General features: G+C 45.8%; 51 protein-coding genes across 67 annotated transcripts in view; 24 read left to right on the top strand and 27 right to left on the bottom strand.

The window, feature by feature from the left end:
- LOC122613215 (cytosol aminopeptidase) overlaps window positions 1-688 on the bottom strand; it is a 2053-nt gene extending 1365 nt beyond the window's left edge. Inside the window, exon 1 of the mRNA XM_043787278.1 lies at window positions 1-688. This exon is cut by the window's left edge and continues 1365 nt beyond it. Coding sequence (XP_043643213.1) covers window positions 1-481 — 481 coding nt within the window. The 5' untranslated portion in view covers window positions 482-688.
- Window positions 689-2476: 1788 nt separating this feature from the next.
- On the bottom strand, window positions 2477-3899 carry LOC122614021 (serine protease grass). Its single transcript, XM_043788475.1, has 4 exons — window positions 3681-3899; window positions 3553-3601; window positions 3310-3488; window positions 2477-3247 (listed from the first exon to the last, which is right to left on the bottom strand). Exons 1-4 carry the CDS (start codon window positions 3892-3894, stop codon window positions 2823-2825), a joined length of 867 nt encoding a protein of 288 aa, XP_043644410.1. The 5' UTR covers window positions 3895-3899; the 3' UTR covers window positions 2477-2822.
- A 368-nt stretch (window positions 3900-4267) lies between these two features.
- Window positions 4268-5316, bottom strand: LOC122614470 (serine protease grass). The gene is made up of 4 exons (XM_043789035.1): window positions 5100-5316; window positions 4967-5015; window positions 4732-4907; window positions 4268-4674 (listed from the first exon to the last, which is right to left on the bottom strand). Exons 1-4 carry the CDS (start codon window positions 5314-5316, stop codon window positions 4268-4270), a joined length of 849 nt encoding a protein of 282 aa, XP_043644970.1.
- A 1050-nt stretch (window positions 5317-6366) lies between these two features.
- On the top strand, window positions 6367-7066 carry LOC122614333. Its single transcript, XM_043788894.1, has 2 exons — window positions 6367-6897; window positions 6953-7066. The coding sequence occupies exons 1-2, from the start codon at window positions 6367-6369 to the stop codon at window positions 7064-7066; spliced, it is 645 nt and encodes a 214-aa protein (XP_043644829.1).
- A 116-nt stretch (window positions 7067-7182) lies between these two features.
- On the bottom strand, window positions 7183-8160 carry LOC122614469 (chymotrypsin-like protease CTRL-1). Its single transcript, XM_043789034.1, has 4 exons — window positions 7968-8160; window positions 7865-7910; window positions 7651-7808; window positions 7183-7574 (listed from the first exon to the last, which is right to left on the bottom strand). Exons 1-4 carry the CDS (start codon window positions 8158-8160, stop codon window positions 7183-7185), a joined length of 789 nt encoding a protein of 262 aa, XP_043644969.1.
- Window positions 8161-26458: 18298 nt separating this feature from the next.
- LOC122614468 lies at window positions 26459-27210 on the bottom strand. Its single transcript, XM_043789033.1, has 3 exons — window positions 26945-27210; window positions 26700-26876; window positions 26459-26644 (listed from the first exon to the last, which is right to left on the bottom strand). The coding sequence occupies exons 1-3, from the start codon at window positions 27200-27202 to the stop codon at window positions 26459-26461; spliced, it is 621 nt and encodes a 206-aa protein (XP_043644968.1). The 5' UTR covers window positions 27203-27210.
- Window positions 27211-27910: 700 nt separating this feature from the next.
- Window positions 27911-28640, bottom strand: LOC122614467. The gene is made up of 3 exons (XM_043789032.1): window positions 28383-28640; window positions 28139-28315; window positions 27911-28081 (listed from the first exon to the last, which is right to left on the bottom strand). Exons 1-3 carry the CDS (start codon window positions 28638-28640, stop codon window positions 27911-27913), a joined length of 606 nt encoding a protein of 201 aa, XP_043644967.1.
- A 19626-nt stretch (window positions 28641-48266) lies between these two features.
- On the bottom strand, window positions 48267-49799 carry LOC122613999 (protein mono-ADP-ribosyltransferase Parp16). Its single transcript, XM_043788448.1, has one exon. The coding sequence runs from the start codon at window positions 49502-49504 to the stop codon at window positions 48428-48430; it is 1077 nt and encodes a 358-aa protein (XP_043644383.1). The 5' UTR covers window positions 49505-49799; the 3' UTR covers window positions 48267-48427.
- Window positions 49800-50792: 993 nt separating this feature from the next.
- Window positions 50793-52694, bottom strand: LOC122614168. Its single transcript, XM_043788665.1, has 3 exons — window positions 52168-52694; window positions 51740-51954; window positions 50793-51153 (listed from the first exon to the last, which is right to left on the bottom strand). The coding sequence occupies exons 1-3, from the start codon at window positions 52673-52675 to the stop codon at window positions 51046-51048; spliced, it is 831 nt and encodes a 276-aa protein (XP_043644600.1). The 5' UTR covers window positions 52676-52694; the 3' UTR covers window positions 50793-51045.
- A 7525-nt stretch (window positions 52695-60219) lies between these two features.
- LOC122613538 (NADP-dependent malic enzyme) lies at window positions 60220-62319 on the top strand. Its single transcript, XM_043787752.1, has one exon. The coding sequence runs from the start codon at window positions 60355-60357 to the stop codon at window positions 62269-62271; it is 1917 nt and encodes a 638-aa protein (XP_043643687.1). The 5' UTR covers window positions 60220-60354; the 3' UTR covers window positions 62272-62319.
- Window positions 62320-63011: 692 nt separating this feature from the next.
- LOC122614199 lies at window positions 63012-64106 on the bottom strand. The gene is given in 3 exon segments (XM_043788721.1): window positions 63012-63196; window positions 63412-63620; window positions 63623-64106. Coding segments are annotated over 3 exon segments (717 nt in total). The 5' UTR covers window positions 63996-64106; the 3' UTR covers window positions 63012-63061.
- A 2473-nt stretch (window positions 64107-66579) lies between these two features.
- LOC122612776 (semaphorin-2A) lies at window positions 66580-110551 on the bottom strand. Of its 3 annotated transcripts, XR_006325645.1 has the most exons (16): window positions 110373-110551; window positions 97430-98030; window positions 76124-76211; window positions 74832-74883; window positions 73726-73794; window positions 73327-73437; window positions 72847-72984; window positions 72295-72427; window positions 71764-72120; window positions 70415-70643; window positions 69385-69888; window positions 68554-68706; window positions 67798-67906; window positions 67528-67621; window positions 66867-66998; window positions 66580-66695 (listed from the first exon to the last, which is right to left on the bottom strand). XR_006325645.1 is itself a non-coding variant. In XM_043786597.1 (15 exons), the coding sequence occupies exons 2-14, from the start codon at window positions 97752-97754 to the stop codon at window positions 67535-67537; spliced, it is 2355 nt and encodes a 784-aa protein (XP_043642532.1). In that variant the 5' UTR covers window positions 97755-98030; window positions 110373-110551; the 3' UTR covers window positions 66580-66695; window positions 67528-67534. The 3 variants fall into 3 exon arrangements, 2 of the variants coding, with proteins under 2 accessions (XP_043642532.1, XP_043642533.1); XM_043786597.1 differs by lacking the exon at window positions 66867-66998; XM_043786598.1 differs by lacking the exon at window positions 66867-66998 and having other exon boundaries at window positions 73327-73434.
- LOC122612777 (NADP-dependent malic enzyme) lies at window positions 77233-79536 on the top strand. Of its 2 annotated transcripts, XM_043786599.1 has the most exons (5): window positions 77234-77467; window positions 77527-78726; window positions 78781-79075; window positions 79140-79354; window positions 79416-79536. In XM_043786599.1, the coding sequence occupies exons 1-4, from the start codon at window positions 77297-77299 to the stop codon at window positions 79304-79306; spliced, it is 1833 nt and encodes a 610-aa protein (XP_043642534.1). In that variant the 5' UTR covers window positions 77234-77296; the 3' UTR covers window positions 79307-79354; window positions 79416-79536. The 2 variants fall into 2 exon arrangements, with proteins under 2 accessions (XP_043642536.1, XP_043642534.1); XM_043786601.1 differs by lacking the exon at window positions 79416-79536 and having other exon boundaries at window positions 77233-77467; window positions 78781-79091; window positions 79161-79273.
- Window positions 79289-81704, top strand: LOC122612778 (NADP-dependent malic enzyme). Of its 2 annotated transcripts, XM_043786603.1 has the most exons (5): window positions 79336-79354; window positions 79416-79541; window positions 79607-80803; window positions 80871-81165; window positions 81229-81704. In XM_043786603.1, exons 2-5 carry the CDS (start codon window positions 79485-79487, stop codon window positions 81396-81398), a joined length of 1719 nt encoding a protein of 572 aa, XP_043642538.1. In that variant the 5' UTR covers window positions 79336-79354; window positions 79416-79484; the 3' UTR covers window positions 81399-81704. The 2 variants fall into 2 exon arrangements, with proteins under 2 accessions (XP_043642537.1, XP_043642538.1); XM_043786602.1 differs by having other exon boundaries at window positions 79289-79541.
- Window positions 110552-115239: 4688 nt separating the features above from the next.
- Window positions 115240-116546, bottom strand: LOC122614295. Of its 2 annotated transcripts, XM_043788845.1 has the most exons (3): window positions 116331-116546; window positions 116098-116236; window positions 115240-116041 (listed from the first exon to the last, which is right to left on the bottom strand). In XM_043788845.1, exons 1-3 carry the CDS (start codon window positions 116520-116522, stop codon window positions 115965-115967), a joined length of 408 nt encoding a protein of 135 aa, XP_043644780.1. In that variant the 5' UTR covers window positions 116523-116546; the 3' UTR covers window positions 115240-115964. The 2 variants fall into 2 exon arrangements, with proteins under 2 accessions (XP_043644780.1, XP_043644782.1); XM_043788847.1 differs by lacking the exon at window positions 115240-116041 and having other exon boundaries at window positions 116102-116236; window positions 116303-116546.
- A 16677-nt stretch (window positions 116547-133223) lies between these two features.
- Window positions 133224-134019, top strand: LOC122614291. The gene has a single exon (XM_043788841.1). The coding sequence runs from the start codon at window positions 133324-133326 to the stop codon at window positions 133882-133884; it is 561 nt and encodes a 186-aa protein (XP_043644776.1). The 5' UTR covers window positions 133224-133323; the 3' UTR covers window positions 133885-134019.
- A 38-nt stretch (window positions 134020-134057) lies between these two features.
- Window positions 134058-137808, bottom strand: LOC122612530 (trehalase). The gene is made up of 4 exons (XM_043786214.1): window positions 137649-137808; window positions 137397-137580; window positions 136018-137298; window positions 134058-135806 (listed from the first exon to the last, which is right to left on the bottom strand). The coding sequence occupies exons 1-4, from the start codon at window positions 137696-137698 to the stop codon at window positions 134202-134204; spliced, it is 3120 nt and encodes a 1039-aa protein (XP_043642149.1). The 5' UTR covers window positions 137699-137808; the 3' UTR covers window positions 134058-134201.
- Window positions 137809-148333: 10525 nt separating this feature from the next.
- On the top strand, window positions 148334-149238 carry LOC122614309 (PR domain zinc finger protein 4). Its single transcript, XM_043788863.1, has one exon. It carries the CDS (start codon window positions 148437-148439, stop codon window positions 149214-149216), a length of 780 nt encoding a protein of 259 aa, XP_043644798.1. The 5' UTR covers window positions 148334-148436; the 3' UTR covers window positions 149217-149238.
- Window positions 149239-149464: 226 nt separating this feature from the next.
- Window positions 149465-151120, top strand: LOC122613642 (U3 small nucleolar RNA-associated protein 18 homolog). The gene is made up of 2 exons (XM_043787926.1): window positions 149465-149483; window positions 149545-151120. The coding sequence occupies exon 2, from the start codon at window positions 149553-149555 to the stop codon at window positions 151071-151073; it is 1521 nt and encodes a 506-aa protein (XP_043643861.1). The 5' UTR covers window positions 149465-149483; window positions 149545-149552; the 3' UTR covers window positions 151074-151120.
- Window positions 151121-151153: 33 nt separating this feature from the next.
- LOC122613639 (nuclear pore glycoprotein p62) lies at window positions 151154-152491 on the bottom strand. The gene has a single exon (XM_043787923.1). It carries the CDS (start codon window positions 152386-152388, stop codon window positions 151207-151209), a length of 1182 nt encoding a protein of 393 aa, XP_043643858.1. The 5' UTR covers window positions 152389-152491; the 3' UTR covers window positions 151154-151206.
- A 372-nt stretch (window positions 152492-152863) lies between these two features.
- Window positions 152864-156075, top strand: LOC122613638 (alpha-N-acetylgalactosaminidase). Of its 2 annotated transcripts, XM_043787922.1 has the most exons (8): window positions 152864-153009; window positions 154012-154241; window positions 154301-154330; window positions 154560-154607; window positions 154674-154851; window positions 154913-155484; window positions 155542-155843; window positions 155903-156075. In XM_043787922.1, the coding sequence occupies exons 2-8, from the start codon at window positions 154150-154152 to the stop codon at window positions 155932-155934; spliced, it is 1254 nt and encodes a 417-aa protein (XP_043643857.1). In that variant the 5' UTR covers window positions 152864-153009; window positions 154012-154149; the 3' UTR covers window positions 155935-156075. The 2 variants fall into 2 exon arrangements, with proteins under 2 accessions (XP_043643857.1, XP_043643856.1); XM_043787921.1 differs by lacking the exon at window positions 152864-153009 and having other exon boundaries at window positions 153778-154241.
- A 3-nt stretch (window positions 156076-156078) lies between these two features.
- LOC122613637 (hydroxymethylglutaryl-CoA synthase 1) lies at window positions 156079-160631 on the bottom strand. 4 transcript variants are annotated; one of them, XM_043787916.1, is made up of 2 exons: window positions 160485-160631; window positions 156079-157875 (listed from the first exon to the last, which is right to left on the bottom strand). In XM_043787916.1, the coding sequence occupies exon 2, from the start codon at window positions 157840-157842 to the stop codon at window positions 156445-156447; it is 1398 nt and encodes a 465-aa protein (XP_043643851.1). In that variant the 5' UTR covers window positions 157843-157875; window positions 160485-160631; the 3' UTR covers window positions 156079-156444. The 4 variants fall into 4 exon arrangements, with proteins under 4 accessions (XP_043643851.1, XP_043643855.1, XP_043643852.1 ...); XM_043787920.1 differs by lacking the exon at window positions 160485-160631 and adding an exon at window positions 160078-160098; XM_043787917.1 differs by lacking the exon at window positions 160485-160631 and adding an exon at window positions 158857-159010.
- Window positions 160632-160710: 79 nt separating this feature from the next.
- Window positions 160711-171692, top strand: LOC122613640 (V-type proton ATPase subunit C). Its single transcript, XM_043787924.1, has 9 exons — window positions 160711-160864; window positions 164014-164156; window positions 164229-164382; window positions 170358-170544; window positions 170609-170707; window positions 170770-171025; window positions 171088-171185; window positions 171247-171385; window positions 171453-171692. The coding sequence occupies exons 2-9, from the start codon at window positions 164022-164024 to the stop codon at window positions 171549-171551; spliced, it is 1167 nt and encodes a 388-aa protein (XP_043643859.1). The 5' UTR covers window positions 160711-160864; window positions 164014-164021; the 3' UTR covers window positions 171552-171692.
- LOC122613641 (V-type proton ATPase subunit C-like) lies at window positions 164393-170332 on the top strand. Its single transcript, XM_043787925.1, has 2 exons — window positions 164393-168006; window positions 168860-170332. Exons 1-2 carry the CDS (start codon window positions 167033-167035, stop codon window positions 168960-168962), a joined length of 1077 nt encoding a protein of 358 aa, XP_043643860.1. The 5' UTR covers window positions 164393-167032; the 3' UTR covers window positions 168963-170332.
- A 1065-nt stretch (window positions 171693-172757) lies between the features above and the next one.
- On the bottom strand, window positions 172758-175320 carry LOC122613636 (zinc finger protein 454). Its single transcript, XM_043787915.1, has 4 exons — window positions 175181-175320; window positions 173727-175080; window positions 173274-173664; window positions 172758-173210 (listed from the first exon to the last, which is right to left on the bottom strand). Exons 1-4 carry the CDS (start codon window positions 175182-175184, stop codon window positions 173004-173006), a joined length of 1956 nt encoding a protein of 651 aa, XP_043643850.1. The 5' UTR covers window positions 175185-175320; the 3' UTR covers window positions 172758-173003.
- Window positions 175321-175606: 286 nt separating this feature from the next.
- LOC122614394 lies at window positions 175607-176506 on the top strand. The gene is made up of 3 exons (XM_043788962.1): window positions 175607-175643; window positions 175698-175934; window positions 175999-176506. Exons 1-3 carry the CDS (start codon window positions 175620-175622, stop codon window positions 176407-176409), a joined length of 672 nt encoding a protein of 223 aa, XP_043644897.1. The 5' UTR covers window positions 175607-175619; the 3' UTR covers window positions 176410-176506.
- A 333-nt stretch (window positions 176507-176839) lies between these two features.
- LOC122613362 (inhibitor of Bruton tyrosine kinase) lies at window positions 176840-180870 on the top strand. The gene is made up of 8 exons (XM_043787503.1): window positions 176840-177068; window positions 177135-177400; window positions 177461-178034; window positions 178082-178209; window positions 178263-178406; window positions 178462-179060; window positions 179123-179931; window positions 179989-180870. The coding sequence occupies exons 1-8, from the start codon at window positions 176901-176903 to the stop codon at window positions 180868-180870; spliced, it is 3570 nt and encodes a 1189-aa protein (XP_043643438.1). The 5' UTR covers window positions 176840-176900.
- Window positions 180871-181323: 453 nt separating this feature from the next.
- Window positions 181324-188590, bottom strand: LOC122613360 (NADPH oxidase 5). Of its 2 annotated transcripts, XM_043787501.1 has the most exons (14): window positions 187450-188590; window positions 186480-186574; window positions 185249-185363; window positions 184970-185188; window positions 184687-184837; window positions 184417-184627; window positions 184127-184356; window positions 182835-184062; window positions 182443-182779; window positions 182206-182379; window positions 182005-182115; window positions 181744-181949; window positions 181591-181687; window positions 181324-181525 (listed from the first exon to the last, which is right to left on the bottom strand). In XM_043787501.1, exons 1-14 carry the CDS (start codon window positions 188095-188097, stop codon window positions 181328-181330), a joined length of 4020 nt encoding a protein of 1339 aa, XP_043643436.1. In that variant the 5' UTR covers window positions 188098-188590; the 3' UTR covers window positions 181324-181327. The 2 variants fall into 2 exon arrangements, with proteins under 2 accessions (XP_043643436.1, XP_043643437.1); XM_043787502.1 differs by lacking the exon at window positions 182206-182379.
- A 12031-nt stretch (window positions 188591-200621) lies between these two features.
- On the bottom strand, window positions 200622-203449 carry LOC122612569 (autophagy-related protein 9A). The gene has a single exon (XM_043786277.1). The coding sequence runs from the start codon at window positions 203335-203337 to the stop codon at window positions 200803-200805; it is 2535 nt and encodes an 844-aa protein (XP_043642212.1). The 5' UTR covers window positions 203338-203449; the 3' UTR covers window positions 200622-200802.
- Window positions 203450-203763: 314 nt separating this feature from the next.
- LOC122612262 (RING-type E3 ubiquitin-protein ligase PPIL2) lies at window positions 203764-205605 on the top strand. Its single transcript, XM_043785749.1, has 4 exons — window positions 203764-203880; window positions 203937-204891; window positions 204947-205098; window positions 205158-205605. Exons 1-4 carry the CDS (start codon window positions 203849-203851, stop codon window positions 205570-205572), a joined length of 1554 nt encoding a protein of 517 aa, XP_043641684.1. The 5' UTR covers window positions 203764-203848; the 3' UTR covers window positions 205573-205605.
- On the bottom strand, window positions 205606-206073 carry LOC122612264 (mitochondrial translation release factor in rescue). Its single transcript, XM_043785751.1, has one exon. It carries the CDS (start codon window positions 206071-206073, stop codon window positions 205633-205635), a length of 441 nt encoding a protein of 146 aa, XP_043641686.1. The 3' UTR covers window positions 205606-205632.
- LOC122612265 (MIEF1 upstream open reading frame protein) lies at window positions 205977-206379 on the bottom strand. Its single transcript, XM_043785752.1, has 2 exons — window positions 206170-206379; window positions 205977-206114 (listed from the first exon to the last, which is right to left on the bottom strand). The coding sequence occupies exons 1-2, from the start codon at window positions 206335-206337 to the stop codon at window positions 206076-206078; spliced, it is 207 nt and encodes a 68-aa protein (XP_043641687.1). The 5' UTR covers window positions 206338-206379; the 3' UTR covers window positions 205977-206075.
- Window positions 206380-206593: 214 nt separating this feature from the next.
- On the bottom strand, window positions 206594-208616 carry LOC122612263. The gene is made up of 3 exons (XM_043785750.1): window positions 208327-208616; window positions 207175-207974; window positions 206594-206930 (listed from the first exon to the last, which is right to left on the bottom strand). The coding sequence occupies exons 1-3, from the start codon at window positions 208561-208563 to the stop codon at window positions 206648-206650; spliced, it is 1320 nt and encodes a 439-aa protein (XP_043641685.1). The 5' UTR covers window positions 208564-208616; the 3' UTR covers window positions 206594-206647.
- Window positions 208617-208934: 318 nt separating this feature from the next.
- On the top strand, window positions 208935-209685 carry LOC122613925. Its single transcript, XM_043788346.1, has one exon. It carries the CDS (start codon window positions 209048-209050, stop codon window positions 209681-209683), a length of 636 nt encoding a protein of 211 aa, XP_043644281.1. The 5' UTR covers window positions 208935-209047; the 3' UTR covers window positions 209684-209685.
- A 75-nt stretch (window positions 209686-209760) lies between these two features.
- On the top strand, window positions 209761-210381 carry LOC122613926. Its single transcript, XM_043788347.1, has one exon. The coding sequence runs from the start codon at window positions 209824-209826 to the stop codon at window positions 210316-210318; it is 495 nt and encodes a 164-aa protein (XP_043644282.1). The 5' UTR covers window positions 209761-209823; the 3' UTR covers window positions 210319-210381.
- Window positions 210382-210462: 81 nt separating this feature from the next.
- On the top strand, window positions 210463-211776 carry LOC122613716 (isocitrate dehydrogenase [NAD] subunit gamma, mitochondrial). The gene has a single exon (XM_043788033.1). The coding sequence runs from the start codon at window positions 210527-210529 to the stop codon at window positions 211661-211663; it is 1137 nt and encodes a 378-aa protein (XP_043643968.1). The 5' UTR covers window positions 210463-210526; the 3' UTR covers window positions 211664-211776.
- LOC122613717 lies at window positions 211768-212526 on the bottom strand. The gene is made up of 2 exons (XM_043788034.1): window positions 212140-212526; window positions 211768-211885 (listed from the first exon to the last, which is right to left on the bottom strand). Exons 1-2 carry the CDS (start codon window positions 212431-212433, stop codon window positions 211853-211855), a joined length of 327 nt encoding a protein of 108 aa, XP_043643969.1. The 5' UTR covers window positions 212434-212526; the 3' UTR covers window positions 211768-211852.
- A 528-nt stretch (window positions 212527-213054) lies between these two features.
- LOC122614656 lies at window positions 213055-213650 on the bottom strand. Its single transcript, XM_043789273.1, has one exon. The coding sequence runs from the start codon at window positions 213272-213274 to the stop codon at window positions 213119-213121; it is 156 nt and encodes a 51-aa protein (XP_043645208.1). The 5' UTR covers window positions 213275-213650; the 3' UTR covers window positions 213055-213118.
- A 1482-nt stretch (window positions 213651-215132) lies between these two features.
- On the top strand, window positions 215133-215702 carry LOC122614644 (basic helix-loop-helix transcription factor amos). Its single transcript, XM_043789264.1, has one exon. The coding sequence runs from the start codon at window positions 215133-215135 to the stop codon at window positions 215700-215702; it is 570 nt and encodes a 189-aa protein (XP_043645199.1).
- Window positions 215703-216178: 476 nt separating this feature from the next.
- Window positions 216179-221379, bottom strand: LOC122614359 (putative uncharacterized protein DDB_G0282133). 2 transcript variants are annotated; one of them, XM_043788930.1, is made up of 3 exons: window positions 220893-221379; window positions 216974-220838; window positions 216787-216920 (listed from the first exon to the last, which is right to left on the bottom strand). In XM_043788930.1, exons 1-3 carry the CDS (start codon window positions 221220-221222, stop codon window positions 216916-216918), a joined length of 4200 nt encoding a protein of 1399 aa, XP_043644865.1. In that variant the 5' UTR covers window positions 221223-221379; the 3' UTR covers window positions 216787-216915. The 2 variants fall into 2 exon arrangements, with proteins under 2 accessions (XP_043644864.1, XP_043644865.1); XM_043788929.1 differs by having other exon boundaries at window positions 216179-220838.
- Window positions 221380-221517: 138 nt separating this feature from the next.
- On the top strand, window positions 221518-226434 carry LOC122612442 (kinesin heavy chain). Its single transcript, XM_043786065.1, has 4 exons — window positions 221518-222155; window positions 223242-223701; window positions 223863-225742; window positions 225810-226434. Exons 1-4 carry the CDS (start codon window positions 222009-222011, stop codon window positions 226248-226250), a joined length of 2928 nt encoding a protein of 975 aa, XP_043642000.1. The 5' UTR covers window positions 221518-222008; the 3' UTR covers window positions 226251-226434.
- Window positions 226435-226552: 118 nt separating this feature from the next.
- Window positions 226553-228839, bottom strand: LOC122612443 (protein arginine N-methyltransferase 5). 2 transcript variants are annotated; one of them, XM_043786066.1, is made up of 6 exons: window positions 228376-228839; window positions 227872-228331; window positions 227653-227818; window positions 227428-227590; window positions 226857-227368; window positions 226553-226793 (listed from the first exon to the last, which is right to left on the bottom strand). In XM_043786066.1, the coding sequence occupies exons 1-6, from the start codon at window positions 228749-228751 to the stop codon at window positions 226638-226640; spliced, it is 1833 nt and encodes a 610-aa protein (XP_043642001.1). In that variant the 5' UTR covers window positions 228752-228839; the 3' UTR covers window positions 226553-226637. The 2 variants fall into 2 exon arrangements, with proteins under 2 accessions (XP_043642001.1, XP_043642003.1); XM_043786068.1 differs by having other exon boundaries at window positions 227872-228316; window positions 228376-228837.
- A 41-nt stretch (window positions 228840-228880) lies between these two features.
- LOC122612444 (coiled-coil domain-containing protein 93) lies at window positions 228881-231162 on the top strand. The gene is made up of 6 exons (XM_043786069.1): window positions 228881-229082; window positions 229143-229351; window positions 229404-229833; window positions 229893-230251; window positions 230311-230424; window positions 230488-231162. The coding sequence occupies exons 1-6, from the start codon at window positions 228999-229001 to the stop codon at window positions 231074-231076; spliced, it is 1785 nt and encodes a 594-aa protein (XP_043642004.1). The 5' UTR covers window positions 228881-228998; the 3' UTR covers window positions 231077-231162.
- Window positions 231163-238079: 6917 nt separating this feature from the next.
- Window positions 238080-250791, top strand: LOC122613466 (cyclic nucleotide-gated cation channel subunit A). 2 transcript variants are annotated; one of them, XR_006325689.1, is made up of 9 exons: window positions 238080-238289; window positions 238578-239091; window positions 245530-245781; window positions 246155-246317; window positions 247123-247662; window positions 248954-249619; window positions 249737-249887; window positions 249960-250299; window positions 250577-250791. XR_006325689.1 is itself a non-coding variant. In XM_043787662.1 (8 exons), the coding sequence occupies exons 1-8, from the start codon at window positions 238189-238191 to the stop codon at window positions 250108-250110; spliced, it is 2538 nt and encodes an 845-aa protein (XP_043643597.1). In that variant the 5' UTR covers window positions 238080-238188; the 3' UTR covers window positions 250111-250791. The 2 variants fall into 2 exon arrangements, 1 of the variants encoding a protein (XP_043643597.1); XM_043787662.1 differs by having other exon boundaries at window positions 249960-250791.
- A 1283-nt stretch (window positions 250792-252074) lies between these two features.
- LOC122614227 lies at window positions 252075-253127 on the top strand. Its single transcript, XM_043788758.1, has 2 exons — window positions 252075-252481; window positions 252539-253127. Exons 1-2 carry the CDS (start codon window positions 252214-252216, stop codon window positions 253030-253032), a joined length of 762 nt encoding a protein of 253 aa, XP_043644693.1. The 5' UTR covers window positions 252075-252213; the 3' UTR covers window positions 253033-253127.
- Window positions 253128-253344: 217 nt separating this feature from the next.
- On the top strand, window positions 253345-256141 carry LOC122613381. The gene is made up of 2 exons (XM_043787531.1): window positions 253345-255014; window positions 255115-256141. The coding sequence occupies exons 1-2, from the start codon at window positions 253424-253426 to the stop codon at window positions 255810-255812; spliced, it is 2289 nt and encodes a 762-aa protein (XP_043643466.1). The 5' UTR covers window positions 253345-253423; the 3' UTR covers window positions 255813-256141.
- Window positions 256142-256760: 619 nt separating this feature from the next.
- Window positions 256761-257498, bottom strand: LOC122614370. Its single transcript, XM_043788939.1, has 2 exons — window positions 257205-257498; window positions 256761-257147 (listed from the first exon to the last, which is right to left on the bottom strand). The coding sequence occupies exons 1-2, from the start codon at window positions 257378-257380 to the stop codon at window positions 256892-256894; spliced, it is 432 nt and encodes a 143-aa protein (XP_043644874.1). The 5' UTR covers window positions 257381-257498; the 3' UTR covers window positions 256761-256891.
- Window positions 257499-259292: 1794 nt separating this feature from the next.
- On the top strand, window positions 259293-259871 carry LOC122614840 (thyrotroph embryonic factor). The gene has a single exon (XM_043789509.1). It carries the CDS (start codon window positions 259293-259295, stop codon window positions 259869-259871), a length of 579 nt encoding a protein of 192 aa, XP_043645444.1.
- Window positions 259872-260204: 333 nt separating this feature from the next.
- On the bottom strand, window positions 260205-263982 carry LOC122613156. 2 transcript variants are annotated; one of them, XM_043787193.1, is made up of 3 exons: window positions 263857-263982; window positions 261335-263431; window positions 260205-261272 (listed from the first exon to the last, which is right to left on the bottom strand). In XM_043787193.1, the coding sequence occupies exons 1-3, from the start codon at window positions 263890-263892 to the stop codon at window positions 260253-260255; spliced, it is 3153 nt and encodes a 1050-aa protein (XP_043643128.1). In that variant the 5' UTR covers window positions 263893-263982; the 3' UTR covers window positions 260205-260252. The 2 variants fall into 2 exon arrangements, with proteins under 2 accessions (XP_043643128.1, XP_043643129.1); XM_043787194.1 differs by lacking the exon at window positions 263857-263982 and adding an exon at window positions 263491-263611.
- Window positions 263572-270025, top strand: part of LOC122613159 (major facilitator superfamily domain-containing protein 6) — a 7545-nt gene continuing 1091 nt past the window's right edge. Inside the window, exons 1-5 of one of the 3 annotated variants that reach the window (XM_043787196.1) lie at window positions 263572-264122; window positions 267465-267583; window positions 268938-269158; window positions 269408-269553; window positions 269618-270025. The exon at window positions 269618-270025 is cut by the window's right edge and continues 1091 nt beyond it. In XM_043787196.1, the coding sequence (XP_043643131.1) occupies window positions 269098-269158; window positions 269408-269553; window positions 269618-270025 (615 nt within the window). In that variant the 5' untranslated portion in view covers window positions 263572-264122; window positions 267465-267583; window positions 268938-269097. Of the gene's footprint in view, window positions 264123-267461; window positions 267584-268137; window positions 268153-268937; window positions 269159-269407; window positions 269554-269617 lie in introns of those variants that run through there. The other 2 variants (XM_043787197.1, XM_043787198.1) reach the window with 2 other exon arrangements.
- Window positions 264343-267897, bottom strand: LOC122613157 (transferrin). The gene is made up of 4 exons (XM_043787195.1): window positions 267504-267897; window positions 266224-266591; window positions 265854-266156; window positions 264343-265795 (listed from the first exon to the last, which is right to left on the bottom strand). The coding sequence occupies exons 1-4, from the start codon at window positions 267595-267597 to the stop codon at window positions 264416-264418; spliced, it is 2145 nt and encodes a 714-aa protein (XP_043643130.1). The 5' UTR covers window positions 267598-267897; the 3' UTR covers window positions 264343-264415.

Below are 270025 nucleotides of genomic sequence, written 5' to 3'. Positions count from 1 at the left end.
CCATGCCATCCACATGGCAGGTGGTGCAGCCCTGTAACTGCAGAGCCCGGGCACCCACCGCAGCGCACACCCTCACGTTCTCCATGCCCTCGTCGATGACTTCCTCGGCATTGTAGCCAGCTCCCTCCTTGCCCAGGCCCACGACCGCCACGGCCCAGTACTCCTTGTCGATGTTCTGATACAGTCGCCCCACTCCAAGCTCCCCATTGAGTCCAGATTCCTTGATTAGTTCCGTGATCTTGCCGCCGACACGGTCGTCGAACTTCTCGCCTCCCGGGGACAACTTGAGGCCCTTATCGCCATCCTTGGCATACAGGCCAACCACCACGCCCTGCAAGTTGCAGGTGTTGCAGCTGCCGTCCTCACTCTTGCACCTCACCTGCTGAAAAGCTGGACCTCTGGCGAAAATGAGCGCCTTGTGGCACCTGAACAAGCCCAGTGTGGAACGGCGCAGGCTGGAGATCATCTGCGATCGAGTCATATTGCGTAGCAATTTGGGTAAACTTCGCTAAAGATTTTCACTGATTACAGACTAGTTGTCGAGTACTATACAACAATTTAGTAACGCGTCCGAGTGGGGAAACACTAAAATGACTGCTAAACACGGAAGTGAAATATAAAAAAAATTGTGTTTAATATTAAAAAAAAAAAACAGTGTTAGCTTCGTTGAGCTGGAATCGAGAAACTGAACATATTCGATATGCTAAACCACTGACATTTTGTCAATTCGAGTAGAAGTGTACTAGGATCACAAATATTTGCTAGATAGAAAAACGGGAACTCTTAACCGAATGGTAAAATACTTTTCAGCTGTCAGCGATGGGTATTTATTTATTTACCCGCGAATAACCTGGCCGCACTTGAAACTTTATGTGATGATTAAATTTGCAATTATCGGCAACAACAAGTGCATTTCTGCAGGCGACATAATGAAAAAGCGAAGTGCAGTGGGGGTAAATATATAAAAATTGCAACCAAGCCGCAGACGAAACACGTAAAAGCAATAAAGCAATAAATTGCCCAATTTGAAGCACTATTGTAGCCAATAATTTGCACAGTCACTTGGCCGCTTTTCTGCTGCAGAAACCCCTTTCCCCAACACCCCTCTACCACCAACCACCCGCCGCCCATCACCCACCGCATATAATTTTCAACAAAAATATTCACATTTGTCAATGTCGCGTGATTGATGTGGTCGACGCATTTCCGGCGAGTCGAGCGGGCCAACCAACGTGCTGATGGGCCAAATAAAAAACAGTCAACACACAGTCACAGACGCAGAAATACACTGAAACAAAATATGAGATAGCATAATGCTTTCCGGCAATCAATTCGGGGCTGATGAACTTTGGATGGATTTAAAATTTCAAACTATTTCAGATTTTGAATATCCATTTAGGAGCCTTCAAATCATTTCAAAATTAGAGCTTCATTTGAGCTAGTTTCTAAATAAAGCAAAGACATAGAAAGTGGATTCATCACCATTATCTTATTTAGTTAAAAGGCATTAACTATAAGTTAAATCATTTTCGCTCAGTGCTGGCACAGTCACACACATGAGTACACTGCCAAGTAGGCGGCGCATAAAAACAAGCAAAAACATTCATTTTTTGTATACAAATGAGCGCGCAAGAAGGACATGGCCATTGCCATGGTTATGTGTGCGACTACTCGCATACATGTACATATGTAGCCATGGCGGTGAATCTGGATCCGGATTGTGGATGTGGATGTGGCCAAGGGAATGGGCGTGTTGGCGACATTACGCGATTTCACGCATGATTTCAAATTAATGACAGCGGAGAGCGAGCTGTACGGTGTACACTGTACACCTTTAAGCCAGCGGCGAGGGTAGCTGGAATTTAAAATGTCCACCCGCACAGGATGTTTAATTTCCGAAATGCATAAATCTCACTAATACGCACAACAAGCGCCAAATCTAAATCTAATGCGGTTAACGCTTTTTGCCGTGTGCGTGCAGCATCCGAAAATCATAAACAAACTTCAAAAGAGGACAATGGCCAAAAAGAGACGGGGCCCAAAAGCGTTTTGCAGCTTATTACGCACGGTAGCCAGTTAACTGGTTAAACTGGCCTCCCAACTGGCTTCCCAACAGCCCAGCAATCCAGCAACCCGGCAACCGCAGCAATTCAACTCTGCAGGACCTGATGGCCCCATGGGTGGTGCGATTCGTTACGAACGGAGGCCTCTGTTCGACTTTTGGGCCCTCCCCACAAAAAACACACGTAACGCGTTCGTTGCCAGTGCCAGTGCCATTTCCATTTCCGTTTTTTGTGCTCAACAGCAGCAAATGCCCCGCAAAACACACGTAACTTGGTTGGCCTCGTCCTGGGCGGAAGATCCTTTCACAATCTAACACTCACCTTCGGCTCGGTTTCGGTTATTTGTTTGCCTTTGCCACAGAATATTGCCAATTGTTGCAGCACTGATATTGATGCAAATTTATTGCCTGCCGTCTGCCTTTTATGCGGCTTTTGCGATTAAAAGAGATTCCTAAACTGATTTGGGACTTTAACATAAACTCTTGCGTTTGTTTGAGAATTGTTTACAAGAAGCTGCTTTAAAGTTATAGCATTGAAAAACTAATTGAAATATACAAATTTCGTCAATCTTAACTACGAAATACATTTGATTATAGTTTCTACCAGGCGCACACTTTCCAAAGCCATCAGTGTTATGGCAAAGACAGTAGAATATTATATTACAGAGTATTATTTGAATATCTTTGGTGATAGGCAACTAGTTTTTTATACAAAAATCTTCACAGCTTTTCAATCTTTCGACCTGCTACTAGCTTTTGGTTAGGACATGTACTTCGCGTCGTAGGAAATGGTCCTAGCAATCCACTCGGTGAAGCTCAGAACATTGGTGAAGACGGTAACTCCATCGCAAGACTTGTCTCCACGGCTGACAAGTCCCACTTGGGCGTAGACGTATCTTCCATTGAGCCGCACCTCCATCCCAAGGGGGCTGCCTGAGTCTCCGATGCAGGGAGCGGACTTGCTACTCCCGGCACAGATGTGGGTGTGATCGACGGAAAATCCGTGCTGGTCGTGGCAGACTCCTCGATCGATTTGGGTGAGTCGGGCGGTTTGGAGTATGTGGCTTACAGGTGCAGTTTTCGTCGCACCCCAGCCAGTCACATTGAATTCTTTTGCGGAATTCACAAACGAATACCATTGGTCCTTATAATTAGGCATTACCAAGCATATTGGACGTATGGCACCTGCAAAAATAGGTTTTATTTTGCCATTTATAAGGAGAGCTTTAAGCTAACGAGTTGATTACCTGTATACGAAACTGGCTGTTGCAGTTTTAACAACGCTATGTCATAGGCACCAACCGATCTGTAACTGGGATGCGTATATATCCTACTGACCCTGTGTTCCTCGTATCTTGGGGCACATGTATGCTCATTAATGCAGTCAATTTCACGGGTCCAATCATACTCTCCCAGGCGAGCCGTTCTAAAGTCGTAAAACGACAACTATTAAGTCTAAATACATTGATAAAGCTACACGGAATACTAACAAGTTCTTGGGAATGGGCATCACACAATGAGCAGCGGTGAGCACAAATTCTGTAAGATAATTTAGATTTTCACAAATACGTCATTTTGTACGAGTATATATAATATATAATAATAATATATATCACACCTCTCGTGATAAGTGAACCGCCGCACAAGAACTGTAATGGATTGTGTAGGAAAGCCATCCATGGTGTCGAGTTCAATTCAGCATCATGTCCGTTTACTATGCGCCATTCAAATTGTCTTTTGCCACAATTAGGGTCCAGTAGAAGGGCCAGTCCACAGAAAAGTTGGTTCCCAATAATTGAAAAAAGCAGCAAACACGGAATGTACTTCATCATGAGGCTCGAAATTGCAACTGCGAGAAATCTTAGCTTCTAAGAAACAGAACGTTCTTATCAGCAGCTTATTGGTATTTTTTAATGATCTGTTATCAGCGTCGGCCAGTATAAAAAAAATATTATACCCTTATACCATTGCAAAGGGTATAAGGCTATCTGCATGAAACTTGATAAAAGCCTTATTTCCCACTGAAGGTAGTGTATATGTAAGTCGGAAACGTTCGATTCGCACCGCTTTTGGTTTTTCCAGAATTCACATACGCTTCATACGGACGGACACACCATATTCGAGTATATAAATTTGCCTCCATCTTCTTTTATTGTTAATTATATTTTTCTGTTCAGTATAAGTATAAGTTTATTTCAGTTTATTTCAGTTGCTATTTGCAGTTATGGTGCGATGGATCCAATTTGAGTAGCTTAAAATATTCGTAAATACGGAGACCCCTTGGAAGGGATTGCGGAGATGGCTAACTATTCCGAATTGAAAGAAACGCTTGGCCTGATTGTAGTCCACCAGGCTACCCAGCGGACCTCCAGAGTCGCCGATGCCCACATAATGTCTACTTTCGCCGGCACAAATGTGGGTACGATCCACATTGTATCCATACCAGTAGCGACAGGAGAAGCGATCGATTTGTGGTATTCTCGTGTGCTGCAGCTTGTCGCTTACTTTGGTTGCATTGGTGGCACCCCAGCCGAATATGGTGAAGTACTTAATGGTGTCCAGATATCCCTGCCACTGTGGATTCAGCATCAAGCAAATCGGCCGTATGCTATCTGACATAATCATACTGTTAGGTATTATTTATACCTTAAGCTTTCAAATTTATTTACCAGTGTATGCAACATGTCGGTTTAGTTTTCCCAGAGCTATGTCGTAGTAGTGGGCTGTTCTGTATAGTGGGTAGATAAACCTTTGCATCACCATAAATTCAGAGTATGGGGCCGCACACTCAAACTCATTGCAATCAACTTTCTGACTCGCATCGTTCTCTCCCAATCGAACTAATCTTTAATAACACCAATAATGTATTATTAATATAATTTTCCGTACTTAAATACTACTTACATCGTAGCACTCACATTATGGAAGCAATGGGCAGCTGTCAGCACAAACCCTAAAAAAGGCGTGAATAGCTTACACAATCGATGGATTCAAAGACTTACCTCCAGCTAAAGAATTTCTATATTCTGGTACTTACAATGGTTGAGAAGCGAGCCACCACAAATGAATGCGGAGTTTATATGCAAATAGGCTAGCCATGGAGTGAGCATCGCTGCAGTATTCTTGCCGCCAGTTATCCGGTAGGTATATTTCGAAGCGCCGCAATCCGCATCCAGAAGATACGAATATCCTATAGATATTCGGTGTCCCAGGATGAGGCAAGCCAGCAGAACACCGGTAAGAGTTTGCTTCATCTCGAAGCGATCAAGTGCAACTGACCAATGATTAGAGTGCTGTAAGTAATATTCTGCAGTAAAACGATTCACTTATCAGGAACATAGTTATGAGTAAGCTCTGGTTGTGAGTCAAAGGTTTCAATGGAAGCTCACTTGCATTTATAGCTGGAAATACCTATTACATCTATAAATAGAGTGCTGAGTTTATGTTTAATATCTAAAATGATTCTTATTCCAAGGAGTGCAAACATAAAGTTGAGCCATTAATTATTATCTACATTAGCTTTCGCTTTAACAAATTGTGTGACCACGCAAATGTTTTGTGGTTTGCCTCAATGAAGTCTGGTTTTCTTGGTTCGAGGTGGTGGGTGGAAAATAGGCATAGAATTCTCAGAAGGCTCGTAAATTTGGCGAATGCATAAATCACGCAATTGAATTCTAATTTTTCGACTTCTGCAGTCAACAGAACAATGTATTCAGCTTGTGTTGTCTGGGACTGAGACTGGGACTGGGACTGGGACTGGGATAGGAAATGCATTCCGAGTCTGAATCAATCATTATTTTTAATGCACAAATGGGAGCAATTACAGTCAGTTTGGGCCAGACAAAAGAATGTCTCACTTGATTTATCGAGGTTTGGCCAATGTTTGTGGACCATGCATCTTGTTTATCATGTGCGAAGTCGCTGCTTTGAATACTGGGGACTGATGTTGTTATTTGTGTTATTCCCAGTGACGGTGAAAGCAAAAGTGTACAGTGGGAAAAATAATTATTTAATAGCTTCTATTATACTCATTCATTAATATATTTTTACCGCAATACATTTTGCGGAAGAGATGATGAAGCAATGACAAGTTTTATGAGATGTTATATGACAAAATAATACAGAATATAGCATGAACAACAATTTCTTGTTGTGTATAAGTTTGTGCGGTCCAAATAGTTGATGAGGCCGGTGACAGTGGCAATTAGCACCTGGCACACCCCCGCCGCCAAAGACAGTGGTAAATACTGTAGCCCCGAAAGTATAAAAGGCTTGGCCTCTACCAAAACTCTAAGAGTCTCACAATGGCTTTCTCCACCTCCGTATCGGTGATTCTTTTGATCTCGGCCATTGGCTGTTGGAGCACAGCCTTTGGCGGCCTGCGAGAAGATCTCAAGGATTTCGTGGCCTTGGTTCCCCGTCGCAGAATTGGTTTTATTGCCGCCAGATACTACATCTTCGATCCCAAGTTTCGCCAGGCGGTGGAGTTTGTGCGCAGCGATGGGTTTATAAGCACATGGCAGCAGGTGCGTGCCGCTCCGGATTTTGTGAATATCATTAACTACGTGACTGAGTACGGCTCGGGCTACGATATCACCACACTGGTGGACAGTTTGCCAACTCGTTTGCGTGCCTATCAGCTGTCGCGCACTGTACCCGTGGAACTGATGTTGCGCCGCGACTTGACCACCTTCCTCTGGGACATTCTGCAATCCTTGCCCAGGACCAGAATCTATTCCCTGATGGCACAGAAATCCAGACAGAGCCCTGAATTCGCCAAACTCTACAAAGCGTTGAGGGATAAGGAGTTTAAGGAGCTGGTGCAGCGTGCCAGAGTAAGGTTAAAAAAGGTATCCAGTTGAGTTTTAATAACGCTCCTCTTTGTTTTAGCATTCCAGACAACTGCAGGGCCCCATAAAGAAACTGAGCCAGAAGAGCATCAACGTGGATGAAATACTGCAAATCGTGTTCGAGGTAATCAGTTGGGGTCCGCAGCCATCCTAGATTCTAGGGATTCATGTTATAAAATTCTATGTTAATAAAAAGATCATTATTTATTTTATATATTAGTTGTCACTTGTTAACAGTTATAAGTTTTCCTTACAATATCTAAACTAATCCTAGTACCAATTGTGCTGCATTGTTTCGACCATCCAGTATGTATGGTATAGGAGATCGGTGTAAATGCCATAAGCCCTGCAGTTGCCAGTGAATGTGCTGGCCACTCCGAATTGGGCGAAGATGGTGGTGCCATTGTATCGCACCTGAGCGCCCAAAGGACTCCCCGAGTCTCCTTTGCACGCGAACTGTGCAGGATTGCTGGCACACAGTTTTTCCGGCTGGTTGTAGCAATGCGAGTAGCTGTATCGACGAACAGTCATTTGTTGCAGCTTCGCTGGCATTCTAGGGTATCTCGATGCCTGCCCCCAGCCCGTCACGGTGAAGAACTGGATTTTGCGTATGACAAATCTAAGGCCGGGGTTCAGCAGAATGCAAATAGGTCTGATTGTGGCTGCAAATTAAAAAGGAAAGGTTAACTTTAATTTAAGCAAGTTTGCTAGCTATATATTGTATTAAATAGTAAATACCTGTGTATATCACGGGACGTTCCAGTTTTAGCAGAGCAATATCATTGACTTGCGTGACGGCATTGTAATACGGATGCCGATAGATATCTACTGCTCGATAATCTTCTGTTTTGCCATCCCGTGTCGTGGATAAGTCGTATTCACCCAATCTGACGATTCTGTGGAAAATGTTGGATTAATTTCAATAGGAAAAAGCTCAGACATTATAACGTACAAGGGTTCGTTCAGTTTCGAGCAATGAGCAGCGGTGAGAACAAAGCCTGAAATGGTTGCATGGTAATTAAAAACGGGCAATTGTATATGGAATAGTAACGAACGGTATGCAATTAGTGAGCCTCCGCCTACAAAAGCTCTGTTTCGCATCAAGTATGCCATCCAAGGTGCCCTTCCAGCATTTTGACCTCCAATGATTCTCGGCGCATATTTCGGTGGTATACACTTATTGTCCAGAAGCTGCGTTGACCCGAGAAATGGGAGTACCGATAGAGTAATCAGAACTTTAACGTACATCATCACTCTTGCAGCTACAGAATCAAACAATTTGCGCTTTCATGAAGTGGCTCCGTTTATATACTAAACTCTGTTTGTTTATTGATTCTGAATAAGTTTAAGCACATATCTAGGTTTCTTGTTTTCATAAACGTTTTTCATTAAGTCATATCGAGTGTACAATAGCTCTAAAACATAAGTATACCGCATTGAACAGCCGCAATGTAAATGTAATTATTATTAAAATTGGACTATGAATAATCGCTTGCTTTCTGCTATTCCTAGAAGCTTAGTACCAATGACGTCGCACTGTTTGCTGGATCCAGGCTGTATGGTTATAGACGTCAGTATAGAAACCGAATCCGTTGCAATACCGATTAGACACTTGGCTGGCTAATCCGAATTGGGCATAGATAGTGATGCCATTAAGCCTCACTTGTGCACCCAATGGACTGCCGGAATCTCCGAAGCATATGAACTGAGTGGGGTTGTTGCCACAAAATTTGTCGCGTTTGTTGCGGCATGTGGCGTGTTTATCAAACCGATAGACATCCATCTGTTGCAGTTTATTCTTCGGCCTTCCAAAAAGCGTGCTTTGGTCGCCCCAGCCAGTGAAAGTGAACTGACGAATGGATTCTATCACTGGCCTAAGATTTGGTTTTAATACGATGCAAATTGGTCGGATGCCCACTGCACAAAATAAACAATAGTATGTTAACTATATGTTTAATGTTTGTATAACTTCTGAATTTTACTTACAGTTGTAATATGTGGTTCCATCCAGTTTTAGCAGAGCAATGTCATAGGAATGAGTTTTGTTTTCGTAATAAGGATGTTTAAAGACCCTTTTAATTCCAAAGTTTGCTGTTGGACCATCCAAAGTCGTCTTTGCATCGTATTCTCCCAGTTTCACTATTCTGTATTCATATTATTTATTAAATTATTAACTTTGCTAAGTCAACTATGCAGTATCATACGTACAATTGTAAGTAATTTTGTATTACACAATGAGCAGCGGTGAGAACAAAGGCTAAAATGGTTAATACATTTTTGAAAATTTTTTCAATTATCTTCGGAAAGTACTCACAGTTTGTAATGAGTGAGCCGCCACAAAAGTATTTCCCTTTTTTGGTAATGAATGCCATCCACGGTGCTCGTCCTGCATTTTGTCCACCGATCACTCTGTTTCCATATGCCCGTGGTATGCATCCGTTGTCCAGCAGTTGTGTGGATCCCACTTTTCCGAGGGACAGGATTAACGATAGAGTTGCACATGCTCTTAGGAGACTCATCTCGCTGGCAGCTCAAGAATTGAACTGATTGAAGAATCGAACAGACGACGAAAAGGAAATCTTTTTATCAAACATGAATTTTCTTCTGCGCTGTAACTTAAAAGAAATTTTCATATGTTGCGGCCTACGTTTTTACTACATTTTTCATTTCCGCTTAAAAACAGTATGAATATAACTTTAGACTTGTAGTATTCTCCGTTTATACCCCTAATTCTAATAATATGAAGATTGATTTATATTTATACTACCTTTATTCATAATACTTATGTATTTTTATAAATTTCCTCGCAATTTATTGTTGTTCTCAAAACATCGTACCATTTTCATTGCGTAAACAAACAATCGCAAAAGCGTCATATAGACATGACCTTTGGGACTAAGCAGCAATCTTTTCCACTGATGTGCAGTCAGTACAATGTGGAAAATCAGCAAAAGCAAATCCTTGCCGTCATACGGTGGCACACACGCACAATATGCCATCATTAGTGCAACAGGAATCCAGGTCGCTTCACGATGACAAAAATCTGGGGGAGCGGGCAATGCATCTTGCTGACGCAATTTGCAGAGAATGCCTCATTGATTCGGCTTTTGGGCGCAGTTATGGGATGCGATATCGGATGCCTAAAAGTCCCACTGACAAGTTGGTGATAAATTTCAACAGTACGAGGACTTTATGCTGTCGTGCATGGTGCATAATTTGTCGACATCGACATAGTTTTTATGGCTGGCAGTTGCAAGTTTATTTGCCACAAAATGCGGCCATATAAGCGTTGCCAAGTTTATTTCGAATGAACCAAATTGCGCCCGCCATCGCTGTTGCTGTTGCCGTACTTGTTGTTGTTGCAGTTGATGTTGCAGTCATTGCTGCTGAATATGCAACAAAAGTTGTTGCACTCGCAACGCCCACAACACACACACTCACAAACATACGCACACATGGCCAGCTGGAAAGCCAAGCGAAGCCAGGCGAAGCCAAGCCAAGCCGATCCAGCCCGGCCCACATCATTTCGCAGCAGTTTTTGGCTGACAGAGATGCAGAGGCGGCGAATGGGAACGAATGCGATGCCTCAGCTGGCATTTGGCCCCCTGCGGCTCCTTCTGCTCCTCCAGCTCCTTTAGCTCCTGCTTCCGCTGCTCCTCCTACTGCTGCTCCTCCTACTGGTACTCCTGCTGCTTTTGCTGTTTCCCCATTTTGCTTGACATTAATTTTATGCCATGTTGCTGGCGTGCCAGCGGTCCAAAACGCGCTTAAATTGTCGCATTTGTCTTGCCGTTTTAAGTTGGCTGCTGCTGCTGCTGCTGCTCCTGCTGCATTGCATAAACTTTTGTGTAATCCTTTCAATTTGTTGCATACTTTTAGGCGGAAATTAAAATAACAAGCGCTACGTGGCGGCAGCTACACGGTCAGAAAAATGGAGTGCCTTTCTCATTTCCATTTTAAAGTGTTATTTCCTAATATGCAATTCTTCTACGAAAATGGTTTATAATTTGTTTATTTATATTATATTTATATATTTATTTGTGATTAGGCATTGTGACATTCTGTTCTGATTTCACAGGATATTGAAAACTAGATGAAATATAAATGGTCTTCAGAATTAAGAGAACCCTCTGTTAAGTAATGCTTTCCCGAAAGTGATTTCCCTTTACATTTAAATCTCAATTTAAATATTTTCTACCTACAACTTGGCACAGTGTATTGACTTGGTTAGTTACTGGCTTGGCATTTGTTGGGAAACTAGTTTTACACGTGTTATACAGTGCACTCTAGTATATCAATTAGTAACCTAGACAATGTTGCCCCACTTCTGCTGCTGGGCTGCTGGGTTTCCCCGGCTCTTGGAGTCCCTCCGACATGCAGACCTTAGACATGCTCCTCAAAATGCATTCATACATCTGGAATTTATGCTGCGAATTTTGGAAATGAATTTTGCAAAATAGTTAAATTGAATTTTATGGTACGAGGCCCTTGTTATGCCAACTCCATGTTGCTGCTGCTGCTGCTGCTGTTGTTGTCATTCGGCATCAAGTAAAAGTAAATAATTGCTGCTTAAAATGCTCGTCAGGAGTACTGCTCGCTGCTGCCTCATTCGTATTTTGTTTTCATGCTTGGCCAACAGCCCTTTGGCCTTTTTTTCGGGTGGCCAGAATTTTGAGTGGCAGCAGCAGCAGGAACAGCAAGAGCAGTAGCAGCAGGAGTGCTCGATTTGTTTTTTTGCTCCTTGGGCGGCAGACTCGTTACCGCCTTAACTGCAATATCAGTTACAGGAGTCAGTGCTGCCGTTCTCTATTTCAAAGCATCCTTATGGCTCCACACCCATCCCCATCCCCATCCCATCTCCATCCGTCCATAACCCGATTCCATCCTGTTCACTGGCTGCCGGTTATATTTCGACCAGATTGTCTGTATTTGCGGTTTGTGCGTACGTGACATGGATGTTCGTTCGACTGGGATGCCTGCTTGCTTAACAATTAGTTTTAAAATGCTGCAGGACATATCCAGTTCTTGTGCTCCAACTCGACCTGCTACTCATTAGAGCTGGGGGTTACGAGTACATCCACTCTCCCTGCAGAACCCGCGGCGTAATCCTTCGGCCAAATAAAGCTGCCCTTTCCCCCTGCCAAACAAAAGTGCACGAAAAAAGCGCCAGTGAAATTGGCAAAAAACAAAAAGGCAGCATAAAAATCAACAACAACAATCAATGTTGTCCCGTAATCAATTAACGATTTAACGTTCGTCTAGGGCTGGTCAACTGGTCACTCTGCGCCGTCAGCATTTGGCGCCCTCTTATCCGCTGTACCCCCCCTCCCTTGATAGGTTTTGTTTGCGTATGCGTTTGGGGTCGGGGGTCGAAGGTCGGGGGTCATGTTGACAGGGGCTGCATGGACACGTCATCGTGGCTGCGTTTTGGGGGAAACTCGCGTTTGTCTTTGTGTATGCAACTGCACTGGGAAAAACTAGCTCTTCGATTTTAATTCCCTTTTAAAAAACTTAGGAATCTTACTTAGAAGTCATACTTAGAAATATTGTATATCATTTTATATACATAATTTTTTAATTAATAAATAAATATGTATTATTATCTCTTTTTATCATACCTGCAGTTGTATTTTTCTCAGTGTGCCAGCTGAGCGTAGTGACAGGGCTGTCATCTCGCTGGAAGATCCTCTTAGCTCGTCCACCCACGGAGTTGCGCGCAGTGGAGCCAACCCCAAGCGAAATTCGATAATCTGCAAATGGCAATCTCATTCTTGATTGCCAGCGCACCACTTCCATTTGAAACAATTATTGCGGGGCGTTGGCAACCCTGCGCCGCCTGCAAAAGTATTTGTTTGGGGGGCTAATGTGATTACTCCTGTCATTATTTCGTCGCTACATCCGTCGTCTCTTCAATGGATCCGCACCCCGTTATACCCCCAGCCCGCTGCCCATTAAATTGACCACCGACCGACTGGTTGGCTGTCTCCCCAGCCCCCATATCATTCTGTACTATATATCAACGTTCACAGTGGATGGTTTGTGCGTGTCTGTGTGCATTTAACTGCACGTTTGCGAACTTTGAACCGCGCTCCATTCCGAAAGTCCGTCCGTCGACGTCGTACTTCCATCCTGGCGTACACTGGTGACTGCGGGGTTTGGGGTTTGATTGGTTATTGACTTTTAACAGAAAAATTGATGTAATGCAATTAGTTTTACAGCTAAACCGTTTGATGATTGCACAACAAAAACAAAAACAGAACACAAAAACCCGAGCGTTGTGCTAAACGAGCACTTTACAGCCAACAAGAGCTGTTTAATGGTACTGGCTGATGATGGGGAGTTCAGTTCGTTGGGGCTGTGTGTGGACACCGCACATACTCCTATACTCGTATCTTTGTATCTTGTGTATCTTTGCATGCTGTGTTTGTCCGTGGTGAATCATAGAAGTCCAGGGGTGGCAGGGATTTCATTTCATTGGATGAGCTTAAAGGTTGCATACTAAGATACGAAACATACTTGCCGCAGGACCTTACCCAGTATTTAGTTGGCAGAGTTATATTTATGAAATATATACGCTCAGGAATGCATCACAATTTCGTCTGGTTTTGATGATTTATTCTCCCCGTTTGCCATTTGAGTTCCTCTTTTCATTTGGCAACCCAGCAGCTGGCAGGCAATCAAACCTTCGCAGCTGAAATCAGCTAAATGCTTTACTACTCCCTAAAAACTACAACTTCCATGCATGTTCGAATTTCACGATATTATTAATTAAGCCGAGGGCGGCTATCAATTACACGCGTGTTCCAAAAATTAAACCATAACGCGAAAATTGTGCAGCAACAATAAGAACAAGATGGAAAGCTGGAAAATAACAGCGGCTACAATGGCAACAAACCCGAATCGAAATGCCAGTACATATGCGGCCAAATGAAGTGAAACATGAGCAAAAAGGGAGGCAATAAGGGTAGTTGAAATTTATTACACTTGTACGAAACAAAGCGTAAAATTTTTGCTGCTTAATTGAAAAATATAAATTGTTTCCACACACACACACACACAGTCACATGCGTGGGAAAATGAGCGTGTGTGTGAGTGTGTGTGCGGACCGGAAGTAAAGTCAAAAGCAGAACAACAACATTAATAACGCTGCCAACGGAAATAATAAAAGCCATTTTAACGATGACGCCGAAAATGAAATAAAGTCGAATCGCACAAAAATATACATAAAATGGCTCAATATTGTGGCAGTGCCAGTCATAACTGTAACTGTTAAATGGCCTTAGTGGCTGCCGAACTTCCAGCTCCAGCCAATTACTTTTCTTTCAGCCGGAAAAGGGAAAGTCCTGCCCGAAGTAACAGCCAAGTTAATCCTTCAGAGCTATTGTATATTGTTGGTATGGGTCTTAAGCAGAAAATCATCAATTAATTATCAAGAGTGAACAAAAATAATTATTTCTATCGGCGAAGGCTTAAATAGTGAAAGTCTCTTATGAGGCAAGAGTCCCACCTTGATCTTTAACTCAAAATCATCATTCATTCCCCTCAGTTCAGTAATTTACAAGCGGAAAAACGACAATCAATGCGGGTCAATATTTGCCAGTTGTAAACAGAAACACCAATACAAAAAAAAGGTAAAAATCACACATGGCCACGACCAAAAGGCAAAAGAAACCGGCAAAAAGTCAAGTGCAAACAACAGGATAAAAAAATTGTCCGGAAAATCGAGCGACGGGGGGCCGAAGAAAATGCGACATGCAGGTAGCATAAATGGGTAAAAAAAAGAAACAAGAAAGAAAAAAATGGATAAAAAACACAAACACAAGCACAATTATCACGACGTCCGCTGGGGGATCCTTTGATGATGAGCTTCCTGCACATCAAAAGCCAAAAATAGAGCAACCAAAGCGTTCGGAAAAGGCCAGCGGGTCGAACAGGTGAGTTTCAGCTTCGGCCGGGGCCAAAAAGGATTCAAAATGGGTAAAAACGTAACGAACAAACAACGTGCCCCGATGTCAGCCACACAAATTCCGTTTCTCTATGCGAGTGGGTGCCTCGTGCTTCGTGGGCTTCTGGGGGCCGCCTGATTGAAGCTGCGCCTCTGATGGAAGCCACCAGACATTTGGGCACCCACAGAATCCAAACCCGAAGCCCAGAAAAAAGCAAAATGAACATACACACCCAGCACACACACACACAGTACACACACATCCCAATGGACATAGGTAGAAAGGCAAATACGCCTTGTGACTCTCGGTCAGATATTCTGATTTGTTTGAGTTTCTACTTTTCGAGCTTAACAAATTAAGCGCTCAATCTGTAGGCCACCAAATCCAGACGGGGGAAAGTACCGGTAAAAAGAAAATCAAAGGGAAAACTAAAGCCCCACCGGGAGGCGAAGTTATCAGCCAATGAAAAGGGACACACACCAAAGTAGCTGTGTGAAGGACTAACAAGAGAAACAATGCGAACTACGAGCAGCAGGAACTAATCACCCCATCTACAGTGCACACTACGGCATAACAGACTGTTTGCAAATCCATAACGAAACAGAGTGGCACGCGGAGAAAAAATGCTATCTTTGCGGCACTAATAAAATGACTTTACTACTTTCTTTAGAAATATTGGTATGATTTTATGATTATTATATATTTGTAACAAATGGTTAAACATAACTATATATCCCTATGTAACATATTTTATATATTTTTAACAGACTTGTTTTCTGAATATTAAGAGTGCTGATTCCACGTTGATTTGAGCACATTTTAATTTGATTTCTAATAATTACTTTCGTTTTTTGTTGCTGTGCAATTAGTGTTTATTCGGAATGCTCAAATCGCTGCATTTTATGTGACAGCAGCGGCGGCAGCGATTGAAGCCAACTCTTCGTTAGTTCTGTTTGTTGTGGAGCCGCCACCCAGCGACACCCAAGGACACCCAACTCCATTCACCACCCACCACCCAGTGGGACTTGCGTGCGGCACCTGCGTGTGCCGTCGACGTTTTCCATTTGTTTGCATTCCGCTGGGGTGTGTGAGGGTGTGTGTTGTTGGCTGCTCGTTAGTCCTGTCGGTTGATTTGCCCCGACTGCTGGCTCCTGGCGCTCCTCTCGGGCGCTAGTTTTGATGAATTTATTCGCTAAACATGTTTATTATTTGCCAGCAAATCACACAGCAATTTGACAGTTTTAAAAGTTTACTTCTGTCCGTTGATGTGTGAAAACGGAGCATTGTTATCCGCCGAGCAGTAGATACCCATCCCGAACTCGCATTTTCCCCGGGATTTTCGCTTTTCTTTTGCTCCGCTGATTAATGGTTACCCACAAAGCGCTGGCTGGGGAAATTTCGTTTGGTATTCAAGTCCGCAGTCGTTGGGCTGCCAAATCAATCTGCCACAGTTTTACTTACACCGTGAACGCTCCGTGAAATAAGCTGGGGGTTGCCCTGGCAGCGGTGTTAATATTTTAAGCTGCGTAATTAATTTAAAACCTTGTAATTAATAAGTAACACCAGCGTGTAGTGGGCGGCGGGGCGTGCCATTTGCCACCCGAAATCGTTTTCGAGAAACAGATAAGCGGTAATCATTAACACTGCGGCCAGTTTGGAGGCTGTTAATGGATTTTCCTGGCTTTGCCTGCGGGTTGCTGCTGCTGCGAGTGTTGCTGCTGCTGATGTTGCTGCTGATGTTGTTGCTGATGTGGCTGCTGCTGCTGCTGCGACTGAATGCTGCTTGTTGCCGCGGGGTGGCAGCAATTTGTGCGTGCGTGCCACGGGGGCTTTTAGCTGTAACTAATTCAATTCGATCGGTATTTACGGGCTTAGTTGCATGCTTAAAAGATTTTTAAATGTTTCGCTCCGTTTCACAACTGGGTGAGTGGCGAAAAGAGTGATTCATTTCTGCGGCTACGTATTTCGGTGCTCCAAAAGCGGTTTTAATTCGCATTTAATTAAAACGAATCCCTCGTTACTGGGCTTTCCCTAATGAACCCCTTGAACTAACTATTTCAAGCAAATTTGCGATAAATTACAACTACATATGGTTAAAATACTGTGCAATTTTACAACTTCTTTCAATCACGATATTATTTAAACTCTATCTTTATGATCTTTACCTTTATGATGAAGTGTGAAATGATTTTAACTATTCTTTTAAATACAATTGATCCTAAATAGCGTATACAAGTTATTTAAAAATGGTTTTAATACGTATTTTTGCATAATCTAACTTAGCATAAAGCGTTCAAAAGTATGGATTATTCAGTGATTCAAAACGCACTGAAATTGTAATTAATTTTAATGCATAACTTAAACCGTATTAAAACGGTTTGTTTGCAATGACAAATTCCATTTTCATATTATTGGCCTCTCTGCTGCGTTGATAACTTAAAGGCCTTCCAGTTTCATGTTTCCTATTTTCGAACAAATTGGTTCTCTGTCCAATCCAATTATCTGCGAATTTAATTGAGGCCCATTTCATTGTTAAATAATTCACAACTATATTTCGTTAAGCTAGCTCCCCCCGAAATTGGTTTTGCATGGCAACATCATTGATATGGCAATTGCCACTTGTTCTATTAGTTGGCACACACACACACGCACTGCTCTAGGATACCAAACACTATGTCCTATATATACACACATCCTGATGATCATCAATCACTGTGGCACGCGAACCAGAAAGCCCCAGCCGGCTGACAGTGCACTTTTTTCATCGAATCCCCCGGGGGGCGAAAATCGGACAGGTGGGCGGGGAAACTTTTTGGGGGTGGAGATGGGGTGCAACTATAATTGGCAATTCATGCAGGAAACAGGCCATTATGCCGCTGTTAACTTATTAGCCGGCCATGAAAACGGCTCACCCGCTTCGATCAGCTGGTGCTGCGTCACTGCATCCGGAGCTGTCACCTCCTCGAGTGGCGAACCCGGAAGTGTCCGTTGCTCTTTTATCGAATACAATTAGCATACCACCACCTGGAGTGGAATAGGATACCCCCCATCCACCCACAAGGCTGCCCCAAACACAACCAATGTCCTTTAGTGAGCCTGCGGCTGACATTGTCCATGTTTCACTGTACAATACACTCGCACGATGTGGCATCTAATTAAAGTCATGATTTCCCAATTTCCCAGTTATACTTCCTGAAGAAATTATAGTGTATACCCTTTGCATATTTACATGGATATTTCTTTTAGTGCATTTTTATTAATAGTTATTAATTGAGGTGATATGTGCATATCTGTGAAATGAATTAAATGCAATCGGATGCAGTAATTTAAATGCATAATCCTTAAAAGTACTTTGCCGTTGAGTTCCCCTTAAGGGCGTGACAGCGGAGGAGTATCTTATGGGCTTAACATTTTTTCTCTCTGTAACAATAAGCGGCTTAATGCGAATGCAGCAGCAACGGCAGCGACACACACACACACACACACAGGCAGGATCAGGTGAATGCCTCAGGCGCTGGCATAAATACATGCACTCGGATTCGCATTAGAACACGTCGTGTCGGAAGCCTGTTAATTACACTCGCAGAATGCTCAGGGCAACTGCTTTCACACACACCTCATACACACCACACACACAATGCTCCAGCACCGCCACCCATTATCACCCATCCATTATGATATAGTATAATCAAAGACTGCCTTCAGGCAGCTCTGTTTATGGCGCCATTAAGGAGCGGCGGCAGCTCACTGAGCAAATGCAGAATTTGCAATGTTTACTGGGGCACATAAAATTACAAAATCTTGGGCCCCGAATTAGCAGGGCCAAAAATGCCGGGACATGTGCCAATTTCTGATGTGTTCGGCGCTGGCAGTTCAAACACAATAAAAATTATGCGTGTCATAAATCCAACTGATGAGATTTGCATTTGGCCTCCCTCACCTCCCTCCTCCGACCAAACGCCCTTTTTGGCCAAAGTCGTTATGCCATCAAACTTGAGGAGTGACGATGGCTTGGAATGGCACGGAATGGAAGGGGATGTAGATGCGAATGTGAATGTAGATGGCGTTTGATATCCAGCGGGTGCCATAATAATTTTCGCCTAATAATGATGCGCGTTATGGCTTGACGACAACAGAGGAACCTTCCTCACCGCCATAACTTTGCATGTCTCCTCGTTCCGCGACATTGCAGGGAAACAAATGACGCTATTCAGCGCGGATGTCCTTTGTACACTCGGCTAAAAACAGCATAACTAGCTTTCTGAATCCATAACAAATATATTCACCATTTGCGAGCCAGGACAACTAAGACGGAGATATAATAGAATATCTGTGATTTATGTATCTTCTCAAATCTGAGTTGAGAATACCACTAGCAAGTGATACAATGGCATTTCTAAAACTTTGTTCTTAGATCTAGCTTGTACCTCTTTTGGCCCAGTGTATGTGTGTGCAACAAACTCAATCATAATCTGTGGGCAATGGCACTCCCCTACTTGCGAGTACGACGTTGTCATGACAACTTTCCGCTGAGGCAACGAACGCATTGCAATAACTTTTCGTTTTCTTCGCTGCTAGCTACTGGCTGCTGGCTGCTCTCCTTATAGAGCTCTTCCCGGTCTGAATCTTCATCTGGCTTGTGCAGTTGATAATCAGTGGCATTGGCATCATAAACATATCAGCAGGAAGTAGATAAGACACTTGCCACAAGCCCACACTCCAGCCAGCCACTCTCCAATACAGTCAAAGGCACTGGCTTAGCCTGCCTCCTAATGGGCTGTTGGCAGTGGGCGGGTGTGTGTGATTAGGTTTCATGAGCATAAAAAGAGGGAATTTCCTACAATGTTTACTCACACACACTGCCAATCTGAGGCATATAAATACATGCATGTTGCGTAGCGCACTGAGAAAATAAATCGCTCTAAAATCAAGATCAACTTTACCGAATCAATGGAAGAGCGATACACAGGAATGAAGTCATAGGGAATCTTACTAAAATCCCGAGAGAAGTTATAGGTACCTTATATACCGCAATATTTATATCATTGAAGGCATTCCAGTTGCATTTTTAAACCCTGCATAGGACTTAAAAAGTATCTATTAATTTAAGCCACAAATTATTCTTAGCCTTGCAATTCAAAGTGTTCTAAACAGTGTTTTGAATTGTGTGTTCCATTACCACAATCTTAGATCAACAATCTTAGTTTTCCTGCAGTGTGCTGAACTGAGTGTAGGATTCATTGGAGCATTTCGTTTTGGGCTAAGCATGGCAATGGATTAGGCTTCTGATTGGGGACCCGAAAATGCAGCCATGAATAATTTATGTCCTTGCTTATGCCTCTCGTGTCCATTCGACAACACCGCAAAAAGTTGTGAGTTAGGGAGACAGCACTCACTCTGCATAATTGCCTTTAAATGTCTGGCAATTTCAAGAAGCTAAAACATTCAAGTCTTTGTTTCGGCCACACACAACCAAACACACACACACTACCAAACACACTCACACTGATGCACACACTTTCGGCCCCGTTGTGCATTTCCCGTTCAGAGCATGTTGACAAGAAATTGCATAATTATGGCTTGCCGGACAAGCGGTCAGATCAACTCAACCGCAAGTGCTGTCTTTACACGACAAGGGCAAAATGGGGAGGTGGGGCTGGGCTAAAAGCCGGAGGGAAAGACACCAGGAAAATCCTGGGGAAAGCTGAACGAAAGTCTGGGGAAGGCCGGCGGAGCTGCAGGAGGATGCAACTATCTGAAACTGTGGCTCAGCTCTCAGTCAGGACCCAGCAGCAAGCGGGGCATTCGCCACAGGCAGCAGCTGGAGGCGACCACAGGTACGTTTAGCTGGCCGTAACAGGTGAACAGGTGAGCAGGTGAGCAGGTTGGCAGGTGGAAAAAAAAGATAACGCCGGCCAGGTCCTGTGTGCATATGCATAAGCGGGCAAGGAGAGCCTTTGCGCTGCCCTGCGACCGGGGAACTTGGGCAATTCAATTGCATAACATGAATAGAAATGAATTGGCAGGCTGCGAGAGCTGGCTTTTGCGGCTGCCCAGCGGAACTAGTTCCACGAATGGATTTGCATATCCGGAAGTGGAAGTGGAGTGGTGGGCACTGCCCGAAACAATCTGAAAGAATATTCACCACTGCCAGTGTCACTGCAACTGCCAGTTATATCACACTATGAAGAGTAGATTAAGCTAGAGTTGAATTAATTGGATTATACTCAAAATCACTCAATACATTTAATTACTTTTTGTTCATATTATTCTAGCCTCCGCCAGTAGTTGATACCATATTAAAGCGCAGATTCGTACTTTACAAAACTTTAAAAAGGAAATTCTTGGGGCAACCCAGAACGATTTTCACACTCGATTAGCTGCATTTGTGCACGTGCCAAACCGAACTCGAATAATACCCCACATCGACGGCAAGCCGGGTGAAATAAAACAAAACAAAATTGAGGGGAAAAAATGCCAGAGAAAAACAGAGGAAAAATTACAATAAACGTTAGATTTTCATTATAAGCAAAGGGAATCCGGGCTGCGTGTGTGTTTGTGTGTGTGTGTGTGTGTGCGTGGGAGTTGCGTTTCAAGAAAACGTTGCCTACTTTGCAGCGCACACAGCGAAATGGAAAGTTAAGCACTTGAGACGACGACAAAGGGGATTGCCAAGGGGTGGATGTGGGTGAGTACCCGGCACCCCTTTGCCAAATCGCACAATACACGACCCCCTCTCACTGAGCCCTTTGTTTGGGTTCGGTATATTCGTGCTTCTTTTTACCGTTACTCGTAGAGTAAAGGGTATACTAGATTCGTTGAAAGTATGTAACAGCAGGAAGCGTTCCGACCATATAAATATATATTCTTGATTAGATCAGTAGCCGAGTCGATCTGGCCATGTCCGTCTGTCCGTCCGTCTGTCCGTCCGTCTGTCCGTCCGTCTGTCCGTCTGTCCGTATGAACGTCGAGATCTCAGGACTACAAAAGAAAGTTAAGATTAAACATACGGACTCCAGAACATAGACGCAGCGCAAGTTTGTTGATTCATGTTGCCACGCCACTCTACGCCCACAAACCGCCAAACTGCACGCCACACTTTTGAAAATGTTTTGATATTTTTCATTTTTGATTAGACTTGTAAATTTCTATCGATTTGCCAAAAAACTTTTTGCCACGCCCACTCTAACGCCCTCAAACCGAAAAAAACTGTCAGTGTTGAAGACTCGCCTTCGCACTTCCCCTAGCTGAGTAACGGGTATCAGATAGTCGGGGAACTCGACTATAGCGTTCTCTCTTGTTTTTCTCTGCACTGAGCTGCACACAATAATGAAAATGTTGTTGTTTGTTAAATTCCAACAGCCGTTGCTAGAACACACTTCAGCGCTCACACACACACACCCTAACACACACACACGTAAAACGCAGCCACCCAGACACATACTCACACACACATATGCAAGCGGCTACATTGCATTACTTCCGCCTCAATGGTAATAATTTTAAAATCAATACAATTCAATAAAGTTTTATTACTAACGCTGACAAGGGTGGCGCGCTGCCTCTTTCATTTTTCCGCAGCATCCAGTGAGTGTGGCATGCTTGGGGATTTGGTTGGGTTAAGTCCGCTGAGCGATTAACCCTCGACTGCCGGCGCACCGAGGAGGAGCTCCACCTTCAACCTTCCACCTGCTCCTGTCGCCGCGTCGAAATTGCTGGCAATTAGAATACGTTTTATAAGCAAATTGCCAGCGAACTTATGCGTCAAAGTCCAACGCCCATTTGTATGCAAATGGCGCGCAGGCACTTGGCAAAAAAGTTGATCTTATTACTTTAATAATTGATGGAGAAAATGCTCAGTTTTGAGAAGTAGATTCTTTGAATTTTTGGTTTTTCATAAAATTAAACACAAATCTAATAATTTGAATTATTACAAATCTACACTGCTAAGCAGACAAAAATATTTTAGTTAATAGCTAGGTATATGTATTAAAACCTTCCCATGTTTCAAGAGTTTAGAGTCTAGTTATTAAGTTATTTATTAAGTTACTTATTTAAAGTGTGCTCGTAGTGTTCGTAGGCTAACATATGTTCCAGTATATGGTTAAATCTTGCCAGGATTTTCCCGGATTTCTTTGGCAGTGCAGGTCAGCGGCTGTCGCAGCTTCCCAGCCACTTTCCCTCCTGATGAATCAAAGTCATAACGTGGCTCAAACGGCCCCGCTCCTCACCTCCTCCTCCTCTTCCTCCTGCGTTCTCGACGGTTACGCATCGTTATGCACAGCGGCAGCGGATGACTGTTATTAAAATCAGTTGTTCGGGGGTACTGTCTTCTTTTGGCCAGACAGCCATGGCTGGAGATGGGCTGGATGGATGGTCGGAGGATGTTCGGAGGACGGGTGGGGTAGGATTTGGGTGGGGGATTTGGCACAGCTGTGCCAGCTCCAACTTCATTATAAGCCACGGGGCGGGGGACAGTGCGACGCATTCGTTTAATGTCTTAATTCTGCACTCAGCCAAGTGAAAAATTAAAATGGTGTGGCTCCTTTGTTGGCGCTGAATCCTCATCAGTAACAGCCAGCCGGGCCAGGTGAAACGAGGTCCTTTTTCTTCTTTTTTTTTTGAGGGGCATAGCACAGAACAGCACAGCGGTCATAAGTCTAAATGTGTGCCTTGTTTAAATATTAATAAAGTCCGTGGAGTGGCCTTGGCCACAAATTGTTAAATTGAAGCTAATAAAATTTGGCTATTACGCGTGGCCAGTGTCCATTTTATGGGCCACAAATTTCATGGCGATTAACTGTGATGGCGGTGCATGCATCAAAACCTCCCCTCGCCCCTCAAAAACCACCGGTTCGCCTTCATTGCGTAATTGTGGCCAAAAACACTTTGGGGCGCAGGAACAATGGAGCTTAAAAAGCATCTAAAAAAGATGCGGCAAAAAACTGAAATGAAATAAAGTAAAAATTAAAGCGCGCAAAATGCAAATGTGCGGTGGGGGAGGCGCTCGGAATGGGGGCGTGGCTGATGTGCGGTGGGCGGTTGGCTCAGCGAAGCGTTTGTGCAAATTATGGTTTAACACCTCATTGAACTCGCTGGCTGCCAGGATGCCAGGATACCAGGATGGGAGGATGCCGAGGGGAGAAGCTAGAGCTGCGAAAATTTGAATTTGAATATGAATTTCATATTCAAATGAGTTTTCAAAGACTTTATGCGGCACCAAGCTGGGAATACAGTTAATTATATAAAAATTATGGCTTATTGTTTCCATTTTTGCCTTGCCCAAAATATGCAAATTGGCCACACAAAATGCCATTTAATTTGAGACCAGATCAAAGTGAGTACAGCTAAGCCGGATGAAAAGCACTGGCTATGCTAGATTAAATCGAAGGGCTAAGACAGCCGAGCACCTAATTGGGAAATTAAAAGGGGATGTATCATACTCCAAGAAAATCAACACAATCCCAAAAAGCATAAAAAGCTTAAATATCCAAATTATAACAGCTTATGTTTGCTTTCAGCAAGGCTTTTCTTTAATAACATTTCGAATATCTCATCTATTTTGTAGCAATTTAATTTCCATGCAATTGCAATGCGATTTTCCCCGAAGATTAATCCATCGATTAATGAGAAAAGGGCCTAGGCCACGCCCACTCACTTTCTGAGCAATTGTTTTGCGGTTGGCGTGCATATGTAAAACCTAATTACAACTAATTAGTATTTGCACAAGTGACAACCTTTGACCCAATGTAAACAATGGCGGCCAACAACACTGTGCGGCGGCCAGTCAACAAGCCAAACAAAACCGATTTGACCAGCAGGAGTCGAAGGAGCAGCAGGAGCAGGAGCAGCAGCAGCAGCAGCAGCAGCGGCATGACCAAATGCAAATAAACAAAACGCTTTGATTAGAAAATTTCATTACACCAAATCGAACGTTTGCCAATGGCACACACACACACGCGCACACGCGCAAACACACACACAAACACACGCACGAATGCAAATACAATCAGTGCCAGAGCAAACAAATAAATGCACAAAGGGGCAAATTCGGGCCGAATGCAGCCGGCCAAATGCATCAGTTCATTAAAATGCCAATGCCCCCTGCCAAAGTCCTCCACTTGCTGCATCCGTTCGGTGCCATTTGAAAAACGCAATTTAATAACGACTGCAAATGAGCAACGCTTTGCCCAGCCCCCACTACCAATCGTCGTCCTGGTCGCAGGTCCTGTTCCTCGTCCTCGTCCTCGTCCTCTCGAAATCCGGCACTTTGCCCAGTGTGTGTCCTGCGTTTGTGTCAAATTTTATGGCCCACAGGCGCATATCAAATGAAATCGACAGGCCCGTGTTCCCAGCTATTGTGCATATGTGCGCATGGGTGCACTGCAAGAAATGCCTTGTGCTTTTCATGCCAAAATAAAGCTAACAGTAAGTAGAGGAGGTAATGACAATATATTGCTATTTCTGCAATGGAAAACATAGTAAGTATTATATTTTGCAACATTTTTCGCTGCGTGTGCTTAGACCAAACTGTTGCAGTTGCAAGCTGCACTATGCAGCCAACTCAATTTAATAATGCACCCGCACATGCAAACTGGGATTGCATTCACGGAGGATAACCGGCAAAGTGGCATCACCATGGGAGCAAAAGGCGGCTGATCGCCGTCCGAAGGGGGCGTGGTTCTAATTTGCAGCTCCTTGGAGGCTTCGGGCAGAAATCACGGCTTAGATTTGGCTGTGAGGATTTGGCCCAGAGGACGAAGGATATATGTGGCATATTTGATGGGTCGCGACACCAGGTGATGGGCAGCAGGTGGCCGCAAATATTTTAACACTCAATTAAAAGAGCAATGCAAATAATTGCAGCGCATTTAAAGGCTATCGCCGCGCCCTTCTTTCTGCACACACATCGCACATTTCTGGACACACATACACATTTAATGCATTTTTGTGGTAATGGCAGCAAATTAAGCGGAAATTACATGGCCAGCGAGAGATATCGATACTTGCCGCGTGGCAGGCAGTGCAGTGCAGTGGTACGTGCCACGACGCACGCTGCACGTTGCCCAAATGATGCTGATTTATATATAATTTCTGTGTAATTTCATTAAGAAATGCAAATTGCACATTAAATGCAATAAATATTGATAAATGAATGCGCACCATTTGCGGGAATGCCAGCGAAAAATAGCAACTAGTGTGCGGAAATGAACAGTTTCAGTGCTGCACTTAAAAAATAAGTTATTTTGAATCCAATTTGGGTTATTTATAATTCACATTCATTAAACTCACATTTTAATTCCTTAACACGACATATTTGTCCTGCATTCATTAATATCACATTTTAATTCTTTAACAAGACATGTTTGTGGTCATGGAACTTTATCATACTCATTGTTTGTATTTAAAAGTAAACTTTCTATTATTACATTTAATGTAATTAATTGTGATTAACACTACTTTTCGTTCTAGTTGTCAGATTCAGTGACCTAATTGCTTTCCCTTTAGATGTAATTGTTATTTGCCAACTATTAGATACACAGCAAAATAAATAGTAATACCAATGGATTTTTCCATTATCAAACGAGCGCTTTAATATTTCATTTCATCCAACTTGATTTTTTAAAAAAATTACCCTTAATTTCAAAACAAATTTCGTTTGGCCGAATCTTTCCATTTTGATCAAACGCTCTGAACTTTAAACGGATTGCATAACGGCCTTTCTGGAATGGCACTGCACTGCCGAATTCCAAATTGATCGTATAGGTTTCAAATTGAATGACACTCTGCAACAAAGGGTGTTAGTTGTATGTCTTGTATGGTCGAATCTTCATCACTTACTCCTTTGTCTCTATAGCAGGTGTTCTTAACGTCTGCGGAATTGGCTATATGCTTACTATATGCATCGTACCACACCTGGTTCTTGTCGAACATAACGCGGCAAAAGTCCTTGATTACCATGTTCAGCGTGGTCGGTTGCCAGGTGCCACGATCGAAGTAGTAAAGGCCTCCCAGTAGCTGAAAGTGAAATGTTTATTTCTGCACAAATGCAATATTTATTTTGACAATATGACTGATTTTATTACCTCAACTCGGTCTGATGGCTGAATATCCCACACGACGGTTTTCGATCCCGAAAGTGTCACTCCGTCTTCAGCCATTTCAAAGGTTGCATTTGACCAGTCGAACAATCCATCGATGTTGAGTGTTCCGGCTGCTTCGTCTTGGCAATCGCTGGTAATACGCTCATCCTCCATTGTAAACTCGTAGTTGATTTCCATAGAATTTTCGATAAATGCCATCAGGACAAAAAGCTGCCATGTTCCAAATAGTTGCTGGCTCATCTTGGCAATAGAAAACCGCCACCTGTAATTGAAATGGAACCACTTATAACGCTATTTATAAAATCCAGCAAAGATAATTTAATTATTATTTTTGAATCAGCGCCAATCGAAATTGTTTTCGGAAGTGGCGAACCTGTAATTAAACGCCCTTTCTGGTTACACATAAGCCGACATCGTACAATTATCCGATACCAATCTTCAAATTAATTGTACCTACAATATATAGAGAATAAAGTGATTATAACCGATAACCTTGAAAGAAAACACCAAATATACATTTGTAAATTTACATATGTATATTTAATATACATTTGCACTCTCCACGAGTGAGTCATGCCAAAAATGATTGATTTTAAGTTTTGTGCCGGGGGAATACAATAACGAATGTATTTGATAATCTAAATGTTACTTAATTGTAAATTTAAAATATCTAAACAGGGTATACACTCCAAAATTCTTTCGCATTTTTAAAAATTTTTAATTATAAATATTTTGATTTTTAGATAAACACTTTGTTTTATTAATACAAGAATTTGTCAAATTCTTTGTTTAATTGTAAAAAAACAAAATTTATTTGTATATATATATATGTATATTTGTATTATATATGTATGGAGAATATCATCGACTTCCCCAGGTTATTTGGTTCTCTGCAAGTAATTAAAGATAGCAAAATGGATGTGGGACTTAACTATTAAAATAATTCGTTCAAGTCTTATAAAAATTTCCTTTCACTTCGTAGCAGACATCACGAGGCCGCTTTTTGCCCTTCCGGTCAAATGCGAATATCTGAACGCGAATGCTGTATCGGCCAGTAATCAGTGGTACGCCACTGCCAAAACCTATCTTCAGATGGTAGGTTTCTATTAGTAATAATGTCTGAAAAACAGAACATATTATGCACTGAAACCAGGGGGCTTTTAATGTGTTACCTACACCGTGCACCTTGATGCAGTTCTTCTTAATCGCGTCGCTATTCGTGACATGCGCGGACCAATCTGAGTACCAAACCTGCTTTTTGTCGTACATTACGGCGCAGAAGTCCCTCATATTCATATTCAATGTGGTCGGCTGCCACACACCTCGGTCGAAGTAGAGTAGGCTTCCAGTCAGCTGAAGTAAAAAACCACCTAATTTAATTAATATTTACTATAATTTTGAGCTTGCGTGGTGCAACAACCTCGATGCGATCCGATGGCTGGGCATTGAACACGGTTGTCAGGCTTCCCGACACCAAAATCCCATCCTGCGTCATTGTGGTGCTGTAGTTGGTCAAGTCAAAGAGCCCATCTATATTGAGAGTTCCGGGTGGAACGCCGCTGCAGTTGGTGTAGATTGATTCGTCCTCAAGCTCGAATTCGTAGTTTATTTGCAGCGACAAGTGGACCACTTTCAGTATTAGTATTAACTCCAACTTCCAACATGTCCGCCGCTTCATCTTTCAACTGATCTTCAAATGAGCTTTAATTCCGCTTTTATGGCGCATTTCTATTGAGTTAAACAGCTTGCGATTCGAAAATAACATGTTGTATTCGGCAAACGTGTAATTTGCAGATTGATTAAATGGCCATTACAATCAGTTTTGTGGAAAATAGATTTATTAGTTAATTCTTATTTCTAAGCTGGCGGATGTTATGATGAGCAAATGGGATTTAATGTGATGTACTAAACTGTTTCTATAGCAGTTATTAAATATATTACTACATAACTATTAACGCTTTAAAGTGTTGTGTTTTGTAGAGCAATGCAGTGGATTTATTTTGAAATCTTTTCAACTTGGCCACAGTATTTTATATCGATTTTATGAGCTTAAATCAATTACTTCTCGCACATACGTGCTGAGCAAGCGAGCACTAAGTTATTGTATAATCCTTTTAATTGTAAGCAAAGCTGAGATGAAAGTTTCAAGTATTATATAACTGGCTTTCGACCCAAACCCGATATTAACATAATCAACTATTAATAAATGATTACCATGGCAGAACAAGGAGCCCTGCTAACTCATGTGCGGTAATCCCCGACTGACCTCAACTACCAACCACTGGGCTTTAAACGGGTGCCGAGCTTGTTAGCCTGGTTTACACACTTCTGCGTGGCAAGGCACATTTGGTGTTTTATGGCTATTCGGGATGCGAGGCGGCGAGTCGCACCGCCAGTAGATAACGCCCCTTGCTCAACACTTTCAAAAAGTTTAAATATAAATTAAAAAGTTTTTCCCATTTTTTTGTGTGTGTTGTTCTTGCAGCAGCATAGCAGCATGGCCGGTGTTGTTGTTCTATTTGGTATGTATTTTATGTTCATGCAAAGTGAAAAGTTGGCTGGACGACATCGAATCCAATGGCTTGCTGGTTTTCGCGAGGCACGGGCAAAGGGGAAAAGGAGAAAGGGGAAAGGGTAAAGGGTAAAGGGGTTCAAACCCAACCGATCAGCCTAATGCCGCGGCAACTGTTTAGGCCATTTAATCCCCTACCAATTTCCGCACTCATTTCGTTGCCTTCAGCAGGCAATTTATGCATTTCTTCGTCCATTGTGCGCTTCTGGTATTTGCAATACATTATTGCTGTCAGATGAAGTTGTCCTTTTGCGAAATTAATTGCATCCTTTTTGTGGGCGGAGGAATAGTGGCCTGGTGGACTGGTGGGGTGGTGGGTGAGGCTGTGGTCCTCTGGCCACAAGCAGACTTCAAGGCTGGCATTGTTGTAATATTTTTGTTAGCAAAATGTGGTCAAACTTTGGCTGCCATAAAGGCGCAAACAAGTTTGTTTGGGTGTGCTCGTAAGTTTGCGGACTGGGGCCAGCCGCAAACATCTGACCGTAATGCAAACGCATTTGCTGCGTGCCACGCTCAAAGCCAAAGCCCATGGAACCCGAAAATGCTGACCATCTCCATTGCTTCATCCTGCCAAAGGACCCCTCCTCCCCCGTTCGTCCTGCCGCCCCCCCTTACGTCTATTTGCCGATCGTTAGCCAGCTTTGAAAGGCATCGCATTTGGCTGCTTGCGGCTTGCTTGAGGCACTCAACCTTGGGCTGCAGCTCCGAGTGCACTAAAAATCACTGAGTGTGTGTGCACTCGGAAAAATAAACTTGTTTTTCATATAACACATATTTGTATATATGTACATGGTATGTTACCAAAGTACTGAGTACTTAAAAGTAACCATTTATACACACTCAAAAAATAAGTTACATACAAAACTATACTATACAATACTTTAAAAACCTGGACATTTATAAGTGAAACGAAGTTTTTCTTAGTGCCTGCACTAAATGTAATCTTTGACTGCGGTCATATATCTCCTTTGCAGCGGCTTTTACTTTGCTTTGCTAGCTCTCGCAAAAAAAGGGGAAATTAAGTTCAATAAAAGGAACATTCGTAATTTATTAGGGTGAACCAGTTGGTAACCAGCCTCCCCCATTTGGGGCATTCAATATTTAAGTTTCTGGCAGAAACCCACTTACTTTGCGAGTGCGAGTGCGAACTGCCTGCCATGTTGCTCGTTTCAGTTTTGATGGCACCGAGCAAAGTTATCATTTTGACAAGTTCTTAATATGCAATTCCATTAAGCTGCAACCAAAGTTGAACTGCCGGGCTGTCCCACTTTGCGATGCCATTCATTCGTTCATTTATTCGCACATTCAGTTTGCAGCGCATAAAAAAGCGGAAAAAGCGAAGGGGAAGCATAATTGCATTTCGTGGACAATTAATTCCTTTTCTATTGCCCATTTCGTCGTAATTTAATTGCAAATTACTTCCCCTTTTATGTGTATTTGTAGACGTAATTGTAGCTTCATTTGCCTTCAGCTTTTGCCTGGACACGCAAGGCGCTCCCAGTTGGCCAAGACAAGCTCCGCTTTTGGCCTGGCCAACTTTGTTGGCCGTCTGCCGTCTGCCATTCAGTATTCAACATTCGGTGCCGAATTGCCAAAGTTTCACGCAGCAGTAAATTCTGGAAAATTGCATGTGAGCTGCTGCAACTTTGCTTTGGTGGTCACACGAAAATTTATTATTAAAATTCACTCCGCTCCGTGGAAAACCGGAGACGAGAGCCACTTGAGCAGAACATTGAATCTCATTTGACAATTCCGTTCTTCTATTTGTTTTGTGTTTCTTTCCCGTTGCCCGCTTCTGTGTTTTGCATAATTCGAAGCAAAGTAACTCCAACAGAGTGGAACGATAGAGGGAACCTTGGGTTTGGGTGTTTGGAGTGGGTGGGAAATGGAGAATGGAAAATGGGAGATGGGAAATCGGGTGGCCAGATGGCTGGGTGGCTGGGTGGCAAGGGCGTTGGTCAGCTGGGTGACACGAATCAAACAAAAGCGTCAACTTTGCGCAGAGCAAATGAAAGCGGAAAGCCGGATTGTTGAAGGGGCGAGGTTGCTTTGCTTACATTGCCAACAAAGTAGAAAATCCGTAAGAATAACACAAAATTCTCGGCTCCTTCTCTCCGTTCCGCTGGCTCTGTGTTTTTGGACCCGCTCCCTGTACTTCGATTATCCTGCGACGTCTTTCCTGGTGATTGTGGCACCTGAAAACGAGGGGCGGAGCGGCATGAACGGGGCGTCATGTGGCACAGACAAAGTAAGCGCCCCAAGCTGCAGTTTTCAGCTGCAACTGCACTGAGAAAAAGGTACCTCCATAACACTGCCAAATATTTTATTTTTTAATTTGATATGAAACCATTTTAATTAAAATTTTAAAATATCTGTTTGTTTACTTGAAAGTCTTTTCAAAGTTGGCCATATTTTTACTGGTGTCATTTATTTCTGATAATTCAATTTAGGCAAGCCAATCAAGTAAAAGACATACTTTCTTGCCGATAGTTTTTCAACATGTTCATATATCTGCTCCACCTTTTGGCGCAGTGTAATTTTGGCTCTGCTGCTGCTTCATCAGTGGCAATTGTTTAGCTGCGCTTTCTTGGCCATTGGATTCATTTGAAATTTATGCAAATTAAGTGCGGCACACAGCAGCAAAAGCAGCAGCGCAGCGCAGCACAGCGCAGCAGACTGCAGTTGCATAATCCTTGGAGCGCAAAGGATTTACACTTTTGCTTTTGCCAGATAATTATCTTAATTGCAATTTTCGCTGCTCTCTCGACTCGACTTCCTGCTGGCTAAACGGGAAATTTACAATTTAATTAAAGCTACGCAAAATGTTGCCAGCTAAACCAATTAGTCTTTCGGTGTGTGAGTGTAGTTAGCATAACAAATTAAATGGCAATTAATTTGCGAAACGCTTTCCAAATACATTAATAAATGCAGGCCCCATTCATTATTTTGCAACCTGCACTTTGCCGACCGAAACTTTCATTATTTGCCATCGGTTTCCGTTTCCTCTTGGGCTCTTCGGTTGCAGGACTTCAGGGCTGCATCATTTTTCAAGCGAAGGCAAATGAAAGCACTTAATCTTGCTCCCTGAACTTTGCCACAAACTCGACTCAACTCAACTCATCTCAACTGAACTGAACAGAACAGAACTGAGCTCAGCTCGACTCGACTCAACTGAACTGAACCGAACTCGGAGCGAAGCCAAAGCAAACACTCTGCACTCTGGTAATTTTAATCAATTCATCTTAATTTCGTTTGAAGTGCACATTAACCTAATGGACAGACATCCTGGGAGGGGGCGTGGCAGCGGGGCGGGGCCCCAAGGACCTCACACTCACCTACCCACTCGCCAATAGGTGGCGCTGCCCTATTAAAATGTTATCTTCTACTTGGGTAGTTGGGCAACAGGATGAAATATAAATACTGAATATATCTTGGCCCTGTCTTGTGGTCCTTAGGGCGGAAGGGGGGTCGGGGGGTCGAGGGGTCGGAGCGGGAAGGTGATGTTTCATTTTCACATTTCCCATTTATCTTGTTTAACCGAGAAGATGCCTCAAGGTGGCGCAGCTCTCCGCCTGGCAAGGTGTTCAACTGAATAACATCTGAGCAGGCATTCTCCGACTTAATCTGACCTCAAATGCAAGGTTCCCAAAGGCTCTGGAGGCTAAAGTCATGTATCTATTGGTCTGGGGTATCCGAAACCAGTTTTAATCAGCCATATGTGTTCTCCAATCTATTGCCATATGTGTTTTCAAATCTCTAGGGTTTCTTTCCCCAAGAGGCAGAGTCTCAAACGTGCATAAATCATACCTATACTTGGTATTGGGTTAATTAATTCAGAGATGTTTCTGGTAGATAGCTATATATATATATAATTAGGGCAGCCAGATTAAAATATATATACTGAATAACAAGAACTTTAGAGCTGTACAAAACCAGGAAACTTTTCGCCATGAAAACTACTTGAAGTATACACTTAATGCAACTTTCTTAGGGTTTTGGAAAATATGGAAATTACGGATGCATTTGTAAGCAATAACAAATCATTTTTTGATTAACTCATGCGTGTCAATTTGACGTAAATCAAATATTTTCTCAACACACACTCAGCAAGACACACACAGACAGTTGCACAAATAGCTAAGAGAAAGGAGTTCGGGGAGGAAAATGCAAGGAGGGAAACGAAAAAGAAAGAAATGTGGAAATCATGCCAAGGAAATTGCAGTCAACAACTAAAAAAGCATTTCGCCTCCTTATTTGCCTTCCGTCTGAGATTCCCCGCCCGAGAATTGAACTCACAAAGATGTATGCAAATGCAGCATAAACAAAATTCAGCATATTTATTTCTGCGGAGCAAAGGAGCAAAGGAGCCAAGGAGCGAGGTAAGACGTATTTTTACGCTTCATCGGAATAAAGAATACGAGTATATAAATTCTGCTGAGTGGAGGAGCCAGCAAACGGATATCCGGGTGCATTGACAACGATTTCCGCTGAGCAGGGAAGTAAGAGGTATGCCTCTGATCCCCAAAAGGAAAGCGATTAAGGTGCATCCACATCCACAGCCACGTTAGCCAGGCCTCACTGCACTCACTGCTTCGCTTACCGAAACCTGGCCAAATCAAATCAGATCAGATCAAATTAAATATGCCCGCTGATTAGATTGCTGCTCTGATGTGAAAGTAGCACAATCTACTACCCGCAAGCCAACTTGGCCAAAAGGAAGCGAGTGCGAGAACGAGAGCGACGGCAACGTCAAATCTAAATGAGGTTATAATTAAAAAAGTTTTCTTATTTGCTGCTGCTGCCTCTGTTGCTGCTGCTGTTCCTGTTGCTGCTGCAAATGAAGAAACAAGTAATTCGCCTAATAACGAGCTTATGTAATTAGCTCATAAACAACACAGAAGCAGGTCCAGCAATTGCAGCCCAAAAAAATTCAAGAAACACAACAGCAGATAGAGAATGGGACAAGTCAAAATGTAATGAAAAAGTTCTGGCAGCGAAAAAAGTTTGAGGAAACTCGAAGGTAAGCTGAAAGCAGCGCAAAAACCTGTCGCCTGTCCTTCCGACAAAAGTTCTGCAACGCCCACACCTACAGCCGATTTATATATATATATATACATATATGGTTATATAGATATATCTGTTCATATATAGCGAGGTGGAAAATGGAGCCCGGTGTACATGTGCGATTTGATAATTCGTACATCGTTAGTCAAGTAAGCCAACTGCTTCGGAAATTATCAAATTGAAATTGGATGGCAAATGTTGTCAGTTCTAAATGGGGAAAGTGATTACTGATGAAAGTTGGAAAGTCGAGGGAGTGAACATAAAGTTTCCGAAAAGAAAACTGTGAACGTGTGAAATAAAATAGTTCAACTATTTTCAATGAATTAAAGCCATACAACTGAACGGCTAGCTTTGAATTAGGAACAGATAAGATTCTAATACAAATAATAAATTAAGTAAATTGTTACTAAATTAAGAACCCAAGAGCAAACACATTCTTTGCAAAATTAGTAGGAAACTTTCTAGTTTGGTAATGTAATGTAATGCCGTAACTATTCCCTTAGCAGAAACATGATCAAATTGGGGATCAAAATTCGTGGATTATAATCGATTCTGGGGACCGACTGGGGCGAGGGCGACTTGCAATTGCGCGACCACAAAAGGCCCCAATTCCGACATAATTAACCACTGCAGGGCTCGTTAATGCTCGTTACGGTCTCCTATATCCGGTGGCCCCATGGAAACGCTTTGGTCAGGCATGTGGAATCACTTTTTCAGAGACTGTCTCCTGGCGGCGACTGGGCCCATCTCATGTGGATCCCCTGGAACCGCAGGCTGTGTGTGCGGCCAGCAACACTTCCGCTGACATTTCAATTACCTCCACCACTTAATAACCCTGGAAAAGGAGTGCGGAGTGGTGGAGGAGGCACGGGTGGTGGACGAAGCCTGTCCAGCGGCAGTTGACCAATGCCATTTGGCATGTGTGACTGACTAGAGGCAGGGCCTTGTGGCGAGTAGCAGTTTTTTGATTAATGTGTCTGTTGCAAATTACAAAAAACGAGCACAAGGACAGACAATACGTGCTAGCAAATGCAAACCCATTCGCATTCGCATCCGCACTTGCAGCCACCGGATGCCCCCCGTTGGGCGCCACGAAATGAAATGAAATAAACTTGGCTACTAATGTGGCAACACCCCAAACTAAATCTGCAGACAGCCCAATGTGATTTGTGCTTGGGAAAATTTACTTTATAAATTTCTGGCAAAGTGGCAAAGACAGCGGCAGTCAAAATGATTTTCTAATTAAATTGCCAGAGCCCCAACGAGCAGAAACTTTGGCGGAAAAACAAAAATATTTCGTCTTTGGCTTGGCGAAAAACTTTAAAATTCAATTAAAAATAATGCGGGCTTTCCGGCAGATTGGGGGATTTGCCGATGTGGCAGGAGAACGTGGTGCTGCTGAGGCATATGGCATAAGCTGACTGGCCGCATGCAAAATGAAATACAAGCCAGAGTCGAGCATTAAAAAGACCAGCAAACTTGCAGCAGCTACTGTCTCGCCAGTAATTTTGTGCAAAATTGTACTAAAAATTACTGCCAAAGAAAATTTGCACATAATTTGATTAAAAAGTTACACGCATTTGCTGTGGCGTCAACGTCAGCGGCAACTTTATAGCACTTTATGCGAAAACGAGTAAAAAAATTGGCGAAAATTAAAAGTGCTGCGGCTGCTGTGGCGAAGGCTGCGGCGTGTGAGGTCTTGCCTGGCAAACAGTAAGGCCTCAATAAATAAGATAAGCTACTCTTTATATTTACTGAAAAACTTTCAAAAACAGCGAAGCCCAGATGCTTAAACTTTCAATTTGTGTGTTATTATCATAAGGGGATACGTAACTGCATAATGTTTATGTAACATAACTATGTACACAACTACTACTAGTAAACATCTTATTTCGTAATATTTTCTTCTACTTTCTTAATATAATATCTCATAAAAACTAAAGCTAAACTCGTTGCGTCGTAGAAGAGTCTTCTTTCTTAAATATATATGTATGCGAGGCGTCTGGAGACTTATTGCGGCTTTAACGCTTGGAAAGTTGGCTTAAGAAAACTTTCGAAATCATTTCGCAACTGAAACTGGAGATCTTTGCGAACCACGGCCTACTGCCTACTACACATTAGTTCGCCCAACTGCCAACTCTCAAACTCAGCTTAGGAGTCCAACTTTGTGAAAATAATTTGCCAGCAACTCGCACCGACCGAGTGTCTCAGATATCTGAGTAAACATTTTGGGATCCAATCCGCAGTCTCTTCATCAAATGTCTGCGAAAGAGTGGCAACTCTGACAGCTAGGATCTGTCATAAAACGCACAAACAAAAAAAACAAACAAAAAAAAAAAAAAAGAATAAAGGAGAGCTTTAAAGAGTGAGAAAAAGTTGGCAACTTTTGTCTAGCTAATCAAATATTTGCAGCCAGCGAGCGATGGAAAAAGGGAACATTTTCCGAGGGGGGCGCACCGATGACAGAAGGCATTCGTGCGAGGTACGCTGAAGGACTCAAATCCTTTTAGGCGCGTGTGTGTGTGCAGAGTACCGTTAATATGACAGGAACACCATGCTCAAGCGTGCGTATGTGTGTGACATGCAAATCTTGTTTGTCAAGTGCCACGTCGCAGTACCCGAAAAATGAGTAACAAAACTCGCTGTTGTTTCGTTGTTTCGTTGCACGGGGTTGAAGTGGGTTTTTTAATTGAAAATTATTACGGCAAAGTTGTAAATCCCTCTTATTAAGCGAGATGGCATATTTGGGGGGTTTGGGGAGTGTGCACTGTGAAAAAAGTATGCGAGGAACACAAATATAGCCAGAGGTCTTTGTACCACTTACATAAAGGAGTCCAAGTATTTACGTCCTATAAGTAACCTTTAACTGAAACTTCTGTTTCGATCCTTAGAGTTCACAGCTGTTCCTCAGCTTAAAATATTCCCATAGGTCGGAATATTTTTCCCAGTGTGGCGTTTACTCGGTCACATTATTAGAGGGGCCAAAGGTGGTCGTCCGTATACAGCGGATTGATGTTGTTTAATTAAATTAAACCGCCACGGCGCCACACGTCTGCCCCATCATCCCAGCTCGCATCATGCCAACTTTGACCCAGCTCCCAACTCCAACTCCAACTTCCAGCTCCAACTCGCAGCTGCCTTTGTTGCGGCATAAAGGCGTTATTAATATGCTTATGTGCTGCGGATCGTTGCAGTGTATGTATGTACGTGTGTGTAGGTTTTCCCGGTGTGGGTCGCGTCCAAAAGGGTTGCATTCGGAGCCAGGTGCTTAACATAATGCCACACACATTAAATTTTAAGTGTCAATGGCGCCGCTTCTTTGTTGCCTTTCATTATCATAATGCTGCTGGCCATAAAAAATGCTTAACTTCTCAGTCTTTTCGGACCTTCAAGTGTGGGTGGCTCTGTGTGGATGTCCTTAAACAGCTTTATGTCCTTGCAAAGGGACCAACCAAATCCTGTCTAATAAAAAATGTAATTGTCCAGACTAATTCCCCTTGTAATCTGAAACCCCAAATGATTATTACATGTTTATAGATCTGATATTAAAGCGTTTATCCTTAAATTGATTTAGACTGAAAATACGTCATGACGCAAACTAAACTCTGAATTAATTCCCTTGACCTATTTACACTTTATAACGACTCATTTCCAGTTTATATTTACAGAACCCTGAATTTTTTAAACCTAGAATTGATCAAGAAAAAAGAGATTTGGGAATGTGGCTATTTAATATGGAGTAGAGAACAATGTTTGCTTAATACACTCGTGCAAATTTGAACAGTTTTGGTTGCTTATTCTTCTTATAAAATTCAATTAGTTTCACATCGAAAAATTGCTCTTTAACTTCCATGGATTGAATATTGCATTCAAATAGCTAATCGATGTAGTGCCAGCCTGTCTTGCAGATACGTACATCTATTAACAGTGCACTCCAGTTAAGTGCAGACTGTTTGCTGTCTTCCAAGTGAGTGGTGCCGCCTGTCCAGTCTCCACTGTACTCCCCTTGTTCGCTTGGCTGGCTTTGTTTGTTTGTTTATTTATTTGCTTGTTTGTCTATTTTGATTTATTTCATTTGGAAATGATGCAGTGTCTCCGTGGTCGTCGTCAACCCCTGAACTCAACTGAGTTTAGCTAGTTGAGGGTTAGCAACTGCTTGCCAACTCAAGTAGTTTGCTGGCATATGGCTCAGAGCTATTTTTATTTAATTTTTGTTTCAGTCGAGATGCTCCAGTTTGCCGGCCCAGTTTAGGGCTTCTTATTTGTTCATGAAAATTGCGAATGCTGTGATATTTACTCGACGTCCATTCGACAATACTCTCGTTGGCAAAAGGTACTCTTACTCTACGCCATCATTTTCCATTTCTATTTCATTTTATTTGTTTATTCTGTTGTCACCCAGGGAATTTCATATCCTTGGTTTCGAGGGCCTTGGCAAGCTTCTTATAAGTTTTAAATACCTTGCTCTCAATCCCCTTTGGTTTGGTCAAAACTTTTTAATTAGCCTGATCTTGAATAAAAAGCGAAAATTTTTAATTACGCCCAACTTTACGCCAAAGAAAAACTTATTTGAAAGGAAAGTTCCCAGAGCGAGTAACGTTAAAAAACAGCAAAAACAAGAGAGAGTGCTATAGTTAGGTGTCGCGACTATTAGCTACCGGTTACTAAAATAGTGAAGCGCTATATATGTCTATAGTAAACACGCACTCGGCGAACGTCGACTCAGCTAATTCAAATTGTTCATACGGACAGACAAACGGACGGACAGACTGACGGACAAGCAACTGGACTCGGTTGGCGATCCTGATCAAAAGTATATATACCTTATTAGATTGGAGACACTTTCTTCTACCTGTTACATACTCTTAAACGAATCTAGCATACCCTTTACCTGTTCGAGTAAGGGGTATAAAAATGTCAAACAGATCACAGGGCATCATATAGGAATTGTTTGCATGCATAATGAGCGTAATAGAAAGGACGAAAGCTGAGGACTGCTAAAACAAAACATGACGCCATCCAAAATTAATTTTGAAGTCTTCGCACGTTCGCAAATTGCGCTCATTAAATTGCAAATTTAAATTTAATTAGTTATTTATGCAATTTGATATTTTCGCAGGCTGTTTTCTATTTGTTTGCATTTTGCGGCCATTTCAATGTAAATTTCATCACGATTTGTTATTCATATTGAGTTGAATATTTTTTTTTTTGTGAGCGCGCATTAGTTGTTTTTACTCCTTTAATTTTCGTTTCGCTATTATTGCATTTGTGCGTAATTTTTTCTATAAATATTCAGTGGCCATTAAATGCAGTTATACATATTAAAAATTTGTACTGCATTTGTGATTTTTTGCATTTTGTCTGTGGCAAATAAATATTTGATTGCCCATTTGTCACACATTGACCCGAATGGAATAATTTCTGCGCATAAATATTAATGAGTTTCCCTTGGTCTGTTTAAACTTAGTGCTCATTTAAATGTCATTAGCTGGATGTCATATCTGTTTTGGTGAATGCAGTAATGGCATAATGTCAACCATTATCATATTTCGTGGCACTGATTCGAAGCTTTGTAAATTGCAAGTACTTAAAAAGCAATAAACGTGGCTAAATGCCTAATGAAATCATGTGTTGGGCGCATTCAACTTGAAAGGGTTGGCATAAATAATATTAATCAAGCAGCTTACACTGAAACCATGTTCTTTACAGAATAAGTTATTCTTTATATAATTAAATACATGCCACTTACACATTGCCACCAATAGTAATTTACTTAAGCTTTACTTTTACTTTTACTGGTAATACAATTATGTATTATGTTATTAAAATTGAAAATCACTCACAGAAAAACTACCAATTTGATAATAGAATACAGAATATAGACCCATTCAAGTGTAAGTTAAATTCCACTTATCTGCTCCGCAAGGTCCCTTTTAATTTAATATTTCCATTTGGGGCAGTCAATCGAGTATTATCAGAATCAAGTCGCATTTAAAGCTGCTTTCCCCGACCATAATCCATCCCCACTTATCGCAATCGCTTGTCATGTGCAAATTTGTTTGCGAATTTGTAAATAATTCCAAATTCATTCACTCGACTTTTTTCTAGCCTCGCCTCGCTTCTTTTTCTATGGCCACGCATCAAGTTGATTTATTTGCATGGAAACTTTCTTCACTCTCGGTCCCGGTCCCGGTGCCGGTCCGTTGGTTTGTCTGTCCTGAAATGATTTACATAGGGATAATAGAAAAAAATAAATTGATTTTAAATCATTTCAACAGCGTGTAGGCAGCGCAAACGCGCAAACGCCATTGCCAGGGTTGCCAACTCAGACCGTCGCATTTGCATGCAAATACGCGTGAAAATCAAAAAAATAAATAAGCAAAGAATAACAAAAGGCAAGTTAACGAGTATTCAAAAACGAGATTAAAATAGGAGTGCTTCGTGAGTGCCGCCTGCTGTGATTTATACGCCTCGTTCCCATTTCGCATCCATCCTCCATCATCCATCCTGCATCCTTCGTCCTTCATCCTGCATCCTTCATCCTCCATGCTCATGATGTCACATCAGAGTTGCCCCGAGCCAAAAGAACTGGAGAGTATTCAATTTTTTGCCGGGGATTCCCCCACAACTGGACAGGGTAGCTCAAGATATTATTAACATGTTGCTGCACACTCTTTGGCCAAAATTGATTCGCAACTTTGGCAGTTGTGTGTGTGTGGAGTAGTGTGTGAGTGGGTGTGGCGGAAGTCAGCTGTGCTCAACCCCGTTTACATTCTTGTAATCTTTGGCAAGAGGCATTTTGCCATTTTGCCATTTTGCATAGTTCGATGGTGTAGTAGTCTGGATGCTGGCCCATGATTTACTCGCTCAGTCACAAAATATGGAAATTGCTCATGTCTCAGCCTAGGACATGTCACCATGTCCCACCTCGCTTCACACCTGCAGTTGCTGTTGCGGTTTTTGTGACATGCCGCATCAATCCATCGCCATTTTGCTGTCTCTCGTGTTTGGGCCTCGCTGTGTGCTGCTGCAGCCTGTCAGGATATATGGTAGTCCTGTTCGATCTTTTCCCAGTCCTGCGGACTGCGATGCTCCTGCTGCTGCTGCTGCTGCTTCAACTCCAACTCCCACTCCCACTCCTGCTGGCAAATTGAATAGATTGCTAGGTGGACCAGCCGCAGTCGCAGTCGCTTGCTGGCAGCATTTTGGCCCGAATTTTGCATACATAAATATTTATGAATTTATTAAAAGTGAACCACACACACTCGCCCGCTCTTTTGCTCGCCGGGGCATCCTGGCGGCTGACTGGATGGATGAATGCATAAGTCAGCCGCTCACGAGTGCCGTGGGAAAGGGGCACGTACACTGAGCGAATGTATTCAGAATGAATCCATCAGTCATCAAATACTTCTAGAAAGTGTGTTATATTTCTACCAAAGCTGCATAACTAAATTACATTACTTCTATAGAATGCATTTGAGTTTTGTTTAGTCTTAATTTTAAAGTTTTAACAAACTTTAGGCAGTAATAGAGTTTCCCTGTAAAAGGGAAAGCCTTCTGACGTGCATTTGGTCGATGGTTTGCACGGCTGAAATGGTGAAAGGGCGTGGAAATGGGGGCTGCTAGGCCATCCAGCCGTCAGCGGCAACGCCTGCACACATGCCACAGGATCGGTCAGGAAAGGGGGAAGAGGGGGGTTGGGGAGCACCGTGCTCGATGTACAGCGAAATGTTTGGTACATTTTTGTGAAAATTTGCACCACATAGCGCCATCAGCCGCCCGCCAGCCCCCCGTACCCCTCATCCAACCCAGGGGGATGCCCCCCAACGAAAAAATGAACGAACTGCACAAACTGGCGCGTTTCGTTGGCTCTGGGCCTGGGCATTCGGGGGTAGGGGATTTGGGGGAGTGGGGGACTGCGAACCCAAACCCGCACCCGGACCCGGAGATTCGGGGGCTCCATTCATTTGCAGCAGAACAAGGCAATCGCATATTTGTGGCAGGAGGACGGTGAACGAAATTGTCAAGTTTTTGAATGCTTCAGTGGCTCAGCGGCTGTCGCTGTCGTTCAAACTGTGGACGAGGTCCTTGGTCCTTGGTCCTTCGTTCTGGTTTCTGGATTCTGGGTTGTGGGTCCCGGGCCCATGGTGCACGGTCCATATGTCCGTATTCCCCGGGCCCCGGGGGCAGGCATAATGCATGAAGTTGTCATTATCAGGGCCAATTCAATTGAGAATTTTTGTGCCTAATTCGACACAGAGGCAGCCCAGCAGCAACAACAGCAGCAGTGGCAGCAACAGCGGGTGCAACAAAAGAAACCGAATTTCGCATAATTGAAAATTTTTGGTGGCCCAAAAAAGGGGAAAGGCCACGCTGATTGCGAAATTTTGTTTGACCATTGACGTGGCACTTGATTATACCCCTGCAACTTTCGAAAGTGCTTGTGTGTGTGTGGATGTTCCTGTGTGGATGAGTGTGTATGTGTTGCCAAAGTAATTTAAACTTGATGTCAAATTCAGCAGAGTCATTCAATTTCAATGTCGGTGCATAATTTTGTGGACTTTGGCGTGAGTGTGAAGGACACTTGAGGCTGCCAGTTACGTAATTACCTGAGGCCCTGTAATTGCCAAGGACGAGGGTTCTCCCGAATGACGCGACGTTTTTGCGGCACCTTACTCATCATCACTTTCCAGTCATCGCCTCTCGCTTCTACGCCCAAATGCTACCCCCAAAAATTCGACTTGAACGCAATTTATGCAAATTCGCTGGGAAAGACAACGCACATGGCAATCAGCAGAATGTGTGTGTTGACAGCCGGGTCGAAAACTGAAGCGAACTGAACTGAACTGAACTGATCTGAGCCCCTGCCATAGGAATTCCTACTCTGCGGACACGTCCAGCCTTGGCACATTTAATAAGGCAAGCCGCATCGAAATCCGCTCGATTAGCATAAACGCATTAAAAATATGCCACCCCCCCTGGCGAGGAAAGCACATGGGTACAGTGGGTGGAAAACACATAGGTGGGTGGGTGGTTCGGGGTGGAGTTTATGGATTATAATGTTTGTTTTGACATGCTCGATGACAGCGCCGGTGGTCGTTTGAGTTTTCAACTGCCGCAACATGTGAAAAACATCAACAACATTTCCACGACAGCAAAACGTTTTTATCCGCACCTTAAAGCTATATAATTTATGTAGCAAATACTTTGAATCAAATCAAAAATAAATATAAAGATCTTTAAATAAAAAACGTCAATATTAAATAGTCAAATATTTGTAAGTATTTAAAATGTGGTGGAATGTACTAAATACCATGCAATCTATATGCAAATTGTGTACAATAATTTATATTTAATCGGTTCAAGAGCACCATCCACAGCCGCTGCACATATATGTCATAAATATATATCTATAACCTCAGAGGTGGAGAAATAGAGGCATGGGCGGGGCAATAGGGCATAGGGCACAGGGCACTGAATGCAATCATAAATAAACAGCACGCATCTAGAATACTTGCATGCAAATTGGGGGCCAAGAAGCAAACCGCGACACAATGGGATTTTCCCCTCCCACTGCGTTGTCAACGTAATTTACCATTTTTCCTTCAACTTGCATCGTCTACGGTATGCATCACTCACTCACTTAGCACCCCGTGCTCCCTTTTTCAGGGCCTTTGTTTTCACTGGGGGAAATAATGTACATTCAAAAAATAAAGAGCAATTTGAAAGTTACTGATCTGTTCTATGTGTAAAGTCAAATATTCTTGAATACTTATTGCGTAAGAATTATGTTTAATATGAGCCCGGTACATGAAAGAATACTTTTCATTTTGTGATATATTAAGGAAACCATATAGACCTTATATAAGCTGTAACATATTTTTTTGAGTGTGCTGCAAATTGCGTTTGCGAGCGGGCTGCGCTGATGAGCTCTGTGCATTGCATACTTCGCGGCGCAGACTTTTCAACCTGCCACGGACGCCGCCCATCAGTTATTTGTCTCGCGTGGCATTGTTTGTCTTGTGAGTTTGCAGCGCTGCAAGCTCGACAGCTGCCTCGTTTGCCGCCGCCTCTTTAATGTGTGGGTAAATGCGACGAAATTAAGTTAACTGCCAGCATTAATGCACATGCAACAAACCGAGAGGGAGAGCGAAACTTTCGACGCAACTCTGCCAACTAACCGGGTTTTGCAGCGCAAATGAAATTTGCCCAAAATGTTAGTTCTCCTCCGTCCGACGGCGAATTATGCTGCCATCAGGCGTGTTTTAAATCAATTGGTTAGCCGAGCTGAGTGACAAATAAACCCAAACGAACGACCACAGTGCGTATGCGCAATGTGCAGCTGCGGCAGCTGGTCCATTTGCTGCTGGCGATGCGATTAGTTGGCCCAGACCGTCACAAGACCACGACCTTTTGTGCCGGGCATTATCTGCGTGGCCACTTGAGCGACTCAAAGGGCACTTTGATCTCAGCAGCCCACACAGCCCACCCACCTGAGATTCAACCAATCGCAGAACCAGCACGACACCGAGCCAAATACTAAACCATTTGAAGTGCTCTAAGATAAATGTTAAATGTAATACTTCAAATTGTCCATATTAGTTGGTCTTTTATCAATATCATTGTCTATATAATGATTGTTAATAAATATTATTTACCTTTAGATGGGCTGCATTATTTCTCAGTGCTTCATTCCAGAGGAATCTTGATTGCCTTCGGCCATCGGGCTCTTCATGTTGTGGTCACTAAGCAATGGATATGGACACCTGATTAAGGACCAAGTACTTGAAGTTTGCATTTGGCCATAATGGCGGATGCAGCCAGTGCACTGATTAGCAAGGTGCACACACTCGCACACTTGCACACCCACACACACGCGCCGGAGGTGGGGTATCCTTTGAGTTCGGTGCGAGTATTTCCAATAATTAAACAATCCCCCAATACGGAATTGGATACTCCCCCACTTGAATCCATTGAATCGCACCGAATCCCATTCAATTGAATCGAAATGGAGAACTTGGCAGTTCACTGGGGGGAAGGGGAACGTCCTGCACATTGCACTTTGGCCGGATTTTGCCGGCAGGGGTTTCTGGCCACCCCCTGCCCATCGGTGGCCACACTTCATTTCTTTTTTTTTCTTTTTGTTAGCCACGTCGGTACAAATCAATTTATGCCCGGCCAACGTTTGAACAATTTCTGTTTCTGTTTCTGTTTCGGTTTCCGTTTCTGGTTCTCTTTGTGCAATTGACGGGCCAATAATTAAGCCGGTGCCCAGGGAAAACGCTCGGAAAACGCATGGAAAACTCACGGAAAACGGCATGTACCGCTGTCCCCGTCGACCGGCTGTCTTTCCCGGTTATGTGGCCTGTTCTTATGACTCCGGCTGTCGTTGCAAAGTCAATTTCCTTGCTTATTTAAATTTCAAAGCAAATGACAGAAGGTGTTGTTGCGCTGCCACAAACTGGATTAAATTTCGTTTAAAATGTAAATGGAAAAAGCGTGATAGACAGGTTGGGCTTTTGCCGCCCGAATCGTATCCAAATTGCGTTTACAACGGCGTAACATCAAAAAAAAAGCAAAAAAAAAAGAAAGGAAAAGAATCACCGAACGCTGGAAAAACTAAACAAACACCTCATCAAAGAACATCAAAGGACGCCACCCCCCCGAAAAAATAAAAAACAGTAAAAACCCCAAAAATAACCAGGAGGGGAGAAAAATCAAAATCAAAAGGCGAAGAGAAAGGAAAAGGTGGTTCGACGAAAGAAAAACATTTTGCCGCACACGACGCAGAAAATAAAATCAAGAATTTCACACCTTATCAATTTTGCTAGATTAACAAAACGAACAATGGGGTGGGCCCTTCACCACCCATTCCAGGCCCAGGCCAGGGAAATTGCATCATCAACGTCCTTGCCGCATTGTGATCGACATCATCATCATCACCATCAGCTCCATCGTCTGGATGCAGGGAAGCCAACGTCACCACACTTTGTCATTAGGGAAGTCAAAAACTTCGACCCCAAGCGGCGAACTGGCGAAAATCGGGGGATGCTGCTCTCTTGCGCTGCGGAAAAGCTCGGGAAAATGGAGAAAGCGGTGGAGAAATCGGTTTGGCTTTGTGTGACAGCAGCGTTGACATTTATTTTGATTTCAGTTTCGAGTGCAGAACCTAAGTGGGTGAACTTTCTATTTTCCTTCATCTGTTATCCACTCCAACCTGCTTAACACCCCCTGCCCCTGGATGCACTGGGCGAAAACATGCAAGCGGAATAAAATGTTGTTGATGAAGAATCAATTTGTAATTGCCATTAATATTTGTAAATAGCCGAAGCATAAAAACAGCTGATGTTACTAAATCCAATATTAAGATTTCAATAATACGTGTAATTACTATAAATGATAGGTGTAATATTTTCTCTCTGTGCACTCATGCTAATGTGCATCTTGGCTTAGCTTTCCACTCAGGGGATGGCCTTTTTATTTTGGTGTCGCCGCCACTAAATTGAATTTTATGTGGCGAGTGCCAACTTTGATGTGTGCCTTTATTAATGGTTGCTGCGAACTGTCGGCCTTTCGGGTGAAGTGGGCTCCTGGGTGGGAGAATCATTGGGGTCTAAATCAGCACTGATAGAGCCTCGGCGGAGAGTTTACGGTAATTGCAGCACAAACAGGGGCGCAAACTGCCTGCGAGCTGGCAAGAGCATGTAAATTCAATGAAATATGGCTTGCAAAAATGCCTCGCACAAGCAACGCCTCAAAATGCCAGCAATGCGTCGTCCGTTCCGCCCGTTCCGCCGACCATCTAAACATCCGAACATCTGAACAGACGACCATGTGGCCATGTGGCCATGTGACCATCTGACCAGCGGCGGAAAAGTCCGGCCATCGAACGGCAGCTTGGCATTCCAGGCATAACTTCCAGCAGCAACGAGCAGACGAGCATATGTAAAAAGCGGAGCCAGCCAGCGCGACACATAAGTACACACGAACACACATTGCTGGCGGGTTTCCATGACACAAAAAACAAGAACAGGAAAAGCGTGCGAAAAAAAAACGGAATGGAAAATCTAGCCCAGCCAAGTCTCTAAATTGTGTGGCCCTAAAAGTGTCCGGCGGCACATAATGCTCACAGAACGTGCACATAAAGCAAAAGTGCTGGCTAAACTAAGAAAATAATCTATGGAAATGGGAAAATAATGCATTTAATGATAATGCATTTTAATAGTACAAATGTAAACGTTTCCATGAATTTGTAAGCACACCTGTAAATGAAAAACATGGCCATTCCCCCTTTTAATGCACTTCGGCTTTTAAAAGGCATTGTGTTATTTCTCCCAGTGCAAGCCCACTCACACGCAGACACACACACACACACACACACACACACACACACAAATCTGTCTGTGTCCTTGCCACATGCAACGTCTGCTGAAGCTGCTGCTGCTGCTTTTGCTACTGCTGCTGTTGCCCAATGGCCGCAAGGAATTTCACACAATTGCTAGAAAAATTGCAGAAAATTGAAAATGTGCGAGAGCGCATAAATTTTTACTGCGTCACTTGTGAATGCTAAATTGTTGTTATTTATGTGGGCACTGAAAACACCAAGCTTCGCCAGTTTGTCCCTCCCACTCCCTTGAAGCTACGCAAAGGAAGTTCGAATCTCTGAAGTTAAGACACAAATCGATTTCATTTCACACATTACAGATGCCTGTCACTGAGTTCTGTTGCCGCCTCCACTAAAATCTGAAATCACTGAAGTCGGCAACAGAGCTCGGTGGCAGTTCAAGGTCACAGGATGTTGGGCAATAAAAGTTGACGATTATCAATTTTCAAAGGAGACCTCGCTTGAGGACGTGGAAGCCAGTGCGAGCAAACAGGCGAAAGAAGGTGCTTCCGAAGTGAGCCATCGAGGAAACGATCAGCAGGCCAACGCCCAAGGATATGGCTTCATCCTGGTACTTGTCCACCCAGTTGAGCAGTTCTCGAGCGGGCTCCGCCATCAGCTTGATCTGCCTCTCGATTGCGTATTCGTGGCAACTTTGGCCATACAACAGGAGATACGATACCTGCATGGTGCTCGCATCCTTGATGATCACTTCCTTTTTATCGCCGCTCGTTTCATTGTCCTGGAACACGAACTCCACCACCGCGACGCATCGCAGTATCGATCCGCACCGGGAGCCACCCAAGCCAGCCTGTGGCTTACTCCTGGCCAGGGCATCGTTGATATCGCAGGTCAGCTCCAGGTACTTGCCGTTGGCCAGGGAGTTCTGGTTGAGCAGGGCATAGAGCTTCTCCAGCTTGCAGCCGTAGAAGCCCAGGCGCACGGATTCCTTGTTCTCCTGCCGCAAGCGGGCATAGGCCTCCCCCATCTCGTTGCCCTTGCCCGTTCGCACCTCAAAGATCTGGGTGGGCGGACGCTTGGGCGGGGGCATGCCCAGGTGGGCGTACAGCTGCTCGAACTCGCAGGGCCGCAGGGAGCTCAGGGACACGCGATCGGCCTGGTCCACCAAGATGTCCGTTAGCAAACGGACCACATTGGGGGAGCAGTCCTGGTAGTCGCAGTGCATGAGCTGCTGCTGCAGCACCTCCAGTCTGGGCGCATCACCCAGCGTATTGAAAATCATATCGATGGTGCTCCAGTGGCTGGGAAACGGTCTCAGCCGCGTTCTGTAGCGATAACTCCAGGCGGCGGCCATGAAAATCGTCCACAGCGCCTCACAGCCCAGAAAATCATCCTGAAGACGCCGCTGGACGAGATGCAGGTCCCTCAAATGAGGCGTTACCGCTTTCACTGGCAGTCCTATGGAATGGGGCAGCAGGGCCATCAGACGCCGCCAGCTGATCCTTTTCGCTGGCATTTGAGTGGGATATGCCACAGATGTGGCGCCCGAAAGCAGAGTCATTTCCACTGGATTTCCCTGATTTCCCTACCGAGACCAGAATTTGGAAATGGTAGTTCTGCAGAGGGTTTTCGGCAAGCCGTCGGGCATCAATCTAAGCCTCCGAAAATCTCGACAATCGAATGAAGTGTGTCGCTCAGGTCGCAGGTCGGATGATTGCCCCGGACTGGTTGCAGGAGATTGAATTTCGTCCTCGGATGCACTCGGAAAAATAACAAGGGGATTTTGTGCTACACTTTCTTTGGTCGTAAATAATGTTCGGAAAATAAAGTTGTACAGCAAATTTGACAAAAAAGTCTATTTTCTTAGTACTCACTTTGGAGCATGCAAGCGCTAGAACAAATCTTAGAGTTATAAGACCATAAGCAGTTAGTTAACTTCTTAGTTTTTTCTTCGAGTGCATGCATAGTAACAGTTGCCAAGTGTGATTTCTGGATGGGCTTCGGCTGGGTGGCTGGCTGGTTGGTCTGTAATTGATTAATGGAGCCTGATGTCGAATGCCTGATGCCTGCTGTCTGCCGCTTGATGGCTGACGCTCACCTTATGTCGGGGGTGACTTAACCTGGGTCGCCCCGAGACGAGATGGGAACAAACACCACCCACGACCACCATCAACCCCCACTGCCTCAGCAAGCGGAGCAGAGGTGGAATGGTCAAAGTTGCATCATAGCTACGCAGTTAATTGGATACTTTTTCAATACTTTTATCTCCGACAGCAACCCCATTGGCTGGGTGTTTGGGTGCTGGTTTGGTCCTCCACCTGCTGCTGCATGCGTAATTTATTGATATACTCGGGCTAAATTATGAGTCTCCTGGGGAGGCGCGAGAAGGAAATAATTTTTTGTTTTCACAGCTCGACCCGCTCGGCTTCTGCCCCCTCGCCTCGGAAAAGCGGAAAAGCGCGAGGCTGCAGGTGTGGGTCTGTGTGGAAATCAGTTAACCGAAAAAGTTTGCAACTTTTTGCCGTGCTCGCTGCCTGTGAAATCAAAGTTGGAGTTTATTCAAATAAACGCCGACATTAAGAGAGTTGCAACTGTTGCGTTGCGCCGTTGAAGGCGTCTCCTGGCATTCGGCGGCATAAATCAGGGCCAACAGCCGTGGCAACTTTTTTCGCAGATAAACTTTTGACGTCATTTAACCCTCTTGTTTTTTGCCAGCCTTTTTCGGGGATGCCTGCAATGTTATTAATACGCCCAAGTTTCTTTTGCCGTTGTCAATTCCCCCGAGGCGCTTGCCGCTAAATAATTCCACTTCCACTTCCCATCGATTTCCCGCCACCAGGACAAACGAATGTCTTTAAGGGATTCCCCTTCCGTTTATTACACACTAAATGGGGGCTCATTTTCATATGCTCCTGCTGGGCAAAAAGTGGCAAATAAACGGGACACTCAGTGATAAGATAGTTACCACATTGTTAATAAGCAAAATTAGGGTGAAATGATATTTTGAACTTAAAAGTATAAGGCTGATTTCAAATATTGCAGTTAATTCGCCACATTCAACCCACCAGCGAGCTGAAAACAAGCCCGTAAGACTTAAGCAAACTAGAAACTGGAGATGGATAGGTACGACTTCACGGACTCCACAATCCGCTCCACGTAGATTCTGTTGTTGTGCAGGACGAAGAGCAGATTTCGCAGTGGCAGTGAGTTCTGAAATGCAGAAGATGAGACGTGAATCAGTGCGGCGAAATCAATTATCAGAAACACTCTCCATCGGCATCGGAATGGCTGATAAATGTATATGGTTTCGGGGAAGAATGGTATGGGGAAGAATAAATATAAATTGCCTGCTGGCTGTCGATTTGATTTCATAAATATGTGCCTCACGTAGCCCAGCTCAATTGCCAATTAGAAGCGAGGCGAATGGAAAAAAGCACTGGGAAAAGCGGCCGAAAAAGCATTAAAAAAGGGAAAAAAGAAAAGGCGGTGGCACTTGAAAATTCTGTGGCATCAACGGAAGTTGATTTGTATACGGAATCGCATATAAAGGTTGCCCACTTTTAACCTGTACCTTTCCCGGCCAAAACTCAATAAAGCAATCGGGAATTTTTCTCACGTCCCTCTAGGAAATTATTATGGAGCTGGCAGTCGAATGGAATTCCTTTAAACAATTTTCCCCAAACACACGCGTAGCCAGGAGGTTCGAGGAGGTTGGGGGCATCTGGCAAACAAAGCGTGTCCCCTGGCTGAAATACAATTACCACATGGTGGACCCGGGAACCAATTGCCAACTCACCTGCAAGCCGCTCAAAATCTTGGCAAACTTTGGACTGCTAATGCTGTCGACAAATGCGGCGAACTGTTTGTTGCTCTCAAACTCGTCGAAGAATAGGGCGTACAGTTGGTCCTGCGGCAGGATTTCCAGGACCCTCTCCACCATCCCGTGGAGGCCAGTCTGTGCTTCTCCAGCGGCGGAGCTGCCATCTTCGGTGGTTGGGGCTTTGGTTGGTTCTGAAAGCAGCGAAATAGTTATCACTAGATTTCAGACATTATAGCTACTTAAAATGAACAAATGCCTTTGTGACAAATATTATTATATTTTATTGTGAACTTTATGGAATAAAAAGTACACATATTCATATTCTCTTTGGTGGATTTTACGGACATGAATACGCATAATTAAAGGCAACATTTACACAGACAGAAATCAATACTCATACGCACCGTTGGCCGCAGCGGAGGTCAGAATGGCGGGTTTGAACACCCCGGCCACCGAATGCATCACCTTGACCACATCTAGACCATGGACGCCCAGATAGTTGGTGAACTCCAGGACTTCCGGTAGCTGAAGTATTTTCCGCTTGATGTCCGCAAAATCGCTGCTGACGAGGAAGCCATAGGCCCATTGGAAATCCGCATCGTGGTGATAGTAATGGGCGGCTATGGACTGGACTTCTTGCAGTGGAATCAGCGCCACAAAGGCGTTCAAATCGACGGAATTGTTTACCGGATTTGGCTTTTGGCGACTCAAAAATATCAAATCATCGGACGCATTGCCCTGTCCACTTTCGTCACTCTCCTCGCTGGCGGTTCCATCGAGGGTCACGAAGCCAATGCCACTCACATCCGATTCGTCACTACTCGGCCTGATTAGTTCGTCCTGTGGAAAACCCATCGAAAGGGAAATTCCAGTGGCGAAAACGCATAGAACTAACAGCTGACCGCGATCCATACTGCCGATGTGATCTTCTGTGCCGATTCAGAACTTCTGACAGCCTCTTCTCACGGTACCTTTTTGTCCGCGGAATTGTGGAGACTTTGGAGAGCATTTCAGACTCTGACAATCGGATTGTCCGAGCGATTATTTAATTTAATCAGTAACGTTCAGCGAAAACACTCAGTTGTTTGGGGGAATTCACGACCGAGGTGCAGCTAAGTGAGGTCACAACACTCGGAAAATCATATACACAAATTGTGAGTGCGTAAAGATTAAAGTTAATATAACATATATTTGTTTAAAGGATTTAACAGAGATAAGATACAAACATAATTTACTTTTTAGGAAACTTTTTACTAGGTGTACTATTGCTTGCTATTTTTAGAGTGCATCTTAGGGCTTAAGTATATAAAATATTGATTTATATGGCTTATCGCTCGCCTCGAATAGGCCATAAAACACGACTTGGGGCCTAAGCAGTCCTTGAACTCGTAAATTATGGAAGTGGGCGGGTATCCTGTGGGCGGTTTGGACCACTGCACTTCCGCCGATGCAAATCAATGAAACACACACCCCTCCTGGCGGGTATTTGAGTGTGATACTCACACATTGACAGCTGGCGGGAATGTCACCCGGTTAGTCACTGTGTGTGTCACTCAGTCATTCAGTCATTCAGCCAACCAGCCAACCAGCCAGTCAGTCAATCGCTCAGGCGCCCATTCAGGTCTCGTTTCCAGCTCGCTCGCTTGTCAAACTGTGCATAAAATATGTGAATACATGCATATGTGCCCGCACACTCACATGCCGGCTGATGTATTCATTTGCTCATTCAGCAAGTTAAGTAGGAATAAAATTGTCAATTTTCATGTCATTATTTCATGTCGTCGTCGCCGTCGCCATCGCCGTTTGCCGTATGTGTCAACTGTGACACACTCTCCACACTCGTCGCCCTGCGTTTTCAGATATGATTTATTCACTTGGCTTGATTTATTACAACCATCCCAACTGCTGCGGCTGCCCGTAAATTGTTCTGCCTACAAACCAATAATAATTGTATCCATCGTCGTCGACGTCAGGCGGCCGAACTTTAGTTGCACCGCAATTTTTTACATAAATTATTTGACTAAGCCCCCAACTTGATTAAAACTTGGCCCAGACTACCCAGACCACCCAGACTACCCAGACTTCAGACCCGTTCCGTTCCGACTCCACCGTAACGTATGACACTTTATGAATTTGGAGCGCAAAGTTTCGAGGGCTCAAAGTTTGCCGGTGTCGGTTTGTCGCTTTGTCGGCTGGAGCCGTAAACAATTGGCCATGCCAGTTATCTCCTGCACTCCGAGAAATTGCACCTGATTCGATTTAAGTCGCCTGTAATTGCTTAATTAGTTTCGAGCATGTGATCTTGAGATCCACTGAGATAGGAGATATTTACCTTAGCTAGTGCAGAGTTGCAGTGCGTGAGCTCTTGGCTTGAATAAATCCTTAAATCAGTACAATTTATTAGACAAACAAATCATCATTACTAGTTTTAACATTAAGTTTGATTTACTTTTACCGATTTTTTAATGCTTCCTGAAATGCCCACATTCCCTAATGATAAACTGTTTAGCTGGTTTAAATGGTAATTGATTTAAAACGGCTTTGCTAAATGGTAAGTGATGTTTTAAATTTATTAGGCACAGAACGCTTTCCAATTTCCAAAATTAATGCTAATAATATTCGATTGCCATTTTAAAAGCTATAGTATAATGAAGTAAATTGCATATACTCCCGCTGTGGAGTTGGGAGTTTTTGCCAAGTGTGTCGAGCGGAGCGACCGAACTTATAAATTAATTTCGCCCCAACCGGAATACTTCAGCGAGCTCCTGGCATACCTCAGCTGCCATAAAGGTGGCTTCGGCCCAACTTGGCGGCGACTTAATTAACTGCAGTCCGGCAAAGTCAGCGGTACACACGCACCTGGGGCCGACGCAGTGGAAGAGGAAGAGGACGCGAACAAGGACGAGGCTGGGGGATGGGGAATGGGGATGAAGTGCATCCTGGCAGGACGAGGAGGCCAGTTAATTTCATGCTGCCTGGCTTTGGCCCCCACGACGCCATGTGTTTTAAAGTGATTTTCTTGGCCGGGCCGGCGCCTTTTGTTTATGTTGCGGCATAAGAGCGCCGCTTTACCGCAAGTGTCAACATTTATTTCCAACTTAACACTTTTGGCGTAACATGGCGCTTAATCCGCAGCGCCAAGTCGAGCCGCGCCAAGAACTTGACTAATTTTGTGCAAAGTTCAGCATTAACATTACCGCAAATTAGCAAAAGTTTTCGCACAAACAGCCGCAGCGCAGGAAAACAAAAAAAATAAAAATAAACCCGTAGAACAGGGGAGAGTGCTGGAGCAAAGTGGTAAATCCGATTGCAGGGATTGCATGGTGGGAAAAGCAAAGGAAAAGGGAGCCTGCCAAGGGGCTGCAGGGAGCACTTTGAGTTGTGGCATCAGCAGACGTTGCCTGTAGTATCTGGGATGGTTCACTGACTGCCATAAATTAACTTGTCTAGGCCCGATTCCTTGCCGGGCGGCCTGTCCCCAAAACTTCTTGCCAGATTCAGCAGCTGGAGCAGCTCCATTCCTCTTCCTTGTAATCCGCTTCACACTTAATGTTTTCTTTTGCCAGCTTGGTTTCCACTTTTGTTGCACGTCGCAAGAAGTGTTGTTTAATTGGGTGCATGTCTCCGAAATCGAAGCGTCAGCAGATTAGTGAGCTGCTTAAAGCAAGATAGATGCATTCGAAAACCAAAGTAAATAGTAAATGAATCTAACATCCTTCATGTGGCAAGTAAAGTATTTATCAATTATTTCTATTCTGCAAATTAGGTCACAGTGATTTATGCTTATGAAACTATATTGCGCACTTGTAGAACTCATGCATCCTAAATTCCACCACCCATCGCACTAATGGATTTATTTTTGGAGAGAAGGCAACCTTTAATGATTGCCCACATATCTGTGACGTTATTCCGCCACCGTGACGTTTTGATTACGATATTGGTTATTTATAGAGGGACAGATCAATCGATATGCACTTTATGCACGCCGACTTGTCCCCCCGTCAGTTGTCAATCAATATTTCGGTTTTGGCTTTGATTTCCATCTCCTGTCCCGCCGAAGGATGTCAGTAAACCGTAACAAAAACCGAAATTATGTCCTTACACACAGGTCATCGCCGACTGCCGACTGCCGACTGCTGATTGCCTGCGCAACCTTCAATCATTTGGGGTTTTCGCTATTTTTGGGGCTAGTGGTGTATGGATAACTGGGGATGCCCCCCACCCCGTCGTCCAGTTGAGTCCTTCGAACTGAAGAGAGCAGAGTGTTCCGGCGCTTTTGACACGTTTGGCAAATATTTGAGCACGTCTAAAAGCGCGTTTCGGTCTCCGGAGCAGGCAGGCGTTCAATATTTTCCATGACGAGCGCCGCAGCCTCAGATGACCGATTTCCACCGCCCGACCGCTTGACCCCGCCCACTTTTCCAGCGCCACCACGATTTGCCCCCTTGCCCCCATTCCATCGCGTGGCAGTGCGTGCTTTGCCCTTGGCCTGTGGCTTAATTAATTTTCGCTTCCGTTAACAATTTTTATGCGGACTTGGCTCCTTGGAAGCGCTTGGCATGCGCTGATTTCGTGTTTATGGGTCCTTTAATTCGCCACTAATGCGGCTCCGTTTGTGGCGGAATTATTTGCCGGATACATGCGATTAGTTTTGCCCAGATTGCGAATAGTTGGCGCTCTCCATTTTGCAAGCGTGCAACAAGTTAATTACATAATTCAGCCTGCCCACGCTTGCAATCGCTTCTATGTTTTTTTTTTTTGGTTGTGTGCTACCAATATTTATGTCCGGCGGGCGGGCAATGGGACTTCCGATATAAAGCAAATAAACACTAAATTCCGGTTAAATAGGCAACGACACCAGCACGCTGCTGCACCAGAAACTTGGCCAAAAGTGTAGTATATGAAATAAAATTAAATAAAAATGAAAATAGCAAAGGCAAGAGCAAGAGCAGCGGCAGCAGCATCGGAAAAAGAAAGAGGGGACTTAAAAAATAAGCTAAAAGTCTTTTGAAGTTGCCAAAGTAAAAGCAGGGGTAAAAATGGAACGGAGGTTGGCAGAAGCGGGCAAATAGCGCGATATAAAGTTGGGGCTTTTTGGCTTTGACGCACGTAGCTCCCGATTTGAAAGTTTGTCGTGTGTGCTCAGTATACACACATATATATGTTTATATATAAATATATATGTGAACAACAAGGAATCGACAGAAATTCGCAGCACTGCTCGCTGAGCATCGGAGTTTGCTGCATCGCTTTTATTAAGCTTATAAATTTTTTATTTAAGACTTTTCACTTTGAGCTGTTTTGTGCGAGGCCTGGGGTCCAAAGGCAAACAGCAGCAGCAGCAACAGCAACAGCAACAGCAACAGCAGCAACACCGACAGTCATGTGACATTTATTTGAGTGTTGCGCCAGGAGCATTTCAATTTCGCATTTTAGCTAAATGATTTAAGAACCAGACTGGGGCCCACTCCGTTGCGCCATCGCTAACCCGTCCCGTCGAGGCCCATAAATTATCCAAATTGTTAATGCCGAAATTGTGAAATAGTGAAATAGTGAGACACATTCATTAAATGCCCAGGGCGCTGGATAAATGGGAATTTCAATAAAAATGCCAAAATGCCGAAATGCACTGGCCACGACATGCGATGCGAAAACATTTGATAAACTGCAACAATTTCCCCAAGGGCTTACCACTTTTTTCTCCCACTTTTTTTCCCATTTTGTATTTTTTTTTTTGCCAGCTGACTGCCTGTATTAGGTTGGCGAATATTTTAGCTGGAAATGCGACTAAATCCATATGGAGTTTATTTAATTTGATTTGTGGCCTGCTGAAGTTTCCAAAGTAAAAATTTCACCAATTTCGACCATTTCGATAATAAGATGCCGGCCAGTTTATTCGTGTGCACGAACACAGGGAGAAAATGATAGCTAGTTCAATATTGAAGGCTTTAAAATTGATCAAATAATAAATGCTCACACTAACAAGTTAAGGAAATAAATATATCATAATATTATTATTAATATTATTTTATTATTATTATTATTATGATTATTATTATTGCCATCTTTTTAGACAATTTTTAAAGGCCTTAGCCAAAATGCATAACTTATAAACTAAACAACTTTGAAAAGGACTTTAATTTTCTGTTAATTTTAAATTTATTTTCATAGGTATGTTCTTTGTTAATTCATTTGGTAGATAATGTGAAGTAACTATTGTCGCTGTGCATTTCGAGAGCTTGTGGGGCTCTAAAAAAGCGCCACGTGGTGCATATAAATTGCCAGGTTTCGCAACTTTTTCGCAGAGGTGCAAATTACTTTTGTTCTTTTTTGTTTGCTGTCGGCGTATATATAGTATTTGCTCGGCTTCCTTTTTCTATTTGGCTGACAACTGTCAAGCATCGAATTGACCAGAGTTTTTGGCATTGCCTAAGCGTGCGTGTGAATGACCAAAAAGTGGACAGGGATGTGGATGTGGATGTGGACATGGACATGGAAATGGACGCACAAGTATTTATAGCAGGACTATCGCATGCACGAGTACGGGTATGTGTGGTCAAAGGAAATCAATTTCCATATGCAAAACTTTTTTAGTGCACGTACTGGGCGAGAGGGAGCCGAAATCGAATTTTGTCCATAAAATATTCAAATTGTTCTGTATAAACGACGCATAAACATTCTTTGTGCAGGACCAGCACCTGCAGCCCCATTCCTCCACAGTCTCAATACCCATTCCCATTTCGATCCCGCTCGAATCGCATAAATTTTTATGTTCAAATGCCAAAGGCCGTAGGCAGGCGATCGCTTAATGTGTCCCGCGGCAGAAATTCAATTTGTAGCACATCCGTGGCCGAAAACGGAGGGCTAAAAAAGCAAGCCACTGGAACTGCAAATGCGAAAAAAGTGCAAATGTCCGACTGGCCGAAGGAGCAAGGAACCAGGACGAAGGACGCAGGACGAAGCAACAAGGAGCAGAGAGCCAAACAGAACGAAACAAACCAGCAGCAAAAGTATCCCCCGGGAGAGCTGGGAAGAACACAACCTGGCTGCTGTTGCTGCTACTTTGCAATGCGAACGATTGATTGAAAATTGATTTCATTATGAACTTGTGATGCACATTCATCCAACCAACCCAAACCACCCCAAACTCCAGCCCAGCCACATATCCTTCAACACCAGGCGGCTTTCCTTTCCATTCCCACAGAGTTTTGTGCATCTCAGTAGATAATTGGATTTCGGAAGGACCCTAGTCCGTAGTGTGTATTGTGCTTTTCCACTTCCAATTAGTTATGGAATTTTGCTGTATTTAAATTTTTTGTATTCCCCCCAGTTAGTCTTATCGGAATGTGGAAGTGCTAGTGGTGAGGGGAGTGGCGAATGGATGGGTGGCTTCTGGGTGGCTGGACAACCCCAGCCAGATCCAGACATTTTCCCAGGAAATTAAGCCGCTTATGGCCGGGCCATTCGGTTCCTTTTGTTTTTTAATGCTCAGCCATGCTCCCCAGCTCGGTTTCTTTACACCCCCTCTCTACACACCAAAAAATATTACTCGGTTGCCATTCCACTTAAGATTCCGCTGGCCAAGTGCACTTCGGATGGCCACAAATGGCAATGGCTGTGTTGTCTGTCGCGCGTATTTAGCATAAAAGGTGCGGCCAAGACTTTGGCACGGTCTGCGGGCTTTTGATGTTGCCCCAACTCCAACTCCAGCTCCAACTCCACTCCTTGCCTCCCAAAAGCCCTCGACATTGTTGATATTTTGCATCAAAATTCTGACAAACTTGTCCGTCGCGGGGGGGCAGTGACAGGGGTTCCAGATCCGAAGCGGAAGTGGCGACATTTTAGGATGTCACTCCGAGTTTGAGGTCGCCGCAAAGTGCGCAACACAATTTGCATAATGCCCGGTGGGACGGATGGATGTGGCTGCGGATGTGGATGTGAATTTGGATGTGGATGCGGATGTGGATGTGGATGTGGATGTGGATGCGGCGAAGCGCGGGGAATGGAGATGCTGGCTGCGGTCTAGAATTTGGTCTTCGTTTCGGGTTGCTGCACTGGGGGAAAATATAAATTAATTACATTTAAAGTGGTGATTCCATTACGAGCGTGCATTATTCAACTTACCATTTGCTAAGTATGTTGATTGCACTTTATCTGGCTTCAAATAATGCAAATTGCTAGAAAGATAACTATTATCATTATTTACTCTAGAGCTTCATTAAACTCAGCCTTTATATATTTTATGATTATTTTATCTATTTCTATTCATTTCAACAAAATCTTTTAAAATTAAAGATCTATTAAACTGAACTATTTCTTTGGTAATTAAGTCCTGCGTAAAAAATTTCTGGTTTACCTATGATAAGAAGTGCGAAGTTCCAAAGGGATTGGCACAGACTTTGTACACTTCTTGGCTCAGTGTATGCAAATGAGTGGGAGATGAACAAGCAGGCGACCCTATCCTCGTCAGTATTGGTTCAGGTCTTGTTCGGACTGTAATATCCCACACGCAGACACCTCCCCGTTTTGGTTAGAGCCTACATATCCAATAACACATCCCAACCCAAAACATTGTCCTGCCCAAGGACACCATGCAGAAGTCGCCCAGGACGAGTCGCCTGTCGACCGAAAAAAAGAGAAACGAAGAGAAGGAGAAGGGAAAGGGAAAGGCAAAGGCGGAGGTGGAGAAGGAGAAGGACACGAACAAGGAGCTGAAGTGCGTGAGCAACTATGACAAGATCGAGATGCTGGACTACATGCGCCGCTACATGGACACCTTCTGGAAAATGGACACCCGCCTGAGCGGATCCGTGGTCCATGGTCGCTGGATGCTCAACCATTGCAACTACAACAAGGGACTGGCCTTCACGCTGAACGAAAGGCGAGTGCTCTCCATTCACGGACTTCTTCCGGTGGCAGTGCGAACCATCGACGAGCAGTTGGAGATATGCATCAAATTCATGCAGTCATTTACCACCAACTTGCAGCGGTATATGTACCTGACCTATCTGTCGCGTCGAAATAGGCGACTTTTCTACTACCTTCTGCTGTCCAATCCCGACCGCTATGTGCCCATGACGGATGTCTCGGGCTCGTTGGAGCTGCTCAGACTCCACAGAATGATGCACTCGATGGGGCAGGGTCTGTACATTTGCATCAAGGATCTGGGGCACGTTCCCCAAATCTTTGCCAATTGGCCGCACCGCTGTGTTCGCTGCATTCTGGTGAGCAATGGTGCCTCTGTTCTGAGTTTGGGTGACTTGGGTGTGGATGAGATGCCCGTACTGTTCTCGAATATGCACCAGAACGTGGTCTTCGGCGGCATTCATCCGGTTTATTGTTTGACCGTGATGCTGGATGTGGGCACCAACAACGAGGAACTGTTGCAAGATCCCATGTATACGGGCCTGAGGGAGCCACGTGCCTCAGAAGAGCTGTACGACCAGTTGTTCAAGGAGTTCACACTGTCCGTGATACAGCAGTATGGACCACGTGCCCTGATCCTGTGCAAGGACTTCGAGGCCCAGAAGGCCAAGAAGCAGTTGGAGCTGTACCGCGACCGCCAGTGCATCGTGGACGTGGACTTCCAGTGCCTGGCTGCAGTTGCTCTGGCCGGAGTGATTGTGTGCAACCGACTGAAGAGAGTCTTCTTCTCCTCCAACGTATTCCTGTTCTACGGAGCCGAGGCCATCAACATTGGCATGGCTCGACTGTGTATGGTCTTGCTGAAGCGCGAGGGCCTCATCGAAATGAAGGCCAGGGAGAAGATTTGGTTCTTCGATGCCCACGGATTGATAGTAATGGGCAGGAAGGACATACCCGAGGAGCTGCTGGAGTTTGCCAACCCCCGGGAGCCCATCGACGACCTGGTGGAGGCCATTCACCAGTTGAAGCCCAACGTCCTGGTGGGCGGCTCATTGGTGCCGAATACCTTTACCCCCGACGTGCTGCGGGCCATGGAGAAGAGCTCGGATCAGCCTGTGATATTTGCGCTATCGAGACCACTGGAACAAGCCGAGTGCTCGGCGGAGGATGCCTTCTCCTACACCAAGGGCCGTTGCATCTTCATCTCGGGCTCGAAGCTGCCACCGCTGAAGTATGCCAACAAGTGGTATCAGCCGGGGCATTGCACCAGCAGTTATTTGGTGGCTGGGATAAGTTGCGGCGTGATGCTGGCCGGATTCACCACCATTCCGGATGAGGCATTCTGCGTGGCCGCCGAGCGACTGGCCAGTTTGGTGTGGCCCTGTGACCTGGAGAAGCGGAACGTCTATCCGCCGATGAGGAAGATCCAGTGCATCAGCCTGCAGATGGCCGAGGCCATTTTCACGTACGCCTTTGCACGCGGACTGGCCACTTTGTGGCCGCAGCCGGAAAACCCCATGGAATACATCAAGGCCTCGCTGTACAATCCGGAGTACCGAATGAACATCGTTGACGTTTACTGCATGCAAAACCGTAGTGTCGCCACCACGGAATCCCACAAGTACTACACGCTTAATATCTAGGACCTGTACTTACGTGGCGACCATTATTAAATGAACTAAACCAGGGAATGAGCAGAAACCGGAGGGCCGAAAGCCGGGATTATGGGCCAGTAACTGGGGGGCAAATTGCATGGCATATCATGTCTAATAACAGTTGTTTGCCCAGTCTGCATATTGATTTCGATTCGAACCAAAGTCGGAGTACAAGTACGCCAGCGGGCAATTAATTGCATGCAATTTTCATGTGTCAACTCATGCTGTGTGGCTATACTCGTATGTATACGTACGTATACCTACATGGTCTACGGTTGCATGTGTGGGTGGGTGAGTGGGTGAGTGTGTGTTTTGGGGATAGGTTTCAGAATTCTCGGGGGACTGCATTCGAAACTATCGCAGTACGACAATAAAATAATTGAAACAACCACCATGAAATGGCAGGAAACATAGCCACAGCAAAAATGCAGACAAATTAAATTGCTCGTGTGTCTGACTGTGTGTGTGTCTGAGTGTGTGTGTGTCTGAGTGCATGTGTGTGTTTGTGTGTGCGCCTGGCTTTGACAGGTGTGCGTCTGAGCGAAAGCAGCGATATTCCATTCCATTTATCAATACGGAAAATGAAATGCAACCCGGCATTGTGTCGGTTTGCTCTTTGTCATATTGAATTATTTGCTTAGGTTTTTTACTGCACTTTCCGGCTAACGTTTATCAGTTGGCCCTTTGGCATGAACGAAGCGCCCAGCTGGAGTTTTCAAAGCCACATATTTTTGTAAAAGCCAATAGAACTGGACCCAAGTCCCAAGTCGTTTTAGCTTCACCACAAAGTTTTATTGGCCTTAACTACGTTTGGACCCCACGAGAGGACTTCAAAGCCAATGGTCTTCAGATCCTGGGCATCGATGGCGTGTCGCGATAGTTCCTGGACCACGCTCTGTACATTGGTGGTGTTCTGAAATCAGGCCAATTGAGAAAATGTTTAAGGAAAGGAAGCTTTTGCTTAGGATGACCAGGAACTTGCAGCAAGTAAAGATTCTTGAAGCTTATACAAGCAATATCTTAAAGTGTATGCACACACTTTGAAGTAGAAAGCACTTCTTGTGGTAAGAATATGTGTAACCTAACAGGAAAAGGATATTTATATCTTTTACTTTCTTAGTTTCTTACCCATGCTGCCTCGGATTTCGCCTTGAATTCTGCGCTCTTCAGAGCCTGATAGAACTTGGCGAATAAAGCGCTCTTCTGCCGCTTCTCATTGATCAGAGCCACAAATCGATCGCGGGGCAAGTGCGTGAGTATTTCCTGCACGAAACTGGTGAAGGAACTCAACTGCCTGACCTCTGAACCCGATTCAAATAGCACCAGGACAATCTGTCATGATGGGCCGACCTCCGCAGCCTGTTGTATGTGTTATTCCGATGCCAGTACTTTGCCACAGTTCTCTGGGTCGTGTCATTGAGGTGCACAAAGTTAATCAGATCCACAACTTCTGGCAGAGATTCAATGCGCTGCTGCAGCCTCTTGAAATCGGAGCTGCGCAAAAACTTAATGGCTTTGCGAAATCCGGAATCCGTAATCATATGCTCGGCGACCACTTCGTCGATGGTCACTGTCGGAATCAGCTTTTCAAAGTCTTTCAGCTCGGCTATCAGCTCCGGGGAGTATTTGTAGCTCCTTTGATGGCGAAAGTATCCCGAAACCAGCACCAAACTGAGGAGCAGAAATTGGAGCACCAGTCTCAAAGTCCTCATATTTGCAGCTTTTTACTGGTAAATATGTTTTTTTGATGAATGCTACTCGCTCAGCTGTTTGTTTAATACTACTCAATTAAATTGTACATGAGATTAAAATTTGTGTGCGGCATACACATGTTTTGGCACTGCTCTCACTCTTTTAAATTTGAGTTAGCCTACTATAGTGAAGCGCTTGTCGCAGGGATACTAAGTTTTGTTTACTCTCTAATAATAAATAACTATCTATTTTATACTTGCCCTATAAAAGTCTAAACTTTGTTATTTATCCAGAAGTGATTAAATCTCTGAACACCTTTAACAGCTACTTACCGATAAAATCTATATTCGTAGAAGGGTATCCGAAAGCCGACTAGTTGAACAGAATGCTCATTTCAAGACTCTCTTCTTATCGCTGACTTACGCTCTCCAAAACACTGCGTTCGAAACGAAAGTGAATAGAGGTTGTGTTTCATGAGCATTCGAAGTCGAATTCGACTAAGAACAGCTTCCTTTGTTGCCCCCTTTACAGTCGCCTCCCGAAATAAAAGTCCACACCAGTTTCAGTTTTGCTTATTAAAGAATCTTATCACATTTATTTACTGCATTTTACTTTTTATGTGTTTACACCTAATTTGTTTTCATAATTTCTTTCTTTTATTCTGATTTTGTTTGTTCTCCGGAATTAATTCGATAGCTCGTGAATCTGCGTTTGAAATGATTCAAATGGAACCTTGAACTTGGTATATTCGAATGATGGTTAAGCGCAAATCTTCTTTTATTGTATGAATACTTTGTAAAAGTCGTTATCTATTTATGTATATATATATTTACCGCGAATATTTATTTACTTTGTATTAATATTTTTACAGTGAATTTTTCGTTAAGTACTCAATTAATATTTATTTTAATTCTTAATTGCCGCAATGGCAATTGGATTCATATTTTTTCCGTTTTTTTTTTTCAGAGTTTCCATTCAATTTCCTCCTTTGCTTGGTTTTTGTTATATTTTTTACTCAACATCATGTGATTGTCATACAAAACATTTCACATAATCTTTAAATTATTTACAATAATCGTTCAAACAAAAAACACTACTAAACGCAACAAAAAACATTTCATTCATTAAAGTTAGAAGCTCAGAGCATTAGTAGCTTTTAAATATCTGTGGTTTAATAGTTATTTTTCTGTGGTTTCGGCTTAGTTCATTTACAATGGCAATGCCGTTTGCATTGCTAAAATGTTTATTATTTTCCTTTTGTTGTCCTAAGATGAAAACATTAAAAACTTTTGCAGAGAAAATCCTTAGAAAAATATTTAGAGTGTGTGTGTGGGTGAGAATAATGCTTAAGATTTTCGTTCCATTATCCCCCATGTTTTTCCATTTTTCCGTTTTTTTTTATGTTGAACAAACCTATTTTAGATTCGAGCTGAGTGAAGCGTTTGGGTTTTCCTTGATTTTTGCTTTACTATGGCAGTTTTCGCGGATATAAATATGTTTACTAAATGCAACGAGTTTGAGTTTTTCTTTTTTTTTCTGTGAGAATGAATTTCTGCAATATTACTAAAAAAGTACTTGCCACACCAACTTACCTACGCTAAGTACGGGTAAGTAACCATGAGCATGTTGGTCTCAATGCAGTAACTTCATGTGTCTATATTTATTTATAATTACGCATATGCATATATAACTATGTATTGCTTATCGTAAACATTAGGCCAACGCACAATCTATACAAGAGCGAGTTAATGCCGAATAGAGAATCTCAAATCAAAATCGGAGCCGAGTAAAAATCAAAACTAACGCTGGTTCATACTTATCGTCTAAAGCTCTCCTATGTACAAGTCGCCCTAAGCTATGTATGTATATACTTTCATATCCATATAGCCTATCCGTTCATGCTGTGCGTCATTTGTTTTACCGAAACTTTATTTCGGGTTCTATCGGTTTTGGCTATCGTATTAAGTTGGTTCGGTACTTGTCTATGACCTAAACAGGGACTGCTAATCGTGTATATACTCGTATCTTACGCTAGTTTAGTCGAACAAATATGGCTAAGTAATATACAAATTCGTTTAAGATCTTCCCAACCCCAAACCCGAAATGGCCAAGCGACGAGTTGCCGGAAACTGAACCAAATGGAAAACATAATCGAATCGTTGCGCCTCACGAGCTTGGTAAATACATTGCCTTAGGTCAGATTCTCACTTAGGTGGTTGCAGTTCCATCTGTATCCGTATCTGTATCTGTATCTTTTTCCATATCTGTATCTGTATCTGTATCTGTATCCGTATCGTTAGATTACCTTAACCTTAGCTCGAAATAGAAATAGTTTCTTCTGTAGGTGTGTCTTTGTGTGAGTGTAAAACCGTAATTTCCATTTGACTTATGGCAGGATCCTTTTGCTAGTAACTTTTCTCGTTTACTCCATCTTTGTATATCAGTTAGTTAATGTCGAAAATGATCAATCAATTATTCAGTTTGACGCTGACAACATCTCAAAACGAAACGAAAGCATGACCAAAAAACGCATCGAAATTATCAGAAATATTGTCGATTTTAAAAGCTTAAAAATTTCAGTCTTTGTAGTGGTTGTTTTTTTCCTTTTTCCTTTCTATAATCATTTTCTTTACTCATAGTTTTTCCTCAGCTCGACTCTTGTCCCATTTTCATGCTTGTTCTTCACTTGTTTTTCTCGGGTGCTTACTGCTTTTCTGCGCCTGCAATCAAAATAGACCCAAATAAAGCAAATATGTTTAGATATATGAAAAGTGAGATCGGGTGGGCAGTGGTGGCAGTAAAAAAGTAGGAAAAGTCGGGAAAGTAGGGAAAGTAGGGAAAGTAGGGAAAGGAGGTTCGTGTGGGTTGTCTTACATGGGCACTCAACTTACATTTACATTTTAACTAGAAACTTTAGAAGCGAGCAAATATGGTAAGCACGAACACGAAAATGTACAATTTGCGGTGGGCGCTGGCCACGCCCTCCGTCGCCGACGACAAGAACTCAAAGCTGTACAAGTACTCTGGGCAGCGGCAACAACAACAAGTTGTGAGGCGCATCATCAGCAGGAGCAGCGGCCAAAGAAGGGGGGGGCGGGGGATGGACAAAGGACATTTTTGGTTAGATTTCGTCAGGGTCTACTACTGCTAGTACTGCGATACAACTACTGGTTATGCGGGGACAGTTGATGATGGGTGGGTGTACTGCGAAAAGCACTCCTAAAATCATGAATTTTATACTGACATTTTAGTCCATTTCTACAATTGGCATATAAATATTATTTCTTAGCATATTTAATAAGGAATCGATTTGAAATGCTTCCATAAAGTGCATTAAAGTATGCAGTGTGCTTTTAAAGCCTTAATTTCATCTCGAAATAAATGAACAATTTCGTCATTGATTTTTTGCCTTTACTTTCTACTTTTAGCTTTCAGCTAATAATAACTTATTCATGATTTTGGAAGGTTGTTTGCAGTGCTCTGATTATGCAGGGACCAAAGATAGCATGTGTTGTCCTATTTTCTGATTTTCTGCCACTCAAGGATACTCACTTCTGGGTCAGACCAAAGCATCGTTGCTGAACACATCATTCACATGCTTGCCATTGCTGCTGATTGGTCCTGTTTTGTCCTTGAGGCCGCATTGCTAATAAGTGAAAAAGAGAGGGAGGTAAAACACTTAGATCTCTGCCAGCGAATTACAAAATAATTAAAACTCAAAAGGCACCCCCGCACCTGACGCCCAAAAATTAATTAAAACAATTAACGGCAGCTGGCGCCCAGGCCAAACCCAAATACTCGTATAATTCCCAGGATACACACCTCCTGCTTGGCCTGCCACTGCTTCATGGCCGATTTGTATTTCTCGAACTCGTTGCACCAGTGCGAGTAGATTTTCTGGTAGTCCTGCTTCTGCGACGGCGGCGAGCATCTGAATGGGAGAAGCGAACAATAAGTGTCTGACATTTCGCGGAAATTAGGCTTCGCGGGGTGGGTAATCACGTGTCGGCTGGGCTGCCAAGTCGGAGATTTTCCTTTTCTACAATAGCTTTATTCTAATATTAATGTAATGTAATGTAATGAAACAACTTCTTGGAAGATGGCGTCTATATTCTGACTCTATTAAGACAGTGCTTGAGCAACAAAACAGCTAGGTTTATTACATGAAAATAGGGCTAATTTATAATTGCCTGTATGCCATTTAAAACGCTCACATTTATACGAGTATAGATGGAAGTAAGATTGAACTATGATTCGAGCTTGGCCTTATTCAGCTAACTTCTTCTAATATCTTATTCATCTAGCTTCTATAAATACCTCCTAGAACTCTTCTCATTTGTAATTAGCTACAAAATCAAAGGTTTTTATTACGATGTCTATAATAAGTATAGAAACATAGTATCATTTTCTGTTATATATAATAGTTTTATTACATTTATAATAATCTTTGATATAAGCTAGCACTGTTCTATGGGAACTCATGAATTTATTAGCTATCTAAATGTATTTTTTGATTGGCTTTTCCAAGCCCAGTCGGCAGCACTGGCCACCTCACTCGTCATCCTCGAGCTGACTCACCTGTGGGCGTCCACGGTGACGCCGTAGCTGCAGAGCAGGGTGCCGTCCAAGTAGCTGTCGTACCGCCCGCCGTCGCCCTCGTTCACCGCCAGGAGCACCAGGCCGCCCTCGTTGGTGTCGATGTATTTGGTGGGTGTGTAGCGTACCTCGTAGCTGCCACAGAGAGAGATGGGAGATGGGAGAGATAGGGACAGATGTAGAGAGATGGCTTTTCAGATGGCTGCTGCTGCGATAGCGCTGGGGATTTTCCAATTTCTATTCGCATTGACGACGCACAATAAAAATCAATATAAAGTGTGTGCGCGAGACACACAGACTTCGACTTCGACTTCCACTTCGACTTCTACTTCTACTTCGACTGCGTCGACTATTCGGTTGGAAAGTTGAAAGTTTTTCCATTACTTGGGCACCGGCAGGAGCGTAAACGCCAAAAAGCAGACTTGGAGCGCATTTTAAAGTGTCAATTTACCGCAGCATTGGCACGGCTAAGTGAGATGAAGCGGCGTATCGCTTACACATTTTCCCCGCCGTTATTCGCTTTCAATTTTCCCAGAGATATGCGCTGCGGATAAGCGCCAATGGTGTACGGTTTCCCCCCCCAAAAAAAAAAAACATAAAACTCCAAATACAATGCTCCCCGCGCTTTAAAGTTATTTGTTTGAAACTTTCCCTATTGTTGAAACTGATGGGCTTGGTGTGGCAAGTTTGCGGGCAAGCATATCGTATCACTAAAATAGTGCATTGTTGATTTGGGTTCGGAATCAAAATAAAATAGCTAAAGAACCATATACATTTATGTGTACTATATGCTAGTTTTTTAGCAATACTCACCGTCCTTTTTCGGTGGAGTGGTGGTACCAGCGCGTCTGCTTCTTGCGCAGCACTTCCGGCATCTTGACAAAGCAGGAGAGGTGCAGGGTTTGGCCGTAGGAGGAGGTGACCTTCTTGCGCAGCACACTGGTGTCGCAGATGCCGGACGTCTCGTTGGCCACGTCCTGCAGCAGACCCAGCTGGTAGGGTCGGCAGGCATTGACGTCCTTGTCCCAGCCGCAGTACGGATCCGAGACGCAGCGGAAGCAGCTGTCGTAGCGGCGGGCACACATGGCAATGTCGATCTGCTTCACCTGGTGATCGGTGGCCACGTACAGCGATCCCGTCTTCTGGCTGAGGGTCATCTCGCGGATGGGCTCGTTGTGCGGCGAGGCCTCGAAGATGTCCACCAGGTTCGAGTGGCGCTGGCCGTAGTGCATGAACTGCACTATCTTGTAGATGTGGCCAGACGTCGTGGCCACAAAGTACACGAGGAACTCCTGGTTCAGCTTGTCGATCCGTATCCTGCGGGAAAAAAGAACGAGGCGAAAAAGAAAAAAAAGAGACAAGAATTGCAGCGTCAGTGGAAAGCGCTTAGCTGAAAACACATCCTGCGGCACTTTGTTCACAAGTTCCGGCCAAGACAAAACATTTTTCGCTGCCAGAACAACCGACAGCACACAGCCAGCCCAGGATGCTGTGCACTGAGAGAAAAACCAATGGAATTTTAACATCTGCGTTGGATGGTTAACAACAACGGTTAACAACAACGAGCTGATGCTCCGAAGTTCCTACGTCTCATGCTTCATTTTACCAAATTATTTGTAATTATTTGTGAAATTGGTTTATTTTTACTCTCAGTGCACCCATACATTGGTTGGACGAATGTCAACAAGGATACGGCACACCCGTGCTCCCAGGCTCCTGGTTCCTGGCTCCTGGCCAGACCGACAGTCAACTTTCAACTGGCAAGTGGCAACTGGCAACTTGCAACTGGCTGGTGGCTGGTGGCTGGTGACTGGCGGCGCTAATGAATACAGTTCTCACTTACTTGTCCACCACCAGCTTGGTGAGTATGACGTCCCGCTTGAAGAAGACCGGATTGCCAAATTCATGATCGACCGCCTTGTCCATTAGCGGATGTTTGCGAATGAAATTCAGCACGGAGTCCGGCAGCGTGGCGGTGTCGTTGTGGCAAGTGCCAGGACGTGGCTCCGGCACTTTGGAGTTCAGCACGGGCAGCCAGGCGCTGTTCGAGGTGGCCTGCTCCTTGAATTTGCCTGGATGGATATGGATGGAGGGTGGAGAATGGAGAATGGGGGCATCAGTACGCAGTTGAGTGCTGGAGAAGGCTGCTCTTAATTTATGTGTGTCAGTACTGCGCGCCAGCTGATTTGTGGCACTCGCACTCGTACTCGCACTCGGTAAATAAAAAATACAATTCAAGAGACGCGAACAGTGCTTTAATGTTCATGCAGCAACGCGGCAATCGGATTGTAATATTTAAAAACTTGTTCTGCCACACAAGCGAAAACAAGTTTTTTGTAAACTTTAATAGCCATAAAAACATGATGATATTATATATTAAAGATAACCCATTTACGTGTACAAAATCGAAAAGAAAACTTATTTTTCTACAGCACGTTGACATTTTCTCGTTTAATCTACCAGTGTTCCCTGTGAATATTTGCATATTATTATTTTCAGATTCCCGCAAGAGCGTTATTACGCGGCAAACATGGAATACAATTTAAGAATCACATTCTGGCCTTCGAGAGCGGCTCCATAATCGTTTGTGGCCATAATTAATTGCTGTGGCTTTCGACATTTTTTTTTATTAATTTTTTTTTATCACACTCGCCGCTGTCTGTGCAACATGGCCGCAAACTTTTCGTAATGAATTTTAAGTGTATGCCAGATTTTTTGCACCACTTTGCCCGGTGGCAGTGTCTGTGTGGCAGGATCTGTCTGCCCGATTGTCTGCCCGTCAGTCTTGGCACCGCTCCACACTTGCAGCCGGAGCCCGACTTTATGGTGTTAATGAACTTTCCGGGGCACGTTGGCTGGTGCAGAGTGTTGACTGTACTCATTACTTGGACCGGAGGTCCTGCAGTTAAAGAAATTCAACTTGAATGCGAGGCAGCTCCGGCTGTTGCCATGAAAGAAGTGGGCGGGGGTGGGCTAAGGTGGGCGAAAGTGGGCGTTGTGGCTGCCACCATCAATTCAATGCGCACCATTTAACGCTCAAATTCCAGGGAAAAGGCCTCCACCTGTGCGCGTAATTCCATCCGCATCCGTCGCCGGAGAAAAGGAATCCCCCCGAAGAATTATGGACAGTGCAATAAATCACACGAGCATCCTCCCCACCCACGCACATCTGTATGTACAGTGAATACTCACCGTCGAAGGCCGCATTGATGTCCCGGATGTCGTAGCTGCACACAGCCGATCCAATCAGACCATTCGTATTCGTTGTGAACGTGGCATAGAACTTGGTATCGTCCGTTGGCATCTTGTACACCGATTGTATCTCATTGAAGTAGAAGGGAAACTCGCTGGAGATGCTGCAGTTCATCCGCGCCTTCAGATACGTGGCCCAGTTCTGGCTGATCATGTACTTGCCACCGCGGTCGTTCTTGCACACCCGAGCCACGCGGGAGTAGACAGCCTTTCCGCAATTTATGTACTCCACGGCGTGTTCGCGGAAGAAGAAGTACACAAATTCGCCAATCTCGAAGGAGCCCACGAAGTTGGGTTCTGAAAGAGGAGCGAGGAATATGTGATTTGTTACATATTATTGGGATTGCAAGGATTGAAAGGTCATTTTGTTAGCATTCAACATGCACAGCAGAGATTTATCTCATTACAATTTGCATGTTCTTCCTGTTTTTTTGGCTGTAAGGCAATGCATGATTTATGGCCACTACTTACTGTCCAGCAGCTTGGAGTCGTACTTCACGGTTCTCTTGAAGTTGGCCTCCTTGCGTCCGTTCGTCAGGTTGTACAGGTCCGATCGGAATATGACGGAATCCGCTTTGGTGAACTCTGCATTCGTGCCCGCGTACTGCATTATGAGGGTGAGGGAAATGATATAGACATTGTTAGCAAAGGGGCAACTGTTGATAAGGCTCGAACATCACGCATACGCCCAGTAAGCCGGGGCACGCACGCACACAATTACGCCTAAAGTGTACGCACGTGCCTCCCTCTCTGAGTTCAGAGTGAACTCATGTGTGTGTGCGTTTCTGTGCCTTGTGCTCTAATTTAATTTCAGCTGCTTTATTGCCGCCTCCTTTCTCTGTTTTTGCCGTCTTTAAAATGTTCCTGCCTCGTCCCAAACACAACTTTGCCAACTTCCTTCGTTGCCGTCGTTGGGGACCCGCTTTACTTTTGTAATTTTATTACAATTGACATTTTTCTTTTTATTTGCGCCTTCCTTTATCCGTACTTTTATTCCACTTCCGCTTTTCGGGTCGAACTTACCAGGGCGGGCAGGCCGAAGGGATTTCCGTTCTCCACATAGACGGCGGTTGAGTTGTCAGCAGGATCGTAGGGACACTTGCCAATGCCCAGGCCAATGCCGGGCACGTACTGGGATCTGGGTAAATGTGTTAAGTTTGCCTGGGGGTCAAATGCGGCGGTTCACAAGCGGGGGGGTTAAAGAGAAAGAGAAAAAAGCAAACGAAAAGCGCATTAGTTGACTTTAATTTTGGTCGCCCGCTGGGCTGAAATGAACTTCAAAAACTTGACTGACATTCACAATTAGGCGCATTGATGAAGTCGCTGCGAAACCCTTTTTTCCTACATTGCGAAAAAGGGATTTTCAATGTATTCAAAGGAATTCAGTAGAGGTTTGAAATTCATTTCTTAACATTTAAAAGTTTGCTATGAAGTACGAGTTACTCGGACTTTAAAGCACTCTTTTAAAGTCGAACATTATTGCCAGCTTTTGTGTGTACTTACGTTTATTACGTAATCCTTGGGATTGTGGGCGTTGGTCCCGCAAACATATAGCTTCTGGCCATTGAAGTTCATCGGCTGGATAACCCTTATGTGATTGCGGCATTCCACCTTCTTGTCAAGCGCCAGCAAATGCAATTGCATTCGATTTGGGTTTTCGTTTCGTTTCGTTTTGTTTTGTGTAATTGTAATAAATGTTAGAAAATAATAGCCGTAAGGAAATCATATGGTGGTTTTTTGGTTTTTTTGTGGGTTTGTGGTTTTCGAAATGCAAATGGAAATAAAACGGACAGGACGGTGGCATGAGTTAAGTTCACAAATTCGTTGATATCGTTGATATAGAAAATTTTGCACATGCTTTGGAGGGATTTTAATGGCTATAGAAATCGACGGCCCACTCACCTCCCGTTTTCCCTTGGACACACAATTCAGGATATCCGATCCGGTGGGCTCCAGGATGAGGACATCGCGCTGGAAGCATGAGAAATGGCATTGGGCTTAAATTTATGTTGGCCAAGTTTATTGAAAGCGTGCTGGAATGCGTCCCCGCGAATCGAGCATGTTCAACCGAGAGCACGCGCCACAAATTTTTTGGTATACTCGCATGTCGCGTTTTCATCCCGCTTGTGTTCTGTATGTGGCTCACGTTGGACATTTGTTTATTTAATTCGATTCGTTCTTGTTTTTTTCTTTTGGCGGCAGTGGAATCGACAAGGAATCTGCTTTCGGTGTTTGTATTGCTGCAAATACTTTTGCCTAAGTGAAAGCCACAAATCAATGGCGTGGGTAGCAAAAGCCGTCGACTGACAATTTTTATGCTTGACATATAGACACAATATCCGGTGGCTCTGCGGAGGATGCACTTTCCACTTTCCACTTTTATTTCCACTTGCCCCAAGTGTCAGTCCCTTTTGGCCCCCGTATAAGGTCTAAGTGCTGCGAATCGACTTGAAATGCCACTCCCCCTTCTGCCCGCCCCTCGCCCAGCAGTCAGCACAAATAATTGCTGTTAAAAGCATTTGCTACGTCTCAGGAGGTGGCGATAGTGCACAGGGCTTGGACTCGGACTCCGACTTGGACTTGGACTGCAGCTTCCAAGGACGAAAAAAGCGGCGGAAAACGGTTGAACAAACGGTTGGACAGAGGCGGATATTGATAGTTGAAGATGGAATCATTAAAGAGCAATTGCGAGCTGTCAGTGACAAGTTGGTCACTCAGAAATGCAAAGAGTGGGTTCGAAGGCGTTTCTTTTATCTGCCATCAATGGCCCGTGAATTTATCGATTTCAATATCCAAATGTAACCAGGCTACGTATTTATAGATGTTCATTTATTGCAAAGGCCTTTATAACCAATAAACTGACTACCATTAAAGGGATATGCTTAAGTACATAACTTTGGTCTAGAGCTAAGCAACTGTGCAAGGATATAGCATATCCTATTTAAAAATACTTTATGTTTGTAGATATTTATAATGGAATACTACACTTTAGTTCGTATATTTCTTACCTCACAAATCGATTGGCTGATGTTGCGCAGATTGAGCCGAAATATGCGATCCCTGGAAGAGAAAGGGCAAATAAATGAATTAGCATGGTAAAGAGGAAAACTTTGTCATCCCCCGGCACTCGAGTTAATCCCCGAGTCGTGCCCCCTCATGCGATAAGTTAATGCCACACCAGTTGCCAGTTGGCAGTTGCCAGTTGCCAGCTGTCTGGCCCCGGGAAACTTCAGCTCATTGACATTTTTTCTGTGCCTCTGCGTCGCTCTGCGCTCTTCTGGTTTGAAAAATCGTTGTCAGCCGCACACACACCTGCTGTGCAGCGGGCTGTCGGGCCTGCCAGCGTACTTATTGCAGTCAGTGTGCCCTGATTGATTGATACGTCGAATGTGGCAATATTGCCAGCCAGACAGAACTGAACAGAACAGAACAGGGCTTTAAGCGCCGTTTTCCGGCCACTCGAAACTTTTGTGGCGCCGTGAAAAACAAAAGGAAAACGCAAAGGGGCAGCGGCGGTCTAAAGTGTGTTTTATGTAGTTACTGGCAGAGTTTTTGGTAGCTTTCCCCCGACAACTGCGAGACCATTAATCTTCATTTCCCTGCCGACTCTCTAGGAGCCCCGCACTCGCTGACGAGAGCCGCCAGCTGTGGTTGCGTGGGGTCGTCGGTGGATTGGTGGTTCGCTGGCCGGGATCGGTGCCTCTCAAGTCAAGTGGTAATTTTGGTTACTTTGTTTGCCCGCTTTTAGGCGCACCCCTGCCCCTCATTTTCCTTGGGCTTTTCCGCACTCCACCGCCCCGGCAGCCACAAAACTGTGAAAATGCGGCCGTGTTCAACTTGCCGCAGACAAATGAGCAGACGGGTGCGCTCCCTGTCAAATTGCAGAGCCCGGAACCAAGAACCCAGAACCTTCAGTCGGTGGCATTAATTCATAATTATGTATGCCGACAGTGTGGCCGAGAGCTTGCTGGAAAAATGAAATATGCAGCCCCAAATGCGTTCGGGTTGCCAAGTAGGCAGCCACATGCTGTCTCAAGCGGAACTTTCTAATTGTCTGCAACCGGAAAAGAAAGTTTTCCCCAAATGATGGCATATTTTTCCACATTAAAAGGCTCTCACTAAGCTCTAAATATTTATTACGGTCGGTTGAAAACTATTTGTATTAATAATGCATTGACTTGTTTCAAGGTAAATGACTAACAACTGAAAACCACGTGCAACTTTCCAATTCATTTTCATTGTATTCTTTCCGGCTGCTAAATATTTAATATTTTTTTTCAAAAACTGATGGTGTACTTACATGGCGCCCACATATAGCGCATTGTTGCGCTCATCCATGTAGAAAGTCTTGTAGTGCAGCGGGCCGCAGCTGAAGTCCTGCACATGTTCTGCAAAAAAGATGAGGGAGAAGAGGGTATTGAGTATACGCACCGTGTACATTGATTAACAAAAGTTGAGACAGTTAATTAAAGCCTAATGAAACTGTCAGCGGCAGTTGGGTGGGCCAAAAAAGCGAACTGAACTAATTAAACTATTATAATTTCGGCTCAACAAACACAAAGTTAATTTATGGGGGCCTGAGTAAATACAACAGAGCATAAGGACACGGCTCCCCATTCTCATCCTCCTCCTCATCTTCATTCTCGTCCATGTCCTTGCACATTTGACACTGACAGTGTCACGTACTCCAGCCAGCGATGTCACGTGCTCAAAGCCGAAGCTCGGACCCAAAAAAAAACCAAAAAAAAACAAGAAACACAAGTCGAAAAAGTTGCACCGCTGTCAATGTCATTAACAAAAGATTGAGGCATTTAGCTGAAATTTTTACGACATTAAGTTGTCAACTAATTTGGCACAATTAGTGAAACAACAAGAACACAGTGCACACAAACAAACCCAGTGAGGAACACAAACACAGAGGAACATACACAAACACAGAGAGACATACACAGACACACACACACAACAGGACAAAGGAAAGGACAGTGGGCAAGGACAACTTTTTATTTTTGGGCCAAAGCCCGAGCAAATCCTTTGATGGCCGCGCTAAGAGTCATTTGTGCTGACTTGGCCGGCTCCTTTGTCCTTTGGCCACTCGCTCTGCCCATTGACAACCCTAATGGCCGGCCAACAACAAAAGCAGTTACAAAAGTGATTTCCATAATAATGCATAATGAGTGATAGATACGGAACTGCTTGTGACCTCATGCAAATTAGCCCGGTTTCGCTTTTTTGGCACAATTTTCCCCGAAAAATCCAGGAGTTTTGTTTTGTTTTCTAAACACAAATTATTCCATTACATTTAATGGCTGTTTTATCAAGAGTATCTGTAGCGTTGAGAAGGTCATATTATCTAGATAGGTTAAACATTTTCTATTCCCATGGCTGAAAGTACCCAAAGCGGCTGTGAATCAAAAATCATTTAATTTTCTGACACTGCAGCTATTTTATTTAAATTTTTGTCGCTTTTAAGATGAGTTTCTTCAGAGTACTGAACTTTGGCATCACACGACGAACTTCGATTTCGAACACACATCAATCAAATTGCGAGTGTAGTCCCAATTTGATTAAGATTCGTCCATCTTCATCCCACGACATTATTCGGGTTCCCATTGAGGTCGTGCTCTCCGACAAGTTCAACAAGGTAACTTATGCTGAATCCCCATGAATCCCACCCAGAGTCATGACAGTAGATCTCGATAGTCCTTGGCCTTCACATTGGAGGAGCGCCAGCGTTTGTGCATCCATGGACTCATGCCGGCCTGCGTTCGCACCTACGATGAGCAGATGCTGGCCATCGAGACCAACTTCCACTCCTTCGAGTCGAATGTGGCCAGATATCGCTACTTGAGGGCACTGCGCCAGGGCTACGAGAGGATGTACTTCCAGTTCGTGTCGAAGAACGTGAACGTGGTGCTGCCCATTATCTACACGCCCACGGTGGGCTTGGCGTGCACCGTGTACGGAATGCTGTACCGCGGCATGACCGGCATCCATATCACCAAGCACGATCGAGGACACATGAAGCAGATCCTGGGCAACTGGCCGTTGGCGCGGGAGGTGAAGGCCATCTGTGTGACCGACGGCCAGCGTATCCTGGGACTGGGCGACCTGGGTGCCAATGGCATGGGCATAGCCGTGGGCAAAATGGAACTCTACACGGCCCTGGCCGGCATTCCACCGCGTATGTGCTTGCCAGTTTGCCTGGATGTGGGCACGAATAACAAGTCGCTTCACGAGGATCCCCTGTACATCGGTCTGCGGGATGAGCGTTTGCAGGGCGATGAGTACGTGGGCTTCGTGGATGAGTTCATGGAGGCTGTGGTGGCCACCTTTGGCAGTCAAACGCTCATCCACTTCGAGGACTTTGCGACACCCAATGCCTTCATGTTTCTGGACAGGTATCAGCAATGCTACTGCCATTTCAATGACGACATTCAGGGCACTGCCGCTGTGGGCTTGGCAGGATTGCTGGGCATCCAGAGGATCACCAAGAAGCCGCTGGAGGAGCACGTCATTATTTTTGCCGGAGCAGGAAGCGCTGCCACGGGAATCGCAAGTCTGCTCAAAATAGAGCTCATGTCCAGGGGTCTCTCCGAGGCTGATGCCACCAAGAACATTTATTTTTACGATCAAGACGGTGCATTGACCACATCAAGAAAGAGCATACCGGAACTGCTATGCGTGTTCGCCAAGAACATGAAGGAAACCAAGTCTCTGGAGGAGTTGGTGGAGCAGATAAAGCCCTCAATTATCATGGGTGCCACTTCAGCACCCGGACTTTTCTCAGAGAAAATAATACGCACCATGGCGGCGAATCACGAGCGTCCTGGCATCTTCGCCTTCTCCAATCCCACCAGCAAATCTGAGTGCACCGCCGAACAGGCCTACAAGTTCTCAGACGTAAGTGTTTTAATTATATGCGGAAATACCCATTTTATTTTTCACATTTCCCAGGGAAAGGCTATTTATTCGGCAGGATCTCCTTTCCCGCCCGTGGAGTTCAATGGCAAAAGACTAACTCCTGGTCAGGCCAACAACTGTTTTGCTTTCCCCGGCATGGTTTTGGGCACCATGACTGTGCTGGCCACTCGAATGCCAGACGAGATATTCCTGTTGTGCGCCCATGAGCTCGCCAAGTTCCCATCAAATGAGGTAATACAGGGTGGACGTATCTATCCCCTGGTGAAGGAGGCCAATAAGGTGGCCTATAAAATAGGCGTGGCAGCAGCCAAGTATCTGATAGAAAACGGTGAGTGACCTATAAGGTGAGTATGCCTATAATCCCTTTAAAAGAATCCTTCTAAACCCATTAGGTTATGCCAAACGCACTTTAGAGCCGGATGATGTGGAGGCGTATATCAAGAAGCATGGCTATAAGCTGAAGTATGGAAGATCGCTGCCTGAGACTTGGGCGTACCCGAAGATGAAGCCGAATCCCAGTACAGCGGGCCATGAGAAGAAACAACAAACGAAAAAGTAGGCGTGCAGGCGAACATTAAATATCATCCAAAAATTCCCAGATGAAAAGGTATCCATAAAATTTCGCAGTTACACAAATCATTTTAGCCATGGAATTCCGCCGATTGCAGCCATTGCTGCGCCTTCCATCGCGGCCTCTTCTGAGTTTTTGCAGGCAGATCAGCGTTTACGATGACGAAATGGATCAGATCATGAGGCCCAGCTGGCACGTCGTTATGAATGGAAAGTACAACAAGGTGGATAAGGATCCCTTTACCATCGAATTCCCATAACTAATGGTATTTGTATGTGTCTCCAATAGGGTCTTGCGTTCACCGTTAATGAGCGGCAACGTCTGGGCATCATGGGATTGATGCCCTGCTCCGTGCGCACCATGGATGATCAGATGAAGGCAGCCCATGCGAATTTCGACGCCAGACCCTCCGATATCGGGCGATTCACATACTTGAGTGCACTCCACAATCGACACCGGCGACTGTACTACCGGTTCATCAAGGAAAACATCGAGAGAGCGCTGCCCATTGTCTACACACCAACGGTGGGCGATGTGGTGAGCACCTATGGCCTGAACTTCCAGCAGGCCATCAGCCTGTTCATCAGCATTCACGACAAGGGCCACATTCGGGATCTAATGCACAACTGGGTGGACGAGGGCGTGAAGGCCATCTGTGTGACGGATGGCGGACGGGTCCTGGGCCTCGGGGACATGGGCGCCAATGCCATGGGCATTAGCTTGGGCAAAATGATCCTTTACACGGCCCTGGGCAGCATTCCGCCCAGCACACTGATGCCCGTCTGCCTGGACGTGGGCACCGATAATCAGGCCCTGCTGCAGGATCCCCTCTATGTGGGGGCACGCATTCCGCGGGTAACGGGACCGGAGTACGAGGAACTGGTGGATGAGTTCATGGAGTCGGCGGTCAAGTGCTTCGGACACAGCGTCTTCATCCACTTCGAGGACTTTGCCACGCCCAATGCCTTGAAGTTCTTGGACAAATACCAGCGCAAGTACTGCTGCTTCAACGATGACATCCAGGGAACGGGTGCCACTGGTCTGGCCGCGTTCATCAACGTGGAACGCATCACGGGCCGTAAACTGGAGGACACCACCTTCCTCTTCGTGGGCGCTGGCAGTGCGGCACTGGGAATCGCCAATATGCTGGCCATGGAACTGGAGGTACGCGGCCTTCCTCTGGAGGAGGCAACCAAAAACATCTACCTGATGGATCTCAATGGTGTGCTAACTCACGAGTCGCCAAATCCACCGGAGATGGGGAAAATATTTATGAAGCGCATGGAGCCCATGAAGGATCTCATGGCCGTGCTGGAGAAGTTTAAGCCATCCGTACTTGTCGGAGCCACTGGCGTGGCTGGCATTTTCAACGAAGAAGTCCTGAAAACGATGGCTAAAAATCACGAACGTCCTGCAGTTTTCCCCCTCTCGAATCCCACTTCCAACTCCGAATGCACCGCCGAACAGGCCTTCACACACACTGAGGTGAGATTGAGTATCTGGAGGGGATGTCCTTTAGTTATTTAAGACCTTTGTGTTGTATTTCCTACAGGGCCGCGTGCTCTTCGGTTCTGGATCGCCCTTTCCGCCAGTGGTCATCAATGGCAAAAGATATGTCCCCGCCCAGGCTAACAACTGTCTCACTTTTCCGGGCATCGCGCTGGCCGCCATTACGGCAAAGGCCCGATATCTGCCGAATGCCGTGTTTTCCGTGGTGTCGCACGAGCTGGCCAGGAATACGCCCCAGGAACTGCTGGACGAAGGCACCCTGTTTCCGCCCATCAAGGATGCCAACAGCGTGGCCTTCAATGTGGGCGTAGCGATGAGTCAGTATCTGTTTGACAATGGTAAGAACCAGATAGTTGTTCCCAAAAACTGCGACTAAAAAAGTGCATCCTGTGCTCTTCTAGGTCTTTCGGCTATTTACCCACAACCCGACGATGTCTGCGAGTTTGTCAAGAGTCGTCTGTATAAATTCGAGTACCGAAACTCACTGCCAACTACTTGGAAATATCCCGAGGAACCGGCAGCACCCAAGGCAAAATTCAAGCCGAGGCCCCAGAAAAAAGCCACGGAGTAAACTTGGCCGGGATTCCGTTTTTTATCGAACACTACTGACCTGCTTTTCAGCTGAGAGAGGAGGGAGCCTTGTGTGTAATTAGTTGCAGATGCAAGACTACGAGGACCCACATACACGAAGACATACACATACACATACAACCAAGTGGCACGATAAATGCCCGACATTTTAACGTTATTATTGTCCTGTCAACGGCAACGGAGAGCCGGTTGACATGCTCGTGCGCCTGTGTGTGTGTGTGTGTTTGTGTATCCAGCTGATTTGCATATAAAATAGGACGAAATGTCTGCTCACCAAAAATGTCAATCAATTTCCTTAGCCTCCTTTGCGCTCCTTTTAGACATTTTTCTCTTTTTTCGAGAGTGAGGCAAGAGAACGTGCATGCATTAAAAAGCAATTGGTGTTAAAAGAGCAGTCAGGCGGCAGTCGCACGTTGTCTGCCTGTCTATCAGTTTGGCATTGGCATGTGCCCCACCCATTCCGCCTGCTTCTCCTCCTCCTCTCTCTCTCCCTCCTCGGTTTTCCCTACGAGCGGAGAGCTTTTCCTCGGGAAACTTGCCCCTAGCCAACCGATGCAGGGAAGCCCCGGGAAAAAGTGGAAGCAACAGAAATGCGAAATCATTTCCCTCGACTGACAGCTGTCAAAATATTTGCTCTCTGTCGATGGCTGCGTGGCTTCTGCCGCTGCGTGTGTCCTTGTCCTTCTTCTCTGTAAATTTCATTTTAATATTCATTACTTCACACTTAACACTCGGCAGAGAACCCCATGTTGACCACATTCGGCTCTTAAATCGATGGCACTGCCATCGCTTGTGGGCGACGCGAAAAACTTAAGGCTAAAAAGAGATCTTGAGGCGACGGTCGGTTTCGTTACGCTTAGCCTGGCTTATGGAATTTAATTGGCCATAAAAATGTATGCGGCTTGTTGAACGTGGCAAGCTGTAGCTGTAGCTGTAGCCGTAAATCGTAAATTTCCCTCATGCTCTCATGCCAGTTTTCCGCATCGATTTACGCCCCACGATGGGGCTCTAAATTTAAATGCCAGCGGCAAAGGTTAAGGGTTTTCCCTCTTTATTTTTTTCCCCTGCCCGGGGATAAAGATTATATGATGCGTCAGCATATAAATTATAGGCCAGATAAACCAGATAAAAGGCGGCTAAACAAAGTCAGTTGAAGGAAAACTTAAGGCTTTTATGTTTTACGTTTATAAGCACGTTTAACTCGGTTATAAAATGACAAATAAATTGCGAGAGGCAGTGAATACTATTGGATATTGTGCGATTTACAGCCGAATAACAAGATAAATATTTATTTACTGACCTCAAAATATTCGCTTGGCTTTTCCCGATAAGTGCCAACCTATCTTAGTTCAATGAACGTTTTCAGTGCTTTTCTCTGCGTTTAATTGAAGGTTTTTTTGTGCGGGCTCCCCATTTGAATTGGTTTTGCCTAAGCCCCAGTGTTATCTATCTGGCCAAGTCTAAGCTCCAAATGGGTCAAAGCCGAGGCCACAAGTTGGGGGCCAAAGCTCACTTGACTGTGCTCAGTCGATAAGTAGCCCCAATAAACACAAAAGTCTACTCAGCTCGGCCTCTGTTGCTTTTCGCCGACCGCTACTTCATCTTTTTGAAGATTTTCATTTATCTGCTGGCCAAGATAAAACAGGCAGGCAGGCCAGAAATAAAAGTAAGGAAGGCAAAAAACAAAAATGAGGCAGAAAGCAGGGAAAAAAGGAAGAGAAAGCGGCACTTAAATCCATTTAAGCGAATTTTTCAAGCATTAAATTTGCGTTTACGTTACGTATACTTAACTTCCAATGGCAACGGCGAAAATGGTGGGTGGTTGGGAGGCTGGGTGGCAAGGACGCGAGTGGTGGGGATGCTGGGGCGAAGGACGCAGGACGAAAGCCTGAGCCTGGCAGCAGGTAAATGAAAAATTTGCCTCCACTTTCGTGGTGCGCGGGGTCCAAATGTATTTTGCATCATTTGTCTTAGCCAGGCCAAGGATCTCTTTTCCTATCTCTCCCACACCACTCACACACACACTCACACACAGACACAACCACACACACACAGACATACGCAGAAAACACCTGCCTTTGCATATGGTCACAGTTTTCGGTCCGACTTCTGTTTCACACTACCCATATGAAAACTGTGGTTGTATTCCCCCCTCTGCCACACACACACACACAGAATGGAGAACGTTTTGTTTGGCTGCGACATCCATTGTTGTGTTTTGCGGCCATGTAAATGCCCTGCCACGCCCACCGCCCCCGCATTGCTGCTGTTGTTATTGTGGAGCATTTTTTCTTATCTCCACTTTGCATGCCGCACACTGTTTTCCCTCCGTTGCCTTTTCTTCTTTCCAGACGAACTGAGTCAGCACTTAATTTTTATTTGATTCTGTCTCAGTTGCGTTGCCTTGCGTTGCGGTTGCTTGACTTGGCTTCACTGTACTCCACCACACTTCACTTCTTTCCACTCCACCGTAGATTCAAGCCGAGTGCCAGGCAGTGCGTAATTTTTTATGGCGTTAATTTAACAATGATTGGCTTTTCAACAGCCGAACAGGCGAACGGAAGGCGAATCTGTACTGCTTGTCAGTTGTTTTTGCTCTTCAGTCAAATGAAATATTCTTCCAATTTTCGTTGAGTAATGTCTAGCAAATGGAAAATGCCAAATTCTTTTGAGGATTGCAACATTACTAAGCAGCACTTGCAGGAATAACTAGCATCCTGCAGGACCTGCTGCAAAGGCAAAATAATCATCAGGAAGTACGTTGAATCTCGTCCGTGTGCATTAAGTAGTTTTGTGGATACGGAAATGTAAAGCTCGGGTCGTGGCCATGCATCAAGCTTATCTCGCTTCCAGCAGCAGAAGCTGTCGCACAAATCTCGAAGCCATTTGCCAATGTCCTGGCCACCGCCACCTGCATTCTGGCTACATATAAATATGTGTTCGATATTTAACAGCTTCCACTCGAATGCGCCAGCCCAGCGGCGAAGGAGACGGAGTCGGAGATCCTGGAGTCGCCGATGCAGACGAGACATATGTATGCAAAGTGAACTGCCGCCGCTGTTGGCCAGGCTTAAATTTGGCTCGGGCTCGGGCTATGGGGCAAGTTTGCTCACAGAACTCGCCCGGAGCCACGAACAAATAGCAGTCGCACTGTGCGAAAATATATATATATTTGTTTAATTTAATTATAGTAGCAACCGGACTGTCTAGAACATAAAATGCAATAAACTGATTTACATTCATTGGAATTTGCACATTGCAGCATATTTGCTTGAGCTATCAAACATATTTTTTTGTTTTCAGCCCTGCTTAATTCGCTTACCAAGTTTTTGTGTGCCTTTGTGGCAAGCAAAATAAACAATGCAATTACCACGTAAGTTCGCAGCCGCATTAATGGTAATGCACTACATGCTGCAAGTATTATAGTTTTTCGTGCGGTGTGTGCTGTAAAAACCCAATAAGGTAAACGGCAAACAGCCTGCCATGCCACTGTATGTGTGTGTTTGTGTGTGTATGGGTTGGTGTAAGCACCTGGCATTTGTGTTGAGCACGTTCGTACCTTATGTGGGATTTAGCTTAGACTTCATTTTACTGGGCTGCGCTTTTGGTTTCATTCCGTGTGTCTCTTCAGGCCCTTCTTTATGCCAGTTTATGATGGCAGAGACGTAAAAAAGCGAGAAAGAAATTGGGCACCGCGCGGAGAAAGGAGGGAGAAGAGAGAGTAAGAGAGGAGAAAGCGCGAGGCAGAAGTGTATAGTATGGTGTGCTATAGTAAAAATAAAGCCATAGACATGGCTGGCACCGGCACTTGAGTCCCCTGCAGGCTCACCAGGACTCTCCGATGTCCTGGATAGCCAGACAATGCTGTAATCTAGAAACACAAACGTGCAATTCTCTGCTCACTGCAAATGTGGTTGAGCACACACTACATACACATAATATGAATGTGTGTGTGGGTGTGGGTGTGTGTTCACTTGCACATCCTCGACACGAAATGGCGTGGGAATATATTACAAGTTGGTTTACAAGGGAAGTGTGTCAGTGGCTTCGAGAGAAGCAGGCGAAGCAAGGGAAAACCCAAGGATATACCAACTTAAAGCACTCAACGAGCTACCATTTTTAAAGCCAAATCCCAGGGATGTGCGCCGGGATGCCGAAACTGGTCAAAAATTGAGGCAACATAATTCAGCGGATGAGTTTTACGACTCCATCGGAAGCTGCATGTTGCAACTGCAGCAGCGAGAGGAAACATTAGCAAGTCTAGACACCTACGTCATGCGTCAGCAACACTGGCAAATGCGGCAGGGAAATGCTGCAAGTGCGGCAAGGAGGGGGGGAGTGCCGAAAAAACGTGCAGCAGGACCAGAAGGATATGTACTCGAACGAAAGGAGCCGGAAAACTGAGAAAACTGAGAAAACTGGGAAAAAATGAGACGTCAAGCAGACGATGAAGTCGACGTGGTCTGACAGCCCGGCAGACAGCCAGCGAACTCCCAAAAGGATCTGAGCCAAAAAGGAGCAGAGACAGGACCACGACCACGACCACCAGGAGCAGTTGAACCTCTTGGCTTGTTTAATATGCTGAAAAATACGCGTCTCGACTTACTTCTGCCCGAATTTTCACTGTCCTCCCTTTTGCCCGCGCAGCTTCCTTTCCACTTGGAATGCATTTCCGAGTTTTACATTTCCATTTCCATTTCAATGTAACGACACATGTATTTGTGGTAAAAGCTTATGGGGAACTGAGAGAGAGGAGGAGCGGGAAATGGCGAGAAAAGCTGAAGAGTGGGCGGACTAAAATTTCCGTGGAATTCATCAGGCGATCTGCGCTTTGAAGCGTTTTTAATTACAGCGCATAATTGGAATTCGATATCTAACCACGTCGGGGTCACCACCTGAAATTACACCAAATACCAGTGCTACACCCCCGCGGGGCTTGTGGTGCGAGTGTGTGTGGCAAACTTTCCAGCACTATGATAAAAATTTTCCAATTACCAATTTTCCATATTTCAAAGCGCCCGCATAAATATTTATGGCGAAAATTTATGAAAACTAAACGTGAGAGCCACACAAAGTGTGGGTGCCTGGCATTCGCATAGCTGCAAGTCACACACGTCTAAGTACACTGGAAAAAGCAATGACCTCTGTTATTTTAAGCATAACAAATGCTTATATAATATAAGTACCAATTGTTCATTTTACATATGGTATCTTATAGACCTGAGCCAAAAATGCAGTTTAAATCTAACGCAGAACTTGATTAGCTAAACCGAAATTGAAATGGTTGCTATAAAACCATTTTGTGCAGTGCTCAAATATATTTACATTAAGCTGCGAGTGCAGTGGATAAGCTTTTACTATGTACATGGAATGGGGGATAAATCTCTTGCATATTTTTTAGGTGATTTGAATTTTTTAGGGCGGGGTGGCACTAAATTCTCCCCAGCTTATCCCCGGGGCTGTGTGTCAGCGTGTTGAGCAAGCTTCCAGCTGAATATCTCTGGCAATGAATGTGGCCCAGAGAGCACTTTCCCTGCTGCCCACCAATTCCCTGCGGCCACGTGACATTGGAAAGGAAAGCCACGTTTGCATGCCGAGCCAAAGGACGCCGTGTGAGCTGAATGAGTGGAACAGAAAAAAAAATAGAAAAAAAAAAGGAATGGAAAGCGTAAAGCAACCAGAGCGGCGGCACTTTACCTTGATTTCCCCAAAGCTCAGCCCCAACCGCCCAGCAGCCCCGCCCATCACTCACCCACTCAACTACTACGCCCACTGCGCAATTGGCCGCAATTTGTTTTCAGCTGCTAAACAAGTCGGTGGATTTGGGGCTCGGGGCTTTCAACTGACGCCTTCGGTGCGTTGCAAGTGCTAATTAATCTTAGGCCAGGTACACTACTTCAGCGATATGAAGTGACTGAAAGTGACTGAAGTGAGTGCTCACACCCCCGGAGTTCGGGATACAAGACGACTACCCCTTGCCCCGATGGCCATTAATTAAATTACGCAGAGGAAAAAGTTCAAAAACACATAAATCAGTCTGAATCATTGGGGCTGTCTCTCCGCTCTCCTGTCTCTGAGTTCGTGTCCGTGTCCTTTGGGCCAGATGGCATTTTAGTGCCCTTGCGGGACTCAACATAAATATTTGTACTACTTTCCACTTCCCACTTTGCGCACCCCACTTCCCTGTGCCCATTTGCGATCGCACACGCACTGATAAACTCATTTAAATGTTAATGCAGCGTCAAAAGTTTCTCGAAACGTAGGAAATTGCATGCATTTTATTGGCCATTATGTGTAGCCCGTATTGAGACGTGGTGGTGGCTCCGCTTTGGGTGGCAGTGCACTCTGCCCCGGGTTGAAGTGCTTCCCATCTTGGTTTAATAACTGCAACATTGTTGCCTTAACCCCTGGTGTTCGTGTGGCAAGGGGACGAGGGTCTGGAGTTTTCAGAATGGGTGTGTGCCAGTCTGCATGTTAATTATGTGGCGAAAAGGAAAAACTAAACAAAAACACACGAGCTGAATTTTCCATAGGGTGGTGTGCCAATAGCGATGTGCAATGGGGGATGTGCAACGGAAATGTAGGACAGGTGAGTAATTTCGTTACAGTTAACGCATTTGTACATTTTTGTAGAATTTATATCATAACCAAACCGTTTTCTCTAACTATCTCTGCTATTGGCACTAGTGAGACCATATAAATGGTAACTTTTTCCTTATTATATGTATGTACTTTTGCGGCTTTAGAGTCTTTTGCACATAAATTTATAAACTATCCACTTACTAAGCACACGTGGAAGTTTTGCTAATTAGTTGAACGAATGCAGATGCGGTTGAAACTTCGCCCGGCAAAAGACAGAGCACCCTGCTCCACCCTTGGCAGAATGTCCTGTGGCCCACTTCATGTTATTGTTTATAACACATTTGCTCATCATAATAGGCAACATTTTCGTAAAAACATGCCAAGACAGTGGCGGCGCCATTAACCCTGTTAATGCTGCAATTATGCGGCAAGAATTATGTTCGGGGTAGCAGGTGAGCTGGCAGGTGAGGTGGCAGGTTGCTGGGGAGGTGGCAGTTACCGGGGCCGCACTGTTACAGTGGGTAACTGCCATAAATCCACAGCGCCTTGCCGAAACTTCGAGCGCCCCTAAGTGTGTGTGCGGCATAATGATAGCTGGCTGCCAGGAACATTTCCGAAAGGAGTGAGCTCATGAAGCTCTTCTGCTGGCAACACAAACACAAAGTGCCGATGGAGATGGAGTTGGAGCTGGAGATGGAGCTGGAACTGGAGCCTTAGATGGGCTCTATATACGTACAATGGCACCGAGTTGTAAGTTTAATTACCCACATAACAGAGACATGAAATCGCAGGCAGGAGGAGGAGGCAGAGTGGTTCAGCAGCTCTCGTCTAATTAGACAGACACGCTCTGACACAGTTGGTCCGCCGGCTTGATATATAGAAGTCCGATTCTCCTTTACGATCGTTTTATTGTGTTCGGCGTCCGTGCGTGCACCATAATTGCATTCGCCACACCGAACTACTACTACTACTTCTAGGGGCTATGCTGCTGCTGGTGTGCTACTGCTACCAGCTACTGCCATCATATAAATCGTAAAAATGTTGAAAAATAATCATCATAAAAGACAAACAAGAAGCCATTCGGCACGCAAGGTGAGCGTGGAGCAAGCTGGCTCCACCAGCTCTGCATCGCAGATATTATTTAAGTTTTTATGTCCTTTCTTCGGCTGGCGGGTCCTTCGTGTCCTTTGCCGGCTGAGCACATAAATCATTTGACTTGTTTGCCCTGCCCAGCACGCCCTTCTCTTCATTTACTCATTAGATTTGGGCCATTCGCACAGTGTCTCTGTCTTGCGCCCGGCTTTTTCTCGCTTTCATAACACAAAGGACATAATAATATGCTTATTTCCAGGCTACACCTTTTGTGTCAACAGTGTCCCCTGATTCGGATACTCTCCTCCTGCGTCAGCATAATTTTCTCCATTTTCCCCAGCAAAATGGAAGCAACAGCAACTGGCCTCGACGTTGATTGGCAGCTTGAATTTGGGGGTTTTTCGCCTGGTTGCCTGCTATTTTCTTAATTTTCAACACGTTTGCTTCTTTCCCTTTGAGGCATTTCTTTTTCCGGACACGCCTTTCCCTTTGCCTTTGCCTTGGCGTTTGGGGGCCCGACAAAAGAGTATCTATTTCGTGACAAAAGGCAACTTTAACTTTCCCCACTATAACTTCACTTTGGACCAAGACGACTGCTGCTACCACCTGGCAAAGGAAAAACACGGAAAAAAGTATGCTAACGCCATGCAGCACGCACATGTCGTGGAGTGTTAAGGACGCAGTGGAGTATCCTTTGAGCCTTTTTGCGTTTCGTATGCGCATAACTTTGCACCTCGACCTGCCGCCGCCAAAGTGCGTGCGACACATATTCTTACAGAGCGAAAAAATATCACATAAAAGGGTTGGCAATTCGATTTTATGGCCGAATGACGCATATCGCCAAGCGATTAAATAATAAAAGAGAATTTAAAAATATATTATATTGCTTTATACCCATAAAGATATTAAATTGAGGTGTTACGATTTTTGTTTTCATACCAATTGCTGTAATACACCAAAGCCACACATTTGGTGTACTTCTCAATTTGCTCTGTTCTTTTTCTCCCTGTTGAGCAGGACTTTAAGCATTCCCTTAAAGCAATCACACACAGCTTCCTTTGGGCCTCCATCTTCTTCTCGGAATAAGGAGGATGAATTCGGACGCATTTCTTTGACGTCGCGTGGCCTAAATTGTTTCAAATTACAGGACAGCACCTTGCTGCCCTAATCCGCAACTGTGCCCCGTGTATGTGTATGTGTATCTCTGCTTGTATGTGTGTGTGTGTAGGTTTGCCGTTTCCGGCAGCTCATTTCCGTTTCACCTCAATTGGGTAAACCAAAAAAATAAAAGCTTCTTCTATAAAACTCGTGTAGCACTAAAAAATCGCATAAAGGCGACTCCGAGGGGAGCACATGCAACGCAGCAGGTTGCGCCGTTGCCTTCAGAAGGGTGCATAAATTAGAGAGTTAGACGAGGTGGTGGGATGGGTGAATGGGTGCTTTCCGTGTAATGGCAAGGTTGCAGTTGACCGTAGACAGCTGGCAGAAAGGCAGACGGGCAGATGGAGACAACAGACCGGTGGAATCCACCCCCTGGGAGGAATATCGGCCAACACCTCAGCACTTATTTATGGTGGGGCATTTTAAATTCTACCCACCTTCGCTGCACACAGCGCACCACGCCTCACCCACCCCACCCCTGCTGCCCCTCGTATCTCGACTAATTCGAAAGTGTGGCAAATTGCACGGCACACAGGGTCCTCCGCCCACTCCGCTGTGCCACAGAAACCGCGCACCCCTGAAGGAAATTTGGCCCAAAAATTGCACGGTAATTGTAGCCGCTAAATTTCACTTTTGCTCGGGCTTTGCGCCAAAAGGTAGCAGCCAGCAATTGAGCGGTTACAACGGCGGGAAGCAACAAAAACAACACACACACACACATAAATAGTGAATTATGCGGCAGACTGAAGTTTTTCCCCGCGTTGGAAAACCCCCCACCCGCCGCCTCATCTCATGACAGCCTGGCCGGCAGTTTTCATTTTTAAATTGGCGGTTTTATGTGCAATTCGAAATGGCAATGTATGCAGGATGGCTCGTGGGTGTGTGTGGGTGTGGGTGTGTGCGCTGTGCCATGACTAATATTTGCACACACCCACAAACACACCACTACAGACGCGCGCACACGCAAACGCATACGGATACGCACACTTACAGCCACAGACAGTCTGCTTGTTGTACGCATTAGCCAAATTTTATTGCATACTTTTGTGCGCTATTGCAATTTAATGTGCCCCCACCCATGTCCTTTTTGCCATCTGCGCTCCGTGTGCGGTTTTATGCTCCACGCATAATTTTTGCGTAACAATTGAAATACTCGCAATGCGAATGCAAAATATCCACGAACCGAGTTGAGATTTATATTTTGCTATTAAGCCACATTTGCCGGGCCAAACAGAGCGCGTCGCCATCGTCCTTTTCCCCCAGCAAACACACCGCTGCTCACCGCAAAGGGAAAGTTCATTTTTCATGGAAATGACTTTATATGATTATATGTGTCGGTCCTTATGAGCGAACGGTGCGCGACGCCACATTAAGGCGCTTTCAATGCCAGTAGTCGATGGGTGCTTATTGAATGATTTGAATATGGCTACGAAAGTCTTTAAAAATTAAGTAGAAATCAGAAATTGAAAAAATTGAGAAAATCAAAAATTTAATTTTTGGAAAGACATCAATCCGCTTTCCATAAATTAATGTCAAGTTCTGCGCAGTGCATATAAGAAGTTATATATGTCCCATTTCATTGGAAGCCTTCCGCAGAAAACGTGAAATGTATTTGTTTATTATAAATACTTTGTCTTCCTCTTTTGCGTACGCTATCTCGTTCTCGCCCCACTGCAAGTCCTGTATATACAGATGAAGTGTATATTTTCTCGCATTGATTTCAAATAGCGTGACTGCAGGACGCCACAGTGCCACACGGCGTATGCGTAATAAATATTGAATATCCATATGAAGAAGTTGTTTGGCCATAACTTCCCTTTGTCTGCTGCTTTGTGCGTGCGCGAGTGTGTGTGTGTGCGTCCTTTGCTTCAGGTTTATTATTTATTATAAATGACTGCACACACACACACACACGGACGGAGCAGAGAATACCGCTTAAATACCGTTATTGAGTAGGGATCCGACTCCGTTTCAGGACCTTCAGTTGGGAGTATCTGTAAAGGAAACAGGTCAATCGATTCCATTCTTTTTTCCTGTCTTTGCTCCCTCTTCTGTCTTCTCTGCCACTTCGTAGGCGTTTCATTGTGAACACAATTTGCAAACACAAGCACACGGACATGCTGCGCTATCTGAGCATTAATTAGAAATGGGTTCTCCACCCATACCCTTGGAATGAAACTTCATCCGTCTGATTGCTTTGTTATCGCTTTCCATTGTGCGTCGATTAAATGATGTGTTAATTCTCCACCCCTCCTCCCCTCCCTGGCAATCCATCCGGAATATATGTATGATGCAAAAAAGATCCGATACATGCTTTTAAATCAGACAATTACCATGCAAGTCGAGTACGAAAGGGAGAAAGGCTGCACTTAATGCAATTATTTGGCATAGCACAAAGTTATTTCTGTGTCATAAAAATGGACAATAAACCAATTTAACTTTTGCAATATGCTGGCCAGCAGCCACCCCCGGGAAAATGCCAAAAGCCCCCCCAAACTTTTCCCAGCCTTATGCTTTCGGTCAAAATAGTTCGGTGTCCACTCTAAAAATCCAGCACAAACGAACTCGTGCGGCAGCGAGTCTTCCCCCAATTTCACGCTATTCCACATATAAATTCCCCCCGAAAACAGAAAGGGGGGAACTCGACCAACCACCACACCACCACATTGCCACATGTGCCCGGGGGTCAGGCCATAACTTTAATATATTTCACTACGAATTATTTCTGACGGACACACACCCTCATCCCCTTTGCTCTCTCCTAATGAATGAACATATTTCGGCTGTTCATATTATTTCTCAGCCTTTGCCCTTGCTGTTATCCTTGTGGTTGGTGTATCTAAATGCGAGCAGATAATTGAAATCGAGTGTAAGTAAATGCACGGCGAGGTGTCCATGTGAGTTCGAGTGTGTACAGTGCTTAGCGAAACGTTAATGCCATTCCTGAAGATCAAAGTTTGCAATTTATGTCTAGTTTTAATGATTATTTATGTTTATGACATCCTGGCGTTTCCTGGTCTGAAGTTTCCAGTGTGCTTGTAATGGCCACAACTAATGAGTGAAGGCCCTCTGGCGATGCTTGTTGAGGTCATGCGAGGTCAAGATGCATCACGAGAATAGCCACAAATTAGGCCCAACTTATGCAGATTCAATTTTCAAAATGGGAATTTTGTTCCACTGAGCACAATAATTACATTGGCAGGCCAGAATAGTTCTTGTTTATGCTTAATAATTGCAGTTTATGATAGGCTCTTTGGTTAATTCTTAATAATTAAAAGCTGTTTAAGCCTCGTCCTTGCGGTTTAAAGTGTTTAATTAAAAACACATGGCTGACAACAATAGCGGCGCAATATTGTCAGGTCTGGTGTTATGGCCATCGGGCTTTCGCCCATCATGTGTCACCCGCAGCAACGGCAGCAGCATAAGTTGCATCTGCAGCTGCGGCAGCAACAGCCACGGGAGCACATGGGGCATGCAACAAAAGCCGCAACGGTCATGTAAAGTTAATTAAATCAAGCGACATGTGTTTTAAATAAATTGAATAAACTCGGCATTAACATAAAGCGAAATTCGTTTTAATAGGCTTGCCGTAAGTTGTTAAACCAAAACTATAAACAAGTTGCCATTCTCGTTTCAAACGTCCCAAAGAAAAGTTGAAAGACCAAAGTTTTAATGCGTATTTACTTGTTTGTTTGTTTGTTTGTTTTTTTTATGTGTGTTAATGCGTACAAGTATAGCATCATTATGCTAACGAATTTATGGCAAAAGCCACACACACTCAGCCAGAGTCGGCGGAGGGAAATTGGAATGGAAAACGTAAACTTTTATAATCAAATTTAGTGGCGCAGACATTTCTGGTTTAATTAATTTGTCGTCATTAACTTGAGTCGCAATGCGAGTGGCTTTGAAACGTGAGGAGAGCTGGCCGGAAAAGACCTCGAGTAGGCGCATCCTTGGCTCCTCTTGTTTGCGGTCGAGGAGCCCTATCCTTCGAGGTGTCGATACACACACAAACAGAAATACACAGCAACACAGCAACAGACATACACATACACTTTCATCGTCTGGCTTTTGTTTGCAGGGAGCAAGAAACCGCAACTCGTGTGGGTGCTGGCGTATTTATATCCGCACCATGGTATCTTTGTATCTTTGTATCTGGGGCTGCCGCATCTGATACTTGGTAAGGTCACAGGCGCCACGCCTCTGCTCTTTGCATTAAGATAAATTACACACTCTGTGTGTCAAACAAGCATTTGTACTTGCGGCCAAGCGAACTGAATTATGGCGCAGCACTTGCAGTTACAGTTACAGTTACAGATACAGTTCTCCAACTGGCTAATGAATCCGTAGGCCGGAAATCAGGTCAATGCGATTGTAAATTATGGCTTAGTCGGCTTTGGATTTGGCCCAAAAACCCAAACCCAAGCGCACACAGGTGATTCTGCTATTTATGGCGGAAACACACATGAAAGGGAGCTCAGTCGTGTATTGATTTTCTTAAATTCAGCCCCCAAGCTCCATCATCCCCCGAGTTGCGTATACGCCCTGTTGGTGGCACATTCATTGATTGTGCTTGCGTGTGTGCTTTTCGATCGGTTTGGGCCAATTGTATCTTTGACTTTGACTTCAATTGTGTGAATTTGCTGACGGACTTATGGAATGCGCCTGGCAAGAAATCTTGCCAAAACTTTTGGCCCACCTTCGGCGTTTACAGCTGAAAATTGCTGCTTAATTGCTGAGCTGGGTTGGCTAATTTAGCCGACGATGGCTGCCCACAGCTCCAAGTACTGAGTACTCCATCCACCTGCTGGTCGAACGTAAAAGTTTCCTCGTTTTCGGGCCGAAAAAAAAACAAGAGGGAAGTGCTGGGTGAAACAACAAACTTTTGTTGGCTGCCAGCGCTAAATGCTCGAAATTCTTTAAGTTTACGAGAGGAATGAACATTTGTGAACAGTTTTCATTTCCCTGCTTTACGGCTCCCCCGGCCATTTTCCTGTTTTCCCGCTTCTCCTGTTTTTTGTGCTGTTTTCTTTTTTCGGCTTTGCGTGCGTGAGGGAAATAAGGACCAAAGTTCCTCCGTGTGTGTGTGTATGTGAGTGCCTTTGCACCCCTTTTGTGCTGTTTCTATTTACGCAATGTCCGCAACTTTGGTCCAAAAACCAGGTGGATATTGAGGTTGCGTCTGGGGGTTTTTTTCTGGGGGTCATTTCAGCGGGGGAGCGCTAATATTCGCCATTAAACTTTTGCTTGTTTTTCTTTAATTAACAACGCAAACATCTGATATGCTATCCCAACGCTTTTCGCCTCGTACTTTCCTTCTTGTTTTCCCTTTTCGGGTTTTTTTTTATTTGTTATTTGGTCTGGTTTTTGTTGCTTACTTTGGCGTCTCGGAAAACCTTTATGAAGTTGAAAATATCCTCCGTTCCCTTTTTTTTGTATTTTTGTGGGTCGCCGGAAAAGTTTGAGCGCTTAAAACTCGTTTCTGTTTACATTTCTGCGGTTGGCAAATCCCTCCCCAGATTGCAGTAATTGTTAGGATGAGAATCTTTGCGTAAGCCCAAATTGTTTATGTAAATAAAAATGCGAGACAAAGGCGAATTTTCACACATAATAGCCCCGGCTAGTCATAATTTCTGATGAGCATTAAAAAGTTTTGCACTGCTGCTGCGAATAGTATTTGCTGCAGTTTGTTGGTTAAAGCGGATTACTTACTCACATTCATCCGATATGCGAAATGAGTTTTAATTATTCAGCGACAGCTCAGTAAAACGGGAATCTGTGTTGGGCTTAGCTCGGCTTTCACTCCATAAAAAGTCCACTTGAAAACTAATTAAACACTAATAGTTGGGGTGCAAAAAAAAAAAGAAATGGAGAGAATGGAGAGCTCGGGTAAAATAAAACACATCTTAAGTGGCGGAAGTGACGGTCAAGATGGGGGCAAGTCGGGCGGTGGGGTGAGGGGGGTCTAAGGATGGTTGAGAGGTCCTGCCGTTGAACAAACAACGAAACGAAGACCGTGCAGCCGGGCAAAAGTTTTTAATTTTGCTCGAGTACTGGCGGAAAAGTAAAGTACAAGGAAGCACAGGCTGCTGCGCGCGAATGAGTCTATAAGTTCTGGAAAACTCCCCCCCTCCGCCACATCGCCGATCCCCCGAACGCCCCTATCGACTTCACACAATGCGGAAGAGAAATGTCTTGCCGATGAAATAAAACAATGGCAAAACAATAGCAATGCGAACGAGTTCTGGATGCCAAATGGCCAGAGAGCCGGGTGAGAAAGGATAACAGACGTCGCCGACGGAAGTGGACCGAAATGGCAAATCAAGAAAAGGAGCGTGGGACGTGGGCGGCAAATCCGCTTAAAGTGAAAATTATTCCTCTCGGCCATAAAAAGGGAAACCCCCACGGCCCACACACACACACACACTCACAGACACACACACACAGAGACACTCCCAGCCACATCTATTTCGGCTTCTTGGCATTCGCGGCTATGTAAGCTGTTGACTTATTTCCCAAAACTTCGATTTCGGCCCTCAGCCCATTGTTGTGAATAGTTTTGTTTGACGGGGCTTAGCCGGGCGGGAATTCGAGGCCGAACAAAGTGAGGAAAACGTTTAAGCCATTCTATTTGTATTTCGAATATCTCCGGGCGAGGGCACTAAAAAAAAATATTCCATTTCAACGCTCTCACGAGGATTTCTTAAAGAAAATTGTATGTTTGATGTTGTACTCTCTTGTGCTTTGGTGTCATAATATAACAAATTCGGAGAACTAAAAATAGAACCGGCGGCAACGTATTTTGCATGTGTTTCTAGGAAACTGTCTGAATATCATTATTTAAAGCGAGCACCAGTAGTTGTGCTTTAGAACTTTCTTTCTTAAAAAGTCTTTCACAAACACCTTGTGGTTTTCAGGATAATAATATATATAATACATATTTTATATTGTATATATCTTGTGATAACTTAACAAGAAATCCAGTTTATGAGTTTATCTCGCAGTGCAGCACGCAGTCAAACTGAATTTAATTGCCATATAAGCCCGCCCTAATCCGGCAGCAAATTAGAGGCGACTCCTTAGCCTTGGCCACCACTTAGACTTACCTTGACTGCAAACGGCGGGGCGAAGCGAAGTGGGGTGGGACAATGGCACTGAGTAACTGGAGGGACTTACCTTTGTGGTGGCGCAGATGATGGGCGGCAGATGAGCCCGTGCAGCAGGGCGGCTCGTAGTATAGATTCCAGGTGTTCTCATAATCCGCCCGGGCGTATTCCACGTGCAGAGTTTGGGCGACCAGGACGAGGAGCAGGGCACTGAGGCTACAGAGCCTGTGGTTACCTTTCCCCGTGGCACACATGCTGCCTGCCTGCCTTTTGGCCTGGCTTAAATCGGCAATAGAGTAGTTTTGTATCTTAGCGCTGCAGTTTGAGTCACTGACTCTCGCGTATGTCACTTTGTTCACTGATTGAGCAATCTTTAGCTGGGCATTGAACGGCATTGGCTGCGATCTATTCTAAATTCGGCTTTAGCTGAGATCGTCCCGTCACACACACATGTTCCTACGCTTTCGCTTCCGTTTCCGTTATCGCTTGCGACGCACTCGTTCCCGTTTTCGTTTCCGTTTCCGCTTTCCCTCCTCACTGTGGCGCGCACTTCGCGAGCAGCAGACACGAACTGAAGGCTTTCGCAACGAGGAAGTGTGTTAAATAAACACACTCGCTTTTGGCTTCGCTCGTCTGGGCAGCGATGGTTCGGCTCTGAGTTCGGGAAAAACCTGAAAGAGCGAGAATTTCGTGAGCATTATTAGTTGGGAAATGCGGCGTCGGCGCAGTGGAAAATGTACCGCGCGATGAGTGGATTTCCCAGTAATGTTTGTGTTTATGCCAAGTGTATTGAACTCATTTGCAACGGGCAATGTGCAACGTGCAACGTGCAGCGGAGTCTGCAGCGGCTACATTTTCAAGGGTAAATGCAGCAGACACTTTCGAGCGAGCAACTGAAGTGCATACAAGCCACCCACTCCGCCCAACTCCTGGAAAAACCGGACAGCCCAAAGCGAGAGCAGACGGCTAGACGAGTGAAGGGTTTTCGGATGGCAGGGGTAGCGGGAGTGGAAGTGGAAATGGGCATGGAAAGGGGTATGGGCATGGTAACTTCAACCGGAATATAACAGAGAATCGGGGCTTTGAGCCTAGCAGACGCCTGCACTTAAAGTATGCTCGTGCATTATTATTTATGCATATGCCTGTAGTTCTATGTGTGTGTGTGTGTGTGTGTGTGTCTGGGAAATTCTCTTCTTTTTTTCCCAATGCTCCGCATCGCGTAGCGTCGCGTGTTTCAATTTGCAATGCAACATTGTATGCTGCAAAAAGTTCTCTAAAGCCAGACATAAGTCACTCAGACAGGCCCTAAGGGGGCGGGGCGCATCGGTGCGGGAAAAGCGGGAAATAGGGGGGAATAGGGGGCGGCGGAGCTGTGGGGATGGGGCCGACGGCCAGACAGAGTCGAGCCCAAAGACAATTAGGCATTGTGTGAGTGTGCGGTAACCTTCAGACAGTCGGCTCTGTCGAATGTCTTGCAGCTTACTTTTGCTGTCCCAGCTCTTTGACTTGATTCCACAAGGCAGAGCAGCATAGATGGGAGTTACCAGGGGAAGGGAGCTGGAAACCAGAACTCTGGTCAGTTCTGGGGAACGAGAAAGTTTTCAGGAATTTTCGGAGACCTTTGTTTGACAGGTCTGTCCAGCTGCACTGTGGCACGAATTAGCTTAGTTGGAAGCCAAATATGGTAGCCTTGTAATGGAATGATTAAATGGATTTCAAAACACTCCATTTAGTTTTAAAGAAGATTTCATTCTTTCATTCAAACAATGAAAGTATATCCTAAGATGTAAACAAAGAAGGGATCTTGAACTTTCCCACAATCCTTTTAATGTATTTGACGAAAAACTAGCTAATATTCATTATACCTTCCGCTTTTCTTATCGTGCTCCTGAATGTTAAGACACAATGCCATATGGCTTCAATGTCCAATGCAGCCGTCAAAGAAACGGGCCCAGAAGCCGGCACCCACACACACACCTGTCGTGGCCAACGAAACGAGCTCCACAATTGCCTTATAAATGCCCTCAAACTTCGACTAAGCCCGGCGAAAAACTTTGATTAATGTGCGCTTAAAGAGGAACCAAATACGTGGAAAAACCAGAACAGTGAGGTGGAGAAACACAGCGGCCAAAGAAAAGGCGGGCAGGAAAAACAACGACAAAAGTTTTCATAACTTAAAGCCAGCAAGCTGGAGGTGGAGTAGAAGCTGGTCTAAACGGCGTGCAGCCAGCGGCTTCTTAGCCAAAGCGCAGTACAAAAACTTCTGCAATCAAGACGGGTTAGCAGGGGGTGGAACTGTGTGGAGCTGTGTGGAACTGGGCTTGGCGGCTGGTGGAGAATGCCGGAGAATGGGGGTCCAAGGAGCAGGGACTGCAAAAGGTTCAAGGCGCCGCACAACAATGTCAGGGACCCGCTGGCAGGACGAAGGAATCACAGCGCGAAAGCGTTAAAAAAGCGAATTGTAAAACAAGCAGCAAACAAACGAGCAACATTCGCTCAGGGCTGGTACCACAGGACAACCTCCCCCCACCCCCAGTTAGCCCCAAGCCCTCCCCCTCTTCCACACACAAAGTAGCCACACGATGCCAAACAACCCCCCTCTTAAAGTTGGTTAATAGAAAATGTAATTCGATGCATTTAATGCTGGCAACGGTTGCTGAATGGAAATCAGTCTATGGCAACTGGTCGGGGAAATTCCCAATCTCCACCCCCACTTACCACCACTGAAAATTGGCAGGCCATGCCTTTGTCTATTTTTATGAGTTCGCATTGCATCCTGGCTGGTTGGATGTCCTGGGCACTCGCTCTTGTTTGAGTTGCTTACCTAATCCTTGCAAACAAGTTAAAAACGTTGTAAAACAAACAGCAGTACAAAGTGGGTGGGCTCACTGTGGTTCAGTGGTTCGGTGGGTGGGCTGGTGCATACTTTTTTGGGGTTACAACTGGAACGGGTTTACAGTCAGAGTTGCCTAAGTTGAATTCTCTGCAGCTCTGCCGAAAATTGTGTGGCAATAGCGTTTTATAGCCAAACTTTGCAGACTTCTTCCACAAGACATAGAATGAGCTTTAAACGTAAGTTAAACGATGAGCTCATGATCAATTCAATTTCATGAAATTAAACAAAACTAACAAAAATGTTTCCCTTAGAATAAGCTTAATTCCCAAATCGGAAATATATTTATATATGCACCAATGTGGTTCGATCTGTGGAAGTTGGACTGTTTCGCGAGTGGGGGAAAACGAAGCGATTTTGACTGACATCGAGTGCCATGAGAAATACAAACAATCAAGCCAGCGGACAGTTGCATTCCCTCAGCATTCCCCGGTCACCTTGCCACCCCGCCGTCGTGCCACCCCTCGCCCACTAATTCACCCCTGCAGCAACTTCTGCAAACCCGTCCAACCCTTGGGTAACCTCAGCAACCTGCGGAGCGTGCCGCAGCAATGAAAACGAAGCGACAGCAATGCTAATAGAAATTAAGCGAAAGTTTGTGGGACCAACGAGAGGGGAGAGGGCGAATTCCCAGCCAACCTGCCAACCAGCCAGCCAGCCAACCAACCAACCAGCCACCCCACCCAATGTGGCCACCTGCACCACCCTGCTGAAGGTCGCCTGTGCAACGCTTGCTTTCATTTCGTTTAGCCGCTTTTTATTTGCGACTATTTACATTTGCTTTTATTAATCATAAAAAAAGCATGGCTACACGGGAACGAGCGCAATATTTCGCCGAAATTGCCAAAAACGTTGACGCGGCTCGTGACCTCCGTGGGCTCGCCACCCCACTGCTCATTCTATATCCTGTCCTCTCGATTCTGGCTTAGTATCCTCGCCTGCGCTGCACGAAAGTGCAATTTGATTTTAATGGCGGCAAAATGTTGAATTCTAGTCGCATAGCCAGACAGACGTAGAACCCCCGCCTGCCACATCCCCTTAGCTGTTGCTTCCTGCCTGCAATCAGGAGCCATTTGTGTTTGTCGTTGATCCTCCTGGTGCAAGGCTCACGCACGTGCACTGAGACAAATCATCTATGCAGTTAGATAAACTGCGACTAGAGGGTCTTTGTTGGAATGAAAGTCACTCCTTCTCAATTCTAATCAAGTGCAAGCCAACAAGCAAGCTTATAACTAAAACTTGTTTCGTTCAAATACTTTTTCCACACAACTTGGTGCTCTTCGGCAAAGTGTTCCTTCCAGTGTATACACTCACACAAACGCACACGCAGCCTTTCCCCATGGAGTGTCGTCTGCCTGGTTCCGTTTTGCATTTTGATTGTTTTTTATGAGTGAGTGTGAGTGTGTGTCGCACGGAGTACGTGCGTGCATTTGTTTGTTTGTTTGTTTGCGCCGAATGTTTGGTCGAGAACTGAGGCAAACAACCGCTCGTCACTGTCATTAACGTCATTGTGGCTCCGGCCAGGAGCAGGACTCCAGAGCCCAAGCCGCCCACCATCCACCATCCACCGCCCAGTGTCCTGTGCTAGCGATGTCCTGATGTTGCGATGTCCTGTGCCCTGTGTCCTGTGTCTGGCAATCGAACGGCGAGCGCGTCTAACAGTTTAAATTATTCAAATGACATTCTTCCACTGGCTGTGCCGACTCTTCCCCTAATTACATTTGGCCAAGGTTTAGTTCACGGTGAACTAACACTCCACCCCGCACGAGAGCCATGGAAACTATCAATAATTCATTTATTTTCATTTAATTGACTAAAATTTCAGGCGACACACGCACAAATGCCATTTGCATTGGATCCTCCCATTTTTTCAAGGCACGCCTACGTCGGAAATTTATTGCCAAAGCATTGACCTTTGGTGGGGGTATGAAAATGCGGTCTTAAAATCAAATAGAAAAATAGGTACGCATAACAGGGAAGTTGGAGGAGGGTGAACATTTATTATGCTATTATTGCAAAGTGTAAAGGTTTCTATTCTTGAAAATTCTTGGACCACATTAAAGGATTCGTGCCACTGTCCGAGGAAAGAGCGTAAGAGTGAGGTGTTGGAGTGAGCCTTCCGCTTTTGTTTGCTGATGTTTGCAGAAAGTCAAGTCAGGGTTGGACCCGCCTGGCTGTTGGTGAGTCCTTGATAAGGGTTTCCCAGCGGCACGCACATTTGCCCAGAGGCCAGCGACCATCGACCACCGTCAGCCACCAAACCACCCAACCAACGAACCAACGAACCACCGCACCACCCAACCCCCCAACAACCCATCACAATGCAATGCTGTGTGCATGGACTGAGCTCTAGTTTATTTGTTAATGGTTTATTTATTAATTCCTGCGGATTATCACATCAGACAGACATTGCCAATGGCAATGAGATAAGGCACGAACGGACAACGGAAATCCATATGCCATTTATAGAAGTCGAATCCGGGGGTGAAATTGGCGGTGGGAAATGCTTATCGGGCTGGCTGGGCTAATTCACGCCCCCACCAAGCGAGTCTTGAGCAAATTGCAAATTTGTGTTGAACACTCTGGCTCGTGTATTAATAATGGATAAGGAGCAGACGCTTAGCTGGCGGAATAGTTTCCCACATATACTATATCCGCTTAAAAGTGCCAGAAACATGCGTAGACAATTTCCTTCGGCGCGGAGGTGTGGGTGGGCCGGAAATTTGAAAATTTTCAGCCAACTTCGAAAGGGAAAACTGCAAGGGGATTTTCCAGCAGTGCGTTTGACAGGCTCTGAGTGTTCAGGCGTGTGTGAACTTCCGCACATGCACACACACACACGAACACACACTCGTAGAGAAGGCACTCATTCAAGGAGAAACAAATTTCCCCAAAATATGTACGCACATACACAGCAAATTCTCAGCAATTAGTAAATAAAATGTTTCAACTAGAATTTTACCAACCCCGAAGTCCACAAAGGACCCGGGGAAACACGACTGAAAATTGAGAAAGATTCGAAATTCGAATTTTCGGTGCTGGGGGGAAAAACCTTTTAAAGTATTCAATAACATGAAAATGCCAACCCTGCTCCACAAAATAACTCCCGCCACTTTCATTTTAACCTGATGGACGTGACAACAAATTGAATTTCTCACGCCTTCTGATTCGGTTGCTACAATTTTTTTCGGTATTTTTAAACTCGATATGAACTCGGCCCCGAACCCCCTTAAAAGCATATAAATGTCATCGAGTTCATGGTAAGCGAAAGGTTATCGCAGGAATTTCATAAAATGAAAAGACATTCTAGAACTCGATTTTTGCCAGCGCATCGAATTACTGGAACTTAGAGCTTAGGTCTTGAAATGGTCGGAATTTTGATTATTTAAACCCTGTCCCCGGCCATAATCATCAAAATAAAGCCACTTAGCCTGCGACCCTTTCCCCCATCCCACCAAATCATAAAAAAACAAAATTGAATGTCAAATTCATACTCGAGTTCAAACTCAAATTCAAATTCAGACTGAGTCTGACATTGAAATTTGCATATGGCATGGCAGCGCTTACGTGTTTTGTTTGCTCTTTGTTTCTGTGCTCCCCAGCCCCTCCCAAAAAATTTTCCAATGGGGGGCGGTGGAAAAGCGTGGCGGCCTTTGAAGTGTGCCAGCATGGCGCTTAGCCGCTGATAATCCTTTTTAAATAAATTTGTTGGCACAAATCGTTATGCCAGCCCACTCAGAGGGGGGTTTCGAAAAACGCACCTTTTCTGGTTTTCATTTTTTGCAACCCCTTTTCACATCAGCACTGCGTTTTGTAGCTTATTCGCTTCGCTCTGTTGTGCTAAGCATGTTAATACACAGGAAATTAAACACTTATGCGGAAGTCATTGAAGAGGTAGCTCCCACATGTGCACAGGGCGAAATAAGGTAGTGGGTATTACATTAGTTTAGAAGTCCAACTCCTACAGCAAATCCATTTCAAATGGTTAACTTCAACATGCTTGAGATATTATTATATGTATTTAGATAGCAGATTTTTCGCAATGTAACCACACATATTGCGCCCCGGGAATTAAGTGGCATTTGAAAAGCGTCTGAGCATTCAATTATGCACAGGACAATGGCAATGGGGCCAAGGTAACGGCGGCCTTCTGACGGCACAAGTACAACTACTGCCAACAACCAACAGCCAGCACACCGATGGTAATGATGATCACAAGGACGTAACGATGATGAGGATGATGTCTGGCCTGATGTACATGTAGCACCCTTAATAGACACCCCCAAACACATTAACACACAGCCGACAGAGCCACGAGGAACGGGGAAAAACAAAAACCCACAAAGCTAGAACATGAAGAAAATTTCATTTAGTTTCCACTAACACGCTGTCAACAAAAAGGGCGGCTGCTTGCTGGGCGGTTGGGGGCGGGGCAGCTGTGTGCTTCCCTTGCCGGCGAACTTAAGCGATTTTGCATTTCATTACGGCTTTCATTTTTTTCTTTGCGGTAAGCTCTCTCTTTCGCAGCAGCAGCAGTAGCAGCAGCAGTAGCAAAACAGAGCAGACAAAAACCGAGGATAAACACAAATACATAATCCAGGAGGGCAAACAAAAAGGGTTAGCCCCGCCCACTGCTGGTCCAATCCCGAGCCCCCAAATCCCATAGCCACTATCCGTTCTCCTTCAGCCAAATCTGTTTTGTTGGTAACGGCTTGAGTTACTTAAATACTTTGTGCGGCGCATTCGAGCGCAAAATGAGGCACGGATTGACCCCCACAGGATTGTGTTATAAGATAATTGCTTAAAAGGATCCAAATCCTTTGGGTAGTGGTGAGTCACAATCTCCGCCCTGAACTCGGCACTGAACCAGCAGTCTCATCAAGATGGACAGGCAGCGCATAGTATATATGGAGCACTTCTGATTGCCGGCTGAATAAAGTTTCATTAAATCGCAAATTGCCATAATTCAACGCTTTACATTAGCCGCTCTTTAAAATCAGGGATCAGGATCAGGAAACGGGGTGAAGTGAAGCGCAGCCCAGCGCCCAACAGCCAGACATCGATTAAATTGCGCAACAGAATGAGCAGAATAAAGCAATAAACATTTAGGGGGCTCAGGACTCGCAGCTCGGGACTCAGGACTCAGGACGCAGGACTGAGGGCCCAGGACGATGTGAACTGGAGCCAGGACCAAAGCCATGGAGGGCACACGACAAAGCAGAAAAATTACCGCAGAGTGTGTGTGCTGCTCAGTGAAGTACACTGGGCGTAAAAGGGGTTTCGAAACTGCACTTTAAGCGGAAGCGATACATTAATATACTCTTTAAATGTCTAGTCTATTTTCGTTTCGTTTAAGTTTTAAAACAAGTAAAATTGACAGCATTGGCCTGCGCTCGAAAAAGGTTTGCAAAATGATAATATTTATTTCCCATTTTTGATCGCTTATCTTGGGTGCAATCTTTTTCCGAGTGCTTGTTTGTGTGAATATTTGCCAGTGGGTTAAACGTGTGCACATCGACGTCCGCATCAAATGGCCAAGCGACGTTTAGCAGTCGATAAAGTCATTCGGTGCAGCACGTGAATGCCGGCTAAGTTATGCATGTGTGCGTTACCGCGTCTGTGTGTGTGAGTGTGTGTTAGCCCTCTTCCGTTTGGCCCCTCATTTTACGCTTTTGTGATAAAGTAATCAGCTGATGCCGTCGGCCAACGTCCAGAGTACAGAGCCCGGAGTCCAGAGTGCGATAGCCATCGATGGATGTCAACTGGGGCCACGACACTGACCGTCGGTAACCGCAAAATGTTTATTGATTATTTACGACACACGCACACACACACACACACACACACACACACAAAGCGTGATGTGAAATGCATTTTATGTGGTTAAATATTGACGAAAATTGTATGGAAACTTTTAGATTTTATTTACCCAACAAAAGCAAACATAAAAAATATGTAAAATAAATCAAACCGAAAGCAGGCATGCCGAATTGGCCAAAACAAAACCGAATGTAGCCAAATAGCAAATCAAAATAGTTCGGCCAAAACAAATAGGAACATCAAACGATTGGTTCGGGCTGTTGGCCTGGCCCCGAAAAGCCTCTCTCTGGTCGAAACGCGGCGTCTAGACGGTATTGCATTTCGGCCATGGCCAATAAAGCAAATGCGAACATTCGTCCTACACTAAAAATTAACAACGGCGACGACACGTTTTGGCCAAAACGGGGGGAAAAATGTTTGGAAAAAATGGGAAAAAGTGAGAGAAAGCAAAAGGCATAAACCAAAAGACAGACAACTGACAGACGGCCAAATGGAATAAGAAATGGCAATGAAAATAATAAAAGTCCCGAATGAAAGAACACGGTCGAAAAAGGATGAAACGGGAAATGGAGCGGCTATGAATGAAAATCGGAAAATGCTAAGCAAACAGACACTCACACTCACGCACACACAGAAAAAAGGCATAACTCCAAGTGGATTTTCTGTGTGTGTGTGTGTGTGTGTGTGTGTGTGAGTGTGGCGTGTGAACAGGTTGTGCACTGAAATAAAAACGCAACAATGCGCAATCATCATTATCGTTAAAAGAGGCGCTTACAGAACTAGACAAATTGCCACTTTAGAGAGCTGGACCAGGCCAAAAGCCAAAAGGCTCAAAGTGGCAACAGCAACAACAACACCAACAGCAACGGCAAAAACAACAGCGACATCAGCAACACTTGCAGATGCCACAACAGCAACATCAAGAGCAACAAGAGCGGAAGTTGGCGGCCACAACGTGCCGAGCGGACCAAGGAAGCGTCTATAATGACCTCTGGGCAAATGGGCCAACACGCACACGCACACACACACACTCGCACACAGGCACACACTCGCCAACACACCAACACACCAGCACACACCGACCCCGCATAAAACCAAAATGGCGCACATTAGAGACCCTCGGCGCACAGAAGTATGCTACGCTTGGCCATTTCAGGCGATGTTGGCTAACCGAAAACGACCAAAGAGCAAAAGAGCAACAAGCCAGCTCGCAAAAACACCCAGCAAATAGAAAATAGAAGCACGAGCAGAAAAAAAATAACACTCATAATCAACTGCCGCCGAGTGAACAATGAATAGAATCAAACAAACCCAAATGGCAGCAGAGTTCAGCAGCACCATCCACATCCACATCAACATCAACGGCAGCAAGTTCAAGGTTCAGCGTCTCATTGCTGGCTTTTGTTTAGTCGTCGGCACAGCTTAGGCCAGCACTTTTTTCCATTTCGCCTTTTTGGCCTTAATTATAGACACGCACACGAGCACACTCAGTCGCAAACATGAAGCGAACAATTATGCTGGCTTCTGCAGAGCAGCAACAGTCAAGCGCAGCAGAAACATGAGCCTCGAATTCGTTGTAATCCACAGAAAGAAATCAAAAGCTTTCATTTCCATCTGCGCAATTGATGAATATGAAATAATATACTTTCTGTATTAGCTGTACATGCTTATTGTTATTTAATCATAATTTCAGATGTTTCAAAGTCTCAATATGGGCCAAAGCTCTTTCCACTAAAAAGTCACAAGTTTATCACAACTTTTATGCCTACAGTTTTTAAGCAATATTAGTAATTCTAGGGCTCGAAAGGCGGCAACTGTTACAATATTTATAGAAAAGTGCCTAAAGACGGATTTAAATAATTTGCAGTAATGAAATAAACCGAAATATATGTTTCGCTCTACAAGAAATTATGAAAAAGGATTATGAATTAGGAAAAAGAAGAGAAAAACATTTTTTCGTACTGTAAGAGCTCCTGGCAATTTGCAGGCATCTAAATGCTTTCCAAGAGCTCTCATTAATAGGAGGGTCAGATCCCTACCCCTTCGGCCCATTTTCACCCTTCTTAAGGACTCTGATTGCTGCTTTTGCTGCTGCTGCTGCTGCTGTTCATGCAGTGGCGACGGCAATTATTGTTACAATTAAAAAACCATTAGGCGTAATTTGGTTACTTTGTGTGGCTCCTTTTTCTCGGCCATGTTTGCGGAGTACGAGTATTTGTTTGATTGGGCCGCTGGACAGGCGGCGGAGCACGGAAAACGCAATGAAAACATTAATTTGCCGCCTAAGAATCAATAAGAATAAAAGTGCGCAAGTAAAGTCAGGAATAACTAATCCCCTGGCTTTAGGTATTTACCCCCGATTTCAAATATTCATGGTAATAACGCAGAAATTGCTTAATTCCATTTAATAAGCTGAAAATGTCTCTTTCCATCCGGCAATTGAGTGTGTACACACGGTGTGTGTAATTTACTGGCGTTTCCTCGGAGAATGTAACCAACTTTGAAGTTAACTATTAATGAAATTGAACTTTGGCTGCCATTAGCGCATAATTTCCCCATTCCCTGGCCCAAAAGGGAAGTTCGAAGCGATTTCTAAAAACATTTTCCCTCTTTTATTTTCCTCTTTCGATTTAGCTCTTGCTTCTAGTTATATTTATCTTTTTATTTTTTGATTGTAGCACACATGCAACATGCCACACAGGGCAAAATGGCCGCAAAGTGATGGGCCTAGTCTGCCATTGATTGGCAGCTGTCTCACATGACCCCCAATCCGCCAGTCCCCCAATCCCCTAATCCAGAAGACCATGCCCCCTTTTATGCCACCAGCTGAGTGTCAAAGGCGCTTAAACGCTTTGAGCCCGCCGCCTGCCCTACCTGCCCTTCTTGCCCTTCCTCACCCAACGAGCCATTTCTTTTTGGCCAGGTTCTTTGGCCACTTTTTTCGGCTCTGGCCAATCTTCTCAGGTTCCATTGTGCGCCGCGAAACGAGCTGGTACGCTTTTTGTGCCCCTGCATGTAATACCCTAACTGACTGCGGCAGAAATTCCATCGCGTTTTTCATCCCTTTGTGAAATAATTACGCCTCTGTCTTAAGCGAGGAATTTCAGGTATAGTTTCAATAGAGTCGTCGCACTTTTTCGAAAAACATTCATAGGCATTTTTTTAGTTACACATACATATGCAATTACGAAGTAAATAAAAAAAAAAATTCAGCATGATTAAGTGAGACACTCATAAATAAACCTTTCTGTGAGTCATTTTAAGTGCCTCCTACCGAATTCTTGAAAATTGTCCTTAAATAGTTAAGTTAGCAATATTTATATTCATTTTAAGCGCCTTTAAATGAAATAGAACCCATAAATTATTTTATAAGTCGGATAAATATATTAAATATATAAGTTCAAAAACTAAAAAAATTAAGTGCTGTTAATACAATAAACTTTTCCTGAAGCCAAACTGAATTCAATCATTTTGAAGTTATATTTTTAAGGTGTCAGAAAGTAAGGGCATTCAACTTGCGACTTCGCTGCACTTTTTCTTGACCCTATGGTGCAGTGCTGCGCTCATAATCACCAAAAAACAGACGGAGGGTCGGAGTGCTTTTGAAGTTCTTTCTGTTCGCATTGTTGTTGGGCTCTTGAGCGGCCAAAGGGGGGTATGCAGAGGGGTGGCAGAAGCGGGTTACGGTGGGGGGTGGCGGGGCAAGGGCATGCGAAACAACCTCGACATGCGATGCAATCGCCAGCACTTTTTTCAACCAGCTTTTGTGTCTTGGTGGCGTTTTCTCTCTTCTTTTTTTTGTTGCTGGTAGCCGCGAGTCGCAAATCGCGAATCGCTTGCTGCAAGTTGCGACCAGGTGGCTACTGTTACGGCCAAGATATTGCACACTTTGCTCGGAACGCTAGAGAACAAAAAAAAGAGGCGAGAGAATTCCGCTTAGAGCTGTTGTAAGTGGCAATAACAATTTGGCCGTTTGCATTCGCAATTTATGTGCTGAATGGGCCAACTTGGCTGGCTGCACAAATGCAAATGGCAAACTGATGGCCAAAAATAACTCCTTTGTCTTCCACACGCTGCACTCAGCACTCTTTTCAGCAGTCAGTCGTTGTGTTCAGTGGTGTGCAGCTTGGAGTCGCAGCCGCGAAAGAGAACGGGTTGCAAACAAGTTGGGATCAACTGGTCAGCGCGGGTAATGCAAAGTGAAACACGCTTGGCAGGTAGCGCTCAGGTGGGATTCTGATTGGATTCGCATTGGAGAGCGTTGCACAGTCGTTTTGGGGATCGAGATTTGTATATTCACCTCACTGCTGTCGAGTTTTCGTTGCACACTTGTCACTGAAACCTCTGTTTTTTAATCTAATTCGCTTTTATTCTTCTTGTACGTTTCTTGGCACTGCTTGCAGTTTGCACGAGTTTTCGGCTGGGTTTTTGAATGCGCTTTTCCGCTTTTCCACTTTCCCGCTCAACATCCGCACACGATGACCGTTCGAGTCGCGATTTCAAGACAAACTGAACAATCCGTCGCTGTTGCTTCGCCGCCGCCGACGTTCGCATCTTCGGCATTCTTGGTTCGGCTTCGCTCTCATTCGTTTGGCAGTCGCTGAAGTTCGTCGAAAACGGGTTTCAAGCTGGCAATGCCGCCGAGCCAAGTGTTACTGGGAACACTTCTCAGCACCTACCGGCTTTTTAACAGTTTGTTTTGCTGTTGAGCCTACAGACTTGACAGTGGGAACAGTCTAATAAATGTAAACGGTCTCTTAAAAAATGACACTTTTCAGGATTAATTAATTTATAGAATGTTTTTTCTTATTGTACAAAAATGTGCTGAAAAATAAATAGGATCTTTTGATTTTTAAGTTTTTAATATGTAGTCTAATTATATCAATATTAAAATTTAAAAAATTGTATTCCTGTTTTATATTTAAGGAATACTTTGTGCTTAAGATATCGCTGAGGTGATTTTAAAATTAATTTTTTTTTCTCAATATACCACATTTTTAAAAAAGGTATTTTTATTTTATACATAGACTTATTCGTCTAAGAATAATGGATTTCATCTATTTTTGAGCAGAAAACATTGAATTTAACCATTTTAATTGGCTTTCAGCAACTTTCAAAAAGTTATTATTTGATTTATCTCCATTGCGAACGGTGCTTAAGACGTATTTCAGATACACGAACTATTTCAAGCTAAGATCCTTATGCAAATCCACAAGGAAAAATGACAACTGCCGCACAACCTCAATTAGCCCAGCTTAGTAATTGATGTGGTGAGCTGCAAGAGTCGTTTCTGCAACACCTTCTTCGGCGATTATAGAACTTTCACTTAATTGCCATAAATTGGAAGTGCCAATACGTGTTGCATTAAACTTTCAGATCCATTCGGTGAGCGGCCAATCAAGTGATTGACCACAGATTGTGCGGCAGCGGCGGTGGAGGCGGCGGAGGTGGAGTAAAATCGTTTGGAATTAGGGCATGTGGAATAATTTATGTTCGAATTAATAATGGCACGTAGCCAATCATTTGAATGCGATTTAATTAATTTCCCAGGCCGACATTCACCTGAAACTGGGCTCCATGCCGTAATGACAGGACTTAAGCCACTCGTTGGCCGGCCGAGATGGATATGCACTACTTACGCCCGCTTGTATATCAATAAAATCAAATAAATATATCGTTTGAGGCCAGGGCCATCCACCTGAGATCCGCACGCATATAAATAACCAATGATGCGGCATTTATCTGCCCGCCACTCCCACTCCCACTCCCACTACCGCCCTTGTCGTATTCCACTGCTGGCCATCAGTCTCGGCTTACGTTCCATTTAAAATGGTTTTCGGTCCGTCCTGGGGGCCATTGAAACTAAAGACGAAGAAATTGTTCTTTCAGTGCACAGCGAGAAATCTGGGCCACTGCAAAGTATGGCAAAATATTTATATGTACATCTTGAATAGACTAACTTACATTGACTCGGCTTACCCTTTTTCTTTAACTTTTCATTCCAGCCTAATCGATTAACTCATTTAACAATGGGGATTTTATCTGATTTTTCACAGTGTCTCTCCGCCATTGTTCTGAGGGAGCTGGCAGGACTCCTACGGAGCCAAACTTGGGGCTAAAAGGGATAAACGTTTTTAGCATGGCCTGCACGATTTTTATGCAAGGAACGTGTTGTTGCTGCCCCAGCCCCTTTTGGCTCAGAGGCTCTTGGCCATGTCCGTGCGACTGTTTCGCGTCATTTGCTCTCTGCTGGATCGTAATTTTATGGCTGCCAGCAGCTTCTTGGGTCTCCAATTGCCGGGTGGCGAGGGGCGATGGGCGAGGGGCGGTGGCGGCATAGCAGGCAGTCAAAGCAAACGGAAGTAAACTGAAGCCAAAAATTCTCGTTTTTATTTGACGAAGCGTTCAGTTCCCAGAGCATTCCTCCAGAAGTTGTCAAAACAAAGCGAGCGAAACTAACAATAAGTGAGTGGAGAGGCGGGCATCTGGCTGGGAAAGATGGAGTTGGCTCGGGCCAAGGTGGGCCAACAATGGGCCAAACTGCATCCACCTGGCATCGGACCAAACGGCAGGCGGAGCCGAGAATATCGCTTACCAACTCGTTTGGCAATTTTTCTCAATTTTCACATTGAAAACTAAGCGCCAGCGCTTCGAAAGAGCCGCCCCTCAATAGTATCATCCGTCCCTAGGCAACCCCTTTAAAAGCCCCTCCCCCGACTTTTCGACTTCATATTTGGGCTTCCAATTTGAGTGGAGCGCCGGGGGGATGGGCGGTGGGTTGCTGGCAGAAAGGGGTGGGTGGACCCGAAGGGAGGTGTCAGCGGCACAAAGCCAACTGGATTTCCGCAGGCCAACTCGTGCTCACTGGGCACTGCAAAAATGGCTTATAGATTTCTACAAAAAAAATGTATGAGTTTTGTGTGAAATAAATAACTGAGGTACATTATAATGCAATTTTGATTCTGCTAAGAAAAAAGTTACTTTTCCACTTTGTGCCTTGATTTTTTCGAGTGCACTTATAGCATCCACCTACAACTTGGGGCTGCTGGCCATGTGGCAGCTTCACGATTGCTCTTTGGTGATTTGGATTCCCTGCTCACACACACACATGCACACACAAGCGGCCAAACAAAGCACAAATTGTTGTATGTAATTGTGCGTTGGCACACACACACACACACTCATGCTCGCCCGCATTAACACAACAACAAGTGGAGCAGCCACACGAGCTCACCTGCCGCTGCGTGCGCCGAATTCCATTGCATACTTGGCGGCGCCTGCTCCAGCATTCCTTCCCCTGCCACGCCCACCGCTGCAGGGGTACCTTTCGCCCCCGATCCCCGCTCCCCGACCGCCCACCACACCCAGAAAACTACGGAGCCTGTGCAAATAAAAAGCTCCCATTCCTCTGCGTTGCGTTGCGTTGGGCGCACCTTTCTCTGGTGGCTTTTGTTGGCCTTTTGTTTGGACCATCTGGCCGGCTGATTTGGCAGCTTAAATGATTTCCGCTTCGACTCGACTGCGTGCGGAATGCACGGGAATTTATTAGTTAAGTCTAGCTGATTGTTCCTGGTCTGCCGTTTGGAATAACTCGGGCTTGGCCTCCCTTGATTTTCCGTCTGGTTTTCATTTCCTCTTCCTTTTTTTTTTTGGGAAATTCACACTGTTGGTTGCGCGTGGGCGTGGTCTCACTTTCGCAAACCAAAGCACTTAGTTGAAACAAGGAAAAAACGAATATAAAAACGCCTGGCCTTACTCATTATGTACACTCAAGAAAATAAATTAATAATAAAGTATAGTTAACCACCATAACACCTAAAATACTTTGTTACTTTGAATAGTTTATCAATATATAGTCAAAATACTATTAATTGTTTAAGTGCAGTGCTAAGTTTTGAAGTATCCCCATTTTTGGGAGTGCAAAAGCCCCTCGAGCCACAACTTGTCATAAGGGTTAACACCCTGCCTTTTTTTTGGCCTCCCCTTGTACTTAGCACCTTTGAAGGGCTTCACTGTAGCCCCGAAAAAAAACCATCACACATTTTTGGGCGATTCAATTTGGGCTCCCGGTGGATTCAAAGTTTGTGTGGCAATTCTTCACGCAGAGGTGTTTTTTTATTTTAATGAATTTTTCGCATTAAATTTCGCAACAATGAATCGCTTTGTGTCGAGGGGTTCGATGTCACCAATGTGTTTGCATCGCTTGACACCTCGGCTGGTCGATTGTGGCACCCCCAGCTACCCTCCCCCCCTTAATCTTTTCAACAGCACCCTTCCCCCCGCACTGGGTTGTCCCACCTGAGTCTGTCAGGTATTTCCGCAAACATGTTTGCATGTTTTGCCACACAGAATTTATAGTTAATTTTCAATTTTGTTCAACAAGCTGCACAGACACTAACGCTCACAGGCTCACATAGATTTGAATGAATGGATTCCATTTTGCCGGCATGCCAGGTGCTTGGAAAGGGGTCGAGGGGTTGGGGGTTGGGGTTGCGAAAGGGGGCGGACCCGGCACCCAGTGTCAAAGGCAAACTTTGCAGACAACAAAAGCCCAACGCAGCCTGGGAAGGAAGATGCAGGATCCGAGGACAAGAACACGACACAGGAGCGGAGGTGGGGAGAAATTCAAACTTTACGCTCTCCATTCTAATTGCCAGTGCAACACCCCCTTTTTTTTAGGTGTCACGGACTACGCCCATGCGGCTTTTGATTCTCTGTGGTTGGTTGGTTGGTGCGTCTGCAAAAAAAGACAACTAAATAATACAAAAATAAAACTCAGACACACTCGCAACGAAACTAATCTGCTAGTGAGCCCCAGCATGACACACTCACTGAGAGAAACCAGAGCTACTCACTAAACTCACGTTTTAAAAATGTTTATTTTTATAAAGAGAGTTGAAATGTAGCGACCTTGGGTGCCAAAACCACGAAAGCTCGTAAAATTCTGCGAAATCTTGTTATCAGTTATTTTGTATTGTTAGTACATGACGTGTTATCAGTTTATGAGACTTTTACAGATTTTATTAAATGTATAGGGTACATTATAAACGAATTCCTTGAGAACGCAATTAAATAAAAAGCTTGTACTTTAATTTGTTTAAAGCTAATTAGCTTAAAAGTGAACATTATTTACTATTTACTTTTACTAATTACTAGATGTTGCTTACTATCAATTTTACACATTTGAAGACAAACGGAAACAGACATTTTAAATACTTTAATACTTTTTAAAGTTCGTAAATTATGATCTATAACTTTTCCCCCTGTGCATGCAGCTCCCTGTACTCCAGTGTATACATAGAAAAGCAATTTGTTTGCGGCTCTCACTATTGTTGCATGATTATTGTTTGTTTGGATGCGTCTGTTTCCCAGCCGAATCGCGACTCGAGTCGCCTCCCCGAATTGCCGCCCATTTCCCGCCAGTTTTCCCCACCATCTTTGTCACACTTTTTTCCAGCAGCCGCACTGTGTGTGTGAGTCTGTCCTTGCGGTGTATTTAACCTGTCTGCTTGTTGGATTACGACAACCAGTCCACAGACAGGCGGAGATGGGGCTTGCGGGGAGGGCAAACAGAACAAAACGGGCAACAAAACATGTATCTATTCATACGCCACTTTGTGCCAAAGGGGGTGCCACCAAAGGGGTGGTTGGGTTGAGGGGGCAGAACGGGTAATGCAATACGCATGCAACGATACCACAAAAGCCCCCAGAAGAGACCCAGAACCCAACTCACATCCTCGGGCCAGACTTCCACTGGGTTAGCAGACATTTTAACGCTTATTTTACTTTTGGCTACGAAAGCACACCCCGCAGCAAACACCATGTTCACACTTATTTGCCCCTACACTCAGCTCAACTGCGTTTAAACTGGTCTAGAAAAAAGACAAACGCACTAATACTCCATTTGCACGGAAGTGTGCATTTGAAGAAAGTCCTGAAAGACATCGTACATGAAATAGGACCAGAAACCTAAGAAACAGAGTTCTTAAGTAAATGAATTCTTTTGGAAAACCAGGGAAAACTACCTGCAATCGATTGAAACAGGGGAATTACAAGTAACATCCTCCCGTCCAGATTGTAAAAGTACAGGACGGACTTGTAGGCGAGCGTGTAGACAAATATGCATGCAGCCAGCAGCCAGGGCAAGAAGAGCCAGTGATTACTCTGCGAATGAGAAATTGAACTCATTTCAATATACTTTTAAAATCACTTTCCCTTATTTTGCGGTACCTTTTACAAAGCATGGTATTTGTCCTACCTTTAGGGAACCGACGAATAGAAAGATTCCACCGACGATCTGCAGCAGGCAAACGTTGAGCCACACATTGAATCCCCAGCACTTATTGATCTCCACCCACATGGTGATGAATCCCGCTATAAGAAGGGACACAACTGCGGTGGAGCCAGCAATGACCATCCGCACGTGGTTGGCACTCAGCGATCGGAACATTTTCTCCAGTCCAACAGAACCCTACGAGCAAACCAAAACAACTGGTTCAACTTTCCATTCCAGAGCGCCCCGTACTGGGAAGCCTTATCAGAAAGCTTATTAAGAGTAAATAGAATATATATGGAGTGTTTGGCGATCCGAAGCTTACTCACCCTTGCGGTCATAACAACAGTAATTCATTATTCTCTTGTGTTTTTATAGGTTATATATGTAGTTAGCTCAAGATTTTCTAGATTATTTCATTGGGGAACCTCAGATCGTAGAGAATGTGTTGAGTTCTCTTGATTTTCAGCAGTTGAATATTTGTATTGTATTTGTATTCAATGAACTTGAAAACAGATTTTGTGTTCAAAGCAAGCATTTATGAAAGCTTTTATCTACATTTAATTTAATTTTTATACAAAAGGAGCTGTTATTTCCATTCTTTTGTGTGGTTGCATTGCCGAGAGTTGCTGATGAAAAACTTTAACCAGGATGGAGGTTATGGAGCATGGGCCGCGATGAATGTTCCCCTTAAGTAGCTGAAGCTTTTCGCGTAAATTAGCCAAGTGTAGACTTCATTAAGTTGGGCCAGTAAATTAAGTGCTAATGTCGAAAGTTTTGACCGACAAAGTGCGCAATGAAACGCCGTAGTTGTTGCTGCTATCCGAAGCCGAAGCGATGTTGTTGAGCTTGATATTTTTGCGCCACTCTTGCTGCGGAAACAGCCAGCGGCGATAGGAAAGCAAAAGCAGGAGCAGCTTCATCCGAATCCAAATCCTCATCCGCATCCTCATCCTCGTCCCCCCTAAACCGCAACAACAACAGCGGGCGTAACACCAGAAATTAGGGCCAACTTCTGGCATCGAATGGAGCTCTACCCTTTAACATGCATGTGCTGCTTTCAAGACACAAATGTATATGTTTGTTACTCAGTGATTTAATATCAGACTTCTGTGGTTACAGCTTCATGGTTTGTATTATTCATTTATTGTGAATTTAAACAATTTACGATTGTAAACGTACTGAATCATCTTCTATTTGCAGGGTACAACCACAGCGGGTGAAATAGAGAAGTGGTAAGGAGGCTAAATTGATGATGGAGACCAGCGAGGGAAAATTGCACTCACTTTCCACGGTCCCCCGGCCATCCACTACCATCCCCTTACCTCCTTCTGCCCAAAAAAATACAAGGGCAGCTGCCACGCCCCCACCGCCCAGTAATTTTGCCCCGTAATGTCTGCGTGAGGCAAAAACAGTCTGCAAATTTTTAATGCTTTAATCTTGATGCTAATAAATCTTGAAGTAAGTTCCCCAGCACTTTTGCATTACTTTCGGGACGCAAAAAAGGGTTGGCGAGGCGAGGCGAGGTGGCAAATACAATTAGACAGCTGTACGCTTAACGTTCTTAGTCCAAGCCAATTTGAATGCACTTTGGAACCCTTCTAGCCCGCGCCCCTGGGTAATTGCAAGTGACACTTGAGGCGAGCGCCTTGCTGACATCGCCTCTAATCGAATTTCGAGCTGTTCGGTGCGTGTGGCCTGGCCATTGATTAACCCGACCAGTTTTCCATCAATCTATGTGGCGATGTGGCTGTGTGGCGTTGTGAAGGGGGGTGGGGGGAAAAACTTTGGGCATAATTTTCCCTGGTAAAAGTTGGCCACAATGTCATCAGCGGCACTTGCCAGTTCCTTGCGGCAGAGGGGATGGATCAGGACATGCTTCCTGTGACACAGAACTGTCAGGATGGCGTGTGACAAATTCTCGTTATTAGAAGAGGGCAAAACTCGTTTTATTAACTTGAAATTTATGGCCAGCCATTTGGCAAAGACAAATTAATCAAAAACCAAAAAAAAAGAGAAAGCAGCCAAAGCGCTTGCTGCTTGGCTTTTATTTCCGTGTACATAAATTTGTATTTAAAAATGAGTTAGACGCGGAGCTTTGGCTCAATTTCACGCCAACTCAGCTACCCGGCTACCCAGATTCACCCACCTGCCAAATGCCAAATGGTTCCCATTTCTCTTCGCCCTTCCAGACTTTTCTTATTATGTACGAATTTGTCATTTCCTCGAGCTGAAATGCAATTTAAATGCTGCCGGGTAGCGAAAAGGAATTTTAATGTTCTCCTTTTTAATGGCAAGACTTTCCAGCGTCGGCAATTTAAACAATCTTCATGTCCTTGGTGTAACCAACACCCAGCACCCAGTGCCTCATCAAGTCTCTTATTTGTCCAGCAGATGGAGCATATGTTGACCACTCTGGCTGTGCTTCTTTATGAGGTGGACGCTTAGTTCCCTCACTTCATGCAGCAAAAGGCGGGGCGAAAAAAAGTGCAAAAATATGTTGCACATAAATTCGTATTAAGTTTGGCCCGCTGTCACTTTTTCTTCGGCCGCCTAAGCAATGCGGGCAGACAGAATAACGACATAATCATAAATTTAAATATGCAACCCAGAGATCCTGCCCCTTACATCTCTGCCAAAAAAAAAAAAACCGAGCGGAAAAGAAAGGCGGCTGAGTAGAAAAAACGCAGAGGAAAACCTTGGCAGTGACAGTTTCACTTTGGCTGGCATAAGGAATTTCCCCGGCTTGCCAGGCACACATGTTGCCCCAGCTTTATGCGTCCTAAATGGAGTTGTTTTCCAGCCGTCGAGTTGGGAAAACCGGGGACTGGGAAATCGGAAGCTCCACTCGTCGCTGAGAAAGGTCTTTATTACCCGAGGATGGAACTAACCTGGAACCAGATTAAGATGGCCACTTGGGGTTCAAGTGTCACCCCTAATGTGCAAAGGCAAAGCCATTATTACATGATTTAAATTTTATGTAAAAAGTTATTCAATTCATTCGTTGCCTGTAATTGAAAACGGAATTCCTTAATGTACAAGTGCAGGATCTTAATATAAATGATCATAAATGTAGTACGGAAAATCTTACTCATACTTTTCCACTCCAACATTTGTGTTATACAATTCAACTGCCTAGCGATGGATTAAATATTTAATCAGCACCTAAGTTGACATTGCGGAATCGTATATCTTGAATTATGGCCAACTGTGGCACTATTAGTATATTCCCTGTTCAATCAAGTAATTTCAAGCGATTTACCGAAGAAAAGTGGCAGGAAAATTGCACGGAAAAGTTGGGGAAATCCAACACCTGGACACCCTTTTCTGTCCTTTTTTCCCCCCGACAACCCCGACAACCCCAGAACCCCCATCATCATCATTCCAAGTCCCCAAAATCTGACGCAAACATTTTCGAGTAATCCGAGTGAGAAGGAGCTGGGCAGAAACGACAAATAAAATGTTTCGCAAAGCAAACTGTGGCCCAACAATGGATCTGGGACTGCTACCATCTCCACTGGGGGGTGGAGGGCACAGAAAGGAGTTGGCCCCAAAGGAGGGACATTAGTTTATTAGAGTGTGCGAGAAACCTAAACACGAGATAAGGAGAGCGGGAATATCCTTGGCAGGACGAGACAGGTCAGAGAACAGAGCAGAGAACAGAGAACAGGGCGAGTGACAAGGCAAATGCATGTTATTGTGTGTGCTTAAAAATAAGAGAGAGAAATCTACTTAAATGGTGAAAAGTTGCGGACATGGAAGGTGCTTCCGGATCAAGGATATACGCAAATAATGTTTGTAAACAATTTTTATTGCTTTCTGGTTGAGATGCGCCCCGTATTTGCTTCCAAAAGTAAAAGTTGTTGATAGAAATCACAGAACATAAACAGAACACTGAGATGCCAGCAAAAGATAGAGATACAGATAGAGATACAGATCGGGGGGTGTGCACACAATAACATAAATTGCAGAATGTGACAAAGGGTTGTCCTTTGGCCCCGGCTACCCACTTCCCACTTTCCACTCCCCAATCGCCTCTATAAGTTGAGTGGGTCAGCAGCCCGAGGAATATAAATAACAAAGGCCGGAGAAATACCCCGGACTTCTGTCGATGACATCAGCAAACAGTCGAAGAAATTGAAAATCCAATCCGAGTTGGCCACATACACGAGTAGTTCCCCAGCCACCGCAGCCCCTGACATGGCCAAAACCAAAGACAGCGCCGAAACCAGCCAACCAATGCGCCGGCAAAGTTGGGACTTTAAAGTTAAAGCCAAATCGGAAAGGGGATTAACGTGGTGTGAGTACAGTCCTCCAAGAACCCATGCACACACTCCACTCCACTCCACTCCACTCACCTAGACCAAGCCAGAGAGCAGACGAGGAGGAAATTGCTTGCCTTTCCTAACTAAAACTTGGGGAAATTATGAAATTCATACAGGAAGACAATTTTCTTCAACATCTAATTCGCTTACTGCAGCCCCAAATATGGCCACAGTCAAAATAGTGAATAAAATACTTTATTCATGCCGCAGAAGTAAATGTACAAAATTTTTAATCAGATCAGCAAGCCGATTACAATCCTGTTGCAAAGCTTATACAAAACTTAAAAAGCAATTGAACGAGAAGGTTTACAAAAATTAAAATTTATTAATTGGTTCCAACAACCATGGTACAACAAATATATAGATATACATAATATTTTACTTACATATTTATTTTCCCTCTATAGAAGTCCAGCTTAGCGAAGTTGCACCGTACAACTTTGGCTACATTGCATCAGCCCGAAATTTGTTTGCGGTCTTAGCCATAAGTTTGTCCGTCGACAGGCAACTTGTGGCGGCTGCTGGCTGTTGGCTGCTGCTCCTTGCCAGCTTTTGACTTTTGACAGCGGTAGCTATCCAATCCCGAATCCTGAATCCTGAGTCCTGAATCCAGAATCCCCTCGCTTTTCCCCACCGCCCAAAGGATTCCCTGCGCGAAATCTTCGGAAAGCCTTGGCAGTGCACACACTTTAGGGACGCGGCTGATATGCTCAAGGGCTAAACTCGCTGCATTTATATACTTCACCTCTATTTAGCCTCGCCCGCGGCAGGATTTCCTTGAAAGTAGATTTGAAATGCTGGCGAAAGGATAACCAGAGTTCGTTGCGTGCTCTTTGAGCTGGCTGTGTGGCAGTTTTGACGGAAATCCTTTACCGCTTGCCTTCCGCAATCCTGACCAATTCGTTTGGCTTTATTTAAGTTGCAATTTGCCAACAACTGATAGGTAGCCAACCGCCAGTTGGCCAAGCTCCGACATCTTGACTTTCATTAAGATTCTGCATATTTGGCAGTGTCTCAGTTTCAGTTTCAGATTCAGTTTCAGTTCTAGCTGAGATTGCTGGCTTGCCATCCAGGCAACAGGTTTAATTCATTCTGGGTTTCCTTATTTTTTATGCCAACCATGGATTTCACTTTGGCCAATGAGCAGGAGAAGGAAATCTAAAAATTACATAAGGGATCAGGGGAATTTTCGATGGCACGGCCTTGTCGCACGCCAAAAGGAACAGCAGCCACAAAGCTCCTCGGCTAGATTCATTTGTTATTGTGCTCCAGCATCCGCATCAGCATCAGCTCCAATTGCGACTCCATCTAGTGCTCCAGCTAAAGCTCGTGCTCCTGCTTCTGCTGCTGCTCCTGCTCCTGTGTTTAGCTGCCGGCCGATTCCCAATGCAATAACTTAAAAAACACGAAGACAACCTGACAGCTATGCTCCTCCAGCTCCTCTGGATGCTGCTCAGGATTCAGCATCCAATCCCCTCCACGGCTCCTGCAACAATGGACGGCTGGCAGCGCCTTTGGGCCGGAAGTGCCGCCATGACGAGCATAATTTAACAAGGCCAACGCAGCAGCAGCCGTTGCCAGTTGCCAACAAAAAGGCCAACAAAAGGGCCAAAAGCAATACCGGCACCGCCCAAATGGCCAGTGGCAGTGGACACAACGGCCCAGGTCGCAGAGCTGCGCAAAAAAATCATATTTTCCCCCAGCTATTGACAGCGTAATCAGCAGACTTGTAATAAAAATCCAAATACAATTTATTGTTGTACAGAACCAGGTAATTCATTACTTTATCGCTGCGAGTAGTTCACAATGCAGCAGCTGCGACCACACACACACTGAGCGAAAAAAAGTGCTGCTTAAAGGGCAATAAATCAAGTACTTAAGCTTACTTTCAAATTCATCAAATAATATAGTTTAAATATTTGTAATTAATTCCCGGTTAATGGGATGCATAATTACTTGTAATCCACATACGATTAATCCCAAAGGCTTACTTTTAATTTAATTTTGTTTTCCATAAAACAAGAGGAGTATAATTTACGCTAGTGATTATTTCAGTTTGTGATTTGGGAAATCCTCTCAGTGTCGTCGACCTGCAGACTCCCACTAAAGCCGGAAATTTATGGTCTCCAGCCGGGCTTGCGTATAAGATGGTCTAGATTGTCGCCGGGGCGATGCAAATGGTAGTATTTCGATATTTTCCTTAGGCTCCGCCCGCAGACAAAGCCAAGACAAACAATCAACAAGCCAACAAACGGTGGACAGTGTCAACAGTCGTGTTTGGAGAAGATCAATAAACACCTCAGTGCAAATAATAATAATGGAATTTCTCTGCGCCCAGCTCTTTGTGAACAAATTATTGCTGATACCGAACCTACACATATTATATATATCCGTATCCCGCCAAACAACGAGCACGTACCAGTTTCCTCATTTTCCTCGTTGTTCGCGCGCGTATGTGTGCGTGGGTGTGGGTGTGGGTGTGGGTGTGTATGTGTGGGTGCGCTGCCCACAAAAGTATGCTACGGAAATGCGAGTGGGCGAAAATAAATAAGCATAAATGGTCAACCGAGCGAGGGAATAACAATAATGCCTGGCATAATAACAAAAGGCCAAGCAGCTTATGCGACAACCAAATCAAGTTAAAACACAAGCGGCAACAGCTGGTGAAAAAGGCCTGCGAGGAGTCTCAACTCGGTGAATATTTTAAAAATAATGTCGCCCAGCGGCAAATTGAAAATTAAACGAAAAACTTAAAAATAACTATGAAAAAAAAGAAGGAAAATAATTCGGGCCAAGGAAAAGTTGCACAGCTCGCCGCTGACCCCAAATTGTAGGCACAGCCGGTATTTTCCATTTCCCATTTTCCATTTGCCAGTTGGCTGCTGGCTGCTGGCTGTTGTACAAGTGTTGCCAACTTAATAAAATGAAGCTCAAACATGAAAAGTTGACCAGGACAAGAGCGCGCGGTCCGGCAACAAGAACAACACGCGGCTAACAAACGCGGCAAGTGCATGTAAAAGTTGTGCCAAAAAATACATTTTGCCCCTGTTGTTTTTCTTATTTTTGGGGACTTTTCCTGCTGTCACTAAGTTTTCCCTTTCCCCTGTAAGTAGTCTCTGAGGTAAACAGATGCGGTAAAAAGCATATAATTAATTATAATATTGTTTCATTCTAATTATACTGGTACTGTGTTAGTTAAAGTCATTCCTTGTCATTGCTTAAGTATTCATATTACAAATTCATTTAAACAAAACATTTAATAAATTCTTAAAGTGTTAAGGCGTTTGTTTTAGGTTAGCCTTATTTGTAATTCATATTTTCCATGGTAGAAATGAACACCTATTATTTTGGCCACAACTGTGGGAGTGAACACTGCCTACGTAGGTCAGCTCATATTTTTCAGTGGCTGCCTCCATTGTGAGTACGCGAGTGTGTAGAGCTGGAGGCTGGGGGCATAGTGCCAGAAGTCTCAGCGGAGTGCCTAAATTGAATATCATCAAGGCTCAAATTAATGTCTTCAACAGCCAAAACTTTGCCACTTGGACCTGCGGCCCATGGATCCGAGGACCACAAGGATTCGGCGGCTACTCGCCCGAGAACTTTTCCACTTTTTCTCTTTTGCACTTTTTTCTTACTTTTTTTTGGTTTGGGCTTTCTTCGTACTTTTTCGCTTTTCCTGCTGTCCGCACATTTTGCGTTATTCCAAAGTTTTCGGGTGAGTTCTGACGCTCCGAAGCCGGAGCTTCTGGCTCCTGGTTGGTTGCCTCTTCCCGGAAAGTTTTATGCGCCTCAAATTGAAATATTTCCATAGAGCTTTGCACACACTAACGATATGGGGGTACTTTCCTCAAACGATGCATCCTGGAGGTGGATAACAAATGCCAGCATATATATTTATGATAGTTTGAGATGGGAGCTCTTTAATTGGGGGAAAAATGTTAGGTGTGATCAAGAATAGAAAATATTAGGTAATTAAAAATGTACTTGATATAATTGTTCTCTTGTAGGTTAGTTCCTTAAACAGTCATCTAATAAAAATCGATTCCATAGAAATTTCCTAAGTGTTCATTAACTCCAAGGGATTCCTTGAGTGTTCACCAAAAGTGATTCTTTATGATAATTTATATTAGGCCGCCATCTGAACGCAGTTACCCCATGCCCCGTTTCATTCGTTAGAGTATCCCAAACTCATCCTCCATTAGCCAGATTCCCTTCCATCACTCTTGGCTAATTGCACGCATTGCCACCACCGCCAATTCGGTCAGAGATTTGCCCCCTATACCCCCTATACCTTCCCCCCTCGTTTCCCATTTCCAGGGGCACGCGTCGAGGCGTAAACCGCGCAATGTGTTATGCATCCCTTGGGCCGACCAAGGAAACCAAAACTAAAACCAATACCTGCGGTCACCCCTGGCACCCCTTGGCAACCCCTGGACCCCATTAGCCCCTTACAATCCAGGACGTCTATATGGGCGAATGCGTGTGTTATTAATCCCAGGCAATCTATTAAAAATGTAAAATGCATGAAGCCCGAGACAATTGCAGTGCAGGGCAAGCAAGCCAAAGTCTGCACACCAGGGAAATGTCTGAATGTCTGGCGCACCGCACGTAGTCTTTAAACAGGGTGGAATACTAGACTCCCAATACACTGGCGGAAAATGGGAACTAAACTATCTAGAACCAATCTAATCACAATGGGGAATTCAGCTTACTTGCTTTGGCTCTGACATGTTACAAAAAACATGCTTTGTTTAAGTGAAAAACCAATGGATTTTTCCTATTTTAAACAGCTTTCCTAAAACTTCAAAGATATTGAAATTTAACTTTCCAACTACTTTGAGTTTCAATTAGGTTTATTCGAGTCAAGCAGATCAGTTTTTCAATGAAAGTACATTAATGCCCACAAAGACTTAAATTTATCATCATTTTTAGATTGGCTTGCCCTAATGCAACATCGGCCCATGGCATAGCTTAAATTGCATGATAATGATGGGTATTTTTTTCCAGTGCATAGATGACTTCTGGAGTTCCGGAGACGATCCGTGCGTGCTCGGTGACTGGTGACTTTCGGCGGGCGAACAGGCAAGTCAGTCGAACTGAGCAGCGTCTCCGGGTGCTGCATTATTTACGCGACGGTTCTTGTTTATTGATGTTTGTCTGTCTCGGTCGGTGGGTCGGGTGATTCTGGTGGGGCAGTACAGACTGCCGCCACTATATCTCCGCTGCAGGTTGGTCTTGCTTGGCTGGGCAAAGCCCACCCCGAGCTAACGGGCTTACCTACTCCGAGGTTGCCTTCCCACCTGGACGGATCTTCGTGGGGACGCCGTCACAGCGAGTGCTTACATATTCATGAGGGTTGCGGCAACAAAGTAGCCAAAAAACGTGGGCCAAAAAGGTATGTTTGGGGTAAAACGGAAATGTCTTAGCATGTATTGCCAAATAAAAATTGCGGTTCAAGTTCGTTGGCTGCGTTGTTGAGTCCTCTCGTTACCCTTGTTATCCCTCGGTGATGCAGCCACTCTGGGGAATTGAGCTCCTTCTTTGTTATTTTCCCTTTAGCTTTTTCCCTTTTTCCATTTTTATCCTGTTTTTCTTTTTTTTTTGGTGGCGTCAATCCGTGTACATATTTGCCAATTGCGATGCAGCAATTTCATGTTTAAATATGCCCGCTTAATTGAGTTTAATTGTGTGTGCGCTAAGCAGGCGGAAATATTTTACAAAAATTACGACTGCCCGCTCGCATTAGTTGTCTAGCAATCGATATCAAATAACAGGCTTACTTACTTACGCCGGTGGTCGGCAACAAAAGGGCCGAAAAGAGCTTATTAAAATGTATATATTTAAATAGCATTTACCGCCCCTCCCCCGCCGCACTCATAACCCCGGTTATCCAATCCACGAATCCCTTGCCATTTGCTGTGGCCCAAGGCGGCATAGATGAAAGTTTTCCAACTGCCCCCCACTCTCGAGCTCACCAGCGCTTTTTGCACATACTTCAGCACTGAAATTGACAAAGGGGTAGTTGACACACGCACACACACTTATGTGCTTTGCGAGGGGCGGGCTAGACAGAAAAAACAATTTCACGGTTATTCCTGGCAAATATGAAAAGTAAAATGTAATAGCCCCAACCTCTGACAAACATGACAACAACTTCAACTCAACTCCAACTTCTGTGGGTTGTAGGGTTTTTAGTGGTGTGGGAGGGGAGGGGAGAGGAAGCCACCCCCCAGCGGGATATGGCAGCATCGTAGCTTGTCAAGCGGAAACGGAAGTCAGACACTTACATATGCGCGCGTAACTTTACGCCCATCGTCGTCGATGAGTTGTTGCTGCTGATTTGCCATTTCTCGTTTCTCCTTTGTGCGGATACCCTAAAATGGCAGGGTAATCAGGAATGTTAAAGAAGTATAACTGATCATTTCTCAATCGTATTTTATTAGCTATATATGACCTAGAACTAATGTGCTAGGCTATAATATATGCCACTTGAACTTCTGTAGTAACTTAGTTGCTATTATCAAAAGATTATATTACAGTTTTAAATATTTTAGCCATGCTACCACAAAGTTGAATTGTATTAATTTTCCTAAGCATATACTTCAATCATATGTAAGCATAATTTCCAAACTCCCCCAAAGCTGAAACTTTAGTAGAGTATTTCCAACTAAGCGTTTCCAAAAACTTATTCCTCCATTGAAATTTTTTCGATTTCGTTTTCGGTTCTGGTGGCCCAGGGCATATTTCAACAGTTGCCAGTTATGTTGCTGCTGTCATAATATTGGCATGCATATATCATTCTGACGGTCTATAAAAGTTTCCACACCCCGCCAAAGGAAAACCAAGGGTTGATTCCACTTGTCGTCGCACTGTTGCACTTGTCATAGATATTCCACTTCAAGGGGGCTGGGCAAATGGGGGTTTGGTCGTTTCATACTCACTGTTTGAAATCTAATAAGCCTCGATGGACTATCGCTTATAGCGATCCTAAGTGGTTGATAATAAATTGTTAGTGAAAAATGCGCACATTTCCCAGAATATTTTGGGGTGCAGAATATGGGCGAAAAAGACACCCCGTTCTCGCGTTTCGGAGTCATTCGAGGGATTTTTAGATTAGAAATTCGGGATTAGAAGGCCGACAAATCACGATGGAAATTGGCGGGGCAGGCGTTTTATTAGGCACGTCCTCCACAAAGCAGAGACACCTCCAAATCCACCTCAGACGTGCAGTTACCTGCAAGTCCCCGAGGTAGCGTTTTTATTAATATTTAATGCGAGTCTTGCCAACTTTCCCCTAAGCCCCGCACATCAACCACCCTCATAAAACGCAACTTTTCGCACAACTGACAACTCAATTCAGCATTACTTGAAGCGCAAAAGCCCCCATCCCCCCAGCACGTGCCAAGTATTTTGGCCAATCTCTCAGTGAATCCCCATCCCATCCCATCCCATCTCATCCCAGCCGCTCATGCAAAATTTGCGGACTCCATTAGATGTCACTCCTCTTTGGGTTTCTACTTCTGCTGCCTTGCTTATTGCGCGACTGCATAGCTGTGTAATGAAAAATTTTCCAGCATTCGCCATGGCCACGCCCCCCTCCTGCCCAACACCCAACGCCCACCGCCCATCGCCCACGGGCCACAGAATTTTCGAGGGTGTCCTGGCTTACCAGCGATCTCGTGTCCTTTTGTCACCCCCAGCAGTCTGAAGGAAACTAAACATAAATCATAAATATTTTAAAGTTTCAAATTACCAGTGGCAAAAACAATCAATGCAGCCAAACCACCACCCACAACCCACAGCCCACTGCCCCACCCACCAACACATCCGTGTGCCCAAGGCCTTTTTAAGGGCGTTCCCCAAGCGCTGTCGCCACACAGCTGTCAGCATTTGGCGAAAACCCCTTTGTACTTACATACGTAGGTGGGTCCTTCGGTGGTTGGGTGGTGCGATGAGGTCGAGTGGTTGCGCAATCAGCGCTAATCTAATGAGTGTCACTGTTGCAAGCGCGGCAAGTGTGACTAGAACATTGTGCGCCATTGTTCAGCAGGTGTTGTGCGTTTGGTGGCTCCCAAATGAGGAAGCATTGCAGTGCGCCCTAGTTTGTAAGCGTAAAAATCATAAATTTATGTTAAGTGTGACATTACCATTGATGATTCTACATGGCTAGAAATTAAGAAATTGTACAGAATATCTTAAAGACATTTTATCTAAAAGATACTTTTAGAGGGTTCTTAAAGTAAAATTCGACGGAAAGTATATTCTTTGTTTAACTACATGATTTGTAATTATTAAAAGTATCTTATTGATTGGAAGTGCCCGCCCCCTTTTCTAGCAGTGTGGCAGTTATGAATATTGCAGGATGCCGAAATGACATCTTGTAACTTCTCAAGTATGTAACGGGGCTTTTATGTGCAGTTACCGTTACCGCTGGCAACCGGGCAAGAAGAAGCTGGGGAAAACGAAGAAGAAGAAGGAGTTGGAGCTGGAGCTGGAGAATTCTGCAGAAGAGCGGCAAAGAGACAGCCGCCTGTCGCAGCCAGCAGTCATATAAAAATAATTGTTTGCCAGCGCATTCATTACCCATGACAGCCAGCGATCCTTGCCAAGGATATTAAAAATGCAATTTCTGGCCGAAAAAAAAAAAAAAACGAAGGGAATACGGAACAAAAGTAAAAACGTATAAAAATGAAATAAGGAATATGAGCAGGGGAAAAGTGCGTCGTCGACCACCGCAATTCGTGTGCATTTGCAAATTGGTTCGCCGGTCGGATAAGGACAACTCGAGTTGCAATTCCATTTAACGTCTCATCATTTGGCAACTTGGACGCGGACATCAAATTAAACGCTCGAAATGCAATAAACATTAATAAAAGCGAGAATCAAGGTGCTGCATCCAGATGGGATGGCCATGCCATTCGGATTTCGAAAGGCATGGAAATGGCTCATAAACAAGTCCATCAAATAAAGTGCACACAGACGGGCCACATTTTTTCTCTTCGTGTCGTCCGTCCACTCGTCCACTCGTCCATCGGTGACTTTTGGCGTAAAAACCGCAGCACAATATTAACAATGACGCATGGAGCACTCGCACACAGACAGGCACCCACACACGCACACACACACACTCGCAAGTAAAAATAAAAAAAAAATTAAAAAGAGAACAACAGACACACATGCACACGGAGCAGACTATCAAATTTTAATACGCCATCCCGGCTGTGCCTTTATTTCATAAATTTTTAATGAAATTAAGCGGCAAAGCTTTTTGGGTTTTCGGGTTTTCGGGCTTTCTGCCGCTGGTGTCTGAATGTGGCCAGAGTATTTCGAAATAAATCATAACGAGCGAAATACATAAGTAAGCCCAAACATCCAGACATGCCGACATCCAGAAACGCAGACGGACAAACATTGTTTGCATACCTTTTTAAATGGTTTTTCAACTTTCGGCTCTTGTTTTTCCCGCCAGCCGCAACTAAAAGTGCGCCCAGTTAAATTATGAATTAAGCGGTTTTGTGCGTCTATACACTATATATGTATGTATGTATGTATGCACACAGCACACATTCAGGATTTAATCTTTTGTTTTTAATGAGAGCGACTGCAGGCAGCGCTTGCATTTTTAAAAAGGTCAACTAGAACACAATGGGCACTTCCGGCAAATCCCACCAGTGGTGCTCAAAAACTACACATTTCACTTGGCATGTGCCTAATGTGGTCTGAAAATAACTTGAAATACAGTTTGTTAAGAATAGCACAGGAATCTAGGAATCCTTCAGCTCTAAATGTAGGATATTGTTATAATTGGTTAACTAGGTTAGACCCACATTACAATATAATAGAATCAAGCTTTGATCACGTATGGATCTGAATTCCTCAGGCTTTAATGCTGCGGCTAGAGAATAAATAAAACCTTTCAACTAACTGAAAAGAAAAAAAGAAAAAGTTTTTTTAACTCAAAGAAAATGTTCATCGTGTCACGACCGCCGCGATCACGACTCACGCACCCCGCTCTATGCCGATCCCCAAATGCACCCCAAAAAGTATGCAACGCCGAGCAGAAAAAGGAAAATATAAAAAATAAGACACAACCCCCCAGAAACCGGAGGACATGACTGCCATATGCGAAATCAAAAGTTGTTTATGACTCAATTTGTAGTTTTGAACATGAATTATTGCAGTCGTGTGCGAGGGGCGGACCGAAAAAAAGACTTATATGGAGAGAGGGGGAGGGAGAAGAACGGAACGGAGAAAATGGAGAAAAAATCGGCAAACAAATTTCGGATGAGGAAAAACTAATTTCGCAAAGAGGAAATTAAATATGGCAAAGTTTGACATATGACAGATTTCTCGTTGTTGTTGCAGCTGCTCCTGCCGCTTGTTTCGATTTTATATTCATTTGTGCATGCGAATAATTGAAACATTTCTGGTGGCAAACATGCAAATTTCAATTTCAATTTGCAGCCAAACAAAGACTCAACTCGGCTATTTGGATATTTGGATATTCTCAGCATGACAACTCAGTTCAGTTCAGTTTTCGGCAGTTCAAAGTGAAGGTATTTGAACTGTTGTCATCCGATATTATGCCAACTGAGCCAAAATCCCTCTCCATTTCATTCAGCTCGGTCTCATTTCATTTCATTTCATTTCGTTTCATTTCATTTCAATTCATTTGGATTCGCATAGTTTGCTTTGTGTTTCGTCTGCTCGTCTGCTGGCCAATTTCGCATATTTTTACAACTTTAGCTTGCCACTTAATTTAGTCAATAACATGCAAATGATTCGCCCAGAGTCTAATTGGAAACGCAACTCAGCAGTCTGCCAAGTCTGCTAGACTGCAACTTTTTCCCAGTTCTCTAGTCCTTCAGTCCTAGTCGCGGAATCCACATTAAAGGCTGTGGTGCGTCAAACTTATAATCAAGAGGGGATTTCCGCCGAAGGACTTGAAACGGATGGGCGGAGAGATCGGGAGTCGTACTCCCTAAGACTGATGAGCTACAGCATTTCTGCATTTCATCACTGCCATTTGACTGGGGACTCGGTTTGCCCACTCTGGGAATACATTAAACAAAAGTTTTTACGAAGTGGATAGTTGCCCATTGGCTAGGTGTTTTATATATTTATTTTTCTATTTAAACTTCTGGACACCTGCCTATGATATTTTGATTTATATCGCGCCAGGCTGATTCACCTATTTCGTTTGAGGAAGACCCAACTCTAGCTTGTCTGGTGCACAGTGTTTTTCTCAGTGCCTCAAGTGGCATGTGCAGGCGCTGCCAAGGATGCTCACATTCTTCATCATCAAGTGCTGCTCAGTTGCACGTCTGTGATATGACTCGGTTATTCGGTTGCGGTTACGATTCCCTCGCCCATTTCCTCCCTGAGTTTTCCCCGAGTTTTCCCTGTTTGCCTGGCAGTCTGCCTGTCAGCCTTGGGTTTTCCTTTCGGGCGTTTTCGGTGTGGGTTTCGGCTCTTATTTCGCAGCCCAGACACACACTCACACACACAGATTGACATAGTGCCGCGGCAGTGTTGACACATTCCCACATTCCACTGACAAATGGCCATAAGTGTATAATTGGATAAGAACTCGGAAGCGAGAGGTCATGGGAATCGGGACTGTGGTATTCCAGCTCCTATTTAACTCCTTTATGCAAACCCTTCCAGTCGACAGAGGCCATTCAATCAAATTAGCGTGCAGTGCAATCACCGGGCGAACAAACTAATATCTGTGGCCAAAATGCTTCATGGCTGACTACTTATCGCTTAATCACATCAATGGAACCATGGCCTGCTGCCTGCTATCGGAGCATCTGCATAAAACATTTAGCAACATCAAATCGTTACTCGCCCATCCATCCATCCAGCCATCCACACACATCAAAGCCAATCAAAATGGCATTTCAATAATATCAGAGCCGTACAATCGCATCGACAGGGGGTTTTCCGGGATGGGATGTTATGGCATGGCATGGTATGGTAAGGTTTGTCATGGTATGGGGGTTCTCTTGTAATGGAGCGCGCATATTTCGGCTCGAATCTGTGTGGGTGAGCTTATGAGTCAGTGAGCAGCTGAACGCATGTGTGCATATGTGTGCATATGTGTATGTGTGAATACATCAATGAATCGTTCGCCAATATTACAAGCCTGAGCACACACAGCTAGAAAGAGAGCGAGATAGTGGAGTAGACAGAGACAGGGACAGAGACAGAAGCTGGCGGAAATTGTGTCAAAGGATACTTTCACTTTCCCCCAAAATGTGTCCTTGTCCAAATGTACATATCGATGGGTGGGTGGGCGCGTCATAAAGATATTGACAGGCCCATAAAGATAAGCGTAGTGGATTGTGAATGACATGTCATGGAAGAAATTAGGCGTTGTTTCTCTGAATGCTTTTGCTAAGGGAAAAATCTTAGCTCATAAGAAAGGTTTTATGGTGTTATCTGGTTAGGCCATTCTAATGACTCTAAAATTAGATCTTAAGATGTAAAAGTACGTCTTTGAGACTATTTAACTTTCATATCATATAAACCGAATATGTAAGAGCAGGCCACGCTCGCCCAGTTTTGATTTGTTGGCTTTTACGCTCACCCGGTGAAATCCAAATTCCAAATTTGACCCCGGTTTCGTTGACTCGGTGATCCTTGAGTAGATGACAATGTTGGTGGCCACCTTGCAGCCAGGATATGTGCCTGTTGGCATCACGCCAATCTTGAACTGGAAAGAGCCACCAATTCTGAAGTACTGCGACGAGGATTATCTCCTGCTTGTCCTGGCCTTGTCCATTTGCACCCAGTTCCTACTGATGATCTATGTGGGCTTCGCAGTCATGCAACCGAGTTCCTTGCGCAGCAGGCAGTTGATTGAGGACCAGCAAAAGACCTTCGCTAGCTTCATTTTCCGAAGGCTGCTCTTCCAGTTGGACGAGGCATTCTTTCCTTCGAAGGAGCAGGGGCGGTTGGACTCCTGCCTGAGGTCTAGTGAAAATGTGATCCTGGCCATTCAACTGTTTCGGCGAGATGCCCTCAAGGTCCTTCAGCCAGGACAGAGCCTCTCATCCGCGCTAGCCAGCGACCTGTACTATGTGCTGGACGAGGAGGAGCATGAACTGGCCTTCAACGGCTATGGATGCTCCCACTCAAAGGTCGAGGTCACCGAGGAGCTATTGGTGTACCTGCTATATCCGGAGCGGAAGTTGTCCGGAACAATGTAATGGAACACCTCGGACTGGGGTACCTCACTTTTTGGCTCCAATTAATTTGTATTTTTGTATGACCAGTCCACAAAGTGCACTAAATTCATCAACTATGTAACTGAGTTGTTTTTAATTCGAGTGCAACTTTTCTAATAAAATTGTGTATATTTAAATCAAGAAGAAACGCATGCTTTAATTAAAAATACTTTTTATTCTAAGCCTTCAAGCGGATGAGTCTTGAAAAAGCACCACAAATTTGACACACTAAAATTTAGTTTCAGTTCAATAGGCCTTCGCATGTTCTTCTACGGCATTGATCTATAGATGACGTAGATCTATTCCCCATCCTCTTTTTCGTCACAGTTGCAGCACTTCTTCTTTTTCTTGCCGTTGGCCGCATCAGATCCTCGATTCGCAGGACACGCGTCGAACTCACTCACAGGATCCGCCAGTGGGAACTGCTTGTTATAGAGGGGCTTTGGTCCGTGGCCAGGTGGGAAGTCCGCAGTCACGTGAGCCTTGCAAGGAGCACACTCTGGACCACCGCCGGGAGCCACCTTGCTGTGACCACTCTGCATGCCCCTGCTGGGAAGCCCACGGAGTGACTGACCACCTCCTGCCTTGGAGTCGCAGTCGTCCTGCGGCACCTGGGTTCGATTGGTGGTGGAAAGGAACGCTTCGGAAGTAATGCCTCCACAATGTGGGCATATGAAGGTGGGCGGTGGTGCGACTGATGCCGCTTTGCTCTGACTCTTGCCCACCGCGCAACTGCAATCATTGGCAGCTGCATGCTGCGATGCTTTCGGCTGAGCATATCCTTCAACGGGCATCTGCTGTGACTTCGCTCCAGCTCTGGAAACATTGTCTTCCTGGGGAGGATCGGGACAATCACTCCTGCCACAGCCCTCGCATCCCGACTCCCTTTGTGGCGACTTACTCTCCGGCACATCGAAATCATCCGGGTCCTTGTCGGCCACGGAAAAGTAGTGTCCTGTCAGCGCGTCGAGCCGCTCGTCCTCGTCGTCCATGCAACCACAGGTGCCACTAGACTTCTTCAGATGCTTGGAGCAGTCCTGCGTGTCAGGCTTCGTGGAGCAGTCCTGTTGCTGTTCAGATTGCAGCTGTTGCTGCTTCTGGCGCTCCTGCTGTTGCTGCTGCTGCTGCTGCTGCCGCATGCAGTCCTGTTGCTTCTGCTGCTGCTTTTGCTGGTCGTCCATGGAGCACTCGCAGTCGGGATCGTCCTTCGGCACTTGGCTTGGCACGACAATGAGTTCTGCTCCCTTTTGCTGTTGTCCGGATAGGGGACAATCTGGATCGTGCTGCATTCCCAAGGCTCCCTGCAGTTGTGGTGCTTCTTTTCCAGAGCAAGGACACTGGGCGTCGTGTCCTTGCTGCTGAGATCTCTGCATTTGAAGTTGCGATGGCTGCTGTTTCTGGGAACCACATTTTCCACAACTCGTCGCCTCCTTCGGCTGCAATTGCTGCTGCGACTTTTCCTGCGCTCCTGCACCACATGAGCACTTGCCATCCTCTCCTGGCTGCGTCTGTGACCGTTGTTTCTGTGCAATGCCACAGGAGCAATCATCCTTCTTCTGCGCCTGTGGCTGCGGCTGTGTCTGCTGAGCAAAGTCGCTGGTAGCAGTTGTGGCTGTGGATTTGTGCGATGTGACTGCCGCTGTTGAAGGAGCCCCACACACGCACTTCTTCTTGGTAGGCTGATCATCCATGTTGGCCTCACTGGTAATGATGTACTCGTACTTTCCGGTTGTCTTTGATCCTCTTGATTTGCTCTTGCTGCCCTCGTCGCTGTTGTCGGCCAAGCTTATCTCCTTTCCGTACTTGCAGAGGAACTCGATGATCACGCCGTTGGTCCAGCCGTAACCCACTGGAGTGTGTTCTGGGGAGACTCCTCCAGAAGTGCCGAATTCCTCGCAGCAGTACTGCAACAAGGTGGGAAAATCGGATTAGGAAGCTGCCATGTTAGTGCGAAATATTATTGAAGGCCGATCGTTACTGTCAGGTGCTAAAGCTTGAATGACAATCTAGAAAAAGTTAAACTTGATCTTCAAATAAAAATGTATATAATACTGGCAAGATTTACTATAAAAAATGTATTACAACGATACATATAATTAGTAGTCAGCTACTTACCTTCTCGAACATGAAGCTCTCGTACTTATAAGCCGCATAGTTGGACTTGACCCATCGATGGGCCCAGCGTTTGGACATGGCCTTGGCCGGCGGAGTGCCCAGATTCTCCAGACCCTCGACGATCAGGAACATCATGGGCGGAAAGACATTTGGGTGGTCCCACTCCTGGCCCGACTCCTTATTCATCGTGTACGGCACCCCACCGTACTGGGCATCCAGCTCGTTGCTCTTGATATACTGCATCACCCCCTTGGACACCTTGTCGGTGTCCACCAAGGGAAAGGCCCGGGCCCACAGTGGTGCAAAGTTGGTGCAGCAGAAGTAGTTGCGGGGCTTGTTGTTCACCAGATCGTAGTCCAACCAAATGCCGGCTTGGGCATTCCACAAATTATTCCTAATGGCTCTCACTAGCCCGCAGGCTCTTTCCTGATACTCATCGGCTTTTTTGGTATTGCCCGCTTTGCGATTGAACTCGGCCAGGATCTTGCCGCTGCGGAAAACGATGCAGTTCAGCTCCACGGGCACAATGGCAGAGGTTTTGGTGTCCCGAAAGGATCCTTTATTCGAACCATCGGCGCTGACAAACCAGCGGGAACTGAAGTTCGTACCCGATTCAGCTGCCGACTTGAGTTCGGTGTACATAAGCTCTCGGGACAGAGGACTATTGATGTTTGCCACACACTCCAGATCTTCTCTGTAGGCCTCGGGCCTTGGTCCCGCCGAGAAATCCCTATACTGATACATGGTTCTGCCCTTCACCTGCACCGAGTGTTTGTTGATGAAGGTATCATACTCGGTTTCCAGCAGCGGCAGCGCTTCAATGGCGTACTGCTCGTCCTTGGTCACCTCCACATAAGCTTTCACCATCATGATCAAGAGTGGAGGGTTCGATCGTCCCGAGCAGTAGATCCTGCCACAGCCAGGCACAAAACCATACTGCTGAACCAGTTCCAAGTAGTTATCGATCATGCCCCGGGCTGTTTGATGCATGCCACACTGCAGCAAGCCGCGAACGATCCAAAATGACTCCCAGTAGCGGTACTCCCGGCAATTCGAGGAGGGAACGATGAAGGGATTGGGTACATAAAGTATGGAGTACTGATCGGGGTTCTCCTTGACCTCATCCTTAATCCGCCGCCCCAACTCCTTCCAAAGTCCATTGACAGCCGAACCGAACTTCTTTATTTCCGGGTCACCGATCCTGGCAAGAAACGAAGGCTCTTCTTTCCAGTCCGGCGGCGTCCAGTGTTCCAGCTCCGAACCGGGATCGTTGAAGTGTTTCTGCAGTAGGAAAATATTTCTAAAATTATAAGTTTGTAAAGAAATCATACCTGTTTTATAGTCAAATGGTCTTCTCTTAGGGTTTTTTCATATTTTACCTCCACAAACATTTGCAGGAACCTCAGGGAACCATCGTTCCTGCAGCAATTGGTGAACATATCGAAGTCGTTCAAAGTTTGGGCAGGTGTATAAATGCAGCTCATATCCACAAAGTGTTTGCAGTCGGGGAACATTTTCGATCTCTGGACAGCATCCAGCAGGGGACCCTCGCAGAAAACACTTCTATCTCACGAGGAATATGAAACATCAGTTGGAACGCGAAGTAGCAGGACCTTCCTTCCAGGACTCACCTGTTTTCCCCGCCAAGAGGCTCTGCGTCCCAGCAGCTGTTATTCGCCATCTTCAGCGATTTGTTGGGTGCGAAGTTCGGGAGCGAAGTTCAGGCTAAGTGACTGATAACCGGTCCAAATTCGGGTTTCAGCCTAGAAGAGAATCCCAGGCGACTGGGTTTTTGGGGGCATAAATCAAAAAACCGAGCAGCAGCCTCTGTTATATTGACCATTAAAGCAAATTTGTCGACATTTGCCATTAAGAGTCAACAATGCTCGGCCATAAATCAGCGTAAATAGACAGGAAGCGCCTGCGAATCCTCAGCTCCTTCCAGGGCCACACATTTATTTTAAATTACCATAAATGCCCCTGACCGAAAACGAAACCAAAACAAGAGCAGCGTTGCGAACTTTGCCTAAAAGCTATTGGCCCCTGTGTCCATTTGTAATTTCCAGACAATTTATCAAACCAGCAAAAGCCAGTGAAAGCGGCAAAAGGCAAGGGGATGCCAAGAGCCGAAGGCCAGAAGTCGGAATGGAAATGGCGCAGAAAATGCGCTTCAAGTGGCCATGGCCATGACCATCGACTGGATGGATGGATAGATGGATGGAAAAACAGGCGGGGGAAGGCGAGTTCAAATAAAGTAAAAATTCTTCGATTCCTGGACAATCAAGTTGGGATGGTGGGTGGGGAGGAGATGGTGGACAATCAGCCGCGGGCGCGCACTTCATAAATTCCATCGACCGATCCACTTTAATGCAAGTTTTTGGCATCGGCATCTGTGTGGAAACTTATTCAAGTACGAGAATTCGCAGGAGCACGGAAATTAGCCTTGTCGCAATCGCATTCTCTGTCGTCTGCAAAGTTTCAATTGAATTTCGTCCGGCATGAAAATGCAGCAAACTTGAACTTTACGCCGTGCTCGAGAAGCGATCCGCCAAATAATTAATTTTGCATATGTGAAAAGATGTGAGAATGCAGCCAAAGGATGGGCAAAGGAAGTGCTGACACTTGTCGCGACACTTGACCCCTCGGCAATGTGATCAACTTAACGAGTTGCCGGAAGTGAGTCATGGAGCCAGTGCACCGAGAAAAACTCATTAACAGCACATATAAAACTTAATTTTAATCGATGAATTAGTACCTACTTAAACAATAAGTATGCAGAGAGGAGTATCTATTTAGGGATACCACGGAAACTTCACCACTGTTTTAAGTATCATTTGCAGTTGCTGATAATAAGGAACTGCTTTTTCGCTCAGTGCAGCTGCACGCTTGTCATCATCGTCATCCGCATTCGCAGCTAATTGAGTATTCTTGCCTTAAGTGGACACAGCCGCCGCTGGCGCCTTTCAGCCTCATTTGCAGGCCTGCGCATAAATCAATAAGTTGCATTCGGCCTTAAATTAATTAAAAGGAAAATTCGCAAAGAGCAGTTGGCGGAGTCGGAGTTTTCCGAATTTACTTTACTTCCGCCTGGCAAATACGTTGCAGTGCTTATAGTTGCAGTCTGTGCTTAAACACTCCGCCAGCTGACAGCAATCAATCAAAAATTGCACTGGCCTTAGCGCGACGGGTGGTGCCGGATGTATCACGTCGCACCCACCCAACACCACCCACTGAGCACCCCCACCGACCACTGCCACCCACTGCCACCCACTTCCAAGCAAAGGAGCAGGAGCGGGAGCATGATAAATTGTCAACACGCTGACGTTTGTCTGCAGCGATTTAAAAACTACTTAAAATGTAAATGTTGTTTCCCTGTTGCTGCTGCTGCCGCCGCACTCGTGTTGCTGCTGTGTTTGGGTTTTATGCACACGTCGCGCAGCGTAGACTGCGAAAATCATGTTGTTGACTTTGAAAAAATATGTGTAAAAATGCGCTATTGTAAATAACAGAGCATAAACCCCGGGTGAGCATGGACGCGGATAGGGGCGCCCGGCGAGTTGCCTCCAACTTGACTGACTCGTCTGAGCGAGAGTGATGACATGGCAATGTCAACGGTAGCAGCAGCAGCAGCAGCAACAACAGTGGCAACATTCGTGGCAGCACATACATCGAGTGCATGAAGATGCCACGCCTCTGTGATTGCATTCGTACACTTGTCATGGCGATTTGGACCTGAGTTGCCAGCTTTCTCGTCTAGTCTTTGCAACCTACACTGTGCAACACACGAGCAGCAGTAGAAGCAGCCGCAGCAACATCCTGCTGTCGCCTGCTTCCCTTTCACTTGGGAGTGCTGCTCCAAATGAGTTATAAATTCAGCTGTCAAGTATTTTGACAATTGATTAATTGAAATCGACTTGGAAAGTTACAACAGTTGATAAGCTGACGCACACACGCACACATTTACACTCGGCCGCCGCCGGAGGAAACGGAAGTGGGCTGTCAATCACTCCGCCCCCCCGCAGCAGCAAGAACATCAGCAACATCCATGGATCATTTGTTGATGAGCTAAACTTTGACCCGGTCAGAGATCAAACAAAAGGGGCTAGGCTAGCCGCAGACGCTCAAATTAAGCAAGAGTCTAGTTAAACAGTAAAGTTTTGCACCCACCACACCCACCAACCCACGACGATAGACATCTCCGGCTGCCCTTCGAGTTGACAACCTAAATTGTTAGTTGGCTGATAAGCCGCCAGTCGACTGCCGACGGCCCCGCCCCCTTTCGCAGGAGTGGGCGTATATAACATTTTTATTTATATCACTATTTTTTATGCAGTGGGCCGGGGGAGGGTGGCGGCAAAACCAAACGGAACACGCGCCACATGCCAACGACAAACAAATAAATAAAATTCCTCTTTCGGCATGAATGCCACCCCGCCGTAGCCAAGGTTTTTTTCGAGGGGTCAACACTGGAGAGAAGTGTGTGTGTTTTACAAGTCTATTAACTTGTGGCGCTTATCTAATGCTGACAGCAAGTTTTTCACTTTGCCAAAGTTTTGCCCCCCGGAAAACGCAACTTCCTCTGCTGGCGGGTGGGAAAATTGTGGGAGGGAGAGGGTGGGCGGAGTGTAGGGGCAGCTCTGATGTCAATCATTTGTTGATCATTTTCCCTTCAGCCCATGCATAATATATGGCCGGCATTTGTAGATGACCACAAGCATCTCCTTAGTGCACTGCGCGCAAAAATGTTGTTAGAAGTGTTTGCAAGTTTATGAAAAGATTGAAATTTGAAATTTGAAATTTCTAAATAAAATGTCTAATATGCAAATTGCAAAATTCAACACTATAACTATAATTGCTGTTTACTCCAAGTCTCCTTAAACTAAATCTTATTCATTGTATTTTGTAAGCACAAGTGTTTTTCCTTGTAGACAACTTAGAAACCTCTATTCTCCAGCGGCGAAAGGAAAAGTGCCAGACAGTCGGTGGGAAACTTTTGCTTTGGAAAACTCTTGATTTCCTTGGCCATAAGGACAGGGAATTGGTCAAGCCAGTGGCTGCTTCATTAAATGCGACGCCAAAAAGTTGCATCCGTGGAGCTGCTGGAAATATTTATGAACTGTCCGACTGCTGCCGTGGCATATGGGTATGTATATGTTGGAATGTGTTGTGAAGCATGGTTTCTGGCCAAGTCAGAGTGTGGCACCCCACCTGGCCACCTGTTTTCAATAAACGTTAAGCATTACGGTTATTAGTTTCTGGACGGGCACATAAAAACTTCAAGCCAAGTCGAGAGGAGACACGAGAATCTGTTCCCCGGCGGACGGGGACAACAACTTTGTGTTGCTACTTTGCCGATGCTATCGACTCATGCCCTTGGTGTTGCTGTTGCTGCTGCTGCTGTAGTTGCCACTCTGTAGCAGCAACATGTTGCAGATGGCGATAGGAGCTCCGTTGACTAGTTGACTATGTTGCCATTCTGGAAATGGCTGAATGGGACCTATGGAAATTACGGAAACCGTGATACTTCCAAGTGCATTACATGCAAAGTCCTTGCGGCAGTGACAACAGCAGCAGCAGCAGGAGCAGCAGTTGCAACAGCAGTGCAACAGCAACTTATTAACGCGCAATCTGAGCTCTGCAATTGACCGCAATGGAATGGTCGGGAGTCTAGGGGTCTGGGCAGTGGAGGGCAGTGGAGGGCTGGGGCTGCGGATTCTGAAGCAGCGGCGATGACGGCCACGACGACAGACGGAAGCGGAAACGGCAAATAAACGCACGAGCGCTGACGTGCGGGCACCAGCGTGTCAGCGTCCGTGTCTTTGTGTTGCCAGTCTGTGAGAGTGTGTGTGTGTGTGTGCTGCACTTGTTTGCATGCAACGTGGCAACATGGCAACGACAATGGCAGCAACAGCAATAGCAACAGCAGCAGCAACGGGCATTTATCTGGCTGCCCAGACTTGCCACGCCCCTCGTAATACATTGCGGTCGGGATGTTGCATGTTTGTGGGCGCTCGCCTGCGTTTGTATTTTTTTAATACCCATTCATTTGTAAGCCCCAAGGCATGCCCATTTTAATGCTGCTTTATGAAGTTCTTTATTAAGATATGAAAATTTAAAAAAAATATATAAAACTTATAATTTATCAATCATCTTATAACAATTTGTTACTCACTTATCTGTTTCATTAAGTATTACTAGCAAACATAACAGCTCTCGTTTAATGTGTGTAAGTTGAACATACGAGTATTATCCACTTTAAACAACTTTTGTTTTGGTTTATGAAAAGCACCCCCTTATCAAAGTTCTATTTGTTAGTGTCAGTTCTTTAGAAGTCGTGATCTCCCCGTTTTATTTGTAAATTCTTCTGTAACAGTTCCTATTAATCGGTTTCATTGCACTTTTTGAGCATCCAACTTTTAATTTTCATAAATTTTACTAAGTGAAATCAGTTTTACACTGCTGTTTGACTTGAAATGACGCCTGCGATCGTTCTGCTGACTTTCATAGTAATCCTAAGCCTTGGCAATCAGGGATCTTCAACGTTATTGGATTCCAAATGCATTGAACCGAACGGAATGAGGGTTATTGGTGGTCAGGATGCTCGAAGGAGCCCGTGGATGGCTAACTTGATTCGAAATGAGAGATTCGCATGTGGCGGCTCACTGATTGCCCAGCGTTCGTACTTGCAACTTCAACCGATTAATTATTATATTTTAAATGGTTTTTAAAAAGGCATTACCTCTTTTCAGGTTTGGGATAGCCAGCTGTGTTACAGGAAATTGCGATGGCTTCAGCTCATTTTTGGATCTCACGAGCTATATGCCTTGGCTGTACCAGACCTTGTTGAATCACTGGGAATAAATAATAGTAAATTGAAAGTGGAAATGTGTCATTGCTATTTTTAGTGGGTAGTCCATAGTCGATAGGAAATGTTTCCATTTTTGTTGGAATTTTCCCTGGGCGCCATCGTTGGCATGCACGGCAAGGATTTCTCTGCTTAATTTGTGGTTTTCAACCAAACAGAGAAACGATGGTAGCAATGGACGTTGGACTTTGGACGTTGGACGATGGCAGATGGCGGAAAAGTGGCGGACGACTCCAGCTAACCAACTGTTCAACAGCAATTGCAATTGCAATTGAGGTTGCAGTCGCACGAATGTTCCAGGAAACCCTTAAATATGATTATGGCATACGAAAGGCCTATGAAAAGAGTCACTTCCACGGGGTGAAGCGCCCATTGTGGAGCTGATTTTTTGGCCATCTTCGCTGGCCATCTTAGCCGCTATCGCTCGCTGGCCAGCTTTTCGGCCCACAGATTTCCACGAACTGGACTTAATTGTCACACATTACGGAACCACAATTACATAGAAAAATGCGCCAGCCAGCGGAAATGGCAACAATGCAAATGGCAAGCACAAACAGCGGCAAATGCAGCAAATGCAGCCACTGCAGCAAATAATAACCACCGACTGCGGCCAGCAAGGACCTTCCCCTCCTGTTGACTTCGAATAAAATGCGCCATTTGCAATTGTAGTTTATTTTAATACCGCAATTAGTGTTGTTCTCCGGGCGGAGTGGTGGAGAGGTGGAGAGGTGGAGTATTTGCGGTTCGGTGGGTTGAGCACGCAATTGTTGCAAAGGTCGGAATATCCTGCCGGCGGAGCCTGCCATGTTGCCACACCATTTGAGGTGCCCCAAAGCTGCCGCATAAATGTATAACACAAGGTATGTAAAGTTTTTCCGGTAAAAATGTACAATTACCCGTCTTTTTCCACTAACGCAATTGAAAAGCTGTCCATTTGGAAGCCCGGCCATTTGGAATTATTTGTGCCGCAGCCGCTGTTAATTGATTTTTAAGTGCCAACTGCAATCAGGTACTTCGATATGCATCAAGTGACACATGCAGCTTCAAATTACTTTCATCCAGCTTCGAAAAAAAAGCGTTAATGTAATTAGCGACAAAAAAAATTGTTGGCAGAATACCCTTTTTAAGAAAATACGAGATGAAAAACCTAATCGTTTTGCCAATAAAATCACTTTATTATTTATCTCGATGAAAAATGCAGTACTTATTAATTGGTTTCCATTTTAATGTGACCCACTTACAAATAGATTTTTAACATGAAATTAAGTGCATACAAATCATAACTAAGCGAATTGCTAAAAGTCAAACACAACCCACATGGAAATGGTCTCTAAATTCACAAAACAGATGTTCACGATGATTTTCCTGGGTTTTTTAAGTTACAGCGTGGTGCAGACCTATTTAAAATCTCAGAGGATTTTGAAGCACTCCATGTCATCAAACATATCAATACGATTGAAAGTTAATTGCTCAACACGCTGATCCCCACGATTGCTTTTTCCCCTTTTTTCGCTATGTGCAACGGGTGTAATCACATTTTATGTTGAGCGCACTTAATTTTTTGCCCCAACTAAATGCCAATTAAAATGCGTAATTATTTTTTAATGGCATTTTGTGGTCAATATCGGGCGATTGACGATGATTGCACAGCGGTGGATCAGCGGGTGTGTAGGAACTCCACTTCGATGACGGGATGCCGTCGTGACAATCCACATTTATGACGAGCAAATGGCCAGTATCCATATCAATTGCATGACTTGTCAAAGCGGCGCCCGCCTAAAAGAAAAGTGCCTCGCATGTGGTCGCCTGTGGGGGGTTGGGGGGTGGGAAATCGCCAGCAATTGCAGTCCAAGCATGGAATCGCAATAAGGACTTCGATGTCCTGCAGCCATGTTCTGGCCAAATGAAATTCGAGCAATCATCGCCATCAACATTTCGCTTTACTTCAAAAGGGACACGGCAGCAACATGCCGCAAGTGACAATCATTTATATTTAATAAACAACTAACGCATGCAGGACGCACAGCAGCGGCCAAAATAATAGCACTGAAGGCGTGCAGCAAGTTCACTTGTTTTTGAATCCATGAACAATTTTAGATTAAGTTCTATACATTATTTTAGCAATAATATTTAGGTTTAATTTTGAAACCATTGGTTTATATTTTTGGTGATGAAACTGAATATTTATGGTACAAATACAAACAATTCTTAAAAATATATAAAACATTTTCCATGGGCATGGGCATATGCTATTATTATTGCTTACTGCCAATTAATTTTGTATTTTTATGGATATTTGCAATTACAAAATAAACGTGGCAATTAGTGAATTGTGAGGCACTTCGTATTTACTTTGTTTTTGAGCTAAATAAATTCCTATTCCAATTCGTTGCCAGTGGCTGTAAGACCCTCGATTGATGGTGACGGGAAAATGGAGAAAAGCCGGTCGGAAAAACAACAGCAAGATGACGAGACTAAGCGGCCATTGTCTCCGCCCCCTTCGACCCCCACCACTTTGCCAATGGAAATTGTTTACCATGCATTTTGTTCGATTCCGAGTCGAGGCGTCTGAATAATGCAGCAGGTAGTATACGCTGATGGAAAAGCGGAAAACTGGGCGTGGAAATTGGGGGGCGGTCAAGTAAATAAGCGAGCATGAAAGCGAAGACGAAAACAAAATGGGGCAGAAAACAACAACGAATAGGGACAACAATGCTGCAGACACAAAACCGCTTCGAATCGCTTTGGGCGGCATTCAAATTGAATATTGAAAGCATCGAGCACAAAACTGCCAAACGCTTGAATTATGCATTAATGATGTCTGCCACAGTCGACAATAGTGGGGGTGCGGGGAAGGATTGAGGGGCGTTTGCAGGACACAAGGGTTTTCTTTTTATGCCACGGACAGGAACAACGGCAATGCGTCGTCCTCGTCCTCGTCGACTGACCACCGCTTATTAATTTTTTATGCGTCTGCTATTTTTATGGTCGACATGAAAGCGTTGGCCGCAAGCGTTTTATTTTCCCGGCCATTTTCAACTAGCTTTCGATAGTTTTTCACCGAAATTTCCATTTCATCCAGACACTGTCGTGTAACTAAAGTTTGCATTGAAAAAGTAACTAAAACTTATCTAAGATGTGAGGTTTTACACTACTTTTCAGAGTCAAGAATTAAACATAGAGTTACTACTTTAAATGACAATCAAATACATAAATGTATTCAAACTAATTTAAGCCTTTCGAAAGTATATACCGGTATGTCGTCTGCTGTCATTACAATGTCAATATCCATTGTTCGCTAATGTTTCGCCAACGCTTTCACCCTTTTTGTTGCCAGATTTTCCCTTTGGCTTAATTCTGTTTGTCGAACGTTTCGTTGTAAAGGATTTGGTCCTGCAAATAAAACGCGCCCTTGACAATGGCCGTCAATATCCCGATATCGGTGGACAGAAAGACGGTAATTACCAACATTACCGCGCGCCCAATTATCAACCGCACAAATCAGCGGTGATGTAGGTACAGGAAACCTGATGCACCGTGTGCGGGGCAATGGAAAACTCATTACATGCCACAGGAGCCATCATCCGGGATTCGGAAGATAGCAGATAGGAGCCAGGAGCAGAGAGGCGGGCGGCCAGGCGTCACGCCCACCAGGAGCGACCGCAACATGCTGTAATGCGTGGCTCCATCAGCATTTGCATGTGCAGCTGGAGCTATAGTTGAATGCGCTCGATACTTAAAGCCACCTAAAGGCCATATGTTAGCCTACACACCAAAGGACAAACTTAATGTCAACACGCTAATCTGTCAGTCGGCAGGAGTCGAGACGCGGGATGCGGGATTCGGGATGCGGGATTCGGGATGCAGGGCGCGGAATGCGGCAATCTGGCAGCCGGGAGTTGGGAGCTGGGAGTGCGACTGCAGAGGATCTGCCACAATGTCGGGCCACTTAAGGAGCGCTGAATTGCAGCGCCTCGCTGCACAAGAGCTCAAGGATATTGAAAGTGGGCGGATAGTGTGCGGGAAGCACTCCAAAAAAATGCTGCGAAGTTAGTGAATTTATCTGGGGGTTAGTTTATCTGCGGGTAAGTTTATCTGGAGCTTATTTTATTTGGGCGCTGGAATACTACTAAAAATAGCTTTAACCCAGAATTACAATCTTATAGGGTATAGTACATTCAAGAATAGTAATTCCCATTTTAAAATATTCTCCTAGCTTCAAGCTGTTTAAAATTTATGAAAATTTTGTTTAATATTTATAGAAAATTATTTGCTAGTGTATCGCCGTCTTGATGGCGCAACAATAATGCTGGACCCTTTGATATGACAAAAATTGGTTGCTCTCGTTGCGGCTTGACGCCTGACTTGGCAGGAGGCACTCGAGGGCACCACAAGTGCCAAGCCACCCAGGCACCCAACTAAACACCCCCAGCTCCACCCACCTCCCCACCCCCGCGAAGGACGCGCCTTATCAACTATGCAGGGCTTTGTCTCTAAGCGATTGCAGCCGCCCCCTTTTTTCGCCCAACCTGCCCGTTTTCCTCCGCCCAGCCAGCGTCTTTTGTTGCGCTTAATGAATTTTACGTACATTTTACGAGCGCTGATTTCTGGCAGCAGCACCACCCCAGCCATTAATCCACACTTTGGCGAGAGCACCACCCCCACTGGATGGGTAAATTAGTGGGTGGCTGGATTGCTGGGAGTCCGGGTGGTTAGTGGGTGGCGCTGATGACTGGTACTCCCCTGGTTGTGCGTGTGTAATGACAAGTTCAACAACAACTCAGCATTGTCGACTGGTGACGAGGACGACGTGCTCCGACATTTGTTTGCCCAAGTTATGCAAATATTTTTCCAGTCAAGAAGTTTTTGTTTAATTGCATATTTTGACTCGCATTACGCGTGTCATAAAGCAGGGATCCGGAGCTTACCACAATGGCAGAAGTTGGGCGGGGATTACGGGCACTCGAAAGACATGTTCCTGCATTTTAGAGTTCAAAGTTGACGAACCCGTCTCTAAACTAAACAATCAGTTTTATGGACATCAATCTATGTTCTTCAAGAAAGGATTTATATAGTACTAACCACTTTTAGAACTGAGTAAAAAGAAAATCATGGAAGAGCCTCGAATATTGTCCATAGAATCTTATGGTGAGTTCTTGCTACTAATAGAATGGATGGCATTTGCTCATTTTAGTCAGTAAAGTTTGGTTTTTACATAGGTGGTTAGAACTCCATAAACTCCATTACGGCAAAGGCATGTGAAGAGAAATTTTACAACTGCCAGCACTCGTGATCCATTTAAAACAACTACTTTCGGCGGCGAAAAGCGTTGGAATTCGAATTTCATTGCCTGGATAAATTCAAAAAGTTCACTTTTTTGAAGCATACTTTTCGCGTTGCAGCTTTCTTTTTTTGCCAGCCCTGACAGTTTCCGAGTATCGGGTATCGACTATTACTTTCCATCTTTCAATGACAATGACAGGCCACTTTCTCACTTTCTTTTTACCCTTCTTCCTGTCGAAACACAAGAACCCACCGGAACCCACAAAGCATCATGACAAGTGCTGGCGACTGGATTTCCGAGGACCTGGAACCAGCTACTCTGCTGTCGGTGCAGGAGGAAAATGGCGTTGTTACCAAGGTGTACGTGGCTCCCTGTTTGGAGCCGATAACAAAGGTTGAACCCCTGTTGGAGCGAAAGCCAGAACTTTTCCCGGAGGCCAACACGCTGCTCTTCCACTGTCCGTTTTGCTGTAATGGGATCCGCACGGGCGGGGCCTACAAGGTTCATCTGATGGCCTGCGAAAGACGCTTTGCATGGATGATGAAGGATGGCCCGGCCGTGCCCCAGTTGCAATGCAGCATTTGTAAGGAAACTTTCTCCTCGGTGGCAGCCCTGATCAGCCACAGGCTCCAGCACAGCAGTCCATCAATGAATCGCACCTGCGGATCGTGCCATGTAATGTTCGAGACGGAGCTGGAGTATCGCACCCATTTGGAGAGCCATCTGATACCACGAGAATCCAAGGATGAGTCCTACGAAGGGGCATACACCATCACCAAACTCTTCAATTGCCTCTTCTGTCGCAAGGAGTTCTTGGCCTGCTTTAGACCTGGCCAAGTGAGCCGTCGATATGCCTGCGACGAATGTGTCCAAAGGCTGAAGACCCAGGAGGCGGAGAAGAAGCCGAAGAAGAGAAAGGCCGATTTATGCTGTGATCGCTGTGGGAGAAAGTACAAGTATGAGGGTTTCCTTAACCGTCATTTGAAGACTTGCCAGGTACCGGAGAGATACAAAAGGAAGCGAGAGCTGGAAATTGACGAAGCTAGTTAACCAACAGACAAATTTTCCAGCAAATCTACAAATCCATTAACGTTAATTAAAAAAAAATATATATTTTTTACAAGAAAAAAAGTTAGTTTACAATCATTTATTATTAATTTATTTATTAAATTATTTTTCACAAATTCAAGTAATGGCGCCCTTTCTACCGATATTAGTTCATATCTGCTATCGCTGTGGTCACACTTATCGATAAGTCCTCCGTGTCGTGGTATTTTTATTTCAAAGCGTTAGTGGATTTCCCGCCCAGCTGCACGTGTAAATTTTTGTGCAGTCCACAGAAAAGATCGTAAATAAACGAGTTTTCGGGCATTTCCAGCGACCAAGATGAGTTCAGACGAGTCCAGCGATGGATTGGAGGAGTTGCGGAGCCTGAAGGCGCTATACGGCGAGCAGGAACAAGAAAAACCGGAAAAGATCAAAAGGGAACGCTTTATTCCAAAGGCCTCGCAGGCCAAGGATCTCAACTATGTGGAGGTGCCAATGGAAAAGGTGCTCTTTGGCGACCGACAGCGACTGCTTACTAATCTAGCCAAGTCCGTGGGTCTCAAGTTGCCGAACGACGACGAGGACGAGCAGGATAAAAATGCGGACCAGTCAAAGCCAGGAGACAAGCGGAAAGCCGCCTGGTCGGATTCCGATGACGAAGACCTGCAGGTGGGCGATGTCAAAAAGGCCACAAAGCACACGGGTCCACTGAACCACCTGCGCAAGGATAAATCGTACAAGGAGTACCTCACGGCGCGTTTCCAGCGCACGCTGAACCAACCCAAGTGGGCGGAGAAGAAGGTGAAAAACGAGGACGACGAGGACGCATCCTCCGACGAAGAACTGCTGCAGACTGTAGGCTTCATCGATCGCAAAGCCCGGAGCAGTAGTCTGCCCCAGAAGACTCTAAACTTCAAACGGGTCAAAGACCTGAACAGAGCCACATATGCCGAGGGTAATGCCACCAACGTTCAGTTTCATCCAACCAGTACTGCTGCTCTAGTGTCGGGCATGAACGGCATAGCCACCATCTACGCTGTGGACGGACAAAAGAACGAAAAATTGCACAATATGCGCTTCAAGAAGTTCCCGCTGGCCTGCACCCGTATTGCTCCCTGCGGCACAAGGGCGTACTTTGGTTCCGATAAATCATTCTACTACTCATACGACTTGCTGGAAGCCAAGGAATCCAGGCGGAAGCTGCCGGGCGACATCCCGTTCATGCACCGCTTTGAGCTTTCTCCATGTGGACAATTTATCGTCACTGCTGGCAGGTATGGTGCCATTCATTTGTTCACGGCCAAAACAAATGAGTTGCTGCACACCTTCAAGCAGGAGGGCAAGGTTAAGAGATTCGCTTGGTCTGCTGACTCCAAGCGGATCCTCGTCTGCGGTTCCACTTGCAATGTTACCGTGCTCAATCTGCGCCAGAACCTCGTCGAGCACATCTTTATGGACGACGGCTGTATATATGGAGAGTCAATTCAACTGTCTCCCAACCAACGCCTTCTGGCCACAGGCAGCCAAGAGGGCGTGGTCAACATCTACGACTACGAGAGCGTGTTCGCATCCAAGTCCCCACAACCCGAGAAGCGCTTCATGAACTTGCAGACTGCCATCACGGATCTGCAGTTTAATCACACTTCCGAGCTGCTAGCGATGTCCTCCAGTCAGGCACCGAATGCTGTTAAGCTGGCCCATTTCCCCAGCGCCACTGTGTACTCCAATTTCCCGGTACAGCACGAGAAAGTTGGCTCTGTGACCTCCATGGCCTTCTCGCCGCACAGCAGCTTCCTGGCCTTTACCACTAAGGGCAAAGAGGTGCCGCTCTTTAGGCTTAAGTACTTCAAGGGTTATTAATTGAAGGCGATATGATGTTTATAATAAATTCTTATATAAAAAACGAATTTCCTAACGATATGCTGTAAATCATTACTCGGTACTCTTTACAATGGAACCTTTATTTAAGTTAACAAGTTTAAGGGACTAATTTTTAGAAGGGAGCTCGGAAAATATCGCGTTTCTGCGAGTCTTGAATCTTGCCAATGTCGTCCAGCTTCTTGCAAATGTTCGTCGACTGCGATTCGATCCACTGCAACGAACTCATGTGGGCATTAAGGATTTTTCCGATCTGGATGATGGGATCAGTAGTGTCCTGGCCCTTGTTGGCCTCGTTCAAGTTGTCTATGATCTCCTTTAGGTCCTCGGACATCTGTTTCAGCTGCGTGTCCAGATTCTCCACCATCAGGTAGGTTTGGCTGCGTTCCATGTCCACCCTCGGGAGATTGACGAACTCCTTCTCAAGCGGCGCCAGGCTGTCCTCAAGCTCTTTTTGCTGGGTGGCTATAAACTCCAGCTCCTGGTCAAGCACTTGCTGATCGGTTTTCACCTTTTTCACGGCATCGTTGAGCTCCACGATCTTCTGGTTGTTGCTGATGAGCAGCTTGTCCCAGGCGTTGATCTGAGTGGCCTGTTCGGTAAATACCTTTTCCTGTTCCTCGAACTCCAGAGTCCACTTGTTGATATGCTCCTCCAGTTGGTGGTAGGACAACTGGGAGGCCGTGGAAATGGCTGATGAGTCTGTGGTCTTGGTTTCAGTAGTGAGATTGGCAAAAGCTCCGCCAGTGCTTAAGGTTGCGGCAGGTGCAGCTCCTAGAGTGGGAGCTATGGCCGTCGGAGCTGCTGTCAGAGTTGTGGGAGCAGCTGCAGTGCTCTTGGGAGCTCCCAATCCTGTCCCGCCCAGCAATCCAGTTGTGGTAGCAGCGGTGTTGGGTGTACTGGTAGCTAGGGTGGGCACCACTGATGCCGTAGGCTGAGCCATAAAGCCTCCGAAGGCGGGAGGAGCAGCAGAGGTTCCAATCGCTGTCGCAGAGGTGGTGGACACTGGATTTGCGGCCGGAGTGCCCAGCGTGAGGGGAGCTGAGGCAGTGGCGGATGCCAAGCAGAATCCAAAAGCCGGTGGAGCCTGCGTCTTGCTAGTGTCTGCATCGCCGCCACCGAGACCAGCAGAAGTTGCCGGTGGTCCGAACGAGAATGTGGGTTTTGTGGCGGGAACCGTGGTTGCTGCTCCTGGAGCTGCGGCTGCTGCTGGTGGTGTTCCTGTGCTGAGGCCGAAGGAGAACGATGAGGCGCCTCCGATCGGAGCGGCGGTTGTTGTGGGCAACTGGAATACCATGCTTAAAGTTTAGCCGAATCGAAGTGAATAATAAAAGTCTAATCAAACGAAAATAACACGCCAAAAGCCACCAGTGTGACCCTTCCTTGGAGTTTTGCGCTGCTGTCGGTGTTGGAAAGCGACTTATCTTGAGCGCAAGTAGCTATTTTCAAGCCAAAACCATCAGTAGCTTAATGAATTGGGCGGGTAAATTAAATTTGAAATATCTTTTAAATAAGAATATACATACAAGAATATATATGTTATTTCTTGACACAGAGACGATAAAGAAAATCATCTAAAAACAAAAATATAGAGATATTACTAACATTTTTAAGAAATCAACGTCATTCCATAATGGTTAGCTAAACCAAATCCCATTTACACTTTTACGATCATTTAAAACATGTGGTCACTATTTTTAAACCAGCGATCTGCTAACTTGCCAAATCGGCAAGCAACACTGGTTGTTGTGTCATGTTTTAGCTCCAATTTTAGTCGTACATTGCAATAATATACCGCGCAACTAAAATAAGACATCTAGTGAAACCAACTGCCAAAGAACGGTGCATATCGTACAAACAAATAGAGGACTAAATCAATAACAGAACACCGGCTTTAATTAGTCATCTTTCGCTATCTGTAAGTAGAAAGGCGATAAGGTAACATTTGGGTCAAAAGAATTCAATTACAAGTGCAGTGCAGCGATACTCAGTTCAGTAATTGCATTTTGCTAAATCAGCCAAACACATGTGCACTTCCTATCAGAAGGTACGTTCTACGTACCTGTGTAGGTTCTCTTCGGAGCTGCCAGCCACTAAATTGTAAAAAGTACCAAAGGTACAAACTACTTGTGGTACAAAATTTGAGCTCGACTGAAAGCTCAGTTTGTTTGGTTTCTAATGTGAACCTTTAAAAATAGAAACTATGTTTTGATCCATAAAAACTGCTTAACAAAACAAGTCAAAAGCTATGGCAAATACAATATATGTACATATAAAATGCAGTTTATGAATAAAAAGGATCAAAGTGATAAGTCGCAGTATAAGAAACAGATAAGAGCGAACAAATAAATACTTACAGTAATAAATTATAATTTGGAAAACTTGTAATTTCAGCTTAGTTGTTCATTAAATTTACTAAGCATGGGTAACCTGCTCTTCAAGAAAAATTAACTAGTAGTAAACATTATATATTCACTGGTATAATAAGTACTTAAAAATACGTCTTTTTTTCTTATATGTACATATATGTAGATTTACATGTTGAACCAAGACAAATAATTAAAATCATTTCACTGATCAGAATATAATAGCATGTGAATATAGTTCCCATCACTAGTCACATGATCCAGTCCTCTATGCTCCCACCTATTTCCCCAACTTTGTAGACCAGTTTAGCTGGCAAACAGCGCCAGAATTGAACAACAAAAGCATATCAGAATCAGAAGCCCCTGTTCTCGGTCTCTCCTCGACTTTCGCTGTTTGCTGTTTGCTCCCTGCGATCGCTGTGAACTTGGCGTGATAAGGGGCTCCGGCTCCTCCTGCAATCGAGAAAGCCCGCTGTTTGCGCCGCCCGGCGAACACCAATCAGTCGATGGGAGTGCTCCACAGCAATAGCAATTAGCCACTAACCTTCTGCCAGCTCTTCAGGTGCCATTCCCCTGCCTCCAACTCCTCAGGTGCCTTGGGCAAACGGAGTTATCTAGAGTGCCGCCCGCTGGAGAATATAAATTCGCTGGGTGCCCAAAGGCCAGGATTCAGTCGCTGCCAATAGCTCGCGATGTACGGAACATGGGGCGTCTTTCTGGGCGGGATCCTCCTGCTGCAGGTTCTGCAATTATCTATGGGCCTCGATAATGGCCTGGCACTCAAGTGAGTACAAGATTTTGATTGGATTCCATTCCAGCAAATTGAAATTCCTTCGATTTCAGGCCACCTATGGGCTGGATGTCCTGGGAGCGGTGAGTAATCTTTTACCAGTATCTCTCAAAAAGATTAGATCACTAAGAACTATCATTACGTCTTGCATTAAAATGTGAAAATTAATGCAGTGCACTGTAATATTTAGTACAAATTAGGACTTGGCATGAACTTTTTCACGTGCTTTGTAATAACTTTTATATAACACGTACTAATATAACTATAATATATATTTCTTGGTATTTCTTAATACATATGTTTTTCTTACAGTTTCCGCTGCATTACCGACTGTAAATTATATCCAGATGAGTGCATCAGGTATGTTGCCAAGCCCAACTCAGATCCTTTAGCGTTCCATTACTACCTGTTCATTTCGCCTTTCAGTGAAAAACTTTTCCAACGACATGCGGATCTCCTGGTTTCTGAAGGATATGCGGATGCTGGCTACGAGTACGTCATCATAGATGACTGCTGGCTGGAGAAGAACCGCGACAACGATACCCAGAAGCTGGTTCCAGACAGAAAACGCTTTCCCAACGGCCTAAATACCTTATCCGATCATGTAATTTATAAGATAAATCTCTTATCCTCCAGGCTGTCATACTAATAAGGATGGTTTTCAGATCCACAACCTGGGTCTGAAGTTTGGCTTGTACCAGGACTACGGCACCAACACCTGCGCTGGCTATCCCGGAGTGATCAAGCACATGAAGCTGGACGCGCAGACCTTTGCCGATTGGGATGTGGACTACGTGAAGCTGGACGGCTGCTATGCCAACATCAGCGACATGGCCACTGGTTATCCGGAGTTTGGACGCCTGCTGAACGAAACTGGTCGTCCGATGGTGTACTCCTGCAGTTGGCCCGCGTATCAGGAGGATGCTGGAGAAATGCCCGACTATGAGTCACTTAAGCAGCACTGCAATCTGTGGCGCAACTGGGACGATATCGACGACTCCCTCGAGTCCCTAATGCAGATCATGGACTACTTTGCCAAGAATCAGGACAGGATTCAGCCACATGGCGGACCAGGACACTGGAACGATCCCGATATGCTGCTGCTGGGAAACTACGGCTTGAGTTACGATCAAAGCAAGCTGCAGATGGCCATTTGGTCCATTATGGCGGCGCCTCTTATCATGTCCAATGATCTGGCTGCAGTGCGTCCGGAGATCAAGGATATACTGCAGAATCGGTTGGTTCTGCTTCAATATCACACTTAGACTTATTGGTAAACTATTGTTTCTTGCAGTGCGGTTATTGCTGTGAACCAGGATGAGCTGGGCATCCAGGGGCGTCGTGTTTTGTCCCGCAACCAAATCGAAGTCTGGAAACGTCCCATTACGCCAGTAACCAAGAGTGGACATCATTCCTATGCCGTCGCCTTCGTCAGTCGCCGAGATGATGGCGCTCCCTACAGGATTCCCTTCACGGTCAAGGAGCTCGGACTGACGAATCCCAAGGGCTATAATGTGCAGGATCTGTACGATGCCAGCAATAAGTTGGGCGTCTTCCAGTCGAACAGTCAGTTCATCACACGCGTCAATCCCAATGGTAAGTCTCAATCGATTGACTTAAACTAGCCCTGACTTACTTAATTTCCCCTCCCCCAGGCGTAACTTTCTACAAGTTTACAGCGTTGTAAGCCCAAGATATGCAAATCAGTCGCTGCCATCAAATCGAATATGCTCTTATACAGACACTATTTCCACATTGCTCATCGACGTTTTAACGATGACCTGTGTAATACGTTATTTCCGACAATAAATACCAGGTAATAAGCAAAGAGTTTGACTTTGTTGATTTTTATTGTTTGTTAAACAATTGATTGTGTGCCTTACACACAGGTATAAGTATTGTACAATTATAGGCATAAATTGCAGTACCGACGCTAGTTAAGACTTGTTCCATGGTATAAATAAGGTCTGACTGGATGAAAGAGTTAATTCGCAAGCTTGTATAAATAAGAAGTGTAGTACTATATACGCGACAAGGACCCGAATAAGAGCAAAAGGAAAGCGACCCCTGGGATCACACCAGTTATAATTAGATACCGTCTACAGCTACAGCTTACATGGGTTTGGTCGAGAGAATTAGAGTTATTGTCAAGTTGTAGGCGAAACCGAAACCAAACCGAAGGAACCATAGCCCGGGGTTAGTGCACCCCATTGCTGATGGTCGGCGTGCGCTCGTAGGTGCGTCGATGCAGCGCGTCCACATCCTTCAGGTAGTAGGTGCCGGGGAACAGGGCTGAGATGCTGCCCGTGGGCGTGTAGGGCGCCGCATGGTTGTTCTTCTCCCGCACCTCCATCAGCGCAGAAAACTGCTCGGGCGCAACCTTCTCGCGTGAATTCAGCAGCGGCTGCACGTAGTCCAGCTTCGAGACAAACTTTTCGAAGGCATCCGCATCTTGGGTGACGCTTATCGAGTACATAGAAGCAGCCAGTCCGGATCCGTACGAGAACAATCCAATGCGCTTTCCCACCAGCTCCTTGGCTGGTCCTCCAATCAACAGAGACACCAGGCCGGAATACACCGAGGGGGTGTACATATTGCCCACTTGGTTGGCCAGCAGCAGCGATTTCTTGGTCTTGCTGGCAAAGATGTCGGCGGACTGCGTCATGAAGGCCTTCTCGACATCGCGATCGAAGTAGGTGCTCTCCAGGGTGGCGGTATTGAAGCGTTCCAGTTCGGGAAACTGCTTCGTCCGCTCCGCCTCACTGCTCAGCAGGAAGTCGTTGAAGCTCAGGCGCCCCACAGATTTTTGCACCAGCTTGCAGAAGGGCGTGTGGAATAGGATAGCGTCGAAGGTGCTCAGGCTGGCCGGCTGCTTCGAACTGTCCTTCTGCTGCTGGTCGAACTTCTTGCGGTACAGCCTGTAGCAGGTGTCCAGAGCCGAAAGGTAACACTGAATAGAGAGCTTGCCATCTACCGTGGGGTATTCGGAGCTGAGGTCCGGCTTATAAAAGTCGTAGGCGTGCTCCATGTGCGTGGCGCGTAGTCCGCGATCGAGAACCAGAGGCGCATTTGGACCCACCAGCATGGCTACAGCACCCGCTCCACCAGTTGGGCGCGCTGCACCCTTGGCGTACACGGCGATATCAGCGCAAACGGCCAAAGCCAGGCGTCCGTCCCAGCTGGAAGATTCCACCCAGTTGACGGCGTTGAAGAGCGCCGCAGTGCCGCCGTAACAGGCGTTTGTGGTGTCGATGCCCTCAATGTCCGTGTTTCCGCTCTCGGCGAACAGCTGCATCAGCACGGACTTCACCGACTTGGACTTGTCCACAATGGTCTCGGTGCCCACCTCCAGTCTCCCGATCTCCGAGTGCTTCACATGGTGCCGCTCCAGCAGGCGACTCACAACCGTCAGGCAGAGCGAGTTGACATCCTCGCGGTCCGAGCAGAACCCCATCTTGGCCTGGCCCAGACCAATTGTGTACTTGCCCGCGGAGGCACCATCGAAGGTCTCCAGCTCCGTCTGGTCCACGTACTGGGAGGGGAAGAGAATCTCGATGGCGCGTATGCCAACGTTCTCGGGCCAGTGGGATGCCATGATTGTATCCGGTTATCTAGTTAATCCTGAGCTCTGCAAGAGACACAGTTGGGTTACTTTTAGTGGGAGGTTTGGCAAGAGATTAAATGTACATTCAATTCAATATTTTAGTCGTTAAAACTATAAAAATCACATTCGCGTTTCGAAATTGCGTCTTGAAGTTAAAGCTGTGGCCTCTGAATGTTTAGAGATTCCTTAAGTTTAATTTAAGCAGAGTTCTCGATGTGGCCCGAATTCCACTGCCAATTGGCATTGGGAAACTTTCTCCCCGCGCAATCACGGCGTATTTATAATGCTTACAAATTGGACGAGGGCAGAGACAACCTGTTGCACGCTCGAGCTGCGTTGGACGTGTGTAAGCCAGTGACTTTGGCTGCGGCTGAAGAAGTCATCAAAGTCTGCGAGGCAGAGGCTCCCCCCGTTTTGGGGGCCAACTGATTTCCCTGGCTGAGAAACTGAGCGCGAGAGAGAGCCGCCGGAGCGGAGAAAGTTTCCCCCGCTCAGACGAGCGCCACAAAAGAGAACACTAAGCCGCTGTGAAGTAAGCCAAAACACACGCATCGCAATAAATGTAAGCCAACAAGACAAGCCCAAAAGGCCAAAGGGACAGGGGCGTGGATGCTGCGGCTACACGCAGAGAATTTACGAGTGTTCTTGAAGAACAACATTAAACTACAAAGAGAACTGTCTACTCTGCTTGGGCGCTTCAAATAAACATCTTTAAAATGATTACTTTGGCACAATAACTCGTTTCTCAAAACAGCTTCCCTTGAAACTTCTGTACATTTTCAAACACTTTGATTTCAGGCAATGGATGTGAATTTGTGCATTTTGGAATCGAATAATATTGAATTTCGCTCGGTGGAGCATTGTGGGACAGACTGGGAGCGTCTTCGCCCATAAGTGGGTCATGCCCACCGAGGGAGAGTTCCCTCAATCACACGCGTCCATATTGTATAACCGATAAGAGGTGCGAGTGTGGCCCAAAACCCGAAAAGCGGTTGACATGTTTACCGTTACGTTTAGCACCTGCGACTACTGGCCTATTGACTATAGGTTTTCACTTTTCGTAGTGGAACGTGGGGCTGTGATGGAAGGCTGGGCAGCGCGAAGCTCACTCGATCGGATCTCTCCGCGAACTGACGGCACTCGAGGCACTGCACTGGCATATGAATATGACCATGACGGCGGTATTGGCAATGGAGAGACGACCACCTAGCCACCAAGCAACCATGCCACCAAGCCAACTAGCCACCAGAGCAAACAGAGGCGAGAACTTCAGGGGAATAGGCGCTGTAAGTCAATGCCAATTGCTGAAAGCGCTCGGCGAACAAATAGCGATCGTGCATAATTACGGGAAATATTTATCGCTCAGATACGGCCAGCGAGCACGGGCACGAACACAATAGTCGGGGGCTAAGAAGCCGCCGGAATATACGGAATATATAGATATGCACATGGATAGTCGTGGCTTTCGGCTTTCTGCGATGGGGTAAAGATCAAAGGCTGACCATCGCTGATAAGGCGGGAACAAAGCGGCTTCCTTAAAAATACTGCCGATTATATGGGACGCTTTTTCAACAGACGAGTTTTTTTCCATTTGTTACTTAAGACTTTACTTCAACTTAGAAACAAGATGAACGCGTGTTTAGGAATTAATAACACACAAATATTAATAAAATTAATACTTAGTTTACTGATATATTCAAAACTGATTAACAAAAGATTTATCATTTTCTCCGAACTCAATCTTCAACATGATTCCAAATTAACTAAACCTAAGTGGTAATTTGTAAAATAATGCCCAGAAATCTCTTAAAATGAATTGATAACACAACTACTTTAAGTTAATGTGATATAACTTGAGTGTTAGTTAATTAATAAAGTTAAGTGAAAGTCAGCGACATTATCAAAAAAGAGGAATATTTGGTCCCATTGTGCGAAGGCATGAATCATTATCTGATGTCGTGAAACTCTAATTTCAAGTAATTTCAGCGATTTAAGTCATTTAAGTTATTTTCCCGAGTGCCCGAGTGGAATAAGGCAGCCCGTGGCTTTAAGTATGGAAATGGATGCGCTGTTTATGCGGCAAAGGAGCAGTCGAAGGGAGGGGACGGGAAAGGAAAGGAAAGGAAGGGGAAAGGGGCTGTGTTGTGGCTTTTGTGCGCTTATTTTTAGCACTTCGGAATTGGAAAATATTTGAATAAACATTTCCTGGAACTGTTGCGCACTTGCCTAATTGTTAGCTCTTGAGTCATTTGCTTTCTTTCTTCGGCTGCAGAGGGCTGTGGAGTGGGGGAGGGGAAAGAGAGGTCAAAGGTCGGGGTGCTCCCGATGAAAATACACGTGTATTTGAGAGCCGGGCGATAAGCATAGCTTAGGGGTCAGGATTATGAAACTGGCCGACATCGATTCATATCACTAGAAATTCTCACTGGATCATTCTCAGATCTACACTATTACACACGGCAGGAAAAACGGTGGAAAACAGCTTTTCCCGATTTACAATGAGCAATCCTAGTAGCACACATATTATGTTCCTCTGACTTCTGGTTACATCAGCGTCCACACTGACCACCTGCCACGCCTACAGGCTGCCGCCAGCCCAGCACGAACAGTGGGCCCACTCGCTGTCAACTTACTTGCTAATATTAATGGTCCAGGGCGGGCGATATGTTTAAAACTAAACTAATCGTGAATAAAAATTAAGCAACGAAACTGCGGCACCTTAGCCGCAGGCAGTGTTGGAAAGCGCGCGGCGCTGCCACAGCACAGCTGTTCACCGCGTCAGCTGTTTGCCTCGCAAGCTGAGCAACACTGGCGCCATCACGTGAATCCCGTGGGCATTGTGAACTGTCACTTTTTTCGCCAGCGCTTTTCTCACCACACAATTTCGTTCGCATTTGTGGGTGGCGGCGGTCGATTTGCGCTGATTTTTTGGCAAAGAAAAACGCACTTGCTGTTTTAAGATAGCACATAAAGCACACCTGTTTCGTTTGCAATCAACCAGAGTCGCTGAAAAGTAAGTGCCAACCGTATGGAATAGTTAATTCGGCGGTATATCCACGTCGCCGTGAAAAGTGCTAAAGTTACCCCCCTCGACGAAAAAAGACCGATTACTACATCGCAGTAGGTCTGCTGACCAGAAAAAGTGCGCAAGTCTCATGTAGTTGACCGAAAATAGTGAGAAAATTAGTTTTTGCAATGTGACTATGGTTTTTTCTAAGCAGTGTGACCCTGAAAATAAGAGTTCGCAAGTTTGATGCGTTTCGTTTGACTGCAGATTGCCGCGAGGCCTGCGGATATATCTGGAAATATCCAGCTGATGATCGTGTGGGCTAGGGGGCGGGCAGTAGGGAAAATGTGTAAAAAGTGTTTTGGTTTCTGTGTTCAAATGAAAAACCCGTGAGCAGCGGAAAATTATCGATCGAAAAACTGTCATGTGACTGTCAACGAACAGCTGACATTGCGAGAGCAACTCACCACAGCGAGTGGTGAAAAGAGCGCAACCGTCACTTGAAAATTCAAAGAGAACCGAAAAGAATTCTCTTACTCTCTTTGGGTAAACAAAATAAGTTGGAAATTTTTTGTTTAAAAATTGAAACACTTTTCGGTTATTTTTCCACAAGGCACGTATTTCGCTGATTAATAGATCGTGTTGTGCGAAAACAAGCAAATACACTTTGATGCGCTGCACGAGGATTAATAAATAATGGTGTTGCGTGCACCAAGGACCTTGATGAAAACCAACCACATATATTTTAGATGATATATACGTATATTCTACGAACTGTAGGCAAAACTCAAACACGGCCAATAAGGCGGAAATTCAAATGGCCAAACAGCTGCTGGAATTCCAGCGCGTGCTTATCTGTATGTCTGTGTGCAAGGTCTCCCGAGCAGCCCACTTTCACCCACCCACCACCACTCACTACCACCCACTGCCACCCACATGCCACCCCCCGGCAAGCACATTATTATTAATTAATTTGGGCGCACACCCACTGCGGCGAGGATATCGTCAAAACTTTGTTTTCCTCCTTTGTTCCATTTTTTATTGTCTTTTGTTTTCGTCGCTGCAATTTCCTGTATTGGATTTGGACTACCCCAACTGGATGTGTATCTAGATTTGGATATGGGTACGGGTACGGATACGGGTATGGGCATGGGTATGGGCTTGGGACCGGTATATGGATGTGGATATGGATTAAGCTCAGGACCCCAGGCCCTCTCCATTAGCGCCAGCCGTTGGCCAGTCAGACTGTCTCCATTCGCCTGGCGACGCGTTGGCTGGAGCCCTCCGCTTACCGTCCCTCTGTCCTCGCTTTTCCCTTGGACTCGGGCCAATCCACGTCATCAGTTCAACATGAACATGGCAGCATAACAGTCGGTAACTCCTGCTCGTCGTCCTCCCTATCTGTCCATACAGCTATCTATATGTGCTTCCCCCTTTGGCCCGCAGCAACTTGACTTTCGCTGCTAAAAATAAACATACGTAGTGCTGCACTGGAAACAAAACGTGCGCACTTCCCTGTCTCTGTTATTTTGCCAGTCACCTTGTGGAGTATATCGAGCATATGTCGTAGCCTAAACATGAGTGCTTAATTATCATTGGCTACATTCTGCCATTAGATGAGCATTACAGCCATTAGTAAAATCGGAACTTGTATACCTATGTAGATAAATTAGGTAATGACGTTCACATATCAATTTCCTATCATTTTACCCGTCATGAATGGAGTTTCAGTCTGCAACTTGAAGGGTATTTGAAGCTTTGATCAAGCTGAAAAGGATACAGTACAGTCTAGTTAAGCTTGGCTTATATATGTACACAACTATTCAATAATTAGTATATTTCATTTTAAAAATGTAATCATGATTATCTCAAAGCTGAGTACATCGTATGTAAATATAATTTTAAAACATTTACCAAAATGATCTTGTAAAAATTAGCTTGGTTATGCCATTCTTAACCTTCATTTTGATGAAAAATTATATTTAATAGTCTCGAGTGATATTTTTCTTTGCGTGTTTCCGTATCCCGTTTACCACGCCCCCTGTCTGTTGCCAGGATTGTTGCTGTTGTCACTCCCACCGCCCTTCCTGTTATTGTCCTTGTTGCTACTTCTGACGCTTCCTGGGCGAGGACAATGCACTCCCTTGACTTTCGATGTGGCAGGAGGAGGAGACGGATCTGGAGCCGGAGACGAAGCCGAAGCCGGAGCTGGACTGTTGTCACTCCTTGGGCTCGTGTTTTGTTTTCGTGTCTCTTTGTGAAGGCCATCATGGTGGTTATGTAATAACAGTGCCGACCATAGGCCGAAATTGGGTAAAGTTAGATTTATATCTCGTGGCGTTTGCTATGTGATTACTCATACGCCCTGTGGCAGGAGCAAACAGAGGAGTAGCGGCGCTAGGAGTCAGCGACACTTGCCCAAATTGCTCACTCGTTTTCGTTTGAGCCATGGCGCCTTTTTCCTTTCCTGCCTTCCGTGCTTTCCACACTTTCCATGCTTTCCGTGCGGCTTCGTCATCAACCGGACGGATTCGTGTTCGGCTGACGAATCGGATCGCAGATACTTCGGCCGCTGGCTTTTTCGGCTTCCATGGCATCTGGTCGTTATGCCAGCCGTCATTCGGCAACGAACCCCCGACATAGAAGCACGTCAGCATGTGGCACAACCGCAGGAAGTAGGAAAAACAAACGGAGTAGAGAGTAGAGGAAAACCCCAGAAACGGCGGCCAGGGAAAAATGCCAAAAAACCTGGTGGAAAAGTTCCTAACCATTCTGTTGAGACGCAAGGAGTGCTAGGATCAAGTGTTTGTGTAAGCAACGAGGCCTGTACAGTGTACACATGCACATATATACCACCGAAACATAGACAAACTGGCGCTGGACTGTCTGGCGCCAGAGTTTGGGGTTGTGATGGTTCCATTCGGGGCTCCTTTGTCTGCGGAAAGTGCACTTTTCCGGGCTCGATCACAAATATGTACATACAATTCAGTTGCGCGATGGACAGTGTTAATTAAATTTTCATCAGCAGAAACTTTCGAGTCATTCAATCGATAGGAGGAGTTACATAAACTGGGAGGGGGTAATCGATTTAGCAAGGTCACAGACAAATTGACTCCGACTTTTACTCACTCCCGAACCTATTCACTCCCCAACAGCCATCAAGATGATGTCCGAATACTGGATTATCTCGGCCCCTGGCGACAAGACCTGCCAGCAGACGTACGACACGATGAACAACCTGACCAGCAAGCAACACAACCTGTGCAATAACTACAAGTTCCATATTCCAGATCTTAAGGTAAGTTCCCTCAAAAGTGATGTAACTGAAGTGTACTCATACCACCATCTAACCACTGATGTGTCATTAAAGGTGGGCACCCTCGACCAACTGGTGGGCCTCTCCGACGATCTGGGCAAACTGGACACCTACGTGGAGCAGATCACCCGCAAGGTGGCCAACTACCTGGGCGAGGTGCTCGAGGATCAGCGGGACAAGCTGCACGAGAACCTGATGGCCAACAACAGTAAGTCGTCTGCCTGCCACCACTTAAGTTGTATTAGCCTAGCTTAGTCTAGCTTAGCTTAGTTCCGTTTAGTTTAGTTTAGTTTAGTTTAGTTTTAGTTGACGTGGTTAGGTGATGCCTGTCCCGAGTCACGAATCTATATCGTTTTGGTTCTTTAGTTATTTCTAAGCAGTTCTTCTGACCGTAGACACTTTTGAATCGGAATGCTCAGATATAATCGTACCATGTGTATTGCCCACATCTATTGTTTACCCACAACTATTCTGTACTAACTAACAACCAGTGAGACTTTAATCGAAATCCTGTTTCCCAGCCGTCGAGGGGCTGTACGAACTCGGTCCCTATGGAATGTTTTGATCTATCTATGTCTCTATATGAGAAAAGCCCAACCTAACTAACACGAATACTGTCTATTTCAATCATGACTTTAATATACCTTCCCAGTAGTTCGAGATTATGCGAGAAACAGATTTAAAAACTAATCGATTTTCAGCCGAAACACTTCGGCCCTACATTTATTTGGTTCGAGTTTCTAGTTTCTAGGCCTTTTACTTTTTTCGTTACCTAACATTATTTTCCTTTACACTCCTGGGTTCCTTTTGATTTTGATTTGATCCGTTTCGTTTGGTTTTCGTTATCTTATGATTTCTATTGAACTCATGCGCACAATCATCACCACTGAAAAGAAGGATATTTCGTAGGCATCTAGCTCAAGTTGATCTGAAATAAAGATACAGTGCCATCAAACAACAATGGAATTAAACTTTGCGGCCAACAATAAACTACAAACTACAAAAGAGTTGAAACTGAAACGAAAGAAAAAAGAAATGTTGAAATTAGCCGAATGGGAATTTGCGTTGTTTATTTTGTGTTGCGTTTGTTGTACAATTTAATGCGCACCGACCTCACACACTATATAAATCTAAAACTATTCTATACTATGCCAGTTAAGACACACACAGATACACACACACACCAGCGTATTCTTGGCCCCAATCAAGGGCGCCCAAATCCCCGGTCAACTACTCCATTGCGTTGGTCGAAGGTCGCCCCTGAATATAAAATATATATATGTACATATATATATACACATAATAAATTCATGACAAACAATAGAAATACACTCACTCACACACGCTGAAGGGAGTACAGTGAACACTTTGTATATTTTACATGAATTGTTGTACGTTTCTTTTCGGTTTTCGATACGATTGAGTTGGACAAGTTATTTGTGGTTTTCCGTCATTTGAAAGCCCATTAGTTTTTAAATCATTCACCGCAAAAAATAGAACGAGAAAAAAGATACGCTGAAGACGAAGGAAATCTAATGTGTAAAGATATAGACCCATAAACTGCATATATAACAATCTAAATATATATATAAATACTTGACTATGAACTTTTGCGCGAGTATCGTTCCCTCATACATATTTCTTAATTTTTATTTCGAGTTTACATGTACTATGATTTGTATAAATAACTTTGTAAGTGCGAGCGTCTACCAGTTGCCCGACTTTTGTACTGTACATATATGTTTTAACTATATAGACTGTTGTAATTGTTGTCTGTGTGAGTGTGTGTGTTTGCGTGTGTGCCTAATTGCCGTGTGTGTGTGTGTGTGTGTATCTGTGTTGTCTCATTTCCTCACCTGCATCGATTCGCTTGGAAAACGCTTCTTTCTGTACCATTTTCCCCCGAAAAACCCACTCACACACACAGCCAAAGTGCAGAGATGCACCTCAAAGGACCTTTTATCCGCCGATAGAGTGTGTGTGTACGCGTGTGTGGGTGGGTAGGCGTCGGTGTGTCTGTGTGTGTACCTCTGCACCTGTTCATACGCCTTTCACATCCACCGCAATTCGCTAATTGGGAAAGATACTTGGGGAGATACTTGCAATTAGAGCTAATTGGTAAAGTGTGGAGCACACGAAAAAGTCAACAAAGCAACGCTTTTACACTGCAAACAAATTATTCGAGTACCAGAAAACGCCCAAAATGAAAGCACAAAATGAGACGCAAACATCTATCAGCCATGGGATCACTGAATTCCCCCGATTACATTTTTCTTCCACTGTTGTTCATGGGATGCCATTCACCTCCAAATCCTTTTCGCACACATATCTCCAAAAACCAAACCCAATACGCACACATGAGTTTCAAGTTATTTACATTTTTCTCATATGATTTTCCTTATTTATTTATATACGATATTTACAAAATGATAAGTATAATTTTGGTTTTGCTTTTCGTTGATGATCGTTTGGATGATGATTGTCCAGAGATCTTCGATTTAGAGTTATGAAAGCAGTTGATCTTGAGATTAGATAGGCAGAGCCTGAGGTTTAGCCCCTAAATGTATGCTACATAGTTTTACTTATAATTTATTTCGACCGTCCCGCCGGCAAACTGAGCCGAAGCAATCGGAAGGGAACCCCTAGCTAAGACTAAGTCTGCAACCGAATCTAAATGCCTTGTGTTGTATTGTCTGTATCGGTAATCGAATCGCCACCAAATCAAAAACGACACAAAACATCATCTCAAACCGAAACCCGATCGCCATCCGAATGAATCCTGAATCGCCCCGTATTCTGGCACGCGAATCCCGAACGAATCTTGCGCGGATGCAGGTCCTGGGCCACCCGACGACAGCATGCCGTGTCGCCACCACCAGCGCATCAAGCATCTCAGCCTGCGACACCAGCGAAAACACCAGCACACGCACCACCAAAACAAACCCCAACACTACCATCACCACCACCATCACCACCAGCTGCCGCAGGATCTCAAGGGTAAATCCGCAGCCACCTGTTCTCCCGCCACTCCTCCTGCGCCCGCGTCTGCACCACCCAATCTTCCGCCTGCCTGTGCCTGCGACGTCCTTGCGCCAGGATCCCTAACCGGCGGCAGCCTCACTAACCTGTCCACGGGTCACGACCCGGAGCCGGAGTTCGACGCCTGTCCGTGCGATGAGTGCTTCGCCTGTGCCCCGCCCAGCACAAGTGCCACGGCCAGCACGCTGCTGGCGGATGAGTGCTACTCCCAGACGGCCTCCTCCATGCTCAGTGCCACCCGGTGTGCACTGTCCACGGTGGCGGCGATAGCCACTGGCAGCGGTTTTGGCAGTGGACCGAGCACCAGTGCCGCGGCCGCTGCAGCTGCATCCAGCTCCTCTGGCGGCGGCAGTGGCGGTGGAGCGGGACCGGCCTCCTGCTCGACGCTCTGCTCCTCGGCATATTTCTCCACGTCGGCGCCCACGACCAGCAGCTCGGTGCACAGCAGCATGTCCCGCTCTAACAGCAAGCGGCTGAATAACAACACGTGCAGCATCAACAATAACAAGCTCAGCTTCCGCAGCGGCAGCCATGTGAGCCAGCTGCATTTGGCCACGCAGCATCCGCAGCAGCCGCCGCATCATCATTCGCATCCGCAATCGCAACCGCATTCCAATCCGCTGCAGTCGCCCGCACAAAAGTCCATGTCGGAGGACGAGGGCGATGCGTCAAATGCCCCCGAAGATGGGGAAACGGACGAGGACCCCAAGAGTCCGCACAGTGTGCAGTCCGATCTGTCGGACGCCTTCGACTGGTGGTTCAATAAGCCCAAGCGTAACTCTAAGAAGAGCAGGTATCTTATCATCGCATTACCTACTTTGTAGAACGTTGCCAAATCGCCAGCACCCCAGACAAAAAAATATAAACCAAACCAAAACCAGAAAATAAAATGCCAGTCAGTCACCCGCTGTCATCCCGCTAAAGCTTAGCCAAATGAACACCACCACCTCCACCACCACAACCACCAACACCACCCAACTTATACAAAAGCCTCACACCAAACACGCTGTAAAAACACAAGAAACAACACCACACACACTGAAAACAATGGCGCACCCGCTTTGCCTGCCCTCATCCGAAAACTAAAAACTATAAACCAAAACCAAACCAAAAACCATACCACACCAGCAATGTGAAACCCAGAAAATCCATATATGTTTGAGTTGATTAAGAACCAAGAACTGAGTCAAGTGCAATAATAATGTATTTCTTTTTTAAATCACTCCCCATCGCACATTCGCATTTGCCCACCCATGATCACCATCACCATTTCGCCACTTCGACACTCTGCCACTCGCAATCCACTTTGACAGTGCACAACAGCAACACGAGACAGCACAGCAGCAACACCAACACCAACAGCAACAGACGACACAGCAACATGCAACACCACTGACCCCACAGCAACACCCCAACCACAATCAAAACCAAAACCAATACCAACACCCGAACCACAATCAAAATCAATACCAATACCAAAACCAACACCTATCCAAAGCAATGACATTTTGGCATCAAGCATCGACCACACCGCGCTCTAGTTATCGCTCTTTCTTCAATTCTCTTGCCGATCAAATTTATAGCAAACGTTCTACACCGAGTCAATTAAATATAAACAATGGATTTAATTTAACACCAACACATAGATCGTCTCCAGTGAGTAGTTGTTGTGGCAGTAGTAGCCAGGGGCGATCCAGTCCGGACACGGATCCCGCCGAGCCGCCCGAGTTTCCGCTGAGTCCAGGTTAGCATGCCCGGGTTGGTGTTGGTCTGGTCCCCATTCGAACCGAACCGACCCAATCCCAATCAAATATCGACTATGCAGATCTCTTGATCTCAACGTTGACATATATCTACTATATGTGTACATGTTGATGTTGCCGTTGCTCTTCCGTTCCATTCCGTTTCGTTTCCTTTAGTTTATCCTTTTTTTTCTGATTCTAATTATTATTCAGATCTAATCTGAGTCTGATTCTAATTTCTCCTTATTGTTTCTTGAGCAACTTGATGTTTCCCGACACCACCACCTATCTGAACCACTCCACCTTCTTTGATCTTGATCGTCGTCCACTCACGGGAGTAAATGGCAAACGCAGACGAGTATTCGTTTTCGTTTCCGTTTCCGTTACTGTTCCTATCTTTTTGTTGAAGCAACTATTTCTCCCAGTGATCGTATCGAAGTTCTCCCTTCTTTCGCCACTTTTGATTTGCCTTTCTCCAATTTTTCTCTGTGGTATTTGCAAACGCCTTTTGTTTGCGCTTTCGTTTTGCTTTCCCGCGATTTGACTATTTGAATATTTCAGTATACATATATATGAATACACGGATCTGTTGATTATTTGTACCAGTGTAAAAGTGTAAAAGCGATTATGTTGTTCTTTCAGTGTACGCTCACCAAATCACCAAATGTTGTTCTGCGCTCCACATCATTACAGCCACGACTAACGCCGATTTCCATTAAGCTATATCCTCAGTCAGCTATGTCACCCCAATAAAATCACGATAATAATTTCTAAAACTGCAGCTTTGCCCAGCGCCAAATGTTCAATCAAAACAATGAGTTCTGAGTTCCTGTTCGCTTTGTTTTTGCATTATATTTTTTGTATCTTGAGTGTCTATACGTATCTATACTTATCACACAGCATTATGTTTTCAAAGTCCAGCTGACGTGTTGTGCCGTATGACACGAAAGGTATTTCCAATTGCGACTAATATGCGTAGTCCCGAATCCCCCGTAATCCCCGTAGCCTCTGTAACTGCATCCAAAAATTGCTCGTTTATCGGTGTATATATCCTTGTTAATATAATCCTAATATATCCTGTACGTGAGTGTGTGTGTGTCTGAGTAAATTAATGTAATCTATGTGTGTGTAATAACTAACTAATCAGCATTTTTCAGTTACCTTATTTACTTTACTTATATAACTCTAATTTAAAATAGCTTTCGAGCCTAGTTTCCTTCAAACTAATTCAATACGATTTTTAGATCAATTACTATTACTATGTATTTCTTTTCAATTTCGTTTTGTACTTAAACATTAATTGAACAACCCGTTTGTTCAGCTAGTCAACTAAGAAAATGATCGCGATTTGTGCCAATCAGATTTAACTAACACCGATTTTTCACGCATCCATCATCAATAGCCGAACTACCCCAGTACTTGACCCGCTTCCAATGGGACATGGCCAAGTACCCGATCAAGCAGTCGCTGCGCAACATCGCCGACATTATCTCCAAGCAGATCGGTCAGATCGATGGCGATTTGAAGACCAAGTCGCAGGCCTACAACAACCTCAAGGGCAATCTGCAGAACCTGGAAAAGAAGAAGACGTAAGTAGTCATAAATAAGTACTCCAACTTTATAAATACTCATATAATATTACGTGTTTTATAGTGGCAGTCTGCTGACCAGGAATCTGGCTGACTTGGTCAAGAAGGAGCACTTCATCCTGGACTCGGAGTATCTGACCACCCTGCTGGTCATTGTACCGAAGTGAGTCATGCACACCACTCCATTACAAACTAATCTAAACCTAATCGATCCTTCACGTACAGGGTCATGGCTAATGACTGGTTGACCAACTACGAGAAGATCACCGACATGATCGTGCCCCGCTCGTCGCAGCTCATCCAGGAGGACGCCGACTACTGCCTGTTCAACGTTACGCTCTTCAAGAAGGTGGCCGAGGAGTTCAAGCTGCACGCCCGCGAGCGCAAGTTCATTGTGCGCGACTTTGTGTACAACGAGGAGGAGCTGGCTGCCGGCAAGAACGAGATGACCAAGCTGATGACGGACAAGAAGAAGCAGTTTGTGCGTAGACCACTGAGAGTGTGTGTCCTGAAAGCTCTGTTCTAATCATGAATCCATTGCAGGGTCCTCTGGTTCGTTGGCTGAAGGTGAACTTCAGCGAGGCCTTCTGCGCCCTCATCCACGTCAAGGCGCTGCGCGTGTTTGTGGAGTCCGTGCTGAGGTAGACCGTCGAATTGTGACCACCATTGAATGTGTCTTATAAGTAATTTGTGCACCCACAGATACGGCCTGCCCGTTAACTTCCAGGCCATCTTGATCGAGCCCAACAAGAAGAGCGTGAAGCGTCTGCGCGATGTGCTCAACCAGCTGTATGGTCACTTGGATGGTGTCTCCGCCGGTGGTGCTGTCAGCAGTGCTGATGTGGGTTAAACTCGATAGCCGTTAATCTTTCCTAAACTGACAAGATTGTATTTAATTCATTCCACAGAACGTGGACATCCCCGGCCTGGGCTTTGGCCAGTCCGAATACTTCCCCTATGTGTTCTACAAGGTCAACATCGATATGGTGGAGCAGGCCAAGGTCTAAGATCGTCCGTCGCCCCCAACATTGCATACATCCAGCCACACAAAATACACTTTAATACAAAAACAACCAATTTAAAAATCAGCTGAACCATTCGCAGACATCTAATGAAAGAAAATTAATAGATTACTTTAAATAATTTTAGTCATTGTTATCTAATTATTGTTGTTATTTATGTTGCGCGTTGCCGATATCTGTTTGAAATCAACTTCCGGTTCGAGAAATCGAGGCGCGCCTAAATCAACCGAAATAAGTCCACAGAAAAAAAGAAGAAAACTTTTGCAATAATCCTAGATCTTGTGGAACCTTCCGATTGTTCTTTTGTCACCCCTTCAGTTTGCAAAGCAGTATTTTATGTTTTTCTTATGCCTTATATATGTTTATGATATGATGAAAACCCAGAGTGTTTAACCCGCAGCCAAATTTACATGCATGGTCGCCAGAGACGCGGCTGAAATTCTCTTTTTTGTTCGTTTTTTGGTAGCTATACAATAAACATTTGAGTTACATTTTGTTTTACAACATTTTCGTCTCGTTTCGTGCTTGTGCTCCACTTGGTATCTGTATCCGTGACTAACAGCCAACATACACACAACATGCCCAAAATAAATTTAAGCCCAAAAACGGTGTCGCAAATCGCAAACCGAACGTTCCCACGGAGCTAATTGTGCTAAATAATTTCCGATGCTATGGTACGTTTCGAGTAAAGTCAAACTATTAACCAACGGAAGTATTGTATTTATAAATGTTGCCTAGATATCGAAAATCTATAAGCAAAAAATTTGCGCGCTGTTTGCATACACTAATCGCTGAGAAGATCCGCTCGAGCCTGTTTGTTTAACCCCCCGTGTGCGTTAACCCAATAAAAAAAAAACGAAAACCATCAGCAGCGATTGAGGGTCTACCACATGAGATATGAACAATAATATTCTATTCGTATGTAAAGTTTTTCAGTAATTCCTATTGCTAAATCGAGAATTGTTTACCGAGTTATGCGACACGTGAGAGAGATACAGTATCTATATATAAATATTTTAAAGTTATGCATACTATGTGTAAAAATGAAACGAATGAAACCATGTAAATGTCATTGCGTTATATAAGGTGCAATTAAGCCATCCTTGTAAATAATTATAAAGAAAGAAAGACATTCCCAACTTTGTTTTGTTATCAATTGTTTGGATTGGAGCCGAGTCCAGTTCGCATTTATTATTAAATACTTTCAGCTTAGGACTAAGGTACAAAACGCTCTTTGAATATCAACTTTCACAGATTTCCTTCGAAAGAGAGTGACTTAAACAATACGTTTATTCTATGTTTTATGGACAAATAATTAAAATGTGTGCGAATGTGTCATTAATTTATAATGATATTGGACAGTTTAAATTTAACTCGAGCTAATTCTGTGAAAGTGAGAAAAGGCGTTTGAATCTATTAAACAATTCTCTTTCGGTGCTAGATCTCCTGTTTCGGCTTGTTTTGCGTCGAGGCGTTACGCGAAATCTTCAGGATGTTGGGTGGCTTGGGCTGGTTTTTGTCTGCCTCGTATTGGGCGCGATGCAATCGCTGGCGATGCTTGTACATGTTGGCGGAGCAGAAGAATGTCATCGGGCAGTTGGGACAGGTGTAGAGTACTTCACCAGTATGTGTAGATGTGTGTTCCTACAAGCGGGTTTTAATAAAGTTAATCAATTTACTTCAACAGGTCATGGGATGCGAACTCACCTTGAGCTCCTGCGGCCGCTTAAAAGCCTTTTCGCACATGGTGCACTTGAACTTGCGCTCGCACTCGTGATTGTGGTAGATGTGACGCCTGAGAGCCCTGGCATTTGGGGACACCTTGGCGCATATGTGGCAGCGATGCTCGCCGGCACTTTCTACGTGGATGCTCTTCATGTGCTGCTTCAGGCCTGTCATGCCCTTTAGCCAAGCGCCGCATATCTGGCATTGCTGCAGCTCCGGCTCCGGACGTGGCTTATCTGAGTGCATCAGCTCCTGGTGCTTCTTTAGGATAATCTTGGTGCGCATCTGCTTGCCGCACTTGTCGCAGATAATGGTACTCTCTGGGTCGTGCATGGAGCTCATGTGGTTCTTAAGCTTGCGCTCGGTGAGGAATCTGTTGAGGAATAGGAAACAAATGTTAAGAAAGACGTATAGTCGCTTACAGGTGAAACCCACTTCTTATTGCACTCGGAACAGGTGAACTTGAACTCCGACTTGGGCACATGCTTGTTAAGCTTGTGATAGTCTATGGCCGTCTTGCTAAGGAAGGTCTTCGAGCACAGGTCGCAGCTAAAGGTTAGCTTGACGGCGGGATCCATGTGCACCTGTTGGTGCGACTCAAGATGTCGGGAATTTTGGAATGACTTCTCACAGACGCTGCACTTAAAGTGATCAGGATTCCAGTGGACGAGTACATGCTCGGCCAGCACTTTGCGCTGCGTAAACTTGCGACCACAGCACATCATGTAGCCGGGATCCACTTGATGGGTCAGTCGGTGATGACGCTGCATCTCGGTGAAGTTGTGCACCAGCAGATTGCAGATGGCACACGGCAGCACACTGGTAAAGAACTTGGCGATGATGACATCGTACTCCTCCTGCTGCTTCTTGCGCTGCTCCAGCAGCTCGCGGGACATGCGGACTTTCGGCTCCGCCGGTTTCGTCCGCTTCTTGTATTTCTTGGGACGCACTACTGTTCTTTTCGGCAGCACGGCAAACTCTTGCTTTCCATTGTCTAGCTCAAAGTCTGAGTCGGAGTCGAAGCCACCGCTGCCTCCGTCGTCCTCAGAGGAATCATCGCTGGGCACCAGGCATGAAAAGTCAGGGTCCGTCTCCTCATCTCCGAACTCGTCAAACTCTTCAGCCTTAAGGTCCAGTTGAATGTCTTCCTTAGGTTTTTGGGGAGGGGCAACGGTTGCGTCTGTTTTCCTTGGTCGCCCACGCCGCTTTCTGGGCGCAGGCTCTGCAGTCTCTTCTACTCCATCTTCTTCGTTATCCTTGTCTATAGAGGATCCTTCCTCTGCCTTCAAACGCTTTCTAAGGCGTCTGGCTGCGCCCTCAAGTTGGTCTTGGTTTTCTTGTGTGTTTGCCGAACTCTCCAAGATCTCGATGCGGGGAAGAGTATCTAGTTCATGCTCCTCAATCTTAACCTCTGGGTAGAAGAAGTTCCGTCCGCCAAGCTCTTGTGGTTCCGGCAACCGCTCGTCCTCCTGAGTTGGCAGTTTAAGAATCTCCGGGAAGGACGTAGGTTCCTGTGTTAGAGGATCATCCTCCATGAGCGCCACTTTTGTTTCCTGTAACGAACTCTGCGCTGCACTGACGAAGTCGTGCAAAGTGTGGAAGTCGGAGACGGTTTTCCAGCAGCGTCCGCATATCCTTTCGTCGCTTTCCTTGGAGATCTGGACGGGGAAGTGCTGGTTGACAATCCTAGTCACCTCCAGTTGAACGCCCCGCGCGGAGTGTACATCTATATAGTCCCCCATCATGGCCGGATACTCGCACATGCAGAGTAAGCAACACGGAGACGAATCTATTAAAGATATTAAACAAAAAATTAACCATTTAGGATCACCAGCTTGGGGGGGAACTTGGATGCGGTCCTGCCGATTCCTTCACTGCCGCAAGCTTACCCATTGCGATTTGTAGACTTTGTTACAGGTAATAAAAAGCCATCTAAGTGCTTGGACGTAAAATGCAGTTTTTATTTACTTTACTAATTTGTTTAAAGCCGCAGAGCAATCAAAACGCCAGCTGTTTTGCAGTTCACAATAGCAGAGCAAGCTGCGGGGGCTTACCAACACTTCCGATAACGATAGGCGATATCGTGTCAGGATTCGGTCACTCTAAGGTTTGTGCATTAAAAATTATTGTTATTATTTACAATTTCAAAGACAAATGAACAGTTAATGCAGTGAGATCGAGTTTTCTTAACATAATATCTCCAAAACATAGAATTCTTATTCGTTAACACATAACAAGGGGGAGAGAGAAAGTACATTCTGTGAAGTAACCGAATCGTCCATTTGTTTACGATTTACTTTCCTATTTGCAGAATATACCAACTCCAGCATGTCGGATTTGGAGAAAGATGTGGTAAGACTGTTATAAACCAAATGCACACAATTTCTAAGTGCTTAATATCCTTAGGGCTCCAATGAACCCAGGGAAACCATTTGGTACACCATTGGAGAGCTTGTGGAAATGGTCGTGTGTCCAGGTTGTGGAATATCTATGGTGTCATTCAAAAACCGCTTCGCCCACATCAAGAAGTGCTTTAGCATCAAGAGACGAGGTCCTTTGTACAGGATTCACGGATATGCGGAGTGCAAGTGCGGTTTCCTTATAGCGGACACGGAAAAAGCTCGAAAACTGCATTGTTGTTCGGTAAATAAGCACAGTACAATAGCCTTTCAAGTTATGAAGTATTAAAAAGTATCTGCTTATTTAGGGAAAACTTCGCCCCTGCAAGCCATTCATACGAGCTGAGCCAAAATCACCCGCGAAAGAACCCGCTGAAGAAGTTAATCCATCAAAAAGGGAACAGGCTTTGCAGCCGTTGATACGCAATTTTATAAGCCCCATCAAACAGCAGGAGTTTCCATGTCTGGACATTTCATATTCCAGTAAATCTAATCCTAAACCAACGTCGAGGCCACGGGTCCGTAACTTCGATAGGCCACCCAGAAGTCAAGCTCCAAAGGAAGTCTGTGTGTACTCCATAATTCGGAGGAATGGGACTATCTCAGTGACCGGAAGATCCATCGTGAGGTACCGGGGAGGCAATGAAAACCTTGCCATACTTAAAAGGCGTGAAGTTAGACTGCCTGCAAGAAGAAAAAATGAAAAACGTATAACATAATTATGTATAAGTAAACTAAGCTGTAGGTAAGTCTTTATTATTAAGAAAGTAAATATAGTATGTATTTAATAAGACTCAAGTAATTATATGTTTGTTATATTCTTTTGCCTTCATTAAACCTTACTGATTACAGTATTATCTTAATTGATATAAACAAATACAATTCATTTTTGTAAATCAAAAGTTGGTTTCGTATAAAACACCTGTTTATATTGCAACAGTGCTCAGTAATATGAACAAAAATGTGATTGCATTTTAGGGCAGTTTTTTAAATAATTACTTTGTTAAAGTAATATTGAAGTTAGGTAAAGAAAGCTTTATTCTACGAAGAGTCTAGTGCATTTTAAATTATGCGCCACATTACAGTTGCATTTTAATTAGTTGGGTTAGGTTGCAGTCACTCTTCACATCTGGTCACACTGCACTGCGAGCAAAACAAAATAATCCACGTAAAAAAGTTGATATCCCGGCGTTTATTTCTAAATTATCCGATGTCAGTCGCCAGGACCCAGGAATATGATTGCACCGTCAAGTGTAGACACCGCCAGCATGGAAACGCCATCACCGCCGCGCTGACAAAGCGTTCTATTGACCACCAGAAGCTAGCGGCTTTTATTTTCAAGACGTGCGGAAATTTCGCCAATATTTTAGACGATCTGGTGGGTGGTGAAATTGGACAAGACCTAGAAGGCAATTAATTTGTTATCTGCATCTCGAAATTCTAGGGCCGCTCGGCGGTGCACATGTCCGCCTCCACTGCCCGGTACGAGATTCTGGAGTGGCTGCTCAACCACGGAGCCTACATCAACGGTCAAGACTACGAATCGGGAAGTAGTCCATTACACAGAGCCCTCTACTACGGCTCTATAGACTGCGCCGTACTGCTGCTTCGTTACGGGGCAAGTTTGGAACTGCTGGACGAGGACACCAGGTGTCCACTGCAGGCCATCTGCCGGAAGTGCGATGACGATGATCTCGCCACGGATTCACAGTGAGTGGGAAAGCAGGAAACTTTTGATTTCAGCCACTTAACGTATGCATCTCCTCCTAGAAATGATGTCCTGGTGTGGGGCTCAAACAAAAACTACAACCTGGGCATTGGCAACGAGCAGAACACCAATACCCCGCAGGCGGTGGACTTCTTCCGCAAGTCCAACCTTTGGCTGGAACAGGTGGCCCTGGGTGCTTACCACAGTTTATTCTGCGACAAGAAGGGTCACCTGTATGCCGTGGGTCATGGAAAAGGCGGTCGCCTGGGCATCGGAGTGGAAAACAGTCTTCCTGCGCCCAAGAGGGTAAAGGTTTCGTCCAAACTGAGCGGCGACTCCATTCAGTGCATCAGCGTGTCCCGGCAGCACTCACTGGTGCTCACGCATCACTCGCTGGTTTTCGCCTGCGGCCTTAACACAGACCATCAATTGGGCGTGCGTGATGCCGCCGAACACCTCACGCAGTTCAAGGAAGTGGTCGCCTTGCGTGACAAAGGTGCCAGCGATCTGGTGCGCGTGATCGCCTGCGATCAGCACTCTATCGCCTACGGCAGCAGGTGTGTCTACGTTTGGGGGGCCAACCAGGGCCAGTTTGGCATCAGTGCCAACACGCCATCCATCATGGTGCCCACATTGGTGAGTTTTTAACATAGCTATACGTAGTTTCTAACGTTTTTTTGTAGATCAAGCTTCCAGCCAGGACTGCAATACGCTTTGTGGAGGCCAACAATGCAGCCACGGTAATTTACAACGAGGAAAAGGTCATTACGCTTTACTATGCAGACAAAACTAGATACATAAAGACACCCAAGTAAGTTTACTAAATTATACAAAATTATATCATCACAATTTGCTGCCCACCAGCTACGAAGATCTCAAGAGCATATCGGTAATGGGCGGCAACCTAAAGAACTCCACGAAGGGCTCCGCGGCAGCTCTCAAGCTACTCATGCTCACGGAAACCAATGTGGTGTATTTATGGTACGAGAATACTCAGCAATTTTACAGGTAAGCCATCCACATCAGTTAGATGATTTGTTTATGCTCATGTACTCTTTTGCAGATGTAATTTTTCACCCATTCGTCTGCCCCAGATTAAGAAAATTCTTTACAAGTGCAATCAGGTTATGGTGCTTTCCGAGGATGGCTGTGTTTATCGGGGAAAGTGCAATCAGATCGCCCTGCCAGCGTCAGCACTGCAGGATAAGCATCGGAGCACCCTGGACAACTGGCAGGACAACGATCAAAACAAAACGGAAATCTCCCGGGAACACGTTATCCGGATCGAGCTGCAGCGAATGCCGAACATCGATCGTGCGACGGACATATTTTGCGATGAGGGCTTCGCGTCTTTTGCCGTTCTGCAGGAGTCACACACCAAGTACTTTCGAAAGCCCACACTGCCACGCAAGGAGCACAGCTTCAAGAAGCTTTTACACGAGACTAGCGACTGTGATGTTGTTCACGACGTGGTATTCCATGTGGATGGAGAAAAGTTCGCAGCCCATAAATTCATCATTTTCAGTCGGGCGCCAGGTCTCAGAGACCTTATACGTAAATATCTGGACAAGGATATTTATTTAAATTTGGACAATTTGACGGGAAAGATGTTTGAATTGATATTGAATCACATCTACTCGAGCTACTGGCCAACGGAGGATGGTGAGAATAGAAAATTGTTAAAAAAAATTTAATTTAATTAAACTCATAAATATCTTCTTTAGATATTGACTGTATACAGCAAAGTCTGGGACCTGCGAATCCTCAACAACGAACTCGCACCTGCGAGATGTTCCTACCTCACCTGGAAAAGTTTCAACTAGTCGAGCTGGCCAAGTACGTACAGAGCTACGTGCGTGACCATCAATTTCCACTGCCCAATGCCCGAAAGCTTTTCAATCGCTTGCATCGCTCCGATCATCCAGAGTTGTACGATGTAAGGATTGTCTGCGAGGACGGAAAGGTACTAGAGGCTCATAAATGTATGCTAGTGGCGCGGTTGGAGTACTTTGAGATGATGTTCATGCACTCGTGGGCGGAACGCTCTTCTGTCACCATGGAAGGTGTACCCGCAGAGTATATGGAGCCGGTTCTCGATTACCTGTACAGTCTGGACAACGAGGCTTTTTGCAAGCAGGGTTATCTGGAGACGTTCCTCTACAATATGATAACCATTTGCGACCAGTACTTTATAGAGTCGTTGCAAAATGTGTGCGAGTCTCTAATCCTGGACAAAATCAGCATAAGAAAGTGCGGTGAAATGCTTGAGTTTGCAGCCATGTACAACTGCAAACTACTTCAAAAAGGGTGCATGGACTTCATTTGCCAAAACTTGGCCAGGGTGCTTTGCTATCGCAGTATTGAACAATGCGATGGGGAGACTCTGAAATGCCTGAATGAGCACTATCGAAAGATGTTCAAGAGGGTGTTCGACTATAGGCAAATAACTCCGTTCTCAGAGGCTATAGAGGATGAGCTGTTGCTCAGCTTAGTGGACGGGTGTGATGTGGACCTGGATTATAGAATGGATGCGGTTTGTGCCCAACCATCTATCTTTGAGCTCGGTATAAATATATTTTCTTTTTTTCAGGAATCTAAGCTTAAGCAAGCAGCCAAACACAAACAGAAGGATCTGCGCAAGCAAGATGCCCGGCATCAGTATGAACAGCAGGCCATATCAAGCATGATGAGATCTTTGAGCGTTAGCGAACAGACTCCAGGGGCAGAAGTGCCTTCTTCGCCCCAGGATAGCGCTCGCAGCGAGGCCAAAAACTGGTCTCGTGTGGTGGACAAAAAAGATCAAAAGCGAAAACTGGCCGAAACTGCATTAAAAGTGAACAACACACTCAAGCTAGAGGAGCCACCGACTCATGAACTGATACCCATTGAAAGGAAGCCCCTGAAGGAGCAAACACCTCCGCCACCATCACATGAAACCGAGCCCACTACACCATTAAGCAAGAGTTACAATCTCGATTTTAGCTCCTTGACTCCCCAGTCCCAAAAGCTTTCGCAGAAGCAACGGAAGCGTCTTTCCTCCGAATCCAAGAGTTGGCGGACTAATAACACACCTTTGGTGGAACAATCCTCCACTCCAGTGGCCGTTCCAAACGCCTGGGGAGTAACTACAACGCCATCGAGTTCATTCAATGACTCATTTACTTCGCCGTCCACTGGAAGCATCACGGATCCTACTTCATTTGCCAATATGATGAGGGGACATGCAACCTCTTCTACCACACCCACGGAGCACGGCCAGAGCTTCTCGCGCATCTTAGCGGATGAAAAAAGACAGAGGGAATCCTATGAGCGCATGCGAAACAAATCTTTGGTTCACACGCAGATTGAGGAGACGGCCATTGCAGAATTGAGGGAGTTCTACAACGTTGACAACATTGATGATGAGACTATAACTATAGCCCGAATGTCCAGGCCCAGTGATATCAACTTTAGCACATGGCTGAGGCAGTAAATTGGTACAGGTAGCTTAGTAGTATGGAGTGTTTGTCTATTCGTTTTTGTTTTTATTAGAGTGTCCGTACTGTTTGTGATTGTGAAGCGATTTACTGCGACCGGGGACATCAAATGTAGAACTCGGAGCCGCCTGCAAAGAAGCTCTTGCTATATATATTTAAAACCAAATGCAATAGGGAATTGGACGGCACATTGGGTAACAAACTTTATTGCATGAGCATATAGATTATACAGATAGATATAGATATTTACAAGCTGGGGGACACACTCAACAATGAGGCAACAAGACAAGTGACGAATAAATAGCCATCTAAGCTAAGCTAAACCGAACCGAACCCGAAATAAACCCGTTGCTTATGCAAATGAGAACACGATGAACGAAGGGGATTGACACAGAGCGTGAGGTGGAGATGAAACTGGACGAGAAGATGTGGGCGAGGGATGTGGCGGCTTGTTCAGAAGCACTCCTTACGAAAGGCGAATCCGTACTGGTCGCACTTGTATCTCAACGTTTTGGCCAACTGTGGTGGCCCGCAGTAGAAGACGGTCACCTTCCCCTTTTGCTGGGCCTGGAGCTGCTTGAACACCTTATCCCAGTTCGGTCTGCCGGCATTGGTGCGGGTTTTCAGACCCGTGATCAGATCTCGCTTGCCCTGGTGAGGAAATTTATGCAGAAGTTAGAATAGCACTGATATAGAGGCGTATGTTTTGGGGCTACCTTCTCGTGCAGTAAGTCCAAAGCTAGTTGGAGGCCCACTGCCTTCATGTCGGTTCTTTGCAGCGCACTTGTTATGTACATGTGCATGTCCAGGAATCTGTGATTAAACGAGTGACAAACTTCACACAATAGATACCTTCAGCTGACACTCACCGCTCCATGGCTCCGCCCAGCTCTGCCTGCTCGATCTCCAGCTGGGACAGCAGATTGACGAACCACTCGAAGGATCTTTGATCCCTGTTGATCCAGAAGAAGTCTACCTTGCGCAGATTCATCACAGACTTGGGTATTTCGCTGGCCCATTCGAACTGGCATCTCGGGCAACTGTGCCGTGCTTTCCAGTATCGATGCATGATGGACTATTTAGGATTACACATATAGATGCGTTCATGGACTACACAAGAACTAACGTACCTGCAGAATGGAGGCAAACGGTGTGACTCCAATGCCCGTGCCAATCAGCACCGCGTGCTGGGCGCCAAAGATGTGACTCGAGGGTGCTCCATATGGGCCATCGATGAATATCTAGGTGGAGAATCACAAAGTTAGCATTAGGATTAGGTTAGTGGGTTAGCCCTGGTTGGCTTTTGGTATGTGTGTTGGTGTAACCCGCACCTCCATGACTCCCGCATCAAGTGTCACTTTGCCACCGCTGTTAGTTGTGGAGCTACCAGTGGATCCCCCACCGCCTCCTCCGGATCTGTTATTTATGGAGGTGGACAGGGAGCGCAGGAAAGTGGGTCGTCGCAGAATAGATTTTCTGCTAGGCGATCCCGTCTGTGTCTGGTCCTTCGGTTGGAGGAATTAGTGGCTTAGAAGAGTTAGTTGGTAGGTCAGTCACCGAGTACTTACCTCCAACGGCTTGGAGGCCCCCTCGGCGGACAGACTCAGTCTGGCCACCTGCAACTTGTCCGCTGGATCCATCTTCGATCCCAGTTGACCCTGTTCGGCTCGGCTAGCTGGACTTGCCCCATTGGCTTCTCCGGCCGCCACCTGATGCTCCCGCTCCTCCATGCTGGGCGTCTTGAAGGCGATGATAGTGGGCTTGGTACGCATGTACCGGAAACTCTGCGCCAGCGACTTGTTTTGCGGACTGAGGTAGGCCAGTCCCACGCTGTTGTTCCTGGCGCGGCGCACCCGCTTCTCATCAAAGGCAGACTCGGATTCAGAGCGACCCAAAGCTCGCAGGCTGTGGATTAGGAGGTGAGTCTCGAAAAGGTATCCGATCTAAAGCTTATACTCACGCCTTGAGGCGACTCCGCTTTTTGCTCTTCACACTGATGTCCGGCAGAGATATGCTCTTCTCCAGCGGTCTCTGCTTCAAGTTGGAGTCCTCCCGCTCGCCATCGCCAATGAAAGCTCCATTCGGAATGCCCTTCTTGGGGTCCACTGTCTCCTTCCTGGAGAATGTCCGCTGCAGGCTCTTCTTGATGCTGCGTATGCGGTTTACTCCGGTGGCTGGAGGATCGGTAGGAGCTCCAGGCGCGGGCTTGCGGTTCTGGCGCGGTGGACGCACTGGCGGCACAGCCTGCACGCCCAAGTTCTTGGCCAGGAAATCTGTTTGCGGCGTAGCTGATCTTTCTCCGGCTATCGCAGGGTTACGGGCTTCGTTGAGAAGCATGAAACTGGGCGTGGGAATGGCGTGCATGTGCTGGGGAATATCCTGCGAGGAGCCACTTTGCTGCAGCTTTTGCTGCTCCCGCTCAAAGTAGCGGTACAGGCGATTGGTCCACTCGCCCACGGTGCGTATGTGTAACCACATGTAGTCCTCCTGCTCGGGCGCCGAACTAATGGTAAACGGATGCCACTCATAGTTGGCAATGGCCGGGATGTTCACGAAGACATAATCTCCGGGACGGAAGTTAAAGTGATGTGGTCGCTTGATCACCAGATGCACCACCTTGGAAGGCAGAAGCAGCCCAGAGCTTATGTACGTCTTACCGTGCTCTCCCCTCATCCAAATGAAGCGCAATGCCCTTTCCACGATGTAAACGAGTCCTGGCAGCAGGAACCACTTCCAGAAGTTGGGGCCATGGAAGAGGCACAGTATCCAGAAGGGCACATAAAGTAGATGGGTCCAATAGAAGACTTCGAAGCTGCCTTTCCGTCGCACAAAGGGCTGTGAGCACACGAACATCACCACCAGAATGGCCAGGAGAGCTATTCCCGTGGGATTGGCACATCCCGGTATCAGGCCAAACAGTCCAGGACGATCTGTAAGCAGCCATTCCCCTATGGTGTAATGACCCGCATTGATGTTTGGATCGTTGATCACGATGATGGAAAAGTTGAACAGATGCATTATCGTATGAACCAAGCTCAGTACGGAGATCGTGATGCCCGTGAGTTTGTGCAGATAGACGTGGTGATCCAGTGGCAGATACGAGGACAGCCCACGACCCCTGAGGTAAGTCAGCGAGTGTCGCAGCATGAGTACGAGGACCCAGGCACAGTTGAAGTTCAGGCATTGTCCTAAAAGTAAATTAGTCATTTTAGTCCTATCAAATAGTCATATAAGTTCCAGATCAGCACTCACCACAAGCTCTAGCTATGATGACGAAACCATTGCTAGCACGGTACTGGATAGCGCGGGATATGAACAGGCACAGATTGACGGTGATATAGAAGAAGAGGTAGGTGACGAACACCTGGTTGTTCTTCATGTAGGCCAGCGAGAACTGATGGGGCAGGGAGTTCCAGAAACCGCTCTTCGCCACTGCTCCCGTCTGCCGATCCTCTGCGATGGGCACCAACCAGCGATCGATTCTACAAAATGGAATTTAGTCAGTTAAAAGACGAAGTTACCATACTTCAGCCGGATCTCACGTTATGCTCAGGTTCTCCAGAAGGCCACCGTGCTTATGGAGCTGGTTCTTCAGTGCCTCGTACGTGATTTCACCGCTGTTGTGTGGATCAGCATCCTCGAACATGGCGCTGGTGAGATCCTCGATCTGGTCCTCGGAGAACTCCATTCCGTTCTCCTTGATGCAGTGCCGTATAACATCGTGCAGCTCCTTGTGCTGAATGAGCCCGTCACCTGGTAAGTTGAAGATGGATGGTTCAGTAGAGATTCTCTAGTTTATTCTGCAAACCCACCATCTATATCATAGACCTTGAACAGAAAGCGGATCTTGTCATCTGCCGACTGGCCAGAGAACTGGTGTATCGCATCAATAAACTCCTGCAGCGAAATGGATCCCGAGTTGTCCTTATCGAAGATTTGGAAAACGCGCTCTGTGAAGAAAGGCTAAATCGAAAGAAAGTGGCATAAGTATTATCAATAAGCAGAATGGCCCCATCACTAAACTATTAACATAGGTAAACATACTTTTACAAATTAAACTATTAATTAAACCCATGACTTGATTTGCCAACTCACATTCTTTGAGGTAACTATCTTCTGGAACTCCTCCCGCCGAATCTCCTGCTCGTTTCCCACGGTAGTACGGAAGAGCTGCTCCAGCCGGGCCAGCGAACTCTTGTCGAATCCGGTCCTTGGTCGGGAGTTGGTCAGATGGGAGATGAACTCCATCACCTGGTTGGTGGATACCAAGTTGCTTCCATCCACCTCAATCAGGCGGTATAGCTTGTCAAGGATCTAGTGCATGAATTTAGAAAAGGATCAAATTAAATTCCGGATATGATGGTCACCACTTACCCCTCTGGTGTGCCAGATGTCGCGGAAATTCTTGAAGGAAACCCTCTTATTCTCGCCGCAGATCACATAGGCCACCGATTCAATTTGCTCGGCAAAGTCCATCTGGCGATCGTCCCTGCAAGATCCATAAAATAGACCTCAATATAGGTAAATATACATTGGTACTCCCACATGTCTTGGCATTGCTACACAGAAAAACATTTACCCAGAATACAATATTCTGAAAATCCATAAAATATAATTTTGAAGTGAGTCATCTCACTGATTGGTTTTCAAGTGAATTAATGCTTTCATTGATAAGAAGAATATTTAACTGAGTTACGAAGTTGAATCAGTCATTGAGATATTATCGAAAATATTACTGAGCGAACTGGATTTCACATTAAATTGTTTTCGAATTCAATAGTCTCCTTCCACTGACACATATTTTCCACCTTTATCTTTACTGATTCCATTTGCTGATTTACATGTGTACTCCATCAGCACTTGGCAGGCGAATGCCAAATTACTTTGATTAGTGTTTGCGTTGAAAAAATTAATATATTTACAAAGCGCGATGATGTTATTCGCTTCGATGATGTCGTATTGGGCTTTTAATTGTTTCAAGCACTTGATAAAAATCCGTGTCAGCGGTATTATGCCGGTTTCATTATTTGCTGTGCACAAGATGCGACGACTCCCGATCCCGAACCCGATCCCCATCCCATCCCAGTCCCGATCCCTATCCCGCATCCCCAGATATCGCTGCTGCTCGCACTATATTTGTATTTGAATGACTTCATTACGACAGGCAGCCAGTGACAGTTTCTGGCTGCAGAGCAGTCCAGGTGCCCAGTTCCAATCCAGGTGCCCAGTTCCAACTTTAGAGGCTGTCGAGGCACGCGGACTATGTTAGCTGTTGTATATGTTAACACACGGCGCAGATAGCATCGCCATGGGCAACGGACATCGCCATCGTCTGGGAACGGAGCTGGCATCTGGCATCTGGGGGCTCTGATGTGGCATGGGGCTTCTGGTCGGCGCAGCTGGAATGGAATGCCTGGAGCACGCCAGCCAGGTGCGTGTGTGGATCCGAGTGGATCGGACTGGATAGTATGGCTCTTTTTTTTTTTGTTCCGAAGGCGAGCTAATTGTTTTGGCACCGTCGCAACAACATCAGCAACGATCTCAGAGGAGCAGGAGGATACCAAGAAACCAACTCCACCTCCGCCATCAACCAACCCACACTTACGTTAGCCGACCCTTGAGGTGCTCGATCCAGCGATCTTGCAGGAGATAGCCATTCCGCTCGAGATCAAACAGCTGGAAGAGCTTCTGCTGGAATTCCTGTAAGCAAGACCGAAAAACAAGTTGTAAACCGATGGATTTATGCGTCTCCCGTTTCTGGGCAAGTGTTAATTAATTTACGTTCACATTGTTTGGAGAAGCATTTGTTTATGCCCCGCAATCGAAGATTTATATACATATACACGGAGGGAGCACTGTGTTTACCCAGTACTGACCCACGTAATGAGCATAATTAAGAGTGTTCTGGTCCCACGATTGGGAATGGAAATCGAACTGTGCGATAGTGATGAAGACGAATGGCATAAATTAGCCGCTTATTAATATTTTAATGGCATTCGATCTCACGATCATGAGCGCGCCACAGCATTGTCTGCAAATCGAAGCGCAGCACACTGGGTCTTTTGCATTTGGTCACAGTTGGATGTTGGATGTGCGATCTCCCATCTCTCATCTCCCGGCGATGATGAAAAATGTGCATATTTAACGGATGAGCAATGACTGGTTAAACGGCTTTCGGGGAGCCCATAAAAACAAAATGCTCGTGGTCGAACCCGAAGCCGAAACAAAATAAACACCAGCCGCAAAAGCTGAGCCCATCAAGCAACCCAAAACGGGTTTTGCGATCGACCAGCGATCGGGTAAAGGACCACAGAATAAGTGGCACAAGGTCAGGCGCTCTGGAGCGCACTTTCTGAGACCCATATCCATTACCATTCCCATTCCCATCCATTTGATGATGTAATTTATTGCACACGCCAAGAAACTAAGTTGCCGTAAATGTTCCATCAACAGAACATAAATTTACAAGGGGTTTACCCCTCTGATAAAGGAAGCAGAAAGTGGCACAACAACTATAACTTTGAAAATTTTATACACTTCGATTTCAATTTAAGGACTCTGCCGGAAGGACTCACCTCGTCCAGGAAGAGCTTGCGGAAGGCCTCCCTGGTGTGTTTGCCCTCGCCCTCGTCGAAAAGTGCACTGCACTCGGATATGAGGAGCCAGCGCTGCTTCTCCCGGCGCGCCTCCAGCTCCATGGAGCTGCAGTTCTTATCTAAATTGAGGTTGTATCGTTCCATGTACAAATTTGATTGCCGCTGATTCGGATTCCCATTTCCATTTCCATTTGCACTGGCAATCGCTTCCTGCTTGCCAACGCTGGCAACTAGAATACTTGGCGAGCTGGCCACAATTGGGCCAGCATTTGCCGCCGGTTCATCAGCACTGCCATCCACTGCATCCAAATCGAGAACGGCCGCTTCGCTGGTATCTCGGGTAACAGCTCTTTCGCCATCTGGCTGCACTTCCTCCTCCGCCTTTTCCTCGGGGGAATCGCGTGCGCCATGCAATCGCTCCAGATACTGGGCGGCCTGCTGGAGCACGTGACTCACAACCGTGGGCGCTGGCTGCTGGATGGGTTGCTGGGCAGGAGTTTGCGACTGGGGCAGCTCATCCGAGAAGGACACTTTTTTGGGCGACCGCGAGGGCGTGGCGGGTATCTCCAGGGAACGACTGGACGAGACCGAACCGCGATGGTTGTTCGACTCCTGGTCCGTGTCCATGGTTTTTGAAGGGGAGCTAGTGCACTAGCCAAAGGGGAATCACCAGAATCACGTGACACTCACTTTAATACATGCCACTTTATAATACTACAGTGAACTCGCGTCGTAAGGACACAGCAGCAACACGTTTACACAGGAGCAACACCACGCTGAGATTTGGGTAAGTAGCAACTCCAACTTGGCACTCAAGTACTCCACATGCCAAAGGAGAGGGAACTATATGTTCTAGGTGTTATCCTCGCGTCGGGTTTTGTGAAGCAGCCGCAACAAGTGGCAGTATGAGAGTAATGCGACGTCGGAAATCAGTATTGCACTTCAATTTCCAGCTCACCACAAGCCAAAGGTGTGGGAGTGGCCACTTATGGGTGTTATCCTTGCGTCGGAGCTCAAAACACGGCAGCAACACGACGACGACAACGACGACGAAACGAGGCGACGCGACTCAGGTAAGAAGCAACACCAATCGGCGGCAGCGGCGAGCAGCAACTGAAAGCGAAAGCCAGGCAGGTGAGGTGAGGGCCTCGGATCCGATCGGATCGTAGCTCTATAGCTAGCATATGGCACGCTCTGGTCGGTGTTTTGGTATTGGTATTGGTATTGGTGAGCGGGACTGATCGCTCGGATCGGACTGAGCCGATCGGTGGAACGCTTTGGAAAACGCGTTTGCCCAATATCGGTTCAATATTTCAGGCTTCTGCCAGCCAGCGAGTTTTAGAATGGACATGCAATGTCCCAGCCGACACAGCAGTACGCACTGGTGTGTGCGAGTGTGTACGAGTATCTTTGCATCTGTATCTCCATCTCCGTACGGCTCATAAAATGGCTGCTCAGATAGATGATTGCCTCGCAAGTGTGTGAGTGTGCGCGATTGATATTCTAATTTGGTTTTTGCGACTCATACCGGGAGCTGTGTGTACTTAATCGATAAGGGCTGCAAATAATTCAGGTGTCGCGATCTCGACGTCTTCATTTTTTAATTTCAATGCCCGTGTTTCGTAACAATCAAACTTGTTTATGTGCCGCAGCTGTCGAACGTGTCTATTTCCGAATTCCCGCCCAGAGTGCACGGCACATATCGCCGCCTTTGTTACGAACTGCAATCGGAATTGGGGCTTAAGTTGGGCTTTGGGATTTGGCATTTCGCATTCGGCACTGCTATTGCTCATCACATAATGGGTCAATGGCAATGGGTCACGCCAGCCAGCTGGCCAGGAAGTGAGTTGTGATGGGGCCAACGTAGTCAGCCAGCCAGCTAGCCAGTCAGCCACTTGTGGCCAATTCAATCGAACTCGAGTGCTCTAAGCGGTCAATCCGGCCCAAGGTCGGGCCAACACTTCCCCACCCGCCGAATATCGAGTATCGGATACTTTCAACATCTTATTGTTATCGAGTCGTTGAACTACCACCCCTCCTACCGATTCCCCACCCACCATCCACCACTCCATCCCAAAATCGGCGATTGCAGCGCCTTGAACGCTCGTGAAGTTGAAGTTGGTGCTGAAGCTGTGAAGTCTCCGCCAAAGGGCAATAATATAGATACTTTGTAGAGCAACAGCTATGACTCGTGTCTTGTTTTCCTAAATGTTGCTACTTTGTTGCCACACCGAGAGAAAAGTTTAATGGCTTGAGAGATACTTCTATTTATTAAAACTTTTTGGGAAATATATCATATTAAAGCATGTGATCCATTTGAGTTATATTATTTACAAGCCTAATCATTTTGAAAATGTGGTAATACTGCAACATTACAGAATATAACTTTCTATAGCTACGCTATTATGTAGTTGTTTTAGTAGCGGAAAGCCATAACTTGACTTCACTTAATGGTTGCTGGCAGTTGGTAGCAGGTTTTGCGAAGTTCTCTGTGTTTTATTAGCTGTTTATTGAATGCTGTGGAAGCATCTTCAACAAAATTATAGCACAGCAATTGCCATAAATCATAAAACCCATAAAACTGATGACTAATTAGGCAATATATTTTTCTGCGTGCATTAAGCGGGTCGATCTGCTGATTAATGTTCGACAGCGGCCTTTGGCTTTTGTTTGCGGGTTAGTGCCCCACACTGAATCGAAGTGAGATACATATTTAGCATCGAATTCGGATACGGATTCGGATTGGGATTCAGATCGTTTCCGCCTCCGCTTCACACTCTGCTAATCCACGTCGTGCTGCATGTGTAAGCCCCATGTATGCGGTATCTGGAATCTGGTGTCTGTTGTCTGGTATCTGGCGAGTGCTATCTGGTATCTGAGATACTTAGTATCGCACATCCGCTGCGCTTAAGACGGCTTTGCTCACCTGTCCGCCAGGCTTTTATGGCCATTGTTAATTGCTGAAATTGGCATTCCCAATCACAGCGGGCGACACTCTTGGTCAGCAAGTCGCATTCGCTGCCCGCTGGTGGCCAGGGAATTGGCCACTGGCCATTAGACATTAGACACTATCCACCATCCACTGCCATCCACTTTCAGCCACACTACTGGTCATTGGTCCCTCATTGTGATGGCAGTGGTGGCGCTGCAATTGACACCGCTGCGGCCAATTAAGCCCGCAGTTACAGCTGCAAAGATACAAAGATACAAAGCCACAAAGACGAAAAGACAGAGAGGGAAACAGAGACATCCGCGAATTCGTGCGCCGGGTGGTCCATCTGCAAAACGAATCCCCGACTGCTGGCATGCAGATTGATTTGCTTGGCAAACGTTCGCCGCTTGTGGGCAATTTTCCAAGTGGCCGGCGACGAGAGCAGTGTCATCAATTTAAATTAAGTTCCAGCTTTTTATCGCCACTCGGCGGACCAGTCTCCTCGCACCATTCTCCATCCACCAGTTGGCCAGGTCTGTGCAGACTCCTGCTCCTTCTCCTGCTCCTTCTCCATCTCCTTTTCACCGTCATCATTATCCAAAACATGTCATTAGGCGGCCGCAAGATGCCCAGAGTACCAGAATCCTGTTCTGCCTGGCGACTGTCTTCGCTATCAACTTGGAATTCCAGCTCCCAGCTCCGTGGCAGCGACGCCAACAGCGAAGCAGCAGCGAATCAGCAGCGCAGCAGTGTGTTGCGTGCAGCGGAAATTGGCCAGATACAGATACTTCAACTCGGTTTCAGACTCCGCAGAGCCGCAGACGCGCTTACATCGATCGGTTTCGCCTAATAAAGCGACCGCGATCGCCACGCTAATTAAAATAATTGAAATTTCTCACGGGAAACGCGCATCGCGACACTTGCAGGGCATCCTATGTCCACTCCATATCCCCACACCCATACCCATCCCCATCCCCATCCTCATTCACCAACCGCCATCTCGATGCCAATTCCCATCCCCATTCTATATCCCCATCCTCTGCGATATCCGTTGCTAGTGCGGCTAATTGCAAATTGCAACATGGACATGTGGACATGTCCAACAATCGAATTGACAGCTGCTTTACCCCTGGCACATTTGATGGACATTAACATGGATCATCGTCCGTTGTCCCATTCGTGCTCCTCCGCTCCGCTCCTCGGCGCTGGCGAGGATTCCGGCATAAATGCATAAATTTCATTAGTCGCTGACAGGACGGTTCCCGCTAGTGTTGAGTCCCTAAATTAAGTGGACGGGTCAACCAAGTTATTCCACTGGCTCTGATTGAGACCATTAACCCATTATTTGCCATGTTCCTGGGCATACTTATGCCTTTAACCATTTATGAGATGTGATACTTTCAAATAATATTTTAAACTGCACTTCCTCAAGTGAATAAAGTAGCAGAATGTATTGAGTTATGTAGGATTGAGAAGAGTCTAGGTTATCCGCAAAAACTCCACCAATTAAAAAAAATTTAAGATTAATTTTAAATCTTTCCAAAAATTGTACATCAAAAGTATATTATTCCGTGTCTTGCATTAAAAATAATGAATGGATAGTAAAATTATACATAAACATTTTTATAATTGTTGTAATAACCCCTGATTATACTAATAATCCCCTGATTTCAGTGACTGAAAAGAAATTCTGATCATAATATCATCCCTAGTATCCGTCTTAAAATGCTTAAGAAAATAGGGAGCATGTTTTTAAAGGATTACTTGGGAGAGAAACATGGCTCAAATAGGTTACCTTACTTCATGTTGGCTGTTCTGAAACCAGACCTCTTTAGATCCCCCCGATAATGGGTTAATGGTGCCACAGGAAATGGCGACCACAAATAAAAGTAACTAAACGCAGAGTTCCACAAAATATTGTTGCCAGCGATCGTGGATCGTGGCAAGCGCACTCTGATCGAGATCGCAGCGACAGATAGCGGAGCAAAGTTACGATCATACATATGCATATAGACTGGGGCCACGATGCCCCAAAAGCCCCACCACCTCCTCCAGATCCTCGCCTTTGGGGCCGTAAAGTTGTCGAAAATGATTTGCAGATCAAGATTTGTGCGCACAATTTATGTGATAACCCACTAAGAGCAGTGGAGTAAGGAAAAAATAGTTGCAATTCCAATGCGAGATCGGTCTACTCCCTGTCCAGGTCCTGCTCCTTCCGATCCTCCTCATACGGCGTCCAATTAGTGCGTGGACTCCAGCTGCATTTGAAATTCATGGACAATTGTTAGTGCCTCCGTGTAGCCGCTAATAATGACGCCTTTAAATGTGCAATAACAATTTTTGAGGCGCGCAAAAAGTGACTTCTATATATATACATAAATATATATATGAATGTACATATATATTATGCACTGCATCCGTGTGCGTGAGCTTAAGTACCGCCCATAGGCCGGCAAACCAGCTACTGCTGCAGTAACTCCCCCTCAAAACCCCCCAACTTCGCCATCCAGACGATCTACAAAAAAGTTGCTCATGAGCTACGTGAGTTTTTTACTGATCAGCTAGCCGAGAGCAGAAGATTGACTTTGATCTGTTGGTGGTAATGGGTAATGTGTAATGGGTAGTGGGTAATGGGTAATGGATAATGCGGCAGCCTGAGTGCACTTTTCACTTAGCCTGGCCAATTGGCATCCCAAATATGACTCATAAAGTATGGTATCTAAGTCGCTTAAGTCACGTTACGTATACGCACTGTGTGCCCACAAACATTTCAGCGGAATTCCATGATAATATGATAATGAGCACGTATATAGATTGCCTTGACATTTTATCAGCGACTCAACTTCTAATGGAGCTGTTAAGGAGAGAACTTCATTTACTCGTGATTTTGTTAGCAGATTGCAAAATCAGGGGAAAATCCATGGCACATCTTCAAATGTAATGCATTGAGTGGAGTAAATATTGGCTGTCTTGGGAATCACACCACCCACGACATTTATCAATATCTGCGATAATTAAAGATCCCACAGGAAATTTCTTTGTTTGCTGCTCACATTCATGGGAATGTAGTTGAGTCATTGATTGAACATTGCGGAATTACTGAACAGAGAAAAAGTAAAAGAGCATGTGACGTTCAATAAATATAGTAAATATAAATAAATTTATAAATAATTTGTGTAGCCTTTCCTACGCTCTGAAGGATTTATAACTGTGCTCCAGTCAAATGAACTGCCAATCCGGCGGTCGTAATCATTAATCAATTTAATGCACTGCGTTTGGCTGATTAAAATTGGGTGCATGTCGCCGCCAGTGAACCAAATTAAGCCCTTGGGAGTGGCCCCAGCCGCCCAATTGAAATGCCAACTCATGACCGGGGACATGGGATTTGGAGTTGGAGTTGAAGTGGAAGTTGAAGTTGGACCACGAGCTTGGAGGTTGGAGCTGAAAACCCAAGACCGCCCGGTCGACAGGCGAACAAAGTGTGTGTCAGTTGCAGTCAAGTGGAGCCATAAAGCTCCCCGATCCCACAGATCGACGGTGGCGATGTCAGCTACTGGCGATCAGTCACCGGCGAGCGGGAATTGGATTGGGATTTGGATATGGATGTGGATTTGGATGTGGATTTGGATTCGGTTGTGGGCGGTTTTCGGTTTTGGATTTATGGCCTGCCCAACGTCAGCCTAATGAGCAGCCTGCATCCATAATGCCGGCCCAAAGAGACGTGAGCATTGGAAAAATACAGAAAAACTATATGGGTAAAATAGAGGAAAATAGAGAAAAATGGTGAAAAAGTCAATTGGATTAGATTAGACGGCGCAGCTGTCGTGACAGGTTGAGCGCTGAGTTTGGAGCACGGAGTTTGGGGCTTTGGAGTTTGGAGCTTGGAGTTTGGGAAACGGGCCCGAATGAGAATTTATGGCCAATGCCAGCCGAGCTGGATCTTGGCCAGATTTAGAGCTCTGGCTGCGTGCAGGGAACGCAATATGTTATAATGACTTCATTACACACAAAAAATAAGCAACAGGAGTCGCCACGGAACGCTGGCTGGAAAATTGCAATAAAAAAGCGCGGCTCTATTTTGACTTTTTCCCTGCCAAATTTGGCCGCTCTGATTCGTAGCATAATTGGCAATTATCGTGGCAGATCGAGACGTGGGCGATATTCCATATGCCCCTTCTCAATAGCGTTTTTTTTTTATGGGTAAGCTCGTATCTTTTTCTGCTTTTTTCTTAGATACTCGTATTCAAAGGTGGCACGCAATCCCTGCGGGTTGTCTTTGTGTCTGTCAGGAGTAATGCACTAATGCTTCATTGTGGCTCATTGTTTATCGTGGCTGTGGGCATGGTCAGGTGCGGTTAGCGGCCATTTATTAATTGCAAAACCCATTCACTTTGCCTCCAGTGGCGCGGCTTTAGCCTTAGGCCCCCAAGTGAATGGGGCCCAAAAGAGAAAAAATAGTGGAGCACAAAAAAAAAAAACGCAAAAAAAGGCAGCGAAACTCCTGCACGCACATTTGCATTTTATGGCTGAAATTAGCGTCTAATTGGAGTTTACACGCTGCATATTTTATTCGCAAATAAATTGTGTTTTTGCAGTGCCCGCTTTTTGGGTATTGCATTTGATTTGAGTTGATTTTTCTATTTGCTGCCTTTTTTTGCCTTTGCCAATTGCCAATTGCCATTTGCCGAATTTGTCAGCGTTTCTCGCTCTCTCAATCTGAATAGGCCCGAAGTCAAGTGCTGCGGGCCATTCACCACGCACCAATATTATTAAATCGCAGCGCAAACACCTGCAATGGCTGCTCGACTTTGGCCTATGCGGCGTATGCGTGATTTATAATTGCGAGCCACTAACACCACTGTGACGCACACTCGCACACGCACACACTCGCCTGTATTTGCACACACACTGACGCACACACCTGCACAGGTGCACGCAGTAGGCGTGTTCATTAGACGGCCTTAAAACGCACACACTCCAAAATGGCGACCATATCGCCATCGTGCCCCACAGCCAACTTATGAATTGAGCAACCAAGAGCCAATCTCGCAAGTGACACAAATCGCACGGGGCGCAGGTGGCGATTGCCCAGATTCATTCGGTGAGATCACCACAACACAAGTTCCCAGGAGCCCAATCAGATCCGCAGTCTATTTAAACCTTATTGGATGATAATTTAAATAAGGTAAAGGAAGAGTCTTTTCTAACTCTTTACCATCGAAGCAAGATATTTAATAACCACTTAAAAAAATTTGTGATATACAAGCAAAACCCTTGAACCCTATGAAATATTTAAATGTGACACTTTTGAGAGGTTAATAAGGTTAGGCTTTATTTACAATTGGCTAGCACATTATGTCCAGTGACTTCTGCCACTCTTATCGCTGCCTTAGAAGATACATTACTTATAGCTTTTTATGGAAAATGGCAAGCGTTTTCTAAGCATCTAGCAGGCAGAATCTTACTTGGTTTCATGAGCAGCACAGTTATGTGTGAAATTCAAACTGAGCTACAAGATACATTTATGGAATTCGCACCTGCACAACGTGGAAGTATTTCAGAGATTTTCCCCGAAATCGGATGCGTGGCATGTCGCCAGCTTGGAGGCATCTTAAGCATCTCGAGTTACGGCGGCTCCTGCTCCGTTTGTAGCATGTTGAACAAGTGCTCGGGATTGGGAGTGAAGTGGAGTGCATTGGTGTTATCTCGGAGCGGTTGTTTCAGTGGCATGAGTTCCACTGGCGAGTGACAGGCGGTGGCTACCAGCGGGCAGCTGGAAATTCGATACGCCATTTGCGGCTCCGACTAATCCCGACGCCATTCGGGATGCGCTGCCCACTCTGGGCTGGCATTTTCCAATTAACTTCGCATTAGCCACCGCCCAAAGATGGGTTCTCGGAAATATTCATATTCCACTGCTGCCGGCTGTCAGTCGGAGCCATGTAACGTCATCCGGGAACATGACAGACGCGGGCTAATCCCGCGTCCGCGGCCACATCCGCGCCAGCATTTGGCTAGCAAAATTATTAACGCCATTAACTGCAATAGAAATATTTGTGCAGGCCACTCGAAGACCCCCCGACCCCCGAGTATCGTTGCATCCCCCCTTAATAATATCCAAACGAGTTCCCCCAGAGGAAGGAGGAGAAAATTACAAGTCATGGCTACAAGCGCCTGCGACTGTGGCCCACAAATGTGACTAATGGCATTTCTGAATGCAGATTCAGCCGGGGGTTATTCCATGGTCCCAAAGGGGAGGCGGTGCAGCCAACTCCTTTGCAGTTCTTTAAGTTTATAGGCAACAATTTTTAACGCCTTGCCACGGAGACCAATGCTGCACTTGCACAAAACTGTGCAGCTTGCAACATTGTAGAAAGTGCAGATACTTGTGCATCCAAAGGACTTGAAGAGCTTCTTGGATAAGCAAAAATGTTATAAATTACGAATGCTTTATCACATTTGCATACTTAATCAATTTACAGTAAATTTCTTACAGTGCAGCAGATTCCGTGTGCGTGTGCTTTTCTGCAGCGTCATTAATTTTGCCATGAATTGACAAAAACATCATAAACTACTTGTTGAACAGAAAATCCACTTCGGGCGACAGCATCCCAGCATCTCGGCAATCCAGCCCACGCGCCAATGGAGCCAATATATAGGCCGGCAAAGCCAGAGATCGGGAGTTGCGAGCTGGAAGTTGGGATTTGGGAGGTGGAGATGGCAGATGGAAGATGGAGGATGGGAGATTGGAGACTGTTGCCGCCCGGCAGGCTCATGTTCGACGCTCCGTCTGTGGGGAGCGGCTGGCTCATAAATATGCCAATGACTTGGTCCCAGTCCGCTGATCCCCCCTCGCCGACTCCTTCCATCCTCCTGCCGAGTGACCTGCAGCTGGAGGGCTTATGCCAAATTAATGAGTCCAAAGAATGCAATCTCCGCCAGATCATCGTGCTGTGATTCAGTGAAGGAGTGGCGCAGATTGCGCTAGTAAATTGGGCAAACCTATAGCTGTAACTTACTGTCTAATAGTCCTCTTGCCTTACAAGGAAGTATCTTTAAAAGTATCTTTTCCTTAAGATCGCAATTTTAGAGTCGGGAGTTTTAGACTTTGGATTAAAACCATTGGAAAAAAAAATGCATATAAATGTTTCTTATCTTAAGTTTCTTAACTAAGTTTTTGTTTATCCAAAACCGTTTGACATTAGCTATCTATTACACATCTTTTCATAGGCTGATCTAAGATGCATCTTTAACTGTCTAATAGCAGTTGATTAGAGATATTGGCACTATTTCAATGAGGCTTAATTCGTTTTGTAGTAAATAAACAATTAAGAGCAAACGCTTCGAATAATGTGCTCTAATTTGCATATCTGGAGGATCCAGAAGACGCCTGCTTGGCCGACTTGCCCTCTTCCTGCTGACCCACACGGCGTATGCTCAACGTTAATTAACGTAATGATGGCTGGGAAAACAAACGCAGCACAATTTAAGCCAACAAACATTTACAAACAGGCAACAGCAATTGGATGTTTAATGGATAGCGGATGGCGAGCTGCGATCAATACCCTGGCCCCCCGCTCCGCCGGCGGATTCGCCGAATCGCATCTCGAAAAACAAGTAGCCGACAGAGAGTCAGAGAGTCGGGCAAAAGGTAAATCGAAGCCGAGATTAATAGCGATAAGGCTATTGATTAGCATTTTAGCCACCGCCATTAGGAGGAGGAGGAGGAGGAGCTCTGCCCGCGGAGGCAGCAAAAATCTGTGGCCGCTGTAGATGCTATCTGCTCCTGGACAAGACGAGGAGGCGGGATCGGTATCGCTGGATCGTAAGGTGTTGCAGGCATGCGATGGGGAGATAATTCAAGCGGATGCAACATAGTCCAACAACCCGACTCCGTGGCTGATCGCAAAATTAAGCGCATGCCGGCAATTTGCATAAAAGCAGTTTAATGTTTAAATGTTTTATTGAATCGCGGCTCGATTACAAGACCAGGGGGAGAAAGCAGCAATGGAGGCGACTCTAATTTGCAATGCAAATCCAGTGCTGGTGCTGATGCTGCAACTAAACCATTTGAACCGAGCCCAATCCAAAGCGATCCTCCAGCCGCGATGGCTATTTGTAAGGAGCCATCGCAAGCCGGTTTTTTAATTATGAAAAAAAACCGATAAGTTATCATGGGGAGAACGTGCGTGCACCAAAAGTGGGAAACGCTGCTCCAAAACGCTGATCAGTTGTCAATCAAAGGGGACGCTGATGCTTCACACTCGAATCTGGGGAGGATTGGCGGGGGGATGGTGGTCGGAGGACATGGAACCATCATCATTAGTCGCTGCCGGAGACATTGAGACACGTTTGATAGCAGCCGACGTGCAGCGGCAACAGTTGCAGGAACAGCTCTAATTGCGGAATGGCAGCTGCGATCTGGAGTCTAAAGTCTGGAGTTCGGAGCTCACAAAGCGCGGTTCTCCAACTCCAACTCCAGCTCCATCCACATCGCAGTCGAAACCTTATCCAACTGTCAGTGGCAGTCAGCGGCGCAAAGTGACGCCTGATCTTGAACTGGTTCTGCTGGCCGAACGCTACGCGGTGGTCCACGGCCATCAGAATCCCAGACAGCCGCATATGCAAGTGGCTCCCGTCGCCGCACGATCATATCCAATCCATATCCATATCCACATCCATATACATATCCATATCCATTCGCATTTCCATTCCCTCTTGGCCTTTCCAATTCTGATATTTCGTTACCAATTTTACTGGCCCTGCTGTGACCAAATTGCGTATCGAGTGATCACCAGATATCCAGAGATTCGGGGTCCGCCGAGGTCTACCACATGCAGTGTCATTACTCGATTGGCGCAGGAAATCATAAATTAAATTCGATTGTTTGACAAGGCTCGCGAAATGTTTCCATTTGAGCCATAAGCGTCGCCCCACTCCAATGCGTTTATCTACACCGAAGGAAATCTAATGGTTTTAATTGGGATTTTAACTGAATTTTGCAATATTTTCGACACATTCTCTAATGTCCCCAAATGGGTAGGCAAGTAACGCTATTAAGAACTCAATTCATTGAGCCCCAAACTACTTTCATTAAACAAGCCAATATTTATAATATTATACCACCAACTTCATTTAGATGTACCTAAAAAAAAACAGGCAGATCTTGCATAAGGTAAGTGAAATTACATATATTTTGATCTGCTCAGGTTTATTACTATCTATCTAATCTATTTTATAAATCATCGAATAAAATATAAAATATTTTATTCCCAAAATTATTTTAAATCTATTTCAACATTATTGAATAATGATAAATTTGTTTTTGATCAAAAGAAATGAATACGTTTTTTCAAGAGCGTTTTTCTCTCTGCCGGATCGGATATCGCGAGCTATACAATTAGTACTACATGCAACTGCAACTGCATCTCCAGCGTCCATCGGACTCCGAGAGTCGCAGGATGGATCCAAAACGGGCAAGTGGCCGGCTAGCAGCTCGTACATTCGTGTAATGTTGGGCAATGCTCCCCCCAAAATTGGCGTGCAGCGGAAAAATGAGACAACGTGATCCAAAGAGTCTCCAGCGATCCAGCCGCAGATTCCAGCTACAGCTACAGCACACAGCTCCAGCTCCAGCTCCATGCAGCACGCACATAATTCATAAATGTTGCCACAGCTGGCGGGGATCTGGCGGTATCTGCATCTGTATCGGTGTCTGCCGGCTTGGGAGATTCATAGGCACGCACTTGGTCGCACCACTTTGTGCGCCCCGATCTCCTCCAGCCTTTGGACTCTGCTCGCCGCATTGGCCATCAACACCAATCGCCAAATGGCGTTCGTGTGTGGCAAGTGACACACGAGGCGCTGCAGCACAGCTGGATGCGTTCTCCTCATCCACTCGTATCTGGATCTCTGGACCAGGTGGATGTGGTGTGCCAACAATGCCTACAAATGGGGACCATCCATCAGTGCTGATGGAGCTGGCATTCCCACATCCCGGAGAGCTTCGATCGGGATAAGCCGCAAAGCCATTAAATATAATCTTCACAATGAAAATGGAATTTTTGGTATGGAGCCTTCTTTCAGGTGTTCACAGGATACACAACAGATGAAATTGAAGATTTTGGATCAACCTTGTAAGTACACTAAGGCATATAGTTTATATAGACCTTTCAATCCATTTACACACTAGTAGAATTGAAATAATAAAGCTAATCGATTTGATAATGCATTTATGTTTATTGCTTCTCGTTTAGTTTAGCTTAGTTTCAGATTAGTTTAGCTACGCACTAGACGACGTCGTTCGCTCGTTCGTTTACATTTTAAAACTTAGGTTAATCACTAATAGCAGAATGGGTGGTCCTTAGCTCTACAGGTGGTTAGATCCACTCTGGCCGCTGCTATGAGCGGATGCTACCCAAAAGCGGCGTGCTCTCGGCAGCCTTTGAGGTAATCACGGTATGGCGGGAGCCGGAGCCAGCGGCAGTCGACGGAGCAGCCGGTGGTCGCGGTGGCCAAAGGCTCGGACCCGGACGCTCGTCCTCGGCCTCGTCGATGCGAGACTGTCGCGCCTGGCGCTTCTGCTGGTTCAGCTCGTGCAGATAGAGGGCGCTTAGGCACATGTCGGCCACGCCCACGCTCAAGGGACTACTGCCCACGCGCGGGTCCATTCCACAGAGCCCGTAGAGCAGTGTGTCCGACGGACCTTCCAAGCGGCCTTCAGCCCGGCTGAGGCGCAACCGGCGCATACTGTCCAGCGGGCCTACGCTGGCGGACAGATTCTGCTGCAACATCTGGCGGAAGTCGCTGGCTGCGACGGGGAATCCTCCAGATACCGGTCCCGGTCCCGGACGCAGCGACTGCGAGATCTCCACTTGCTGGGGCGTCACCTGAGCGGTCAGCACAGAGTTCGCTATGGAACAATAGTCCGCTCCCATGGTGCCAAACGAGATGAGGCTGTTGGTCAGCGGGTTTTCCTGCACCATCGACGTTTTGGCCTGGACTAGCTCACCCACAGCGTGCTCCCGGACGCCGCGCAAAAATTGCTTGGCCTCCTTGGGCATCTGCCACTCGGGATTGTTCAGTGTGAACCGGAGAAGGGACATCTCCGTTTTGCCGCCGGCCAAACTCTGCTGCTGTGGCTCCTGCTGCGGCTGTTGAGCTGTAGCTCGGGTCATCTCCTCCAGTTCGCTGGTTAGCTGCCAGTCGGGATTGCCGTGCTTGCGCACATCCATCTGGGCAAAGGAGCATACGTTGCCCACTCCACGCACAGATACGGTGAAAGTCCTGAAGAAACGCACCAGCTCTATGGCCTTTGGCATGAACACAAAGATCAGCACGAAGGGTGTTACGAAGGGACTGAAGATTTCGCTGAGTAGGTAGCCAGCCTTAAACTGGAAGAAGTTGCTAAACTCCTGGCGTACCTTTGTCGTGTGCGCCTGCTGCCGCCATTCGGATGGCAGGTAGTGAACGTGCGCCAGAATGGCGGTCATTAGCTGCTCCGGGCACCAAACGAGATTCTCATCCGGGATCAGAGTTCTGCAGACGACACCTATGGCGCCGAGCACTGCGAGGATGAAAAGCAAGTGCTCCACCTGGAAGACGTGCTCCTCATAAATTCCCAATCCAAGGATAAGAAGTAGTAGTCCTCCACTGATGAAAAGAAGATTTTTGGCTATCACAGCGGCCAGTGGCGAGGAAAAGGAGTTGAGGTAGCGGTCCGCGTAGTCATATGCCCGATTCAGCCTGGCATCCAGTTCGTGATCCAGCTCATTAAAGTGGCGCAGGTAGAGGCGTCCGTAATTGGACCACGTACGCAGGCCAAGGGCACCAGGTTCCTTGCGCAGAATGTTCGCATAGGAGAAACTGAAGTAGATCAGCTGCCATACGAAGATCACAGGCGCCAGGACCAAATTTAACAACGCCACTCCTAATATCAGTTTGGAGAGTCGCTGTGCCAGCTCAGTTTGATTGCTCCTTACCGCAAACTCATCACGCAGCTGCCAGTTGTTCTGGAACGGAGATCCAGGGCCGCGAAACAGAATGAGGTCAATGTTGAACAACATACCTCGACTCAGCGAGACCACTTCGCCATACAGCGGTATGTGGAATCTCACAGGCAGCAGTTGCTTGTTCATCAGTGCCACCAGGTAGTTCTTGAAGCGCAAAACTCGGTGATAGATGTCCAATTCCGTGAGCGACTCCTTGTCGATGCACATGTGCTGTTCGGCCTGGACTCTGCGGATTCGCTGTTGCACTTCGTGCCACGTGAAATTGTCCAGCTCCGAGTCCTCGATATGAAGCGCAGAGTTGTAGAATCTCCTAATATCGGCGTACTGGGTAATATGGTATACCATTTTCAGCAGCCTGATGCCCAAATAGATAGCGGCAATGAACACAATCAGGTACGTGACCCAGGTGAAGTTGGCTATGCACTCCCCTGTGGGGTAAATCACATCGGATAAAGTTGTCTTGGTGTGATTACCCGGTGGAGGGGTATCCCCAAAGAGCACGTCGAAGCGGACGCAGTGCAGCACAACAGTCAGTAGCCAGACGACGAAACCAAACTCCAGAACCTGTAGCATTTCGTCCACCACAATCACTGTGAATCCGTGTTTCTGCTGGTACTGATACATTCGCGAGAAGAACGAGTCAAGGTCCTCGATGTGGTTCCACCGCGCACGCCCCGTCTCCGGAACCATGTGGATCATGACGCCACTGTTTCGGGGCGTGTCCTCGCCTTCATGCTCGGTGTCATTCTCATCCAGCGGCTGCTCCAGCCCGTGTTCGCCCAGGGGGTCTATATGCGCAGCAGCTGCGTTCGCTTTTGCGTCTTGTGTTTTGGATGGGCCTTGGCCCGTGGAGGGATGGTGCTCCAGGAACGGACTGGCCGCCTCCTCGGCCAGGGAGCGGTAGTTGATATGTGGGCTAGACATCGCCCAACGTCAAGGTCAACCGTTCTGACTATTTATATCGCTGTATAGTATAAGTTGGAAAATTCTTTGTTGTTTGATTCTGCTGAACCTTCTCAGCAAACAGCTGACTCTCTTAACAGAAGTGTTGGCCAACGTCAAAATACTGGGCAATGAATAAGTAATTTAAACTTCTGCAGTGCGCAATGTACAGTGTTCACACTGGGAGCGCATCATTAAAAAACACTTGTTGGTGTCAATATGCCAGCACATAATATGGGATTTCAAATTTTACTAATGCAATTTGTATTGGTTTTGGTTTTTGTAATTTAAGATCTGTTTTTAGTTGTTTGAAATATTTGAAGGTGACTTCGCATCACATCACTGTGGTTTGAGATGCGCAAAGTGTGAATAGCCCAAGATTTTCATAAACACAAATCTGCACAGGAGTGGGCAGTTCTATCCCGCGTTTGTAAACAAACTAATTGTAGCTCTTCATAATTTGCTAATTTTATTTAAAAAAAAAACAGCCAAGATGGGTAAAAGACAGCATCAAAAGGACAAAATGTAAGTGTTAAGTACATCCAGCGATCGGAACATAAGTGTACGCCTTGCTTTTGCAGGTACCTCACGTACACGGAGTGGAGTGAGCTGTATGGCGGCAAAAAAGTGGAATCCTTGGAGAACGACCATGTCAAGTTCAAGCGGCTGCCTTTCGAGCACTGCTGCATTACGATGGCGCCCTACGAGATGCCCTACTGCGACCTACAGGGCAATGTGTTCGAGTACGAGGCCATCCTGAAGTTCCTGAAGGCCTTCAAGGTGAATCCCATCAACGGGCAGAAGATGGACTCCAAGTCGCTGGTGAAGCTGAATTTCCACAGGAATGCCAACGATGAGTACCACTGCCCTGCCTTGTTCAAGCCCTTTACCAAGAACTCGCACATCGTGGCGGTGGGCACAACGGGAAATGTATACTGCTGGGAGGCAATCGATCAGCTGAACATCAAGACAAAGAACTGGAAGGATCTGGTGGACGACACGCCGTTCCAGCGCAAGGACATCATCACCATACAAGATCCCCAGAAGCTGGAAAAGTACGACATCTCGACGTTCCATCACATAAAGAAGAACCTGCGGGTTTTGACGGAAGAAGAGCAGCTGGAGAGAAAGAATCCAGCCAGCGGGCGCATTAAGACTATGAATCTGGAGACCAAGGAGACGCTAGCACAGCTGCAGCAGGACTATCAGCCGGCGGAAGAGGAGCCCTCCACTTCGAAGCGTACAGCCGACAAGTTTAACGCTGCTCACTATTCAACTGGAGCGGTTGCGGCCAGTTTTACGTCTACCGCCATGGTGCCCGTTTCCCAAATAGAGGCGGCCATTATAGACGATGATTTGGTAAAGTACGAGCGGGTAAAGAAGAAGGGGTACGTTCGCTTAAATACGAATCTTGGCCCACTCAACCTGGAACTCTTCTGCGATCAAACTCCTCGAGCCTGCGATAACTTCATTAAACATTGCGCCAATGGTTACTACAATAATGTTATGTTTCACCGGTCCATTAGGAATTTTATTGTAAGTGCGATCTCCTTTGAGGGAAACTTGAATTCATTATGGTTTTTTTCTACAGGTGCAAGGAGGTGATCCTACTGGAAGTGGTTCTGGTGGCGAGTCCATTTGGGGCAAGAAGTTTGAGGACGAGTTTAAGCCGAATCTTACGCACACGGGACGAGGAGTGCTTTCCATGGCCAATTCGGGACCCAACACCAATGGCTCTCAATTGTAAGTGTTACACGGTGTAATTTTTTCCATGCTTTTGTAAATGCGAACTCATTTCGTAGCTTTATCACCTACCGCTCATGCAAACATCTCGACGGCAAACACACAATCTTCGGAAAACTTGTCGGCGGATTAGACACTCTTCAGAAAATGGAGAACATCGAGGTGGATAACAAGGACAGACCAATTGAGGATATCATCATAGAGTCCTCCCAGGTCTTTGTGAATCCATTTGCCGAGGCAGCCGAACAGTTGGCCAAGGAGCGCGAGGAGGAGGCGGCCGGCAAGGAGGAGATTGTCAAGAAGGAGGAGCAGCAAAAGCGCATGAAGGAACCACTAAAAGTGTACAGAGATGGCGTGGGCAAGTACCTCAAACTGCAGACAGTGGCCAAAAAGCCAGAGGCAACTCTTTCATCTGCTCAAGCAGCCAAGAAGAAAAAACAGGCAAATGGTTTTGGGGATTTCTCCAGCTGGTAACCCGTTTCCTCCAAAAATAAAAGATTTAAAGACTATTTTAGAAGTAAAACTTATTCATAATCACTCTTTATCGGTCGATTTGGTGCCCCCATCTGTGCGCTCCCTATCCTGCCAGCTTTTTTTCATTTCCAGCAGCTTTTCCTGTCGCCGTCGCCGCTCAGTGGACTTTCTCTGCTCCTGTGCCTTGACTTGCGCCGCAATTGAATGCTCCCCGTTTAGATGCACGTCCAGTTTTTCCAGAAGAAGTTTACGAGCCTCCACGCGGTTCTTGGATGCTAGACGATGTGTGTGGCACTTGACAGTAATGTTGGTGGGTAGATGGCGCAAGAACACGCAGTTGGAGGTCTTGTTGACGGCCTGGCCACCAGGACCACTGCCGCGCATGAAGGTCTCCTCGATATCCGACTCCTGAAGCGCGGGAAAGCGGGAGTAGTCCAGATTGGATTTGCAGCGTACAGCGGGCTTAGGCAGCGCCAGGAATCGCACCAGTCCTCGCAGCATTCCTACAGAATGCGTCCCTTCTTCAGCAGGGTCTCTCCGCGCTAAAATATTGGGGTATTTTGTTAATCTGTTATGAAATAATAGAGTGGTACTTACCTTAAAGCTGAATTCCACTTCCACCGGATTTGTAAGGGATCGGTTGCCCCGAAACTCGTGGCGTACTCTTCCCAGAAAATAGTTCTTATCGGTCAACTTCAGGTGATTGCCGTAACGAATTAAATGCTTGTATAAACGTAGGATTTGCTGCCGCGAAGGTAAAACCATTTTTATATTTTACTCTCACATGTGTGGCAGTGTTGGCTAACGCAGAACTATAACAGGTTGGCAGCTCAGCAAACATAATCAGCTGTGCCGTTCTACGATCAAAACAAAAGCAACAGCTAAAAAAAACATTCGAAAAAATGCACTGATAAGATTATTAATCTCAAGTAGCCCACAATTGATATGTGTTACGCTCCCCCAACCAGCGTTTAAAATTCCCAGTCATGGTTAAACACTAGACTTAACTCCAAGTAATGTATGTCATTCTAGCATATTTGTTTTATTAGCTATCGTTATGAAATGAATCGAATAATTACACCTTGGGCAACTTGTCCACATCGATGCCGTCATCAATGGAGACTCCTGTCGCTTGGCTCAGCTCCAGCATTTCCTTAAACTGGTGGGCAACCTCCCTATCCACCACTTCACCACCCCGAGTCATGGTATTTTCGATGATCTCCTCATCAGACAATTGCATGGCAAACATCTCCTCCGGCGAGATGTCCATGGGCTCCACCAAAGTCGAGAGGAAACTGGATGATATGGATAAGGTGTACGGCAGGAAGCGCACGTACTCCTTTAGAAGCTCACCACGGCTAGAAAATATCATAATTTATATCATAAGAGATTAAGTAGTATAAAAGATTTAGATTTAGAAGTATAAAGCTCTACAGGATTAGCCTATCTTATCATTTCGTGCATTTAATACGATTTTTAGATTTAAGACCTGCATTGCACTTGTTTGCCATGCCAACAATGTGCATTAGAATAAATTAATTTGAAAGCTTTGAAAAGAATGATAATACATACAATGATTTATGCATTTGCTTTGGAACTCACCTAAGGAAATCCGGAACCTCCTCCTTGGTGCGCTCCCTATAGCTATTATGAAGCGCCAAAGTGTATTCACTGAAGATGGCCTCGAAGTGTGGATACCGCACCTCCGCATAAATGGACACGGCCAGGAAGACGGCGAGATCGATCATGGGAGAGGAGACACGCAGGGTCTGGTAGTCGAACATCATGATCTCCTGCGGCTCATCCTTGTCATCGTACTTGTAGGCCACATTATTCCTCAAATAATCTCCGTGGCACAGAGTGGCCAGTGGCTCCCTGGGCGCCACTCGTTGCCTCCCGTATTGCGTGCAGTTTGAGACCAGGAAGACAAACTTCTTTACAAACTCCTCGTCGATCTGTGGCTGATAAATGGCCACCTTCTTGGCCGCCCGATCGAGGCCCGCCTTCAAGGTGAGCGCCCATTCCGGATGAATGTCATCGTTGGCATAGCGTGATTCCTTTAGACTGCTGGTCAGCTGAGCAAACTGCTCTGGACTCTTGTGTTTCAGGGCGTACGTGGAGGCATGGAACTTTCCCAAGTAATTTGCGGCAATCATGGCGTGCTGCAGACTCAGACCCAGACGCTCCTTGGTGACCCGCCATCCCTGCTCCGCGAAATTCTCGAGAATGACCACCGCCGAATGCGGATTCAGCTCACTGTAAAAGTACCTGGGTGCGGCAAACTTGCCACCGGCAAACTTCTGAATCTCTGGCAGTATTTCCGTGTAGAAATTGATCTCGTTGGCAAAAAGCGGTCCAAACTGTACGGAGTCATACATTTCTGGGGGCATGGCAGGTGTTTTCTACAAATAACGATTAAATATTGGTATAAATTCATTGTTAGTTTCTATTTGCGGTAATCTAAGGGATTATCAAAATCATTATCATATTAATTGCTTTTGTTCGTATTCTGATATGGCTCCCTCTATTTCACAATGTTTTCCAATAAGACCCCACTCTTGACGAAGCTATCTGTGTTTGCCGGAAAACAAACTGACGAGTACGCAGTTACTGGCAGTTAAGTACTATATATAATATAATTTTATGGGGTGTGTGCATTTAATTTCCGTGACTATAGTAAACTATATTGTTAGATAACCATATGCAGTTGTAGTTATGCATTGAGCTATACTTTTGTTAATAGAATTAACCTACCTTAACAACCATTTTGCGCTGGAACTTTTGCCCATCGTATTCAAAGTTGATGGTGGTCCTGTAGCAAAAGGATATCATAAAGGCCTCCGAATGTCCGATCACATCGATGTCGATGTCGCCCACTTGGAAGGAGTCAGCCTTGGACTCGCTGTAGTTGTCCACCAGGCGACCGTTCCTCAGAATCTTCGGAAGAACCGTGTATTTCAACCATTGGGTCTCGGCCCCAATCTTTTCCATTCCGTCGGTATAGAGTGGGTTACTGGATGAATGACGATCCCAACCGCTTCGCTTTTGGATAGCGAATGAGCACGAGCAAGTTGTGGAAGCTCATTTTGTATTCTTTGAAAGCTCAATTGTTGTTAGAGATTACTCGATAAGAGCTGAATGCAATGGAAGCTTTCTCATCATTAAAAGTGTTTTCGGTGCACGGAAGCAATACTTTATGATTAGCAGGCTGAAATTCGGCATGTTAAGATTATGAGAGGTCACACCGCAAAGATAGGGTAGCAATAAATGTGTTTGTTTCTATTTATGGTGGCTTATCATGAATAGATATTTGTGATGTTTTTCGTAGTTTACATGTTGAATAATCAAACTGATCAAACCCTTTGAAATCAGTTCAATTTCCTTGAATCTAGGTATCCATATATTTTAAGTCTAAATTTCCGGTTTAGAACATAAGCCATCCTACCGTTGCGGTTCGACCACTGACCAACTCCCAATGCCCCCCAACTGGTACTTATTGAAAACGACCGGGTCGACGACCAGGGCTAACACCTATGTTCGGAAGTTCACGGAAGGATCCGAGCGAAGCGGAGTCATCAACATGACACCCAAAGTACCAAAGAAGTCGGGTGCCCCGAACAAGATCGCGGATTTGGATAGAATGTCATATATGTCCTCTTCTTATCGCAAGAGCAGAGTGTCGCGCCGCCGATCCGATCAATTGAAAGAGTCCAAGAATGTCCGCAACGACGATGTCGTCTGTCCAATGCCACCCAGTTCCAAGCCCATCGAGGAGCCCGTTGTTCGGGACTCTCCACAAATGCGAGAGTTCTTTGAGGAAGTGCGTCAGCGGCAGCTCAAGAATTACTATCTCCAGATGAAGGCGGCTCAAAGAAATCCAGCGAATTTTGCCCTGCTAAAGCGGGAGAAGAAGGATCTCACCAAAAACGTTTACTGCACGGGGGATGAACGATTGAGGTTCCAAGATCGTGATCAACATAGGGATCTCACCTGGTTGTGGAACTCCTCCGCCGCATATCCTCACTCTGCACTGAGTTTTGGATGCAGCAGAGGTGTCTCCAGCCACTTGGAAACTCTATCCAAGCTGCACAATATAAAATGTTTAATCTAAAATGTTTAATTCTCATTTTTGTGTGCTATCTAGTTGGCAGGGACTTTGTTGATAATCCATCCATAATGCTCTGAGTTTCAGTTTCAATCTGCAATCCAAATCGTTCGTATCTCTTCGAGTTTAACCCCAGGCTTTCCACAATGTTTTCCGATCCCGCCCAGGAGTCGGTTGCCACGCAGACGGAGGCACAACCGATTCCGGCGCCCATCTGCACCCCACTGCTGATGGTGGACGAGGATGGACGGAAGCGGTACTGCTACCATGGTGGGAAATGCAAGTGCGCCACTTGCGCCAAAATTCGGGCAGAGCAGGCGGTGAAAATGGACCAGGAGCTGCTGTCCTACATACCGCACACGAAGCTTCACCTGGAGGTTCCGATGCGGATGGCCAAGCCGAAGCAGTACCGCCTGGAAGCTCGACGGGCTGCTCCCGAGCTGGCCAAATTTCTGCGGGAGGACCACGAGCGGCTGCGAGCGGAGTATCCAATGTACTACCTTCCGGATCGGTACTTCGGTGAGAAATTCTACGAGCTGCCAGGACCGCAGCACAAGGAGACGCAGACGGACCTCCCGATTGGACGCTACGGCATCGATGGCTGTCCCTGTCCCAACAAATCTCTCTGCTATGACTTGTAATCCTGGGCAGGTTTCGATTGGGCAAGGAGGGTTAAATAAAAGTTCTGATTGTGATAAATAGTAGCAGCATGTTTTTGAAATAAATCTTATAAAAAGCTCATTTTTTGAATCGCATTTCAAAATATTTGTTGATATAACATAGTTGCGTGGAGCTTTGTGTCACTGGTTGACTTAGCAGATACATTTGTAGGTTTCATCATCAAAAACAATGTTGAGTTGGCCGAAAGTGACCCAGTTGATGCTGGCCAGGATCAGTGTCCGCCACTTTGCGGACGAGATCAACAGCAGCGTGCGAGCGGCGTTCGTCAAGGGAAACGCTCGAATTGATCCGGTCAACGTGCTGCCCAAATCCAAGTACGGCGGAATCAATACGGTCTCTCTGGTCACGGGCACCACCATCATTGGCCAGCAGGGGGCCCAGTTCGTGTCATCCCTGCTTTCGAGCAGCCGCGTACCCGTGGAGGTTCAAATAATCGAAGCTGGCCAGGATGACGAGTACTTCCATTCGGTGCTCCGCAACAGAACTGCCGTGCATGTGGACAATCAGGCGGACGGGGAAGCCAAGCAGAAGGCGCTCAAGATATCCAACGACCTGGACTTGTACGTCTTCAAGACCCGGACACGCAGTTTTCCCGGCTTCAAGTGCCGCTTTCCGGGCGTGGACATCCTGCTAATCGGTCAGAACAACATGGGCATCTTCAACGAACTGGAGTATTCACCCGTGGAGGGAGTGGTGGAGGCCCTGTCCGTCATCTCCCAGAAATCCAATGAGAAGTACCTGCAGCACGCCTTTAAGGCGGCCGTGAAGTCGGGCCGGAAACGGGTGACGCTGATCAACAAGGCCAAGGAGTGGCCCATTAGCGATGGCTCACTGGTGGAAGCCGCCCAGCGCATGCACTGCAACTACAAGGACTGCATCGAGCTGGAGCTCATGGAGTTGGAACCGGCCATCAGCCAGTTGATGACGAATCCCACCTACTTCGACTGCCTCTTCGCCAGCGATCGCTACGCCACATTCCTATCAGCCATCTGCAGTGGCGTCTGTGGAGGAGCTAATCTCTTCAGTGCGGTGGAGATCGGAGATCACCATGCCGTCTTCAAGCCGCTGCAGACGAAACTATCGCTGACCAACTATTCCAACCTAAGTGCTTACGGCATCGTGTCCACCATCGTCGATCTCTTCCAGCATCTGGGCCACGAAAAGTGCGCCGCGGCTCTGTGGTGCGAGATGAAGCGCACCATGGACGAGGGCATCCGCACCAAGGAGTTCGGTGGCCAGGACACCGGCGAGTATGTCATTTGCAACATCATCAACCAGCTGCGATGCCGAGCACTGGATAAATAGAGACGTGATGTCTGGCCAAAAGGTAGTTTTGAATTTCAATTAATATTCGATATAAAGTCAATAAATTGCTTGTGACCATTATTTTGCCAAAATAAACACAAACATTTGTGCAAGTCTTGCTTGAAATAGTTTTTACCAGAACATAACAATTTATTTCTTTACAATAAACAATAATTTCAGCGGCGATCGTCAGTAGTTGCGACGTTTCAGGGAGTGCTTGAGCTGAAGTTTAAGTTTAAGATTGTGATTAATTTAAGATTAAGATTGCGATTAGTTTAAGATTAGATTGTGCAATATTAAAATTGGAACATAGATAAGTATACCTGACGCATTGGAAAACGTACCAAAAAGTTATGAGCTGAATTTTATTTAGATTGTGTTTGTGTAACTATAAATATTGATAGGATTGTCCAAATGCATCAACAATACTTGGTTCCCGAGGCTCGGAAACTCGACTTTAGCAGCCGTAACCACACCTGCTCCTCCTCCGTGCGCAGCCTGCTCTCGCTCATCTTCATCTTCCAGTTTTCCGAATAGGTCACCAGCTCCACCACCGTCTTGAATGTGACACTTTTCAGAGGCTTTACGCCCTTTGAGAGTTTTCCCTTCGCCTTGTTGCTGGGATAGTTCATGTAATCGTACACCTCTGACTGATCCGCTACCTCATCGATGATATCCTTTTTGTATTCGACGGTCTGAGATGGATCCTCGTCCAGCTTGGGTTTGTGAAGCTTCCTTGGTTTCGTGCGCTGTTTCAGTGGGCTGTCCATGCTCAGAGGAGAATTTAGTTGGATTTTGTTGTTCAGCTATCAAAAATGTATCCAAACTTCAGTTGTGCTCGCTAACAGTCAGATTCGAAGTGCCTGCTGCGGAGTGTGTAATAAACATGATGTCCTCCCATTTGCACGTACAATTTGCATAGATTTATGTGCCAGCCGGCGGCTGTAAACAACTACATAAATACCGGAGCAGAACCTATGGAATGGATGTGGATGTGGGGGGTATGGCAATAAAAAGTCTGGCCAGAAGCGGAGCATATTTGCAGGCGCCAAAAACAAAAGCCACAACGCATGGAAGGCCCCCCAGTCGATACTTTATCATCATGCAAATGGGCATTGTAGCATTGTAGCAATGTACTGCTACCCATTTAATCCCCGCCAGGGCTAATAAGTACGATGAGCGAATCCGCCGCACAAACAAAGTCCAACCACGGAAGCTGAAGGATAAACAACAGCGCAATCCCTGGCAGCCCCTCGGCACATCCTCGCCGTGGGCCATCTTGAGTTATGGCTCAATACCAACAGGCAAACTGTAGGAAAAGACCATCGTTTACACGCACATATGAGTCGTTATTTATGCGCCACTAGAAAAGATGCCTTTATTAAATTTTAGCCAAAACACACCCACACACACACACGCGCGCGCATCCTTTTAGCAGCACTCATGGTGTCCTGGTCATTGCTCCAGCTCGTTGGTGGGTCCGTGGGTCAGCTTGGCCCTCATGGAGCCGCAGACCATCATGCAGGCGAACAGGGACAGCTCCAGGACACGGCACATGCAGTAGGCCACCACATCCAGCAGGTGCTCCACCACTCCCAAGTACAGACACATCCGTGGATGGGTGATTCCGTGGGCCAGTGATTCCCTTACTTATTGCAGTCACTTCCGCGCTCAACTCAGCTATTCACCGATGTGTGAGGTGGGTGCAATCCTTTATCCTGATAGGCTTAAGACTCTTATCGAACTGCCTGGTTAAGTACACTGTGTTCACTTGCGACCAACTCTTTTCTTCGAATGATAACACTGCGCTCGTCGGCTGGCCATATATATTTAATCCTGTTGCTGTATCAGGGCACGAAGCTCCTTTTCGTCCTCGTCTCGCGTTTCCCCACAAAACCGAGTGGCTGCCGAGCAGAAGCCGCCGAGAGAGAAATTTCCATGAAGGGGTGAAAGGACGGGTGGAGTGGCAAGGATACGAAGGAGATGGGGTCCTGTCGCAGACAATTGTCACTTATTCAGTATTTGCACTTTAAAATGTTTAAAAAATATCTAGCAATCAAAAAATACTTTTAAGCGCAACTTCCTTTTAAATCAGAATCGCATAATAAGGTTCAAAAGTGCTCCCATTATTTGCCGATTGTTCAGTAAAAAAAGTCAAGGCATACGTATCTCTAATATTTGTATCTTGTCTTTGATCGTACGAATACCTTTTCTGAGTATTCCTCATACCCATGACTTTTGTACACTCAAATTGTTAAATTGTTGCTCAAATTGCCAAAAAGGTAGTTTCGCTCAATGTGCAATGATGGTACATGCGCAAACTGGTTTTCGATGCACAGGACGAGTGCCAGAGATAAGAACTAACAGTAAAGGATATTGATATCAAAAGAAGTTCTTTGGCTACAAAACAATATAAATTACTACGTATTTAACATATATATTCACATGAACTGTATTAGTATTTGTATAGTCTTAGCACACATTTTACTTCGGAAAACTTATTCTTAAATTATTAAATATATTGTATTAACATGTTAAAATAATAAATAGTTTATTGGCTAATTCTTACATTTTACTTCAACTAACTTTTTAATTAATGAAACTAATAAAATGTTCCATTTCATTTTTAAGTATTACAATGAATAAATTGTAATTCTCGTTATGAAGAAACCTAAAACAAAAGGTAATTATCAGGTATATTTTTCATAGCCACTTAATAGTAACAGTAATAGTTAGATCTGTTCAATTGCAGTTAATAGTTTGAATCGCCAACTGGCTAGACGGCAAATGTCGTGTGCCTGTTAAGGACTCAGGACAGGACTCAGCCTTCGCACCAAAGGCAACCAAAGGCAACCACTGAGGGTCCTGGGCATCGACCATATGTTGGTTCCTAACCGAAGTCGGGTCGGTGCAGCGCAGCATATGGTCACTAGACGCGAGCCACACTGCAGTTCGCCAGCGGGTTAATTGATGGCCCATGCCGACCAGTACAGTAGCTCATCCTCGCGAGCTCCGAGCCCCCTCCCCACCCTTCCCCTTGCACGCGGTCGTGTGCCGTTGAGCGTGAAAGTCACAAATTATGGGCAGCAGAAAGAGAAAGAGAGAGGGAGAAGGGGGAAGATCACATGGCATGATAGTACCAATTTGGCAAGATATGACGCGTGCCTGGCGCGAGAGAGAGAGAGGGCGAGAGGCGAAGTGTAGGCGTTTCACAAGCGAGCGAAAGGGAGGGAAGCTCTTCTAACCCCTAAGTCACCCCTGCTCCTCGGGGAGATCCTTTGGCCGGGCTATGGTAATAGCTGCAAGGATCCTGGGGCCAAGGGTCATTTGCGGGCCATTTACACAAACTTGGTCGGAACGGCGGTGAAAATATTTGTAGAACGCATCTCGCGGGGGTTGACCGTAGTGACTCTGGATCCGATCGGATCGGTTCAGTTGCACCGAAACTTTCAAGCCGCGCGGATCCGCCATGAGCTACTACTACTCGTCTGCCTCCGAGGAAGATGGCAGTTCCCAGTACCTGGGCAGTCCCAACTACAACTTGACCCAGTTGCCAGTTTCTGCCCAGGATTACGGACAGGCGGCCTACTTATCGCCGGAATGGCAATTCCTGGATGCCGCGGGCGGAGCACAAACGGAACTAGGACCCATAATGGAGGTGCAAGAACAGTCCACTCAGCAGCAGACCACCAAACGACGGAGTAACAGCTCCACGGGATCGGACGCCAGGAAGAGCAGCCCAGAGCAGACCAATCTCAGTCCCACGGTCCAGAAGAGGAGACGACAGGCAGCCAATGCGCGGGAAAGGAAGCGGATGAATGGATTAAACGCTGCTTTCGAGCGGCTAAGGGAAGTGGTGCCCGCTCCCTCCATCGACCAGAAGTTGTCCAAGTTCGAGACTCTCCAGATGGCTCAATCCTACATCCTGGCCCTGTGCGATCTCCTCAACAACGGCGACGTGGAGGTGGATGCCGCTGCATACACGATTTTCGGCGACAGCGATAGTGGATTTGGGTTAAGCGGAGGATCGTTGTCCTAGATGCAGATACTAGACCTAAGTTATGTGATTTTCTTCTTACTGTAGATTAAGCTAAATATGTAATGAAAATAAATGAAATGAATTAAATGCAAAAACAAATTAAATTTCAATGGCATTATTCACGAAACACATCGCTTGGCTATGAATCAAATGTTTAATCCAATAATAGACAGAAATAAGCTGTTTATGCCTTTTCTTGAGGGTCTCATCTAACCCTTTTAACCAATTAACCCACTCAATCCTACTACTTCCCAATCCCCAGGTTCAATTGGCCATCGGATCGTTTGTTTACGCCTCAATGGTTTCGAAAACGATCATAAATTAATTACCCAAAAGTTCATTGATAGGCGTATGTCAAGTTTTGGGCTAACCCCGAACGATCCAAAAACTGCCAGGCCACCACAGTGGGCGGCGAAGCGTGACACCCCTGGATGCCAGGCCAGAACTCCTCTCATTGAATAAAAAAGGCAGCTGAGTCCTTCGGCGTCGGTTGGGTGCTGTTCTTTATATGAGCGGTGGCAAATATGTGTGAGGACATTACAGCTATGGATTGATCACCGATGTCCTTTTGGGTTTTGTGGGCGGCGCGGGAGGCATTGGCTTCACATCGGTGTCTTCGTTGGGCACTGTGATATGCTGCACCTCCACTTCGTCCTTGCTGAAGGAGTTCTTCGAGGGCCGAAAGGCTGGATCCGGCGGATGCAGGACAATAACTTCTCGATCGTGGTCGTCGAAGCTCAAGTTTCGAAAGGAATTGTTGGTGAGTAGCAAGGTCCTGTTCTCGTTCAGGATGGGAGCATTAGCTCTGTGGGATGGACGAAGTACAGGTCTCCTTGGCCTTGACATCGGCCTGGATAGTACGATACGTCGCATCCTTTTGGGATGATATACCGCTTCTCTGACATCGGAGTGGTGCGAAACCACGGTGTTCCTGTGGAGATGCTGATTGATGATGCCCAGCGCTGTGCTGGCCAGCACAGGTGGAACCCTAAAGGAGCCCAGTATGGAAAGGCCCCCACTCGCCTGGGATTGCGGAGGTAGCTGGGATTGGGTCGCGGTCGTCGAATCGTCCCAGGACATGCTCTGAAAGCCGGAGCACTGCCGTGGGCAGTGCAGCTGCCTCACAGACTCCTGTCCTGGGGCCATCCGGTGGCCATCGGGTGGTCCAATCGTCTTCTTGGGCACCACGAGGAGGTACTGATGGTTGTTACCTTCATCCTGTAATTTGCAAATAAAATATGCGGCCGAATTTAGATCAAAGGGCAACTTGCTGTTGGCAGCTGCATGAGTTTCCATGGTTCTCTTGGCGGCGTTCTGGGAAGGATTTCTCGTCGTCGCTCGTCTCTTGACCGGCTCACCGGGCTGAGTCCTCAGTGCTCCAGTTTGGCGAACGGGACTGGTGGATCTCGATTGCACTCTGGGGGATATTCCAGTCTTGGGGCGGAGATTCTTCTTGGCAGAGGGCGACTGGTTTTCACTGCTAGATAATTGCTTTTCCTTGAGTTCCCTTCGTTCCCTCAATCTGTTGGCGGCATCAAATGGTTTGGGTATCGATGGCTCTGCAGATTTCTTGCCATTTCCAAATGACTCCTTCTTCTGGTCTTTGTCTTCCACTGATGTGCTTGCATTTTTGCATATACTGCCAGCCTGATTTCGTTTCTCCGGCACGGTTATCTTGGGTTCATTTGGATCACTGGGTACGTTGCAAATACAATCCTCGTCAGAGACTGTGTTCACATTACCTTTGTGATTGCTGTCCCTGTTATCGTTTTTGGAATATTCACCTTCTTTCGGTTCGCAGTCACAGAAAACTACGTCGTGCCTTTTACTTCTTATGTCTTTGTCATAATCATCAGGATTCTTCATTTCTTGCATATCCCTATTTGAAGGAGGAGATTCCGGGCCGCTGTTACTATGACGAGTTTCATTTTTTCGCGATTCGACGGTTTCGGCTCCTCTAGATCTATCTTGTTTTCCATTTTTGGTAAAACCAGTTGTTCCTTGATCATTTTTATCCGTATTAGACCTCCTATTTGGTATTGCGTGGGAGGTTTCTTCATCACTGCAGAAGCAGTCATCCTCTAAATCGTACAGATCAGGTTCTCTGGAATAGGATGGACTCTTTCTCGTTGGGATATTGCTTGTATTATGATTTCGATTAGTACTTTTGCCATTCGACTTGGTATAAGACATATCCTCGCTGTCAGAGTTATCATACTTCATGGCCCGATTGGGTCTTCTAGAGGATTCTGCTCTATTGTACTGCATTGGTACCTTTCGGTTTCGATTACCATTCTCCCTTCTAGGATAGGCATTATAGGCATTATTGGCGTCATATTCATCAGATTCAAAATCGTCACAATAACAATCCTCTACAGTATTGCCAATATTTCTGTATCTATTTTCAGTTTGGTAATCTTTTTGAGGTCTTTCAGCATATTTAGGAGGTAAATTCCTGTCCTCCCTTCTGGAATACTTGTTGGGCTTTTCTGTAGAATAACGATAATCAGGTTGATTATCACTATAGCGATTTCTATATCTTCTCGGACCATGTTCGTTGTAATCATAATCAGGATCTTCAATTTCAGCTGGAGCTTCCCTTCTTGGTTTCCTATACCTATCGCTTTCTCTCTTATAGCTTTTTGCTGAATCTTCATAATCATTGTTTTCCCGCGATCGCCTTCTTGATGAGAATTCACTCCTATATCTCCTTTCATTATTATCCTGCTCACCATTCTCTTTAGAATAGGATTGATCGCGACGATTTCGCGACCTTTCCCTAATGGCCATATTCAAGTCCAGGGAATCGGCATATGGACAGGTGTCATCATTGCATGGATATCCATTATCTCTTCTGTTGGATCGCGGATTCATTCCTTTGTCATGTCTACGATTTTCTCTTTCGCCACTATTTCTTGATCGACGTTCGGATCGGTATTTATTTTGCCTAGAAGAAAAGCTCCCAAATGGACACGTTTCGTCATTGCAGGGTTCTTCGGATCTTCTTTTGGATCTTTTAGTTTCTTCATTTGATTTTCTTTTCGACCTAAAATTATCCTCCCGGCCATGACTATTGGATCTTTCCCTAGGACCTTGCTGCTCTTCTTCATAGTAAGTATTTTGCAAAGGACTGCTCCTTCTAGACTTTTCCTTGAAAGTTGGTGGGTTATTATTTTCTTCGTAGTCACGATTTCTTGAGCGCCGAACTTTTCCATCTTCTCCGTGTCTTGGACTAGGACATTTTAAATAGGGACATTCCTTGGGACTACGACGATCATATGCGGGGCACGCTATTAACTGGGAGTCATCGGTTTGAAGTTGAAAAACTTTCTGATTCTTTGATTCATCGCTATTATCCCTTCTTCGTTGTGAAGGAGGTAAGTCTTCATAATTAGATTTAGGGTTAATGACATCTTTATCTTCATTGCGAAATCGCCTTTCTGAAGGACGCTCCTCGTTTTGACGGCGTTTATTAACTGGGCACCTATCATCCTCACATATATATTTCTTATGGCCAGAACGATCTGGATGCTCCCTGCGAGATCGCCTTTCATTCTCATTATCACGGGATATCCGCTGCTGATCATTTTGAATCCTTCTTTGGTCGTAGTTGGAATTTCCCCGGCTACCAATGGAATCGTAGGATCTTTTTTTATTTTGGGAACGTAGGACGTTGTTTCGTTCTCCTTGATCATTATCCTCTGGCATCAATTCAATTTGCTCCTTTAAAGTAAGATTCTGTCCCGATTGTTCTGGCTTTGCTATTGCATTATTTTTTGAAGAATATGTCATCTCTGGATCTTGAGGTGGCGATGTTCTACCGCTGCCGTTTTTAGCTGGCGGAAGCGGCCCAGTTTCCGCCGTTTCCTGATGCCAAGACTTTGAAAGCGGTACCATGGGCATCTGGGATGGTTTTATAGGGCCATCTGAGGACTGCGCCTGTACCCACACATCTGTGGGCATATTCTCTGCATTAATGCAGTACACATGCTGTTGCTCCGGACACATACATCGCCCGTAGTCATTCAGGTAAACCGAGTCTTCGAAAGGAGCTTCTGGAGGATCTGATCGAGAGTAGTTCGTAGGATTGTGATCGACAAGCTGTGGTTGGTAGTAGTTCCCCTGGGTGGGAAATAGAGTTTGATTGCAGTGCACGCACTGGCATCCATGGAGATTGCAGCGCTGATTTCCTGGGTTATGAGTGCAGTAACAACAGTTATGAACTGGTTGAGTGTTGCTATATCGATCGTTGGGTGGATTGTTTGCGCTGCCCTGCGAACTCCGATCCCTATACTTTTTCTGCAACAGCATCACGTTTAACTGATCCTCGCCAGACTGGCGACGATTCTGAGTACAGTCGCAGTTTCGATTCCGAACGGATTCTCCATCGTCGGAGTAGCTGCCAGATTGATTCTTTTGTTTGGCCAACTGCTCCAAAAGTCTTTGGCATACGGCATGGTTATTTCGCTTCCAGCGGCAGCAGCCTGGCTTCCGATTGTCATCGGCCATTACTTTACGCATCCTAGGCTTCCACTCTCCGCGTTTTTGGGAACATAGTCTGGGACCTGGCCACTTATCGCTGCGTATACCATTGCCGACGGACTCGTCACCATCCCAGTTGCCCATATCCACATACACGCCATTTTGTTGGGTTTGTGAAGATCGCTTTTCTGGACTGTCTCTCGAGTAGCATGAACAAGGATTTTCAGTTCCATATTGGCTCCTGTCACGTATTTGGAATTGTTTAAACTGATCTTGGGCCTGATACTGATTAGACATTCTTGGTTTGGTAAAACCGCTTTCTCCGGCTTCTAGAGAGCTCCTACTTTCGGAATAAGGACGGCTGCTTTGACCTCTTAGCTCACACGCGTCACAAGGATTTTCGTCTTCCTCTGGCTTGCACCGAACACAGTATGCAGTGGGATACCAGCGATCATTGCCAGAAATGGATCTTTCCCTATGACCGTCTAGGTACTCTTCATTCGGGGGCTCAGGCTCTAAGATCATCTTGTAGAAGGTGTACCCGCACTTGGTTTCACTGCAGCAGGGACTTAAGAAAGCTACAGGGGATATGAATGTGTCCTCCGAAAAATTGGGTGGTAAATTTCCATCCTTAATGGTACTGTTAGCTTCCTCCTGCGTGGAAATAGAATATTTAATATCCTGCGTAAATACATGCGCACCACTCACCTCCAAATTGCCCAGGAAATGCAAGTCCTCGAAATACGAGTGCCTGGGAGTGTAACTATAGCCCTGAAGCTGACTAAGTCGGATGGCGGCCACCTCTTTGGAGTAGTAGTTTCGCAGACCGAGCACCTGCAGCTTCACCTGGTCAGGTGTCAAGCCGCAGTTCATTTGACGGGTGATCCGACGCCAGGCGTCATCCTTCACAGAGCCGCTGTGGAATCCAGGTGACTCCGGATTCCAGAGGCACTCGTTCGATCGATAAAGGCGGATGAGCTTCTTTGTCTTGTTCAATCGCTCCAAATTCAAATACGAGGCAGTATCCTTCTGTGCCATCTTGCCCCGCAGTTATCCACAGTCCTCTCCAGCGACTCGGTGATCAATCTTCCATAGCGTTTTCCTATTGGACCTACAACGGTTCGGGAAAACTATTTGTATCCCAGGTTTGGAGCCGAAATTTTTGGACAGAAAAAACGAAAGTGAAGGGCTTGCCCTAAAATATTAATCAAATTAATAAATTATTTTCCGTTACCATTTATGAGAACTACAGGGTGCCTTTGGTAATCAGAGCTTTAAGGAGTATTTATTTTGGTATTATTGTGCTGCTAACTGACGATAGTCATTTAGCTGGGCAAGCAGAACGGTCACACTGGCGCACGGCAGCGAAAATAATAGTCGAAAAATAAAATAGTTTTGAGTGCAACAAATTCCGACCCACTAGCGTATGCGAGTGCATTTAACGGCTGCACTTAATCATTCCGGGCAAAAAAGTGCAAAAATAAGAACGCGGAGCAGCCAGAAACGAAGTCGCAGTTCCTGCGATATCGCCATTTGACCAATTCGACTTTTGTGTCTGGTATAACCACAAAATTTTCACTGCATCTTCTTATTTGAGCCGCCCCCAACCCAATTTTCGCGAGTCGGTCGGAATCAGCGGAGAATCGAAATAGAACGGGGCCATACGGAGTTCCAGAATCGGCAGAACCACAGTGAGCAGATAGTGCGGGCGATAGTGAGTCGCTGATTATCCACGTAAACAGAGAGCTGCATGCGCAGAGGTCGCGCCCAGAGCTGCAGAAATCCAAAATCTCCGCCAGAAGAGCCATCTCCGCCCCGTAAGCAATGTCCGCGGAACGAGAGATTCCCGCCGAGGACAGCATCAAGGTGGTCTGCCGATTCCGACCGCTGAACGACAGCGAGGAGAAGGCCGGCTCCAAGTTCGTGGTCAAGTTCCCCAACAATGTGGAGGAGAACTGCATATCCATAGCGGTATGTGTTCCAGATCAAGAGTTATCCCCTGCCTTTTTCCCTTATGCGTGTGTTATGCATTAATCTCGGCGTGCCGCGCCATGACGTCATGCCTATTAGCGTACATTACCCTTCCCCGAAAATTGCCGACCAATTGGAATGGCAGGCGATAAAAAGAGAGAGGCACCAAAGTTACCCATGAATAATTGCACAAAACAAAACTAGATACTACATACATTATATGTATGTATGATGAAACCAACTAACTTTACTCCAAATCAATATTGCTTTGCACCAAATTGATTTTCCCCCAGGCAGAAAGGAATAGGGTGTGCAAATCGAAAGACGAGCGATGACGGGGTGGAGAAATACCACCCACTAGACGGTTTTCTGCTAAAAGCGGGTGTTCCATTCTTTTGGGCCGCATAAATATGCGCTTTTCTAGAGTTTCCAGTCCGCCTTCAGTGCTTACCTCACTTACATTTCCACACAAACACACACTCGGACGGTGGCCCCCTCTCCACTTCCACTCCCCGTCCCGCGCCAATGAGTCATGCACGCAAACCATACAATAAAAAAAGAGGGAAAACAATAAGAGCAACTTTGGAGGCGATGGAATTTGGCTGTATTGCTATTATTCCACATGAAATGTTATTGCTTTGTATGCTATGCCGAGTTTCCGCTTTTCCGCCAGGTGTAATCCGTCATTTTCCTGGTAAAACTTGGGCAATTGAACCAGTTCCAAAAAAGTCAGCACTAATATAGTGCCTCCATACACAGACATTATCATTACGCTCTGCCTCTCCCTCTCTCTCTCTCTGACTAACTCTATCTATCTCTCTTTCGCTGTGGCTTTCTTCTGGCGCTCGTTATTCACTATTCTTCCCCCTTCCACTTAACATCTCTTAATGCTCATAATTACAATCTGCTTCGCGGCCATGCGTTGAAAATGATTCAAAGGCAGTCAGCGGGAAAAGATCGGGGACAGGGGCAATGAATCTCCGAAAGAAATTTCACCGCAACTGACACTAGTTTATAGTTTATACATAGCTAACTAGCTATGTACTAAAAACACATAATAATAACCCCAATCTTCTCCGTCTGCAGGGCAAGGTGTATTTGTTCGACAAGGTCTTCAAGCCGAATGCCTCCCAGGAGAAGGTCTACAATGAGGCGGCCAAGTCCATCGTTACGGATGTCCTGGCCGGGTACAATGGAACGATATTCGCATATGGTCAGACGTCCTCCGGAAAGACGCATACGATGGAGGGCGTTATCGGGGACTCGGTGAAGCAGGGTATCATACCGCGTATCGTCAACGACATTTTCAACCACATCTACGCCATGGAGGTGAACCTGGAGTTCCACATCAAGGTCTCCTACTACGAGATCTACATGGACAAGATCCGCGATCTGTTGGACGTCTCCAAGGTGAACCTTAGCGTGCACGAGGACAAGAACAGGGTGCCGTACGTGAAGGGTGCCACGGAGCGGTTCGTCTCCTCGCCGGAGGACGTTTTCGAGGTGATCGAGGAGGGCAAATCCAATCGTCACATCGCGGTGACAAGTGAGTTCTATTTGGAAACGAGGGTCAGGACAATGGCAGTTAAACATCCACATATATTACATACAATGCAAGATTTATTTCCCATCCATGTCTTTGTTCTGGCCCCAAGTTTAGTTTCATGTTCCAGAACACCTATTATAACGATTAATCCTTCCTTTTAGACATGAACGAGCATTCTTCCCGATCCCACTCAGTATTCCTCATCAATGTGAAGCAGGAGAACCTGGAGAACCAGAAGAAACTTTCCGGTAAACTCTACCTTGTGGATTTGGCCGGTTCCGAGAAGGTTTCAAAGACTGGAGCTGAGGGAACAGTTCTTGATGAAGCCAAGAACATCAATAAGTCGCTGTCAGCCTTGGGCAACGTAATCTCCGCCCTGGCGGACGGAAACAAAACGCACATCCCTTACCGTGATTCCAAGCTCACGCGTATCCTGCAGGAGTCGCTGGGAGGCAACGCACGCACAACCATCGTCATCTGCTGCTCTCCAGCCAGCTTCAACGAATCTGAAACGAAGTCAACGCTGGACTTCGGTCGAAGAGCCAAGACCGTGAAGAACGTGGTCTGTGTTAACGAGGAGCTCACTGCCGAGGAATGGAAGCGACGCTATGAGAAGGAGAAGGAAAAGAACGCCCGACTTAAGGGTAAGGTGGAGAAACTGGAGATCGAGCTTGCGCGCTGGAGAGCTGGTGAAACCGTTAAGGCGGAGGAGCAAATCAACATGGAGGATCTCATGGAGGCCAGCACGCCCAATCTGGAAGTGGAGGCAGCACAGACGGCGGCAGCAGAGGCCGCTTTGGCCGCCCAGCGAACTGCTCTCGCCAACATGTCCGCATCGGTTGCCGCGAACGAGCAGGCCAGGCTGGCTACAGAGTGCGAGCGTCTCTACCAGCAGCTGGACGACAAGGATGAGGAGATCAATCAGCAGAGTCAGTACGCCGAGCAGCTCAAGGAGCAGGTGATGGAGCAGGAGGAACTCATCGCTAACGCTCGGCGTGAGTATGAGACTTTGCAGTCGGAGATGGCGCGAATCCAACAGGAGAACGAGTCCGCCAAGGAAGAGGTTAAGGAGGTGCTCCAAGCTCTCGAAGAGTTGGCTGTAAACTACGACCAGAAGTCTCAGGAGATCGACAACAAGAACAAGGATATCGATGCCCTCAACGAGGAGCTGCAGCAGAAGCAGTCTGTGTTCAACGCCGCCTCCACGGAGCTACAGCAGCTTAAGGACATGTCATCACACCAGAAAAAGCGCATCACGGAAATGCTGACCAACCTACTGCGCGACCTCGGCGAAGTGGGCCAGGCCATTGCCCCTGGCGAGTCCGGCATCGACCTCAAGATGAGTGCTCTGGCTGGCACGGATGCCAGCAAGGTGGAGGAAGACTTCACCATGGCGCGCTTGTTTATCAGCAAGATGAAGACGGAGGCAAAGAACATTGCACAGCGATGCTCCAACATGGAAACCCAGCAGGCTGACTCCAACAAAAAGATCTCCGAGTATGAGAAAGACCTGGGCGAGTACCGGCTCCTCATCTCGCAGCACGAGGCACGCATGAAGTCCCTGCAGGAGTCGATGCGCGAGGCAGAGAACAAGAAGCGCACGCTCGAGGAGCAAATCGATTCGCTCCGCGAGGAGTGCGCCAAACTCAAGGCCGCCGAGCACGTTTCCGCCGTTAACGCCGAGGAGAAACAGCGGGCTGAGGAGCTGCGCTCCATGTTCGATTCTCAGATGGACGAGCTACGCGAAGCTCACACCCGCCAGGTGTCCGAGCTCCGGGACGAAATTGCCGCTAAGCAGCACGAAATGGACGAGATGAAGGATGTCCATCAAAAGCTTCTCTTGGCGCACCAACAGATGACCGTCGACTACGAGAAGGTGCGCCAGGAGGATGCCGAGAAGTCCAGCGAGCTTCAAAACATCATCCTCACCAACGAGCGTCGGGAGCAAGCACGCAAAGACCTCAAGGGCCTGGAGGACACGGTGGCCAAGGAGTTGCAGACACTACACAACCTGCGAAAACTTTTCGTTCAGGATCTACAGGTAAAACTAAAGCAATCTAACGTTTTTTTGGTTAAGACTTTAAAATGTATTTCACTTGTTCCAACAGCAACGAATCCGAAAGAATGTAGTAAACGAGGAGAGCGAGGAGGACGGCGGATCGCTCGCGCAGAAGCAGAAGATTTCCTTCTTGGAGAACAACCTCGACCAGCTGACCAAGGTGCACAAGCAGTTGGTGCGGGACAACGCCGATCTGCGGTGCGAGCTCCCCAAGCTGGAGAAGCGTCTACGTTCGACCATGGAGCGGGTGAAGGCTCTGGAGACAGCGCTCAAGGAAGCGAAGGAGGGCGCCATGCGAGACCGCAAGCGCTACCAATACGAGGTGGACCGCATCAAGGAGGCGGTGCGACAGAAGCACCTGGGCAGACGTGGCCCACAGGCACAGATCGCCAAGCCGATCCGCGCCGGCCAGGGTGCAATCGCAATTCGTGGTGGTGGCGCCGTCGGCGGACCATCCCCGCTGGCCCAGGTTAATCCTGTCAACTCGTAGATCCAATCACCACCTGTCGCCGCCCAGTTCAGCTCCGCTTTAAACTAAACTAAATGGATTACGTTATACATACTTAACATAACTGATAATTGCCTTCGCTTAGATGAGATGTGTCGCGATCATGTGCAGCGCTTTAAATATACATACATATAATTTAATTAAATAAATGAAAGGAAACCGGAAATTAACTAAATTTTACAAACCGAAAATAATAAAACCCACAGATATGTAAGGACATCTATATACGTTAAGAGTATTTATAAACTTTTCAAACATAAACCTAAATAAAAGTCGCAGACAAATTAAGGTCTCTTTAGTTTGATTCTATTTTCAGTACAAAAAAAGTATTAAGGATTATTTGGCTAATTGTTATTACATCGCCTGCTGTTACAATCGCATATTGTAACCTGTCCCGCATGTATTATGGAGTTCCCAATCCTCGGGAGAATTGACGACCTGCCACTCGTACCACACTTTGGTTGCATCCACGCATCGCCAAAACTTGATGGATATGGTCTGTCCCTCCCTAAGAGTTCTTGGTCGCTGAATAGGATAAAAATGGAATAATGTAAGTCACCAAACGCTAACTAACCACTTCTCACTCACCGTTGGGAAGAACATGGGGAACCAGGAGAACATGCCAGCCGTATGGGTCAGAGGGTTGATGCTCAGGCAGATGTCCTTATACAAATGAGTATCAAAGTATCCACCGATTCCGTGCAGCACACAGTCTTTCTTGACGGTAAACGAAACCGACTTGCAGCGGGTATTGTCAATATTCTCCGCCCGATTAGGGTGTATGAATTCAAACAAAGCTTGCGGCTCATCAATATGGTAAATATTCTTTAGCAGCGACACATAGCCGTAGTCAAAGGCAGGCACGGTAGGTAACAATTGGCACACATTCTGGTGCAGCACTGCTGACATCAGAGGATTAATGTACGAGGTGGATTTGTAGGGTATGCTGATTCCATCCGGTTTGAGCAGCTTAAGCGCTCCATCAAGGCACTCGGGCGAAAGTTCATTATCGCCAAAGGAACCAAGTAACTCAGAAACCATGATGTCTGCCAGCTCTGGAGGGGAAAAGTCTCGCATGTCCTTCGAAAAAATGTGAACATCTAAAGGATTTGTGGCGGATTAGGACTGGATTGTGCAACGTATTCTTCGGTTGTCTTACCCTTGTTGGCCCAAAGCGTTTTAACCATATTGGAAAGGGTGCGAATGGCATTGGGATTCTTTTCTATGATGTATAGGCGCACTTTGCGCTTTGACAACTCGGCTGCATTGAAAACAGCCCTCGCTAAAGGACCACGTCCTCCCCCCAGAAGCATTACAACTGTCTGTAGTTTAGAATTGAATAATGTTAATATATATCCATTATTTCAAGAAGAGCTCCTCTTACCAATTTTGACTTAGCCTCCGCATCGCTCACTCGATCCAACAAGGCCGCCTGCACGGCATCCTGGTAAAGCTTATATTTGACAGGATCGGTTTCGAATACCTCATAAGTATAGGTGTCTAGATTTTCGCAAAGAGGCTGCAGTGGAATTTCCAGCATGTTTTCATAGCTAAAGGGAGAATTTTCATTCAATAATTCACAATTCGAATGCTTTTAACAAACCTGTTTAGCACGTGTGTATCGCAGTTTTCATTAATTAGCTTCTTAAGGTAATCCGCATACTGGGACAAAGCCTTATCGTTGGGATTCGTGGAGATAATGATGTTGGCTCGCACCGAGATGAAGTGCCCGATAATGACCTGCCACTCCTTCTTCAGCACACAGTAGTTGGAGCGGTTTCTGACGAACAGGGAAGACGGAATGATGATTGCCTCGATCGATTCGCCCAACCAGCGACGCACAGTTTCCTTGCTGGGTCGATCCGAATCGTTTAGCTCCACTACAACTTTTACCTTGGTGCTGTGCTTCGTGGCCATGCGCAAGCTATTCCACCAGTGCCAAGGGTCATTGGATTCCGCCTCAGCCAACTCCTCAGCGGTGGCATCCTTTCGGTGCTCGAAGGTGGCCAGCTCTGGATTGGTGATGGGCACTTGGATGAACCAGTTGCCTAAGGGAAATTGATCTAATAAACGGTTTGAGGACTCCCTCCATCATTCAGATGCTTACCCTTCGTTTTGGCCCGCACAATGGAGGCTAGATTTTCGTTTTCTGGACCGCGCAGACGTACCATCACGCTGCCCACATTCTGCAGGTGCTCCGCCCAGGCCACGTCCCGCATGAATACCTCCTTAGCGTGTTGGCGGAGCTTGGCATTGGGCGAGTCTACATCCACGTCGGACATGGTAAATATCACCTTGGAGTTCCAGTCACCGCCGCTCAAAATTGTGGCCGGATATGTGGGATCCGATTCGTTTGGTTCGAAGGGCACCATATTGGCGTTGATGGAGGTGGCCACCACATTATAGTTGTTCGCGAAGGCCTTCTCGATCAACTTGGGTATGCTACTGACACCCTCCTGGTGCAGACAGACGTAGTAATTCATCTTTAGATCTGCACACCGCCTCTTTAAAAAACCCAAAAAATGCGGTGACCGGCGGCAGTGTGACCGTGTTCGGCGAGATTTTAAATGGAGCGATTGGTGTGAACGCAATGCGATTGCCAAAAAATCTCGCATTCTAGCCAATGTTGTTGACAATTTTTTGTGTCGTTCGCCAATTTTTGTGTTTTCCCCGTTTAATACGATAAGCAATAGCTTCCGGGCCTTTAATAGTATGTAATTGTGATTGTTCATGGCTAACCGCGATGTATTCTCAAAGATCCTGCCAAATGTCAAGTTGGGCACCCGCTACGATGAGGATGGGCGTGAAGTTCAGGTGAGTGCATCTCATCCTGCCGGGAATCCCCAGGTTAATTTAATTTGATTTCCATTGAAGGTGGAGCGTCGCGAGGACTCAGATGCCACGGCCAAGGAGCAGGACACCTTCGACATACTGGTTGCAGCCGGATATTATCGTGCCCGCATCAAGGGCTTATCCGCCTTCGACAAAGTGGTGGGTGGTATGACTTGGTGCATCGAGTGCTGCGACTACGATGTGGACGTGGACCTCCTATTCCATGAAAGCCTCTCCATAGGCCAGAAGATGTAAGATACATCATTGATAGTTTAAGGTCTATTACATTTCCCATATCTACAGTGCCTTGGTGGAGAAGATCGTGTCCGTTCTGATTGACATGAAGTGCCCACACAGTCTGGAACCCCATCAAGTGCAGGGTCTGGAATTCCTGGCCATACATCCCGTCATCCAGTGGCTGGTTAAGACCTCTGTGGAAAACCGAGCGGAGCGTGGGCAGCGCTTGAAGAGATTTGCCATCGGCCAGTTCCACAATCACTATCAGTACAAAAGCGACAAGGACAATCTCACTAAAATACGTCTAGCCTCCACAAACATTAGGGCTATACAGGATCTGTACGGACCCAGGAGGCTGTACGAACGCCAAGAAGCTCCTGGTGATGATGATGTGTCCAGAGTGCGTCTTACTCTTTTGGAATATGGAGATGCAGGGCCAACGTTTAAGACCAGCGCTGAAAGAAAGGCGGAACAGGGTCCTGGAGAAAGAGATGAGGTGGGTCTTAGTTTAAGATTGTTAATATATCTAGTTGTAAATATATCATATCTATTCAGCTCGATCTGGAGGAGTATCTTCGCAGCTTATCCCTCATTAAAGATGACCCAACAGGCACTCAAAAACGCATTGATCTCGATCCTACGGCACGACAAGAGCTTCAAAAGCACTATGCTGAGTTCAAGCTGGAAATGGAGACCGATGCTCAAGAGCTGAAATCACAAAACCAACAAAAACGTCTCGAAGCGGCCAAAATTGCTCTGGAACATAAGGTTAGACGTTACTGCAAGGAAAACGAACAGCTACAAGATGCTGAAAAAGAGCAAAACAAAAAGACCATGGAAGTGGAGGACCAATTAAATACCTTAAATACTGAGCTGAAAGCACACAAAGATACACAGGATAAAGCAGATCCAAAGTGGGTTAAAGATTGAAACCAAACTAGGTACAGATTTTTAATTTAATGTATATTTTAAGGCTCCTTGAAAAAATACAGAGCCTGTTGCAGCAGCATGAGGAGCTGAAGAAAAGCGAGGCGGAATTCAAGGAATCCTGTCGCACTGATTTGGCCAACCTACAGCTGCAAATCGAGTAAGATACCAATATTTTCGTAACAAACTTGGTAACTATTTATTGTTCTCTTGTTTCTTAAAGTGACCTGGAAGCATTTAGTGCTCAAGACGCGGAAACCCAAGCTGCAGCATTGGCTGGTGAGGAGCAACGTCTGAAGGAACTGCGCCTGCAGTTGGCCAAAAGAAATCGCGGAATCGTGGCCATTGAACGGAAACTTGATGCCATTCCCGATCGCACAGAGCTGGCCCAATACCAGCGACGCTTCCATGAACTGCACAACGAAATGAGCGGCAAGCACCTGGAAACCAAGCAATATTACACCCTGTACAACACACTCAACGACAAAAAGCGCTACATGGAAAAGGAACTGGCCCTCCTGAACTCCATCTGCGAAGCGTACAACGAGGGCATGATGAGTCCGCACGGCCGCGAGGACTTTATCCGCCAGTTCGAGTCCATCGTGGACGGGGTAAAGAGTGCCCAGGACAAGGTGCGTCACAAGTACAACGAGGAGCGGATGCGGCGCGACGAGCTCAACGAGGAGCTGCAGTCGCTGCTGGAACTGCAACGCCAATATGCTCTGGCTGTCAAGCAGCTAACTCGCGAGTGCCAGCGCTGCGAGCAGCTGCAACTGCAGCTCAGGTCAATTAGGGGCAGGACCCAGTCCTAGCCCGTTTTAACTATTGAACTATTGATCATTAGACACGAAACACTCTTAGCGAATTCGTTCAATAAATTATAACGCCCTAGTAGCAGTGCAATTATCCGAGAATCCAATCAAATGCTGTTGTCCAAGGAAAATCCTTCGTGTGCGATTCAAGTGCGCACATTTGTCAAGCTCAAGTTCAACCTTTAGCCCTTTCGACACTCATATTTCACGTTCCCAACATATTCGAGTATTTATGGAATTCCTGTCAGTGCTGGGTCAGCAGTTTATTTCCATATACAGCATGCATATAGCACTCCCACTGGCACTGGCACCTAGCAAAATTTGCATATTTGCGTTGCTGCTGCCAGCACACTATATTCCATTCCATTTGGTGCTCTAATTAATATGCGGGCCGCTTAGTGGCATGCCGAGCAATCAGAGCCACTTCAGGATCCCCGTGGTCCAGGACTGCAGCTGCTGCTTGCGGTTAATTAATGTCCTTGCACCTTAACATTGAATTCAAGCTGAGCCAATGCAATTACATTTTATTGCGTGGCAATCAATTCCATTCAACAAGTGACATTGAGACGGGGAGCATGAAAAAAGCGTAGGAATTGCGGCCCACTTCCTGTCTTCGCCACTCAGCCTTCGTCCATTTGGCCAAGATATATTCCCACCGAATGACAAATATTTAAACCGATAGACCTCCGGCGAAGGTTAAACCGGAGTCCTTGACAGACATTTTACAACTAACTTTATGGGAACTCTGCTCCCGGCTGCCAGTGTCTGCTCTTCCCACGACCAAATCGGCCTTATCGAACTGGAAACAGACCCATATAGAGGCAGTCAGGCATTCCGCCCATCTTTATAGCCAGTATAAATATGTGTAAAGTGGGTGTTGGTGGGTTGGGAGGTTGGTGGGTTGGTGGGTTAGGATTCCCCGACTCTGGATAAAAGTGAAAGCCAGCGAGGGCCCATATCCTCCCGCGTTTCCTCATTTGTATTTGCTTTGGCATTTCGCCCCTGCAAAACACAAAGGCTGAATGGAAATGGGATCGAATGGGGATTGATTGGGGGATTGATGCGACAAGGGGCCACACGCACATGAGCCTTGACAAAAGTCAATCAGCATATTTGCTCGATTGGAGGGAGCATGCCAAGCGGATAATCGATTCGCAATGTGTTTGAATAACAAATTACTGGAAATTGTGAATGCGAAAGTCACTGTAGCCACACCCCTAGCCCCACCGAACATCGAGTACTTTTCGTTTTCGGCGAAATCGAGGGATTAAAATGTGTGCAGCTGTCACAGTCGCCGGATTTCGATTGCCATCAGCCCAGCATCCCAACATGCCAACATCCTGTCATCCTAGAAATCCCGATGCCACTTGTTGGCCTTTGCCTTCTTGGTTGGTGAGTGAACTTGTGGCTCGAACTATTGAACTTTGGGCTCAAACAATGAACTTTCCGTACTATTTGCTCCTTCCAGACTCTTCAGCGTACACATGGAAAAAGTTGTAAAATTTTGGCTTTCTAATAGAACTATTTAGTTCTTGAAAGTAGTAAAACGAGTTAATTTTAAATTATTACTTATACATAGTAAGGGCCAAAAAAAACATTTAAAATACCCCATTTTTTTAAACCCCTTTCTGTTATTAAACATCTTAGATAAAATATTTCTAAGCTTCTTACCTTGGAATTTGCTGAGTGTGATAAAACCAAAAGCAATAAACTGGGAATACGCAGATGTTCGAGGAAAACTTTATCCCCATTGCAGCCAAGTAAGAGGGAGCAAAGCAATGGGGCAAGCTCGACCATATAATGTTCTGGCCAAGTTTAATCTAATTTCGGTGGCATGTGAATAATCGTGCCGAATTAGTTGTGTTCGATTTGGTCAGATGTCAGTGCACCTACATTGTCAACAAAGAAACTTGCCCATCCATGTACATGGTAGCATCCTTCTCCTTGGCAGGACAACATATGTGGCAGACGAGTTTAAATCACGGCAGAACAAAAAGCGAGCACTGCATGCATTAATCAACTTCAGCAAATGAACTAAGCTGGCCCCGGGGCCGAAACCCAAACGGCCCTAGGATTCAATGACCCTGACCGCCAGAAGGTACCTATGTGTGTATGCCCACTTCTCCCGCTAGCCTCAATTTGTCAATGTGTCACATGATCAACCGAAACGAGTATTGGAGCATTGATTTAATTAATTTATGTTATATCCCCACGGGCCTGGCAACAGCCGACTTGGGCTGAGAACTCTGGCCAGGATGCCGGGCAGTTCGGCAGCTGGGCGTCCTGCCAGCCTCCTAGGACATGTTCAACAGGTTGGCCAGCTTCCGTGGAGCGTGGAGCGTAGAGCGCAGAGCTTTTATGCGGGAAAAGCTCGGCCGAGCCGAACGCAGCACACTCATGAATGAAAAGCAGACGGACGCGGACTCGGCTGCCATCAGCTTCAGCTTCAGTTTCAGTGTCAGTGGTTGCCTCTGGTTCTGGCTTTGGTTCTGCCTGTGCTTCTGTTTTTTGCCTCAGTTTCCGGAGCTCTCATTGCGCCGCCAACCGGGCTAGCGAACGTACACGGCGCGGACTCCTCCGTCGAGAGCCCAAGTATAGTAAATAGGATAGAACGTAATCGCCTCGAGATCCCCTAGCGCGGCTCCATTCAAACCGAAAAGGGACAGCCGTCACATTTGATTTGAATTTTAATTCAATAAAAAAGTGCAAAAGTACAAAAAAAATAAAAAAAGTAATAATAATCGTAAAAAAAGGATATCGCAGCAGGCAGCAACAAATGTAAATGCCTGTCATTTCGAATCCTCCCCCGTATCTGTGTGTTCCTCGGCTGTGCGGTGTTTTGTGAAGTCGCGAGGCGTAAAAAATATTCAAATTTCATGTTGAAATTACTGCACGCATTCTTAAATAATCCAATGCCAACACAAGTGTGCACAAAGTAAGGAGACTCGACTCAAAAGGCGACGCCAAGCGTTTGCTAATAGGATTACGCATCACCTCCCCAGCTGACAGAGTCCAGGATTAGCAGGATCCACTCCCAGCGAAACGGTACACCCAGACCACAAGAGAACTGCACAGGATAGCAAAGGTACAGCTCGCGGGCAACAGGCTGTAATCACACTTACTTAACTCCAGTGCACCCCATCACCACATCTCACCATCACACCACACGGCGTATGCGTGATTTCCATGCCCATTCCGATATTGATATCGCTGTGTGCCTAATTGTTAACTACAGCCATAGGACACACACAGAGCGGCGAATTAATAACGAACTTGGTGCCACATTAATTGGCATCCGCGGGGAGCAGGAGACATGTTTGTGGTGGTGCAGCGGGTGGGTGGGGTGCTTCAAGAGGAGCAGTAAACTCCATAAATATCACATTTTATTAAACAAAGCCCGAATCCATTTGCGTTATTGCCTTTACGTGCACGAATGTTAATTGAAGTCACCTCACCTTTTCGGGATGGTGCCAGGTCCACCTGTCCCCCTGTCCCCCCCCAGCCATCCATAACCCCCTTAAGCCCCTATAGTCCTCATATCCCCTTCTCCTCATGATTAAGCCCCCCCTCCACTTGGCCCCGCAACACTTATCATCATGGCAGCAAAACCACCAAAACAGATTAGATAAGTCGATGGTTGCGGAATGATTAGCGAACAAAGGGACTTTGCTTGTGGATGCGTGGATGTGTGGATTTGGTTGTGGATGTGTGGATGAGTGGATGAGTGCAGGAGGACGAGGAGGTGCCTCTGCAGGATGGGCACTTGTATGCGGGAAATGAATATTCATAATGAGGCGCCAGTTACACATTTCCCGTCGAAGCATGAAAAGCAAATTACGCACAAAATAATTGACATTAGCATATTTTGTGCATCCCGGTACATTAAGTGTATCTGTGTGAGCGCGTGTACATCCTGCTTTAGAACATTTCTTTCAACTTGGTTTTTTATTTTGTTCCTCCTGGCGGATTCCCCCATCGTTTTGATTGAACTTGAAATGCTCCCCTGCCGCAGCCACATGGCCACATGGCGTATACGTGATGCGTCTGAGAGGATTAAACTCAGCTAGCTGGCGAATGGCGAACAGGGGGTGTATAATATAATACAGCACTAAGTGTATGGAATGGGAGCACCGCTCCCTATACATATTGAATAAACATTTCGCTTTTTTTTTGTGCTCTGTGGGAAGTTCCTTTTCTAATTGATCCCCCCAGCTGACAGGCGGAAATGGACAGAAGAGGACCGCAGCGAAATTTGTTTTCAATATGGACATGTGTTTACTTATTTAGGACTCTTGGTCCCTTGTACCCTCGTCTCCAGCCACTCGGACAATCATAATCCTCCGCCAAGGGAGTGGGAGTGGGTGCGGGAGTGCTCAGGATTCCATGGGGCGTAAACTTCACACGTTCCCCCAGTTTCGCTTTACTCGCCCCCATGGTACCACTAAATCATTTCAAATAAGACACATCGATGCAGAGGGAGAAATGGCTCAAATTGGTTGTAAATTTTGCTTAAAAAGGTTAAAAGCTTTTCGGGATAGAATTATCAACAAATGAGGCATTTCCTACTAACGCTTTTATGTATTTATTAGAAAGAATCCTTAGCTTAAATGAGCTAAAGTATCTAGACGTAATTAAAATATCCACATGATTTCTATTCATAAGATTCTCAATTGGCCTTATGAGCTATTAGCTTACTTCGAGCTCAATCTGTTTTGATTACAATTAATTTGGTTGTAAAAGAATTTTATGATTTATGCCATTTTTTCATGTGCACACACAGTAGGCGAAATTTATGGCTCGTTAGCAATTTATCCCGAGGGGTCGGAGATCGGGGAAAATTATGCCAGGAGCAGAACGAAAAGTTTGCCTAATTTTGAAGTTGCTGCCAATGCGGTTGCGGTTGGCTTTGAGGTCCCTGGGTTAATTGCCAAGATACGAGAATTTCGCTGCAGGACGAGATCCCCTGATTCACTTTTCCTGCCACTTTCTCGATTGGCAAGCAGGAGCGAAAGGAAGATGCAAACGGGCGAACTGGCAAACTGGCAAACAGGCAAAGTGGCTTTCCAGCCACATTTTATCAAAGTCAATTCTTATCTGCACGAAAAATGTTTGCAGCTGAAGTTGATAAATGGATTTACTTTGATTTCATGGCTAAAAATCGATGCAGCCCGGGTGTGGAGCGGTGGAGCTGTGGAGCACGGTACACGAAGTACTTGTGCTATTTGAATCCCTTTGCCCGTAGTAAAATCCGAGACAATGGACCAAACTGGCGGTCAAAGACTCGAAGACGCCCCCCCTCCCCCCGTGAACTACTCTGACTCATCGAAGGATGCCACTTGTGCTGGCCAAAAACCAAAATTGCACTTAAAATTGAATGCTTGGCTGGAGGAGCGTGCAACTCGCAGATAATCTATGACATAAAATCACGCGACAGTAAGCGCTGCTTAATGCCAGACAAAGGAGAAGGACAAAGGACGAAGTGCAACTTGTGTGTGTCCATGTGGATACATATACATACCTTCTTTGTGGCAGCCACTCGACTGGAAATTACATAAAAAATTTCGCATTGCCACTTCGTGTTTGCGCTCGTTTTGATTTTCAGCCATTGCATTTGCATTTGCATTTGCAAATTCATTCGCAGTCGCGTTTTTATTCCCATCACCATTTCCATATTCAGTACCAAATCCCCCATTCGACTTCTTTCTTTTTTTCCCGTGAGTCACAGCTGCATCTCATCCACAAATGTTGAATTTTTCGCTCATCTGGCAGCTTGTATTTATCATTTGCGCATCATTAGCTCGCCTTTAAACGCCATTCATATTATTTATTTGCCAAGTGAGAACTTTCTTTAGTTAGACAGCTGCTGCTGTCCTTTAAGTCCTTGGAGCTCCTCAATTAACACCAATTGATGTGCCGCGAGTTGGTTCTACGGTATTTAGCTTGATTCAGATTTGGAAGTGGATTCGATTTAAGTTGAAAGTTTCTACAAAACAGATTTAAGTTTTACTTAGGAAAAGAGTTGGTTTATTCAAGAAACGCTGTCAATAATTCACACACTTTTTGATTTATCCTCAAATGTTTGGATGTTCATATTTCATATCATATTTAACTTTACATACGTCGCACTTTTTCTCTTTCCGGATATTTATGTACTTTCAAAAAGCTTTTCATTTAAAAGTCGTGAACTTTGTTAAATATGGCCTTCGCCAATTTATTCCTACAATTAATGTGAGTTGAGGGCAGACCGATTCACACTTTACGCAACTAATTCAAAAAGTTACCCATATTGAATGGGTTTGCCAAAGGGCTAAAGTTATCCAGAAAAAACTGAGAGCACACGTGTCCCTTGAGTATTTAAAATGTGTAAAACAAGTAGCTCCTTAAGCATTTCCCATCAGCATTTACTGCTCCTTTGATTACCTGCGGATAAAGTTTTATGCATCAAACCGTTTTCCACGCATCCCTATATCCTTCCCCATATCCTTTCCTCTTACCAAATCCCCGTTTTGCAACTTTTACACTTAAGCGGCGAGCAGAAGGCGTCCATTGAAAAATTTCTGTTGCCTATCTCGAGGGGCAATGGTAAAATTGGGAACCACAGGCAGTGTGTGTGTGTGTGCTTCGTAAGCCAACAATTTTGCATTTAATTGCTTAATTGCTGCAGCCGCACGGCAGACATCCCAGAGGCACAACCTCCGAAGCCCAGGATCCTCCAGCTCCACCTCCTGCTCCTCCTGCGCCTCCGCCACCTCCTTCTGGCCACTAAGCGGCTGGCATTTATGTTAACGTCTCACCAAGTGTTTTATGGCCGTGCAGAAAGAAACATTTATGACTGCTCCGGTCCCCGGAGGTGCTGCCTCGGGTCTTTTGGAGCTGGCGTGGGCGTGGCCAGACCACAATTGCCGCCAAGTGGGCGTTTAGGCACTGGGGCTACAAACAACTTGAATTCTCGGCCAAGTGTATGAGTGCAAAAGTTTAACTCCCTCGTCCTCCTTGCAGAATCCGCCTCCTGTTCCTCCTCGTCCGCTATTCATGGTAGTGATGGTGGTGATGGACTCGTGCCTGGCGTAGCTGCATTCCATCCCAAGTCCAGACGTCGCTCCAAGCCAGCTATGTGGACGTACATGATGGCTGCCGCCCGCGGAGATCGGGTCAACACGATGATGTCCAACCGGCGACGCCCCGAAACCGAGTCCCCAAAATATGGCTACAAGTAAGTTCCATTCTTTAATTTGAAGCTATAACCATTTGGTGCTATTATAATTAAATTTCAAATAAGGTTTCAAATAAAAATTCCAGATTTGATTTATTTAATACATTCTAAGAACCTATTTGATTAGCATTACTCAACGTTTTGAGAAGATAGTAATCAAAGTTACATCTAGAAACTACTTTTTTTCGATACTTAAACTGGCTCATTTCTTTCCTTTCTCGAATGAAGTAAGCTTTTACCATTGCGAAACGACTGTTCATCTAATTTCACTCGTAACTTAACCATTAGCCTCACCAACCGTCCCATGTACCGCACCACCCGATTGGTGGGCCCCGCCTCCTCGGCGCCCGCCCAACTGCAGCTGCCCGGCGGCTCCCATCAGGCGACGATGGGCGTGGCGCCGCCGCCGCTGGAGGAGATTAGTGGCGGTCTGTTCGCACCCTTCGCGCCCACGGCGACCATAACGGTGGAGCAGGCGGCCACCTCGATTCCGATGGCAGTGGATGGCGAGGTGCACCACCTGCACTATCCGCGTCGCAGTTGGCAACGGAAATATCGCCAGGGGATTCATCGCCAGCCAGGCGGGGGAGCCGTGGAGGATGAGGACGTGGAGGACAACGACGACGACGACGATGATGACGATGAGGATGACGAGGATGAGTTCGGTGCTGCCGTTTGCGAGGATAACCCGGAGGAGGCCATTGCACGCGCTGACCACGGGCAGCAGAAACAGCAGAAGCAGCACTACCAGCCAAATGCCAGCGATTCCAGTTGTGTGGAAAATGGCAGGAAGCTGATACAGGTGAGTTGCTAAACTTATCAGCAGATGAGTCCATTTAGTCAAGGGTGTCTGCACCTCGGGGATGACCGTTAATTTTTTAAAAGCTATGTCACGTAACTGTGACATTAAAGGTTTTTGTGCAACAAAGAAGAGGTAGTAGTAAGTAGTAAGGGAAAGTTAATTAATAAATATAATTACACAATAGTGGCACGTCTAAAAGTCCATTTGCCTGCGCGACCAGCGTGGCGTATGCGTAATTTGATACAAATTCGATACGTTTGCCAATAAACTATGGCCAATAACTGATACATTATGCTCGGGCTGTGCAGCTGTCCCTGGCCGCAGTTCAATTATGTGGAAATGAAATTAAGTAATTGCTTTAATTGATTGACGCCCCGTCCTCTGGAGGCGGAATTGGCCCAGTTTTTCCGAGCTGCGGGCCATGGAAACTCCGCATTGTCTGCATTGCTCCCCGCAGACTTGCCATTCCATGGTATTCCAAGCCATTCCATTGTATTCCATTCTATTCCATTCTATGCCGCTCCAGTCCAGACCAGACAAATGCAAATGAACTGGGCGGACCTTCATAAACTTGACCTTGCCGTAAATCGCGTTTTAATTACTTCCTCTATTGTCACGTAGCCGAGGCATCGCCCCAATAAACCCTTGGGCCCCCCAGCTGAATGAATGCCATTTTTGGCTGCCCGCAGAAATTTTTATTAGCACGTGTCAATCGACTTAAAATACTCACAAAAACCAAAAAAAAAGGAAGGGAGGCTAAAAAGGCAGTGTGGTGCTTTATATGGAGTTGGGGTTCTCATTTGTGGTCTAAACAGAGTTGGGGTGATAAGATTTGAATGGTTTAATTTACAGAAGTTCATTGTTCTTTTTAATTATTTCGAAGTAATAACTTCCTCATTTTTAAAACATACCATTATTTATGTTGATACATATTTAGCAAAAATATTACAAACTATTTTCCCCATTTCCTAAACATACACATGTATATTATTTAATTTTATATTGGTATTTATTTATATTATTTTTTGTCCATTTATAAGTAGGGTGCGAGGTGCGGGGTTAATAACGACTCGACCTGGCCATGTCCGTCTGTCCGTCCGTCTGTCTGTCCGTCCGTGTGAACGTCGAGATCTCAGGAACTATAAAAGCTAGAAAATAGAGCTTAAGCATACGGACACTCTAACGCCCACAAACCGCTAAAAGCTGTCAGTGTTGAAGACTCTTCGCACTTCCACTAGCTAAGTAACGGGTATCAGATAGTCGGGGAACTCGACTCTAGCGTTCTCTGTTGCTTCTTATTAAAATGAAGTCATTATCTCAATCAAGCTGTCACAACAGAAAATAAAGCTATCTGGTAAATATTATTAGAGCAGCTTTATGCAAATTGCTTATAGGCATTTCCATTTTCCACTTTTAAATGCAAAACTTTTGGAACAACAAGCAGCTAAGCTGGTGTCCTTTGCCTTCCGTATCTTTAATCTCCAACTGGCCGCATCTCGCCTTTCAAATCAACTCGCTTAAGTCTGCTGCACTTCTCGCTTCCTCTGCAATCCTCATGCTCATCAGCCAGTTGGAGATCTCTCATGTCCTGTCGAGGATAATTGCATTACTTAGGTTTCCTTATAAAAAGCAAAGAGAGAAGGAAACCAGACTTATTCCGACCCGCAGGGCTATAAATAAGTGAGTGTGTATTTCGGTCAGGGGAGTTGGGTGTTTAGCTCATCCACCCACTCCACCGACAGTTGGCCAGCTGGAGGATACAGCAGGATGTAGCTGTGGCTGGACACTGGGGCACATCGAGGGGAAGCGGAGCGCCAAGGGCGACAACCAATTTGATAGATAAGAGACTCGAACTCGAGAGTTCCTTTCGCCTCCGCTCAAAGTGAATGAAACGGGGGGCAAAAAGCCAGCAACACAGCACTGTTTCAATGTCATTTCATAAATGGCCAGAGCAATACCAATACCAGTACCGAAAGAAAAACGCAATGAAATAAATACAAACGCAAGGCCCTCAAAAAGCCCCAAACCCCCAACCCCCTCCCGCCCAAAAATTGCCCTCCATTTCCCGGACTTTTCCACTTTCATTCCATGCCCGCATATCGTTGTGGTTGACAATGTCGATGGCAATGGCGATGGCGATGGCGTCCAAATATTGGCTTGGTCGGTTGTTGTTAATGCTTTTGAGGTGTGTTCCGAGTGTTTGTCCAGCAGCAGTGGTACAAAAGACAGCACTAACAGCACAAACCGCACAAACAGCTGAGGAAAAGCTAAGGGAAACCCCAAACCGCTGGCATTGTCATTATATAAACGTCCATTACTCAAAAATTGTGCTGGGAGGGGGGGTGTAAAACTTTATAGAATTGGCATTGAAAATATGCCAAGTCTCGTGCCGATCCAAAATAGTTACAAGTCCTCGAGTTGAACAGCCCCAACGGAACAGCGATGTGTATCCTTGTCAGCTGGTCCGTCCAGTCATTCAGTCATCCAGTCATCCAGTCGTGCCATTAAACCGATTAATGAACTCTATTTGCCTGGCCGTACCTGCGTGCGTACACTGCGCGAAAGGGCTCACTTCGTAGGCAAAACAGAACCAAGTGCTTTAAACAAACTGAAAAGACACTGAATAGTCTAGACTGAATAGAATAATGAAAACTTTTTGAAATGCATTTAAATATTAAAATATGAAAATGATTGAGTAAATGCTCGTCTGTCTACACTTAAACATATAAATTATATTATTATTCGGTTGGTTACCTATCAGAAAAAGCATCGGTGATGTAATTTTATGAACTCTCTTAATTAAGCCACGATTTTTCGGCCAGTGTTGATGTTGGCTCGATTGTCTTTGTTGCTGTGCAATTTGAGAAGGCGGCAGGACACTCAACACGATGATGATGGCAATCGGAGAAAGTGCGGGCAGGACGGGAAGGGAGGAATGAGAAAGTTAGGGAGGAAGGAGAAAGTTGGGGGGAAAGGGGAAAGGAGCGAGAACAAACAGCGAAAGTGCGGTCTGTCTGCGGACTTTCCGCTTAGTCAAATTTTTTTGCGCCATCGGCAGTTACGAAAAAAACGCGTTCGCAGGCGGCAGCTTAGCTCGCAGGCAGTAACTTTGCAATAAATAAATTTTGTAAAGACAAAGAACAGAAACAATGCTGAGCTCGTCAACTAATGCGTTCGGTAAACAATCGAAAACAAGGCTTAAAAATTGAAGCGGCAATAACAAAAAACAATCCACAAAAAACAAAAAAGACACTGGCAACTGCAAAAAACAACGACATCTGGATTTCCATGTTGATAAGGGTCACTGCGGTGATTCCCATGTAACTTTTGAGGCAAAAACACAACAATCAGGGCATCGGATTATACATTTTGGGCGGCATTAGTCAGTTTATTAAACGGACCTTATTGTCTCTTGGTCGCCCGATAAACATCCAGCTTATGGTCATCGCCATCCAATCTGCGCCGCAATTTGCATAATTTCCCACGTTCCCATCGAAATCACAATCAATATGTATAAATATACAACTAGCGGCTGTATCTACATATTACAGACTAGTGATAAAGTGCACGGTTTTTCCAAAAAACAAAGGGGTTAAAACCTTTGAATCCATGCAGTGATAAGATATCTTTTAGCTATTATTCATCCCAACGCGTATTGAATTCCAACCATTTTATCCCCGGATATAACTCACAAATCGTTTGCTTTTAGTTTAGTTCAAAGACCACTAACGATTGGATTTCGTATGAACAAACACAAGTTAATCAAGAAATTTGATATCAAATCTAAGTACTGGAAAGCAGATCTTAAGTGGAAAGCTACCTATAAGTGATATAGTGGTTTAAGACCATCAAAAAGCGCTTCCACCCGTTGCCCATTAAATTTTCCCTCAAAAGCAGCTCCCGAAACGAGCCTCGTTTTACCACTCTCTTAGCTGGATTTCCTCAATTACGAGAACGGGTCAGCTATTTGGCCGTTTCCAACTCGATTTTTATGGTGCAACGCCTTGGCTTAGTAATGTTCATATGGGCCGAGCATAAAACGCCTTAGCGCGTGTCATAAACGTTTGATTTGCTTCAGTGTGAAGCTACCTGGTCAGGTGTAAAATGCCAGTGGAATGGAAGGGGAGATTTCGGCCTAACGGACTTGCAATTATGGAAATTTATTGTGAGTTCCACGCGGCCATGCCACATGAATGCCAATCAGGGCGATGGTTGGCTGATAATGCCAATGCTGCGTCGCTGGGTCAGTGTTTCGAATTCAAGTACAACCGAAAAGTAAAGTAAAAAAGTAAATAAATAAATACATAAATAACCCGAAGAGCCGTTCGAATTTTGTGCATAACCTTGCAATTGGCGAATCGCAATCGGATGATGATGATGATGATGATGATGAGCTCATTGAAAATCAAAACTATCGACTGTCTGGCTGGCAGGAAAACTCAGCGATCTTACGCACCGGCTATCCGTCAAATTAATGGCAATTAATTTATGGCCAACGCAGCAGCACTGCGTCGCCTTTCAGCCTAATTGAAACCGCGTTGGCACGGCCAATTAAAAAGCGTTTAGACCAAAACGACAAACGCCGGCCGGCATCATCAATCTTGTCGATTCAGTTGCCACCAACTCGGCAACTGGATGGCTTTGTGGCACAGCTGAAGGACCAAAGTCACTTGAGATTTCAACTTCATCCGAGGCGTCGACGGTGCAAGTTAATTAATTAAAACGCGGCAGCGCGATGAGCGGCGATGCAAATTAAGAAAATTGCAAAACAGCATTCCGAATTGAATTGACAACGCCAGCTAGCAAACAAGCCACACGCTTGTTACTATTGTGCGGCACAGTGGGACCTTTGTAACGCAAACTGAACAAGCTGAAGAAGCATAAAGAAAAATATAAGAATTTTATTTCATCAGATCTAGCTTATTTTTTTGTATGTTTCAAGTATGCTTGTGCCTTAAAATTTATAGTTAGCCATTTGTGTAAAAAAGTCATTGGAATGAATGAGCCTTAATAGTTGGCGTTGCGCAGGTTCCACTGTGGTTTATTGTGTATGGATGTCGTGGTTTGGTCAGTGGCGACAGCGCTGCCGGCGTCGCTGCTTCGCCTTGGCCAAGTCGAGTGTTTTGGCGGCAGTTATCAGTGTGGGCAGTGTGAACAGTTTGAAAGGTCCGCTCGACGCAACGCAGCGCATGCGCGCCGCTGTTGACCAAAAACTAACCGTTATTGCCGCCCGTTATTGTTATTGCCGCAGGCCCAAATCGGAAGTTCTAAGGTGCAAGTGAGACGGAAACGTTGCCAGTTAAAAAGAAGTGCAAAGAGCGCAGCGAACCGACTCGATTTGTATGCGACATTTCAAAGTCAAAGCCATGGTGCAGTCGCTGGATATATCCGCCATAACGGGACAGCAAGCAGATGCGGTAAATCTACCCACTCACATACTCACACTCACTCACACACATGCACCGAATATGTGGCCTTCGAAGTTCGAACCACACACACACACACACACGCAGCGGGGGGCGTGGCATTGCATTGTCATTTGCCATTCGCCGCTCAACGAGGCGTATGCGTCATATTTTTCCCGTTCTCCCGTCGCCCGCTTTTCCGCCGCATTTTCCCTCTTTTCTCGAACTAAAGATGGCTTAATGGATTAACCGCTGCCGGCAACTGATAAGCGTTTATTAGACTGTCAAGCACACGCCCTTAATGCACGGAAAGTGGGCGGGCAACTGGAGCGCCGGAATCTTGGAACGCTTACACTAGTTACACTCCTGGGGAGCATTTACATTCCATCCGATGTGTCCTTCAATGCGATCAGTTATCCTTAAAGCCAGAAAAACCCAATGAATCGCTTTAATGCACAAATTAGAAAAATGTTGTAATTTTTAGGCACTTTGCATGTTTTTATAGTTTTTAGGGGCAGATTAAGAAATGTTAAATTAAAACTTAAGGTAGTAACTACACTTTTTAGTGCTGATTGCCTAAGAGTACTTTCCATTTTCATTAATTTCTCAGCAAACAGCATGAAATCTGTACTTTATTGGGTTTCCAGTTGGCCTTAAATACTATTGCCGCGTCATTCCGCTGCCAGACATAACATAACAAAATTTAAGCACCAAACTTGGATGCTGACCAAGTTTTAATGCGGTTAGAGGGGGGAGAACCAGAAAAATGAGATACCCATAACCCGAGCACTAAAACGCTTCAATTAGCGAACGTTCGGCGAAACTTTTCCCCGAACCCATGCCAAAACGTCACACCCTTAAGCTACACACGGCTACACAGAGAGAATTTCGGGGTAATAAGCAAATCGCAAAATAAAAAGATAGTTTAAAAACTGATATGGTTTTACACATATGCACTCTGAGAATATATCATTTCTTCATGTGTAAATTCTTTAAATTAACCTTATTTTCGAAACAATTTTTCGCTGTGTAGGAGCCAAGTAAGCGGAGCAAACCCTCCGCTTTAAGACGCACTCTGCAGGCACTGCGCCAGCGTCTGACTAAAAGGAATCGCCCCAAACCGCCGGACTGGTTCCTCGAGAAGTTCTCCAACACCACCAACACGGACAAGATTGGCAAGGGCTGTCCGGCGATGGAGGATGCGGCGCTCTCCAGCGAAATTCGGGGCTCCAGTGTCCTGTGCAACCGACTGTCCGTCGACCCCACCCTGCAGTCCCATTACAGAGTGAGTGAGCTTCGACACAAATGAAAACTTGCTACTTTGCCATAGTTGATTCTCATAGGTTATTGGGTATTATTACTATGGAAGAGGAAGTTGGAATACAAAGTTTATAATTTGCATCATTTTGTAATAGAGATATAAAATAGCTTGTGTACAATATAATTCCTTAAGAAAGTAAGGGCTTACAGCTAGACTCTACAACGAACCCTATAGAATTACCTTTAAAGAACCTTTACTTTGCCTAAATGTATGCAACGAAATATTTTCTAATTACGAAGTCCGTTTCCAGACATCATAATTGGTAATTTCTAGTAACTAGACACTTTAATTACTTAAATATAAACTAACTTATTTTTGAATGCACATATTATTTCAGTGGCTGGCCATCGTTTCACTGGCAGTGCTTTACAACATCATCTTCGTGGTGGGACGTGCGGTCTTCTGGGAGATCAATAAGAGTGCTCCTGCTGTGTGGTACACACTGGACTACCTGTGCGACTTCATCTATCTGCTGGACACGCTCGTCCACATGCACGAGGGTGAGCCACTGACATCCACATCCACATCCATATCCACATCCCTCCTCCCCCGCTGTGGGATCTAGATTTCTGCGCTTTACCTATGCAAATGAGACCCGCAGTAAGCCGCCTTCAGACAATAGCAAGCAATGCTGTCGACAAAGCCATTTGGCACGCATGCGAGTCCCATTTCTGTCCATGATTCCACACACACTTACACATACTCACACTTACACACACACACACATATGCTGGCGAGTCCTGTGAGCTCTGGATTGTGGGTGTGGTCGGGCTGCCAAATGCAGGGGATAAGCCAACCTTGACATTTTGTACAATAGCAACGAACGCCCTGGTACCGCTTAGTTTCAAATGCTACTCCAGCATGCTGTTCCTCATCTTAGCGGGGGAATGTGACAGGATGAAGGATATATGGGGATTTCTTACATCATGGTACGAGGAGTTGGAGCTAGTTGTCCCAAACTTTGGCGGGTTGTATCAAAGTGGCTTGGGCAACTGAAATCAATACAAGCGAATCATCTGAAGATTACATCTATGATTTCTGGCAGTTCTTTAAAGTAATTTATAGTTTTCAAACAAAACGCAGATAATCTCAAACTAGTTGTAGGAACCCTAGGGTACTCCTGTTCTGGCCCACCCAGCAACCCTTTTAAAATCCAAGGAGCAATAAAAAACAGTCGCCACATGGCGCAGCCAAAAGCCAACACTGAGACAAAGCCGGAGTCACCGCACGGAGCAAATCTCTAGGTCACCTCACACAGCCACAGAACTATGTAAATCCCATTGTTTCCGCTCTCATGCTCCGCAGGATTTCTGGACCAGGGTCTCCTCGTGCGAGACGCCTTTCGGCTGCGCCGGCACTACTTCCACACCAAGGGCTGGTACCTGGACGTGCTCTCCATGCTGCCCACCGACTTGGCCTACATCTGGTGGCCGCCGGAGACCTGCTCCAGCCTGTACCTTCCGTGTCCCGTCATTGTGCGTCTGAATCGGCTGCTCAGGATCAATCGGCTGTGGGAGTGGTTCGATCGAACGGAGACGGCCACGGGCTATCCGAATGCCTTCCGCATCTGCAAGGTGGTGCTGGCCATCCTGGTGCTGATCCACTGGAATGCCTGCATGTACTTTGCCATCAGCTACGAAATCGGATTCAGCTCCGACTCGTGGGTGTACAATCTGAATGGAACGAGGAACAACACGCTGCAGCGGCAGTACATCTATAGTTTCTACTGGTCCACACTAACGCTGACCACCATTGGAGAGACGCCCACGCCGGAGAACGATGTGGAGTATCTGTTCGTGGTGGCCGATTTCCTGGCCGGCGTCCTAATCTTCGCCACCATTGTGGGTGAGTAGTAGTGGGTCACTGGTCATTGGTCATTACTGGGTTGATAACCTAGAAAATCCCTTTCGGTCGCCCTCGGTTTGCTCGTGTTTACGCAAATATTTCGCCTGATCGTTTAATTGGTTCCAGAGTGACATCTGTGACATCAATGGGTATTAATTTACAGCCACGCACGTCAAGGACCCACACGTACACCCCCGACCCTCGCCACCCACACCAGCCCACACCGACCCACATTATTCATTACGCCTTCAGTTGTGTCCTCTTCGGTGGTTCCATGCCATTTTGTTTTGTTTTGCCGGGTTGATTTGTAGCCGTCACCCCCCTTGGCCGACTCCGCCCATTCTTTTTTTTGGAAAACGTGCCTTTTTATCATTTTTGTCGTCGTCCTTATCGCCGCCATTACCGTCCCCCAAATGGGTGGCGGTGTCAAGGAGTAAGGCACATTCCCGCATTCCCAGCAGCTGCCAGACTCCCCAGACTCCCCAGATCCCCATCATTTGACTGCCTCATCCTCGTCCTCGACTCGCTCTGCAAACAAATTTACTTACTGTGATGAATGCCGAGTTCGTTTGGACAGGACAATTTGACGGGCACACTCGAAGAAATAGATTAATAATACCAGGAAATTAGGCAGGAAATCTCCAGAGTGAAGGGCAGGATTGCATGGGCCAATATACTTACACATGTATGAGCAGATATGTTTGAATGTACTGAGACTGAGTTTCAATAGTGATGATGGCTAAATGAGACTCAAGATTGTTCTATCAAAATAATAATATTATTGTCTAAAAGCATGCTCTGAATAATGTTTGGAACTTATTAATTTTTACTAATTTTTGTTGTCCTAAGTAAAGCTGTTCATAACAGACGATGTTGCGTTTAATAGCTCCTTATGGCACTCATTATTAATTTTTCCCGCCAAACATTTATGAAAGAGAAAAATGGGACTCGATTCATTAGGTCCTTAAAGTCCACAAGTTAGATTTAAATTATCCTGTGCGCTAATTCTCAGCTTAGGATTTGTTTTTCGCTGAGTGCCCCGAGGCATCTCCGACATTTCGGCGAACCGTGCATGTGTGTGTATTTGACTCCGGCACCGGAAGTGCCGCCATTAGTCGCCTTTGTGCCATGTTATCCGCACGCCGGAATCCATGAGTAAAGCTTCGGCCAGCTTCGGTTTCACTGCGCCCCCAGTGGGCGGGCGAACCGGTTATGAAATGGCCAAGATGAATTGCTGCCTCTCCACTCGTTCATTAGGCAAGTTGCCCTAACACACTTTGCCCATTTCCAGGTAACATTGGCTCCATGATCTCCAACATGAATGTGGCCCGCGTGGAGTTCCAGAATCGCATGGACGGGGTCAAGCAGTACATGGCCTTCCGGCGAGTGGGTCACGAGCTGGAGGCCCGGGTGATCCGGTGGTTCGCCTACACGTGGTCGCAAAGTGGAGCACTGGACGAGGAGCGGGTGCTGGCTGCCTTGCCGGACAAGCTGAAGGCGGAGATAGCCATCCAGGTGCACATGGACACGCTGAAGCAGGTGCGCATCTTCCACGACACGGAACCGGGTCTCCTGGAGGCGCTGGTGCTCAAGCTCAAGCTGCAGGTCTTCAGTCCCGGCGACTACATCTGTCGCAAGGGTGACGTGGGCAAGGAGATGTACATCGTGAAGCGGGGCAAGCTGTCCGTCGTCGGGGATGATGGCATCACCGTGCTGGCCACCCTGGGTGCCGGATCCGTGTTCGGCGAGGTGTCCGTGCTCGAGATTGCGGGCAATCGGACGGGCAATCGGCGCACGGCCAACGTGAGATCCCTGGGCTACTCGGATCTCTTCTGTCTGGCGAAACGGGATCTGTGGGAGACCCTGTCCGACTATCCGGAGGCCAGATCCACGCTCACGCAGCGAGGATGCCAGCTGCTGCGCAAGGATGGCTTGCTGGACGAGCAAATATTCGCCGGTAAGTTCGATTTGTAAAATGAATCATCAAATATTACGAATACGCCATGTTGTTCGGATTGGAAATATGTATAGGAGGTATTTTAAACTCTTGAATGTTTGCCGATTTCACTTGCAGATTCCCAAAGGGTACACGACAGCATCGAGGGCGGCATCGAGAAGCTGGAGCTCTCGGTGGAGAACCTCAACATGCGGCTGGCCCGCCTCCTGGCGGAGTACACGGCCAGCCAGGCCAAGATCAAGCAGCGCCTGGCCAAGCTGGAGATGAAGTGAGTATCTATGGGGCATCCTCGCACCTAAAACTTAACCCCCTCCCATTCTTGAACCCCCCTCTTTTCCAGTGGCGGCCCTGGCACGTGGCGACTGGAGTGTGAGCCCCAAACTCGGGCTCGCAGCGGACGCCTCTATTCGCTGCAGCCCAAGCGGCGCCCACGTTCGCGACCCGACGCGACTGCCAAGAGCAGCGATGCTGCCAAGCAGAACACGCTCTAAGTTGCCGGAAAACTCGCTGGAAAAGCCTCGGAACGTCCGCAGTAGCCTCCACACCCCGGCCGCCACTTCATATCTACAGCCGAGGCCGGAAAATAGTGATAAATGCATTAAACTTGCAGGAGTTGTCTGGGCGGGGGAGATAACCCTTTTTTGGCCCGCAGCCAGCAGTTTTTTGGGCTACAAAAGCGGGTAAATCAATTTTTAATTTTTACAATTAGTCTCTAGAGCTGGGGATGAAATGGGGTGTAGTAGTGCGCGGGAGTTGTTTGTTCCAAACTTTATAAATTTGTTAAATGATTCAAAACTGAATGTGCCTCAAAAAGTGTGTGCGTGTGTAAGAGTAAGTTGAGTAAATTTGGCAGCAGCGGCGACACCGATCTGACCCATCTAACCCCTCTGGATTATCCCCCCGTTAACTACGATTCAGTGTACATAAGTTAAGCATAGTCCAATTTTACACACCTAGGCTAGGATGATTTTTACACACACCGAACCATGGATTTAGCGCACCAAGCAAAACAAACTGACAGTTTTCCAATGAGGTGGAACATTTCACATTAACTGACCAAGAACCGAAGGACATTGCTGAAATAATTAAAATGGGCGGGGCTGATGCACACAAATCGAATTCGAAGAAAGAAAATGTTAACAACCAAGCTTCCAAAGCTTCCAAACCAAACGCAAAACAATGGAAACAAATGTAAGAAAACAAATGAAATGTATTTTTATATTAGTCCTAGACATTGAGTGTACGATGTATATTGTCTATGTGTAAGTAAATCTAAAGCTAACGCTACAGAATAAACGAGAATCGAGTCAAATTATTCGGAACACTTATGTCAGCGAAATTCGCATCCGCCGCAAGTCTCTCCTTTCCTTTTCCTTTCCCTATTTCATTTTTTTCCAGGCGGCGGTTTAATGCAAATCGCCCACAGGCTCCGGCCACGCGTGTTTTTCCAAAGGATTCTCTTGCCAGGACTCTTTTTACTGGGCTCTAATGACATCTTCGAAATGGGAACTGTGTTCGCTCAGCACCAACAGCAACAAAGTCAATAAGTGCAGACGCATTGGGGAGAATGACAGCGACACGCGTTGGCTTTTTAGCTGCGACTTGCCTTTCTTTGTGCGTAAAACGCGGCGTATGAGCAATGCCAGTAACAGTGCCAGTGCTAAAAAGGTAAAATGGGGTACGTGGCTGAGGGGCTGATTTTACACAGAGAGAAATGCCTCAATACTTAAATATTACATATGGCTAGCCAACTTAAGCAATAATTGTAATAAATTATATTACAAGGAGCACATCTGTTAATGCACTTAATTATTTTGAATTTGCTAATGGTTGTAATATAGAGAGTTGGTAGATCTGACTCAATACTAAGTATACTAAACTTCCCTCAGTGTATGAAGCAAACGGAACCATGTGGAGCCATGTGGAACACCAAAACGGTCGCATCATGCCGTAAGTGCAGTAAAAAATCAATTTTGACAAAATGTTGAAAAACACACTCAAAGCCTTAACAAAAAATGGAAATAAGTGTAGGCGAAGTTTGGCCCCTGGTGAAAATCTCTTGGGCGGGTGGAAAAGGGAGGCGTGGCACGTGAACGGAACCGATTGTGCGCTTGAAGGGCGGTGTGCGGGGGGTGTCGGATAATGACTGACAATAAAATGTTGACGCAGCCAAAGAGCATTATGAATACAGGGTGCTCGAAGGCGATTGGATTAAGTCGGCAAGTCCGCGGGTGGGTGGCTCAAGTGGCCCCACTCCAAGTGTTCCATTTCACAATAGCACTGGGGATACCTGCTGTTCGTTGCTGGTCTTTATTGGAGGCGGGCGACTCCATATATGGCTTAAGCTGATTGATGCCGAGGGTTTTTCAATTCACACATCTGCATAAAATAAATCCTAATGCGTGTGCGTTGATGCTGATGTTGGTTTTAAGTTTTATGGAAAACGAGTGAGTGAGCAGTTTCCCATCAAGGAAACCCGTGGCATCAAAAAATAATGATAACAGTATCAAAACCTATTCGTTGTCTAAAGTATTTCGATTTATTCATCATCGCTTTTGTGAAAGTATCTATAGCGTTTCAAAGTAAACAGGGCCATGTCACAGACAAACCCGAAACCCAGTGATATGCAATCACTGCGCTGTTTGCACTGCATGAAGGTGATCCGATGCTCCCGCTACGATACCAGTGAGCTGGTGCGCCACATCGAGCAGGATCATCCGGAGATATACGCAGTGACCACGGATAAAATCAAGAATCTGCACAAGCTGGCCGCGGATCACGGCATCAGTGAGGAGCGTCTCTCGAAGATTAGCAAGATGACGGGTCTGTCCGAGTCCCAAATGGCTGAAGAGGCAGAGAAATGTAAGTATTCCTCTTCCATTTTCTACAACTTAACATTCTTAATATTATCATGGATAGATATGGCCAAAAAGAAGAAGTCTGGTCGTAGTGGTGGATCTGCCGCCGGCGACCCTGCCGCCGGCAGTGAAGCCTCCTCCAAGACGGAGAAGCCCAGCACCCCGTGTCCATATCCACGCCCAGCGGAGAAGTCGACGGCACATCGGAGGAGCTGCTATCGCGCCTCCATCGAGCGCTGGGCTCCGGCGGAGGGACGCATCTTCTGTCCGTGCTGTGCGACCAGCAGGCGTCCGATGATCAAGGCTGCCACAGAGATCTCGAACAGTGGCTGCTGTGCCTCCTGGGCGGTCGCCTGCTGGCCCTTGTGCTTCCTGCCCTGCCTGATGTCCTCGGACAACAAGGAATACCTGTACTGCTCCAACTGCCGCGCCTTCCTCGGCATCTACGATCGCGAGAACAGCTGTGTGCAGCCCAGCAGGGAGTTTGTGTCCTGCAGCAAGTCGGTCACGCCGCCGCCCAAATGTCCGCTCCAGCCACCAAATGAAAACCTTTGAATGGACTTTCAGTGGACGTAATACTTATTAAATTGGTTGTGTATACGTTTGGCTCAGTTTTTAAATAAATAAAAGTTGTTTAATAATCTTATAAATATCTTAGTATGAGTGAATTTTATGTAACATGTAACTACAATCCAAGTTTATTACTTTAAAACTTCTCCCAAAATGTGAATGAAATTGATGAGCAGCCGCGAAATTCAAACCACTTAGCCGCGACACGAACCATAGCAACAAGCATTGATATCGCCCACGCATTTTGTTAATCGAAGCTTTCATCGGCGCAACATGTGGCAACGCTTGCCTCTTCCTCTTGCTTTTGCGCCGTGAAGCTTCTTTGAACAGTTTTTATATTTGTTTGGATTGAATTGGATCGAATTGATTGCTTATAATGAATCTGGAGGGCATTTCGATGGTAATTAAGCTGTTCGAAGACAACGTGCACAACCTTCAAGGGAATCTGCGCTCCTACCTAACCCAAGTGAAGCTAATTCAAACGGAGCTCACGAAAAGATGGACGCATGCAGATCGGATGGACAGGAGTCTCATCCCACTGCACGATCACTTGGTGGGCAGTCTCAGCGAAGTTAATGCTCATGTAATGAAGCTGAATCTGCAACTACAACTCAACCGACAGTCTGCACAGCTGACAGAAGATGAAACCTCCGTAAGATCCATCGATAATCAGGATTCGTCGATTCACTCTGGTTTGCAAGCGAACGAAGGGATTGCTAAAAAGGATTGCCAGTCCTTGGAGCCGGCCTCCGTGGAATCCTGCACTGAAGAGTCTTCGCTGGAGATGCCCGTTGATCTGTCTGTACGCGTGGTTGTGCAGGAAGCCTCTTCGACAAAACAGCTCGACGAGATTTCGGTGGTCAATGAAACCCTCTCAGAAAAGTGTCAACCACCTTTTGCAATATCCAACGAAAAATCCAATTACAGGGAATCACATGCTTATTCTCAAAATTCTGCCCAGTCTATCGAAAGGGATCTCTCCCAACTACGAATAGAAGAGATCCCATTGGCCTCAAAGACTGTCCCGGAAACTTCAAAGACTAACAATCCAGGGCCCCCTTGCAACCAGTCCCTTCCGGTTGTGAAACAAGAAACTCAAACAATAAGCACAGGTGTCTCAAACAAAATCTCCAAGAACTCCTCTAACTTACCCACCAGCTGGCTGCTTGATAATGTTACTCTGGAACCTACTTCAACTACCGAAAAAATTCCCCAGCTACCAAAGACCACAAGGAACCGATCCCTACTGCCACCCAAAGGTGGCACTGAAACAACCAGCTTTGGTATCTACAATCAAATCTTGAAAAACATGACTGCATTTCCAGCGAATACTGTAGTTTCTGCCGTCTTGGTACACGTGAACTTGGAGGATAATTGCGTCTATGTGGCAAAATGGGGTACCAGTTCTATGAGGATTCAGCAGTTGCTTCAGAGACAACTGTCACTGCAGGAGTTGGAACAGCTGCCCGACTACGGAGACATTTTTGCAGTTCACGACGGCACCGACAACATTATTAGTCGCATCACCATCAACTCCAGTTCTGTGGGCGGAGGATATGATGCGTACCTTATTGACTATGGCGAGCACACTCACCTGGACGGCAACGAAACAATATACAAACTGCCGGACGACATCGAACGGTTGCCGGCGGAGGCCATTAGATGCGATTTAATCAACTGTGATATCGGCAATATGAGTCGCTTTCTCTACCAGTTTATTAAGATTCGGGTGCATCAAAACAATGGCACTATACTAGTGGTGGAACCGGTCAATGACAGCATAAGCAGACCTACAGATACACCCAGCAGTAAATTACCTGCTGGAATAACCGAGGAGGACATGGCCATGCTCAACGAAATCGGTGAGAGCACCAGTGATCCTCTGAAGGCAGTTCTGGGCTTTCATCCCAAGGACGAGCAACGCATTTGCCGGCACTACGATCCCAAGCTGAATGGCTGCTTTAAGGGTAAGTTATAGTAATCCAAACTTAAAGTACATACATAGATTTAAGTGTAATGAAAAATAAGTTTACAATGTAAAGGCTGTAATACTTGGTTTACATCTAGGTAACAATTGTCGTCTGGCTCACGAGCCCTTTGCTCCAGATGGCGCAACCAAGGATGTGGAGGTAGCTGGAGCTCTTCCAGAAACTACTTTTGATACACCAGTGCCTCATAAAGTGGGCAGCACTGCCAACATCCTGATCACCTTCATTAATGGCCCCACCGAGGTCTATGCCCAGTTTTTGGACGGATCTCCGCCGTTGGTGTGGGACAAGAAGGATGTGCCAGAAGGCAAACGGATCTTCAAGTCCAAGCCGCGTCTTCTGGACATTGTACTTGCTCTCTACAGTGATGGTTGCTTCTATCGCGCCCAGATAATCGATGAATTCGAAACTGAGTACAAGATATTCTACGTGGATTACGGCAACACAGAGTTCGTGCCCCTGACATGCTTGGCTCCATGTGAATATGTGGACAGCTTGAAGCCGCACCGCAGCGTTAGTTGTCACATGGAGGGAGTTGTAAGGTCAACATTTCTGTCACAGCAAAAGACAATCGAATGCATCGAATACCTTAAGAGTAAGCTACTAAACACGGAGATGAATGTATTGCTGGTAGGGCGCCTACCGGATGGTTTCCTGATTCGGTTCCTGGGCGAGTGGGCGAATGTGCCGCAACAGCTGCTCAAACGTGACTACGCTCAGCTCAGCACTGCAACTCGGCGTGTCTCCATCGATAATGTTAAAGATTCATTAACATAACAATGGTTAATTTAAATGCCATTAGTAAGGAATTCGAATCTTATTCTTTTGTTAAAATTTATAACGACTGCATAAGCATCGCTTATAAACTTTCATTTTTAAAAACACTCATTTTTTGTTGAACATCTATCTGAATCGATATTTTAGTTTACCAACAATAGTAGTTCTTAAGCTATTTGTAAGCTTTTCATTTCTGACCGTGTAATCATTTGACCACCCACATTAACATGACATTGTTTATATATCTTAAGAAGGACTCTTACTGATTTTGAATTAGCACTACTTCGCAGCGAACCAAATAAACTGGCTATGTTCCAACATGTTATCCACATGTCATGTGGCTTGATTAATGTCCTGTCTTGGGGCTGGTTCAATTATGAGCGCGGAACAGCAATCGGCAAATGACAAACACAAAACTGTCTCGGAACTAAAACAATAATAATAATTGCCTTTAATGTGCAAAAGCAAAAAATCAAGGGACACCGTTTTGGACTTGGAAGCGCGGATCTGTCGGTGGGGTGCTAATAGATTATGCCGCAACGATTAGAGAGGCAATAAATACCACCTGGTCGGGATCCCATGCGTGTTTGCTTCGCGGGCGCATATGCGGACTGCGATGACGACAGGTCCTCCTTGTGTCCTCCATTGTCCTGGTGTTGACAATTTAAACGCTTCGGCCAAAAGGGTAATGGGCCTGGCCAAGGGTCACTTTGGGGCACAGTTCGTCGGGGATGTACTCCAGATCACAACCGGGGATTGTTGGCCTTTCCAATTGTTATACTTAAATCAGTTTCGGAAGCATTTCCCCTACAAACACCTGCGACATACCAACCCCTGAGAACAATTAGCCTGGTTAAGTGTCAAAAGGATGGCAGACCCCGCGACATGTGTTCCAATGTTCCCAACCTAATGATGATTATGACCAACCGTACTAAACTACCCCGAAACTTGGATTTGCAGGAATTTTACTAGACGATTACAATTTGGAAATAGTGTGTGTGCGTGGAGTGTTACTGCTGCTTTGGATGGAACGGAACTCAATAAACGAAATGGTTAACACAACGAAGCAATGAAAAACGTCAGTAGTTGGATGCACGCTGGGTGCAGGGTCCGCTGGAGATGGATCCCGCCTCCAAGCTCGGGCAGTTGACCTTCTGCAGCTCGGCAATGCGCTGCCATGTCATGTTGAAGTGGCGCACGGAACGGGCATTGGAGAGCTTGGCGATGGGTCCCAGAGTGCGGTATCCATTGGTAATGAAGCGTATGAAGCCCTTGGCGGTGAGGTCCAGCAGAGCGGTTTTCACTTGCGAGTCCAGATCCCCACACGAAAAGGGTCTATTTCGCAGGTTAGCATGATATTTATCATTAATTATATTACTCCATCTGACTTACTCCTTTTCCAGCATCTCCAGGATGTGCTCCTCATGGATACCATTGCTGTATTTGGGATGATCCTGGAAGATGCGCACCATGTCCAAAATATAAAGCGGCAAATTGATGTGGTAGCTGTTGAAAGGAAGCCGCAAAGTGGTGGGCTCGCAGTCCCTGATCGTGCCTTCGTCACACATTCTTTGGCTTATATAGGAGATCTTTGTTCTAAGAAGATCTTTGTTCTGAGGAGATCTTTGTTATGAGGAGACCTTTGTTCAGTTGAATACTATTCCGGGACAGGCAGAGCGAAGCCTATGCTGTGACTGTGTTAGGCAGGGCCCACTTGGTCATGCCCCTGTTCATAATGTATGTACACGGGTGCTAATGTCATCCAATTAAAGGTATTAAAGGTGTCATTAACGGTTTGTCCAACGCGAGTCCCCGAGGTTTGCTCTTCAATTACTGGGCAAACGAACAGCGAAACAATAACATGTTCCACTGCCTGGCTATATTACCCGGTAATTTGTCTAACGCACAAATAGCCGGCGTCCAAAAACGATCCTCCCAATGCATTAGCAATGGGTCCCCGGGGTGGGTCAAAGGAATTGGACTTAGTCCACAGAGTTTGGTGGTTCGGTAATGCAACTAATTCAAACCGAATCCAAAACTTACTGCGTTGTATATTCTGAATGCATCTCGCTCAACCCTTTGAATGATATTAGACTGCCTCCAATTCTCCAGACATGTCACTCCGGCACGCAATCCATTATGCCCGGGTTCGTCTCCCAGTTGGGCCAAAAGGCCATAAACGGCATTGGTAGCATGACAGTCAAAGGGTTAACTATGGCCCAACTTTTGCCAACAGATAATAAATTAGCGCATACATTATGAAACGCCATAAGGATGCGACTTCCGGTTGCGGGAGACGACGGCAAGGACTCCGTGACCCAAACTGCCAATTTGCCTCGGCAAACAGGTGACACTTTCTCAACCCGAAACGGAACGGGTTGAAGACGACACACGGAGTTCATTTACATGTCCGATGGCTGTTAGATATGTGGGCTATGTGGTTCTTGGATGTCGTGAGTCGCGTATGCGGAAGACAAGTAAATTTTACGATTCTGAAGAATCATGCTTGATCAAAATAAAGTTGGGCCCAACTTTTTGATGTCTTAATAATAGGGGATTAGGCAAATTGCAATTTTATGACACTGCAGTTTTTGGAGCTCCGAAAGGATTTGGTTTTCCAAGTACGTAAATCGATTGGTACACGCGGGAAAATCTTGTAAAACAGAAAATCGTTGGGATATACTTTATTATATTTAGCGATCTACGATCTACTGATACTGATACATTTTGAGAGCTTTAAAGTAATTAGAATTTACATAAATCATATGATCCTTTAACTGGGAGGATCAAGAAAAATACATCTAATATAAAATTTAATGGACAAATATTCGACTAATATTTATGTAATAACTGAAATTGGTATATCTCTTTATTGAGTATACTCTATATTAAGAAAGATACTCGTAATTAAAATCTCCGATCCCAAAAGTACATATTACTTTCAGTGAGTGCAATTACTTTGGGGCAGCCACCACGCCTCTTTCAGACTATTACCGCTGTTATCGTGGAACATTCGTCCACAAAATGTCGGTCGATAGCCAGGGTCACTCTCATTGGTCAGCGCCTGGGAAATAGGAAATCCTACCTATGTCCGCCCCACCACATAACAGTTGGCCAAGAGGGAGGCAGCCGATGGACTGGACTGAGCTGGGACTGGGGCTTGTAATCTGGCTAACCAGTTATATGAAGTCCTTGTAACCGGGCAGCACAAATAAATGCCATGCGGCCCCGGCCAAGTGTCATGTATTTGACGGATAATTACCGTCAACATTGCGTGATTGGTTGAATCAGCCGGCGATGGAGGGTTGTGGCTGGCTTAGAATTAGCCCCAAAAATGGGGGTGTGTGTATGTGGGGGGTTGTGTGACAAGAACCTATAATTACCACGGCAGGCAGGTGGTCGCCAGTGGCAGGAACATAACCAGGAGCTGGATTCAGATATAGCCCGTCCGTCGGCGCGAACGGAAGTCACCGATAAAGGATGCACTCACCCGCCCAGTCGCCCATTCTGGATGTCACCGAGACCGTGTCGCTGCACTCCGAACTGGATGCGGATCCGGAGTGCAAGAGCAATCCGTCATACTCCATATCCATTCCCCAAAATCTCCGCCTGCCCGGCCTGGGCTTTCCCGGCATGATCGGTGCCAAGAGATCCGCGGAATCTCTTCCCGCCTTCGAGTACATCGCGCCACCAAGTCACGCGCTCCAGGCCCTGGAATTTCCACTGATGGAGCTCAATCGTGTGGGCGTGATTGGAGGCGGAATGTTTCCGAGTTTTGTGCACCGTCGGGTACGCGGCGAAAAGCGACCCATTCCGGAGGCACAAAAGGATGCCAAGTACTTCGAGCGGCGCAAGCGGAACAACGAGGCGGCCAAGAAGTCCAGGGATGCGCGTAAGATCCGCGAGGATCGGATAGCTTTCCGAGCGGCTCTGCTGGAGCAGGAGAACTCCATTCTGCGGGCACAGGTCCTGGCTCTGCGGGACGAACTGCAAACGGTGCGGCAGCTCCTCGGAGCCACAACAGCCGGCGGCATGTTGTCCATGGCCAGACAGGTGTGAGTTGCCAGGATAAGTAGCCAGGATCAAAGAGCAGATGGAAGAGTGTACATATCAATGAGGGGAGATAGTGAGATTATTTAGTTTGATTCATTTTTGTTAATAAATGTTTAAAATAAATACGTAGGATATTTCAAAAACACATATACATTTATAAGTAGGTGTCCCCTAAAAAATATGTTGTTCAGATATATAAATATTGGCCCATCTTCTAAGTTGAAGAAAGTGCTATTAAATCATATATATAATCTATAAATATATCAATAAATTGTAAAATAGAAACCAATACAGTTTATTCAAATGGAGTAGGACTAGATCGAGTTTATTTCATTTTAAAAAAGTTTTTAACAAACGCATACAAATAATTAGAAAATATTCAACAAGCTAGTGGCCAAGTGTGCGCGACTGCACCTTTCCTGCCGTGTCCAGGATGAGCAGCACCTGCTCCTGTCCAGAACTGCGAGCACCGGCAATGTCCGTCACTTTGAGGCAAGTGTCCATGGACTCCTCCGCCGGTAGCTCCCGATCGCGATAGAAGTCGTAGTGGCGCACAGTGCCATTGGTGAGGGCAGAAAGCTGCCAGCCGTCGCTGGAGAGGATCAGGGCCTGGACGAGATGCTGACGCAGCCCGCTGCCACTAAGGAGCAGCTGCTGGTCAAAGACCCTCATTTCGTAGGAACGCCTGGGTCGCTCAATCAGCTCCAGCGCTGTGTTGGGTCGGGCATCGTACGTGGGATTGGGATCCATCTGCTGGTCAAACGATCTCCGCTCGTTGAGTATGATGTTTTGAATGGCACAGGATTTGCCCGTCTCGGGATCTGGCTCATCCGTGGTCGGCGGCAGTCCGGTCTTGGGCCTCTGCTGATTCCGCTGGCGCTGCCTCTGCCGCTGGTTGCAGTTGAGTATCATCACCGATCCATTGGACAGACCCACGGCCACATAGCTCTCGTTGGACAGCACACACAATGAGGTGGGGAACAGGAAACGACTTTCGTTCACAGCGATTCTCGTGAAGCGCTCCGTCTTCAAGCTACGGGTGCAGCAGAGCACAAAGTTCCGGTTGGTGCACACATAGATGAGCTCACTGCCCGTGTCGATGCTGGTGAAGCGCATGCCCTGCAATCCCTGTCCCTGGAGCGCCGTGGTCAGCGTTTGCGTCTCATTCAGCTCGCGCAGCACATCGTCGCTGTAGATGTTGCCCTGGAACAGGGACTTGGTCTTCTCGTACGCACTCTGATGGCTCTTCAGGAGGCGTCGCTCCAGATAGCTCCTCAGATCGCAGCTGCCACTCTGCAGAAGTTTCACCCGCGCCCACGGGGAACTGAACTCGTTGCTGTTGCTGGACGAGGCGCCCTCCACCAGAGTCCACATGGTCAGCAGACCGGAGTCGTTCAGCGAAGCGTACTGCAAAGGGATTATATACATATGTGATTATAACATAAAATTTGTATTTCCTAAAAACATACCTGAACTTCCTTGTACGTCCTCTGCAAACCACTGGTGGCAGCTATTCCTCCAGTAGTGAAATGTGATCTAAAGCTGCGCACATCCACCACGGCGCCGAGGTCCATGGCATTTACCTCCTTGTCCTGTTGCTCCGGCATGGGAACCACCGACTGTGTGGCTGCAAAGTGGGTCAGGTGGCCATCCAACTTGGAGCAGTAGCTGTGCGTCTCGCGCAGATCCCACATGGCCACACTGCCATCTCTCAGTCCGGCCACCACGATATCCTGGGCCTCGCCAGAGAGTGCCACCCGACTGACTTCCGCCCAGGTGGAGAGCAGACGCAATGGCTGGCCGGGATTGGCCAGTGACCACACCATCAGCAGGCTGGCAAAGTCCTCCTTATAGACGTTGCTGTCCGGCGGACACTCATGCACGGTGACCACCAATTGGCCATTTCCGGCACTTCCAAAGATACGGCGCACGGGCAGAGCGTTGAGGAGTCCTGTCTGGAGTGGTACACTTCGGGGACTATGCCCCTGGCCGTTGTTCTTATTGCCCTCCAAAACCATGCCCATGAGTCGGCCCGCCTTGTGAAGAAACGCGCTTAGTCGCTCCAGATCGGTGCTCTTGGCCAATCTCTTTTGCTGCTGTTCCTGGGCACGCGCGTGCTCCAGGCGATGCAGTTGGTTCAATCGCGAAATGCTAGCTTCGTATTCATCTGCAGGTTGGTTGCTCGATGTTGCATCCATCTCCGCATCGCCACTGCAGCTGAGGACCAACTGCCCACCGTAGTGGGGTGGATGTTGGGTCCAGCTGCTCCGAGTGTGCACCTCCAGCGTCTGGCACTCGCCGTCCATTTGGGGCGACTGCGTCTGGGTGGCCACTTGACTGGCATTCAGCTTTCCATAGCTCTGCATGAATCCCTCGTAGCTGAGGGGTTTCATCTCGAACAGGTGATAGTTCAGTTGGTCGAAACGCAACTTGGCCATCAGCTCTTCGCCGCGACGACTAATCACGGGATGCGAAACGAAACCGGAATAGCCACCGTAGTACACGTTAGCCTCTCCACTCCGCGGCTTCTCCACGCCAGTGGTGCTGATGCCGGAGTCCAGTTGCTCTGAGTTGGCCATCGAGTTGGTGTCGAAACTATCATACTGATTCGGCGTGGACAAACTGCCCAAGGGATTCCGGCGCAAATGCATGTCATAGTGCCCAGAGTCCAGTTTCCGCTCCTGATCCTTGTCGCGTTGGATCACCGTGATGGGGTTTTGGGTGGGCTCCGAGTCCTCTTCCTCCCGCTCCTCCTCCACTTCCGCTTCGGAGGATGAGGGTTCCTGTGATTCATCGGATTCTTCCTCCTCGGGTGTGCTGGCATCGGTTTCGAAATCAGATTCATAGGACTCAAAGTCATCGGAGTAGTGATCGGATTCTGGGTCTGGCTTCTTGGCTTCATCGAACTTGACCTCAAAGGCCACTGGTTGTTTCACAGGCTGTGATTCCGTGGCCTCCACTTCGCTTCTTTGCTTGGCGGACTCACGCTTGAGAATGACCACTTCCTCGGGATCCAAGGTGCGGGTATAAGTTCTGGCCCTTGCCGGAACAGCACGAGCATCGCCCTTGGCAGGAGAGTTGGACTTGTGCTCCTTTTTGGGCTGAGCAACAGGGGAATATGCCTTAGAGGGAGGCGTGGGCGATTCCTTCTCCGGCTCCGCCCGTCCTCTGCGCTTTTGCGGTGGCGAGGCGACCGTAACACTGTGATACGTGTCCAGAACTGCATTGGGTTTCGATTTGGACACGGGCTTCACGGTCTTGGTGGTCTTGGACTGCAGGGGTGGGTTTGCGGTTGTGTTTGTGGTTGTGTGTCTGGCACGCAACGCACCTGGGGACGGCGTGGTCCTTTTGCTCAAGGACTCCCTTTCCTTGTTTTTCCCCGTGGCTAATGGCTTTTTGCTTGTGCTCGAAGGTTGCGCTGCTGTTGTGGTTTTCCTTGCAATTTTTTCACCTTCCAAGCTATCCGGTTGTTTGACCAGTGACCTTCGCTCCTTTGATTCTCTTGTGGTGGCCGGTCCACTTGTTGCTGGTGATTTAGTGACCTTCCTTGGCACTTCCGTTTTGACCTGCAAATTGAAGAGATTTTTGAATTCATAACGTCTTTTCTGGTTTCCCAGCACTGTACCATGGTATTTTACAGCACTGACCCAATGTTAACATATTTCTTTTTTTGTGTGGCGATCGGTTCGTTTATTAGTTTTAATTGAATGCTATTACATATGTATTGCGCTATTAAAATGCTGAAGTGTGTGCTATTAGGCAATAAGGCTGTTGTTGTCATTAACTCGAAAACTAAAGCTGCAAATCTAACTGTGCTGTGTAAATGGTAGAAAGTTCATTTGTTTGGGTTTTTGAGTGCGAGCGAAATGCAAAATTAATCAGCAAAAGTGAAATCGGTGTCGGCTGCTAATCAATGGAAAGGTGTACTATATACGAGTGCTTTGGATACATATATTTTTTGCCGTTATTAAGTGCCTGTTTTTGGGCTTACGTTCTTGCTGCTGGTTCGGCCCGCATTCTTTGACATTTTAGAAGGAACCAATGCTGTTTAAAGTGCTTTATTGTATTGCCAATTAATAGGAGCTAATGCCGAACGCCACGAAAATTTAATCAATCGTAATGCAGCTCAGTTGTGACATTTTTTCCTGTTTCCTTGGCAACCAATTCCTTGTACATAGCAACAACAAATGGGCCAGAAATAACACAATCAGCTGATCCGCCAGTGCTGCAAAGGGCTGGCATGTTTAAATGCAACTGGTAGGTATTTCAAATATAATTTATCAAATTTAGTTATTTCCACTCAACTTTCATTACAATTTGATGTCTTATTTAAATAAATAGTATTCTGAACTGCTTAAACGCCTTTCAAACTTCAACCACCTTTAATAAGCGAATGTTATCGATTCCGATAGTTTTTCATCGACAATAACCGCCCGTTTTCAAATTTAAAAAGTCAGTTTGGGTGATAAAGCTCGGTTTGAAGCCATTGTTATTCTTAACTTAAGTTTAGCGTAATATCACAATAAATAAGATTAGTGTTGAGCTCGGGACTAGCCAAAATGCTGACCCCCTACAAATATTAAGCAGACAAGCAATATCCATAAGCTATGGCTGGATTTCATGGCTCCACTGTCGTCAAAATGCCTGTAGTACTGGGTGTTGGTATAACGATCGTAGATGTGCTCCATCACCCGCTTGGCATTGTCGCGGTGCAGCTCCTGGAGGCCCAGAAGTCCATCGGTGTCGTCGCGGAACAGCACATTGTTCCTCTTATCGAAGATGCCGTAGAGGGTAAATGGACGCGTCTCACTCTTGTACTTCCTACCAAACAACTGATCCATATCGCGCAACGAGTTATAGATCTCATTGCGCCGCGTCAGCGAGGAGTTGTGCGTCATCAGGTGGCCACGGGTGGTCCAATGGAGGTAGCAGTACTCGAAATTGGAGCGCTTCTCGATGCCACCGTAGGGGCACAGCACTCGGAAATCCTTGTGCTTTCCCTGAGCCAACCAAGTCGAGGTGAGGTTGCCGGTCACATACTTCTTGTACACATCCGAGCTGAGGAAGGCCACGTCGGCGCCCTCGGAAAGGCAACGCAGGGCACCCTCGTCGGCCTGGTAGTGAAGTGGACACTTGCGCCCACTCTGGGGATTCCACAAACAGGAGTCGCGGTGGAAGAAGGAGTGCAGCGATTGCACCTTGCCCGTGGCATTCACAATCGTCTCCTGAACGGACAAATGGGCAGCTCCCTCATATGATGGAAAACAGGCTCTGGCTCCTTTCAGATCCTTGAAGCTCTGGAACTTGGCATCCTTGTGCACAAGTGCAATGGTCACATACCGATCGTGCATATCCGCTGCGAACTCGTATAGCAGTGGCACTAGATTGTAATCCCGCTGAGCTTTCACACGCATTTCCTGATCCACCAACACCACATCTGTCTCCTTGAACTTGGTATTATCCAGGCACTGCTGCACATCCATGGTGCGGACGCACTGAATATTCGGTTGCACACCATACACCTGAGATGCCTCCTGCAGCCAGGAGCACTTGATGTGCTGGATGATGGAAGTGGTGCAAAATACAATGGACCGCGGCGGATTGCATTCCGGAAAGCTGTAGGCCGACTGGAATGCGGTGGCCTGGTCCAGGTAGTCATCAATAGCTATCACATTGTCCAGTGGGACAGTGAAAACGTGGTACGTCTCCAGCAGGCTGAGCAGGGCATTCTGCCAACTATCTGGCTCGTCATGAGTCAGTCCAGTGACCAGGCGCTGCACTTGGGCGGCATGCGTGCGACGGGCAGCCACCACGGGCCACGGTTTGGCCACCCACACACATGGTTGACTGGCGTTCAACGGCTGCAGATGACCATCTGGGCAGAGGTAGCTGTATTCCGAGGGGTTCGCCTGTTGCGCAATGCCAGAGAACTAAACAAAACAAAGTTATAGATATATTTAACACAAAGATTAAATGCATCAAACTCACCCCAAAATGACTTCGCACATCATCCAGACGTGCCCAGGCCACATTGCCGCCACCACTGGTCAGACAGTAGAGCGCTCCACGACGTCCCCAGTGCTTGTCGGTCTGGTCACAGCTATCCGGTTCGTAGCACATCTCGCACAGCGAGGGATATCGGCTCTTCAGGATGCGATCCTGCTTGGGATCGGGCACCCAAGGACCAGCCTTGCAACTGGCACCGAAATACTTGGCTGTGGATGCGATCCGGTCCTCCGTGACGGTCATTTCGGGATCACAGGTCTTGGAGACCATTGCAGCTTCGAAGTACTGTAATGTAGTCATAAAGAATCATAATTGGATTTATTTCTAAGAGGTTGCTATTAAGGTGGCTTACATTGGCAAGGACCTCCGTCCAGTGATTGCCCAAACCGTAGCCAGGATGGCACAGTCTTGCACCTCGAAGATCATGGACTGTGTGGATATTGGCATTGTTGTCCACCACCGCCACAATTTCGTACTCAAAAGGGGACTCGTGGGAGCGCAACTCGCTGGCCACCAGGATCTCCACGCTGGCCCAGCGGGCGGCCACCAAATCCTCCGAGGTTAGCACTCCAAAGTGGGCGGTGCCCTTGTGGATTCGCCTGACGCAATCTAGTCGATCCACGCCGATGACGCACTCAATGTTGCTCTTCGCCGCCAGCAGCGGACAGAACTTGGGGGTTTTCCGATAAACGCCACGCGATTCCACCACACAAACACGCACTGCGGGAGGAGGAGCAAGTGAATTAATATAGTTTGGACATCTGCTTAGTATACGTTCCGCTAAAAACCAGTTGCTAGTCGCGACATTAATTATGATTGTATGTATTTTGAAGTATCTTTTGGTGCTTCTACCGCATGCAGTTTTCGGAAAAGATATTATCTGCGGGGTATTTCACATTTCTGTTTTCAATTAAAAATTCCCCTCAGGTGTCGGGGGAAACCTGATTAAGTGCGCTGCATTCGCAGAATTGGCGTAATGCTGCAAACTGGAGGCGAGTCAGTTCTGCCCGGCCGCTTTTTGGGCAGTGGATCACGAGCTCCAAGGTCGGGACAGGTTTTTGATCGGCATTTTAGTTCAGGTGTGACACTGTCTCCAGCGGATTTTGATTACACCCGGTGGAGTGCCGAAGGTCAACTGCTCTCTCGCAGTGCAATTCGATTTCAAGATCCATGATTGGTGGTTTATTAAATGGCTTTTATGGCCAATTGGGAACCTGACTTTGTAGAATTGTAATTAGGAGTTTATTTTTATTTGATAGCTTTTTTTAGGATGACCGACATGTTGCTTGAGGAAACATCATCCATTTAAAATACAATTAGTTTCTGTCGCTCTTTACAGCTGAATATTTCATAGTCTAGTGCGCTTAATAAGTAATGTAGTAAACAAACATTACTTAAAGAAAATTTGATTGCATGTTCAAAATTATTTAATTTACAAGCTAATTTCCACTTTAATCTTGCTAATAATCTTCTCCTATATTACTCCAGCTTTTACATAGATTTTAATTACAATCACAAGCACATCGCTCACTTATCGCCTTCAGTATGCCCACTAACTTCCCCAGTTTGCATGCATTTTATTTATATTTCCAGACAAAAGGCTTAACGCCCCCTCATCTTTGATTGACTTACACTTTCCATCGTCGGGCGGCTGCACAGCCACGCACATTGATACTGATAAGAACGAGGCAAACAGCGCCACCAAAATAAATGTAAGCCACTGCATTCTGAGCTCCGATTGCGTCAACTGCTCGTTAATTGTTAATTCGCACTGGAGATCGGCGACAAGTCGGTATTAAGTTAGTAATTTAATGACTAGTTGGCTTCAAGCCCGAACCGCTCGCAGTGGAAGATCGACGGCGACTGAAGCCAGCCCTCCCAGATGCCAGCGAGTAAAACCCGATTCGAGCAATCCGCAGCTCAGGCTCCGGCGGCAGAACGAGATCGCCAGATCCATTATTCGAATACAAAGCAGCTACGCACAGCTGATGAGTCAAGTGGGGTTTTTTGGATATCTCCCTGATTGATTAGCACCTTTTGGGAGAGAATCCAAGCGGCGATTAGGGGATTACCTATAAACGAACTTTAATGCGGCTACCTGCTCCCCTGTCTGCGCTTTATCAATTATGGGTGGGTATAATGTATACCCACCATATGATTGACTGATGCCTTATCGGCCAACTCGACTTATCAGTGGCCATACGAACTGCATGCCTTTCAGCGTTATTTTCTTCAGTCTCTGACCGCAGCTCTTGGCGTCCGCATACAACTTGATCTCAGGGTAATCGTCACACGTCACTAGTGGGTGGCTTCCAATCGCGTGAACCTAATTGCTCGACAGACAATCAAACTACTTAATTAACAATATACACTTGTGGCGTTCGGCTGTGAAATTCTAAATTCATTGTATTCAAAACTTGTGTTCATCACAACTTAACGCAGTCAAGTAAGACACTTCTATGGCTTCCCGGTTAAAACATAAGTTAGCATTGTTTCGTTTGAGCTTTACGCACTTTGGGTTTTTTGCAGTAACTCCCCTGCTTTTTCTAGGGATTTCTAAATTGTGTTTGATTAATGACCACTTTTCGAAAGTGTATGCCAATGATTATTATTTCGGGTTGGCAAAAGAGTGATTTTTTCTGTGTCAAGTTTACGAGTAATTTGGTACCGCAAACCGGTTTCTATCTACAAAGTATATACAGTATCCCAACTTATCAACTTATGTATATTGAACTTACACAACGCGCAATAACTAATTGAGTTGAATGGCACAAGTGGGTATCTTAGGCATGCCCCAAAGGCATATTTATTATGGCAGGCCCTATAATCTTTATCGCTTAGGGTCTTAATTCTGCCACAAGTTCCAACAGCTCTTTTGCGGACAGATAAGATTCCGTGTGCCGGGGAGTTATGTTTTTTGGCTATCTCAATAGAACTTTTATGCAGCCCATTACGGCCCTCTACATTGTCTGGACTAGCATCTTATCGCGATGAGATTAGATATAGTTTAGCATTCTCTGATTTACATCCATATCGCTGTGACTATTTAAACAATCTTTCCACCAGACGACAGATCCTCACGAACGTCGAACGGCGAACGACGTAAGAAGACGTGCGAAAATTATGATCTTATCGGGGTAGGAACACCTTCTCACCCGGAATAACCAGAGGATTGCATGGAGACATCTGAACTGTGATACACTAGCCATAATTTACAGACTGGACAATGGTGCGATTGAACAGGCGCCTGCTGCCCATCAAGGCACATTTCTTCTTTTTCATGGCAGGTGAGTGTAAAGATTTATCTTAACAATACGGAATTATAGCCAATTTCGCAGTAACTGAGTGATGCCAATCAATTCTCGGTATTCTTTCGTATCTCAATACTCTTATCGCTGACATTATCGAATATGTGACGGTAAAATCTGTTGCAATTTTGGGAAGATTTCGTGGAAATTAGCTCTGAACAGCTATAAACTTAAAGAAAACAAGTATTTATTTTGTTCTTTATTGTTTATTGCAATGTTTATTTTTAGCCATGGGACCTATTCTGCCCCAACTAGCCGTGATTGGCAAGCAGATCGGTGTTCCACCGGATGTTATGGGCTACATAATGGCCTTCTTACCCTTACTATATGTTTTAGCCAAACCCTTAGTGGGTTTCCTGGCCGACTATTTCACGGTGAGCTTAATATTCAAAGTAGCTAATAATCAACAACTATACTAAACTAAAATTTCCCTTGCAGAGCCTGCGGAAGTTCATCTTCATCATCCTTATCCTCATTATGACACTGGCCTTTGCCGGCTTCTATTTCCTGCCTGACAACTCCCACTTCATCCCATTGGAGGAAGGAAGTGCCCAATGGAATGTGACATTATTAGGGAATACACCCGATTGCAATCCCAGTATCCAATCCTCCGACGCACTCTGCCAAACCACTCACCAGGCAAAATGCATTCAGGAAAAGGAAGGAGACGTATTCTCCGCTCTAATTGTAGCCAACGAGGCGGGCCTCAATCTTAGCCAGAATCTGCTTCATGGCAACGAGAGTCATCACATCTGCCTCACCCAACAACCAACAACCTTTGATTGGAACAATGCATCCTGCGAGGTGCGCCATGTAAATAGCTGCATCTATGGATCTGGCAAGTTC

This window comes from Drosophila teissieri, chromosome 2R (assembly GCF_016746235.2).
Source record: "Drosophila teissieri strain GT53w chromosome 2R, Prin_Dtei_1.1, whole genome shotgun sequence".
NCBI lineage: Eukaryota > Metazoa > Arthropoda > Insecta > Diptera > Drosophilidae > Drosophila > Drosophila teissieri.
This window is presented reverse-complemented; position numbering and strand designations above follow the sequence as displayed.

Coding starts and splice junctions, on each gene's coding strand:
- LOC122614021 (XM_043788475.1), bottom strand. CDS start 3,894: ATGATGAAGTACATTCCGTGTTTGCTGCTTTTTTCAATTATTGGGAAC. Junction 3,489..3,552: donor ATGCCCATTCCCAAGAACTT/GTTAGTATTCCG, acceptor TTACGACTTTAG/AACGGCTCGCCTGGGAGAGT. Junction 3,248..3,309: donor ACAGCCAGTTTCGTATACAG/GTAATCAACTCG, acceptor CTATTTTTGCAG/GTGCCATACGTCCAATATGC.
- LOC122614470 (XM_043789035.1), bottom strand. CDS start 5,316: ATGAAGCAAACTCTTACCGGTGTTCTGCTGGCTTGCCTCATCCTGGGA. Junction 4,908..4,966: donor CATAATGTGAGTGCTACGAT/GTAAGTAGTATT, acceptor GTGTTATTAAAG/ATTAGTTCGATTGGGAGAGA. Junction 4,675..4,731: donor CCGACATGTTGCATACACTG/GTAAATAAATTT, acceptor TGATTATGTCAG/ATAGCATACGGCCGATTTGC.
- LOC122614333 (XM_043788894.1), top strand. CDS start 6,367: ATGGCTTTCTCCACCTCCGTATCGGTGATTCTTTTGATCTCGGCCATT. Junction 6,898..6,952: donor AGCTGGTGCAGCGTGCCAGA/GTAAGGTTAAAA, acceptor TCTTTGTTTTAG/CATTCCAGACAACTGCAGGG.
- LOC122614469 (XM_043789034.1), bottom strand. CDS start 8,160: ATGTACGTTAAAGTTCTGATTACTCTATCGGTACTCCCATTTCTCGGG. Junction 7,911..7,967: donor AGGCTCACTAATTGCATACC/GTTCGTTACTAT, acceptor CAACCATTTCAG/GCTTTGTTCTCACCGCTGCT. Junction 7,809..7,864: donor TCGAAACTGAACGAACCCTT/GTACGTTATAAT, acceptor CATTTTCCACAG/AATCGTCAGATTGGGTGAAT.
- LOC122614468 (XM_043789033.1), bottom strand. CDS start 27,202: ATGAGCCAGCAACTATTTGGAACATGGCAGCTTTTTGTCCTGATGGCA. Junction 26,877..26,944: donor AGCCATCAGACCGAGTTGAG/GTAATAAAATCA, acceptor TTTCACTTTCAG/CTACTGGGAGGCCTTTACTA. Junction 26,645..26,699: donor CCTGCTATAGAGACAAAGGA/GTAAGTGATGAA, acceptor CCTTTGTTGCAG/AGTGTCATTCAATTTGAAAC.
- LOC122614467 (XM_043789032.1), bottom strand. CDS start 28,640: ATGAAGCGGCGGACATGTTGGAAGTTGGAGTTAATACTAATACTGAAA. Junction 28,316..28,382: donor AGCCATCGGATCGCATCGAG/GTTGTTGCACCA, acceptor TTTTTACTTCAG/CTGACTGGAAGCCTACTCTA. Junction 28,082..28,138: donor ACTGCATCAAGGTGCACGGT/GTAGGTAACACA, acceptor TCTGTTTTTCAG/ACATTATTACTAATAGAAAC.
- LOC122613999 (XM_043788448.1), bottom strand. CDS start 49,504: ATGACTCTGCTTTCGGGCGCCACATCTGTGGCATATCCCACTCAAATG.
- LOC122614168 (XM_043788665.1), bottom strand. CDS start 52,675: ATGGATCGCGGTCAGCTGTTAGTTCTATGCGTTTTCGCCACTGGAATT. Junction 51,955..52,167: donor GACCTCCGCTGCGGCCAACG/GTGCGTATGAGT, acceptor CGCTGCTTTCAG/AACCAACCAAAGCCCCAACC. Junction 51,154..51,739: donor AGATTTTGAGCGGCTTGCAG/GTGAGTTGGCAA, acceptor TCTGCATTTCAG/AACTCACTGCCACTGCGAAA.
- LOC122613538 (XM_043787752.1), top strand. CDS start 60,355: ATGCAGAAGTCGCCCAGGACGAGTCGCCTGTCGACCGAAAAAAAGAGA.
- LOC122612777 (XM_043786599.1), top strand. CDS start 77,297: ATGAGTTTCTTCAGAGTACTGAACTTTGGCATCACACGACGAACTTCG. Junction 78,727..78,780: donor AGGCCTACAAGTTCTCAGAC/GTAAGTGTTTTA, acceptor CACATTTCCCAG/GGAAAGGCTATTTATTCGGC. Junction 79,076..79,139: donor CAAGTATCTGATAGAAAACG/GTGAGTGACCTA, acceptor TAAACCCATTAG/GTTATGCCAAACGCACTTTA.
- LOC122612778 (XM_043786602.1), top strand. CDS start 79,395: ATGGAATTCCGCCGATTGCAGCCATTGCTGCGCCTTCCATCGCGGCCT. Junction 79,542..79,606: donor TGAATGGAAAGTACAACAAG/GTGGATAAGGAT, acceptor TGTCTCCAATAG/GGTCTTGCGTTCACCGTTAA. Junction 80,804..80,870: donor AGGCCTTCACACACACTGAG/GTGAGATTGAGT, acceptor TATTTCCTACAG/GGCCGCGTGCTCTTCGGTTC.
- LOC122612776 (XM_043786597.1), bottom strand. CDS start 97,754: ATGCCGTTCAATGCCCAGCTAAAGATTGCTCAATCAGTGAACAAAGTG. Junction 68,707..69,384: donor CACTCCACCGAAAAAGGACG/GTGAGTATTGCT, acceptor TCTCTGTGGCAG/CTACGAGGTACGCTACACAC. Junction 67,907..68,553: donor GTCACCGTGGACGCCCACAG/GTGAGTCAGCTC, acceptor TCTCCCATTCAG/ATGCTCGCCGCCGTCGCAGA.
- LOC122614295 (XM_043788845.1), bottom strand. CDS start 116,522: ATGTTCCGATCGCTGAGTGCCAACCACGTGCGGATGGTCATTGCTGGC. Junction 116,237..116,330: donor TATTCGTCGGTTCCCTAAAG/GTAGGACAAATA, acceptor TCTCATTCGCAG/AGTAATCACTGGCTCTTCTT. Junction 116,042..116,097: donor CCTGTTTCAATCGATTGCAG/GTAGTTTTCCCT, acceptor TCTGTTTCTTAG/GTTTCTGGTCCTATTTCATG.
- LOC122614291 (XM_043788841.1), top strand. CDS start 133,324: ATGACAATGTTGGTGGCCACCTTGCAGCCAGGATATGTGCCTGTTGGC.
- LOC122612530 (XM_043786214.1), bottom strand. CDS start 137,698: ATGGCGAATAACAGCTGCTGGGACGCAGAGCCTCTTGGCGGGGAAAAC. Junction 137,581..137,648: donor CCTCTTGGCGGGGAAAACAG/GTGAGTCCTGGA, acceptor CTCGTGAGATAG/AAGTGTTTTCTGCGAGGGTC. Junction 135,807..136,017: donor AGAGCTTCATGTTCGAGAAG/GTAAGTAGCTGA, acceptor ACCTTGTTGCAG/TACTGCTGCGAGGAATTCGG.
- LOC122614309 (XM_043788863.1), top strand. CDS start 148,437: ATGACAAGTGCTGGCGACTGGATTTCCGAGGACCTGGAACCAGCTACT.
- LOC122613642 (XM_043787926.1), top strand. CDS start 149,553: ATGAGTTCAGACGAGTCCAGCGATGGATTGGAGGAGTTGCGGAGCCTG.
- LOC122613639 (XM_043787923.1), bottom strand. CDS start 152,388: ATGGTATTCCAGTTGCCCACAACAACCGCCGCTCCGATCGGAGGCGCC.
- LOC122613638 (XM_043787922.1), top strand. CDS start 154,150: ATGTACGGAACATGGGGCGTCTTTCTGGGCGGGATCCTCCTGCTGCAG. Junction 154,331..154,559: donor GGCTGGATGTCCTGGGAGCG/GTGAGTAATCTT, acceptor TTTTTCTTACAG/TTTCCGCTGCATTACCGACT. Junction 155,485..155,541: donor AAGGATATACTGCAGAATCG/GTTGGTTCTGCT, acceptor TGTTTCTTGCAG/TGCGGTTATTGCTGTGAACC.
- LOC122613637 (XM_043787916.1), bottom strand. CDS start 157,842: ATGGCATCCCACTGGCCCGAGAACGTTGGCATACGCGCCATCGAGATT.
- LOC122613640 (XM_043787924.1), top strand. CDS start 164,022: ATGATGTCCGAATACTGGATTATCTCGGCCCCTGGCGACAAGACCTGC. Junction 164,157..164,228: donor TCCATATTCCAGATCTTAAG/GTAAGTTCCCTC, acceptor GTGTCATTAAAG/GTGGGCACCCTCGACCAACT. Junction 164,383..170,357: donor GAACCTGATGGCCAACAACA/GTAAGTCGTCTG, acceptor CATCATCAATAG/CCGAACTACCCCAGTACTTG.
- LOC122613641 (XM_043787925.1), top strand. CDS start 167,033: ATGCCGTGTCGCCACCACCAGCGCATCAAGCATCTCAGCCTGCGACAC. Junction 168,007..168,859: donor CGTAACTCTAAGAAGAGCAG/GTATCTTATCAT, acceptor ACCAACACATAG/ATCGTCTCCAGTGAGTAGTT.
- LOC122613636 (XM_043787915.1), bottom strand. Junction 173,665..173,726: donor TGTTCCGAGTGCAATAAGAA/GTGGGTTTCACC, acceptor ATTCCTCAACAG/ATTCCTCACCGAGCGCAAGC. Junction 173,211..173,273: donor AGCGGCCGCAGGAGCTCAAG/GTGAGTTCGCAT, acceptor ACCCGCTTGTAG/GAACACACATCTACACATAC.
- LOC122614394 (XM_043788962.1), top strand. CDS start 175,620: ATGTCGGATTTGGAGAAAGATGTG. Junction 175,644..175,697: donor CGGATTTGGAGAAAGATGTG/GTAAGACTGTTA, acceptor TAATATCCTTAG/GGCTCCAATGAACCCAGGGA. Junction 175,935..175,998: donor GAAAACTGCATTGTTGTTCG/GTAAATAAGCAC, acceptor CTGCTTATTTAG/GGAAAACTTCGCCCCTGCAA.
- LOC122613362 (XM_043787503.1), top strand. CDS start 176,901: ATGTCAGTCGCCAGGACCCAGGAATATGATTGCACCGTCAAGTGTAGA. Junction 177,069..177,134: donor CCAATATTTTAGACGATCTG/GTGGGTGGTGAA, acceptor TCGAAATTCTAG/GGCCGCTCGGCGGTGCACAT. Junction 178,035..178,081: donor CCATCATGGTGCCCACATTG/GTGAGTTTTTAA, acceptor GTTTTTTTGTAG/ATCAAGCTTCCAGCCAGGAC.
- LOC122613360 (XM_043787501.1), bottom strand. CDS start 188,097: ATGGACACGGACCAGGAGTCGAACAACCATCGCGGTTCGGTCTCGTCC. Junction 184,628..184,686: donor CAAGGTCTATGATATAGATG/GTGGGTTTGCAG, acceptor TCAACTTACCAG/GTGACGGGCTCATTCAGCAC. Junction 184,357..184,416: donor CTGGAGAACCTGAGCATAAC/GTGAGATCCGGC, acceptor TCCATTTTGTAG/AATCGATCGCTGGTTGGTGC.
- LOC122612569 (XM_043786277.1), bottom strand. CDS start 203,337: ATGTCTAGCCCACATATCAACTACCGCTCCCTGGCCGAGGAGGCGGCC.
- LOC122612262 (XM_043785749.1), top strand. CDS start 203,849: ATGGGTAAAAGACAGCATCAAAAGGACAAAAT. Junction 203,881..203,936: donor CAGCATCAAAAGGACAAAAT/GTAAGTGTTAAG, acceptor TTGCTTTTGCAG/GTACCTCACGTACACGGAGT. Junction 205,099..205,157: donor AACACCAATGGCTCTCAATT/GTAAGTGTTACA, acceptor CTCATTTCGTAG/CTTTATCACCTACCGCTCAT.
- LOC122612264 (XM_043785751.1), bottom strand. CDS start 206,073: ATGCTGCGAGGACTGGTGCGATTCCTGGCGCTGCCTAAGCCCGCTGTA.
- LOC122612265 (XM_043785752.1), bottom strand. CDS start 206,337: ATGGTTTTACCTTCGCGGCAGCAAATCCTACGTTTATACAAGCATTTA. Junction 206,115..206,169: donor AAGTGGAATTCAGCTTTAAG/GTAAGTACCACT, acceptor CCAATATTTTAG/CGCGGAGAGACCCTGCTGAA.
- LOC122612263 (XM_043785750.1), bottom strand. CDS start 208,563: ATGGAAAAGATTGGGGCCGAGACCCAATGGTTGAAATACACGGTTCTT. Junction 207,975..208,326: donor AGCGCAAAATGGTTGTTAAG/GTAGGTTAATTC, acceptor CGTTATTTGTAG/AAAACACCTGCCATGCCCCC. Junction 206,931..207,174: donor GAGGTTCCGGATTTCCTTAG/GTGAGTTCCAAA, acceptor GATATTTTCTAG/CCGTGGTGAGCTTCTAAAGG.
- LOC122613925 (XM_043788346.1), top strand. CDS start 209,048: ATGCCCCCCAACTGGTACTTATTGAAAACGACCGGGTCGACGACCAGG.
- LOC122613926 (XM_043788347.1), top strand. CDS start 209,824: ATGTTTTCCGATCCCGCCCAGGAGTCGGTTGCCACGCAGACGGAGGCA.
- LOC122613716 (XM_043788033.1), top strand. CDS start 210,527: ATGTTGAGTTGGCCGAAAGTGACCCAGTTGATGCTGGCCAGGATCAGT.
- LOC122613717 (XM_043788034.1), bottom strand. CDS start 212,433: ATGGACAGCCCACTGAAACAGCGCACGAAACCAAGGAAGCTTCACAAA. Junction 211,886..212,139: donor TGCGCACGGAGGAGGAGCAG/GTGTGGTTACGG, acceptor CTTAAACTTCAG/CTCAAGCACTCCCTGAAACG.
- LOC122614656 (XM_043789273.1), bottom strand. CDS start 213,274: ATGTGTCTGTACTTGGGAGTGGTGGAGCACCTGCTGGATGTGGTGGCC.
- LOC122614644 (XM_043789264.1), top strand. CDS start 215,133: ATGAGCTACTACTACTCGTCTGCCTCCGAGGAAGATGGCAGTTCCCAG.
- LOC122614359 (XM_043788929.1), bottom strand. CDS start 221,222: ATGGCACAGAAGGATACTGCCTCGTATTTGAATTTGGAGCGATTGAAC. Junction 220,839..220,892: donor ATTTCCTGGGCAATTTGGAG/GTGAGTGGTGCG, acceptor ATTTCCACGCAG/GAGGAAGCTAACAGTACCAT.
- LOC122612442 (XM_043786065.1), top strand. CDS start 222,009: ATGTCCGCGGAACGAGAGATTCCCGCCGAGGACAGCATCAAGGTGGTC. Junction 222,156..223,241: donor AGAACTGCATATCCATAGCG/GTATGTGTTCCA, acceptor CTCCGTCTGCAG/GGCAAGGTGTATTTGTTCGA. Junction 225,743..225,809: donor TTTTCGTTCAGGATCTACAG/GTAAAACTAAAG, acceptor TTGTTCCAACAG/CAACGAATCCGAAAGAATGT.
- LOC122612443 (XM_043786066.1), bottom strand. CDS start 228,751: ATGAATTACTACGTCTGTCTGCACCAGGAGGGTGTCAGTAGCATACCC. Junction 227,591..227,652: donor CGGAGGCTAAGTCAAAATTG/GTAAGAGGAGCT, acceptor TCTAAACTACAG/ACAGTTGTAATGCTTCTGGG. Junction 227,369..227,427: donor AACGCTTTGGGCCAACAAGG/GTAAGACAACCG, acceptor CAAATCCTTTAG/ATGTTCACATTTTTTCGAAG.
- LOC122612444 (XM_043786069.1), top strand. CDS start 228,999: ATGGCTAACCGCGATGTATTCTCAAAGATCCTGCCAAATGTCAAGTTG. Junction 230,252..230,310: donor CAGGATAAAGCAGATCCAAA/GTGGGTTAAAGA, acceptor GTATATTTTAAG/GCTCCTTGAAAAAATACAGA. Junction 230,425..230,487: donor AACCTACAGCTGCAAATCGA/GTAAGATACCAA, acceptor TGTTTCTTAAAG/TGACCTGGAAGCATTTAGTG.
- LOC122613466 (XM_043787662.1), top strand. CDS start 238,189: ATGTGGACGTACATGATGGCTGCCGCCCGCGGAGATCGGGTCAACACG. Junction 238,290..238,577: donor TCCCCAAAATATGGCTACAA/GTAAGTTCCATT, acceptor CTTAACCATTAG/CCTCACCAACCGTCCCATGT. Junction 239,092..245,529: donor ATGGCAGGAAGCTGATACAG/GTGAGTTGCTAA, acceptor TTCGCTGTGTAG/GAGCCAAGTAAGCGGAGCAA.
- LOC122614227 (XM_043788758.1), top strand. CDS start 252,214: ATGTCACAGACAAACCCGAAACCCAGTGATATGCAATCACTGCGCTGT. Junction 252,482..252,538: donor GGCTGAAGAGGCAGAGAAAT/GTAAGTATTCCT, acceptor TATCATGGATAG/ATATGGCCAAAAAGAAGAAG.
- LOC122613381 (XM_043787531.1), top strand. CDS start 253,424: ATGAATCTGGAGGGCATTTCGATGGTAATTAAGCTGTTCGAAGACAAC. Junction 255,015..255,114: donor GCTGAATGGCTGCTTTAAGG/GTAAGTTATAGT, acceptor GTTTACATCTAG/GTAACAATTGTCGTCTGGCT.
- LOC122614370 (XM_043788939.1), bottom strand. CDS start 257,380: ATGTGTGACGAAGGCACGATCAGGGACTGCGAGCCCACCACTTTGCGG. Junction 257,148..257,204: donor CTGGAGATGCTGGAAAAGGA/GTAAGTCAGATG, acceptor CCTGCGAAATAG/ACCCTTTTCGTGTGGGGATC.
- LOC122614840 (XM_043789509.1), top strand. CDS start 259,293: ATGCACTCACCCGCCCAGTCGCCCATTCTGGATGTCACCGAGACCGTG.
- LOC122613156 (XM_043787193.1), bottom strand. CDS start 263,892: ATGTCAAAGAATGCGGGCCGAACCAGCAGCAAGAAC. Junction 263,432..263,856: donor GCCGAACCAGCAGCAAGAAC/GTAAGCCCAAAA, acceptor TTCAATTTGCAG/GTCAAAACGGAAGTGCCAAG. Junction 261,273..261,334: donor GGACGTACAAGGAAGTTCAG/GTATGTTTTTAG, acceptor ATCCCTTTGCAG/TACGCTTCGCTGAACGACTC.
- LOC122613157 (XM_043787195.1), bottom strand. CDS start 267,597: ATGCAGTGGCTTACATTTATTTTGGTGGCGCTGTTTGCCTCGTTCTTA. Junction 266,592..267,503: donor GCCGCCCGACGATGGAAAGT/GTAAGTCAATCA, acceptor CTCCTCCCGCAG/TGCGTGTTTGTGTGGTGGAA. Junction 265,796..265,853: donor ATGTGCGAAGTCATTTTGGG/GTGAGTTTGATG, acceptor TGTTTTGTTTAG/TTCTCTGGCATTGCGCAACA.